Consider the following 288,358-nt stretch of genomic DNA (forward strand, 5'->3'; position numbering starts at 1 on the left):
TCTTTTGGGTCCTAAATTTGTTTTTCCTCACGTAATAGGCACACTGGTATTGTCAGTCTCTTCACTAGGTTGAGTGAAAAAGCACAGAATGAAGAGAGGCCCCAGTCCTCCTCCATCTGCAGGCATGAGGAGCAGGTGAGGACAAAGCGGAACAGGCACCACCCCACTGAAGGGGCTCAGCAGCTGCAAGGGGCTCATTGGAGAAAAGTCCTTCCAGACTAGATTTTACCTAAAAAATGTCCCTCTTCTGAACACGGCCTACCTCTGGAGTGGGCTGTCTTTCTGTGTCCTGTTATGTCTTCCTCTTCTGCCTCTAAGGAGGAGTTGGAAGAGGAGAAGGCTGATCAGAGAGGGGCTGGGGATTCTGGGCAGATGGTCAGGCTGACTTGGGAGGAAGAAGAAGAAGAGGGAAGCATGCTGGTTGTTCCTACTTTTCAAGAACGAGGAAGGGAGCAACAAGCAAGGTGTAGGTCAGCAAGGATGGCTGAAAAGACTTGTAGCAATCAAACCACTTCCAAGAGACACATGTGCTATGGGCTGAGGGCTATAAATCAGGAGCAGCCATCACTGGCAGCAACCAATCCATCTAGCCTTGATCCTGTATCAAGTCTTCATAAGTGTTTGTTGCCTGGAGAAGAAATTACCAAAGATTTTACTTTGCTCAGCCAAGAGACTCTTGCCTTGTTTTGTGAACATGCCTTTTGTGGAACTGCTTTTGTGAAAGTGATTTTGCTACTTTAAACTTTGCTGAAATAAAGCTTTATGAGTTCCTTTAAACTTGATTTTAAGACTATTCCTGGGGCAAAACTGGACATGTCCCCTGCAGAAATGTCATCTGGAGCAAGGGGTTGAGGATGTGCTGCAGAGACAGAAGAACCCCTGTGAGGTGCAGGTGACACAACACCTGGGCTGCCTGTTGGCACTTCCCCAACATGGCTTTGGGGCTTTGGGTGTGCAGCCAGGATGCAAAGATTATCTTGGCTACCATCATCCTGCAAAGTCTGCATGCCCCATTTATTTTCAAGCACTATCAATAACACTGGCCCTTTTTTATCATGTGAAAGTCGCACCCCTCCCTTTTCCAACAAAAAAGAGATAAAATCTGGCTATTACACAATGAAATACTGTAATACTTTACATGTACATCTGGAAAAAAAATTAACTGTGAAGTCAATAAAAACAACTTTTCAGCAATAAATAACTCTAGCAAAGTACTTTTAAACAGCAAATGTCAAATGAAACAAATTACCTGTATAGAATAACATTGGAAACTTTGTGCTAAAAGGCTTGGGGAAGATCAGTCTATCATCATTTTATTTGGCATTTGACCACACTGGATTTTAATGCTTGGCAAAAAAAACAAAAAAAAACCCAAACAACAAAATTGTTGTCCAGATTGGTAACCTTGGTGTTTGCATCCCCTAGGGAGGTATTAATCTTTCACAGTCACTTCTGAAGAAGTCTTCTTTACACATTGAGGATTGTTTCTAAGTATTGAGCTCTTGAGGTAGAGGGAGGAAAGTGCTTGTGTAGATTTCAGTGATGAATTTTTTTATAAATCTGAGAACCATATAAATATATATGGTTCTCATGTATAAATCTGAGAACTGTGATTTTTTAAAAACATCTCATATGTTCAGTTCATATGTCTCTTTTATACAAAATGTTATGTAATAAACACATGAGGCAAACATACAGAAATATTTTTTTCTTGAAGGACTAGTCGTATTCAGGAGTTAGTCGACTCATTTTATTACTATCTCTAATCATGCAGAAAACAAGTGACACTTTGCTCTGAGCTTCAAAGTCACATCCAACTTTCAAGAAATAGGTTTAATTGCAGCCATCTTCAAACAAATTGAAGAATAACCAGAAGCTAAGTGAAAGATTCATTTAATAATCTCAATGAGAACAATCTCAAAGCACTGAAGGGCTTTAAGAAGGGCTAATGAGGGCACCCGAGGAAAATGTCTGAATCTGCTTAGCAGCACCGTTATTAATTTTTGTGGGTGGTAAAAAGAAGTTGAAAGTCTATGCTTATTACGGCATTAAGGTAGAATTTAGTCAATATACTGTGGAAAATTAACTTCAGATGTAGACCTTGGGTTGGTTCCAACACTCATTTGCCTTTGTAGAGATTTCGCACAGATTTGAGTATGTGTTTCTTTACCAATCTCCTATATTTGCCATAGCCTTCCATGTTATGTCCCATTGTATTCTGCAAGTTTCGTAACCACAAAATGTTTATGGGAAAGGAAGCAGTAGTGGAAACTTAAGAGATTAAGGTCCCTTTTAGGGTGCTTCTAGACAGCATGAAAATCCAGGTTTTAAATGTTAGTCCCAGATTGGGTCTCTCACCATCCTCACAGGTTTCTTCTGTTTCGGAACAAGATAGACGTTGGACAGGGGACATTCAGCAGAAGGTGTTTTTAAAAAATCACTCCATTACGAGCTGGACTATATATGTATATATGTGAATATCTTAATATAAATATAAGCAGGTTCGCATGTGAGCATATGAGGTTCAGTGCATAATGAAGGGATTTTTTAAAAAAAAAAAAATCTTCCACTGGATTTCTCTCTTCCCCTAATTGTTTATCCAAGCTTTGTTTAATATTATAAAGGTTAAAGTAAAGAATTTCATAGAGTTATAATTACTCTACATTCGTGTTTCCTTTAAAGTAGCTGTGTGTCCGTTTCACAGTCCAATCAGCTGATCAGTTGTTTCAGGCTTTAAAAAGTGGACATGTGCTAGAGCAGTCTCCACAGGGGGGAAGGAAGGAAATCACATGTTTTCCTTGAGTGCAGGGATACAAAGTGATGCGAATATGCACATTTTCCAGCTGGAATCAGGAAAAAGGGGACTTTTTGACATGTTTTTTGTCTGTTGCAGCAAATCAGATTGGATTTACTGCCAATTTCATGTAGCCACTAGGCATGAGCGATCAATGAAAAAAATGGTTCTAAACTAGCTTCTAAATTAGGGGGCGTCGGTGCTTCATTTTTGAAAATATTTCTGATTTTTCGTAATGCTCGAAATTGGTTTGTTAATGGCGGACATGCATGCACAATCACAAAAGACAGCGCCGGGGGGACTTTTACAGGGCTCTCCCACCCTTATTTTTTGAGCTATCCTGATCAAATTTGGTAAACTGGGAGAACACATTCCACCCTGCCAGCTCACCAAATTGCAGAACGTTTCCTTTTCCCTCTCATTTTTGGTGAATTTTCATAGCTTATACAAGAAATAAACCCTTTTGTTCCTGCATTAAAAGACTTATTTCCTTTTCCATTGGGTTTACTTCAATGTGAAAGTCCTTCTTTTACTTAGGTAACTAACTTTGTATCTTGGAAATAATAAAAACCATTCAAAACATTCAGCTGAGCTTATGTCTTCTGAACTGGGGGAAACAAAAGTTGCCTAGGAACGGGGTTTTTAATCATAGAGATTTTGTAACCAGAGAGATGAGTGCAAAACAAGGGGTCCGCCAGAGCCAGAGACTGGCAAATAGATGGGATAATGGTTAGTGTTCCCTTGGGAAAGTTTTGGGAGTTTGTACTCCCTAAATTCTGAACAGTCCGGAATCTGTTAAAAGGGTTTTTCGCTCAGTAGATTTTCTTGCGGTGTCAACGTTGCTTTCTTGGAGAGAGGTTTTCTCTGTCTCCAGTTCCTGTTTGTTTCCAAGCCAAGTTTTCCAGTTCCAGTCACCTCGTGCCGTGCCGTGACTCTCGAGTAGACCTTGACTTTACTTCAGGTGTTATTCCTTGTTCCTGTTTCAAGTTTGCCTCAGCCTTGACAACCTTGCTGCCTTGATTGCTACAAAGTATTTCCAGTGGATTGAACTCTGTTTCTATCAGCCTTGTTTCTCTGTTACAACTCATGGACACTTTAATTTCTTTGGAGATCTATCAAGTTCTCATTGTGGATTATAATATCGGACCTTTCCTTTTACCCATTTGGAACCACCATTGACTTTCTAAAAAGAACTATTCCTTACTCAGACTCTATAACTAATTTCCTTTGGATTTATAATTGCTTTAATAAAGATATAGTGTGTTATATTAGCTCTTGTCTGGTTTTCGAGTGCTCGTGCTGCCTTGGGGTGCAACACCAATCACCATCATTATACCAAGCCAACGCGAGAGGGAGGGAGAGTGATCGAAAGCATCCCTTCTGAAACCTCCAAAACATGTTGGAGGAAAACTGGACCGCCACCATCATCCAAAAAGGCTCCTCCCCTGCCGGACACAGTGGCCCGGTCCCCAACCCCCACCCCTTTCTAAAAAGTAGCAGGGTGGGGACTCTCTTGCTGCAAGAGAAATGGGGGCTCGGGTCCCACTCCTCTGGGGAGCCGGCCACTGTTGGCCAGCACCCATCTCCTGCCCCTTCTTAAAAAGTAGCTGGGTTGGGACTCTCTTGCTGCAAGAGAAATGGGGGCTCGAGTCCCACTCTGGGGCACCAGCCACAGTTGGCTGGCACCCATCCCCCACCCCTTCCTAAAATGTAGCAGGGTGGAGATTATCTTGCTGCAAGAGAAATGGGAGCTCAGGTCCCACTCCTCTGGGGAGCCAGCCACCGTTGGCCGGCACCCATCCCCGCCCCTCCCTAAAAAGTAGCAGGGTGGGGACTTTCTTGCTGCAAGAGGAATGGGGGCTCGGGTCCCACTACTCTGGGGAGCCAGCCACCATTGGCCGGCACTCATCCCCCACCCCTTCCTAAAAAGTAGCAGGGCAGGGACTCTCTTGCTGCAAGAGAAATGGGGGATCGGGTCCCACTCCTCTGGAGAGCTGGCCACAATTGGCTGGCACCCATCCCCCACCCCTTCCTAAAAAGTAGCAGGGCAGGGACTGTTGCACTCCAAGGCAGCGTGAGCACTGGAAACCAAACAGAGACCAATAATCATATAATATCTTTATTAAAACAATTATAAATTCAGGAAATAATAAGTGGATAAAGTGAGTGAGCAATAGTCCTTTATGATATTGTATGAATTAATCCAAAGAGTTGAAGAGAAATTGATTAGTCCCCCACCCATCCCCCATCCATCCCCCACCCCGTCCTAAAAGGTAGCAGGGCAGGGACTCTCTTACTGCAAGAGAAATGGGGGCTCGGGTCCCACTCCTCTGGGGAGCCGGCCACCGTTGGCCGACACCCATTCCCCGCCCCTTCCTAAAAAGTAGCAGGGCGGGGACTCTCTTGCTGCAAGAGAAATGGGGGCTCGTTGCCACCGTTGGCTGGCACCCATCCCCCGCCCCTTTCTGCCAAAAAGCAGGAAATCGCATTCAAAGCACCCCTGACAGATGGCCATCCAACCTCTGCTTTAAAGCCTCCAAAGAAGGAGCCTCCGCACATCAGATGCTTAAAATTGGAGAAGATCCCCTGGGAGTGTTCCCATTCCACCATGATTCTTGCAGCCATGAAGGCCCACTCCCTGCCGGGCAACGATGGCCGGCCTCGACCACAGCCCCTGCAGCCAAGCAGAAGCAACCTGCCAGGCTGCAGTGTGGTTGGGCAGTACCCATATATCCGATGCTTAAAAATTGGAGAAGACCACCTGGGGTGTTCCCATTCCACCATGTTTCTTGCAGCCATGAAGGCCCACCCCCTTCCGGGCAATGATGGCCGGCCTCAGCCACAGCCCCTGCGACTGAGCAGAACCAATCTGCCAGCCCGCTGGGTGGTCGGGCGGCACCCATACATCTGATCCTTAAAAATTGGAAAAATCCCCTGACAGTGTTCCCATTCCACCGTGTCTCTTGCAGCCATAAAGGTCCACTCCCTGCTGGGCAACAATGGCCAGCCTTGGCCACAGCCCCTGCGGCCAAGCAGCTACAAAGGCCCCACCCCAGCCCCAACTTGTACTGGGCTAATAAGTTTTCCAGAGGTCGGACAAATTCTATCAACAGACCAGCAAGAAACACTTCCGCAACCAGATGATGAAAAACTGGAAAATAACTTGGAGGGTTCCCATTCCACCGTGTCTCTTGCAGCCATAAAGGCCCACTCCCTGCCGGGCAATGATGGCCGGCCTTGGCCACAGCCCCTGCGGCCAAGCAGCCACAAAGGCCCCATCCCCAGCTGCAACTTGTACCAGACAAGTTTTCCAGAGGTCGGACAAATTCTATCAACAGACCAACAAGAAGCACTTTCGGTTCTAGCCATAACCCGGGGTGGGTTGTCCGAATTCTGGCCAAACAATGGAATTGACCTTGACTATTTCTTTCTGTGATGTCAGGATGGTGTCTTACCCCAGACCACCTAGCAGGCAATACGTGAAAATAGCCTAAGTGTAACCCTTTTCCAAAGTAAAAACAAAATGCACTCTCTTGGTATGCCATTTCTGCTTGATGATAGGCGGGCAGAATGAAGGACTCAGATCTCTATATGAAGCATTGTTCTATACCAGGGACAACATGAACAGAAAAGGTTGGAGAAAACCAAGTAACTAGCTGAAGGAGAGCAATGCTCCGACAGTAACAGAACAAGTACTGGACTTGATAAAGTGCGTAATTTCCGTGCCCCAGTTGAGGGAAGAAGAGGTAGTTTTGTGTACTTTACAGGATGACAGCGGAGTTATAACGCAAGCACACTGGCACATTGGTTAGCTGTCCTTTGTGTGGAGATAAGCCCATTATCTGCCAATTACAGCTGTGGTTGAATCCAGTTAAATGAAGACCAATTGAGAAGCTTTGAAATAGAACCTCTCTGGTTCCTTTCCCTGCAACTCTTTGGACGCAACCCAATTCCTTTGAAATGTTATGATAAGCATCCTATCCCTTCATCGGTCGTTCTTAAAATTATACCTCAAATAATATTCTCTTTTTGGCCAATGTTACAAAGTATGGTATATTGTGTGTCTCTAGCACTTGTGTTGGGGTCTTTCAAACGGTTCCACAAAGTAATGCAAGTGTTCTTGATGATGAACTTAAAGGCATTCTCTCCCCCCCCCCCCCAATATCTAGTACCTTGACTGACAGAAGTCATTGAAGACCTGAAATCAGATGGAGCAACATTACTCCCAAAGTACTGTGCTTTCTTTGCCATGACAGAGGGCAATACCACCTGACATTTCTTTACTCTACATTGAAAAATGGATGTACAGTAGAGACTCATTTCTCCAACATGCGCTTATCCAACGTTCTGGATTTCCCAACGCTTTTTTTGTAGTAAATGTCTTCAATACATCATGATATTTGGGTGCCAAATTCGTAGTATTTCCTACATAGCATTACTGTGTAATAAACTACTTTTTCTGTCAAATTTGTAGTATAACATTATATTTTTGTGCTTAATTTGTAAAAGCATAACCTAATTTGATGTTTAATAGGCTTTTCCTTAATCCCTCCTTATTATCCAACATATTCACTTATCCAACGTTCTGTCGGCCCGTTTATTTTGGATAAGTGAGACTCTACTGTGTATAGTATTTCTCGTTGTCTTTTTGGTGTTTCGGGTAATCTTTGTAGCCCTTTCTTTCCATTGCTATTAGTATAAAGAAAAGCATTGTGCAACATATTTGGATGGGGATAGGGTGCCGTGGTATTACACTGTCTCTATTCGTGTGCTCAGAATGGCTTTTTTGTCCATTACCTCAAAAAGCTGAACGCCATCATATATCCCTGGGCATTTTAGAAATCTATAGCTTCTCTGCAGTACTCAGGATAGCTCTCATACCACTGTTGACACAGGAGCAAAAGATGTGACCTTCATACCCAGAGCCGGCCCTAGGTATTTTTCAAGTGTAGGCAAACAGAAATTTGGCACCGTCCCCCCCAAAAAACAATCACTGAAAAATAAAAGCGTTGGATAAGCAAAAATGTTGGATAATAAGGACGGATTAAGGAAAAGCCTATTAAACATCAAATTACATTAAGATTTTACAAATTAAATACCAAAAGCATCATGTTTTACAACAAATCAACAGAAAAATCAGTCTCGACTGAGCCCCCGTATGTTTGGCGCCCAAAGCGACCGCTTAATTCGCCTCATTGTTGGACCGGCTCTGCTCATACCGACATCCCAGACAAGGCATCAAGACCAGACTGACACAAGTAGTAGAATTATGAAGTTCAAACTTTTTTAAATAAGGAAAACATAGCATCTTGTGAAACTATTGAAAAAGCATAATTTGTTGTCTTTGTAAACATTTCTTTTCTAAATGTATTGTAACAGTTTTGTGCTCATATAATTCAGCATATCTTTTACAACAAGTAAAGTTTGTTTTTCACAAAAATGCTGTCATTGGAGAAACGGGATCCCCCTAGAAGGACACAAGGAGAGAGGAGATTATTGTGCCTGCCCATCAGTGATAAATTGAGAAAACAACGTCACAAAAAAAGGTCAACCAGAAACGCCGGAAAGGAAGACATGGTATTTGCAAGATAAACGCTATGGACTTAGGAGAGGGTGCCGCACTTCAAAGCAATTTCCGGAAATTTCAGAAAAGAGAGATTGGCCTTGAGGAAGACCAATTTTTTAACAGAAAGGGGATCCAGCAAGCTGTGGTGAGGGGTCACAACATCTTCGGCAATGCTGAAGACCCTCTCGTTCTGCTCGCTGGTGGGAGGGCAGCTAAGGAACTTACAAGCGACATTGGCAAGATCTGGCCACACGTGTTCCCGGGAAGACCAGTAGGCCAACGGATCGCAGGAAATATTCTCTGGTGGTTCCTCGAAGTAACTGTTGACCGAACACTCGGCAGAATCCAAGCTCCATACTTTTGCCGACTGAGACATCCCCGATTGTTCCAGTATGGCAACCATCTGCCAAATAAATCATCCCCTCATTGCTGCTGTTTCCCATACTGCTACTGAAGCAGCTGTCTTGACATCGGACACCTATCGCGCAGCACTTCTGGGATGTCGGACTCAGCACTGGTGCTACTGCTAGGGGTGGCGGGCATCTGTGGCTCGGGGGCAACATGCGCTGTCCACCCCCCCCGCAGCGACACTCTCCTCTTTGTGCACAAAATTAATGAGACGTGCCTTCCATTCCTGATAGTCTTTGGAGCAGACAGTGTCCTTTAACCTCGGATCACACATGGCTGTGAGCATGTGGACCTGGCTGCTTAGTAGTGGCTCTAGCCAGAAATAAGAGCAATAATAAAAATAGAGATAATGAATACACATAAATCAGTATTATGCATGATAATATCCTCTAACAAGAAAGAACTGGTTTCTAATTTGATAACTGCAGCAAAATTGCTAATAGCAAAAAACTGAAAAGAAAAAAAGGAAATCCAATTAGAAGAATGGTACAGGGAAATTTGGAACATAGCAATCAATGATAAGCTGACTTGCAATATTAAAATTAAAAAGGGAATATCGAAACAATCAGATTTTTGGAAAATATTGAGAAAATTTATTGAGTATATTTTAAATGAAATATGAAATTTTGGACTTGTGAAACAGTATGAGTTGGTTGGTGAAGATGGCACAAAATAAGGGGAAGGGAAGAGGGGAAAAAGGTATAACAATAATAACGATAATAATAACAATAAATAATACATGCATAAGGAGATAAAAGGGTATAGTAGAGAGATATGTAATAAAGTTGTAATGGAAAAGTCTAAAACTGATAAGAAATATGCATAAAGATATTTTGATTCTGATTTTTCTTTATTGTTGGATTGCATACAATGTGATATGTCTGGGATACTGTAAAATGAGGAAAGAATGTATACTTATACATTTTGAATTATAAATTAATAATAATAATAATAATAATAATAATAATAATAATAATAATAATAATATTGAAAATAAAACATGTATAGGTAGATGAAGGCTGTGTAGTGGAGAGATGTATAGTAAAGCTGCAATGGAAAAGTTAAAAGACTGATGGGAAATATGCTTGGGGATGTTCTTGATTTTTTTTTTTTTTTTGCTGTCGGATTGTATGCAACGTGATGTGTTTGAGATATTGTAGAATGAGGAAAATGTGAGCTTGTACATTTGGATTGATAAATTAATAAAAAAACAAATTTAAAAAAGTAGTGGCTCTAGCCATTTACGGACGGCTATGGTCAGCTTTCTCATGACCTCCTGGACCTGTGGTGTTAGAGTGCCGGCCAGGGAGTCAAGTGTTCAACCGCCTCCCAGCATATTGAGGTGCCTCTTAAGGTACAAGACCAGAGGCACTCCCTGGCTGAGAAGGGCCCCCTGTGCTGAAAGGGTCTCTGTTGCTTCTTTAAATGGTCTCAGAAGGTCAACCAGCTGGGAGATGGTGTCCCACTCTTGTTTGCTTCTTTGCTTGGCACCAGCTTGCTAATGGGCGCAACCAAGGTAAGGGAGATGCCGAGGACCGCCTTCTGCTGCTCCACCATTCGTGCAAGCATCTTGTAGGTGGAATTCCACCTGGTGGGTACGTCCTGTAGCAACTTGTGCTGCGGTAGCCCTTCCAAGTTTTGCCTGTCGCCCAGCTCTTTGCCCGCCTTCATGCTCCGATGGAAAAATCCGGCAATCTTCCAGCAGCATTCAATAAGCAGACCGATGTGTGCGCCTGTGTTGGAGGCATGCTGATCCTCAGTGCTCTTGAAAGCATCCTAGAGTGTGCCATACATGTTACGTTGGTGAATCCGGCACTTTCCACCCCTCTAATCATATTTTTGCCCGCATCAGTGATTATGAACCCCATCCTCATGGCCTCTGGATGCCGACGCGTCCACACCACCATCATGTTTTCAAGGTCCTGGCAAATCATTTCCGCCTTGTGGTCCTTATCTGCGGCCTCCATGGCGAGGAGGGCCCAGAGATGGCCTGTCTCCATGCTTTCGTCTTTTCCCCACTAATGCGCTGTCAGAGAGAGGTAGGAATGGCCTCCCCCAATGCTGGACCAAATTTCAGAAGTGTAATGGATGTGCCCTCCAAGGGTGCTCCGCAACATCTGTTCAACGCGTACCTTACAGGCTTCATACAGCCCGGGTATCACGCTTCTTGAAAAGGTGTGTCGTGAGGGGATTTTGTATTGTGGACACAGCAGTTTCATCAAGCGAACAAAGCCTTCTTGCTCCACAATTTTTTAAAAAAATTATTTTTATTAAAGAATTTTCAGTTACATGCATTAAAAACTGGGGTATAGGGTAACAAAGGGAGGGTTGGGAAGGATAGGGAAGGGAAGGAATTTCAGGGAGGGAAAAGGTGTGGGAAATTAGGGGAGAAATTGGTGGGGAAAAGGAAATAGGGAAGGGACACAAAGGGGGTGTAGGAAAGGGGGGAGTTGAGTTCTTCCATTCTCTTCCTTTACGGTTAGTTTGTCTGTTTAGAAATGTTAATGTTTTCAAGTTTATTTCTTCATTCATTTCTTTATAATATAATTTTCAAGTTTTTCCCAATTTTTCTCTCTGATATGTTGTCCTCTGGACTCTTTCAGTAGGAAAATTAATTTGTCCATATTTTGTATTTCTACTAATTTCTTTAACCAAAGTTCTTTCGTAGGTACTTCATTCGATTTCCATTGATTAGCAAAGATTATTCTCGCTGCTGTAGTACTATACGTAAATAAAATGTCATCATTTTTTTCAAAGTTCGTCTCTGTGTCCATTATTCCTAATAGGTAATATTCTGGCTTGATTGGAAATTTCTTATTTAATATGGTTTGAGTCTCTTGATGAATTGTTTTCCAATATTTCTTAGTTTTTTCACAGGTCCACCAAGTATGATAAAAAGAGCCTTCATGTGCATTGCATTTCCAACATTTATTGTCGTAATTTTTATACATCTGTCCTATAAAAAAAAATTTTTTTGGGGGGGGGGGTCATATACCAACGGTGAAATATCTTAAGCCAATTTTCTTTTAATTCTGAAGTATAGGTGTATTTTATTTTTTATTCCAAATTAGTTCCCAGTCCGCTAGGTTAATTGAGTGTCCAATGTTTCCTGCCCTTTTCACCATGCAATTCTTAATTACTTCCGTCTCTGTTGACCACTCTAATATATATTATAAATTATGGAAATTGTCTTTGTGTTGTCTGGTTCATTAAATCCAATTTGACTATCCTTAATGTATTGCTCCTTAATTTGTGCATACTGGAACCAGGAAATATTATTAAATTTCAACTATAAATCTTCCTGTGACTTTGACTCATATTTTCCATTTCTTTTTGTCAAAAGGTCTTTATATCTTGGCCAATTTGCCCAACCTAATATATTTCTCTGATTAGACTCTAAAGAGGAGATCCATAATGGGATTTTGTTATAAAAAAAATTCTTATATTTCTCCCACACTTTAATTAGTGCAGATCTGATAAAATGATTGCCGAAATTTTTTTCAATCTTTCTTTTATCATACCCCACGTACACGTGCCAACCTCGGTGTAGGTCGAAACCCTCTAAAGTCAGTATATTAATATTTTCCAGGGTGCCCAATCTTTTACCCATTGTAAAACACACGCTTCATAGTACAATTTTATGTTTGGGAGGCCAAAGCCCCCTCTTTTTGTTAAATCAGTCATAACGGTGTATTCAATTCTTGGTCTTTTGCCCCTCCACATGAATTTTGAAAGGTCCTTATTCCATTCCTCAAAAGCTTTTTGGTTTCTAATGATTGGTAAATTTTGAAATAAATATAGCAATTTTGGTAACACATTCATTTTATAATAGCCACACGTCCTAACAGGGAGATATTTAAATATTGCCATTTTGATAAGTCTTTTTTAATTTCTTTTCATTTTTCTTGGTAATTATTTTTTAATAGCTGTGCATTTTTTGCCGTAATCCAAATTCCAAGATATTTGATCTTCGAGACTACCTTTATCCCAGTAAGTTCTAGCTTTTTCTGATTTTTCCTCGTTATGTTTTTTGTTAGAAATTTTGTTTTTGTTTTTTTCCTTATTTATAAAAAAAGCCGGCTCATTTAGCAAAGTTCTCGATTTTCTTAATCCAATTAGTTATTCGAGTACATGGTTCTTCAATAATACAAATAATATAATCAGCAAAAGCACGTATTTTATATTCTTGATTTTTTATTTTAGTCCCTTTCAATTGATTGTCTTGCCGAATATTTCTAATGAGAGTTTCCAACGCAAAAATAAAAATTAAAGGGGAAAGAGGACAGCCTGTCTCGTTCCTTTTTCAATTTTAATTTGTTTTGTCTGTTGACCATTGATCAAAGGTATGGCCTCTTGTTTCTCATAAATAGCCTCTGTTGCATTTGTGAAATAATGTCCAATATCCAATTCCTTTAATAATGATTTTAAAAAATTCCAATTTAAGTTTTCAAATGCCTTTTCTGCGTCAATAGTAAGTAAGGCAATTCCTTTCTTGTGGAATATCTTGTAATATTCAATAATGTCCAATATACATTTCATGTTATCTTTCATATACCTATTTGCTAAAAATCCTCTTTGATCTATACCTATCAAACTATTTACGAATAATTTAAACCTATTTGCCAGAATCGTCATAAAAATTTTATAGTCCGTATTTAAAAGTGAGATCGCTCTGTAATTTCGTACATCAGAGGAGTCTGTTTTGTTCTTTGAGATCACTTTTATATCTACTTGTCTCCAAGATTCGGGGATGACCTTTTCTTTCAATACTGAATTCATTATTTTCCTTAGGAAGGGTGTAATCTCTTCTAGCATGGTCTTATAAAAACTTGTTGTAAAGTTGCCGTGTTAGATCTCATCATTTTTATCGCCTTTTTAATTTCATCCTCTGTTATGTCTTTATGCAAAAGCTCTCTCTGGTAGTCAGTTATTTTTTGCAACTTTTGTTCACTCAAAAATTGCGAAATTTTATTCAAATCTGTATTTTCCTCTTCATATAACGTGTTATAGAAATCTCCAAATTCTTGCAAAATTTCCTCATTTGATGTTAATGTCTTATCTCCTTTTTAAATTTTTATTATCTGCTGTTGTTGTACTTTCTTTCTAATTTTCCGAGCTAACCACGCACCTAGTTTATTGCTATTTTCAAAATGATATTGTTTAATAAATCTGAGTTGTTTTGCGGTTTGTTCTACTTCTAAATTATTTTCTTTATTTTTCAGCCCTGTCAATTGTTTTATCAATTCTCCTTCTTGTGGGGTCTCTTTTAGTTTTTCCCCCGTTATTATTATTTCTTTATTAATTTCCTTTATTTTTTGGTTTTTCATTTTGTTTCTTACTGCTTTTTGTTGGATAAAATGACCTCTTAAAACTGCCTTATATGCATCCCATACTATGTAGTCTCTGGTTTCTGAAATCCCTTGTGAATTTTTTACTTTTGTCTATGTCTTCCTCTCCTTTGATTAAATTATCATCCAATCTCCAATTATCATTATATTTTTTTGATTAATAACCATCTCTATAGGGCTGTGGTAAGATTTGTCTCTGGGTAAAATATTAATATTATCAATCTTAGTGCATAGGGAATTTGATAGCCAAATCATATTGATTCTAGACCATGTTTTATGTCTATGCGAATAAAACATGTAGTCTTTGATTTCCAGGTTACGCGTCCATCAAATGTCTTGCAAATCAAATTCATGGTTCAATTTTTTAAAATTTTGTGGAAGGAGTCTTGAATTCTCACTTTTCTTATTTTTTATGGTTTTACTCGTATCCAATTTTGTGTCCATTATACCATTAAAATCTCCCAATATAATCAGGTGATCAAAATCTGAATTGGTAATATGTTTTCTTAAATCTCTAATAAATTGTCTCTGAGCTCCATTAGGGGCATAAATATTACAGATGAGAATTTTCTGCATATCTAAATGGATTAATACTGCCACGTATCTTTCCTCATTGTCTTTGAATTGGAGAGTCGCCTGAATACTTCCTTTAACATAAAGTACTACTCCCCTTCTTTTTTTGGTGTCTGAAGAGCAAAATTATTTTCCAATTTTTCTATTAATTAAATCGGCCTCATGTTTTTGTGAAATGTGTGTCTCTTGGAGAGTGATAAAATCATACTTTCCTTTCTTTTATTGGGTCATAATCCCTTTTCTTTTATTTGGTATGTTAATTCCATTAATATTGTTAGTATAAAATTTCAGTTGTTGGTTCAAGTTACACACATTCATAGTTAAGTCCTTTGGCATCTTCTCTATTCCTGTTCTTTTCCATATCAGTTATTTCCTCTTCTTCTGTTACTAATTCTTCCTCTCTTTGTCCATTTCTTCCTCTTCCTCTTCATCTCCTACATCTGACAATTCCGCGATCATTGGGTTTATATCTGTAGTTGGATGTGATTTTTGTGGAGAATGTTGTCTCGCTCTCTTTTATTTATTTCTTTTAACTGAGGAGGGAGGAGTTGTTCCTGAGGGCTTATCTTCTTTTCCCTTTATAATTTTTTTTAAATAAAAGTCTTTTGCTTTCTCCTCGGTTGTGAGCCAGTATTTTTCTCCTTTTAGGGTAACCATTATCCCTTCATTTCTTTCCCACCTGAATCTAATTTTTTGTCTTTTTTCAATTCATTAGTTAAGAAGAAATATTTTTTCTTCTGTTTAAAGTTGATTGGGGGAATTCCTTCAAATCAATTATCTTTTTTCTTTATAGACTAGTGAATTGCGATTGTTCTTCATCAAGACTTCGTCCCAAAAACGTTTCTTCACGAAATGTATGATCACATCTCTTGCGGCCCTATTTCTTCTTGAAAAGTTGGTTTGTATCCTGTAGACTTTGTCTATTTCATTTTCAATGATCGTTTCTGGTTGGGTAAGCAGGTCAGTTTGATAATATGTCTAATATTCTCATTTGTTTCTTCTTGGATGTTGCAGAACCTTAATTGAAATTCTTTCTCATTTAGTTCTATTTTTTCCTGTTGTTTCTCCATTTTTTTCATTTTTAAGTTCTAGTCCTTCCAATTTTTTCTGTAATTTGGTTTGAGATTTAGCCAGTTTTACGTTTTCCAATTTCAAATCATTAATGTCTTTATGTGATTTAATCATTTCTCTTTTCAGCTGCCCAATATCTTCCTTAATTTCTTTTTTCATCTCCATCATTTCCTGGTACAAATCTCTTTGTTGTATGTTTTGTTGATCTAATTTCATTTGTGATTCTCTTTGATGTTCTTCCTGTTTTTCTGCCAATTTCTGGATCTTATGTAAAATATCTTTAAGATTTACCTCTTCAGCCTGTGAGGGTCTTCTGATAAGCCCTCTATTATCTCTTACATCCTTGTCAAATTTAGATTTTGGGCCGGCCATATTGTATATTAAGTTAGTTTTACTCTCTTAATTTACTCTAAAGTTTAAAATTGAAGATTGAAACTTAATTAATTGGTTTTGTTTTAAATTGGATTTTTAATTTGAAGGGGAAAATTTGTCCATAAAAGGATCTCTTATATAGGTTCATATGAGTTCAACAACTATTTCTTTGGGTAAATATTTTATTCCCACTGAGTCTTATTTTTCTTCTGAGGTCTTACCCTTTGTTCCTTTATTGGCTTCTGCTGCCCTAAATTCTGATCAATCCTTATCCTACCATTTCTTCTCTTCGTTGCTGTTACTCCTTCATCAATCCGTCATTGCGTTGGTCCGTCGTTTTCCACTTACTGTGCTTTGGTCCCTTGTTTCACTGCTTCACCAATCTGATTGTTATTTTGCTTCTACACATTGCTAGCCTCGTAGGTACAGATGCCAGATACTAGTTTTTTAAATCTTCTTTTTATCTTCTTTTAAACTTTCCAATAACTCAATAACTCATTTCCTGCCAGGGTGTTCTCTTAATTAGTGCTCTCTATCCCTTCTGTATCGTTCTTACTCTATGATTTCTAGTCCTGCAATGTACTCTGAGGATCCCCACCCTTCTTCCGCTGGAGACCTTAAGATCACAGATCTTCCAGCGACTTCCTGGTTGATTGAAGCTCTTCCCTTCTATGGGCAGGTCTCAACTTGTCCCTTTCCGTCTCAGCTGCAGCGAGTTACTTTCCCTTTTGGTCCAAGCTGAGCTCCGTAGTCTGCAAGCTGCCAGCTGATTACAGGAGGATGGGATAGACACAACAAATGCTTTCAAGGTCAGATGGCTAAACTTTTCTTTCTTGATAGCCACAGCGATAGTTTGAAAAAAAAAGAGAGAACAGTTTGAAGTTTCAAGTTTTAAAGTTTTAGTATTCAGGATATATTTTCCCGATAATAAATTTTGTTTCTTAAATCCATCTCAATCAATCAATCATCAAATCAGTTCATATCTTCAACCCTAGGTTTACACACAGGGGTTTTTCCTTTTTTGTGTGATGATTAAGTCCTCCAAGCCCAGCTAATTCTTCAGCTTTTTCATTTAGTTAATGCTTATCCAATCAAACTTTGTCCAATTCCTAATTAGTCCCATGCCGTTATGAAAGAGAAAGTTTTCTTTGGAAACTTGTAGTTCCCTTGCCCTTCCTCTTCTTTTATGAGTTAAAATGAGCCTGGCTGGCAGTTTATACAGGCTATGCCTGTTGCCGTTACCGTGGTTCGCGATCCCCGCAATCTTCCCGGACCCGTTCCCCTCAATTTGAGTCGAAGGTCGGATCAACAGGGTGCTAGGGGCCTTGAGTCCCTTCTTGCCTCGATCTGCAAGAAGAGGGGAGCTGAAAGCTCTACCCAACCGCTGGTAATGTTGATTTATTGAGAGCTCTCAATAAACCCATCCTGCTGTCATGAGAGCTCACCATTTTGAAGGGATGGTGGTCGAGAGCCACCATCTCTCCCACTCGTTGAGTGATCTGCTCAAAGTTGGGTGGCGTTTCCCCTGTTCTCTTCCTGCCAGCGGAATGGCCCCAATCATCTAAGGTTGCTTGAGTCTGTCTCCCACCCTGCCCAAACATAGATGTGGGAGTGCTGTGGCTACTGCTGGCAGGGCTAAGGGATTCTCCCCCAAGGGAATAGATCGATGATGTCTCTTCATGTGGACCCTTAAGCCAGTGGTGGACAAATGCCTCAAGTCTTTACCTCTGCTAATGTGTGTTCCGCAGTCCCTGCACACTGCCAAAGAAGCACGTTGGGGATGACAGTGAAATGGTCCCAGAGGAAAGACTTCAGCCTTCCCAATGGTTAAGGGGCCGGGGGAGGTAGGAGTTGTTAGCAATGGCACGGCCTCCTGGGGAAGAACTCGACCGGAATTATCTTCTCCCTCCCCATCATCTGACAATGAAAGAGTTAGGGGAAACCTATCAATTTCTTGCTTAACAATTACTTCTTGCACAAGGACAACAACACAACCAAGTTCTATTACATCTGTGGCATCCTCTTTTACGGTCGACTAGGATTGATTTTGGAGGGGCAAAAATTCTGCAGTCGAGTCACCCTGACCACGACCTTGCACAATTTCACTTTGCTGGGGGCTGCTTGCAAGCGCCCCCCTTAGTTTCCTGCCACACCTCATTGTTCGGCCACCCGCTGTGTCTCAGCCAGAACTCGTACGGGCCAAGCCGCATCCCCGGAACACTTCATTGCAACAGAGAATTGTTATCAGCAGATAGAGAGAGAGAAAGATATAGCAGCACCGTTAATTTTGGATGAGGTGCCAGCAGCAGAAAACAGTTAGGTGGAGATTTGATGTGGTGTTTGGAGTCAAAGGACGGGATGGCCCCACGAGTAGCTGAAACAGTGCCAAGGCATGACTGTTGGGACACGCCAAGAGGACCACCACTAACAGAGACCAAACAGAGACATTGGTTCACACCAACAACTGGCGATAGGAGGCAGAGCTCCGTCACGTGGTTCTAAAAGCAGGGAACGGTTAGGCTAGGAATGGACATGTAGGAGGCAGCTTACAGTAGCGATGGGCCACAAACAGTGGGAAAGCTATCACACTAGCTTCCAACTACAAACATTAAGGAGGAAGAGAGCTATAGGACCACAGTAATTGTTAACGTGGTGGCAGCCACAGGGAGCGGCCAGGTGGAGATTTGACGTGGTGGTGGGCTCAAACAGGAAAGATGGTCCACAAACGGTGTCAGAGCTATGATGTTAGCTCTCGCCAGCGAACACGGAGGAAGAAAGATATAGCAGCACTGTTAATTTTGGATGAGGTGTTTGGAGCCAAAGGACAGAATGGCCCCACAGGTAGCTGAAACAGTGCCAACGAGTGACTGTGGGGACGTGCTAAGAGGACCACCACTAACAGAGACCAAACAGAGACGTTGGTTCACACCAACAACTGGCGATAGGAGGCAGAGTTCCTTCACGTGGGTCTAAAAGCAGGGAACGGTCAGGCTAGGAATTGACGTGGAGGAGGCAGCCTACAGGAGCAATGGACCACAAACAGTGAGAAAACTACAATGTTAGCTCGCACCAGCAACCATTGAGGGAGGAGGCTATACCACCTCAGTGATTGTTTGTGTGGAGTTGTAGTGTGTAGCTTGTGCCCTCGTGCATTCTGCGAGCTAAACTCTTTTTCACTAGGAGAAATATATATTTCTTTTTAAATTTTGAAAGAATAGCAACAACCATAAATTTACACTTCTCGCAATGGGTGCTCAGGATTACTAGCCTACTGCCATGCCAAATGGAAGATCAGGAAAAAAGGCAAGGCATAAAGGGTGGCTGAGCACAAAGGGGAATGAAGATCAGAAAAATAAATTGATTTAAATTTAGAAAATTATTTTAAATAAAACAAAAACAGACGCTTCTTTCAATATGCACTTAAAAGTGGCCACTGGCCAGCCAGAAGCCAAGCGGAGAAGCACAAAAGGGAACCTCACACAGCTGCATGTAGTTCTGAGAAATATATATTTTTATTTCTTTTTTTAAGGAAGACCCCCCCCCCCCTCCAAGAATCCCTTTTCTCAATGTCCACAGACTCCACGCTGCAAAGCTAGCTGCCAGCAGCACAACAGCCAGCCAGCCACAGGTGCCCTTTCTGGCAAAAAAAAAAAAAATCACCTAACCCCCTGTCCTGCTTCTTCCTTCTCCCCGTTTCCTTTCAGCAGGGACAAAAAGCAAAAAACACACGGCCAGACAGACAGACAGCACAACACGGAGTCCTGGCTTCTTCTTAAGAAATACAACCCTCCCAAACCCCTAAAGCCATTCTCCCTTTTGCTTCTCAGTTCCTTCTTTCTGCTTCCCTTCCCACTGCCAGCCAGCCAGATAGAGCAAATAGTAGTCCACAGACAACAACCAGCACCGCTCTCCCACCAAACCGGGCTTTTTATAGAAGAATAATGTGTGGGCACGCAGAGGACGTTAGCCCCCACCCTTGCGTCTATCATAGAGTCCTGTGATTGGTCAGGGAGCTGAGACCATGTTTGGCTGTGCTGCACTCCCAAACAAGTTCGGTTGCATTAAAAAAAAGAAAAAAAGAAAAAAATATTTAAAAAAATTATTTTGGGGCAAAAAAATATGGAAAAAATTAAGAGCCATAACGAGAGTAGGGTTACAATGGTTCGACTTACCAAGCTTGATGGGCTGTGATAGCACGAGTCGGATAACGGATCAAAAAGCGGGATAAATCCGATTTTAATCCGATATAAGAATAATTTCGATATTTTGACCATGCCTAGTAGCCACCCCTCCCCATAACTCAATAACTTCCATGTTTTAGGTCCTGAGTAGATAGGCCCTTACATTACCCATACATCTCAGGATCTGATCCTACATTTTCTGCTTATCTCAGATTTTCTAGCAGTGGAGACTCATATAATCCAGTTTAAAACAGATAATCTGGGATCAGATCCTGGGATATATGGCAGTGTAGAGAGGCTTAGATGAGATGACAAAAACCCTGTGCTTCAGTTTGTGTGAATGGAATGGCTTCCGACTAAAGTGAAATTACTCAAGTATACAACTCTTGTATCTGATTGACTAATAAAAGTCCCTTCTACACAGGCTTTTAAGTATGGTTTGAAGCCAGATCAAGGTCAGGGTGTCTAAACAATGTACACCCATATGCAGGCATGTAGTCGGGGGGGGGGCTTGCGGGGCTTCAGCCCCCCCCCCTGAAATTCTCAGAGTGGTCAGCGAGAACACCTTACATTTATTATTTAAACTGTTATGTTTATTCATATCATGATTTGATTACCATGCTCAATATACCCCATATACATGGGGGTATTGGTATAAAGATACAAAAGGTTTGCTAGGGTAGATCATCTGCCCACCCAGACTTCCCCCCCCCCCAAGCAAAATCCCAGGTTCTCTTTAATCCATGTCCTGACCCAGATTAAATGGCTGTGTAGAAGCAGTCAAACACAGCATCACAATTATAAGGTCAACATCCTTTGTCCTTTTACTTCTCCTAAAATACATTTCCATTAGCTATAATTTTTACCAAATTCTTAAAGGTAATTCTCTTAAGATATACATTTGACAATCCTAGAAAAAATGGATATTCTATGTCTTATATTTTTTAAAATTTATTTGAAACTGGAAACAGTGCACAGAGAGTCTGATGTCCTAATTCTGACAGCATGCTTTAGAGTGAAAGTAGTTTGACACCACTTTAATTGCCAAGGCTGAATTCTATGGAATCATGGGAGATATCATTTAGCAAGGTCTTTAGAGTTCTCTGCCAAATAGCACTGGTGTCTTATTCAGCTACAATACCCATTATTCTGGTTAAAGTGGTGCTAAACTGCATGAATACTACAGTGTAGTCTTGGTTTATCTGTATTCTACCCTACTACTTTTGTGATGTGGGAACAGGGAGTTCAAAGGTAGGCACCTTGTTAGCAATGTGTATTATGTGTGTTATTATAAACAAATGGAAATCTGTATACTTCTACAAAGCATATTAGTTCCTATCAGAATTGTACCAAACATGAGTAATTCAGGAAGACAAGTAATGGTGCTGCTATGACAATCAATAGGCAGGACAGTGGTAGCATACTTCAAAATAAATATTTATAAGACTATTAACCAGAGAAATGTCATCATATAGAGACATTTAATCCACCCATGTGGTCTTGGTCAAATAAATTAAAATCAAATTCTATTTCAAAGTCCATTTTAATTCAGAGCAATCAGTGGCAACAAGGGATTTCTAATATTGTTTTCAGAAATACTCAGCCATAACATTCTCTTTGGAATCTTAGGGCCTGGCTTATACTGAACTCTGATCATTTGTCTTCTAAGATTTAAATGGATACAGAATATTCAGTGTAAAATACATTGTAGACATACCACTTATTATCACAATTATTTTTCCTCTCTATCTTTGATTTTATTGTATTATACCTTGGACTGACTGACTGACAGTTTTGGATAACTTTCATCATGCATACTTGTTTGCATTTCACCTAGATGAACCTCAATTTGATATATTCTGCATACTTTTCCTATTTTGCGGGGTCTCATTTATATAATTTCTGCACCCTATTCAGTGTTCCCTTTGCCTGTAAATTTCATTAACATGCTTTTCACTCCCACTTGCAGATTATTAATAAAGATGTTACATAAAATGAATCTCTTCAGGATTTTCCAAGACATTTCCCACCACTTCAGATCTCTCATTTATGGTACATTCATTTTAGACTTTCTCAGTGCAGATTTCCCAATGTGTGTTGAATCAAAAATTGTATATGGAAGAAATGAAACAAGATTGAGCACATTTAATTTATGGGCACAAATGTTTGGATAAGATTGCTAGATCATAATCTAGAATCCTGTTGGTTACTCTAAATTGGAGTAGATTAATCAAATCAACTGTTAAATGATGAGTCCAGTTGAATCACTGCCATTGCCCCTGGTGGCACAATGGGTTAAACCCTTGTGCTGGCAGGACTGCTGCCTTGAAGTTTGGGTTGCTGACCTGAAAGTTGTCTGATCGAATGCAGGGAGAATACAGATGACCTCCCTCTGTCAGCTCCAGTTCCCCATGAGGGGACATTAGAGAAGCCTTCCACAAGGATGGTAAAAACATCCTTGCAGATGGCCAATTCTCTCACACCAGAAGCCACTTGCAGTTTATCAAGTTGCTCCTGACACAAAAAAACAAAACAATGCCATCTATATTTGAGTTTAATAGAAAAGATTAGATAGATAATTTTATTTGCACCTCAATCAATCTGTAACGACAAATATTTTAACATATATACTCTTCTGTAGGCGTATATACTTTGAAAAATCCATCAGATCCATTCTGCATATAATATTTCATATTGCCTCTTGTTCTTTGTGGTGATACTTCAAATATTTTTCACAGAGTAGGATGACAGGAGAAAAGATGGTTCTAAAAAGTATTTACCCATTGAATTGCATCCAAATTCACAACAGATTTTTATTACAAACTGTATGCCAAGGTGTACTATACTGGCTTCCAATAGACAACAAGCTACTTTTTTCAGTTTTGAAAGCTTCCATGATATATTCATTTTGAAGGAGAGACCACATACACCCTCAAGAATTAGATATTGCAGAAGTCTGTCTCACATTGCAAGAGCAAATGGTGTAGGGTATTTTTCTTGTGCCACTGTGAAGTATATGCATATATATATTACAAGTCAGTATTGGCCACCCAATAGTTCTGGCTGATGACAGTTTTCCACTTCTCAATTTTGTCAACAATTGGAAAAACTGTAGTCTCTAGCTGTTAGCCTGTCCCTCAATGGAGATCGTCAATTCTGGGTTGAACTTTACACTTTTCTGCATTTGCTCAAATATCTTCAATAATATGACCATGTGTCTACCAGGGTTTATAGAAATTTAATGGCACAAGAATTGAGAAAGAAAAAGATCAGAGACACAGAACCAGAATGAACTGGATAAACTTATTTTACACAAATCTTACTAAGATGTCCCCATGACAGCTTATCCTTAGGATTACCATAGGTTAGAAATGACTTAAAGGCAAACAACAACAATAACAAAAATGTATTAATATAGAGAATGTCTCTGCCACAATTGTGGGAGTTGAAGTCCAAAACACCCGGAGGGTCGAAGTTTTCCCATGCCTGCTTTAGAGCCTTTTCACACCACACAGTTATATTACTATCATTCCACTTTAACAATTATGATTTCATTCCAAAATTCTGTGATTTATATTGTAAGAAAGCATATCTCAAATACTCAATCAGAAAATTCTTGTGCCTCACCAAACTATAAACCCATGGATTCCGTAGGTTGCAGCTATGCCAAAGTGGAATCATAGTGATATAATTATATGGTGTTAAAAGACACTAAATCCATTAAACCTAATGAGATCTAACCCCCCCCCCCCAATATGAATAAATATGAAGCGGATTATCTGTTCATAGACACATGCTGTTAATGGCCTCTTCATGAATATTTGTACCATTAAACCTTGAATTGAATTCTGCAGCATGAGTAATGTGCTATGAATTAGTAGTAGTATATATTTGAACTGGAAGCTAAGTTATTTGGGTACAGCTCTAATTATACCTTTCCCCTTTAAACCAAAGGGTCTTTTTCACTCTTTGAGATAATAATAATAATAATAATTATACCCTGCCTCCATCTCCCCCGAAGGGAACTCGGGGCAGCTTACAAGGGCCAAGCCCGGATAAAAACAATAACAATATAAAATACATCCATAGACAAAAACCTACACTGTGATGTCTCAGGCACCTTTGCCCCCTGACCCTGCAGTCATTGCTGATCAAACTGAAGAGGACTTGGGGTTTTTCCCAAGTGAGCAAGATTCAATTCCTTTCCAGATGCCTTCTGTTGACATTTCCGTGCCACAGCCAATTAAGGATGCCCTTGAGACGGTGACGGTGCTTCCCGGATCTCTGGAGGGTTTATGTTTTGATAGAAGGGCTTTCTTGAAAACAGAAAACAGCTCCCAAAGGCAAAGTTTAAGATGAAGTTTCAGATTAGCAGACCGAGGCGATTGTGGCTCAACCCAGTTCTCTTGGGAAGAATTAGGGAGGCAGGCACCTGGCATGAGAATTTGGTGGCTCAGTTTTCTTGGGAAGTTTTGGGGAGTCAAACACCTGCTTGGGGGAGCTATGAACTTCGTTAAAAGTCTTGCGCGGAGAATCTTCTGTGCGGTGTCAATTTAACTTCAGATTGAAGAGTTCATCGTCTCTCGTTCCTGAATTCCAAGCGGCCTGCCGGTGCGCTTACATTTGAGTAGACCGGGTGTCGAGTCTCATCGCTTGCCAAGTTTGGACTGCGTTTCAGATCCATCACGAACAGCCATAGCCTTGCCTTGAAACCTTCTTCTGGACTTTTACTTCAAGTACTTTCCTGAGGAACTTTGCTCCTTTCCCCACTCAAACTTCCATTAAGTTTGAGTGTGTTTCGGTTATTGTACTTTGGACTTTGGACTCTAATACTGGACATAAGACTTTCATTTATTGGCCTAATTTTGATCTTTCCTGAAAGGTCAACTGCTTGACTATCTATTCTGCTTATTTTTGTTTGAAACTTTAATTGCTTTAATAAAGATATTAGATTGTTTATTGGCCTCCGTGTTGGTTCCCAGCGTTCGCGCTGCTTAAGAGTGTTACATACACAATTATAAAATTTAAACATTAACCTACAAAGATAAAAACAAACCTAATAAAACATGAAATTAAAAACGATGAGTTGTAGTAATAGACTGGGTAAAGTGCACCTTGTAAAAGTTGTAAACACGAGGAACTGATAAAGTGCTGCAAATTTGTGGGAGAGCTATTTGGGATGGGAGAAATCCTGTGTAAATGTCAGATTGACCAGGAAAAAGTGCAACCAGTGCAGAAGTGGTCATGGAGCATGATTGTTAGGGGGATAGGTGAAATTATCCAAAGGCCTGTGTGAACAGCCAGGTTTTCAAACACTCCCTGAATGCCACCAGCGTGGGGGCTTGCCTAATTTCCCTGGGGAGCGAGTTCCAGAGCCAGGGGGCTGCCACGGAGAAGGCCCTCTCCCTCATCCCCACCAATCGCGCTTGTGACAGAGGCAGGAGAGAGAGGAGGGCCTCCCCCGATGAACGAAGAGATTGTGCAGGTTCATAGGAGGAAAGGCGATCACAAAGGTAGGAGGTTCCCAAACCATTTAGGGCTTTGTAGGTGATCACCTGCACCTTGAATTGGGTCCGGAAAGTGAACAGCAGCCAATGGAGCTCCTTAAACAGGAGAGTTGACCGCTCCCTATAATTAGCTCCAGTTAGAAGCAAGGCTGCCGAATGTTGGACTAGTTGAATTTTCTGGGCTGTCTTCAAGGGCAGCCCCACGTAGAGCACATTGCAATTATCCAGTTTAGAGGTAACTAGGACATGGACCACCATGGCCAGATCAGACTTCACAAGGTAAGGTCGCAGTTTATTGTTATGTCAGCAAAAGAGCTGAGAATGTAGAGCTTATGCACTTTGTGTTATAGAAACCTTTACAAAACATTTTATGCTTTTAGTGTAATAGAAACCATTACAAAAAACCTTTAAACAAGTAAGCTACATCGTCTTGACTGGCCCTCACCAAAAAAGATACCCCACAGAGTCCTAACCTTTCAAATGGTGCATTAATAAAATTATTAGATCTGGAATAGATGATATACATGCTTTGTTTTGTCTTTTTAATCAGCTAAGTATTACTCAGCTGCAAAGCTAGATAAATAGAGTTTAATTCTTAGCAGAGTTCCTATCAATAGTTGAATTATTAAAATTACAAATCATCTGCTTGACATGATTTGTGCTTTAATACCTGAAAAGGTTAACACCGATGGTTAGACTGTAGGGAAAACCTTTTGACCAAACCTACTGCATCAGCACAGAGACAAATGATCAAATAACTTGTAAAATCTGGTCACCAAATGCCTGAAATACTCTTACAAAGTCTCTACATCATCTCCCAAGTGATGAAAATTCCAGGGGTGCTAATGTTTTACTCAAGTTTAGTTACTTTAGAAGGTCATCACTGGAGACTCGTGGTGATTCTGTGATAAGGTTTAATTACTCATACCTATATACAGATTGCTTAGCAAAATGAAATAGAGTCTTACTGTATCAACACTCTCAACAGAGTTTTAGGTGAAAGCCAAAACAATATAAGAGTTCCTGAGCAATGCCAAATCAGCCCTCTTGTCTCCATTTTAGATCCAATCCCATCACTAATTGTTCAAAACAGCCATGATAGTTGTTACCATCTTCACCTGATTTATGTTCTATTTCAGTAGCTTGAATGGAGATCTGAAAACATAGTTTTTCTTATTGGGGCTGAGGAAGAAATATCTTATTATAGAACATATAATGGTTATTTCTGTACATAGGCACCATTCAGATTTTCATGTGATTAGAGACTTTGCCAAGTCAAACAAGCCAAACAAGTTTGATACATTTTAGCTATGTGTTTTCACAATGAACTGGTAATGTATATGAGGGAAACAATATTTGAATGGTAATGCTAATTCAAACATCCTAAGTTGTAGAATTATTTGAACGTTTTACGTCAGCATATTAAGTTGACCTCTCCTCTATTTAGCTGTTATTATCATGCTTCCTCTGGTGGTCTGAAAGGAAGTAGGTAATATATTAAATAAATACATTCTCCACACTATGGAAAAATACAACCTACAATAAAGAATATTTGTTTCAGGATTACAAAAGTAACAAAACCCAGTGCTAGAGATACAAAGGTACCTTGTGCTATCCTACATGGTGTAGGCAGCTGAATTGGCTGATCTTCAATGTCCTTCCAAATTCATCATTCTATATAGTTGTCAATTAAGTATCTTTAACATGGAATTGCATCATAATAATTGCAGTTGCACGATTGCAAAAATTCCTTGTTTCTACCTGACAGATTTTCCCCTGCATATAAGGCATATAATCCACTATATATTTGTTACCAAAATCAGTGGAGCTCCCGGTGGTGCAATGGGTTAATTCCTGCCCTTGTGCCAGTAGGACTGATGAATTGAAGGTTGGGTTGCTGACCTGAAGGTTGCCGGTTCAAATCCAACCTGGGGAGATCGCGGATGGGCTCCTTCTATCAGCTCCAGCTCCATGTGAGGACATGAGAGAAGCCTCCCATAAGGATGGTAAAAACATCAAAACATCCAGGTGTCTCCTGGGCAATATCCTTGCAGACAACCAATTCTCTCAAGTCACTCCTGACACACACAAAAACCCAAATTCAGCTATCTGCCATGCTACCTTGAAAGCCAGGAATAGGCAATGACAAGCAATAGGTAAAGGTAAAGGTTTCCCCCTGACATTAAGTCTATTCGTGTCCAACTCTGAAGGTTGGTGCTCATCTCCATTTCTAAGCTGAAGACCTGGACACCTCCAAGGTCATGTGGCCAGCATGACTGCATGGAGTGCTGTTACCATCCCACAGGAACTATACATATCGATCTACTCACATTTGCATGTTTTCAAATTGCTAGGTTGGCAGAAGCTGGAGTTAACAGCAGGAGCTCACCCTGCTCCCCAGATTTGAACCACTGACCTTTTGGTCAGCAAGTTCAGCAGCTCAGCAGTTTAACAGAGGTTTATTCAACTGGCCAGATGAATGACAGAACAGCGTAATCGCCATAAGAACTGGCCTAATCCATACAGAAAAGTGCAGCATATTTTATAAAGTTTGGCAGCTATTCAACCCTTCCGCTCCCTCTCTTGGTTAGTCAGGAGGCATGCTTCATTGGCTGAGGCTTCCTCTTGTTATCATAGACCGGAGCAGAAAGGAAGAGAATACAGCAGGGATTGGTGAGGCTCAGTGCCCACATCAGAGGGTGTGAACCCCATTGTTAAGACTGGAAATAAGGGGGTTTTTTTTTAGCACCAATGGGTTTTGAAAGCTTGGAATAATTTCTGGATGAAGAATGAGGCTTGGAAAACCTGAAAGTTCAATCAAATGGTTAAACAAAGTCTGTGATGAGTCCTGGGGGTTGCTGGCAATCAGTCTCTCAGCAGGCAGTCCACTGGAAGAATCTATGTTGTTTCTCAAGACAGCTAAAATCACATAAGAACTACGTAATATAAGTTATGATATTTGATAACCTTGGGTTGCTGGTCCACTGTACAGCAGGGGCTCAGTTGTAGAAACAGAATGGTAACATATTGGAGCTGGCAGCTTGATTATGCAATATTTTGCAACAGTGAAGAAGTTAGGAAAAAGGAAATAGACATCCAGTAGACAGAGAGAAAAGCCAGGTCTGTTTTGTTAACTATATGATTTTATACATATATCTTTATGTGTAGGTGTTTCTTGGGGCAACTGGGTTAAGGGAATTATATCTTTTTCTTTTTATTTATCTTGAGGCTGAGAGGGTGTGGCTCGGGAGATGAGAGAAAGGTCAATGTTGAGGTGTTGGAGTCGTAACAGGGAAGATAGGAAAAGAGAGTAAGGATACAGATAATAGGCTGGCCTGAGGAATTTCCTCAGGATCACAAAAGGAAAGTTAATCAGATCAAGGTGTTAGGGCTTCCTGGATGTTCGGTTTCTCAGCGGTTTCCAAGGCACATTATAAATCAAGTTTCTTTGGGAGCCCAGGAATATGTCTATGGTTGTAGACCAATTTTTGTGTATATATGTGAGTCTTCTCCTCTCTCTGTTTATTAATAAAACATAAACCTAATCAAGCCAGGGGAAGCTCTAAAAATGCTTTTCCAATGTAAACCTCTATAAGGGATGTGGGGCCATTGTCTATGGCCTGAGGGGGCATCCTGCCAAACCAGTTCTAATTGTGTTGTCGAAGGCTTTCATAGCCGGGATCAAAGGGTTGTTGTATGTTTGTATGTTGTATGTTGTATGTGAATGGCCACGTTCCAGAAATATTATCTCCTGACGTTTCACCCACATCTATGGCAGGCATCCTGTTGTAGATGTGGGTGAAATGTCAGAAGAGAATACTTCTGGAACATGGCCATACAGCCCGGAAAACATACAACAACCCAGTTCTAATTATTATATTAATCTTCCCAGGAATGTTTGGGGTTAAGCTGGGCTGAGTTTGGATGAGACTCAGCCAAGCTCTAAAATTTATTTTTGGTTACCTTGGTAGAATGCAATTCATCTGACTGAGGAACAACATTGTAACACAGCTGCTGTCATGCAACTAGACAAATTCATGAAGCATAAATTTGTCAGTGGCTGCTGGTGATAGCCAAATATTAGTTTGAAGAGCAAAGATCTGGATCTTAAACCCTGTGGAACAGCAGTAGGAAATCTTATGTGTTTCTGGCCTTTCAAAGAGTCATTGCTATCTATGCTAGTGGGAACATCCTCTTTTGCTACCTTCTCCATTTAGTTTTCATGGATTTGCAGTTAGCCAATTTGATGACAATGCCGATCGTGTCAGGAGCAACTTGAATCGCTTCTGGAGTGAGAGAATTGGCCGTCTGCAAGGACGTTGCCCAGGGGACACCCGGATGTTTTTGATGTTTTTACCATCCTCGTGGGAGGCTTCTCTCATGTCTCCGCATGGAGCTGGAGCTGATAGAGGGAGCTCATCCGCACTCTTCCTGGGTGGGATTCGAACCTGGCAGCTTTTAGGTCAGCAACCCAACCTTCAAGTCACTTAGTCCACTACGCCATCTGGGGGCTCCACTGATCTGATGACCTGATAGTGTTCCTCAGAAGCATTTATACAAAGACAAAGATCTTGTTAATATGTGCTCAAGATTACCCCAATTTTTCAATACAACATATTTCTTCTGATGAAGGCCTTCATTGGTTTATTCGTGACTTAAATAGTAATGCTTCTTTTGAAACCATGCTGCTATTGAGTTTTCTCACCAAACTGTTACATCTGCAGTAAGCATAGTTATTTTTATATATGTTTCTTTATATTGATCTTAAGTCAGTTCTCCTTCCAGGACTCAGAATAAGTACAGTATACATATTCTGGATGATTTCCTATGCTTCTCCTCATGCTCACCTGTTCTTTCTTAAGCATATTATTTTAACATTGCTGTACTCTTTTCCATCTGCAGTTTGTGCTCCTTACACTCATTCCCATTGTTTGTACAAAAGGGTACTAGACCTTGTACTTATACAAGATTTAAGATCCTGGCTAAAGATACTTCATTTAATTAATTGCAGCAATGATTATTTCATTTTATCTCTCCCAGTCTACAATTAGAGTTCCTATCTTATCAGACTACTTGAACAATCTTATATTAAAGTATGCTGGGTTAGTATTCTCATTTTCCTTGTGCTTGTTAAAAGTCGGGGGAAAGACCTAGCTTTCTAGAATAGAATAATAATAATAATAATAACTTTATTTTTATACCCCGCCCCATCTCCCCGAAGGGACTCGGGGCGGCTTACATGGGGCCAGGCCCGATAAAACAAACAAAACAGTAACAAAAGCAATAAAACAATTATCCCAGTAAAAAACATCAACATCAATAAAAACAATCATTAAAATCAACAAGCAGGATACAGTGTTAAAAACAGGAGACTAATTTGTAGATCCCAGGCGAAATGCAGAGTGATACGAAATGGGAAAAGGAAATTTCACAGTTGGACGATAAAGTGCGGTATAAAATGGCAAGACAACAACAATGGGACTATTATGGAATGGACAGATAGATCAATCCAGCAACAACTAAACATCGAAGGCCTTTTGAAACAGCCAGGTTTTTAAGCTCTTCCAGAAGGAGAGGAGGGTAGGGGCCTGCCTGATCTCTCTAGGTAGAGAGTTCCAAAGCCGGGGGGCCACGACGGAGAAGGCCCTCTCTCTTGTCCCCACCAACCGTGACTGTGAGGGTGGTGGGAGTGAGAGAAGGGCCTCCCCCGACGAGCGAAGAGAACGTCTGGGTTCATAGAGGGAGATGCGGTCTCTAAGGTAGGTGGGTCCCAAACCGTTTAGGGCTTTGTAGGTGATAACCTGCACCTTGAATTGGGCCCGGAAAGTAAATGGCAGCCAGTGAAGCTCCTTAAACAGAGGCGTTGAATGTGCCCTGTAATTCGCTCCGGTTAGAAGGAAAAATCTGCATTGTCTTCAGTGGCCTTTGGATAGATAGGCATTTTATTAGTTTGGCTGATTTTCTCTTGCCCCTGAAATCTTTATTTAATTTTCTTGTTCACAAAAAATCCCAAGAGGTAGATATCATTCTTATTTACAAAATGAAAAAATGTGTGTGCATTTTCTTCTCCTCCACCTTTTGTTTACTTAATGCCAAACTTCGTTACTCCAAAACTTTTTAATGATAGGGCAATTATTTTAGGTAGGGGAATTGGGTTTTCGGGCTATAACTCTAATCTGAAAGATTGTAAGAATGTTACATGAATAATGGTGCATAAGGGCAAAGCCAGAATTCTTTTTCCATAGTGGTGATTAATAGATCTAAGAGAAGCATGCAAGCAGAATATGAGTGTAATAGCACCTACCCCGAGGAAAGGAAAGGCACCAAAGCAGCTGCAAAATGCATTTTTTAACTGCTGTGGAATAATTACTAGCCAAAATCTCTGGGCTTCTGGTTTAAAGGCATTCACTAGGCTTGTGTCACAGAAATCCCTAAGAAATTCCTTCTCGTGGATACTATCTGTTGCTTCTAAGCTTACTTAACCACCAAATGCTGAATGCCAGTATTAAGATTATTTTATAAGGTTAAAATGTCATTCTTTGGAGAAAGGAACCAAATATATTTTATTTAGAGTTCAAAAATAAGAAATGCTGTATGACTACCAATACAATCAAAGCACATTGCAGTTGTCTGCCTGTGCCAAATGATGAAAATTGTACTACACATTGAACATTTTTGCATCCTTGAATAATAGGCTTTTCACACTGCCAGACACAAGCCTATAGGGAAATGACTGTCAGTGGTGATCCTTACTAATAACTTCATTTATCCATATGGATAATGACTTGTAGAAATGTCGCACAGGATTTGAATAGTGATGCTTTGAGTTAAGAGTTTAATTCATTCTGTGATCAAGCTCTTAACTCAAATCACTTTTATCTCAAAGCTAGTGATTTGAGATAAAAGGCTTTGTAATGGCTTCACAAGAGTTTTTTTCCCTATCTCAATTGAGAAAACCTATCTCCAGAGTAACATCAAAGCAGTCATTCCATCCTCTCCCACAAAACAGTATGGGTTTGGGATTTTTGTATTTGCCATTTAAAAAAAAAAATAGAATTGGTTCAATATTCTTGACTCAGAGCAACACATCTAAATTTGAGACATTATTAAACATTCTAGACAACTTATCTGATATCATGTGTCAATGATACATTATTTTATGAAAGTGCTCTTTGAAAGACATAATACAATGTGAATTACAACGTCTTTGACCACATCTTTTTCCATTGTTCCATCTGTAAGTTATATTCAATGTTCTTGCCATTTTATAATACAATCTTGATGTTGTTTTTCCTCCATCCCAAATTTTTAACAAAGCTTATATATTTTATTGATCACATGTTTATTTATTTATTTACATCACTTTTACCCCGCCTTTCCCTCCGAGGAGACTCAAAGCGGCTTACAGCAAATAGGCAAAAATTCAATGCCTAAAAACAATGTAAAAACAACAATTCATATAAAACAATCTACAAAACAAAAGTTCATATAAAACAGGTACCATTACAAAATAAAATCACATTATATAAAATTTTAAGAATGTCCAAGATTAAAATCCATTCATCCAGAATCCTCAAGTCTTCGTACAGGTCATGTAAAGTCCATGTTCTTATTCATTAAAAGTTTGTGTGCACAGCCATGTCTTTAAGGCTTTCCTGAAGCCTAGGAGAGTTGGTATCTGCCGTATGTTGCTGGGGAGGGTGTTCCACAGCCGAGGAGCCACCACCGAGAAGGCCCTGTCCCTCGTTCCCACCAGCCTTACCTGCGAGGCTGGTGGGACCGAGAGCAGGGCCTCCCTCGATGATCTAATAGTTCTAGAAGGCTCATAGGGGGAAATACGTTCGGACAGGTAAGATGGGCCAGAACCATTTAGGGCTTTGTAGGTCAAAACCAGCACTTTGAATTGAGCTCGGTAGCATATCGGCAGCCAGTGGAGCTGGTTCAGCATGGGAGTAGTACGCTCCCTGTAAGCCGCTCCTGTTATTAGTCTGGCTGCCGCCCGTTGTACTAGTTGGAGCTTCCGAGCCGTCTTCAAAGGCAGCCCCACGTAGAGCGCGTTGCAGTAGTCCAAACGAGCTGTAACCAGAGCGTGGACCATCGTGGCCAAGTCAGACCTCCCAAGGAACGGGCGCAGCAGGCGCACAAGGCGGAGTTGTGCAAAGGCTCCCCTGGCCACCGCCGAGACCTGAGGCTCCAGGCTCAGCGATGAGTCCAGGAGAACCCCCAGACTGCGAACCTGTGTCTTCAAGGGGAGTGCGACCCCATCCAACACAGGCTGTAACCCTATTCCCTGTTCAGCCCTGCAACTGACCAGGAGGACCTCTGTCTTGTCTGGATTAAGTTTCAATTTGTTCACCCTCATCCAGTCCGACACAGCGGCCAGACACCGGTTCAGGACCTGAACAGCCTCCTTAGTGACAGGTGGGAAGGAGTGACAGAGCTGGACATCATCTGCGTACAGATGACACCGGACCCCGAAACTCCGGATTATCTCTCCCAGTGGCTTCCCATCTGTACACAGCAACAATTCAAACTCTGATCTATTTTGTTCAAAGCCATAACTCTTTTGTCTATCTGAAATCTTTCAAATAACTGTAAACAGGAAAGCCATTGAAAACTGTGTCCCTCCCAATGGAGAAAATATTTTATATTCTTTCACAATAATGGAATAAGGGAAGATTTATTACCCTACACTATATGCACACACTCATGCACATACATATAATATAATGGACTTGGAATTGGCATATGTTATACAAAAGTACCATGTATTCTATTTTCTTACTTCCGCTTTTCACTTTATTTTCCAGATAAACTTTTCATTTGATGGTTTGAATTTTATATCAAGTAATAACTGTACTCAAGATGGAATTCTTATAATATACATAATATTCTCCTGTTGCAATGGCTTCACTGGCTACTGTTCCATTTCCAGACACAGTTCCAAGTGCTGGGTATGATCTATTAATACCTATATAACATCTCCCAACAAAGGATTCTCCCAGGAAGAAAGATGCCAGGTTTTAAAGCTGCAAGGCCATTCAATGCTAATCAAGGTCGCCAATTGCAACATTCACACTTGCCTCAAACAAACAAGAGTTCCTCCTCTCACCCTGGACATTCCATAGATATATGAACGCCACTTGCCTAGTTTCCAACAGATGTCACAACCTCTGAGGATGCCTACCATAGATGTGGGTGAAACGTCAGAGGAATGCTTTTGGAACATGACTATACAGCCCAGAAAACTTACAGCAACCCAATACCTATATAGCTTAGGTTCTGACTGCCTGAAATATAGTGTCTATAAGCTTGTATAAGTTTTGACAGAATTCAGGGAAGGCCATTTGAGGTTCTACATTGTGCCCATCTTTGCAGGCTCATCTGGTGCAGATGAACCTTCTTGGTGGTTGCTCTTAAATTATAGAATTGGTCAAGAGAAGCTTCACTCCCCCTCCTGCTCACTTCTCACCAACAGGTAAACTCTTAGCATTTTTAAGTCAGAAATATTGTTTAATGGTTTTGAATGTGGTTTTAAAGTATTTTAAATCAATGTTTTGATTATTTTGGTCCTTCGTTTTTAAAACATATGTATTACAGTAGAGTCTCACTTATCCAACACTCACTTATCCAATGTTCTGGATTATCCAATGCATTTTTGTAGTCAATGTTTTCAATACATTGTGATATTTTATTTATTTATTTATTTACAGTATTTATATTCCGCCCTTCTCACCCCGAAGGGGACTCAGGGTGGATTACAATGAACACATATATGGCAAACATTCAATGCCAACAGACAAACAACATATATAGACAGACACAGAGGCATTTAACTCTTTTTTTCCAGCTTCACGATTCCGGCCACAGGGGGATCTGTTGCTTCACTGTCCAGTAGTGGCTGTACTTCCTCATTCCATTCCTCGTATTTTGCTGGCAGTTTTATGAAGTTGTAAATTAGTTAAATTAGCCTCCCACATAAAGCGTACCTAAATTTCCCTAATTGACAGATGCAACTGTCTTTCAAGGCTGCATAGGTCAACAGCAAGCCGAGCTATTTAATGGTCGGGGGCTTAACCCGACCCGGGCTTCTAACTCATGACCTCTTGGTCAGTAGTGATTTATTGCAGCTGGTTACTAGCCAACTGCGCCACAAATACAGTAATTACTACATAGCATTACTGTGTATTGAACTACTTTTTCTGTCAAATTTGTTGTATAACTTGATGTTTTGGTGCTTAATTTGTAAAATCATAACCTAATTTGATGTTTAATAGGCTTTTCCTTAATCCCTCCTTATTATCCAACATATTTGCTTATCCAACGTTCTGTCGGCCCGTTTATGTTGGATAAGTGAGACTCTACTGTATATATTGTTTTAGCTATATTATGTTTTGGAACACATTTTAGGAAAAAAGGTGGAATTTTTCATGATCAGTAATGAAATAATGAGACAAGAGAGAGTGATTTGAGTTAACATGGACTGTTTTATTGATCTGTTACTATTTAACTTGGTTGTACCTGGAAATAAACACAAAAAGGGATAGCAAGTTGATGTGGGTCTTAGCTGAGGCCAGGTGCCAACATGTGACCACCTCTTTAGCCCAATTATTGGTTGAAACGCTTGATCCGCTTGTAGTGGTCTGACTGATCAGTATTAGGAATGCTACAGGAATTTTTTTTTTTCGTGTCAGGAGCAACCTGAGTTGCTACAGGAAATAAAATAAATATTTAAATATACAAACAAAACATATACAGCAACCTAATTTGAGATACAGCTTGGATAATGTGTTTTGCCATGACCACTAGCAGCGGCATCGCTTCTGCAGAGACAAAGGGCTTGACTAAACGAGTTTTCATGGATTGCCCTCAGGAAATAATTAAAAGGTTTGCAGGTCTGTGATAGACATTGAAGTGTTATCATTATTAATATCAACTTAAACATTCCTCAAGGAAAAGAGCAATGTTACCATGGGCCAAACTGTTGGCATTGTTTTTGCATGTTCTGTCTCCTGCAAAAACACCTTTCAGATCTAACTTAATGATTTGGTCTGGCATTTTCAGCTGCCAAACAAGGTAAACATTGCTTGGCTACTCAGAACTAATCATCTTCAGTTTCATCTCAGACCAGACCTTTGCCAATAGAATTCTCAAATTGTGGTGTGTTCCCTTGGCTATTAAGATAATTCACTCCCTTATTTGAATTAATAACTGGTAGCATAAATGTGGTTGCACTTGCTACTAAATAGTTTCCTAATGTTTCAGTCAGACACACTTTGAGGAAAGACTACAACATTCTTATTTTATCCAGTTTTGAATAAGCTAATTATGACAAATTGTTCACAGAGCAACATGAAAAATTCCTCCACACACAAGGATTGTGTTTGCTTCACCCTTTACAGCTTATTTTATTCCTTTTATTTTTTCAACTAAAATAAATTATGTAAGCCCATTTGATGAAAATCATGTAGGTAAAAGGTAAAGGTTTTCCCCTGACGTTAAGTCCAGTCGTAACCGACTCTGGGGGTTGGTGCTCATCTCCATTTCTAAGCCGAAGAGCCGGCGTTGTCCGAAGACACCTCCAAGGTCATGTGGCTGGCATGACTGCATGGAGCGCTGTTACCTTCCCGCCAGAGTGGTACCTATTTATCTACTCACATTTGCATGTTTTCGAACTGCTAGGTTGGCATTTAATGATTTAATCCATCATGTAGATGGATTAAATACTGTAAATCCTTGAACAGAAAATTTCTATATATTAGAATTATTTCCATGACATTACAGTGACAGTCTAATCATTTTTGAAGTAAGTTTTTGATCCTCTATCTCTTATATATCATGCCCCGCACCCTCAACCAAGGGTCTTTGACACCAAATTCGAAGATCAGAAGTTATTTATTTACAGGTATAATGTAGAATGAGAAACCTCCTTCTGTACTTTGGATGTTTTGCCTTTTCAATTACACAAGCAGTAGATTTACTCCTTAGTATTGCTCCCTAAACTAAACAGAATATCAATGCAGATATATAGATGTATATTGCAATCTCTGTACTGAATCATTGCTTGCTGGCAAAAAATTTCAACTTGATCCAGGACAAATTGAGAGGCTGGTGGTCAGCTGAATGATGAATCAAAGAATAGAGATTCAGCCTCTGTCAAATTGTGACACTCCCCTTGATATATCAGGTTCACAGCTGGGCTCAGATTTGAGTTTGGAATACGAGATTATGACGGTAGTGTGGAGTGTGTATTTTCAGGCACACCAGTCTTCTTGGGACATTAGATCTGGCTACAGTGACACATGCATTGATTACACTACTTTAGAATTTTTGCTATGTGTTCAACAAGGGGTTGCCTTTGGAAACTTTTGACTGATAGAATGATTTTTATTTAATTAATTTATGTCCTACCTTTCTCTCAATATGGGATTAAATTAAAACATAAATTAAAAACACAAGTTAAAAAAGTTTTAAAAACACATATAAACATAATAAAAATGTTCAGTGTGTCACATCAGATCAAAAATCAAAATATCCTTAAATAAAATAGTATTTCTCTGCTGTCAGAAATACATCAAGGCGGGGTCTAATCTGGCTTCCCCTGGAAGGGAGTTTCACAGCCTGGTGCAGTCACAGAAAAGTTTCTCTCCTATGTTCCTATGCTCCTATGTTCCAATCATTACGACTGTGAGATTGAGAAAAAGCCTTTCCCTACAGACCACAGTGCTCAGGTAGTCTTATTTGGGGATACAGTTTCTCAAAATCTCTGAAGGTTTTCAAGCAGAGGCTGGATGGTAACTTACTTGTGGTGCTTTGATTGTGTGTTCCTGCATGGAACTGGGTGACTCTAGTGGTATTTTCCAACTATATGTTTCTATGACTCTATTGTGAAACTATTTGGAAACTTTAGATAATGTAAAATGTGGCAGTCAAGTTGCTGATAGTGACAGAGTATAGAAAGCATATAATTCCCTTATTGAAACAGCTCCACCAGCTGCTAATCTGCTTCCAGGCAGTTTTTAAAGTGGAGGTTAAGGCATTTAAAGCCCTACATTGCTTGGTCCAGATTACCTGAGAAAACATATCTTCCTATGAATTTACCTTAGCTATGTGATGGAGAGATTCCTTTTATTCTTTTTATCAAACAGAAATGTAAAATCACAGCACTATCAGGTCCCACCACCACCGAAGACAAGGGGGACCAAGAAGGTGGCTGTTCCCAGGTTGTGGAACTCCCTTTCATGCTCAGCCCCTTTCTTCCTGGGTGGTATATACATTTTCTTTTTTATTCAAGGAGGCATTTGATTATTAATATATTGCAGCAGATTGAGTTTTAATCGTGGTGGGAGGTTGTTGTGTTTCTATTTTATTATATTTTGATGCTTTGAAAAAGTATTTTAACTTGAGTTTATGTCATCTAATATTTATTTATTTATTTATTTACAGTATTTATATTCCTCCCTTCTCACCCCGAAGGGGACTCATGGCGGATCACATTATGTACATATAGGACAAACATTCAATGCCCATAAACACATCGAACCGAGACAGAGACAACAGACAGACAGACGCAGAGGCAATTTAACCTTTTCCTGAGGGGATGTTCGATTCTGGCCACAGGGGGGAGCAGCTGCTTCATCATCCACTCTGATGACACTTCCTATAATATATCTCCTGATTCATAGAAATAAATAGCGAAGAGCCCAATTCAGATATTCCCCCTTGTGCTATCTTCCAATCAAGTTACTTGGTACTTCTTTCTGGACAAACTGCCTTAGGTTCTGAACATTTAATAAGGAAAGAGATGGTGATCTTTGCGGACAGAGTAGCTTGACATAGAATCTTTTGTCAAGTAGTTTGATCTATATCATCATGCTCAGCTAATTCTATGAGATAATTCTAACTTGAAGAGTGCACACATGACCTTTGATAATTGAAATGGGTTGACTATGGGATTCATGCTTTGGAGAAATGGAAAGGCTCATACCAAGAATTTTAGTTTTCAGTATTGCAGTCTACTTATTAGTTAGCCACAGTGCACTGTGGCAATATTTACAACTGCAATATCTTTTGGTTATCTATATATAGTCCATCAGCTCTGAAAATTGAAACTAATAAAACTGGTTTATAAATCTTTGCTGGGAAGCACTGTATTTGCACCTAATGAATTTAGAGATGTACACAAATGTTTCCAATTTCAGACTGGATTCGTATAACCTATAAGAGTTAAAGTGTAGTCTAATGCTTTTTATGAGGCCCCTCAAAATCCCTTTGGAGAGGTGTTTCCCTGCAAAACAACACTGATCTCCATATACCCTCAAATGCTTTAATTAAAGAAGGGAAACACCTGAACTGGAGGGCAGAAAGCCTGTAGCCTGGGTCAGAAGAGCTGCATTCTCAGTGAACTGTCTTCCATCAGGAACCCACTCCCTTAGAAATTTGCCTGAGGTTACGGTGGTCATCTGGGCCAGAGGAGCTGCATTACTTCTGTCCATCTGTCATCTGCCACTGCCCTGCTGGACCAGAGGGCAGCGAGCCTACAGCCTGGGCCAGAGGGGCTACAACTTGCGTTGCGCCCGTCCAGTGGCCTGTCTTCCATCGAACCCACTCGTCAACTAGTGGCTGAACCAGGAACTGTTCTACACTTGCTCCGATCCCCTTGGGAGACTGACGGATGAAGTTACAGCATAGGACTCTACCAGCAGTAGTCCTCTGGAGAAGGAAGCCAATAAACTCTCTGTAATTTACGCTGACCTTGGGACACTATCGTTCGGGCTCGCCATCTTGTCTGATTCTTCTGTATTTGTTTATCTATTGTTCATTTTATTTGTTTCCTTTAATTATTTTAATAGTGATGTGTACTACGACTGGGCTTTTGTTTTGTTTGTTTAGTGCAGTGAGGAAGGTTAGACTGTAGTGCTGAGGGCTTTGGGGTGGGTAAAGAGATAGTTCCTAAGATTTCCCATGAGTTATTGGGTTTGGGTTTTGGTTTTGTTGGGCTTTGGAAAGTGATTAAGGATCCGAGTAAGTATTGGTAAGTGTAATGAGGTATCTTAGGAGAGTAGGTTCGAGAACGTTTGAGAAAGATCAGTGAGAAAGGGTGGAATAGCTTTGAAGGTTTTTTGAGTGGTACTGTTGGAAGGTTTTTGGTGAAAGTTGTACAGGAAAATGAATCGGTTAGGAATCCATGGGAATAATGAACTTTCTCACCTGTGTGAACTCATGGGGAAGTCGTTTGACCTCGTCTTCTCACAACTTGCAACATTAAATGAGAAGATAGACCACCTCTTCAAAGGGATCTCTCTTTTGGTGAGCAATCCTGGTCAGTGTTACATCGGGAAGGAAGAGAACATAGCGACTGCCACTTTGACCGAGTATAAGTGGTCTTTGATTTTTGATGGGGAGGGTGGGGAATGGCAATCAGAACATAAGGAGGAATTTCTGAAGGAAGATGGGGACGTTGAGAATGAGAGAGAGCTTTCTCATGACTACAGGGGAGAAGGGAGGGCTGGGCATAGCATTATGGATCGGGGTTTACAAAGGAGAATTTCACATGGAATATCTGAGTCTGGCCTTTGTACACTTGACCCAATGCGCCACCAAAAATATTTACCACAATTAGAAAAATTGGCGTTTGAAATAACAGACTCATGGTTGAATGGGGCAGATGGACCTCAAGGAGAGCGGTACAGGAGTCCCTCGCTCAAATACTACTTGTGAGCCCAAGTGTAGTCAAAATTAAGTGCCCATGACTCTTTATCTAGGTCCCGTCCACTCCTAAAATCTTGTGTAGTGACCCCCATTTCAACCCCAGACCCTTCCCAATCCATTCTCGATTCCCGCCCAAAGACATTACTCTTGTTTAGTCAATCCAGTTCCCCTGACTGCTCCATCATCTCATCATTACAGGATTCATTCTCAGACTCTAAGCAAGATAGAATCCTGAGTAGCTCCCTGTTTATAGACAGCTGACTAGGGCATCCCAATGAGAGCTCTATCCTGCCTGTCGCCTGGGGGGGGGGTGGACCGGAGCCGGGGGGAGACCATTGAGTTCATGTGGGGGAGGAGGAGGAGTGGTCACCTTTATCCCAGGGATAAGCGCAACAGAGTTCTTGCGACCCTGGAGAAGGATAGGAGTGGTAGCTTCCATGACAGTCCCCTCGGTTTGAAGGTACTGCTATTTAATGCCAGATCCATCAATGGTAAATCAGTTATCATCCAGGATTTGATCTTGGATGAAGTGGCAGATCTGGCTTGCATCACCGAGACCTGGTTGGATGAGCCCGGTGGGGTAAATCTCACCCAGCTGTGTCCTCCAGGTTTCGGGGTGCAAGAGCAGGCCAGAGCCGGGGGGCAGGGAGGTGGGGTTGCGGTGTTCTTTCGGCAGTCCAGCTCCCTGGTCAGTTGCGCAATCTGCAGGTTTTGAATGTGTCCATCGTAAGGTCGGTACCCGGGACAGTTTGGGGATTCCGCTAGTGTACCTTCCACCCCGCGACACTGCAGTCTCCCTGCCTGTTCTGGCAGAGGTGATCTCTGGTGTGGCGTTGGTCTCTCAGTGACTGGTAGTGCTGGGGGACTTTAACATTCATGTCGAGGCCAACTTAACTGGTGCAGCTCAAGACTTTATGGCCACCATGACGACCGTGGGATTGTCCCAAGTGATATCTGGTCCCACTTATCAAGCTGGACACACACTTGACCTGGTTTTTGTTGTGGCAGATGGTGAGGTCGGAGTGGAAGAGCAAAATATTCTTCCATTGTCATGATCCGATCACCACCTGATCAGTTTAAGACTCACTGTGACCTCAAACCTCCGCAGGGGTGGTGGACCCATTAAGATGGTCTGCCCCAGGAGACTTATGGATCCAGATGGATTCCTGAGGTCTCCTGGGGATCTTCCTGTCATGGAGGCTGACGATCCTGTCGATGCCTTGGTAGATCTCTATAATAGCGAGATGTCCAGGGCAATTGACACGATCGCCCCTGAACGTCCCCTCTCATTGCAAAGAGTCACTTTGGCTCTCTGGTTCACAGAGGAGCTGGCAGTGATGAAGCACTCGAGGAGGGGACTAGAGTGCCTCTGGCGGATAACTCGTAGCATTGCTGACTGAGCACAGGCTAGAGCTGCTATTAAGGCCTACTCCGTGGCTTTGCAGGCAGCCAGGAAGACCTTCACGACTGCCCGCATAGTGTCTGCAACTAACAGACCATCAGAGTTGTTTCGGGTTGTCGGGGAGCTCCTTCACCCTCCTGAGGGGAGAGGGGCACCCGAAGACTCAGCAACTCGGTGCAGTGAGTTCGCGCACCACTTTGCAGACAAAGTCGCTCAGATTCGCTCAGACTTGGACACTAGTTTTGTTGCAATGCCAAAAGAGGTAATCGAGGCACCTGTCTGTTCGAACTTGTGGGATTTGTTTCAGCTTGTTCACCCAGATGACGTGGACAGGATCCTTGGGGCGGTGAGCGCTACCACTTGCTCCACGGATCATTGCCCCTCGTGGCTAATTAAATCGGCCAGAGGAGGGTTGGTAGAGTGGTTTGTGATGATAATTAATGCCTCTTTGGAACAAGGCAAATTTCCATCTGTCCTCAAACAGATATTGAAGAAGGCCTCCCTTGATTCGACCATTCTAAACAACTACAGACCAATCTCGAACCTCCCTTTCTTGGGCAAGGTCCTGGAGCGGGTGGTTGCCTCGCAGCTCTAGGGTTTCCTGGATGACACCAATTTTCTAGACCCATTGCAGCCTGTCTTTAGACCTGAGCAAAGTACTGAGATGGCTTTGGTCGCCTTGGTGGATGACCTCTGCAGGGAACTAGACAGCGGGAGTGTGACCCTGCTGGTTCTCTTGGACATCTCAGCGGCTTTCGATACCATCGACCATGGTATCCTTCTGGGTCGGCTCTCTGGGATGGGCCTTGGGGGTACTGCTCTGCAGTGGCTCCAGTCCTTCCTGGAGAACCGTTCCCAGTTGGTGAAGCTGGGGGACACCTGTTTGGACCCCTGGCCATTGACCTGTGGGGTCCCGCAAGGTTCCATTATGTCCCCCATGCTTTTTAACATCTACATGAAACCGCTGGGAGTGGTCATCCGGTGTTTTAGAGTTTGGTGCCATCTCTATGCAGATGACACCCAACTCTACTACTCCTTTCCACCGAACTCCAAGGAAGCCCCTTGGATACTGGACCAGTGCTTGGAGGCTGTGATGGGCTGGATGAGGGCGATTAAACTGAAGCTTAATCCCGACAAGACAGAGGTCCTCCAGGTCAGTCGTATGTCCGATAGGGGTATTGGGTGGCAACCTGTGCTTGATGGGGTCACACTCCCCCTGAAGGCGCAGGTCCACAGTTTGGGGGTCCTCCTGGACTCAGCGCTGACGCTTGATGCTCAGGTGTCGGTGGTGGCCGGGAGGGCCTTTGCAAAATTAAAACTTGTGTGCCAACGGTGACCTTACCTTGTGAAGTCTGATCTGACCATGATGGTCTATGCCTTCCAGACCCAATTCAAGGTGCAGGTGATCACCTACAAAGCCCTGAACGGTTTGGGACCCTCCTACCTTTGTGATCGCCTTTCCCCCTACAATCTCTTTCACAATCTCTTCATTCATCGGGGGAAGCCCTCCTCTCGCTCCCACATCCATCATAAGCACGGTTGGTGGGGATGAGAGAGAGGACCTTCTCCGTGGTGGCCCCCCAGCTCTGGAACTCGCTCCCCAGGGAAATCAGGCAAGCCCCCACCCTGGTAACATTCAGGGAGAGCTTGAAAACCTGGCTCTTCATCAGGCCTTTGGATAAAGATTGCACATCCCCATAACAATCCTGTATCTGTGACCATTCTTGTACCGGTTTTCACTTTTTACCTCTGTCAACTTGATATAGACACAGGGTCTACTCCCATCCCAATTTGCACTTCCAAGAATTTGCAGCACTTTATCAGTCATCTCGTATTTACAATATTTCTATGGTGCACCTTACCCAGTCTACTTTTACAACCTCTCAATTTTAATCCATGCTTTTATTAGTTCTTGTCATTTGTTTTTATTGGCTAATGTTTAAATTTTTATAATTGTGCATGTCTCTTGTCTATTTTTGTGTTTTATATTGCTATTGTTTTTATTTGGGCTTGGCCCCATGTAAACTGCCCTGAGTCCCCTTTGGGGAGATAGAGGTAGAGTATAAAAACAAAGTTGTTGTTGTTGTTGTTGTTGTCAATTATATGTTTTTAACTGGTTTTATTTTTACTGGACTTAAATAATATTTTAATGTTAATAATTTGTTATGTATTTTTTGTTTCATTTCATTTCAAAGGCATCTTCCATTCCATTTTTTTGTGTACAAAAAACAATGATAATGTAGAATCTCAAAATCTGTCTCATTTTGGCCCACAATTCAAAGAAGCACCACATTCCAGTAAAAGCCTGTTCTATAATAATGATGATGATGATGATGCATCGTCCTCTGTCAGTGAACAGCAATGAGAGAGGTGATTTTTATTACTTTCCTCAATAAAAATTAAGCATAATGTTTCTTGTTGATGCAGAATCGTCTCCCATTAGTATTGTGAAGCTAAAAGAAGCTTTGAATGCATACTGTATAGCAATGCATTTGTTTCATTTATGAGTCAAATGATTATGAATGCAAAAAAAGAAAGACCTATATTTTCTATTCACATAAATAATTAATCTTATCCTGAACACTGTAATTGCATTTAAGACGGAACGACCACACCTGAATTCACAAATCTTGGTTTCTGCATGTTGTATTAACACCTTATTTTGTTTGTTGATCTTATTTTCAGACATTTTAACATATATTTTCACAGGAGGCCAGTGGAGTAATGTATTTATATGTTTCCTGTTAAATTGTTAATTTTGTTACACTGTATAGTGACATTTTATTGAAAAAGACTTTTCATCCCTCTGGTAAGGATATATTGCTCCAAAAATCATATAAATGAATCCTTTTTGTTGTAGTAACACATGTTGCCTCCCTAAAGGCACAGTTTATATTTCTTAAATTTGTTTTCCCTGAACCATACATCACCTACATTACTTTCAATGCCATTAAGAAAAAGCTTTAAATGTTCATGTTCAATGCTATTTAATATGTCATTTTGGATTTGATTAGTTGTAGATTTCCAAACATTGTTCTATGACTGTCTGTTACATTGCCTATATGTTGTCGAAGGCTTTCATGGCCGGGATCACAGGGTTGTTGTATGTCTTTCGAGCTGTGTGGCCATGTTCGAGAAGTATTCTCTCCTGACGTTTCGCCCACATCTATGGCAGGCATCCTCGGAGGTTGTGAGGTATGTTGTGAGGTACCTCACAACCTCCGAGGATGCCTGCCATAGATGTGGGTGAAACGTCAGGAGAGAATACTTCTGGAACATGGCCACACAGCCCAAAAGACATACAACAACCCCACATTGCCTATAGTTTTCCTTTCTTTCAGCGCTGCATTAGCTTTTTTAGTTACTGTCAATCAATCAATCAATTGATTGATTGATAGTTACTGTAATTTAGGAGGACAGAACCTTTGGCTATTCAAAAGTTGTTGGGCTCTAATTCCCATCAACTTGAGTCCCCATCTACACTGACATTGTAATGCAGATTGAACTGCATTATATGGTCAGTGTAGATTCATATAATGAAGTTTAACTGCATTGAACTGGTCTATATGACCATATAATGCAGTTCAGTCTGCATTATAAAGGCAGATGGGGCCTGAGTCAGTATGGCCAAAGGACAGACAGATGACAGAAGATTTTGAATGAAAGGATGATGCTTCAGGAACATTTGGAGAGCCACAAGAGGTTCTAACATCTTAATAATGTGGATTTATACATGGGCACAGATACTGGAATATGTATTAGTTCTTATGAATAGTAATCTCTGGAGGATGCATGTATAAGAACACTCTCTGAAACCACATTCTTTATCCCAATGTATGTTTGTTTTTTACATCTAATCTTCATCTAATGGGAAAGAGAGCAACAATTAAGCAGAGTATGTAAGTATTTCATCCATCCATATGGTCACTTCCTTTACACATATGCTATAGCCACATTAGGATGAAAAGAAATCTAAATTAGTGGTTTCTTTAAAAAAGTATCCAGTAGTGTTCCAGACTGAAGATAATCAATAAAAGCATGAATTTTGGTTTCTCATCACTTGGAACTTAATGTCAATGGCCATTTCTTTTCTTTTCCTTATTGAATTATATATGTACATTTCCATTGAATGCATCTCTGAAAAATACTCAGAGACTTACTTGGGTCAATGAGGGAGGATATTTCAAAATGTATAGACAATGAAATGCATTAAAAGGTGTAAAAAGGTAAAGATAAAGGTTTCCCCTGATGTTAAGTCCAGTCATGTCTGACTCTGGGGGTTGGTGCTCATCTCCATTTCTAAGCTGAAGAGCCGGCATTGTCTGTAGACACCTCCAAGGTCATGTGGCCGGCATGACTGCATGGAGCGCCGTTACCTTCCTGCCGGAGCGGTACCTATTGATCTACTCACATTGGCATGTTTTCGAACTGCTAGGTTGGCAGAAGCTGGAGCAACAGCGGGTGCTCACTCCGCTCCTGGGATTTGATCCTGGGACCTTTTGGTCTGCAAGTTCAGCAGCTCAGTGCTTCAATACACTTTGCCACCGGGGTGTATATTAATAAAAATGCAGCCCAAGTACACAAAATGTCCTGTATGGCCATAAAAATGCAACAATGGATAGGAAGAAAATCTATGAAATATTCTGAGAAATCAGATGAAACTGAGATTAGGAGTGTCATATTCCCTAGTTCACATCACGTTATGCTGATGTCTCTCAGAGATTGGCAGTTGTTGGAGTCTGGGGCCACATTAGCCCCTTGGAACACATTGGAAGGCCACAAACTCCACCAACTCCTCTGGAAAAATTTAAACTGTTTCCAAATTGCTCTCAACATCTTCTAGGGTAGTGGTTCCCACCCTTTGGTCCTTCAGATGTTTTGGATTTGACCTCCCTGAAATCCCAGCCATTTTACCAGCTGTTAAGATTTGTGGGGACTGAAGTCCAAAACACATGAAGGACCAAAGGTTGGGAACCACTGATCTAGGAGAATTTTTTTTTCATTTTAGGCCCTCTAGTTTCTCAGGAAATGATCCATTATTAGTACTGGTTTACTTTCAGCTTTACTTTGGGGGGTGGGGGGGAATCTCCCCACCCCCTCAGAGGTTTTAAAAAAACCCTTGGCTTCCAAAGGAATCATTGCCGTACTTATTTTAATACAGAGAAGCACACCACAGGCAGCAAAAGCACTTGTTTTAGGTTAATGTTTTATTTCTATACTACAGCTGTTTCATTCCAATATGTATAAAACCCAGGCAAGCATTACTACTTATGGGTTACCATAGATCAGAGATAAGAAAGTGTGGCAGTTATAACTGTTTCTTTGGAAAGATATATACATAACTATAGAGTCTTCATCCCATAGGACCCAGTGGGCTATTGTTTTATTTGGCAATTCATTCTATGTAAAAATATTGAGCAGACATTCCATTTTCCATCCTTGAGCAGAGAATAAAGTTACTGCTTTTGGGGATGAAGATTGGGCATTTGAATGTGCCAGTCCAGCAAATTTGATAGAGGATCAACACTCCAATGTTGGTGGTCTTTGGACCTCATCATATTGGGCTTTGGATCCATCTTAGGAGTCAGGACAGAGCCTGCTGGAGCCAATCACATGATGCAGGGCTACTTCTGGTGGGGCTCCATTCTGGCTCCATCCTGGAGGCATCTTAGGATGGAGCCCTGAAAACACAGGAGGCTTCCTGTGTTCTCATTTATTAGAATTGGGTGAGTGTGGGGGTTGGAAGCCAGTTGGTGACACTTCAATGCTGATGGTCTTTGCTTCTTCCAGAATGCAGACATTTGTCCACTTGTCTTCCCAAGATCTTTGCAAGATTTTCAGAGGCAACAATGATGGAATCTTTCAAGTTGATAATGATATATTCAGATCATGTCCTAAAATACTCTGAAGAAAAAAAAACAATTCTTCTCCATTTTTGGTCATAAGTAGAGAGTAAAATGCAGTTGTACTTCCCAAGATAATTTTGCATGTCAGTATTACACCTGACTACAATATAAAAGTGTCTGAAATGGTCCCTGTTACACATTTTTAAATCCCAGTGATTTCATTAGGAAATTAACAAATATTTAAATTTGTCACATTGAAAATATTGGCAACTGGTCATCTGGAATAATTTATGCCCCAAAGTATACTAAACTGTGTTGATAACATAGTTAAGATAAAAAGATAAAATAATGATGGCTTCTGTGAAATGTTCTTGGTGCACACAATGGAATGGCATACTTTATCATCCTTAGATCATTTATCTTCACACCCAGACATGCCAACACAGTAGAAGGGTTTGCACATTGTAGCTTTGATCATAAAGCTGAATCTTTAAATCTGCCATCTGATCAGAGATTTTAGGCAGGTGTAGCAGGAGATTAACCCACCGTCCAATATTTTTCAGGAAACCTTAATGCCAGGCAATAAGCATGCTGGGAAGTGCATACAATTGTATTTTACTAGTAAGTGGTCAGTTTATTTATTTCCTAGAAAATGTTTTTTCCTTAGTTGTGGGATGTAATACGTGATTAAAAGGAATTTGAAAACATCACTAATACCCAGGAAAAAATTGTACACCCAGAGAAATATTACTGCATTGGCATTCTTTGGCTTTTTACAGATGCTGGTGTGAGAAAGACCAGATCTTTTGCATGATTACGAGAGGTCAAGCTGTTCATGTTCTAAATCCATATAAAGTGTATTGACATTAATAAGGCTTGAACTGATGAAGTACATTAGGAATTACAGTGCAGTCTTATGCATATCACCTCAGAATTAAATCCCACTGAATTCAATGAAGTGTGTTTTTAGATAAGGGATATGGGATTGAAGTCTTAGGCAATGGATCTGAGGTTTTCTATTTACTGATTATCAGCAAGCTATGAAATCTAAATATCTTTTATAGGCTGCATAAGATTTCACTATATAAACACTATACTTGTTCTATAGGAAATTAGCTTTCCTAACTCTTTTCCTTTTCTGGATTTATTTCATTTAAATCAAGTTAAATTTAGTTTTGAATCCAACGTTCCTCTCTTCTTTTATTCCCCAGTGGGATGGAGGGCAAATTATTTTACTAAAATATTAGTGTTTGGGTATGACAGAGAGTTCGGTAGACCTGTCTACAGAACAAAATATACATCATAATATTTTAAAGTGCTTTAAAGGTATTTTATATAAAAGTATCTAATTTTTCTATAACAATTTGACTGAAATCTGTTGTAATAGAATCATTCAAGCTTAATTATTTCTGACATTCATATCCACTATATATTGGCAAATGCTTTTCAAAAGCTGGATATTTTGGGTTCTATTGAAGAAGGGAATTTAAAGAGCTTGGATAATACAATCAAACTTTAAAGGAATATAATACATCATGTGTTGAGAAAGCAATCCAGGATTTGCTTATATTTGTATAAATGCCTTGGAACTAGGATAAGCAATAAGAAAATCAGAACAACTGACATTTCTCAGGCTCAGAGGTTGATTTTTATATCTGATTTAGATTTGATCTGTCATTGATAGCAGCATAAAATGTAATCTCATGCATGTAATAAATAAATAAATAAATATGAAAGAATAATATATGATGTTCAAAAGAGTCCCAAAGATTAGTCTAATATAAAAACAGTAGGGGCATAAGGGTGAGTATGCTTTAAAAAATATAATACACATCACTAAACCAAACAGTGCTAGGCCAAAACATGCTTATACAGAGTATTTGAAAAAGAACTCCCTAGTTTTGATGTAATTATACTTAAAACTAGGGAGTACTTTTTCAAACACCCTGTATATCTACCAAAATATAATCTACACTTTCATGTTGATTGGCTATTTCATACTTTATTACAAGATAACATATTGTTTCGCTCAATGACAGGAAAATTCATTTACATCATTATCAGTCTAATTAAGGAATGGAAATCTATGCCTGGAAATGACTTCTGCACAGATTTCCTAGCTGCATTGACAACATTGCCTTCATCACATGACCATTCATTCAATTTCAATGTGACACATGTACAGCTGGCTGGAATATGGATATAATACAAAGAAAGGATTCCCTGAAATGCACAGGCAAGAGACCACTATAGCTAGAAGTGTAATCCAATAATATGAACTATAAAACAGTAATTAAACCAAAATATAATCCATGTGTTACCAACACACATACATTCATAGAAAGTAAAACTCTCTATTCAGAGTTTGTGAGTCCAATGCCCACCAGAGTTCATGTTCCACATGGAGGACTGTATAAGTCACTAATTGTGAGTCCAAATTTAAACGTCCAAGTAAGTGAATCCTCTTATGAAATCCAATGTTTTAAACAAGTCCAAGGTTAGTCACAATCCACGACCGGGTTCGACTGTGTAGTCTTCCTCAGGTGGTGGTTATGGAGGTATGGAGAACCTAGAGTAGTCAATTTTGTTCTTCGAGTATATAATTTCAATGTGTCATTATCAATGACGGAGTGGACCTACAGGGAATACATACGAGTGGCTAGAAACACTTGTACAGGATAAAAATTACAAATTACAAAGTACAGTAAAAGCAGGAGCATGTATACTCACATAAACTCTCCTACATGAACTCTCCTACAGAGGTGCTCTGCTACTGGTTAGATTCCTTAGGCAAGCACAGGAGAAGCAGGTAGAACTCACTGTATATAGGGAGAATTTTAAAGGGGCCCAGTATGGATATAGGTGTGGCTATGTATCAGTCATTTGAAAGAAGTTTTACATAAAAAGAACCTATTTGAACTTCACTAAAGGTATACACCAAGCTCACAGAAAACATTGAAATGAAATAGAATCATTGAGACCCTTAGGGTGAACTGTTTTAAGAGTGAATATCCAGAAGGCTTCCCGTTGTTGTAGTTTGGTGCATAAATCTGTGTTTGAGGAAGAAGTAACTACCTCTAGGACCAGAACCCTGAATGATTCAGGACTATGGTTCATGTCATTGAAATGTTTATACAGGCTTGAGTCAATGGCCCAATTCCTAATCTTACTCTTGTGTTCTGTTACACTGAGTTTAATTTGTCTACTGATCTGGCCGACATACATCAAGGAACAGGGACAAGTAATAAGGTAAATGACTCCTCTGGTGGTGCATGTAGCAAAATGTTGCAGTTGATGAACTATCTTAGTATGAAGATTCTGAAACAACTTAGTATGAGTAAATTGGGGACATATGGCACAATGGTGGCAAGGAAAATTCCCTACCAAATTAGGTCTAATTTTCACACTATGAGTGTCATGGTCAATATTTGAGTGTACCAACATATCTTTCAAGTTCTGTGTTCTTTTATGTGCCACAATAGGGGGCGTTTCACATCCCGGTATATCACGAACAAGTAGCCAATATTTTTTCACTGTTTGAATAACCTGCCTGGAAAAATTGGTTAATGTCAAGGGTCAGACCAATCTATTGTCTGTGGACACAGATTTGTCTGCCAACAGGGTGGTGCGTGAGACTTTGGATGCCCTGATGATGGCAATATCAACAATATGTCCTGGATAACCCTTGATCCAAATAGTATTCCGTACTTAGATGTCTTGGTTACCAAACTGAATAACAGACTGGTGATCAATAATTATCGTAAACCCACAGATCGAAATTCAACTCTACATTATTCCAGTTTCCATTCACCATCCTTAAAAAATAATCTACCTTATTCTCAAATATTGAGAATTAGACGTAACTGCACATCACAACAAGATTTTGAACAACATTTAATATTGGTTAAAAAGCAATTTTTATAAAATCCACATTGAACTGGATTATATGGCAGTGTGGACTCAGATATTCTAGTTCAAAGCAGATATTGTGAGTTATCTGCCTTGATATTTTGGGTTATATGGCTGTGTTGAAGGGCCCTCAGTCTTCTCCCAAAAGGAAATTGGTGTTCAACCTGAGCAATACGGAGCGGATGAGGTAATAGGGGAAATGCAACCCAAAATAGGTAACGAATAGTCCAGGAATACCTGGCTACTAGGCATGTGCGATCCATAAAAAAATTGGTTCAATACTTGCTTTGAAAGTAGGGGGCACTGGTGCTTTGTTTCTAAAGTCATTTCCAAATTTCGAAGCAAAAAAATTCAAAGCTTTCAGAAACTTCTGAATCTTTGTGTGTACCTCGTTAATGGCGGATGCTTATGCACATGAAGGAAAACATTATCGTCAATGGGAAAAATTGAAGGGCTTCTCTCTCCCTCATTTTTTGAGCTATCCTAATGAATTTTTGTACAGTGGTAGAACAGATTTACCAGTGTTAGCTCGCCAAATCTAAGAATGTTTGACTTATCCTCAGACTTTTGGCGAATTTCCAAAGTTATTATAAAAAACATTTTTTAATAATAACAAAAATCTGTTCCTGGTTTGAAAGTGTTATTTCCTGTTTCATTGGGTTGTCTTTACTTTGAAAGTCATTGTTCTACTTCAGAAACTTTGTTTTTGTGGCTGAAACTTTGTTAAATTGGTAGAGAGAGACTCAACAAACCATAATGTGCTACTTTTTATAGGACAATGTCCCTTGTGCAAATGATAGCGCGGACCCCCCCCCCCTTTTCTTGAAATTCATCTGACCTGCAGCGGAGGGTTCCACAAATCCGGATCGCCTGCAAAGTGGGAGAACGTTCTGACCGCAACAAATTATTATTATTAAATTCTTTTCATTGCTTTCCCCAGCCCTAACATTGTAACTAATCCTTAAATAAAAAGTATCCTTTCCTTTTAACTTGAAATCCTCTCCAGTGGTTTTTTTTGTATCCTTTTTGACTCCCTTGCATGAAATCCGCCCCCTCCTTCCTCCATTAACCTCTCCACGTTCTCCTTGCCATTGCAACGGAACAAGTTGGACCATAGCTTCATCGAAAACACTCCAAGCATGCCTATCTCTTATATTTAACACTCTTTGAGGCTCCTGGTTCTGGCACCACCAACAGCGCCCGAATGGGTCCAGTTTGAAGCTTCAAATCAGCTGACTGTAAAAAAAAAAAAGCCGGTTCTGTTTGCCTCTTTCTCCGCAACAGCCGCTTCTCGGCTCTCACGGCTGGCGGGCTGTTTTCTGGGAACCTGGGCTTCTCTCCAAGGCTGCTGCTGGTGGACTGCCACCCTCCCAGAGAGAGAGAGGAATATAGTTTCTTCAAGGACCAGCTGCGATCCTTGCAATGACAAGAACTCCCGGACGGACTTCTTTCATTCATTCCTTCATCTACATTATTATGAATGACCGGAGTTCTCATTCATATGTTTGCCTTCAGTTCTATGAATTGCCAGGCTGCCAAGAACTGAAATCAACATGAATCCCTTCGCATTATTATTGCCTGAACTGCTTATGAGCTTTCCATGAATTGCATGCTTATATGTTTATGAAATATTGGGATCAATTCTTTATTAGCTGATTAACCAAAGGTAACTTGGTCTATGGGTTCCCTGGAAAAACCCCAAACCCACATATTTCCCTTTTATATATAATATATTACAGAAAAAACCTGGGTTCCTTCCTTCGCTTTAAAACCGGAGGGAATCTGAATCTCCTCCCGGTTCTCAGGAAACCCGCGATATCCCACCCCCCCCCCAGCCTATACTTCCACTCAGAACTCACTCAATTTCGCACCAAGAATCACACTAATTCATATTTATGTCCAAAATCGCCTAACCTTTAAAAGACAACCAACAGAGATCATTTTTTTACCATTTCTTCTCCGATCATCAGCTGATTGTCAAACCTGCGTTCCTTGCCTAAATCGCCTCCTGCCGTGCGCTATTAGCTCAGGAAAGGAAAAATAAGCTATAAACGCTAATATTTAGTATATTTTTCGGCAATTTTGGGTGGAAATTGATAAGATATGATTTTCTATATTCCCTAGTATATTTCAATCAAGGAAGGCACAGTCTGAACTCTAGCTGACCCAGAAATCCCTGCCTTTCCTCACCCTAGATTCTGGGCTTCACACATATAAGAAGAAAAACTGTCACCAAAAAAAGATTTAATCTATTTTGCAACTGCATGGCCCATAGCCAGAGATTGACCCCTAAATCGGAGCAGCCCCACGGGTGATAAGATCTCATATGGTAATGTTGACCACAATCCCATCCTGGACTCCTGGGGAGCCAAAAGGAAGACTCCCCACTGGTCCTGTCTCCGTACTCCCATAGTGTCAATATAAACTGACATCTCCGCCATACCTCAAGGTATTCATGAACTGTACGTGCATAAAGGACCCCGGACATCCCAAATGACCCTATTCAAAAACAGCAATAATCTTAAGATTATCTTGGAAGGCGCTAGCCTCAGGTGGTCATTTTTGCATAAGATAACACCAATGATTCATTCACCAGAACCCATTGTCTAGTTGACTCCCGCCTTCCCCAACCTGATTGGCCCTGGCAGAGGCGAAGGTTGTCCCTCATTGGCCAAGACGCAGAGCGGGAAGCCTAGCTCCCGCCTAGTGTGACACCCTCGACCTATCAGCAGCCAGATGAGCAGAGGGACGGGGCGGGAAGTTCAAATAGACTTCAAACTTGTAAAATGTATAAAATGGCTTTATTTCCAATGTATCGTTACATCTTGCATGTCGATCTATTGCTGCTTGATGTCCGTTCAGCTGAATCGCTAAATAAACACTTTGGCAGTTTTTTTTCTTTCAACTTGGCAGAGTCTTTTCCTTTCGGTCTCAGGTAAATTTATATTCCGGGTTATTTTCTGCCTCCCTGATGGCTCGCCAAGGCTCGTTCCCTCACAGATCTCCCTCACAGGGCAGATCTGGGCTAATTGCGGTCTCGATAACACAAAGACAAAGTTTTGGGCAGTGTAATAAAGTTTTGCCATGTTTTTATGACAGAACCAATTAGGAAATGACATGTATCAATCAGGAACAGAAATCATTCTCCTCCTCCTCCTTTTCCCGAACAGCTCGATCTGAATCAAGCGCCACCTTTCCCTTCTTCTCCTTCCTTGGTGGTGGTGGTGGCTCCTCCACCGAAGAAAGCAAAGGAGAAGGAGGGAAAGGTGGCACTTGATTCAGATTGAGCTGTTTGGGAGGAGGAGGAGGAGAAGGAAGAAGAGGAAGAGGAGGAGGAAGAGGAGGAGGATCCAAATTGGGAGCTGCGGTTTTTTTTGTGTGTGTTTTTTTGTTTGTTTTTTGCAAAGCTTTGGAGAACTTTGTGAAAAAGAGGGAGAGAGAAAGGGAAGCCCAGGGAAATTTCTGTTGCTTCCTTCCTCTCCTTTTTCTCATTCTCCTTCCTTCCTTCCTTCCTTGCCTCCTCGATGGCGGTGGGGCTGAGATCCTTGGAGGCAGTGTGCTGCAAGATCCGGAGCCTTCAGGAGCAAGCCGACACAGAGAGGCTACAAAGGGAGCTCGACAAGGAGAGGGTCCTCTGAGAGCAGGTAGTCGGCCCTGGGTTGGTTGGAGCAGCAGCAGCAAACAGGGCACCATTTCATAGAATCATAGAATCATAGAATAGTAGAGTTGGAAGAGACCTCATGGGCCATCCAGTCCAACCCCCTGCCAAGAAGCAGGAAATCGCATTCAAAGCACCCCCGACAGATGGCCATCCAGCCTCTGTTTAAAGGCCTCCAAAGAAGGAGCCTCCACCACAGTCTGGGGGAGAGAGTTCCACTGCCGAACAGCCCCCACAGTCAGGAAGTTCTTCCTGATGTTCAGGTGGAATCTCCTTTCCTGTAGTTTGAAGCCATTGTTCCGCGTCCTAGTCTGCAGGGCAGCAGAAAACAAGCTTGCTCCCTCCTCCCTATGACTTCCCCTCACATATTTGTACATGGCTATAATGTCTCCTCTCAGCCTTCTCTTCTGCAGGCTAAACATGTCCAGTTCTTTAAGCCTCTCCTCATAGGGCTTGTTCTCCAGACCTTTGATCATTTTAGTTGCCCTCCTCTGGACACTTTCCAGCTTGTCAACATCTCCCTTCAACTGCGGTGCCCAGAATTGGACGCAGTATTCCAGGTGTGGTCTGACCAAGGTAGAATAGAGGGGTAGCATGACTTCCCTGGATCTAGATGCTATACCCCTATTGATGCAGGCCAGAATCCCATTGGCTTTCTTAGCAGCTACATCACATTGCTGGCTCATGTTTAACTTGTTGTCCACAAGGACTCCAAGATCTTTTTCACATGTACTGCTGTCTAGCCAGGCATCCCCCCATTCTGTATCTTTGCATTCCATTTTTTCTGCCGAAATGAAGTATCTTGCATTTGTCCCTGTTGAACTTCATTTTGTTAGTTTCGGCCCATCTTTCTAGTCTGTCAAGATCGTTTTGAATTCTGCTCCTGTCTTCTGGAGTGTTAGCTATCCCTCCCAGTTTGGTGTCATCTGCAAACTTGATGATCGTGCCTTCTAACCCTTCGTCTAAGTCATTAATAAAGATGTTAAAGAGAACCGGGCCCAGGATGGAACCCTGTGGCACTCCACTCGTGACTTCTTTCCAAGATGAAAACGATGCATTGGTGAGCACCCTTTGGGTTCATTTGCTTAGCCAATTACAGATCCGCCTAACCGTAGTTTTGTCTAGCTCACATTTTACTAGTTTCCTCCCTCTTTTCCTTCCACCCATTCCTCGCTCCACATTTTGGACACAGGGAGGCACGCTCTTGCAAAACACACCCCTTGACTTCCTCCTCCTTTGACACATGGCTTTCCCTGCTTCCCTTTGCCCCTTTTGCCTTCTTTCCTTCCTTCTCCTTCACCTTTGGAGGAGGAGGAAGAGGAGGAGGAGGAGGAGGAAAATAAGAATACGGTATGGTATGCCCCATGCTATATCAAGGAGTGAAAATGCTCCAGGCTTGCTTTCTATGGGGCTCTTAAGCCCAATGCAGGAGATTGGTTGAAAATGCTTTCTCATATATCTGAAGGTATTCCAAAAGGTATTCCGAGGATGGGCTCCAACGCTTTGAACTGGAAGGTTAATTCTGAAGGACCAAACCACCTCGGAACCCTGATTGATTGTATTACAATTAACAATTTTATTATGATTAATGACGATTCCAATAAATTCGCCCATGTCTACTGGCTACTCTAAATGAATTCAATTCCCCAGAGCCAGATGAACTACATCCAAGAGTATTGAAGGAACTAGCAGAAGTAATTTCAGAACCACTGGCAATAATCTTCGAGATTTTTTGGAGAACAGGAGAAGTCCCAGCAGACTGGAGGTGGGCAAATGTTGTTCCTATCTTCAAGAAGGGGAAAAAGAGAACCCCAAACAATTACAGTCCAATCAGTCTGACATCAATACCAGGAAAGAGTCCATAACAGATCATTAAGAAGGTAGTCTGCTATCAATTAGAAAGGAATGCTGTGATTACTAAAAGTCAACATGGATTTCTCAGAAAAACGTCATACCAGAATAAGCTTATATCTTTTTTCGATAGAGTTACAAGCTTGGTAGATGCAGAGAATGCTGTGGATGTAGATATCTTGATTTCATTAAGGCCTTCAACAAGGTCCCCCATAACCTTCTTGCAAATAAAAACTAGTCAAATGTGGACTAAGCACTACAATGCTTAGGTGGATCTGTAATAGTTAAGTGACTAAACCCAAAAGGTGCTCACCAACGGTTCTTCTTCATGCTGGAAAGAAGTGACTATTGGAGTGCCACAGGGTTTGATCCTGGGCACAGCATGGTTCAACGTCTTTATTAATGACTTAGATGAAGCTTTAGAGGGCATGCTTATCAAGTTTGCAGATGACACCAAATTAGGAGGTATAGCTAATATTCCGGGAGATCAAAATGACCTTAACAGGTTAGAGAGCTGGGCCAAAACTAAAAAAATGAATTTCAACAAGGGCAAATGTAAGATACTACATTTAGGCAGAAAAAAATGAAATGGAAAGATACAGAATGGGTGATGCCTGGCTCAACAACAGTCCCTATGAAAAAGATCTTGAAATCTTCATGGACAACAAGTTGAACATGAGTGAACAATGTGATGCATCTTCTTAAAAAGCCAATGGGATTTAGGGCTGAATCAAAAGGAGTATAGTGTCTAGATCAAGGGAAGTCAGGTGCTTCTCTATTCTGCTTTGGTTAGACCTCTCCTAGAATACTGTGTCCAATTCTAGACACCACAGTTCAAAGGAGATATTGACAAGTTGTAAGGTGTCCAGAGCAAGGTAACTAAAATGATCAAAGGTCTGGAGACCATACCCTATGAGGAGTGTTTTAAAGTGCTGGATACGTTTAGCTTACAGAAAAGAAGGTTGAGAGGAGATATGATAGCCATGTATAAATATTTGAAAGGATGTCATATGGAAGGGAGTGCAGGGTTGTTTTCTGCTTCCCTGGAAACTAGGACTTGGAGCAATGGTTTCAAATTACAGAAAAGAAGATTCCACCTGAACATTAGGAAAAACTTCCTGAATGTAAGAACTGTTTAGCAGTGGAATTCTCTGCCTCAGAGTGTGATGGAGGCTTTTAAATATAAGCTGGATGGCCATAGGTCAAGGGTGCTTTGAATATGCTTTTCCTGCATGGCAGGGTGTAGGAAGGACTAGATGACCCATGTAGTCTCTTCCAGCTCTGTGATTCTAACTTCTGATTTGGATTATTGATTTAACCTATCTATAGAAAAGAGAAATGAGTAATTATTTATTGGACATGAAGAAAATACCACAGTTATTTACTATACATTTTTGACTGGGTAACATGTGTGTGACCAAAATATGCATGTATGATATGTGGTATGAATGGAAGAGTGAAAGAGAGCTAGAAATTTGAAGACACCAGTCTGTAAAGCCTGCAAACCATTAACTACCTGCTCAGGAATTGTAATTAAAACCTGCTAATGGGACCTGAAACAGTTGACCTGCCTGGCAAACTGTGATAAGAACTGTGACTGATAAGAGAAATGTTTACATCTGTTAACATTTGTCAACATTTGCTGACTTGATGAACTTTTGGGGCAGAGCTGCTTGTGTCAAGAGGAATCAACATCTGGTCCAGGAAACTGAGGATATTCCAGGATGGAAGACGTCTATCACTCATTTTCAACTTTGGGACAACATCATCAGCAAAATATTGCTATATAAGTGACCTTATGACAGTCCAGAAGGTGTGACAGACAGCGACGCTGTTCACCCGCCATCCTCAGTGGAGATGGTGTCCTTGGGAGTGGCAGATCTGCTATGGGAAAGCAGGATTCTGTTCACTTTTTGGGGCCTCTTTTTCTCATGGGAAGAGAAAAGAGTGCGTTTTGAAGTCATGGTCTTTTTGAAGTTTTGGCGTTTTGGAACTATATCTTGGCAGGCAGCAGTGGAAGCTGGGTCTGGCCTAAGCAGGTGCTTCTCCAAGGAGGGAGAAAGAATATGGTAATATTTGTGTGCATGAAGATGGATGCATGTTGTGTGTGAATGATGAATGAAAATGTAACCCCCCCCCCTTGTTTGTTTCTTAGCCAATGTAACTGTTATTTGTCAATCCAATGTAGTTGCATAGAATCTGTATGTCTGTATGTCTAAATGTTGTTCTTTGTTGTTCTGTAAAAATTCTGCTATACCTCTCAGACTGAAATTGCAATAAAAAGAACCTATGCTTTAAAGTTATTGAAAAGCTATTCATAACATTTTTGGTGTCAGAAGTGGGATATTCTGTTCAGTCTGAGCAGGATGTTTTAACTTTTGTTTTAAAAGTCTTCATGACATGTGTAGTGTTGTTTCTTTTATGTTTGTTGCAAATGCTTGCAACTGATAAAATAAAAATGAATATTAATAAAAGATGAATGTTTAAAAATGGCAATACATTTCTACTCGTATTGCAACAAGAGTGTTAATGTGGAACTGCCTTACACCTTGCATATATTGTATACAGCTCAACCAAATACTCATATGGGCCTTTTGCTGTAAACATTGAAATGCTCTGCTGGTAGGAAAGGAAAAAGTATTCACAAATATTCCAAAATTGGTCAAAAACATAAAATAGAGTTCTGAGAGCTAACCAATATATGGGTTTTTAATGCCTAATTTAATTAGCCAAAGGCTTTTTTCAATATCAAAGGATGCTATTGAAAAAGACTTATTTTCACACTTGCATCTATAATAAATGGAATTCAAAATGTGTCTTAATTGATCATGAATGCAATGATCTTTTAGAGCTCCAAACTTATCTGGACCAATGTGATGGCTCATTTTTTATTTAGTTGTTTGGTTAATATTGCAGTGACTATTGTGTTACCTAGGTTTTACAGGAATTTGGACTGTAACAACTTCATCACATGGACGACCCTCCCCTGTGCCATTTTGCCAGCCTCTGAGGTGAAACGACAGGGACATGAGGTGACTCCATCACCTTGCGTGCCACTCCCAAGCAGCACTGATTTCCCCATATCATGAGGAAACTGAAGCAGCACTGAAGTGGGAGCCTTTATGTGATGAAAGGAAGCCTTCCTGTGTTGGGAGGGAAGCATCCTACAATGTTTCAACCCCGGTTGAGGTCAGGGCTTCCACAGGAAGTCCAGCAACATTGTACAGCATGCCCATCCATTGTTGGACTGTCCTTTAGCATCCAAGAAAAAAGGTAAGTGAGATGAGATCCTAAGACACAACCACCTCCAGGCTTTTGTCAGGTTTCAGAATCACTACAATTTTGGGCATCTCCCAATAATCTGGAAGAAAGAAAGAATAGAACTGAACAATTAACACTTACAGTCCATTATTTAATTTTCAAAAAGAGACTCCCCAGGCTATCTACTCCAGGAGCTTTCCTAGTTTTTGTTTTGGTTGTTGTTTTGTATGGATTACCTGTTCTATTTCTTCAGGGAGATAAAAATTCCTTATTTATTTATTTATTTATTTACAACATTTATACCCTGCCCTTCTCACCCGAGGGGACTCAGGGCGGCTTACAAAAATTGGCAAAATTTAATGCCCAAAATGCAATCATAAAAACAAAACAATATAAACAGATCTATTAATAACGTTGTTAAAGCACATTATAAAAACCTTAAAAACGTATATATAATTAATTCCATTCATCCGAGATCCTCATGCTTCATCCTTAAATCAGGCCATGTCAACTTTGTCATTTACTCATCAAAAGCTTGGGCACATAGCCATGTTTTCACAGCCTTTCTGAATCCCAGCAGGGTAGGAGCCTGTCGGATGTCTCCAGGGAGGGCGTTCCACAGCCGAGAAGGCCCTGTCCCTCATTCCCACCAGCTGAACCTGTGAGGTAGGTGGGACTGAGAGCAGGACCTCTCCAGATGATCTTAGTGATCTTACTGGTTCATAGGAGGAGATACGTTCGGACAAGTAGATTGGGCCAAAACCATTTAGGGCTTTATAGATCAAGACCAGCACTTTGACTTGGGCTCGGTAGCATATCGGCAGCCAGTGGAGTTGGCTTAGCAGGGGGGTTGTGCGCTCCCTGTAAGCTGCCACGGTTATTAATATGGCTGCCGCCCGTTGTACTAGTTGGAGCTTCTGGGCCGTCTTCAAAGGCAACCCCATGTAGCGCACGTTGCAGTAGTCCAAACGAGATGTAACCAGAGCGTGGACCACCATGGCCAAGTCAGACCTGCCAAGAAACGGGCGCAGCTGGCGCACAAGGCTGAGTTGTGCGAATGCTCCCCTGGCCACCGCCAAGACCTGGGGCTCCAGGCTCAGTGATGAGTCCAGAGGAACACCCAGACTGCGAATCTGTGTCTTCAGGGGGAGTGCGACCCCATCCAACACAGGCTGTAACCCTATTCCCTGTTCAGCCTTACGACTGACCAGGAGGACCTCTGTCTTATATGGATTCAATTTCACTTTGTTCGCCCTCATCCAGTCCGATACAGCAGCCAGACACCGGTTCAGGACCTGAAGAGCCTCTTTAGTGACAGGTGGGAAGGAGTGACAGAGCTGGACATCATCTGCGTACAGATGACACTGCACCCCAAAATTCCGGATGATCTCTCCCAACGGCTTCATGTAGATGTTAAACAACATGGGAGACAATACAGAGCCCTGCAGGACCCCACAAGACAACGGTTGTGGGCTCGAACAGGTGTCCCCCAATGACACCATCTGGGAACAACCCTCCAAAAAGGACCAGAGCCACTGCAGAGCAGTACCCCCGAGCCCCATCCCGGCAAGGCGCCCCAGAAGAATACTGTGATCAACGGTATCGAAGGCCGCTGAGAGGTCCAGAAGAACCAGCAGGGACACACTCCCCCTGTCCAGTTCCCGGCATAGATCATCGACTAAGGCGACCAAGGCTGTCTCGGTACCATGCCCAGGCCTGAAGCCAGACTGCGCCGGATCCAGAAAATCGGTATCTACCAAGAATGCCTGGAGTTGTGCGGCCACCACACGTTCCACGAAATTGCCCAAAAAGGGGGAGATTGGAAATAGGCTGATAGTTATCCAATTGAGTGATTCAGAATATGTTTGGATGCTAATATCCTTTATGAAATAGTTAATATTGAAAACATTAATGGGGGAAGTTCTATATAATATTTTATAATAACTGGCCAATAATTTATTAATAACCATGGAGCTATACGTTTTCTATCAAGAAGGAGTAGAAAGTGCTGAAATTATATATTTTCCTATTTTGTGAAATCTATTTACAAGTAATTAATTTTTTATTATTAAATTCATAGTTTTATGTCTGTGCTGCAGTGAAGTTGTTATATTCATTTCAAAAGTTCGCAACTCTTGTCTTTTTACCTTTAAATCTTTTGTAATTTTTGTAGAGCCAGAGCTTTGTGCTTTGTTTCTAAAATTTTCAAGTTTTTAATAAACTTACCTTTTTCTTTTTTTAAAAAAATGCTATAGTTTCATCCTGTACTTCAGCTTTCATAGCATCCCATTATATATTTATAGAGCTATGTAGAGATTAGTTTTGTTTATAATAATTAATCACATTCTTTTAAAATTCCTGTTTGACATATGTAGTTCAAAGATCAGGAGAAAGGCTATAGCTTCTAAAGTTTGGAAGCTATAGCCAGATGTTATCCAGAACATCATTTGACTGGAGCTCTCTTGAACTAAATTGATGCCTGTAATTTCTATTAATATATTATCCATCCTTAATATGATTTATATCTTGAAGGATAATAGGTTTTCTTTAGGGTAGATATATCATCAGCAATCAATTACATGGACAGATTGAAATATAAGTTGTGGGGTGCCCCTGATGGCGCAGTGTGTTAAAGCGCTAAGCTGCTGAACTTGTGGACTGAAAGGTCACAAGTTAGAATCCGGGAAGTGGAGTGAGCACCCGCTGTTAGCCCCAGCTTCTGCCAACCTAGCAGTTCGAAAACATGCAAATGTGAGTAGGTCAATAGGTACCACTTCGGCAGGAAGGTAATGGCACTCCATGAAGTCATGCCAGCCACATGACATTGGAGATGGGAGAAGTTGACAATACATTAGAGCTGTTGCTGAGAAAGCCTGGTGGATTTAAATCTCCAATTGTGTTTAGAAGTCACTCTTGACAAGATGCTAGCCTATGACATTTATTCGAAAAATAATTCTGAGTCAGCATCTAGACTACAAACTGAAACAATAATTACAGTACAATATCAAATTTTGCATTTGACATAAAGATATCTGTCTTTTGGGTGTGCCACAGAGATAAGCTTTTAAAAAACTAGCTGATATGTAAGTGCAATTAACATCCCTTTTGAGTTAATTCACAAAGTCACAAAGGCAGTAATGTAATAATTTAGCTATGCACAGGAATAAAGATCTAAGACAGCAGTCCTGAAACTTTTTAAGCAGAGAGTCAGTTCACAGTCCCTCAGACTATTAGGGGGGCAGACTATAGTTTGGAAAAAAGTGAATGAATTCCTATGCACACTGCACATGTCTTATTTGTAATGCAAAAAAAAAAAAACCCAATGAAAGAACAATACAATATTTAAAATGAAGAACAAAAAATTATAATAAGTATTTATTGCTCCAATTTTAATACCTTTATGACTGTTCACATTTAAGAAATGAAAGAGAAAATTGATTATGTTTCACTACAGTGAACCCATTGATCTACATAGCCTCTTTTTCCAATATAGCAGTTAGTTTGAGGCCTGAATACCATATTAGAGGAAGGACCTCAGGTTAAAAGGGCAAGTTGAATAACTCACACCAAGGGTTGGAACTGCAGTACTAACCCAGAGAAGGGATCTGTCAAAGACTGTGATCTCATTAGGTTCCACAGATGCTGTCATATCCTATGGGCAGAATTCGAATCAGCAATTTAAGTGCCAACTTTAAATGAAAAGATCAGTACCTGATTTCATAATTTTCTGAATATATCAGATCCTAAATTGCTCCAATTGCTTATGAGATACAGTGCTGGCAATACCATTTTTAGTGCTAGTTAAAAGGATGGACTAGAAGAGAATGTAGCAACCAAGCAATGAATGGTAAATACAGAAAAAAGAGTCACAAACCAAACTGATTTAGAAGAAAAGGAGTTAACTGCTTGAATGGTAGTCAGGTTGCCACATCAAAACGGAACTGAGGGAACACAAAGTCCTCAAACAAAAAAAAAATCACCAATCAAAAAAGCAAAGAAATCTAGAAATATTAAATGAGTTTTTATGACTACATTTGTCCATTCAATTGGCCATTTTGCTGTACACTATCAACATTTGAAAACACTGCAAATGTTTTTATGCTGTTTCCAAGCATACTGTTTCACCTAATATTAATCCCACCTTTTAAAAAGATATCCTATTATAGCCCTACGGGAAAAGCTGCCACATTTGTAAGTCATCACACATGACAACAATAAACTTCAGATGGTGACTAGAGCGATTAAGGTTTTCATGGCATTACAAAAGCACTGCATGAAGGCTCTAACAGGGAACAATATCTTACAGGTGATATTGAGGTGACCTGGTAGAAACTACTGCTTTAACTAACATGTCCAAATCCTGACACTTCTAAGTCTATTATGAGTGTACCACTGATAGCAAGAAAACTAACCACATCATAGGGTTCTGAGTGTTTTCTGCTACAGAGATGTCAAAGGAAGCTACTACCCTATTGAACTCTTGCATGAAATATCCACACTGCTTAGTCCCACTGGGATCTGCAAAAAGAAAATCATCCAAGCAATATTTGGAAAACATTAACCAAGATGATCTTTGCCCACTCTATGAATGTGATAAATCTTTCAAAGCTAGGCAGAGTTGAAGCCAAGTATTATTCCATAATAATTTTGCAATGCCCAGTTAATTAAATTCCTATGTGGAGAGAATTATTTTTGCTAGGACATATACACCCGTCAATTGAGGAATCTGGATACTTTTGTACCACTGAAACTTGGAAAAAGATATTATTGATTATAATGCACATGTAATTATATGATAATCATTTTCATGCTTTCATGTGATATTTAAATGTTATGCTGCATGTTTCTGAGATCCTTTTTGAGAGTGGTTTTTAAATCTCAGAAAGGTTTTTGAACGACCATATTGCCCAGTCAGCATGGCCAGGACTCTGGGAGTCATGATCCAAGAAGCAGCTTTTCCAAGCTCTAGTTGTTTGATGTGTCTGGGACTTTGTGAAATTGGACCCAAGGTGTGCCACACTCTGAAACCCAATTATAAGAACAGACTTCTATTCATTGACCAGTTTGTTCCTGCAGAAGATGAGGACATTATATCATTGTTCACTTGGGGCAATGTAACGTTAACATATCAGTTAAACTCTAGAAATGTATTATAATTTCATTATGGTGTATTTGATTTTGTTAAAAAGATACATGCATTGCCCGAAGAAATGAAAGAAAGTCTATTAAAAACTAATTATGAATATTTGTCATATGTGTCTATGAATTCCTTAGAACTACCTATAGGCTGAGCTAATCTCTACTTTTTGCATTGAGGATGGATTCTGCAACAACTCCCTCTTCTTTTCATAATCCAGAACATTTCAACAGGTATGATTATTGTGCATTTATTACACATTCCCTTTTTTATAAAATCAGGGATCTCTTTATAGATATGTCATATATCTTTTGTTTTATGACAGCACTTTTTAATATAAATTTGGTTTTGAAAAAGATCTATGTCATTTAAAATTACCCTGTCTCTTTCATATTGATAATAATTAGGAGCAGGTTTACGCTGTCTAGCATCAATTAGGGTTTAATCTTCATATAGTAATACAAAGCTTTATGTTATAGGAGCTGTCTGGTGCTTTCTTACCCCAAAGAAAATTTCAATGTACTGGAATATGTCATTTCTGGAATCGAATGTATTCTTCCCAGATACACAGAGGCTGTATTGGCACTTACCCAATTAATGTTAAAGCACTATCGAGTAGCTCCAATTCAGCATGGGAGTTTACCTGGAGACCTTTGGGCATTCACATGACATGGGGATGCATTGGAGCCACCATCACTGCCACTGAAGAGATTTATTGGTTATGTTCAATTTCTGGTTACATGGCTGGACCCTTTGGTATGACATTACCAGAAGCAACATTACAAGAAAGCCTCTGCCAGGGAGCTGCTTGTTGGCAGTAACACAGTGACGTGTCCGTTGGATGTGTGAATTCAGCTGTTTACACATATGAATATTTGGGATCAATTCAGATATTCCTAGTAAGATCTGAAGTAAATCCCATTTTCTCTTGATTTGCATTAATGGCTGAATGTAGCACTTCTGTGAATCTACCTGTGAATCATCTTGACTCCTACAGCAGCTGAGTGTTGTATCCACTTTATTTTAGCCATGTAGATATGACCTGAGTCAAAAACCATAAGATGGAATAAAATGAAATAACTTCAGGTAAACTAAAATAAAAACATAGCTGGCATCTTATTAGGCAATTATGTAATTTGCGAGGTTTATGACCTTGCAGCCATTTGATATTTACAATTGTGACACCATTGCTTCAACCACAATTTCCCCCAAACCCACCTTAAAATCCAGGCAATTGTTCTGAAGGACAGAGTTCTGAAGCCACTGATGAACAGAAAAATGAAGGATAGTGGATCCAGTTCCCTCCTGCCAATGAGTGGTTCCTATGGGTGACGGTTGCTAGTCGGGTTCTGGTTGGTTGGAGTAGCCGTCCCCAGAGGTCCCCAGTGTTCAAGACAGATTGTACGAAAGAAAGCGATCCTGTTGGTGACCTGGGATGAAACCATGTTGAGCTTTAAAGGTCAAAGATTTAAAGGTCAAAAACAGCATCTTGTACTTTGTCCAGAAACTAATTGGCAGCCATTGGAGTGAATGTAGGATAGATGCAATGTGTTTACTAGGTATGTGCGATCCAGAAAAAAATGGTTCTAAACTCTTGGCGCTTTGTTTCTAAAGTTATTTCTGAATTTTGAAAACAAAAAGTTTGAAACTTACTGAAACTTCCAAATCTTCATATGTAACTCATTAATGGAAGATGCGCATGCGCATGAAGGAAAACATTACTGTCAATGGGGAAAATTGAGTGGCTTCTCTCTCCCTCATTTTTGAGCTATCCTGATAAAACTTGCTACAGTGGTAGAACATATTTACCACTGTTAGCTCACCAAAGTTCAGAATGTTTGACTTATCTTCAGATTTTTGGCGAATTTCCAAAGGTTTTATAAAAATATTTTTTAATAATAACAAAAATCTGTTCCTGGTTTGAAAGTGCTTTTTCCTGTTTTATTGGGTTGTATTTACTTTGAAAGTTATTGTTCTACTTCAGAAACTTTGTTTTTGTGGCTGAAACTTTGTTAAATTTGTGGAGAGAGACTCAACTAACCATAATGTTCTATTTATAGAACGATGTCCCTTGTGCAAAGACAAAGTTTTGGCAGTGTAATAAAGTTTTGCCATGTTTTTATGACAGAACAAATTAGGAATTGACATTTATCACCCAGGAACAGAAATCATAGTACACCATCAAACCACTCCTAGAAGATGGCCATCAGCTTCTGAATAAGGCAATCTGTTCCTGGTTTGAAAGTGTTATTTCCTGTTTGATTGGGTTTTCTGGGGCTGAGAGTGTGGTTTATATATACTATTATTTTGTTAACTCCTCTTTGCAGATTCAATTATTGTATATATTATAATAATTAGACTGTCTTTTCTTTAAAAAAATCTTTATTAAGTTATTTAATACAGACTAAAAAATTCCAAAGAGACACACATACAGGGTAGGGGTAGGGTAGGATTGACAGGGGTAAGGTGTGATAGAAGAAGAAGAAAAAGAGAGAGAGAGAGAGAGAGAGAGAGAGAGAGAGAGAGAGAGAGAGAGGAAAGAGAAAAAAAGGGGGAAGGGGGACCATACACAAATGTGAGGGTTTTAAAATTGACTTCCGAGCCCCGTCTGAGGGGTTGTACTCCGGTTTCAGGATTCTTCCGTTTCGGTCTTCATTCGATTCTTCAGATACTTTTATCTTTTCTCCTATTTGGTGGGCATGGTCTTTTGACCTATTTATTACTATTCCTCATTCGTATTTTTTCCTAACCTTCTCTGTTTCTATTATATGTTTACATACCTATTCACCTGTTGCCAATTGGTTTCTTTTCTTTGTTTTCCCTGATATTTTGCTAATAAAAATGTTAATCTATCCATATTTTTAATTTCTAGTACTTTTGTTAGCCATTCCGTCTTTGAGGGTATTTCTTTTTGTCTCCAATATCTCGAATATACAATCCTAGCCACTGTCGTGAGGAATGTCAATATCTTCTCCTCATTTGATCCTGCCTGCACTTTAGAGATTCCTAATAGGTATGTTTCCGGTAGTCTAATGTATTTAATATCTAAAATTGCCTGAATACCTTCGTGGATCATAGACCAGTATTCATTCGCTTTTTTACATTTCCACCAAATATGGTGGTAAGTCCCTTCCTCCTCTCCACATTTCCAACATTTGATATTCGTGTTTTTGTTTATTAATCCTAACTTTTTCGGCGTTATATGCCACCTATAGAATATTTTCATCCAATTTTCTTTTAATTCAAAGGCATATGTCAATTTTAGTTTCCTGTTCCAACAAGCTTCCCACTCCTCTAATTGGATTGGCCTGCCAATATCTTTAGCCCATTTGACCATACAATTTTTAATATATTCCATTTCTGTATCCCATTCTAATAATATCTTATAAATTTTTGATATGAGTTTTCCTCCTGAGAATAAAATCCTGTCCCATAAATAATTTTTTTCCATAAAGCCCACTAATTTGTCTCTTTTAAAGTACTCCTTAAGTTGTCCATATTGTAACCATGAAATCTTCAGATTGTCCTCTATCATTTCTTTTTGTGTTTTTAATATCATCTCTGATCCTTGTTTTTTTTAATAATTCTTCATATTTTGGCCAACTGTTCCAGCCCATTAGTCTTCTTTGTGCTGCCTCCAAAGGAGAGATCCAAATTGGTGTCCTATTGTACAGTCTTGCCCTATATTTATCCCATGTTTTTATAAGTGCTGATCTGATGGGGTGATTATAGAAGTTTTTTTCTATTTTAATTCTGTCATACCATAGGTATGAATGCCAGCCAGCCCGTAGATCAGATCCTTCTAAATTTAAAATTTTCCTGTTTTCAAGTTGAATCCAATCTTTAATCCATATTAAGTTACAGGCTTCGTAATATATATTTAAATTTGGTGCCCCTCTTCTTTTATCATCTGTTAAGTTTTTCATTTTAATTCAGGGTTTCTTCCCTTGCCAAATAAAATTACTCAGATCTCTGTTCCAAATTATAAAGGTTTTTTTTTTGTTTCTTAGTATTGGTAAGCATTGGAAAAGATAAAGCATTCTTGGAAGGATATTCAGTTTGATGGTCGAAATTCTGCCCCATAGTGAAATTTTTAAGTTTTTCCATCTATCCATACCCCTTTTTATTTCTCTCCACTTTTTAATAATTATTTTGTGATAATTGGATGTTTTTTGGTGTTATCGTTATTCCTAAATATTTTAACTTTGGGGTTATCGAGATTCCCAATTGGTTAGAGATTAAGTCCTGATGTTTTTTAGATATGTTTTTTGTCAGAGCTTTGGTTTTGCTCATGTTTATTTTTAGACCAGCCAGTTCCCCATATCGCTTAATGACTTCTAGCCATTTCCCCCCTGTGTTAACCGGATTTTCTATAAAACATATTATGTCGTCTGCATAGGCTTATAATGTGTCCCTTGAATTTTTGCTCCTTGGAGTTCTTTGTTTTCCCTAATATTATTTAAAAGGATTTCTAACATCATTATAAAAATTAGTGGGGACAGGGGACATCCCTGCCTTGTTCCCTTTTCTATCCTTAACAACTCTGATTCCCGCCCATTTATTCTAATTTTTGCTGTTTGGTTTTGATAGATGGCCTCTAATGAATTTCGAAAGTAGTATCCCATGTCTAATTCTTGTGCTAATAATTTTTTAAAAAATCCCAATTTACCCTATCAAATGCCTTTTTGGCGTCTATCGCTAAAAATAGTGCCTCCTTTTGAATATTTTTTTTCATAATAGTCAATAAAATTAATTACTGTCCTAACATTGTCCTTGATCTGTCTATTGGGTAAAAAACCCACTTGGTCCTCCTTGATCCAAATTTTTAAGAAGCATTTAAGCCTTTCTGCTAATATGCTGGAGAAGATTTTTAATCAACATTAAGTAAGGAGATTGGTCTATAGTTTTTGATGTCATCTGGGTCGGTATTGTCTTTATGGATTACTGTAATTAGCGCTTCTTTCCATGAGTCTGGCATACTTTCCTTTTCTCTTATAAGGTTCATTACTTTTTGTAAATGTGGGACTAACTCTTTTTCAAATGTTTTGTAATAAGTTGCGGTTTGGTGCCGTCTAATTTTCTAATCGCCTGGATTATTTCTTTCTCTGAAATTTCCTTGTTAAGTGTTGCCCTCTCTTCTTCTTTTATCTTTTGTAAGTTTAATTTGCCTAAATAACCAGTAATTTTCTCTTTTTCTACCTTTTCTTTCTCATATAGTTTACCATAAAAATCAGTAAATTGATTAAGAATCTCCTTCTCCGTGATATACGTGTTTCCCCCTGCTTTAATTCTATTTATATAGGTAGCATCTTTCTTTTTCCTCAATCTTCTGGAGAGCCACCTCCCCGGCTTGTTAGCATTCCCAAAGTGCATTTGTTTGATTTTTTTTTAATTGATTAGCTCTTTGTTCTAATTCTAAATGTTCTCGCTCCTTTTATTTGAGTTTTAGTTCCTGTGGTAATTTTAAATCTTTAGGATTAGCTTTTAATTTTTTTTCTACTTGCATTATTTTTTCTGTCACTTGGTTTAATTGTTCTTGTTTTTCTCTTTTTTTCCAGGCACCTTGTTGCAAAACATACCCTCTCATTGTGGCCTTACTCGCATCACATACTATGTAGGGTGATGTCTCTTGGTTATCATTTATTCTAAAATATTCTTCCAGTATCTTTTTATTTTTCTCTATATCCTCTTTCTTTTTGAGCAAGTTCCCATCTAATCTACACCTCCAATTATTTTCATTTTGATTTAGCATTAATTCTAAGGGGCAGTGGTCTGAATGTAATCTTGGCAAGATGTTGACTTTTTAAACACATAACGATATTTGTTTTGAAACCCAGAACGGGACCAGCTTTTGTGTCTTTCTGAAAAGTATGTGTAATCCCTCTCTCTTTCATGATGTAGCCTCCAGATGTCCACAAAATGGTATTCTTCTTTGAAGTTTTGAAATTCTTTGGATAATACTCCTTTATATTTTGTGCTTCTGGTTCCTTTACCTGGGTTTTTGTCTATCTCACTATTTAGGACTCCATTAAAATCACCCATTATTATTAGGTTATCAAAGTCCTTATCCAAAATTAATTTTTTAGCCTTTTGATGAAAGATGACTTGTTTTCATTAGGGGCATATATATTACACAGTAATACTTTAGTTTTTTCTATGGTAATTTATTTATTTATTTACAGTATTTATATTCCGCCCTTCTCACCCCAAAGGGGACTCAGGGCGGATTACAATGAACACATATATGTCAAACATTCAATGCCAACAGACAAACAACATACATTAAACAGACTTAGAGGCATTTTTAACATTTTTCCAGCTTCACGATTCCGGCCACAGGGGGAGCTGTTGCTTCACCGTCCAGTAGTGGCTGTACTTCCTCATTCCTTTCCTCATGTTTTGCTGGCAGTTTTATGGTGTTGTAAATTAGCCTCCCGCATAAAGCGTCCCTAAATTTCCATAATTGACAGGTGCAACTGTCTTTCAGGGCTGCATAGGTCAACAGCAAGCTGGGGCTATTAATGGTCGGAGGCTTAACCCGACCCGGGCTTCGAACTCATGACCTCTCGGTCAGTAGTGATTTATAGCAGCTGGTTACTAGCCAGCTGCGCCACAGCCCGGCCCCTAGAATCCTGCCCTCATTATCTTTGAAAGACAGTTCAGCCGGAATATTGGAGTTGATATACGTTACCACTCCCCTTTTTTGGGGTATCTAGAGAGATGTCCTAGTCTTTGTTGAATTAGGTATTTGGCTTGTTCCTGTTTTATGTGTGTCTCCTGCAAAGAGATTATGTCATAATTCGATTTTTGAAGTGTGTTAAATATTTTATTCCGCTTCTGGGGAGCATTCAGCCCCTTTACATTATTACTATATATTTTTAATTTCCTTTTCATGTTGATTCTTCTTCATTTTTGCTTTCTTCTTTCCCTTCTTCATCTGAGGGGGGTATGGAATTCTCTTCAATCTCCACGTCTTCTATCCTTTCTTCGTCTGTAATTTTATTCTTTCTTTCAGCACCTTGTTTGTTTAAGTCTTTAAGGGCTATTGGGTCAGATGCCTCCTCTTCTGTAAATTCTTGTAATTTTTTGTTTGGTTTCTTCCATCTGAAGTCTCTTTCCTCTGATCGTTTCACTCTTTCTTGGTCTTTTTCCTCCTCCAGTTCTTTTTTTTAATAGAAATTTTCTGCTTTCCCTTCTGATGTTATCCAATACTTTTGTCCTTTGTAGATGGTCATGAGCCCTTCAGTCTTCTCCCATCAAAACTTCAGGTTATGTTTTTTTAATTCATCTACAAGAAATAGGTATTTTCTTCTCCTATTCAAAGTTCCTGTGGGGTATTCCTTCAAGATTGCCACCTTTTCCCCTTTATATGTTGTTGGGTGCTCGTTGTTTACTTTCAATATTTCGTTCCTAAATTTATTTTTTGTAAAGTTCACTATTACATCTCGTGGAGTCTTATTTCTTTTCGCGTAGTTAGTGTTTATTCTATATACTCTGTCCGTTCTATCTTCTGCTTCTTCTATTGGACATTGTAGCATATCAGAAATTATTTCTGTTATTATTCTCCTTATGTTTTCTTTTGAGTCCTCCCATACATTTCAGAACCTCAACTGGTACTCAAGTTCCTTTGACTCCATGCATTCTTGTTTCATTTCTATTTTAGTAGCCTTCAAGTCCATGATTCCAATTTCTCTCTGTAATCTTTCATGTGATTCTCTGGGTTCTTTTTTGTCACGTTTTAGTTCTTTAAGGTTTTGCTTAAGGCTTTCAATCTTTTGTTTCATTCCCTTCAATTCCGCTTTGATTTCCTTCTTAAAATCTAACATTTGTTCCTGTGCGATTTTTTGATATGCATCCTGCTTCTCTTGCATTCTTTGCAGTTCTCTTAGAATAGTTTCTGTCATTTCCTTTATTTGAAACTCTTCTGAGATGGAGGCTCTCTTTTGGGGTATTTTAGAGTCCTTTATCTCTTTCTCGCTTCTGAGTCTATATGCCATCTCTATTTTTCCTGAAAATCTTGCTTGTCACGATATGTTGTTGTTTGTTGTTGTTGTTATTATTATTATTATTATTATTATTATTATTATTATTATTATTATTATTATTTTTCTTATGTTTGTTATGTAGGTCTCCCTAGAGTCAAGTTAGGGTACAATAAATATTGATATTCCTTTATATTATTTTTGTTGATTCTTTTTTGCACCTTGTCCTTTCCCCTTATATCTCCCTTTATTATATTCTCTTCTATTGTAGTTCGAGACTTACCTCTTGTTGAGCCACCAATCTGTATCTGGGTAAATCTCTCTTTTTTTTTATTAAGCTCTGCAAATATGCTTCCAATGTTTCAATTTCAATTGCAGTGAGTTCTGTTATTTTCCTAGGTATCCATCCACCCTTAGCGTTAGTATTAAGTCAGCTTATTTCTGCTCTCAACGATCTCACGATGCTCCTTTGTCTTTCAGTGAGAGAGCGGGACTTTATTCTCTCGCGAGATTTCACTGCTGCTGCCTCGCGTCTTCTCACGTTTCCTTCCTCTCGCAATATTCTCCCAGCTGTGGGGAGCTCTCTGGTGGCTGTTGGGTTCTTCCTCTCGCCTACCCTCCTTCCAGGCTCCTCCCGCTGGGGATGCATGGCTAGAGCCTATCGCTGTTCTCCCCTCTCTTCAGTCGGCGTTTCCAAGGTCAGTCCCCCAGAGTAGCCATATTTTTTAAATTTTTATCTTCAATTTCTGTATTTTCCTTTAAATACTGTTTCACTTATTTCCTTAGTTCTCTCGCTCTCCCTCGCTCCCCTGTAATTATCTTAGTCTAATTAGTAATGGTCTCAGCGTTTGTTTTCCCATCCTTTATTTGGCGACTTCCCACCACCTTCTTACAAGAATCCCTCCATTGGGGATTTTATGAATATTAAAAACAATTGTTCGAATGAAGTCTCTTACCCTTCGGCGGTAAGGCTCTCTCTCTTTTCACCATCTTCCAATCGAATTCTTCAGTTGGAGTGTGCGTGGGGTCGGAGATTGTGTCGCGCAGCGACCGACTCACCTATTCTGCGGTTCGCCGTACCCTGTGGCTTCCTGGTTCCCGGGCCTTTCTAGGGGCTCCCCTTGATGGGGAAGTCCCCTTTTAGGCCATTGGTCAGGGGCCTTGGGTTTCGCAGTCTCCCCGCTCTAAATCACAGAGGAGAGGGAGCTAGCACTCTACTCAACCACGTTGGAATGGCTGGTCCACTAGCAGAGCTTCAGTGGATCTGTCTCTCCACCATATTCCATGCACCGGAAGTCAATAAATAGACTGTCTCTCCCTCATTTTTAAAGCTATTGAGGTGAAACTTGCTACAATGGTAGAACATATTATCACTCTTTGCCTATCAAGTTTCATAATGTTTCACCCATCCACTGATTTTTGGAAGTTTTCAAAGTTTTTTAAAACAACGTTTTTTTTTAAAAAAAAAAAACTACAAGAACGATGCCTCCGCCTCTCCCTCCCTCTTCCATCAGACCTGAGTGGCTGAGAGGCACAATCAGGCTTAGCTTCCCTTGTATTAACACACAACCATATAACTTTGCACAGGTTTATATACTATTATTTCTTTAACCCCTCTTTGCAGATTCCATGGTTGTATATATTATAATAATTAGACTATCCCTCAATGCCACAGATCGCTTCTCCAGCCCAATGCTTTCTGGGAAATGTAGTTCAGTGCAGGCATTGTGGTGTCTCCTCACTTCCCATTAAATTACTATAAGTGGAGAAAATTCAGAGGCTCATTTCTCCCTCATTTCCAAAGTTATTGGGGTGAAACTTGCTACAATGGTAGAAACTGTTTATCACTCTTTGCCTATTAATTTTCAGAATGTTTCACCCCTCCACTGATTTTTTGGGATTTTTCAAAGTATTTTCAAAACAACATAAAAGTCTACAAGAATGATGCTTCCACCTCTCTCTCTCTCTCCTCCATCAGCCCTGATTGGCTGAGGGGCATGCCAACATGTTTGGCTTCACCTCTCAGCAGGGCTTGGTCACAGCTACATCCGATTACATCCGAGACATAAGAAATGAAGGCTCCTTTTTATTCAAATTCTTAATATTGGGAAGGCAGTGAGCAGGTGGGTTGGAACTCTCTTCAAAAGTGCTTTAGATTCAAATTAGATCCAAATTTAATGAGCATATAAACAAATCGCACAAGCCTAGTGTTTACTCATGGATGTTCCTGTCACCAATCTGGCTGCCATATTTTGAATTAGCTGTAGTTTCCAAACTTGGTACAAAAGTAGACCAATATAAAGTGCATTGCAGAAGTCCAACCTTGAGGCTACCAGTGCTTTCACTACCATCTTTAGGTCCTCAAATCTAGGAAGTGGTTGTTGCACCCCTAGGCTGCAGAGACACCTCAAAACCATGGTGGAGCCCCAGACTATAAGCAAAGCAAGTTATTTATTGAAGAATATATGCAAGCAATAGCAAATCAAAGTTCAAGTTCAATGAAACAAGGTTGTAGTCCACCAGGTACAAGATACTTGAGAGTCTTGAAGCAACAGTCCAAGAGAATCAAACACAAGAATAAACTTTAACAAGGTATCAAAATGAGTCCAAGGAACAAAACTGGAACATATAACAGGATCTTTGACTGGAACAAGAAATCCAAACTGCAAAACTTGCAGGAACAATGACTGGATAATCCAAAATTCTCCAAGAGCAAGAAGAAAGACTGGAACAAAACTCAAGATATAAGGCTACATGAACTTGGCATGAAAGGTTCACAGGAACATGGAAACAGGATTCTTTGAATACATGAATAGGAACCACATTCAGTGAGCAAAGTTATTACCTCTGATAATCTCTCTCAGAGGTAGCTCTTCTTAAAGCTGAAATCAAGACCTCTTTCCGTGGGAAGTTTGTTTAAACCCTTTTCTCATTAATAGCCTTTTTCTGCACATCTGAAACTCCCTTTTGTGTCTCTGTTAATATATAGCAGTGGTTCCCAAACTTATTTGGCCTACCGCCCCCTTTCCAGAAAAAATATTACTCAGTGCCCCATGGAAATTATTTTTTTAAACTTTTAATAGCAATTAAACAGAAAAGATATATGTATTAATGTTTTTACTTTTTTCATAAAATATAGTAAAGAAAGGTGTAAATTAAAAACATTGAAGTTTGAAATTATGAAACTATTTTTTAACTCAGAATAGAAAGGTAATACAGTTATTCATCACCCACAACTGCACCTGTGGCCATCACCGCCCCCCTGGATCGCTGCAATTTGTTTTTCTTCATCCCGCCCATTACCTCCTCCAGGCATTCATTCAGAGGAGGCACATTATCCTTAGCTGAGGTTGTTTTTTAGGCATGGAGAAATATATTTGGGTGTTATCAGCATACTTAAAAAATCCCACCCATGCCAATGAATGATCTCTCTCAGTGGTTTCATGTAAATATTAAAAAGCATTGGGGATGGAATGGCACCTTGTGGGATTCCATATAGCAGTTCCTTTTTTGAGGGGCAGCTATCCTTAAGCACCACCACCTGGAACCTGCCTGAGAAGTACGACTGAAACCACTGCAACACAATGCCTCCAATTCTCAGGCCTTCCAGGCATTCCAGAAGGATACCATGATCAATTGTATCAAAAGCCTCTGAGAGGTCTAGTAGAAGTACTAATAAGAACATATTTTCCCTGTTGGTGATGAGATGAAGATGATCACTAAGGTGACCATAGCAGTCTAAATTCCATATCCTACTCTGAATCTGGTTTGAAATGTGTCAAGGAAGTGTGTCATTCAAGATTGCCTGGAGTTGGAGGGCAACTGCCTTTCTCAATCACCTTGCCCAAAAAATGAAGGTTATTAAGGTCCAGGGAGGGTTTTTTTTTTCAGCATCAGTCTAAACTACAGCGTTTTTGATGGAACAGGATGGAAAGTTCCACTCCATGTACTTTATTTCTGTACTTGTTTTGTTGTTTTGAAAGCCTCTAACTGCATCATTTGAAAATGGGATAGTGAACTATCTCATAGTGTTAGAAGTTAGTTTAAAGGTGGGAATTCCATCAAATACAGTCACATTTTAAAAATGTTATGAAAGGCTAATAGTGTGTATGTAGCATTGCAGGATCACTTCAAGCTTCTTTGTGTCCTAGGTTTAGAGGAAAAGTGAGATGGAACTAACAAAAAATTGCATCAATGAACACAAAATAATAATAATAATATTGCTGTGAAATTGAAGGTATGAAAAATTGTTCAGATATCAACTGCTCCACCTGCAACATCAACATTCTGAACGGATATTATCAATTTTATTTTAGTGTTTCAGAATCCTGTCATAGCAGGCAACCAAGGGTCAAGCTGTAACAGTCCCCTAAGTACTCTGAACAACTCTACTGGAGGACTACTTGAGGATGAAATACTAGCAGAAAAGTAATGTTTTTTTCACTGCTGTCACTGCCACAAGGAGAGTTGATAATGAGCTCTTTACTTGTGCCTGGTCCTATTCACTCTGAGACTTGTGCCACTTGCATTTGAGTCATTTTTCAGCCTGCTTCATCATCCTCAGTTTTCCAGTAAAGCAGGGAGCTAATTGGGCTCAACACTGTGGGAAATGACAGTTGAGAGCAATCATGTCAACAGTCTATTTCATATAACTATTTGAATGAGAAAAAAGAATGAAGGCTACTTCATTGCATCAATAAATACAATATTTTATTCTATAATAGATTTTGTTTAAATGTACCTTTCTCCTGTCTTTAGTGACATCTGGGAAAACATGGCACAAGGCAGCACCAAGGAAAATTCCAAGTAACCAACTTGGACTAAAGACATTAGTTTTTCTAGGATCAGGACTGATCTAAATATTACTCTTTTTCAAAGAAAGAAGGTATTAACTGAGCCAACCCCAACCTTGGAGCCTTAGTACACATTAGGGGTGTGCAAAACTATAGTTAGTCCTTATAAGTTGTTGGTAATTCATTAGATTCATGCAAACAAATTGCTATTAAGAAACATGCAGGAAAGGGGAGAAAAAATTAAGAATCACAACACTCACCAATAATTTTTGTTAAGATTCTGTAACATTTGGGAACCTCCCAAAGTCGGTTTAATTTTCAGTATAAGCAGTAAACAACTTAGGCAAAGTCAAAGGCCATTGCCAGTGTTTAAATTAAGACCAAGGCCGCTTGCCACTGGTCGCCAGAAGGAAGGGCAGCTGAGCTGGGTAGGAGATTGAGAACACAGCATTCTTGTCCAAAAATTCGTTATGATTCCTATTTTGGAATTGTTTCGGAATGTTCTCGCTTTTTGAACCGAGTATTGAAACGTTGTCCCTGGGCGCAACTGGCAATGTAATTCGAACCATCGTTGGCCCATTCTCTAATTGTGTCTTAATGTTTCGTTAAATTTTTTCCTCCAAATTTTTTTTTTATATTTTTTAAAAATATTTTTTTAAAATTTTTTTGTTTCTGCAACCTAACTTGAATGGGAGCCTAGCGCAGCCTAAAATGGCCGCCGCTCCCTGGACAATCAGAGACTTCCACGATGGCTGGAAAAGGTGGGGGCTAGCGTCCTCCGTGTCCACGTGTAAGATCTCTATAAAAAACCCTCCCCAGCCCAGGCAAGCCATTCGGGGCTGGGTTACCGAGCAGAGAGGGTGGTTCGCGCTGCGCTGGGAATCAAGCCGCCTGCATTGAGGGGAGAGAGGGCTAAGTGTTCTGGGGGTTGGGTCTGTTAAGGGCTGGCTGTTGTTGCTGACTGGATATTGTGTGTGTTTTTTTGGGGGGGGATTGGTTTGGGGCTTGTGGGATCTGGCAGAGTCCTTGCTGTGGCTTTAGGCAATTTTTATTTTTAGAAGGACGTGGGCACCAAGGCATTGCTTTCCTGACGCTCCATTTCTAAAGACCTCTGCCTTTTTTTTTTGAATTTAGCAATCACTAGATCAGCCCTTCTTAGCAATCCTAAAAGGGGGGGGGGGACATTGGAAGTTAGAGTTTCCAAAGGACGTGGCACTCCTGCAAAGGCATTGCTTCCCTCACGCTCAGTTTCTAATCCCAAGCCTTGGGATGAGTTTTATTTTTGCAATCACAAGGTCAGACATTGATTTGATTCAATAGAGGGTCCACAGCAATTTATGGTTTCCAAAGGACATTGCCAATCCTGTCAAGGCATTGCTTGGTGTGTGCTGCATTTCTAATCCAAAGTCCTCCACCAGAGTTTTATTTTTGCCATCACAAGGTCAGCCAGGGGCACCATCAATCAATAAGGTCCAAGGCAATTTATAGTTTCCAAAGGACATTGCCAATCCTGTCAAGGAATTGCTTGGCGTGTGCTGCGTTTCTAATCCAAAGTCCTCGGCCAGAGTTCCATTTTGGCAATCACAAGGTCAGCCAGTGGCACCATAGATCAAAAAGTTCAAAGGCAATTTATAGTTTTCAAAGGACAGTGGCACTCCTGTCAAGGCATTGCTTGGCATGTGCTGCGTTTCTAATCCAAAGTCTACACAAGTAGAAGAGGGACTTTCACAGTAATAAGAACCCAATTGAACAGGAAATAAGACTTTCAAACCAGGAACAGGTTTCTTCAAATATTGAAAAATAGTGTATTATAAAAAGTTATGAAAATTCACCAAAAATCATAGGAGACAGGAAACTTTCTGCAATTTGTTGAGCAAAGAGTGTTGAATGTGATCTCCCACTGTACCAAATTTGATGAGGATAGCACAAGAAATGAGGGCGGGAGAGCCCTGTAAAATCCCCCCCCTGGTTTCCTTTTTTTTTTTGGTGATTGCGCATGAGCGTCCGCCATTTTAGAAACATTAAGAATCATTACGAATTTTTGGGTGAAAAATTTGGAAATACTTTCTATATCGAAGCGCCGGCACCCCCTACTTTAGAAACGAGAACTGAAACATTTTTTCCATCGATTGGACAAGCCTAGTATGCAGCAGCCAGTCATTTAGAATCAGTCTAATAATAAATAAATCAAATTATTGAAAATGCAAACAGGACTAAAGTAAGCAAGTAATAGTATAAATCTGTGCTAAGCTGAAGTTCTATGGTTAATTGTGTGTCATATAGATATACTGTTAGATAGACATTCAAGGGGATTGCTGTTGTAGCTTTTTAGGAGGATAAATGTTTTTGTCTAATATTTTTTAAATCCCCCAAAATCTGTAGATGTGTGAGTCTGTAGATGTGTGAATCTTTCTGAAACTTCTGGGGATTGATGCCCTGATTATATTGTGCATTGTATATAAAATTCAAGTAAATAGCCCTTGTAGTTTTAAAAAATTGTAAAAAAATCTCAAATATTCTCCAAATATTAATGGATGAGTGTAACATTCTGAAACTTGGTGGGCTAACAGTGGAAAATGTGTGGCATAATTATAATAAGTTTCACCACAATCGCTCTAAAAATGAAAGAGAAATGAGCCCCTGAATTTTCCACACTTGCTCAATTAATGAAAAAAATAATGAAAAAGTAACGAAAATTACATTACTTCATTATAGTTACAAAAACATTAAGGTCCATAATTTCAAAAACAAAAATGATTTGCCCTTTCCCAATTTTGTAATGAGTATTAAACATTTTTTCATTGATCACACAGTCCTAGTACACAGTATCCCCTCTGGTAATGGGTCAATATGAAAATGTTAGTTTCCAGTATAAAGGAAATCAGTTCTTACAAAATAGCTATTCCAAGAGTATGTACTCTAAAGTTGTTGAATTGGGAGTCTATGTTTCAAGAACTCAATGGGCTCAGATTATGATCTAGGCTTGGTCTTGAAGCTGGAGCACTACTTTCAAGAAAATGTGCTGGTCCTGCCACTGGTCTGTGAAATCTAGCCATCCTCAGATTTATTGAGTCAAATCTAGGTTTTGAGTAGAAGTGTATGTGTGAGAGTTTGTATGTGAAAGCATGTTTTCTTTTCTTTTGTGTTATTGCAATGAAATGTGTATTGCATCATTTATCTGATGATCCCACCACAACCAGGGTAATGAGCTTGAGGAGGAGCTAAATCTACCAATAGCATGCAGTGTTAGTCTTTCATCATGATTATTCTTCTATTTTATCTTTCTGTCTGTTTACAATGTTACTGAGACATGAAAGCTATGGAAGTGCTTCTGCTTATGTAACAGTACCAGTCCAAGTCCTCACTCATAATGCCATATTAGAAATTATTTTGTATACAATTGCTACAGGTTGTTTCAAGTAAAACAACACAAAATGCATTTTAAGAATCCCACATGAATAATCACAAATACAAATTTAAAAAAGCTTATGATTCAATATGAAAAAGAAAATGTATTTATTCCAGTGTGTGAATGCATTTATTTCAATGTCTGCACCATTGCACTTTGAAATAAACTACATTCAATTTGTCTGGATGTAAGACTGGAGATGGAAATAAATGCTACATTGAATGTATTTAATGGAAATTCTTAGATTTCACGTACAATGTGCAGCATGCCAATTATGTCATTTACCATTCACAGTAGGCAATTGTGATGCATAAAATACAATATTACACTTCTAAAAAAATGAATTGATACCATTTGCAATAAATATTGTTGCCTAGTAAGAGCAGTAAGTAGGTTTACTTTGCTTTCATGTTGTGGTAGCATACATATGAGTTAATAAAATATAATTTCATTTTTTAAAAGCAAATTTCTAGTCCTCGTGATTCTAAGATTTGATTGTGAAAGGGTCAGTAAGTCTCAAATTCCAAAGGAGCTCCTGAACTGGATTTCAGTGGTTTGACATTTCGTTTCCAGTCTTGCTCCTTTAAAAAATGGACACTGCAGTTCCACTCCCTCTCAAGTACCCAAAGATGCTTCCCCATTATGCTGTTTTTCATCACACGGAAAAGGAACCCAAGGAAGGAGTGAAGGAAGAAGAGCTACCTTTCTTTCTCTGTTTTGGGCAAAGGAGGGATAATGGTACAAGAGCTTCTCACCTTTGCCTCTTCTCAATATCCAACTCTTGAGTCCCTGCTAGTCCAGCACTGTGCTGTGTAAAAGCCAACCCAAATTTTTGGGTGTGACATTTTTGTCAAATAACATTTTGTCTTATACACATTATATTTAGTAATTCCTATTTTCATTTGATGGAAAATAAAAAAATGCATGTACAGTATACACCCATTCTTTATGTTGTGATCTTCAAGAACATTTATTCAGTAAAATAAATAATAATAAATAAACTTTATTTTTATATCCCGCTCCATCTCCCTGAAGGGACTCGGGGTAGCTATCCAAGAATAAAACTATTTAAAAACTCCTTCTACATGTGCCCTTATTATTAACTTTTAGGAGATATATAGGACTGTTTTCTATTTTTTCTGAAGAAGGTGGTAGTCACAGAAAATTAAGATCACAAAGTATGTCATTCAGGGTTCCTGACTAATAACACATAACCCTTGATTCTTTTTAATATACATTTTAAGTGTCAATTTTCTTTCCTTTCTGATCCATCATTTTGATCACCCCTTGCTACCATAAGGTTGGTTGTGCACATATATACTAACAAAATTCCACATCTGCTATCAGGATACAGGAGCCTCCAGTTGCCTAGGGGATAAAAGCCTCGTGACTTGAAGGTTGGGTTGCTGACCTGAAAGCTGCCAGGTTCGAATCCCACCCGGGGAGAGCATGGATGAGCTCCCTCTTTCAGCTCCAGCTCCATGCGGGGACATGAGAGAAGCCTCCCACAAGGATGGTAAAACATCAAAACATCCGGGCATCCCCTGGGCAATGTCCTTGCAGATGGCCAATTATCTCACTCCAGAAGCAACTCCGGTTGCTCCTGACACGGAAAAAAAAAATCAGGATACACATTGTGGCAATACGTTTAGCAAGCCATCCAGAAGGTGCAAAAATCATTACTCTGAAGTTTCCACATGTACTGAGTCCTTCAACACAAAAGATGGCAAACAAACATGTGAGGAAAGAAGGTGATCTTGTTCAGGTTATTACCCTCTTTATTACGCCTTTGTTTTTTTCTATACATGCATCAGTGTGAGGATTCCCCACTTTGTCAGATGCATCTATATGGTGAATAAGAAATATAGCATTAGTGCAGTTCCATACATGAAAACCTATGCTTAGAAGAAATGTATATTATATTAATTAATTACTATTAATTAACACATATACACAGGTATAGGTCTAGAAATGTTAATCAAAAATTCAACCCAAAAAAGTGTGTCAAGTTATACTTGGGTTAATGTGACCAACGTGCCTTAGCTCTTATAAAAAGGAACCATCCCCTTCACTGAGTAGAGGGATGAAAGGCTAGAACTTAGAGCATCCTAGGAGACTCTAAAAGATCCCTTGTACTCTCAGTGCTATGGTGCCTTTTCCATTGCCGACTGACCCCTGGTACACTTCCTCTCCACAGAATGACCCCCAATTTATTCACAAGTCATCAAAATTCATAACTTTGGGCCCAAAACCTGTCCTCATACATGAGGTCAATATATACATTAGTATATATGGCAATGGCAATGAATTACACAACCCAACAAAAACAACAACATTTATTGGTGTCATGGTTTTTAAGCCTGTTCCTGAAGTTATCTGAGGAACTGATTCAGAAAATTGCATTAGACAGACCACATTAGCTGTAGTTTATTAGAGATTGTTATCATGATTTTTATGAGTGAGCAGATGAAGAATGATATGGCATATGTTATGTATCTCAAAAACTAGAGCTGATAGGGGAAAACAGGTACCATTTTTGGAATCAGCAAGTCAAATATATCTAGAAACAGGTATAATATTTTAGGTACCAAAGTATGTGTTGGTCAGTGTTATTGTTAGGAAATGTTTAGAAATATAAGAGGGTCTAAATGATAGCGCATTTGAACATTTGGGCCTGATGACATCTATGGTATCAGGAGAAGACATTTTGCTCATTGTGATGGTCAAGGAATATAGGTCAGCCAAGTTATTCTGACACCTCCAGAAAAAAAAATTTAAAAAAAATCCCACAAGCACCCATCTGCCTCCCTTAAAGTGAAAATAAGATAAAAATTATTTCACAATTTGGCTTACAGTTAGCTAATTTGGTCCATTTAATGACACACAGGGCTGGCCCTAGGTAATTTTCAAGTATAAGCGAACAGAATTTTGGTGCCCCCCCCCCCAAACCAATCACTGAAAAATAAAAGCATTGGAAAAGCAAAAATGTTGGATAATAAGGAGGGATTAAGGAAAAGCCTATTAATCAACAAAACATCATGTTTTACAATAAATCAACAGAAAAAGCAATTCAATACATGGTAATGTTATGTAGGAATTACTATATTTGCGAATTTAGCACCAAACACTGAACTGGGATATAGGGCAGTGTGAACTCAGATAACCCAGTTCAAAGCAGATATTGTGGGTTATTCTGCTTTGATATTCTGGGTTATATGTCTGTGTGGAAGAACAGTGAGGGTCCTTCCACACAGCCATATAACCCAGAATATCAAGGCAGATAATTAAAAGGCCACCAAAAGGGGATCTGGCCCCCGGTATTAAAAAAAAACTTTAAAATCAGTACAGTAAATAAAGAACAACACTCTGAAAACAGGGGAAATCCAGACAGGAAAAATCAGGCCCAGCTAACACCTCCCAACTAAGGATGCCCACAGGGAGGAAGCTGCCAGGCTTTGACCCTGCAAGGCCATTAAATGTCAATCAAGCTGGCCAATTGCAACATTCACACTAGCCTCAAACAGACAAGAGCTCTTTCTCCCACCCTGGACTTTCCACAGATATATAAACCCCTAGCTTCCAACAGACTTCACAACCTCTGAGGATGCCTGCCATAGGTATGGGTTAAGGCAGGCCTGACCCCAGAGGTGTCAGGCCCTGAAGGCAGCCAAAGGCCGAAGGTGGCCACAGGCCCCAAAGGCAGGCCCATGGCCGAAGGTAGGCCCACGGCTGAAGGCCCAAAGGCAGGTCCAGGCCAAAGGCCCAAAGGTAGGCCCAGGCTGAAGGCAAGTGGAGCAATCCTGGGAGGAGGAGGCAGGGGGTGTGTTTGCAGGCATGCACGCATATGCGCACACATGGGAGTGCCTCAACTGTGCCCCCTAGAGGATGGCGCCACAGGCAACTGCCTAATTTGCCTCGCAGTTGAACCGCCCCTGATGACACCCTAAACCGGGTGCTTTAGGAAGGCCTTGCTCTCTGCACAATTGTCACTTTTTTGTTTTTCCACTGGAAAAGGAGAAAATAGAATAAAATATCACCTAAGGTTGCTCTGATTACAATCATGTGGTGGTTTGTCAACAGATGTATGATTATTTTCCCTCATACTTAAAGGATATGCTCTTAGCAAACCTTGATTTTATTCCAAGAGTGACATGGGAACAGCAAAATGCAGCATTATAGAAAGAGATGATGTACAAGAGCTATAATTCAAAGAGCTGATGGGGATGCACCTGCCAGTGGAATTCAATGTTTCATTAAAGCATCAACTTATAATACACCTTTACCACTTAATTCCATTGATACCAAAATAAAATCATTTGTACCATTCAGAGACTTTAGTGAAGTTATTTTCCCTTGACAACACTATGATCGCTTCGTTTTGTTCCCCACATCTGTCAGAGAGTTTAGTTCTTGCATAAAATGTTATCCAGCATTTGACTGAATCAGACCTCACTTCTCTTGGTAGTTGGTAAGCTTTTTGACACGACAAAGCAGGCAGCAGGATATATATTATCTTTTCTTCTCTTATATTTCTCCTCATTTTTATTAGAGTCTGATATTTTTGCAATGTTTAGAGTGCCAATGATTGTCAGTGCATATAACTCATTCTTATGTAACATTAAGACATGTGACATATGATGGAAACCAATTAGGATCAATGTCAACAAAACGTTTCCCAACAACTGACATAGAAAATCCATGACAGAATAATAGCATGCATTAGACAACAATCTCTAAAAAGAAACACATCTGTTGGCAGCCATTTTTGTATGCTGAAGTGTATTAATGTGGTGGCTAGTTTTTCAGTTGAATATACATTAAAGTTTAGAGAAGATACTATCTGAAGCATATGTTGGTTGTTACATGTGATAACAGCAGCATAGTAAGTAATGTTTTGAATGTGGAAAAATGACTAGAAATCAAAGTAGAACAAAAATGGAGTTTACATAATAATCTTTTTTTCTACACTTCCTGAATATTTGTGAGCTTCTTGGTGTTTATAAGATTAAAATAATTTCATTCTGAGAGTTGTAGACCCAACATTGACAAACTGTAATGAATATTGTGTCTGTGTGTATATGCCTTCAAATCACCAGTAACTTATAGAAAATTGATTAATTTTATAGGTTTATAATTTTATAGGTTTTTATAAGCAAAGAGAACTCATAGTATTGCTAGTTTCTTCCTCTGAAATAAAGCTTAAAGCACCTAGCATTCATTGGCTGTCTCCTATCCAAGTACTAACAATGGCTGACTCTGTTTAGCTTTCAAGATCAGATGAAATCTAGTACCTTTAGGGCAGTGGTTCCCAACCTTTGGTCCTCCAAGTGTTTTGAACTTCATCTCCTAGTTATACCAGCCAGATGTTAGGAATTGTAAGAGCTGAGGTTCAATACACCTGGAGAACCAAATGTTGGGAAGCACTGATTTAGGGTAATAACAAAAAAGGATAGCAGTTATTGATCAAAGGAAAATGGTGTTCAGATTATGGAGACTATTGTATATTGATTTGTGAAAGGCATCTGTGAACTTTTGTCAAAATAGTATCTGGGAATACTCATTAATTGCATTTTTGTTAATAATAAAATATTATTATTTCTCTTTGTATGAATGTCTTGGACTAAAGTTCCTAGAAGTTCTTAGCCAGTAGGCTAATGACTAATCTGGCTAGAAGTCCGTGGGAGCTACTTTCCAGAGGTGATATGTTAAAGGCTTCTGGCTGGGTTAATCCATCAGGAATTTTCATTTCCATTCACAGAATGACTCCAGATTCATCTACCATATCACTAAGCTTCTCTCAGTTTCCAAAGCAAGTTGTCGGCAAGTATAAGAGATTATTGTTCAAGAATGTAAGATGAAACCTCTTTAGGCATTCAGAACTAGTTTGACGTTGTCTGAGTCTGAACCCATAAGCTTTTGCTCTTGAGTTCATTCAGAAGAGGCAAAATGCCTTACAATATCTGATTTGATATAGTTTTATTTGATCCTTTCTGAATAAATCAGCTCTGTCTAACTCACATTTTATAGCATTAATTTGTACCATCTCTTTCTCTCCCTTGTTCTCTGCACCTCCCTCTTTCTCTTTTACCCTTAATTTGTTCTCAGATCTATTCTCATCTATCTCTTTGATCCATGACCACAACTTCATTAATTTAATGCTCAACTGTTTAGGGTGGTTTGTGTTGACTACATTCTTTTTTTCCTAAATCCATCCTGTAATTTCTGTTTACTCTACATAAATCCTGTCTCTAAATCTGCCAACAGCCAAAGCAAAAAAATCATAGATGCTACACATAAAAACCACTGCTTAGATTTTCCAAAAGATAACTTCAACTGCCTGATTAAGCCAGTATAAATCACTTTGCCTACTGAGCATTGCCAGTTTAAGCTGTACTAGTGCCTACCTTTCCTCTGCTGCTTTGCCATTATTTTCAATTAACTTAGAATGGACTTTTATCTCTTGATGAATGCCTGCCTGTTTGCAGCATCACAACCCCAATTGGCTTCTCTGTGCCAATTATTCTTTCCCATTAGCTATTAGCATTATCATAATTACTGAAAAACCCACCTGTTCTGTGAAGGCGAGTCACTGAAGCTAGAAATACTTCATCTCACTCTTTCCTCTTATGGTGCTTTCTCAAAATTGCTCTTTTGTTTCCAGCCTTTGTACAGCAATTTCTTTATTCTAGTAAACAAACAAAACAAATTACTTAGCATCACATTACTCCTTGCAGTTTAGGTTGCATTTTAAAAATGCAGAAATCTACTTGTCATGATTGAAATGAGGAATGGGGGCAGTGGGAATGAGTTGATGTCTCCCTTTATACAGGCAATCCCCGAGTTACAGACATTTGATTTACAAATGACTCAGTTAAGCAATCTTCAAAATCCAGTTATCACAGGGACAAAAAGTGAGGTGACAGCAAAGCAAATATCACAGGGGTGGTAACTCTTGCTATTCAAAGCAAAATTCAACTTAAGAACAAGCCTACAGAACCTATCTTGTTCTTAACTTAGCGACTGCCTGCACTTGTATTTTTTTGTCTTTAAAAAGTAAAACCTAAAATTCCTTTCAACTGAAATGTGAGTTGTTTTGAAAAAGCTACAAAAAAATCAGATGTAATGTTTAGTATCCTTTATCACAGTCTGTGTTAGGGTACATTATCTACACTTAGGACTGTGTGATCAATATGCAACCTAAGCTGCAAGGTGTTTTGTTTCTAAAGTATCATTAGTAAACATTTTGTTACTATTTTGTTAAAGTTATAGCACCCATAGGGGTCTCCTGAGACTCTTTTCTCCCTCATTTTTAGAGCTATTGGGGTGAAACTTGCTATAATACTAGAACACATTTAACAATGTTATCCTCTCCTCAAGTTTCAGAATGTTTCACTCAACTACGTGTATTTTTTTTTTGTTTCCTTCGGTGTGTGTATGCATGTATCAAAGGTGGGAGTGAGAAAGTTTTAACGTTTTTTTTCGGGGAGACAGATTTGTCTGTGGTAGGAAGGGGTTTGTGAGTCTGGTATTAAGGTCATAGAAGTGATCACATAGGATTTGAGAGTACCTGGAGTTTAATTGATTGGTAAATTGATGGTTTTAGAATGTGAATGATGGTCTGTGAATGTTGGTTGATATATTGCTGAATGAAAGGTTGACGGAAAGAGACAGTAGGAACGGGGTGTGAATTTTTGAAAGACTAGAGTGGTTTACTATAGGAAGGCTCCGGAGAAGATAATAGGATATGTGTTCATAGGAAACTCCGAGGAAAAATGATCTCTCTCACTTATGTGACCTTTTGGGAAAATCGTTCAGTACAGTTTTGCAACAGTTGGAGATACTGAACAAGAAAATTGACCATCTTTTTAAAGGAATTTCCCTGATTGTGAAAAATCCTTCTCCTATAGACATTATAACAACTGTACCAGCCCGTTTTATTGACATTGATGAGGAATTAAGCGCTCTGAAAGGCCAGGGAAGGAAGAGGCTAGAGGAGCAGAAGGTAGTCAATAGGTCAGGTCCTGAAGTGGCTAGGGAGGGGGATGGGTTTGTATTGAGGGGAGAGGGACAGGGGAGGGAAGGTTGGAAAGAGAACAATAGAGTCTTGCAGAGGACAAACAATATGTCGTTTGCTGAATTGCTTGGACAATCTCTGGACACTTCCTGCAATTCCCAACATCTGTTACGAACTAATAGGGTGGCAGTAGAAGTTTCAGACTCATTATTGAACAGAGGCAGATGGACATCTAAGCGAGCAGTCCAGTTATCTCTATCGCAAATTCTATCTGTAAGCTGGTCGGAAGTGAAGATCAAGACTATTGACTGGCTTCGTAGAGATTACCAATCCTGGAACCGCTCCTTGTGTCTTCTTATTGGACTGGAAGACAGAATGTTAATAGAGGAATTGTTTTTGCGTGGGCCCAAATTACAACAGTGGGGCATCACTCTTAGAAGGGTATTAGTAGACCCATTGATTCACCCCTTGGACATCGGGCTGAATTTCGATATACAATACTCCTCAATGTCAAGTCATGCCGGTTCTACCCCTCAGTTCTGCCCTCAGTCCTCATTTTTATTTAGTCCCATTCCCACGTTAAAAGATGCCAGGTCAGATGACTCCCTTTCTCTCCCACCAGTGGAGATAGGCTCCTTCCGTAAACGAACAAGCTCATTGGGAGGCTTTCCTTCTCAGGACAGCTGACTATCCCCCTTACATGACAACTTCAATCAGCCAACCCACCAGGGGGAAGCGGGTTCTCACGGGTGGAGCTCTATAGAGGTGGTGTGAGGGAAGAGGAAGAATGGTCACTTGCATCCCAGGTAGAAGCGCAACAGAGTTCTTGAGACCCTGGAGAGGAATAGGTGTGGTAGTCTTCAGGACAGACCCCCCAGCCTTAAGGTCTTGCTGTTGAACGCCAGATCCGTAAACGGTAAAACAGCTGTCATCCAGGATTTGATCCTGGATGAGGGAGCGGATCTGGCATGCATCACTGAGACGTGGTTGGACGAGCTGGGTGGTGTGAATCTCACCCAGCTATGTCCACCAGGTTTCGGGGTGCATCAGCAGGCCAGGGTTGGAGGGCGGGGAGGAGGAGTCGTGGTGATCTTTCGGCAGTCCATCGCCCTGATCAGATGCGCCGTTCCACAGTCTTCGAGGTTTGAGTGTGTCTTCCTGAAGGTGGGAGCCCGAGACAGCTTGGGGATTCTGCTGGTGTACCGTCCACCCCACGACCCAGCAGTCTCTCTGTCCGAGCTAGCAGAAGTGGTCTCCAATTCGGCCCTGGTCTCCCAACAACTCATAGTTTTGGGGGACTTTAACATTCATGCCGAGACCACTTTGACAGGTGCAGCTCAGGATTTCATGGTTGCCATGATGACCATGGGGCTGACTCAAGTTATATCTGGGCCCACACATCAGGCGGGACACACGCTGGACCTTGTTTTTATTGTGGACGGTGGGACAGTCAGAGTGGAAGAGCAAAATATTCTTCCATTGTCATGGTCTGACCATCATCTGATCTGTTTAAGTTTTGCCGTGGCTTCTAACCTCCGCAGGGGTGGTGGACCCATTAAGATGGTCCGCCCCAGGAGGCTGATGGATCCGGATGGACTCCTAAGGTCTCTTGGGGATCTTCCTGTGCTGGAGACTGGCGATCCTGTCGATGTCCTTGCTGATCGCTATAATAGTGAGCTGGCTAGGGCACTTGACATGATTGCTCCCGAACGTCCCCTCTCGCTTCATAGAGTCACGTCAACTCCTTGGTTCACTGAGGAGCTGGCTGTGATGAAGCGTGCGAGGAGGGGACTAGAGTGCATCTGGAGGAAATCTCAGGATGTGTCTGACCAAGCACGGGCTAAAGCCGCTATTAAGGCTTACTCCATGGCTCTGCGAGCAGCCAGGAAAGCTTTCACAACTGCCCGCATAGCCTCTGCAGCCAACAGGCCATCGGAGTTGTTCCGAGTTGTTGGGGAGCTCCTGCGGCCTCCTGAGACCCAGGGGCTTCCTGATGACTTGGCAACTCGGTGCAGCGATTTCGCGCACCATTTTGCAGGCAAAGTTGCTCAGATACGCTGTGAGTTGGACTCCAGCTTAACTGTAGTTCCAGCGGAGGTAACCGAGGTACCTGTCTGTCCGATTTTATGGGATTCTTTCCGGCTTGTCCTTCCTGATGACGTGGAGGGGATTCTTGGGTCTGTGAGGGCGACCACTTGCGCTCTGGATCCTTGTCCTTCTTGGCTGGTGAAGCTGGCCAAAGATGGGTTGTTGGATTGGTTTGTGGCTATTATAAATGCCTCCTTGGGTCAGGGGTCAGTTCCATCCTGCTTTAAGCAGGCGGTAGTAAAACCGTTATTAAAAAAGACCTCGTTAGACCCATCTGTTGGTAACAACTACAGACCAATTTCCAACCTCCCATTTTTGGGCAAGGTTCTGGAGCGGGTGGTTGCCACGCAGCTCCAGGAGTTCCTCGATGACACTGATTTTCTGGACCGCTCGCAGTCTGGCTTCAGGCCTGGGCACAGCACTGAGACGGCTTTGGTCACCTTGGTGGATGACCTCCGCAGGGAGCTGGACAGGGGGAGTGTGACCCTGCTGGTTCTCTTGGACATCTCAGCGGCTTTCGATACCATCGACCATGGTATCCTTCTGGGGAGGCTCGCCGGGTTGGGACTCGGTGGCACGGTTTTGCTGTGGCTCCGGTCCTTCCTGGAGGGCCGTTCCCAGATGGTGAAGCTGGGGGATACTTGCTCGGACCCCTGCCCATTGATCCGTGGGGTCCCACAAGGGTCTATCCTATCCCCCATGCTATTCAATATCTACATGAAACCGCTGGGAGAGGTCATCCGGAGTTTTGGAGGGCGTTGCCATCTCTACGCAGATGACACGCAAATCCACTACTCGTTTCCATCTGAATCCAAGGAAGTCCCTCGGATGCTGAACCAGTGCCTGGCCGCTGTGGCGGACTGGATGAGGAGGAACAAGCTGAAGATCAATCCTGACAAGACAGAGGCCCTCCTGGTCAGTCGCTCGTCGGATCGGGGTATTGGGTGGCAACCTGTGCTGGACGGGGTTGCACTCCCCCTGAAATCACAGGTCCGCAGTTTGTGGGTCCTCCTGGATTCAGCGTTGACGCTTGAAGCTCAGGTGTCGGCGGTGGCTGGAAGGGCTTTCGCACAACTCAAACTTGTGCGCCAACTGCGACCATACCTCATGAAGTCTGACTTGACCACGGTGGTCCATGCCCTAGTTACCTCTAGACTGGACTACTGTAATGCGCTCTACATGGGGCTTCCCTTGAAGACGGCTCGGAAATTACAACTGGTCCAACGCTCGGCTGCCAGATTAATAACGGGGGCGAGTTACAGGGAGAGATCTACTCCCCTGTTTAAGGAGCTCCACTGGCTGCCGTTCATTTTCCGATCCCAACTCAAGGTGCAGACCATCATTTATAAAGCCCTAAACGGTTTGGGCCCCACCTACCTTCGTGACGGTATCTCCTATCATAAACCTGCCCGATCTCTTCGATCATCAGGGGAGGCCCTCCTGTCGCCACTGTCCATATCCCAGACCCGCCTTGTGGGAACAAGGGAGAGGGCCTTTTCTGCTGTGGCGTCCCGTTTGTGGAACTCACTGCCCATTGAAATCAGGCAAGCCCCCACTCTTTTAGCGTTTAGGAAAGATCTAAAAACATGGCTCTTCCGGTGTGCTTTCGGAGAGTAACTGTTACACACTTCTTTTGTTACTCCCCCCAATATCTATCCTCTAGACCGTTTTTCTATCTTATGTCCCTGTTCCCCGTGGTTTTATTCTTATCTTTTTCTCACCCCAAGTTTTAACTGAGTGTTCATGCGGCCCGCCCTGTTATATTGCTTTTTTATTTTGTGTTGTACTGTACATGATTATTTATTGTATTGTTTAATTGTATTATGATATGTTGTTTTTATATTTTGCTATATTGTATTGTCCTGGGCATGGCCCCATGTAAGCCGCCCCGAGTCCCCGTTGGGGAGATGGTGGCGGGGTATAAATAAAGTTTTTTTATTATTATTATTATTATTATTATTATTATTATTATTATTATTATTATTGATTTTGGGTGATTTGTTTTGGTTTTTACCAAAACACTTTTTTAAAAACTATGAAAGCTATGTCCTGAAATTCCTCTAAAAATTACACAACATAACCAAGACATCATTGCCCCCAAGTTTCAGAAAGATTAACAAATTTTTTGGGAATATTTAATTTTTTGTCAAAAAAAACCCTTTTTTTAGCTGATATGGGTGGCTAAAATGGGCTGGGGTGGGATTGTGAACACATTTGGAGGACAGGGCACATTTACCACTGCAAGCAAGCCCATGTTCTTTTTTGCTGTATTATGCACAATTCACATTTCAGTTGAAAAATAATGCACACAGAGATCACACTAGAACTGGAGAAAGCAGCTAAGGCAACTTGTGCCTAATTTAAACAATTTGTTGTGTTCTTTTTGCTGGATTATGCGGACAGAGATCACGTTACCTCTAGAAAAAGCAGCTAAGGCAACTTGTGTCAGAGTTAAACAAGTGTTTATGTGCTTTTGTGCTTTGTTATGCACACAGAGATCACACTAGCACTAGAAAATGCCGCCAAGGCAAGTTGTGGCTGGGTGAAAAAAAATGTTGTGTGCTTTTTGGCTGTATGCACACACAGCACATAGAAAGCATGTAGCATGGTCAGTAACCCTCAAAGATTCCCTAAAATGTAGCAAAATATAAGTTGTGAGGCAAAAGGTGCCCACCCACCCCAACAAAGAACAAGCAAATCCATGCCTGGCAGTGCCTGTTTCAGTGTCTCTACAGAGTGCAAAGCTTCTTTCTCTTTCCCCAGTGATAAGTGGTAGCTAATGGAGCCTCTTTCTCTCTCTTCTCTGGTGCAATCCTGTGCCCTATGCCTGCCTGCTTGACTGGAAAGCTAGCCCATTGCAGAGCTCCTCTCTCTGGTGCAAGTGGACGGTGCGGCAAGGCAGTGGGGGAAAAGAGCAATGGCCCCAGCTCCACCTCGTTTCCCTCCCCTCCCTCAGCCCTAATTGGCTGAGAGGTATGGCAGCATATTTGCTTCATTTCCCAGGAATGCTTGGTCACTCTGTGAATTAAAACTGTGTCACAGAGAATTTTGACCTTCACACAACTTATGAAAAAATACTAGGCTAAAGTTTTGATTTTTAATGTTTTGGAACGGATTACTTCTGCGCCTCAGATGCTGCATAGTAAGCACAAATCTAACAAATTTTATACGTCTTATGAAAATCTTGCACAGCCCTGTTAGCTTCATTGCAGAGACACTAAAAACCCTATAAGAGCTTGCCTGCATGGGCCAAAACACCCATAGTCACTGTGAATGGTCCACTGATAACCTTCACCATACTCTGGTGAACATCCTGTTTTGGGGTTTGGGGGGGTTGTGTGGGGAACCTGGCTTTAAACTTGTCTCTCTTTAGACAAATCCAGTGGAGACTCTTAAGTTTGCTTAAAACTCTAGAGTATTCAATGCTATGAAATTCTGGGATTTGTAGCATTATTTGGCAGCCCCCATGATCCCAAAATACAGCCCCATGACTTCATAGCATAGAACCATGGCAGTTAAAGTGGATTCATTCTACAGCATAGATGCACCCCAATGTTTTCATTTCCATTGCTGAAAGCTTTGGTGCTCTAAAAGAGGATTTATAAGCAGTCAGCCAATGAAATGCACACTTTTTTGGCCAAATTACAGAGTCCACTTCTTGCTGCTGCACATTCCATTCACCAACAAATTTTTTTTTTTTTTGGTTTCAGGGTTTTGAAAATTGAGGTATGCACTAGATTTGATGGTGCACTAGACTAGAGTAAACACAGGGTATAAATAATATTTGAAACCAGAAGTTTCAAAATAATGTTTGAAATGTCAAACCACTATTCTTATATCAAACATCTTCACTAACCCATTTTCTTCCATAGACCATATCAAAGTAATAGTGGAAGGATTTAGAAGTGGGAAGCTTTGAGACAGTGCACATACTGGCTTCTACTTAGCTGCTATTGTTCTCTCTGAAAAGGCTTCAGATCATTCTCTCTCTTTTAACCACATCATTTCATTTTGACAAGGTGACACACTGGCATTTTGCAGGTAGGAGCAACAGCAACTTTTCTTATCAGTTGCTTGTGAGTCAGAACATTGTTTCTGAAACATGGAGCTCTCTCAGCCTTTTGTCCACTGAAGGAGCTGTACCTGGGAAGTGTATCAAGGGTCACCTCCTTAGTCTTCAATGTATAACGTCTTCACCCACAGGCTTTGAGACCTTTCCCTAGAGTCTTCTCACCTTTAAGGAGAAAACACATCCATCCATTCATTCATACACTCATTCATACACTCATTCATACATCTCCAAAGAAAAAAATGTATTATACTTTCAGTATCAATGGAAATATAGTTGCTGTCCATGCTTCCAGCATTACTTCATCTTTAGAAGTAAAAAAGGAGATCACAAATATAAAATACAGTTACATGCACATAGAGCAGCTAAAAATATGTAATGCAATAAAACAAATCTATTGGTAATCCTGAATGTTAATAAACTTGAAATAAACTTGATATTAATGAACATTTATATGTATTTCCCAACATATCCATTCATCTCTATCATCTGGAGAAAGACCAAGAAATAAATCACCTGGAACTGAATAAAAATATTGCTAAAGTATAGCAGGCATATGCTAAGGTCAACCAACTGTATAATCAAGGGGCAAAGTTTACAAACCAGTTCTAGCTGAAAAAATTGCAGCACAAATTGTGATTTATAGTGCAAATAATTTTAGGAGAAATATAGCATGAAATATTGTTTTAGGCTTGATAACTGAGTGGGATGGAATAAGAAAACTTTGGTCAATCAAACACAGAAAATGCTTGTAAAGCTTTCAAAAATGTCTTTTTCTAAGACGGAAAATGACAATTATTTCCAGTGCACACAACATGTAAACAACTTCCAAGAAAGTGCATTTTGGCAATAAGATATTTTGTTGTTCTGAATCCCAATTCTACCAGGTAAGAGAATAAATTGTCCTATAAGATTACACGCCATGTAGACTAGCTTTAATATAATGTAACATTGGGTCCAGTGAAATAAATATCTTTGAGAATTGTGTATAGTTAAGTGGAGCAAACAATCAAAGAACAATTTTCTGAAACCCCAAGTCCTAAACAAAGTTACACGTAATGTTTTGAGAATTTGGGCAAGTAGCAATTTCACATAACCAGTAGAAGTCAAAAAAGTTGAATCCATAATGTGGACAGTTTTTTCACCAGGATGCCTGGAATCATATTTATCTTGATGTCTTTAAACATCAGAGCTTGATACTATCTAAACCTATGAGTGGAGACAGTGGAATTACTGTCTTGGTCAGTGGCTGGCTGAAACACCACATTTTCTTGCACTTCAGGAGGAGTTCACCTTGCTCTCAGCATCAATCAAGAATCCAAACATGATAGTAAAACAGTTTATTGATAAAAAAAACACATATAAAAAGAGAAAAACACTATAAGAAATTGGATGAAATCCAAGAGTTAATAAAGGAAACAAGTCACACAGGCAATAAGCCAGACCAAACTGGTAACAGGAAAACAATCCAAAGGCAGCAATCCAAACAGCTCAAAGCTGTTTCAGAGACAAAAAAAAGGAATCCCCAGAATTCAACATGAGAGTAAATCCAGGAAACATGAACATGATCCTAAAATAAATCCATAAAAGAAGGAGCAAAATATGAGCATGAATCCAAAGGTATATCCATAAAATCAGCATGACATGAATCTTGGGTCTTGAACTAAGGCCTGAGCTGGGAAGGAAGCAGGAGTTCTTCACTTGGATAGCGACGTTGCCTGATCTAAAATCCAATGGAACTCTCTCTGATTAAAGACTACAAAACATGAACACATTTCTTTGACCTAGAGGTGCCTGATTCTGCCTCTCTTTCTCACAGATTCTTTCTGATTTCCTGCACCTGTATCTCTCCCCCCTCAAAAGCAGCCTGGTATCTCTCTCTAAGCCAGCTGCTCTCTCAGATGAGATAATGTTATCATGGGTTGCTAAACTCCTTGTGGGTGAAAGGTCCTCTCCCTGCCTGTTGGATTCCAAAACAGTTCCACTTTCACACTCAGAGACAGCATCTTGCTCCAAAACCCCCTCCTTTTCCTCATCTACAGAACCATCAAGCACTCTCCCAGGCTCTGAAACCCCAATCCCCTCATCTTCATCTGGTTGAACCACAACACATTTCCTGACCTAATGTGCTTATCTGGGGAATCAGATATAGTGAAAAGACATGTAACCCTATCAGAAAGGCCAGGTGAAGTGTCCTGCTTAACCTGGCTTCTGGTGAGAAAAGTGGGAGCAGCAGGGCAAATCTGTAGCCCCACATGCAGCTCCATCTCACAATGCTTTCCCCATCACATGGGGAAAACATTGCCCTTGCAGGGAGGCCCCGTGCTGGCTTCATTGGAGCCAATACAACACAGAAATCCTTGCATGTTAGGGTGAAAGCGTTTGGTGATTCTTTCATCCCAGTTGGGGGCAGGGTCTATGCTGGAAGTCACACGACATTGTGTGATGTCTGGCATTAGCCTCCATTCCCCAGATGAGGTGAAAGTGTCCTAAGACGCTGATTCCACCTCATCAGATAAGGTCATAAGAGGAAAAAATGGGGAGAGTGAAAAAGGCCTGTTTAAACTACCAAGCCAAAACATGAAATGTGAACAGCACTCAAGCTGCAAATTTCCTGTGGAAATACATGGACACAAAGCCAAAGAAAAACCTCACAGTTCTCAGGATGTTAGGTAGACTCTTCCATAAATTGCAATTTTAAAATTATTTAATAGTCTTACAGGTATGGTATCAGTGATATACATTCCTCCCATCTCTCTCCTTAGTGGCTATTGAAGATTGTTCCTGGCAGTAGCAGAATGCAACCCTGGAAAGTTTGTTGAGAATGAAGAATATCAAATCTCTACCATTCGGTCAAATTTTAACTGCTGTTAGATCATTGTAATATCTGTAAATGTTGTGTCTACAAAGTCCTTAAAACAGACATTCCTTTATACTAGGGATGTAAAGAACATTAGCAAATTTGCATCTTCAGTAAGAAAGGATGTAAATCCTTGGCTGGAAAAAAAATCAATGATGCAAGGGTTTTTACTCATGTGAGGGTGAAAAGAGCAGTGCTTTTCAGTTTCAGTTTTCTTTTTCTTGGGTTTTTCTTTTTGCTCAAAATACACTTTTTACACACACACAAAAAAAAACCAAATCCCTAACTGTTCTAAATTCTTGAAATTGTGCAAAGTCTATTATAATCTTAGCAGCAAGGAGAAAACTTACAATTTTTTTAATTCTTGCATGTAGGAACAACACATGTGAAAAGTCTGTAGAAACTAAATTTTCCATAAAGGGCCCTTGCACTCTATAGTCATAAGGTTCTTTCTCAAAGATCTGGCAATGATAAAAAAATACTGGCCCTGTGGAAAAAAACCATTTAATAAATCTACACATGCGATTGCATCAGTGAAAAAGTAGCTGAGCTATGCAGGAACCAGGAGCATTTCCCACAAGAGAAGAATAACACTTAAAAGGAAATTAGGCAAGATCTTGAGGTCTGGAACTCAAAAATTCTATCCCCCCCCAAAAAAGCTGTCATGGACCACCAAAACACTAAAATCACTGGGAGAAAAATCTATTCAAAAGGGTATCTCAGTACCTTTGAGACTGACTGAGGGGAAGTAGTTTGTAACATAAGCATCTGTGTACAAAGCGCTTGTGTACACAGATAAAATATTCTGGATTCACCTTGTATCCAGCATGAGTAGTTTATATGATGCATTGTCACTTCTTGTAAGTATCCCAAGTCTTGTCCAAGTCACATCTTCTTAGCATTCTCCTCTTTAAGCAAAGTCAGTGGATACTCTGGAGTTTGCAGGATTGTCAGTAGACTTCACGGTCATCTAGACAGCTGTATTGGGTTCATTTCAGGCCAGTCTGTTGTCAGGACCAACATTGGTGACAGCACAGGAAAAGGGAATTCCTAGTCCCTGGTCACGAATGACACTCCTTGCAAGCGCCTGACCACCAGTCACATCTGCTGATGTCAGAATAGGTTGCCCACATCACCAAAAAAAAGAGGATGGGCTCCCTCTACCCTCTCCTTCAAATTGCATAGGTAGGCAACTTATTATGATCTCAGCTGATATGAGATTCCCCAGATATGCACAAGGGCACTACAATTTTTCTTTGCATACTTATACAGAGTTATTGAACTCTATCACCATAAAAAAAATCCTAATCAGTCATAATAAGACATCCAGTTCTGGCTTTGCTTTTTGAGTTTTTGTGGCTCTTTTGAAAATATCCAAAAGTGGATAAAATTAGCAAAAGAAATTTGGAGAGTCTTTGATGTATGTATATTCCAATTGACGCTGTTTCTCATTGGCATCATCTAATGCTGAGTCAATGTGACTGGGACACTACACATAAACAAAGGCTGAATTTTGTCATCTACAGCTTTAGATGTTTCTTGGTTATACACAAATTTTTTAGGAAACCTTTTAACCAAATCTTCTGGATCCAAGAGATGAAACCTCTTTAATAAATATGCAGTTCAGCTGCCACTAATCTACATTTGAAGTAGTGATGAAATCAGAATCTGATTTCTTTGCAACACATGGGCACAATGCGCAGCAGCACCAAAAGATTTCAACATTTTCGTTATTTCGAGCAAAATGGCTTAAAGTGACTTCAGTGCTTATAGAAATATCTCTTAACTGTCAGCTATAGGCAAACTATTGGCAGGCACTCTTCACCATTGAATGCTAAACTTAAAAAAACTCTGCATCTATTGATACTTGATACTTTGTGACACAAAGCTATTGACATCATCTCTGGTGCTTGACAACTGCAGAAAATATCTCTGTAAAAATAGGGAGAGTTCCATAGTCTTCATCAGTTTGAAAGACGCATTTACAATCATAAACATGAAGCTGTTCCTAATTCAAACTGCCCTGCATTGAGAAGGGTTTGTGTGTGTGTCTAAATTAGTGATGTGCCAAATTGACATACCTAGCTTTGAATTTATCTTCTTTAGTGCTCCCAAAACACCTTTATGTTATATGTTTTTCTCTTGACACTTTTCACAAACTTCTTCACATCATTTTAACACACACATTTTGGTGCTCTCTTTACCTTTTTCTAGTTATGGTTCCAAGTCACTTCTGAGCACTGTCAAAAGAAACCTTGTCAATGGGGGTGATCCAAGGTATTTTTCTGCCTGATGAACAAGCAATAAGAGGCTCCCCTCACTTATCCTGACCTAAGTCAAGTTGTGCAGTAACCAACATCAGTCAAATAGTGCAAAGCTGAAAATCACACAGAGATTTCTTCAAGCATTGTGAATAAAAATATGATCTGCATTTATATGCTTGCTTTCTGACTGCATTTTGAAAAACCCACTAGTTTTCTGGGAATTTGTTGAAAACAGAATGTACAGTAATAATATAATAAAATATTGAGTAAAGTAGAAGGATATAAAACAAGATAAATTGTCAGTAGAAAATAAACCATAAAGTGAATAACTTAAAATGTACTACCATTTCATTACAAAATCTGCATAATGGTGTGTATTGGCATAATGGTGTGTATTTTGAGCCATCCAACATTAGGACCCAGTAACTACTTATCCATGTATTTTAGGCTTGAGCGATCCATGAAAAAAATGTTTGTAAACTCGCTTCAAAAGTATGGGGTGCTGGCGCTTCGTTTCTGAAACTACTTCCGAAATTTGGCCCAAAAAAGTTTCAAAACTTAAGAATATTTGGAATATTCAAAATTAATTCGTTAATGGTGGACGTGCATGCGCAGTGGCCAAAAACAGCAGGGGGGACTTTACAGGACTCTCCTGCCCTCATTTTTTGAGCTATCCTCTTCAAACTTGGTACAGTGGTAGAACCCTTATGCTCTGATTTTTGGCAAATTTTCATATCTTTTATAATAAAACCATTTTTAATAATTGCAGAAATCTGTTCCTGGTTTGAAAGTCTTATTTCCAGTTTCATTGGGTTGTCTTTACTTTGAAAGTCATTGTTCTAATATAGAAACTTTGTTTTTGTGGCTGAAACTTTGTTAAATTGGTGGACAGTGTCCCAGGAAACCATGTGTGCTATAGCACCATGTCCCTTGTGCTAAGACAAAGTTCAGAATATATGCAGTGGGGATATATATTATCATCCTTCCCCTCCTCCTCATCTTCCTCCTCCTTCTTTCAGAGGAGGTTTGCAAAGCTTTGGAGAACTTTTGTGCAAAAGAGGGAGAGAGAAAGGGAAGCCAAGGGAAACTTCTTCTCCTTTCCCCCCTCCTCCTCCTTCCTTCCTCCTTTATCCCAAATTATATGCAGTGGGTGCTCATATAATCCAGTTTTAATCAGATAATCTGGAATCAGATCCTGGGATATAAGGCAGTGTAGATCTTCAACACTCTATACCAAGATCTGATCCCAGATTATCTGCTTTGAACTGGATTATATGTCCACACTGCCAGATAATTTGGGATAAAATAATCTAGGAGTGGATTTCTTCCGATGGGGCTTAGCCTGTTTCTAACCAGGAGGGGAAGGAACTTGCTCAGGACTGGGGCTTATGTCACATACACACAAATGTAGAGCAAATTTTAAAAGGAAAAAAAAACAGATTTGAAATGCAACCTTTTCTCTTCCCAGAATGAGACTATTAATATTATATATATATATATATATATACGAGGGTTATCCAGAAAGTTCATTATGTTTTGGAATTAAAAATAAACAAAGTGTAGAAGAAAACATTTACCATATTCAGTTGAAAGCCAGACCCAAATACCAGTTCTCACTATAGTCCCCATTGAAATCTAGGCAGTTATCATAGCGATAAAAGTGTTTGGAAAGCCCACCCACCCCACAAACATTCCCACCTGGCTTGCGTCCTGAACCCGGCTGGCTTCCCTTCCCTCAGCTGCGCATGTGCTGCACTCAGCTTTCCCCACAATCTTCTTGGATTGCTCTTCTGTTTTGCAAATGCTTGCAAGGAAGGTATTTTGGGACAGGTAAGGTGTGCTTCTTGCAAAACCTTAGAAGAGTGCCTTCCTTGCAAGCATTTGTAAAATGAAAGAGCGATCCAGGAAGATCGTGGGTAAAGCTGAGTGCAGCACATGTACAGCTGAGGGAAGGGAAGCCAGCTGGGTTCAGGACACAAGCCAGGTGGGAATGTTGGGGGGGGGGGAGGGCTTTCCAAACACTTTTATTGCTATGATAACTGCCTAGATTTCAATTGGGACTATGGTGAGAACTGGTATTTGGGTCTGGCTTTCAACTGAATATGGTAAATGTTTTCTCCTATACTTTGTTTATTTTTTATTCCAAAACGTAATGAACTTTCTGGATAGCCCGTGTGTGTGTGTGTGTGTGTGTGTGTGTGTGTGTGTGTATATATATATATTCGCTTTTCTTGCCCATTTCCAATTTTCTTCTTCCACTGAATTCACCAACCTGAGTGGAGAGTTCTAGTTTGGGGTTTTGCCAGCAAAAAACCGGAGTGATGTGATCTGGATCGTGGATTGGGATGGATCCCCCCTCCTTTTCCCCCTTTCCTCACTTAAAGCTTCTGGCAAAAGCAGGAGGGAAGGCTGGGAAGGGGAAGAGCAGAGATCCTGCAATGCGACTCCCTCCTCTGGCAACCCAGTTTAAGCAACCACTCCAGGACAGGGAAAGGGGAAAGGGATTTCTCTCTTGCAACCCAGTTTAAGAGGCCCATAGAAAGCAACCATGGGGAAAGACAAACAAGACTCCCTCCCTTCTGCGATTGGCCACAGGGAGGCAAGGCAAGCCCAGGCTAGTCTGCATCTCCCTCAAACCAAGTTTGGGTGATTTGAAAATGCACTTGCTTTGCTTCTGACAAACATCCGACTCCATTAGAAAAATAGGCTATCGCGGTTCGATATCGCAGGATACAAACGACTGGATAACCCGCTTCAAAAATCGCTTCAAAAGCTACAAAACAAACGAATTAGATCCGACATACACAGGAATCGATTTTTTTTGCCCAACCCTAATGTATTTATTGGATTTTCTGGTACTGATTCAAGAATGTGTTCAGTTTTTTTCTATTTGTAACTCTTTCTCATTTCTTTTGCTGCTCTCTCTCATGCCCACACATCTTTGGCTGCTTCGAGCTAAGTCTGAACATCACTTAATAACTTCTAACACAAACCCTTTCCCACACACATGCTGTAATCCCATTGCATACATATTGTCTCATGAGTCATAAGATAAAGGTTTCCATTTTAATTCCCAAACTGCATTTCTAAAATTCAACCGTACCCCACACTGGGACATTTCTTATTGTATTTTTAACATTGTGGCATTAAGACTAAAGAAAGCTCCTACAAACTTTGCTGATTAAATCTTTTATGTTTGTTTTTCTATAACTGTTCTTATTGTTTATGCTAAAGTATCAATGTTTTATTTAGGAACAAAAAAAACTCAAACTATTGGATCGCCCTGACTGAAACATTTTCATGAACTAATCACTTTCATGTCATTTGATTTCTTGAAATTTCATATCTGGTAGACAAAGGTACTGGCCAACTAACTTTTTCTTATTCACAGGAGAAAACTTGCAGACTTTGATGAGTATGAGATCTTAAACTCTACCACTGTCTTTGGGATGAATACTTTTGGTTATTGTGGTGTTTTAATAATAATAATAATAATAATAATAATAATAATAATAATAATAATAATAATAAAACTTTATTTATACCCCGCCACCATCTCCCCAACGGGGACTCGGGGCGGCTAACATGGGGCCACGCCCAGAGCAATACAATATAATAACATATAAAAACAACATATCATAACACAATTAAAAGCAATACAATAGATGATAGTAGACATTACATCAAGAAATCCAAAAAACAAACAAACAGTTAAACAAGGGCAGGCCACATGGACACAAGGATAAAACTCGGAGTGAGAGGGACAGAAGGGGTTTTCCTCTCTCATCATCTCTATCTCTCGCCTGTCTTATTATACACATGGAATGCTACGATGACTAGGTTTTGAGTGAGCATAGGATACAAGGAAGCACTGATATGAAACAAACGGTTCTAAATTGACTGGCCAGAACATAATTTGTCTAGATAAGAGAATGGCCTATTGAAAACATTGATTGCTATTTCCTAACACTGTCTTTGATAGGCTCCAGCAAATATTAAATATATAAGGTGATGAAAAAAATATTAGTCTACCAATACAGATGCAACTAAAAATCCTACTAAATGTACTAATAACTACATTCGCTTTCTTAGTGTTCAAATATCAAACTATTTCCAGTAATTCAAAAAGTGGTTTATCCTTCAAAACCCATTTTAAGTTGGCAATCTGGGCCAACTCAGAAACCTTCAGAAACTGGGTAATTTAGTCTGTTTACTAGTTTGAATTTGGCCAGTTAGGTAAATCAAGACACCATATATCTGTAGTCTTTAATTACTGATGACCATAGCCATAAAGCAAATCCAACTAGACATGGTTGGATACTATTTGTCACTGACAGCTGGAGATGAAAGATCAGCTACAGATTGCCCATTCAGTACTATTAGATGATAAACTTACTTTTACTTTATATATTCCGCATCTATAAGGACACATCACGTATCATTCAATTATAAGGAATTTCACCATATAATTAGATTATAAATACATGAAAGTGTTGTATCAATTTGTCTTACTTATCATTGAAATGTGAAATCAGAACAAATTGTTGTGATAGCTCATTTGCTATTTAGGTTATAATTATTAGTAATGAGTATTTGTTGACACTCCACTAACTATTCAGTGAAAAAATGCTAGATCAAATGCAGGAATTGGTTGTCTAACAAATCAATGAATTTTTGCAAGTCATGCCATATCAACTCATTTTTACTATTTTGCAATAAAGTTTACATAGTTGTTTCCAACCTTCCTCTAGTTTTACATCATCTGGAGGATTTAACTGGATGAGACTGAACTGCATTCTTTCAAATCAGCCTTTAGTTGTTCTTGTTATGGCAAGTGTGAAACTTGAGATGGATGGTATTATTCCTGAGTCTATGATGCCACACTCAAAAACAATGTGAATGCAAATGCATAGTGATATTGTGCTAATGTGGATCTCTTTAACCTTTTTGCCACCCATCAAATACAACACGTCAAGAACAAGATGGGTATCTGGCAATTCTAAATGCTTATATTCATATGGCAATTTCATCTGTGTCATGTGCTATGATGTAAAAGGGTTAATTGATCAATTTCTGTTATTCCACACCATCTGATATAAAATAATAAGGGTTTAGTGCAAACTAGGTCATAAGTAGCATGTTTCTGGCACTTTTGGTCTATTATCCACAGGACACAGAAATGAACATATCACAAAAGTACCATATAATTTAGAATAATCAGTAGTCTCTGCTCAATAGACGTTCTAGAATTTCTGCAATTTTCTCTCAGAGAAAAGCAAATATTATCTAAGGGGAGAGCAGTACAAGTTTTAAGAAAGCTGTTGATGGTGTCAGGATTATTTTACCAATAGCATACTGGGAAATTTTAGATTAGTCCTTTTATAAATGCACATAGCTTACCTACAGAAAGAAAACATTGACAGCTCAACATATTTTTCATCAATTTACAGCTCAGAGAAATTGAACTGAAATTAAGTGCAATAGTTAGTTACTATGCTGTTAGAGTCGTGGGGTTGGTGGATCCAAAGCAAATTATATAGAATTGGTACACCATTCACTTTTTCCTATATAGTGAATTGCTATGCTCTGAGTGCCTAAGAAGTGATTAGGTGATTTCTGACCAGGGTCTTGACATATTCAAAAATTACTAAAATGAATTGCTTCTTGAATGAGGAAATAATTATAGCACCAGTTTGCTTATCAGAACAATGTAACTCTCAAATAGGCACAATTGCAGTGGGATATTGCAATTTTGTATGTGCCCACATTTTAATTAGCACATTCTAATTTAGAGCTTAAAAGAAAGCCACATAAAACATGCAGTTGATAGCATTTCATATTTAAACTAAGGTCTCAAAGTGATATGGAAAGCCAAGCATTTTGTTTGTTGCCTCCTTTTTATTTCCATCAGATAATTTAATAATCCAAACAAGACGAAATGAGTCCGTGAATTTCTTTAAAAATCTGAGAAACTAATTTCCACAATATCTGGATATTTCTCTGTAATAGCTTAGATCAGCTGATTGGTTCTCTAATTTCTTGCATTTGCATTATTTATTTTCTAAATATAAGGAGTTTTTTTCTTTAAAAAACATACAACTAAATAAATCACTTTGTTTTTTCCAGGTAAGACAATACAGTTAGGTGTAATTCCTTCAAACTAGATCTCTTTCACAATGCATGCAGTCCAAGGAATGCTGTTGACATCATTTGTATGGCCAATGGCAAAAAACCCCCAATCTGATAAGTATTCTTGAACATGTACTACACAAGAACTAGACAACTGAGATTGGCAGAAAGTTTCCATCCTAAAAATCCTGTGGTGGTCTGTACTGTCATTTGATCATATAGAATCTGTGGATTTTTACAAATGATAATCCGACTCAGTATACTCATTGTCATTCCCTTAAATACATGCATTGAAGGAAGACAACTTAATAATGCTTACTGGTTGCATTAGGCTTTTAAAGGATTAGCAATTCATTGTGGCACTAAAATATCCATACATTTGGCTTTTGCACTGTAATTGTCTTCCCTTATACATTTGGATCATGTCTCCCATACCTTCTTATTTGAGTACACATATTGCCATTGCAGTTTTGAATTCAATGGTTAGTTTACATCTGTCTGAATATTTTGACCCACACTTCTGATCACCTGTCATGTTGGCTGGGATTATGGGAGTTGGCATCCAAAGCATCTGGAGGATAGAGAGTTCAAAAGTTCTATGGTATTCCCTAGATGAGTGATGTACAATCAAATATGTTTGATCTTTGGGGTCAAGTGCCACAATGAATTGCTAATCCTTTAAAAGCCTAATGCAACTTTTATTCCCACTGCCTTCTCTCTCATTTTATAACTTTTCTAGGTGAAAGAGTTAAAATCATAATTTTTCATGTTTCAATTAATTGCTGCTAGTAATTTGTTTTATTATGATTAGTTCAAATTTTTTTTACTGAAACTAACTTAGATTGAACCATAGTTCCTTGTTTGTTCCAGTTCAAACTCACCTACCTTCTTTTCTAGAATGGATCAAGAGTTTGACCCTGACAAAGTATCCTTTATAAAAAAAAAATAAGTACCCTACTCCAGAACTGTATTGGAGCATTTCAGTGAAAATCAAAAAGAGGTATACATACTTTCAAGTGACATATTTCATTGGGAAAGGACATGCTATAGTGCAAAACTATAAACCAGATAAATACTGCTTTGTTAAAGTATATGTGTGGAATGAGCACATTCATCCCATCCAAAGTCATGATAATAAAATTGTTTGTGGTGTTACTAATAGGTATAGCATAATTATTATACTATTGCATTCATAGCAATATATAGAATGCCCACAATTTGAAATTCAACAACTTAATGTACATTATCTGGTCACAACACTTGCAACATTCCTGCATTTTACTGCCTTGTGACAGAGGATCAGGGTGATGAAGGTTGTCTCTGCTTATGTAGTGAGTTTATAGCAGTGGTCAGATTTCAATTGGAAACTTCCTGATGCATCACTATTTCCCTAAGTCAACACTGGCAATTTCAGAGAATAGTGATTAGTAGGGAACATACATATGAAAAAATGCAAATGAATTTATATTTATTATAAGCAGTTGCAATGTACAGTCCAGATTTTTATTAATAATACATACATACAGTGATAATAGAAAAGATAATAAGGTGTGGAGTTGGGTGTAAAAAAAAACCCATTACCTTACTGCAATTTTGTCTTTCTTCTCTCCAGGAAAAGGCAAATTCTAGTGTTCATCAGAAGTAAATGTAGAAAGGGTGTTGCCCAATGACTCTTTGATGAGATGGGTCTAAAATCATCAAAGCCTACCCTCTTATTTCTATTAAAAAGTACAAGCTGGGCCTATGGAGACCACTGAGTAGGGTGGATGATGAGAGTAATTAGCCTCCGTGATAGATAAATCTTCCTCCTCTGATGATCAAAGACAGCTGAAATTGCTAAATCATAGGCAATGGTTCAGCAATATGAATAAAATAAAGAAGAGTTACAATCACCACAACTGTATTGCTTGGGATGTTAACTCTAATTTGAATATATTTGAATTTAATTCTAGTTTTTACTCCTTGGATGATACTGAGTTGCAAGTCGTATTGTTATTAATACAGCCTTATTTTTCAAATGTTAATGAATCAACTTGGATAACAGTTTTAAAAGGAACATGAGCATGTCATAAGAGGCTTTTACTTACTTGTCAACTCCCAGCCTCCAAGTCACTTTATTCTGACATCTGCTTGCCCAGGTGAGACCACAGTACTACCAAAATGTCATCTTATCATATATGTCTGGATTAATTTTGGCTAAGAAGAGAGGGGAACTGTCTCTGGGACCTTCTACACTGGTCCAAATGCAAGTGAAATCAGTGTTTTTTCTTGTGGTGGTGGGGGGCATGGGTGGCCCTCCACCCATGCCCCCAGGAGGAGATGGCCTCCTGTGCAAATTCACAATTGGCATGGGGGGGCATGGCCACTGTCCCCCATTTCAGCTTATAACTTACTGAAAATGTTTCAAGGCCAAGGTTCAAGGTTTCTCTGGACCCCAGAACTCTGGAGGGAGAATCCCCACTCCTCCATCTAAAGTTCCTGGCACATCATTTTAACACACCAGGCGCTCAGAAGAAGCCTCGTGCCTCAGTCCTGAAACATTTTCAGTAAGTTATGAGGTGAAATGGGGGACAGGAAGAAAAGGATTGAACTGCCATTACACATGGCAATCCTGAGAGGCATCATCACACGCTCTATACTTGCAAATATCTGGACCTTATTTAAAGGTCCAGATATTTGCAAATATTATTTTAACCCTAAATAAACTTGGAGTTCCAGGTTTATTCTTGGTTAAACCACATTAGTCTGAGCCATCATTTGGACTCTCCACATTAAAGGGCAGTATGGATGGGGCCTGACTCTCCAACATAGCTCCAAGAATCTGAAATGTATTATTTTATGCATGTTCAAAATTAACGACATGGGAGGTCTACAAGGAGAAAAGGTCAGAAGGAAAAAATGTCACAGAGATTAAATGTGAAGCTGGGTAGGTGTGGTCAGAGCCAACCAATCATAGCTCATGAAATGTGCAAGGAGGAACTTATGGGGGTAAAGGATGTGTGACTTTAAAGCTTGCCTATAGAACAGTCAGAAATAGAGATTGAGCACTTTTTGGGTGTGTCTGAAAATGTGGAAGACTTTGTGAGGCATTATTTCATCTGAAACATAGGTGTATAGTATGAGCTTAAGGCAAGATATTTATTTTATTATGTAAAAACATCATCACTTTTTTAATTTTCTACATCTCTGGCTAGAAAAACTGATCACACTTTAACTGATCAGACTTTAACATGGAACCCACTGAGAAATACAGCCACTTGAGATCCAAGTGACAGATTCAGGGAGGAATCCTGATGGCAAAAGGGCAAAATAGGTTATAGGAACTCAAGGCTTGGAAGTATGTGGCTGTGCTGGAGAGCAGTTCCAAAACAGTGGTGTTTCATAAAATGTCTTGGACTGTGTATTATATGATGAATGAGTAGCTAACAGTATGTATGTATGGGTATTGGCTAACCTTTTTGTACATCCCCTAACTATTAGCAATGAGTAACTTATTTACACAAAGACTACTACCAGAACATGGGTAAATATTATGGCTGTGCAAAATTCCAGAGGCTGATTTGTATTTTTGATAATTTTGGCAATTTGGCAGCCAAACCACCAAAATATGAACCGGGAAGGACCCCTCTGAATCCTTACCAGAACAAAACAGGAACCGCCAAATTTTTTGGCTAAATTCAAGAAAGATTTGTTGATTCTGACTCATTTTTCATGAGATCTTTCTCCACCATCCCAGGGGCAACGGCTGCTGGCGTGATTGAAAAAAGCAGCTGCATGCAGTTGTTTTCCTTGTTAGCCTAGTCAATGCCATAGCCAATCAAAAGAAGAAAGCTTTTGGCCCAGCAGTCTATATATAGCCTATGTGGAGTGCCTCCATTCTGTGGCATGGTAGTGTATTTAGGAGAAAATGTGTAGTTCCATTAAATTCTCTTCTCTTACTTCTGTTCCTGAGCAGTATTGCTACCTGTGATTCAGGACTTAGAGTATTAGCACTAGCTTTTTGAAAATTACATAAATTCTTTTTTTCTGAAAAATTCTTATCTTGTCTTCCTATTCCAACTTTTATTTTCCAAATTCTGCTAGGGAGGTGTGGGTGGTTGTACATTTGGCGAGGGGGGTGGGTGGGCTATGAGGTAAAAGGGCATTTTGAATGTTTTATTTTATTTTATTCTGATAACAGTGCTAGGATTTTATTTTTAAACTTTTTTGCTTTTGAAATGTGAAGTGCCAATCCTACCTACCTACCTACCTATGAATACATACCTATCTACCTTCCTTGCAGTTTGTGTGTGTGTACTTCAGCACCAGCAGCCTATCCCCATCCCCCAAAAATGGCAGAAAGACAAGCCTCACCACTTTCCCCATTGGCATGAATAGAAAGAATCTTCCTAAAACAAAAATGGAACTCTGGATCCAGAATTACAAATCTGAATGGATGGCAATTGTCCCCTCCTAATCTCCCAAAATTTTTTTCAAAAACAGAATGGGAACACCTGAAATTCAAAATGAAAATGAAACAGACTTCTGCCATTTCACACACCCCTAGTAGTTATGTCACAGCAATACTGAGAGAAAGAAGCTCCCCAGGATTTGGTGAGTTAGGCCATAGCAATACTGTGAGAAACAGCTTCTGGTACATGATAAAGGCAGAGTGGCATGTTATGAACTGAAACAAATAGAACAATACTAGCTTGGAAGGAAAGAGAAGCCAGGAAGAAGAGTGGTGTGAGAAAGAAAAGAAACATCAGTATGGTGTGAGAGACAGAAGATCTGTAACCCAGACAAAGCCATTACAAACGGCATGAATATAAAAATTGAACAAAAGCCAAAGCAGTTGGAGTGGAAGAGGAGAAAAGTGAGAGCAACAGACTAAAGGTGGAGCTAAAGGGCTTTTTTATCCTGGGCAAAGTGAGCTACAGTTATTCATTTGAATTGCCATGACATCAACCTGGTGTGCACACACAATACCATAATCTTCATACATGATTAAAAATGTGGTCACCTGAAACTGAAAGTGTGAAAAGCAGTAATGTGAGTTTCAAGTACCATCTTGTTGAAAGTTCATGGAGTGGATGACACTGACTAACATATGTTCATGTCATAGTTATGACATGATAGCATGATGAGAAGTACAGCTGGCCTTCAGTATCCATATGTTCTGTATTCACAGATGCCATATAAATGGCCATCCATGACATGTAATGATTGATTACGAAACAAGATTTTTAAAATATCTTGATTTGCCGTTTTATATGAGGGACATACTTTTAGTATTGCATTGATCATAATGGGACTTGAACATCCAAAGATTTTTGTATACATGGGGGATCCTGGAACCAAACCCCAATAAATACCAAGGGCCACTGTACATTCATTTCCAAAGAAAGCATGTTACCCCATGAGGTGTGGTTAATTTTTGAGTAGAATATAATTATGGCTTTGTGGTTACTGTTCTCAGGATCAGAATTTTTTTCATATTAATGTATCCATTGTTATTCTGCCAGAACATATTTCAAATTAATCAGTTGATCCTACAAGGCAGACATACTATACTGAAAGAATATGATGGCACATTAAAAATTTCTAAGTGAATATGGCTCAGTCATTAAAGTGATAACTGCCATTAGACTGGGTGAGTAATTGCTTAGAGGTTTTCTGTGACAGATTGAACTGATTAATTTTAAGCTTAGCTGATACCATAGAAAAATGAAATATATGAAATATGTGGTAAAATTGACCAAAGCCACATTTGGAAATAAGAATAATCTCTGGAGATGCAATGACTATATATGTCAATTGACAGATTGATTTATATTTACTGCAAGATGAAGATCTCCAATGTGATTGACAATTTAAATTCCCACCATGAAATTTTGGCCTCATCACAAAGGCCAGATGAAGTGTCCTGCTTTGTCTAACTTAGGTGAAAAAAGAGAGGGGAAGTGGAGCGAACCTGTCATCCAACGCACAGTTCCCTCTCGGTGACACTACCTACATCACATGTGGGAAGCGTTGTCCTTCTGTAGAGGATCCATGCTGGCTCCATTGGAACTAGCACAACATGGGAAGCCTCCAACAATGCTTCCACTCTGTGTGTGATGGCCGGCATGAGGCTCCATCAAGAAGACAAGTGGAAGCATCCTAAAACAATGATTTAGGTAAGTGTGATGAGATCAAAAGACACCAGATATAAGAAAATGGATCTAAAGGGCCATTTCCTGAACTATTTATTTATAAAAACTTCTGGAATAGCCCATGAAGGAAAAATCATGGTTTAGCGGATTTAATCTATAAGACTTAACTCATGGTGAATTAGCTACATAGTGAGAACTGTTCCTGGGTCACGTGTCACTCCCTCTGACCACTACAAAGGACATATGGACACCAAAGATCCCAAAGGCCATCCAAATTTTTTTTGGCTGCACCTCTCAGCCAATCAAAACTGGAAGGCCATTCTGAGGATGGTTCCTCCCAAACCTCTGAGTTTTTTTAAAAGAGTGATGACCCTCATTCCAGCTCCAAGGTTAGCCCCATTTTCAGGCCCCCGATCCCCAAAATATATAGGAACTGTTATGGAAGTCCACCCTTCACCTCCTGCCATGGTGCCTACCAGGACTATTTCACCTTTATCATGCTGCAAAAAGGGACAAGTATCTGCTGAAGCAAAGAGGACAGTGACAGGCCTGAGCAGCTTTAAACAGCCTGCAGCTCCATCCCTGTCTGATTGGGGTTGGTGTAGCCAACCAGCCCCATCATGTCTGGCCTCCTTAATGGGAGCCTTCAAACCCCCCTCTCCCAATTGTCCTAGGCTTTGCCTTCCAGCTATGGGTGGGCTGTGTGACACTGAAAAACAATAGTAAGAAAGTATTATACACATTTGTCCTTTTGGTTACCTCTTCACAATACACAGAAGGTTAGAAATGTTATCCATTTAAAGAAGTATTACTACCTGACAAGCCAATGTGCAGTGTAGCAGCAGCAAGGTCAAAATTTATGAGAAGTTAAAAGGAGAGGTTTTATTTCATTTTTTCACCTTCTTATCTAGGACTCAGCAATCCCAGTCTACCAGCTAAGGATTAAGGTAATAACCTGAAACATCTTGGGAAAATTTCTTTCGTGCATATTATAAGTATACGAAAAGGGCATGTATCTATTCATATACCTTTTGCATTTATAATTACCCTAAAGAAATCATTTTTAATTTTAATCTGATGATCCTGATTCTTTGCTGATATAATTTTAAAGATAAGTTGAGGGAAAATGCAGTCTTGTTGAAGTGAAATAGAAATGAGAATTGAAAGGTAAATGCAGCTGTCGAACAATTCACTCAATACTATATTTTTTAAGCATTACATGTCATTACTGGGGATGGGGGGAGTCATCTAGTTTCCTAAAGCACAGTGTAAATTTGTACTGTTTACTATATATTATTAACTATCTATAAAATTTGCAGGGACAATCCAAGCAATCCTACTAATTGAGGTGGAAAACATCTGCATCATAGCCCTCCATGCTTTTCCATTAGACGAGTAAAATGTAATTTTTGTCTCCCACCACTATCACAGCCATAGAAATGGAGAGTTTAGTAGCTTCAACTGTGCCCATTCATAGTCCAGAAAAAGCAGGAGAGAAGGAGGTAACTGTGGCACTTATGCTTCTTTTTTGTGAAAAAAGAAGACATCCCCTCAATCACAAGAAGAAAGAATACTTTCCTCCCAGAGTCAGAGATCAGTTCTATTAAACAGTTATATTTTTCAGAAAATAATTTGCTTCCTACCGCACAGGTCTTTGGCCCATAAGGATATGGAAGCATACTGCCATGACTTTCTTCTTCTTGCTTATTGCTGCTACCATCTTCCTCTCTGAGAAAAAGGGTGTGGGTGCTTATTGCTCCTCTTTTTGATAAATGTGGATGGGTGTCATTAGTCACCTGATAAGGATGAGTGATTTCAGTTAATTGCAAAAAGCAAGTTTGAGCTCAAAGCTCTTTGCTGCTGCCAATGAGCCAGATTCAAGATATGAACCAGATTTGAAGGCAACAAACAGAAGTTTATTCAATCTGGTAGATTGGATGTCGGCACAGAGTCTCTACTCTAAAAGAACCAACATAACATTTGCAGAGAAGTACAGTACATTTTATTTACTTTGACAGCCATTCAAAATACATGTATCCTCCCCTGATTGGCTGGAAAGCCACCTCAGATTCGACCCGGGTTCTTGTTGGTTGGGGAACCCTTCTGACAACACCAGCTGGAGGAGAAGCCCCTTGTGCTGGGAAAAAGGAAAAGGTGTGTTTGGTGGGTTTAAAGTCAGAGTCTATTCAGAGATTTGCCCCCATGAGCGATGTGAGTCCAGAAATTTGTCAATGAAATAGGTAAATTGATTGATGTGATGGACATAAATGTCCAGTCCAGGTAAATACAAAGAAGGGGCTGAAAGAACACTATGGTTTTTTTGGTGCAAATATAAGCAATTCAATTGAAGGCATACAAAGATAATCTGTGTGCACTTTATTTTTATATCTAACAACTTTTATCTCCGGACTTCATGGGAAAGCCAGGGAACTATCTTACATGATGTCATTATCTTTACATGCTGGTATTGTCTTCTCCAGATGGTCCTAGCCTTTGGTTTCTCAGGAGATATGCTCTGATCTGTGTAAGTGCAGATATTACTATCCACAATCATAGCATCCAATTTACCTTATATTAGTAAGCATATATGCTTAGATCAGACAGGGAGCTCTGGCGTGGGCTGGTTCCTGAGGTCACGAAGAGTCAGAAGTAACTGAATGAATAAACAACAACAACAACAAGATGTTTAGACCACACAAGGTGTATGGAAGAGACTGTATACATTGATGAGTGATTCTCCAGAAAATATGTCAGCAGCTATGAAAATGTAGGCAAGCCCCCCTTGTGTTAAAAAGGGCTTGTCATTAGAGAGATAGGAAAAATACAAGCCTGGGATTGGGGTGTGGGTGTGCATTTGCTGTCTAGCCCTCCTGAAGCAATCTGTTCATGAAAAGTGAGTTGCCGTTTACATGTACACAAAGGAAATCCCATCAACATAGCTTTTAGGCATGCATCTGGCTTAGCTATTTCCTGTCCCCAGGCAGGGTATTAAGTAAAACAGTTTATACATTTACAGTTTCAGTTACCCTTTTAAAGATTTGATTTCATTTAACTTTATCTTATACAATTTATATAATTTCACAAAAGTGGATTATATTTATAGGAGGTGATATCGCTGACCGGGCTTTTCCACAACTGAAGTGGAGCAAAACTTCAGAATTGTGAAACATGAGAAAAGATAAAATAAAATAAATTCATATTTAATATATTTCTATTTCTTTGTGTTTAGTCAGGGGGGTATCAATTTTGATAAAAAGGATAAGAAGAGAATGCTTGCAAGTGAAACAATATATTTTCCACTCCTGCCATTTTCTCCTGGAATTAGTTTCTCCATGGCTTTCTATGGGCAGTTATCACATCTCTGACCAGAAAGAAGATCATGAAAGAAACAACTGAATTCTATATCCAAATAGTTCTGTCAAGAGTCAGACGCCAATTAGCGAATAAAAATAGAGTTTATTCAGCAGATAAGCCAAAAAGTAATGTTAACACAGAAAAAACCTTGAAACACTTCACTATCAGTGCTTCAAGAGCAGTTCAAACAAAAATGTAATTCAGCAACACAAGCAGGTAAAAACAAAGCTAAACAAACTTAGTGCAAACTGCACTTTCTGAGTCCAAGCCCTGCCAGCCGGCTCTGTAGTTTTCAAAGGAACAGTTCCCAAAAGAAAACACCAAATTGGTCAGGAAACAAACAAACAAACTAAGAATGCAGTAGACTGCTTCCACAATGTGGATAAAGCCGAAGGCTCCAAAAGGATGGTGAAAAGACGTCGTCCGGGATTCCAAGGTCAGGTCAGGAGATAACAGCGGTGTCCAAAGAGCAAGCCAGGAGTCAAAAGCCGATAGTAGTCATCAATCACAGGGCGAAGGCAGTAGCAAGGTCAAATTCCGATCCAAGGTCTGAAGAGGGTGCAGTCATCCAAAACAGGTCCACGATAAGACACAGCGAGAGCCAAGCTAGGTGATAACAGCAGATTCAAATCATAGTCCAAGTCCAGTCTTCATGGAAACACAGAGATCCCAATGGCGCCTCAGCAACACCTTGCCACACGCAAAGTGCAGTGGCCAAACATTCCCATTTTATTCCCCTTCCTCCTGGGTGACCAAACACTCACACCCAAACACCAGGTGTCCCAAATCTACTCAGAGTCTGAGCTCCACACAGCTAGAGCTCGTGGATCTGGAGTACCTAGCAATTCGTCGGAGTCCCAATCATCCTGCCCACACTTAGCCCCATGAACACTTAAAGAACCATCCTCCCTTCTCCAAGCATCCCAATTGGGATCAGCTCCTGCAGAAACCCCAGGTTCAGAAGTATCCATAGACCCCAAATCCCCAGACATCTCCAGTGGCTGTGCCCATTCAGTGCCCGCTTCCCCAGCCACCACCTGTGCCTCAGCATCCATCTCCCCATCTGAATCTTCCTCAGAAGATCCCCCATATAGCTCTCTAAGTCGCTTCCTGCGCAACTCCTCCAGTGAACCCTCATCACGAGGGTTTTTTCTTCCTCTTCGAATTCCATCCCCATCAACCATAATCCCCAAAGGCGCAGTCACAACACGTTCAGATGTGGCTGTTTTGCTTAGGTTTTTTGGATAGCACTTTATTTATCAATAGAGAAATGAACAAATATCAGTTTTATTTGTGATGTTCAACATTATATATAGCAATAGATGGTAGGAACTCATTTTTCATTAAACAGTTGAAAAGAATACTGTTTGAATATTTTGTGTAGTTAAATTCATTTTGTAAGGGCTAAAGTAAGAGAAAGAGGAACTGCATGCTGGAAATCAGGCCAGCTAGAGGCAGAATGGATGCAAGATGAGCAATCTGGTATCTGGGGATAATAATAATAATAATCATCATCATCATCATCATCATCATCATCATCATCATCATCATCATCATCTTCACATGACGTGGATTGACTACAAAAAGGCCTTTGACTCACTCCCACACAGCTGGATCATCAAGTGCCTGGACACCATCAGGATTAGTAAAAACGTTGGCACCTTCATTGAAAACATGATGGAGCACTGGAAAACTGAATTGTTTGTTGGAAATGAAAGCTATGGACTTGTCAACATCAGGAGAGGAATTTTCCAGGGAGACTCATTGTCCCCTCTGCTTTTCATTATTGTCATGATCCCTCTGTCAACAATCTTACAAAAAACAAATCTCGGCTATCAAACATCTAAGAATTCTCACAAAATTTCGCATCTGATGTACATGGATGACCTGAAGCTGTATGGGAAAATGGAAACTGAAATCCAGTCTCTGACCAACACTGTCCGAATTTTTAGCACTGATATCAGTATGGAGTTTGGCTTGGACAAATGTTCGACAGTGGCATTGAAGAAGGGAAAAATCATTGAAAGTGAGGGCATAAATATGCCTAACGGCCAAACAATAAAGTGTCACCAGCCAGAGGCCTATAAATATCTGTGCATATTACAGCTGGACAACATCAAGCATGAACATGTGAAGACTGTGGTCAGTAAAGAATACACACAAAGGGTCAGAAAAAATCTCAAAAGCAAGCTCAATGGAGGCAACACCATCAAGGCCATAAACACCTGGGCCATACCTGTCATAAGATATACTGCTGGCATTATAAACTGGACACAGGCACAGGAACTGGACAATTTGGACAGAAAAACAAGAAAACTCATGACCATTCATCATTCACTGCACCCTCGCAGTGATGTTGACCGGCTATATCTGCCTAGAAGATCAGGGGGCAGAGGACTCTTACAAGTAAAACAAGAAGTCAAAGAAGAAGAAGAACATACCCTAGCAGAATATGTAAAGGAAAGTGAAGAACCTGCTTTGATTGAAGTCAAAAATCAGAAACTCCTCAAAGCACAGCAGACAAAAAACCAGTACAAGAAAGCCACACTACAAACTAGAGCTGACAGCTGGCACAACAAACCGTTGTATGGAAAGTTCCTTGACAAAATTGAAGGAAAAGCTGATAAGGAGAAGACCTGGCTATGGCTCACGAATGGGACCCTGAAGAAGGAGACAGAAGGCCTGATTCTTGTAGCCCAGGAGCAAGCCATCAGAACAAATGCAATTAAGGCCAAGACCGAAAAATCAGCTGATGACCCAAAATGCAGACTGTGCAAGGAAACTGACGAAACCATTGATCATATCCTCAGCTGCTGTAAGAAAATCACACAGGCTACTCATTGGAACTTATGCCTCAAGTACCACCTCCCAGCAGCAAAGAACTGGTGGGATCACAAACCTGCAAAAATATTGGAAAATGAGCACGCAAAGATACTGTGGGACTTCCGAATCCAGACTGACAAAGTTCTGGAATACAACACACCAGACATCACAGTTGTGGAAAAGAAAAAGGTTTGGATCATTGATGTTGCCATCCCAGGTGACAGTCGCATTGACAAAAAACAACAGGAAAAACTCAGCCGCTATCAGGACCTCAAGATTGAACTTCAAAGCCTCTGGCAGAAACCAGTGCAGGTGGTCCCAGTGGTGATGGGCACATTGGGTGCCGTGCCAAAAGATCTCAGCCGGTATTTGGAAACAATAGACATTGACAAAATCACAATCTGCCAACTGCAAAAGGCCACCCTACTGGGATCTGCACGCATCATCCGAAAATACATCACACAGTCCTAGACACTTGGGAAGTGTTCGACTTGTGATTTTGTGATATGAAATCCAGCATATCTATCTTGTTTGCTGTGTCATAATATAATAATAATAATAATAATAATAACAACAACAACAACAACAACAACAACAACAACAACAACAACTTAATTTTTGTATGCCACCACCATCTCCCCGAGGGGACTTGGAGTGGTTCACATGGGGACAAGACCAATCAAATCACATTTACATCATAAAATCAACAGTTAAAACAACAAGCATCACACTAAAAAAAAGTTAAACAAACCATAGTTTGAAGTAACATATAAAAGCATAAAATATTAACAATCACCCACAAGCCTTTCAAAGGTCAAATATAGGACATGAACTCACAACCTCTGAGGATGCCTGCCATAGATGTGGGCGAAACGTCAGGAGAGAATACTTCTGGAACATGGCCATACAGCCCGAAATACATACAACAGCCCTGTGATCCTGGCCATGAAAGCCTTCGACAACAAACTAATTTAAAGTTAGAACTAATAAAAATGATGTAAATATCAGAGTAGAAATATACATGAAGTAGGCAAACACAAGGTAGGAAAAATTATCCTGAGATGGAAATCAACTGTAAGGGCGGATTTCAATGTGATTAAGGGCCAGGTTATAAAGGACTTGTCTAATCGAATGCATGACAGAACATCCATGTTTTTAACTGCTTACGAAAGGCAGCGAGGGTCGGTGCTAATCTAGAACACAAGATAATACATAATCTGCTCTTATGAATGTATGTATGGCAGTTTCCTATTTGCCATGAGCTGGTGATACTTGTACAGCTCTTATGGAAAATAATCTTAATGAATTTTTTTCTCTGCGTGCATAGTAACATATACACAATTTTAAAAAAATAGTTTTGATTATTTTCTATAGCTGTACCTGTACTATGTGTAAACACACCAACATTCTCAAGAATTAACCACTAATCATTTTTTAATTCTTCTTCCCTATCTTACAGAAACTGAGGTTGTTTAACAAAATGCATTTGATCTTTACTTTGAACTATAGCTAAGCCTTTTTGTTATGCTTTCCTCTAACAACAAAACAAAACAAAGGCAATAGCCATTACTTAGTCTACTATAAACTATCATTTAATTACTTAGAAAGTAATGCTGAAAACAGGTAAAGCATATAAATTGCATAGAAACATGCAACTTTTAGTGAATTTATCAAAACAAACTAAAATAAACTTTTCTCTCATTTTTACTGACCACATCCAATGCACAGAGATATTTCTAGCATGGAGATCAGCATGTTGTGCTATTGATGACATAATCTTAACTCAATAGTAACATGAATGTATACTTAAAGTTTCACTATCCACGGCTTGGATCTCACTAGCCGTGGCCATTTTAAATTGCTCTATTTCATATGTATATACATATGAAATAGAGCAATTTAAAATGGCCACGGCTAGTGAGATCCAAGCCGTGGATAGTGAAACTTTAAGTACGGATATTGAGACCTGATACACGGTTACTGGTACCGGCGACAGGCTGCCCTGTAGGTCCATGCATTTGGCAAGACGGAGAAACCCAATATTTTAAAATAAATCTCATTAACTTGAAGAAGAAGCCACCAAGGTATTTATTCAATCAGCTGAAAGTGATACCAGCTCATGGTTCTCTGCCAAAGTAAGCTGAGATGCCATTACAGTGAAAAACAGACATTGTTATACAGTACAGTCTTTTGAAATTCCTCCTCCCAGCCCACCTGGGCTAGCTCTGCTGTGACTGGCTGAGCCCTGGCGACATCAGAGAGAATTCTCTGCAGGGGCTGGACTGTGGCACTTGCCAGCCAATAGAAGAACATTCCTTGCCTCCAATGCAGACGGAGCACTCTCCAATAGCTGACAAGGGGCAGGACAGAAACTTCAGACAAAGAAGACATAATTATATGATTGGATTACATTGTCTCAACTCCGGAATGAATAAGCAAGGCCCTTGAGTCCCATGAGTTCCATTTTGATGATGACTGCCTTTATGAGCCCGGACAGCACGGGTCTGACGACTCTGCATCAGTGTCCATTGTATTTCAAAACAGCATATTGTTCAAAGTGATGGGATTATTATGTTCCTGGGAAATGGGGAAATGGCAATGTGGAAAGTGGGGCAAGTCATCTCAACATCAGAGAAGAAAATGCCATGTGATAAGTGGCCATTGATATGTTCATGTGGCTGCACAAAGAACAAGTGGACCAACTCTGAAGCCTGTTGTGTCTGCACAGCCGGTGTTATGGGTCGCAGACAATGGGTGATTGAATCCTTTGTATATGGATGATGACTGGGGGAAATGCTGGATGGATTTCCCAGGTTAAGAGGTACTGACAAAAGGTCACCAAGGTCATTCTGAGTGGATTTAGTCTCCTAAATTTCATATTAAGATATAAAATATAAAGATATTAAACAAAACACATATGAGAGGCCAGTGGATACAGAGGGAACCTGACAACCACAGAGGTCTGGTATCCGTGGGGAGAGGGAGGCAGGTACAGAGGGGATCCTTTGGTGCCGAGGGGGACCCCATGACTGTGGAGACCCTGGGCACCCACTGGGGAGTTGGGGTACACACTGCGTCATTGGGGCAAAGGCGAAGTGACTGGAAAAGGAAAAAAATAAAGGTTTTGTGGATATCAGGGCTCCCATTGAGGGAACCGGGGCACCCACGATGGCGGGGGTGGCGAAGGGGTATGGGGAGGTTAGAAGGTGATTAATAGGAGGGTGTGATGTCTCATGGGCCTTGTAGTCCCGTTCCTAGTGCTATTGTGGCAGATGAGGAGGAAAATTTGGGATTTCCACCGGTTCAGCTTGAATCGGAGCCTCGCCACCTGGAGGATGTTTGTCCTCAGGAAGTTAACCAAACAAGCCTTGGGCAGAATTCTCCCCCGTTTTCCCGAAAGGACAATTATAATAGAGATAGATGGGCGAGGGAGGCTAATCGCCGGAGCCTCAGAATCGCTGCCAGACAATTAGCTGATTAGGTCTGCTTCCCTTGGGAAATTCTAAGGAGTCATGCATCTGGACACAGTTTGGGTTTCACTTCTTGTTCTCCAGGGAAAGTGTTCTATTGGTGGGAAAACAAGACTCTATATAGGGGTTTTGCCGCAAGGGGAACCTTGCGGAGTCAATTTGTTCAGCTTGAGGAGAGAGATCATGTGTAGACTTCGTACTCCAGTTCCCCGTTTCCCGGATCAAGTTTCCAGCCTTGCCTTGTTTCACGGACTTCTATGGACTCAGTTCTTGTTTCATGTTTGCCTTGTTTCAAGTTTGATCTTGCCACGTTTCAAGTCTTGCCTTGCCTTGCATTTTAACACGGACCTTGCTTCCTAGTTTCAAGCCTTGTTTTCCAGTTTCCTTCGGATTACCTTAAGCCTCGAAAGACTATGGACAGTTCCCCACACTATTGCTTGGCAAATAGTGTGTGTTTCGGTCAAGTGGATTATAACTTTGAACTCTAATATCTTATATTGGACAATATTTTCCTGGACTATATTTGGCCTTTCCTGAAAAGTCTGCTTCTGAACTATATTCTTCACTTGTTTTTATTGACTTTATATATTTCTTTAATAAAGATATTAGATAGATTCTGGTCTCTGCGCATGGTTATTGGTGCTCTGCAGCCTGGATCGTGACAGAGGGAAAAGGTGAGGATGGCCCTGATACAAGGGCCATGGGCCATGGATCATGTGGTCCAAGCAGCTGCTGGCCCAGCTGAGGAATGCAGAGTAGTAGAGGCGGAGAGGCAGAATCTAAGGATAACTACATTTATTTAAGGGTTAAAGACAATATAATTAATCAAAAGGGGGAAGATTGATTCAAAGTTGCTTGGCTTCTTCATGCATCCATATAGCCAATTAAATCATTTTTAGCACCTGTAACCTGCAGACTGCTCAGCCACGGTTCTAACTTTATTAATTTAATATTTTGACTGAGGGGGAGGGATGTGCTCAGCAATACATACATATTCAAAACAGACTTGGCTTTGGTATGATGAATCTGGTTTCTCTCACATTTCTAATATCAAGTTCTTTCCAAACCAAATATGAAGAAGTGGGTGAAATGTTGCATGCCATTGTACAAATGCATACATGGAATTTTCACTCATTCCTAAAGCAAACTTTCTCTGATAACAATGCTGTTTCTAAGTCAATTTCCCTCGATTATCTAATAGACATGGTGTCCTTACACCTATAGAACACCTAAGATGGTAGAAAAATAACTAGGTCACTTGGTTGATAAAGGAAAATCTCTGCATTTTCCTTAAAGGATGCCTGGGCTTGCCCAAACAATTCCTCCTTTTCCCATTCATTTTTTCTTTCTTTACATCAATGATCCTATTGTGTAAAATCTGTTTCAATAAGATTCATGACACAATGCTTCATTGAAGATTGCTGTGGTTATTAAGTATATGAGATGCGGCAAATAATGCATTGTGTATTAAAATGGTTATGAAAAATAGATAAGTTGAGGCTTTTTAGAATTTAATAACATGGCTATTTTATTGTGTCAGCAGATAACATTGTTTCGGTAAATATGCAGAAGTATTATGTAGCCTCTCTAAAGATCTTGTAAGATATTACTTCAACATCAATGGGGAATGAATACCAGCAGTCACAGATTCAAAACAGCTAACAAAGGATCGGATAAAAAGCAGACGCCTTTCCCTCACACAGCAGTGCTGTTATCTTCAGAGCCACAAGAAGCACATGACAGTTCCAGTTTGGGAAAGATGACAATCTACTGTAGGAATGACAGGAATCAGTCAGATGTGATGAAAAAGACATTTCTTGCTAAGGGTGCCTTCACTTCTAGGCTATGCTTGCCAGATTTCAAGAAGGATGTGGTAGTGGCAACAAATAATTCTGTGACATAGGGAGTTGCTTTATATATGAAGCCAGAGACCTTGTCCATTGGGCCCTGAATTGTGTAATGTCTATCTGCCTCCTTTGGTTCAGGAGGTCTTTATCATACACTCTTATTCTATGGTCCATATATAAAGTCCACAAAAAGGGTGTAGAGAAAAGAGGTAAAATGTTAAAGGAGAAATGTTATGTGCCCTTATTACATGGCCTATATGTTAAATTTAAGATATGAAAATGTGTTGCCAACCTGCCAATCAAAGGGGCTGACATGGCATGTGTCTCTTTTGTCTTAGCCTGAATAACTCTCTGAGCACTGGCAGTCTTTGGTTCTAGCATGAAGGAACCTTATCCTACACTGCTGATATGTGGTGCCTTGTTCTGCTTAGATCACAGACTAGTTGTGATTATGAGATATAGGGGGCACATATATACTGACCAACCTAGATTGGTTTGGCATCAGTTTGGGAGAAACTGGTTTTGCTGTGCAGATAATTAGACTGACATATCTGGAACAGACTTCAGGACAGAATGATGATTACATTAAAACACTAAGCTGGCCTTACACCAGATCCAGAATCATTATTATTATTGCTTTTCCAAGCAAAATGTGCACCAGTGCTCCAGAGTCATACGAAGCAGAGGAAAAAGGAAAGTGATAGTTAGCAATGGAGACAATCAATTACTTGTACCAAAGGGTCAATCAAACCCTGTTGCCCAGCCATTTCCTTGAAATAGTGTTTGGCAGCCATCTAGCTCTTCATTCCAAATTTTAAATAGTTTCAGCATGAGAAAGTGTCTAATACACTACACATCACTGTGCAATATTTGGGGCTTGATGAAGCCCCGTTAAAGGTTTTAACTCAGACTGCTCCCCACAACTTGGTTTAATGAGCTTTAAAACCATTAATTCAAATTGCATAATGTGGGGTGTGCATTTTCTAGCTGCCACAACTTGGATTCTGCTTGAAGCTATATTAATGATGGAGATGTACCCAGGAACACAGTTCAAGATTGTCCAAGGTTACCAACCTCTGATAATTTAATAGGTAACATATTACATGTTGCACCCCAAAGCAGCGTGAGCCCTCAAAAACCAGGCAGGAGCCAATATAACACACAAGCTGTTTATTGAAGCAGAGTAAATATATAGGTCTATGAGCATTTAAGGTGGAAAGTCAAAGTAAGAAATAGTCCATAATAGTCTATTGTAATTCAGAAAGAGTTCATCAATGTCCAATTTGTAATCCACAAGTGAAGCCCGATAGCTTCCCTTAGATATCAAAATTTGTCCATGAAACTATAGTGGAAAACAAACACTGCAAATCCACTTGGAAAGTCCCGTAGCAAAGTCAAAGGAGTGAAGCGAAGTCAAATCTCAATTCAGGAACAAGGAAGTCGCGGTAACAAGGCACGGTTTACTCGGGAGTCGTGGGTCGGCACGGCTCTCCTGGAACTGGAAACTTGGCACGGATTCAGAAGGAGCTGGAAACTGGAACCTCTTCCAAGGAAAAGCAATGTTGGCACCGCAATGAGAATACAGTGCAGAGTACTTTTAACAGAATCCCAAATCTGTAAGAATTAGGGAGTACAGGGCCCACGAAAAGTTCTCTTGGGAAAACTAATCATTATCTAGTTTGAGAATGAGTCTTTGACTTCTTCTCAGTCCCTGTTTTTTACTTCTATCTCTGGTAACAAAATCTCTCTGATTAAAACTTCCATTCTCCCTCAAGTCTGTACCATCTGGTGTGGTTAATGCTGGAGAGGATTGAGAATGTTTGCCAATTAGCAGATCCCTGATTGCACCTGCAAGACCATGGGGCCTGAATTCTGAGCAGGAATGTCTTCGAATTCCGCCTCCTCGTCCATTTCTGACTCCAACTCTAATTGAAAACTGGGCCATGATGGCTGAGCCACAACATTACAAAGGAAGTTAAATTTAGATATTTTCATTTTTAAAATGGCAATTCTGCCAAACCATGAAAGATTAATTTTTTTATATTCCAGTAGTTATTCTTGGATTTCCCTAAATACTCTATCAAATTAAAAAAATTAACTCTGAATAATTAACGGGTATTGTAACTCGTAAGTACTTAATTTTGCTTCTAATCTTAACCTTAAATTGATCCATTATTTTCTCTTTGTCCTTTCCCTCCAAGTTTGTTGTCATCACCTCAATTTTCTTCCAATTAATTATTAAACCCGTGATTTTTCCAAACTGTTTTGAATGTAGATATATCCGATCTAGTGCCCTATCTGGATTCCTGACTGTCAAAAGCGTATCATCTGTAAATAAGCTAATTTTGATTTTGTTGTCCACTCCCATTCCTTGTATTTCCTTATCTTTCTTGATAGCAGAGACTAGTAATTCCATAACTAAAATAAATAATACCAAGCAAAGAGGACAACTCTGCCTTACTCCTTGTTTAATACTAAAAGATTCAGTACCTGAATAATTAATTATGACTTTAGCCCTGTTGTTTGAATATATTTACTCTATTATATATTGAAAACCCTCTCCAAAGCTGTATTTTTTAATCAGAGATTTCAACACTGTCCAACCCACTGTATCAAAGGCTTTATATATATCCAATGCAATAATGCCTACCTGAGCTTTCTCGTTATTGGTTCTATAATATTTATCACTCTACAGACTGAGTCCCCTATGGGTGAGAAGGACGGGATATAAGTATTGTAATAAATAATAATAAATAAATAAATTTGTCTTCCCTTAACAAATCTATATGGTCCGGATTAATATAATCCTCAACAAAAAAAAAAATTAATCTTTTTGCCAAAATTGCCATGAAAATTTTTGCGTCTTGGTTAATTAGAGAAATAGGGTGATAAGAATCTAATATTAATTTATCCTTACCAGGTTTAGGTATCAATATTATCCTGGTATGTTTCCATGAATTTGGTATGGATTTTCCCCTCAATATTTCATTGAACAACCTTTGTAATTTGGGCACTAGCAATTCTATATAAATGTTATAAATTTCAGCTGGGATACCAGCTTCGCCTGGTGACTTACCCTTCCTTAATTTGTTTATCGTGTCTTTAATTTCGTCTTGTGATATAGATTTCTCCATTTCCTTACTGTGTGTCTTGCTTAATTTCTTGCCTAAATTTTGTTCCAGATATTTGTCAAGCTCAGCTATATCCACTTCTTTACTTCTATACATATTGGAACAGAAATTCTGTATCGCTTTGATTTTATCTACCATTCTGGTACATAAGATACCATTACAATCCTTGATACTTCCAATCTCCCTTTTTTCTCTTTTTGTCTGTGCTATTTTTGTCAGCAGTTTTGAGCTTTTATTATTATATTCGAAATAGTATCTGTTTGTATACATCATGTCTATTTAAACTTTTCTATATCTTTAGCCTCCAACTCTTTCTTTAATCTGGTAATATTATTTTAATCTTCAGATCCTTTGTTAACAAGTACATTCATTCAAGTTCTTTTATTTCACCTGGCAGTTGGTTCTCGTGTTCCCTTTCCTGTTTCTTCAGTATACCTGCATATTTACTAAACAATTCTCTTAAAACTGTTTTCACTGCACCCAAAGCATCTCATATGAAGGGGGTTCCCTTTCATTCAACTCTCAAATTTCTGCCCATTCTCTTAAAGTATTTTTCCTTATAATTTTTTTGCTAATAATCTTTATATCCATCCACATTCTTTTTAGGGGCTTGTAGTCAGTTTGATATTCTAATACCATATTCACATCTCAATGATCACTTATAGAATTAAAATTTACATTGACTTCTTTAAGATATTTTGCTAGGGGTGGTGTTATGAATATATAATCAATTCTAGTGAATACCTTGTGCACTGCTGAATAATATGTATATAGGTTTTCATTCCTTTTCATTATTCTCAGTACATCCTTTAAGTTGTAGTTATTAATCAACTGAATAAACCCACGTCTCGCTTGTAAATCCCCTCTCTTTTGTGATGATGAGTCCAGTTCCTGGTTAAATGTTGTGTTAAAATCCCCTGCCACGATCATATTGTCTGATTGTACTTTTCTAATCCTTTTGTCAACCCCTCTAAAAATCCCCTTGTCCAGAGTTTGGGGAATAGTTATTCACTAGTAGATAGTCCTCATTATTTACTGTACCCTTAATTATCAAAATTCGCCCTTCATCATCTTTATCAATTAAATCAATCTTAAACCCCACTCTTTGTGAACATCAGCACTGCAACCCCCCGGCTTTAGACCTTCCAAATCCCTTTATATAATGCTCTATCCAGTCTAGATGAATTTCATTATGATCCCCCCCCAGCGAAATTCTTACAGAAAAATAAAATCTGGTCTTGATCTTTTTAAATATGCTCTCAGTCTTTGACATTTAAGTTTAGATGACATATGTATTTAAATGTGTTCATTACCAAAAATAGTTAAAAAAAAGAAGTAATAAGTAGATTCCTCATTAGAGGCCTTACATACACCCCATTTGACACACAAGAAAAAAAACCATAACAACATTATTCCAGTGACCCACTTGCCTTACATCCCCTATATCCCCACAAACATTTGCATTCCCTGATTCTGCCAAAGCTCTAACAACAGCCAGCTTGAACACTAACATGTTCCTAACAACTGGGAGGAGAAATTACATTAGTTGTGTAACGATGATGGCAGGGAGGAATCCTTTAGAATCCCACCGCTGCCACCAAAAATGAACAGATGTGTGATTGATGGATGATGTGACAGGGATGGAATCCTTTTGAATCCCACCGCTGCCACCAAATTTGAGAGGATGGTGATTGTGTGAGGGTGTGAAAGCCAATTGTAACTGCTGAGGGGATTTTATAATCTTTTAATCCCTCTAGATTATATTTATCACCTTTATGTGAGGGGAAGGATTACAGGGGGTGATCTTTATTTCAAGATCCCAGCCTCTGTTTCTGTATTTAGGGATTTAGATGTTGTGGTTCCCTTTCCTGAGGTAAATGTGTCTATTATTCTTCCCCAATTAGGTGTTTTATTCAGGTAACTGCCACCAACGTGAGGTTTTTGAATTATTACCAATGAAACTTGGCTCCACAGACGTAGATGGAATGAAACGAGATCGTTGTTAACAAATGACAACACGTTTATTTTGTACAAAGCTTATGGTTGCAGGTTTGGTTAATTAATTATGTAACTTTAAATAAACAAGTGGTTTAATAACTCTATAACCACCCAACAGTAGTCTATGGTGTAAATCCTCTTTCACTCTCCTACTGATGTTACCAATTGTAGCGAACTCTAACCTCAGCTTGAGCTCTTTAATGGACAATGTCCCAACTACAATAAAGTATTAATTTGATCTAATACCGATCAAATCTTTGATCACTAGTCTTCTCTCAACTAGTGGTCTTACTAGATTCCCTTTAGTCTATCCTGACTAAAGATTTTGGTGCCAGGCCTCTTTTCAGCCTTTCTGACTGAAAATCCTCCAGCCATGCACACACACTCTCTCTCCTTCTCTCTCACACACACTCTGGCTTCTCCTTTTAAAACAGCTCTCCTTTCCCTCTCCTTGGCTCCGCCCACTTCTCCCTCTTCTTGAGCTAGCCAGCTTCGTCTCCTTGGTAACTGAACCACTGTGGAATTGAAACAAAATGGCTGCTGTTTCATTCATGTTACAAAATGGCTACTGTCAACTAAAACACAAATACATATTCCAACAGACATAATTTAAACACAATAGCTATGACTTCTCTACAGTTGGCCCACACTTAATTATTTCCTAGTCCTTCTAACCTTACGTATATCAGAGTAATATTTGATGCAAAATAAATTCCTTTGACTCCTAATACATTTATTATATTTACCAGCCTTCTCTTTATAACTTTTGTTTGTTTTTATTATTTTCTTTTCTTTTATTTAACCTGATATTTTCCTTAACCCCCATTCTTTCTGTGTTTATATAACCAGTGCTGCCAAATTTATCTCCAGTCTTCTGCACCTGGAACTATGTAAATAAACTAAAACAGCCTCCCCTTTTCACCCAAAAAAAGAGAAAAGTAGCATAACATATATTGCTCTAGGCTTTTAACTAAGAGTCCCTTTCTTTAAAGTCTCTTTGAGTCCCTTTATTTATCCTTGAAGCCTTCATTTTTTTCTTCATCATCTTCTTTATCCTCTTCAATTGTAATCCTAATTGTTTCAGCATTTTTTTCTTCTTATGGTGACTTAGCAGTTAGAAGCTTCTCGTTTCTGTAAATCCTTATAGCTTCAGGAAAGCCCCATGAGAATCTGATGTCTGCCACCATCAATCTGAGTAATAGAATGCAGATCTGTCCTTTGTTTTATTGTCTCTTTTGCCAAATCAGGAAATATCAGGACTTTTCTTCCTTCATATTGCAGATCTTTGATGTGTCTGAATTGTTTTAAGACCAAGTATCTCTGGGATTCCTTTGCAAAAGCAACCAGAACGTCCTGAAAGTTGTTCTTTTGTAAACTGTAAACTCTATGAGCTCTTTCAATTTGAGATGGTTGAAGTTTGATGCCATAAAACTTTCCCCAGGTGATCAGCTTGCTTAGTAAATCATTATTAGACAGTTTGTTAGGCAAACCCTGATATTTTTTTCTCCTCAACCTGTTTTGAAGATTTAATAACTCAGCTTTCATGTCTGCCATATCTTGGCAAACAGCTTGTAAGTCCTCATTTTTCTTGCTTCTGGTTTCTGTCGCTACCATACGGTTCTCAATTTCTGACATTTTGTTTGTATTTGAGCCATCTCCGCCACTAAAGTATTCACTGACATTTCGACATGAGTTTGCAATGCCTTCATGGACTCAAATGCCAACAACAGCTGGTCGATTTTTGTTTCTATTGATTTACTGGGTTTACTGGGCGATGTAGGTAAACTCTTATCTTTAGGCTTTGTTGCCATTGTGTATATTTCCAATAAATTAAATACCTATGTTACTGTTTTCAATTCTTCTAGACTGCAACTCCCTTAGAGCTATCAGTAGCTCACAAGCTCTCTGTTGCAGAAGCTAAATAGTAAGCTGGCTTACTGCAGCTGCTCTCCTTTAAAGCCAGTAAACTGTTTAATTATAAAGTTCCATCATCAAATATTGAAGGATAAAGAATTCTTATTAAGAAGCTGAATATAGTCCGTTATTATCTACGAGTCTTGGTAATTCTGATAGAAGATATCTATATTACTCACATTCTTTGTGTGGAGCTACTGCCAGACATGACTTATCTGACTGCCAGCATGCTGAAACTCCCCAGCAGCATTTTCTCTTGACGTCAGGCAAAAAATTCAGGAGTAAAAGCTTCCAGAACACACCCATACAGCCCAGAAATCACATAAGATTCCAGTGATTCTGGCAGTGAAAACCTTTGACAATACAAATCTAAAGCCCCTTCTACATTGCCATGTAAAAACCAGATTATCTACTTTGAACTGGATTATATGCCAGTGTAGAAGGTGCCTAAGATATTCTATTGGTTTAATCATCTTAGTTTTGTCTTTCCTGACTGGCAGTAGTTGATATGTATAGATTTTCAGCAGCACATTAGGATCCTTTAGAGATAAAAATGTCATTGATTTAATTTTGCACCTTCACAGGCAGAGAATGTATAAATGACTTTGACCTCTTCCTTAGAACAAAAAACCTCTAGGAACAAATCACTCAAAATATGTTCTGAATGTGTACTCATAGTATAGAATTAATACTATTTGACACTACATTAACTGCCATGGCTCAATGATATGCAATCATAAGAACTGTAGTTGGTGAGGCACCAGCACTTTATGGCATAGAAGGCTAAAGCCTTTGCAGAATTACACACCCCCCCCCCAGGATTCCATAGCATTGAGCCATGAAAGTTCAGCAGTGTCAAACTGCATAAGTGGAGTGAATTAATAAAAGAATTAAGTACTATACTTCTATTTTGGATACTATATGTTAATGAAAAAAGGAATTTTCATGAATAATTGGCTGTGAAACCTATAAGATGTGATGAAATTAGAGTCTGTAGAGTTAGTTGAATTACTAACCAAACAGACTAGAGATCAAGAGAGGGGATGGTAGCATCATTATCTACAACTTTGTGTAATGCAGTAAACAAAACTGCTATAAACAAACAAACAAAAGCCTAATTCCACAAAAGAACTAAAACAGTGATTTATAACACAATGCCACAGCCATGAGTAGCATTCCACAGGCATTGCCAACACAGATAAGAGTATAATTTGGATTAATTACATTGCTCAGTTAAGCTATATTGACTGGCTGGGCATACCTTTTGATATGAATGAGGATCTGATTTGGAACTACAAGTTTGCTTTATGTCACTCAGTTGTATTCAGTAGCTGAAACTCCAAGAATCACTACCAAATGTGGAAAATGCAATTTCTGTCTTTTCAAGATGGCTGTAAGCAACCAAAATGGTCTCAACCAGAATGACAAGTTTTGTTTTTTCAGTAGATCTCTCACACAAGTCACTTTGCATTTCCCTTAGTTTTTCACCAGAGCACGTTTGTGGGGACATATTGCACCACACAATTATGGCACTATGCTTCAATTTTACCTGTCATGGCTGCATCCTATGGATTCCTGAACTGGCCATATGTTGAGGCACTAGAGCTTTCTGACTAAGAATTCTACAACCATGGCAGATTTAAGTGTAATCATGGTGCCATAATTATGTAATGTGAACAGGCATATCATTTGTCATAATAAAACTAAAATGTAATTTCACCAGTTTCCTGTTGCCCTCTGCCACTGGGAAGGATAGTAATGAATCCTATATTGATAATAATAATAATAATAATAATAATAATAATAATAATAATAATAATAACTTTATTTTTATACCCCGCCTCTATCTCCCCGAAGGGGACTCAGGGCAGCTTACATGGGGCCAAGCCCGAATAAAAACAGTAGCAGTATAAAACAAAGCAATAGACAAAAACATGCATAATAAAAAAATAAAATAAACATTAGCCAATAAAAAACAAGAACTAATAAAAACATGGATTAAAACTGAGAGATTGTAAAAGTAGACTGGGTAAGGTGCACCATAAATATTGTAAACACGAGGTGACTGATAAAGTGCTGCAAATTCTTGGAAGTGCAAATTGGGATGGGAATAGACCCTGTGTCTATATCGAGTTGACAAAGGTAAAAAATGCAAACCGGTACAAGAATGGTCACAGATACAGATTGCTTCTGGATTAGCAATCTTTATCTAAAGGCTTGAGTAAAGAGCCAGGTTTTCAAGCTCTTTCTGAATGCTACCAGGGTGGGGGCTTGCCTGATTTCCCTGGGAAGCAAGTTCCAGAGCCGGGGGGCCACCACGGAGAAGGCCCTCTCTCTCGTCCCCACCAACCACGCTTGTGACGGAGGTGGGAGCGAGAGGAGGGCCTCCCCCGACGAACGAAGAGATCGTGCAGGTTCGTAGGGGGAGAGGCGATCACTAAGGTAGGAGGGTCCCAAACCGTTCAGGGCTTTGTAGGTTATCACTTGCACCTTGAATTGGGTCCGGAAGGTGAACGGCAGCCAGTGGAGCACCTTAAGCAGGAGGGTTGACCGCTCCCTACCCTGTTTTCCTGAAAATAAGACATCCCCAGAAAATAAGACCTAGTAGAGGTTTTGCTGAATTGCTAAATATAAGGCTTCCCCCAAAAGTAAGACCTAGTAAAGTTTTTGTTTGGAAGCATGCAGGATCGGTAAATGTACATACCATAGATTGTTGTACGCGGAAATAAAGGTAGTAACAATAATAATAATATAATAACAACTTTATTCTTGTATCCCCCCTCCATCTCCCAGAAGGGACTCAGGGCAGCTTACACAGGGACAAGCCCAACAACAACACAAATTTACATACGAACAGAAATTCAAAACAGTAATTTAAAAACAGTATAGCAATAAAATATAATATAGAAATTATTGAAAGGATTCAGTTTGGTTATGGTGGTTTGTGATGACAACTACTGTACAGTAGATAATAAATTTTCATTTTTTAAAAATTCAACCATAAATGTGAATTATAATACATCCCCTGGAAATAAGACCTAGTGCATCTTTGGGAGCAAAAATTAATATAAGACACTGTTTTATTTTCGGGGAAGCAGGGTATAATTAGCTCCAGTTAGAAGCAAGGCTGCCGAATGTTGAACTAGTTGGAGTTTCCAGGCCGTCTTCAAGGGCAGCCCCACGTAGAGTGCATTGCAATAGTCCAGTCTAGAGGTAACTAAGGCATGGACCACCGTGGCCAGATCAGACTTCACAAGGTAAGGTCGCAGTTGGCGCAAAAGTTTTAATTGTGCAAAGGCCCTCCCGGCCACCGCCGACACCTGAGCATCAAGCGTTAGCGCTGAGTCCAGGAGGACCCCCAAACTGCGGACCTGTGCCTTCAGGGGGAGTGCGACCCCGTCAAGCACAGGTAGCCACCCAATACCCCGATCGGACATACGACTGACCTGGAGGACCTCTGTCTTGTCGGGATTAAGCTTCAGCTTATTCGCCCTCATCCAGCCGATCACAGCTGCCAAGCACTGGTTCAGTATCTGGGGGGCTCGGTGTTCGGTGGAAAGGAGTAGTAGAGTTGAGTGTCATCTGCGTAGAGATGGCACCGAACTCCAAAACTCCGGATGACCTCTCCCAGCGGTTTCATGTAGATGTTAAAAAGCATGGGGGACAGAATGGAACCTTGTGGGACACCACAGGTCAATGGCCAGGGGTCCGAGCAGGTGTCCCCCAGCTTCACCAACTGGGAACGGCCCTCCAGGAAGGACTGAAGCCACAACAGAGCCGTGCCCCCAAGGCCCATCCCGGAGAGCCGTCCCAGAAGGATACCGTGGTCGATGGTATCGAAAGCCGCTGAGATGTCCAAGAGAACCAGCAGGGTCACACTCCCCCTGTCCAGCTCCCTGTGGAGGTCATCCACCAAGGCGGCCAAAGCCGTCTCAGTACTGTGCCCAGGTCTAAAGCCAGACTGCAATGGGTCCAGAAAATCGGTGTCATCCAGGAAACCCTGGAGCTGCGAGGCAACCACCCGCTCCAGGACCTTGCCCAAGAAAGGGAGGTTCGAGATTGGTCTGTAGTTGTTTAGAATGGTCGAATCAAGGGAGGCCTTCTTCAATATGGGCCTCACTATGGCCTGTTTGAGGACAGATGGAAATTTGCCTTGATCCAAAGAGGCATTAATTATCCTCACAAACCACTCTACCAACCCTCCTCTGGCCGATTTAATTAGCCACGAGGGGCAAGGGTCTGCAGAGCAAGTGGTCGCTCTCACCGCCCCAAGGATCCTGTCCACGTCATCCGGGCGAACAAGCTGAAACGAATCCCACAAGTTCGAACAGACAGGTGCCTCAGTTACCTCTTTTGGCATTGCAACAAAACTAGCATCCAAGTTGAAGCGAATCTGAGCGACTTTGTCTGCAAAGTGGTGCGCGAACTCGCTGCACCGAGTTGCCGAGTCTTCGGGTGTCCCTCCCCCCTCAGGAGGGTGAAGGAGCTCCCCGACGACACGAAACAACTCCGATGGTCTGTTAGTTGCAGACACTATGAGGGCAGTCGTGAAGGTCTTCCTGGCTGCCTGCAAAGCCACGGAGTAGGCCCTAATAGCGGCTCTAGCCCGTGCTCGGTCAGCAACGCTACGAGTTTTCCGCCAGCAGCACTCTAGTCCCCTCCTCGAGCGCTTCATCACTGCCAGCTCCTCCATGAACCAGGGAGCCGAAGTGACTCTTCGCAACGAGAGGGGACGTTTGGGGGCGATCATGTCAATTGATGAACATACAGAAGGCATTCCCTAGATATTATTTGAGTTCTCCTTTAATACATTGCCTGACAATGTTTGTTTGATTTTTATATATTCAAGAACATACAATATTTCAGTGTGGCATTGGCCCCAACCTTTTAGCCTGTATCTTGGGTAGACGCTTGTCATTTTGCATAAGTTAACATTGTTTTTGCAGGTAGACATTTATTATTTTTGATGCACATATGCCAGATTCATCTAGCATTATAACACTTTCTGTCATCTTCATCCAAACAACATCTGGCAGCTGTTGCCAGAATGACCTTTCAGAGACAGTAGAAGAATACATGAGAGGAAGAAAAAAAGTGGTGTCTATTATTATAGGAAAGGAACATTCAGGGCACTTTCACACAGTATGAAATGATCCCTGTGAATTGCTCTAATATTTTAATACAATCATCTTCTCAGAGGTAGTTGCATGCTGTGTTTTAGGTCAATTACAACAAGGATGGATAAGAATCAGGTGGCAAGAAGGCTACAATGGACAGGTCTCCAATGGAGGTTTATAACTTGGGGTCAATGTTGGTGAGGCCTCTTTCCTGAATATCTGATATATCTGTGACAAGGCATATCTTGGGGAAATGGCACACTTTAACATGATTGCAGAGAGTAGAAAAAAGGCCAAGTCTTCTTCTGGTCACCACATTTCAAATTAGTGGTATGTTGCATCCTTCAGCAATACTTTTGAACCATTATCATTCAATGGGAGGAAATGCCTTTGAATTTTTTCCCAAAGAGAATAGTTTAGAAGGAAGACTAAGCTAATTTCTTTCCTGTGTTAGGCTCTGTGTATCTGTAGGCATGCCTTGATCTGATTATTGTTCAGCTTCTGCTTTGCCAATTAGATTACTCTGTAGAAAGACTCATTACTGTCTGTCATACTTTCCAATACATTTCCTCTACACAGCTCACTTGTATAGCATGTTTTAGAGAGGAAACCACCATTTTCCCCCCCTATGGCTTTTATGACAGAGTCACATCTAGGTTGCACCCCCCAAACACATTTGAATGTCACTTGCCTTCAACTTCCAAAAGTCATAGTCTGTATTTCCATTATCCTCATATTTCAAAGCATTAGCCTCATTTTTCTATTTCCCTTGAGTATGCTGTACAGCTGAGAATAGGCAATATATGATAGATGTTGCCTTATTCACCTTATACTAGAAAATCTCAGACTTCTTAATCTTAAAACAATGTCACTTTATTCCCTTGAAATGGGTTGCTTTTAAGTACCTTCCTTAGATAGGCTTCACATATATGCTTTTAAGTCTTTTTTTTTTTTTGCATTGATGCACATATGTGAAAGAGAGTGAGACAATCTGAAATCCACTTCTGTTAGATTTTTCAAATGATGGATGTCCATACAAGAAGGTGAATTTGCAGTTACACTTCGAACTTCATGTATTCTTGTGCCGCCTGTGAATGGCCATATTCAAGTGATTTCACCCTTAGGCCAGCCAATCCCAAGTGAAAAGTGTTTTTATTTTGACTAGGAAGGTAATGACAAACCTCTTCTGAACAAATCTTACCAGGAAAAGCCTGTGAAAGGTTTGCCTTAGGGTCGCCACAGGTCAGAAACAATTTGAAGGTTCAAAACAATAACAAAGTTAACCATTAAAATAGAACATAGACATCTGTATTGAATTCGGTGTCAAAATACACATACTTTTGGGATGTTAGGACCTCATCACATGGATAATATCCAGCATTGCAATTTGCCAGCCTCTGTAGCGAATTGGGGTGGCAGCGGGACAATCCTGGCACCCTGGCCAGCAGCTGACACTTACCCACCACATGTGGGGAAGCGTAGCCATATGGATTAATCCCGTGGCAGCCCCATTGTTCCTAATGGAACATGGGGAGGCTACAATGTTGGAGACACAGTGTCCTACCATGCTGCCACCCCCCTCCCCCCGCTAGAATCAGCCTATGTTGTCTGATGAGTGATGTGGGGCTCCATAGTGAACTGGAGCAGAAGCATCCTAGGATGCTTATTTTTTTTTTACATGTAATGAGGTCATAAGTCATATGGAATTAATTGAATTAATTAATTACATAATGTGTATGAATGTAAGCATCCCAAAGGCACATGACATAAAGATCTTCATTCAACAAAATATATTGGTGCCATTACAATTGCTAGTTTGTTGGTAGTTGGATTACTCACAGGGAAGTTGTGGCCTGTAAGGAGCAGACATCTTTGGATTTCTTTTAAAAGGATAGCTGTTTTGCATTCAGGTATATGAACACTCATGCAAAACATTTGCATAGAGAATAATGGAGAACAGGAGTGTACATTACACATCCTTCCAAATGTTCCTTAGTTCTAGTCAGAATGGCCAATTGGCAGGAATGTCGGGAGTTGTAGTCTAGAAACATTTGGAGATGTGCAGGACTAATGAAGAACATAAATATGATGGGTAGTCAAGTAGGACCACTAAGAAACCATACAATTTTAGAGCTGGAAATAGCCATATGCACTTCAGCAATGTATTCAGATACACAATTAGTTTAGGCAATTAACTGGGTTATTATCAAGATAATGTACCACAAGCAGAAGGCAAGGGTATACAAGGAACAGGATGAGTTGAAATAGGGACATGTTAATGACATGCCTGAATGGCTTTGTTAAAGTAAGTCATACCCAACATGTCAGGATGGAAAACTTTTATCACAGTATGTGAGACAGTAATCTGGACAATGGGAAAATGTTAAAAGAAGCCATTTTCCCTAAAATAAGGAGACAAGTGACAGCTCTTTTTTATCAGCCATAAATCGAGTGATCACCTTTCGAAACATTATCTTCTTGGGTTCATTTTTCTCCTGGTATATCATAGTACTTTAGCAGACTGCTTTGTCAGCAGTAGTTGTTTCCTCATTTGCATCAATTTTGAAAGGACTGCATTATTTAATCAACGGAGCAATGTCACCTTCTCATTTTTTTGACAAGAATATTTCTCTAGTTTTTGAGATCAAGTAAACACAAATAAGGTTAATACAAGTGAATGAGCTAGGGCTAAGATTTCTGATTTTTTGAGGCCTGGCTACTGGTAAAATGACTTAGAATAGCCAGTCCACTGATTTCACAAGAATTTCTGGTATGACACCATCTCAACAAGCAAGTAAAATATCTTTCTCTTCTAGATTTATATTAACCAACCTCCTGAACTCTACTTACAATGTTCAGTTGCAGTTTAATCTATCCACCTCTTTGATGCCTATCTGAAAATAATGAGCTTGCAAATTAGATGTGCTTAACCTATAATGTTTGGAATGCCAGCCTAAGCAGAAGATTCCACCAAGTACTATGTCTTCACAGTTATCTCCCCATTAAAAAGATACTTAAAGTAAGACTGCACAGTTCTACTTTATTTTACAGACATTGATAACCTTTTACTGACCAGCCCAAGCAATAATGAGACCATAGACATAAATTAGCCTGCAATAAAGATGACTTTACTTAAACTATTACCTATTTCATTATTCCTTGAGATTAGCAAATAGAGGATTTAACCTAGTGCAGGATCAGCTGGGGCAGCAGGTCTTTACCAGACATCCTCCCCAGCTTCACCAGGGCAAAGTACCTGAATCCCAGGAAAAGAACGAATCTGGATTCTTCACTGGCTGGACAACTCCTGGAAAGCCAACCTTAGGGTCAGACCATCCCCAAGTCAGATAATTTATGCTGAGAGCAAAACCCTCAGGCCTGCCACAAGGGCACTCTTCTTCCCTAGTCCAATGCACATGTCAAGGCAGTTTCAGCAATCTTCCCTTCTCCAAATGCATGCTATACTCCTCTTTTCTTCCCCTTTACCTGTGAAGTGACTGCCTAATTAGGACACTACCTGCAGCCAATGAACATTTCCTTAAAGCACAGTGTAGAGTACGTCAAAGAAACTGTAAGAGAAAAAACTCTTATTCTGCCCTAAAGCAACCAAAATTCTTTCACTGTGTATGAGGTAGGAGGGTAGGTCAAAATTCCAAAGGCCAAGGTGGCCTAGTGAAGGGCACAGCAGCCCCATATGGCATCTGTTCCCCTCTTATTGTGATATCATGGTGTTATTATGTACTGTGATTAATCATGGAGGTCAGTAATAATGCTTGTCCCAGTTGCATAGACTTGTAATATTATATATTACAACTATATAGATTAATATTATCTACGTATTTAAGAATGGCCAAGTCAGTAGAACATCAAGCCAGGTTCATTAATTTATGCATATCTTGTATTTTTCTTCTATCTTTTTTGGACAGTTACTGTTTTTGAAATAAGCTTCCATTGATTTCTTGGTTTAAAAGTTGGGGAGGAATTCTACCTTTAGATTTTAAAATGAGCAAGATAAGATACTTGTCATGAAAAGGAATGATCTTTCTAACTATTCCTGTTCTATGACCTAAACATTGGTCAGAAGCAATCAATCTACCTTTGCCTCTCTGCAGAAAGCAAAAGATTAAGAACTTTCTCTAAGATCGCAAGGCATGTTAATTGAAGTGAAAGCAAGAGTAGCCACATCCTTTGATTTTCAATACGTCTAATAAAAGAAATCCCCCTTTGACTGTGTGAAGTAGTTGTTTTTTAAATGTCCACTGAAGGATATTTATCAGGAAACTGCCATTTTAAAATGTACCAAAAATGTACATATTTACAGAACTACGCACCTGAAAGTCTAGAGGCAAGAGATGCTAAACTTGTTTCCTTCATACAGTAGGTGTTAACAAACATTTTTATTAGCAGACAGGATTTCTAATATTGTGCTGTAATGTTTATAATGGATATGATTTTAAATTGCTTTTAATTCAGTTGAGAATTTAATTATATTTTAACATTGTAGTTGTTTTATGTGAGCTTTTCTCTATTGTCTATCAATGTTTATAAGTCCCTTGATTCCCAATGTTGGGGGGAAAGATGGAGCTGAGTAATTAAACAAATAAATACACAACATGTAATATATAAAACTTACATTCAGAAATACCAATTGGTTTCAATATGATTTGGTTTCAAACAGAAATGTGTAGAATGACACTATTTTCTGCTCTTAACCATTATCTTAAATTTTGTGGGGAAAAGGAGACAAATGTAATATCTGGTGAAAAAACTTGATCAATGCCGATACTCGTTTATACTGATTTGTACATGCATGCATCCATATCGGCAGCAGAATCTTCAGTACATTTACCTGAGAATCAGTAAGGTGCAATGATTTCAGCAGAACTTGCTTCCAAATAATTATGGTTAGGTTTAGAGCTTTCATATGAAACAAATTCCCTTCTGAGAGAAAAGTTTCCTAGCCAAGTTCATCCTCTGGCAAGGTACTTCAAGGAATGGTGGGAAACTCTACAGAGAAATGCCGTGTGTCAAAAAGCCCAGCCATCCATGTTTATGTCTGCTCTACATTGCATTACTGAAATCCAAAGGGAGTAGCTACAAGGAATTGAATGCTGAAGGCAAAATCCATTATAGTGAGAACTTTGGTTATTTTTCACATTCACAGCTGGAAATGAATCTTATTGATTTATTAAATGATATCTCATTATTTCTGTATTTTAAAATTCTTATTCTGGGTACTGCTTATATTTTCAGACTAAAATGTTGTTTTACACAAAATTCTTTTTATAATTCAGCTGCTGCCCCCACTTCCATTTTTTTCTTCTCAGTAGTGGGAGGTAATGCGGTATTTACAGATGCATGTTTGAGCACAGTGACTGTAGAGAGGGAAAGAGAGAAGGGGAGGGAAAAAAAGAGAGCAGAGAGGTTCAGCTAATGGAATTTAAATTTCTTCAAGCTTTTGGAAATGGAAAGAGTTGAAAGAATATGGGGAAATGTACATCAGCTCCTACTTACAACCACCCACATGAATGGGGAAAATCTGAACATCTCTCCCACATTCAGCTTGCATTGAGATGAGTTCTTGTTCCTGTGATAGTCTCCAAATCTGGTTATAGTCCCTCATCTCAGCTTTTTAATCAAAACAGATAGATCAGGGCTGGACAGTGGAGGTTCGAAACTTGGATTCATATCTCCCCACCACATACATTTTGATTTGTACAACCTGAGAATGTGGACAGAATTCCTGGAGGGGTAAGAGCCATCACATGCATACTAGACCCATTCCCTTCCTGGCTGAAGAAAGCAGACAGAAGGGGATTGGTGGATTGGATGACGGGAGTTGTGAATGACTTACTACAAGTTTCCATCCTGTCTTAAAGAGACTGGAGTAAGGTCATTATTGAGAAAAATATTTTTCCCAGGATCCCAGTTTTTATTATTCCCTTTTTGGGTAAGGTATTGGAATGTGTGGGAGCCTCCCATCCCTGTGCATTCCTGAATGAAACAGATTATCTAGATACATTTCAATCTGTCTTCAGGCCTGACTGTAGGGTAGAAGTAGTTTTGGTCACCCTGATAAATGACCACATAGGGAACTCTCAGGAAAGTTGGTTTTGCTGGCTCTCTCAGTGACTTTTGATACTGTTGACCATGGTATTTGTCTGAGTTGTCTATGGGGCTTGGAGATGGGGTTTGAGGATACTATTTTACAGTGATGCCATTCATTTCTAGAGAGTCAGACTCAGAAAGTAGTGTTGGGGATGCCTGTTTGACATCCTGGCCACTTACCAGTGATGTCCCTCAGGGCTCAGTTCTGTTTCTCATGTTGTTTTACATGAAATTTCTGGGAGACATCATCTAAAGTCTCAGTAATCAGTGGTATCAGCACACCAATGACACAGAACTCTCCTTTCCATCTAATTCCAAAGAAACTGTTTCTCTACTAAACCATTGTCTGCTGGACTACCTGAAAAACCATATCCCCTTAAACCAGTACAAGTATTAGGATCGGCAGTGAAAGGCTTTCTTTCAGTCTCATCACCTCCACAGCACTTAGTGAGGACTCAGGAAGAATACGTCTCCATGGTTGCTCCCGGACTGTTGAACTCCCTTCCACAATAACTCAAATTGGCCTCTTTCTTTCTTTCTTTCTTTCTTTCTTTCTTTCTTTCTTTCTTTCTTTTTCTTTCTTTCTGGCAGAAGTGAAGACTTTTTTTTTTTATTTAGGCAGCGATTCAAATCTTGAAGTTTTAATTCTAGGACTGTAGAATTTGTATATGTATATGTGTAAGCTGAGTTCTGTTTTATTTATTTACTTATTTTCGATATTTCTACCCCGTCCTTCTCCTCGAGGGGACTCAGAGCGGCTTACACAACTGGCAGGATCACTACCAGTACATCCTAATGCAATAAAATAAGAACAAAACAGTTAAAATAGTTAAATAACATAGTAAAATACAAGATATAAAAGATTTAACACAATGCAACACTGAATATATATGTCAATCAACCATCAGACCTTGTGCAAAAGCCTTAATCCAATCCATGTCAACGCTAACAGAGTTCATTCATTAAACGCTTGCGTGCATAGCCAGGTCTTCAACTTCTTTCTAAATCCCATAAGGGATGGAGCCTGCCGGATGTCACTGGGGAGGGAGTTCCATAGCCGAGGAGCCACCACCGAGAAGGCCCTGTCTCTCGTCCCCACCAGCCGCGCTTGTGAGGCAGGTGGGATCGAGAGCAGGGCCTCCCCGGATGATCTTAAGGTTCTCGTGGGCTCATAGGAGGAGATGCGTTCAGACAGGTAAGTTGGACCAGAACCGTTTAGGGCTTTGTAGGTTGAAACCAGCACTTTAAATTGGGCCCGGTAGCATATCGACAGCCAGTGGAGCTGGCTTAGCTGGGGGTTTGTATGCTCCCTGTAAGCCACCCCAGTTATTAATCTGGCTGCTGCCTGTTGTACTAATGGAAGCTTCCGGGCCATCTTCAAAAGCAGCCCCACGTAGAGAGCGTTGCAGTAATCCAAATGGGATATAACCAGAGCGTGGACCACCGTTGCCAACTCAGATCTCCCAAGGAACAGGCGCAGCTGGCACACAAGTCTGAGTTATGCGAAGGCTCCCCTGGCCACTGCCGAGACCTGGGGCTCCAGGCTCAGCGATGAGTCCAGGAGAATACCCAGACTGCGAACCTGTGTCCTCAGGGAGAGTACAACCCTGTCCAACACAGGCTGTAACCCTATTCCCTGTTCAGCCTTACAACTGACCAGGAGGACCTCTGTCTTGTCTGGATTCAGTTTCAATTTGTTTGCCCTCATCCAGTCCAACATAGTGGCCAGACACCGGTTCAGGACCAGGATAGCCTCCTTAGTGACAGGTGGGAAGGAGTGACAGAGTTGGACATCATCTGTGTACAGATGACACCGCACCCCAAAACTCCAAATGATCTCTCCTAGCAGCTTCATGTAGATGTTAAACTAAATACTGAACCTTGCGGGACTCCACAAGTCAAAGGTTGTGGGGCCGAGCAGGTGCCCCCCAATGACACCATCTGGGAACGACCCTCCAGGAAGGACCAGAGCCACTGCAAAACAGTACCTCCGAGACCCATCCCGGCAAGGCGTCCCAGAAGGATACCGTGATCAATGGTATCGAAGGCCACTGAGAGGTTCAGGAGAACCAGCAGGGACACACTCCCCCTGTCCAGTTCCCGGCGTAGATCATATACCAAGGCGACAAAGGCTGTCTCGGTACCATGCCCGGCCTGAAGCCAGACTGTGCCAGATCTAGAAAATCAGTGTCATCCAAGAATGCCTGGAGTTGAGCAGCCACCACATTTTCCAGGACCTTGCCCAAAAAGAGGAGATTGGAAATAGGCCGATAGCTGTCCAACTGAGTGGGATCTAGTGATGGCTTCTTCAACAGCGGTTTGATCACAGCCAATTTAAGGCTTGCTGGAACAATGCCTTCCCGAAGGGAGGCATTCACCACCACCTTCACCCACTCGGCCAATCACCCTCTGGCTTCTCTCACCAGTCAGAATGGGCAGGGGTCTAGGATGCATGTGGTATCCCTCACCTATCCAAGCACCTTGTCCACATCCTTGAGCTCAACCAATTGAAATGAATCCATCAAAATAGGACAAGCAGGTGCTCGTGTTAAATCCTCGGAAGCTGCCATTAATATGGTGTCAAAGCTAGAGTGGATCAGAGCGACTTTGTCCGTAAAGAACTGAGCAAATGCTTGACAGCGGGTTGCAGAGTTGTCAGGGATCCCATCTTGAGAGATGGGATTCAACAATCCTCTAACAACTCGGAACAGCTCTGCCAGACGGTTAGTTGTGGACACAATATTAGCTGCAAAGAAAACATTCTTAGCAGCATCTATCGCCGCGGCGTATGCCTTTAAATAAAGGCATAGCCGTGCTCAGTTTGATTTGTTCTGCTTCGAATGCCACACGCGTTCTAGACCCCTCTTCTTTCACTTCATCACTGCCAACTCCTCGGTGAACCAAGGAGATGGTTTAGCTCAGGTACTTGAGAGGAGACGTTCCGGAGCAATCGTGTCTATTGCCCTGGCCGCTTCCCCATTCCAAAGAGAGACCAGGGTATCGACAGAATCACCAACCGAGGTGGTGGGAAACTCCCCAAGAGCTGTCAGGAATCCCTCTGGATCCATAAGCCTCCTGGGGCGGACCATCTTAATAGGTCCCCGACCCCAGCGGAGGTTAGGAGGCGCAGCAAGTCTAAACCTGATCAGGTGGTGGTCGGTCCATGTCAACGGAGCGATGGCAAGCTCCTCCACACCACCACCTTCCTCCCATCCCTGGCAGAAAACCAGGGTGTGTGCCCTGCTCTGTGGGTGGGACCAGATACCAATTGGGACAGCCCCATGGTTGCCATGGTGGCCATGAAGTCCTGAGCTGCAGCAGTCAGGGTGGTCTCAGTATGGACATTGAAGTCCCCCAGCACAATAAGCCATTGGGACTCCAATGCCAGGCCTTAGACCACCCCCGCTAGCTCAGGCAGGAAGACTGTAGTGCAGCGGGGTGGTCGGTACACTAACAGAATCCCCAGTCTGTCCCGATCACCCACCCTCAGATGGACACATTCAAACAAGGTTGACTGCGGGATGGGGCACCTGGTCAGGGGGATTGAGTCCTTATAGAACATTGCGACTCTGCCTCCCCTTTCTCCGGATCTTGGTTGGTACTGCATGGAGTACCCGGGAGGACAGAGTTGGGTGAGATTGACCCCACCCGCCTCAACCAGCCAGGTCTCCGTTATGCATGCCAGGTCTGCCCATTCTTCCAGGATAAGATCCTGGATAATTGCAGTTTTTCCATTTGCAGACCTGGCGTTCAACAGCACCACCTTTAGTCCGAAGTGACCGCCAGCCCAGATATCCAAGTTTACCATATCAGGAGATCGTTTTAAATCTACAAGAAATCTCTCCCTAGGCTGAATTAATTTTGGTCTCCCTTTCCCGCATCTCCTCCTCCCCTGAATTACTTCAATGGGGGCTCCTCAACTAGCGGACACACACCCCTCCCTCTACATGGCCCCTTTCCCTATTCTCTAACATCTGGCTAACACTGGCTATAGATGTAGACAAGAACCCTGATTTAACTATATCCTGCTTCCACCTCCTTTAGAGGCCACTCCTTCCCCCCCCCCCCTTTTAGGAGTTACTAAAGTAAAGGGCACTAAAAAGCTTTGTAACTCCCACCCTCCTTAGCTTGTTACTAAAGTGTACAGTGCAAAGGCAGGTGGGATCTAGTTCATAGGTTCCCATAAAACTCACAGGGAGAGGGGCTCATGGAGAGCTAAAAACAGTAATGGATTCTCAATTAAGTGCCAGTAGCTATAGCAGCATTATACAGTTTTAAGAAATAAAGTGACTCAGTGCTATGATATAAAAATCAGGATGGCTTATGGCTATATACTGGGTCGGTAACAGGCTCCCTCTCCCCAAAACTCCATGGGCAACCCTCCCTAGCCCTCCACTAGCAGCACCATATTATAGGACTAAACACAAATCATAAAAGTCAGGTGGAATTTCATAGCAGATGTTAGCAGCAATAAACAATAGAGCAATAAATTATAGCAATTATAGCAGTAAGATAAAGTGCTAGTCCAGAAGTTGGTCTAATAGATGATATCAATATATCCTCAGGTAAACCCGGATACCAAAGCAGCCAGAAAAAGGTTAGATAAGGCCAGTAGGGCAGGCAGCACTCAGACCCAGTCAGTGTGGTTAATTGGCGGGCTAACACACCGCAGCGGTAGGGCCCTAAGGGGTGAAATCGAGCTTTTGGTCTTATGAATGATGGAGGATGGAGTTCCATAACTGGGGGCAGCAAACTGTCCATGCTGACACAGCAGTAGTTAGGTCTTTAGCCCAAATGAAACAAACAAACCGCAACCGGGTTACTGGTGGTTAGATTCCAAAAGCCCTCCTCCTCCACACAGCGCCCACGATGATTATCAGCGGCAGCAACAAAGATCATCGTGCCACCCGCCGTAATGAGGGACCTGCCGTTCTGAGCTGGGTCCAGCCAACAAGCCCATGATGGCAAAAACAAGGCGAAACGGCTGGTGGCAGGTAACGGCGGCGGCAGCAGGAAACAGCAGTTGGCGCAGCGGTGCAGTGGGAAATGGCGGCTATTGGCAGAAACTGACCAATAACAGTAGGCAGCGGCTAGCACTGCAGGAAACGGCTGCAGGAACTGGCCAGCAGTGTAAGACAGCAGCTGGCACAGCGACTCTATGCCCCACACTCCGGCCACGATGGAAATAAGCCGGCAACTGACGATGTTCTCTGGCCAGACTCAGGTGGAGGCCTCAGGTTTTACAGTATGCTGATCCCAGAAAAGTTCTTCCCACATGGTATGAGGAGAAAGGGACAATGGTGGGGCCCATGAAGGCCATTTGGCAGCTGGATGTTAGAGGCAACCACAGTAGGCACAGTAAGGCTTCGATTTTCTTTAAATGCCAGTCTCAGCGTTTAACAGCAAAGAGCAATGGTGGGCGGAGCCTTCCTTTCCCTCTCTATCACTTCAGGCTCCCATTTGCTCCTTTCACTTGTTTTGTTTGTTTGTTCCTCACTCTTATCCCTTTTGCAACACAAGAACTTCCCCCCAGGTGACCTGCGCCTCCCTGGGGTTTCAGTTCCAGTTTATTGGTCAGGGAAGAGCAGTAAAAGAACGGCAGTATTGGAGTTTTAAACTTTGCCTGCAACAAACTCACGGGGCCCGCAGAGGTTCTGCCTTACCAGTGTTGCCTTCTCTTCTGCAACTCTCCTGTCGCTCCCAGGCTCAACCCGGAAGGTTCAAAGCCTCACCGGGGGGCCGACACCCTAACCCTCAAGATGACACAGGGTTTGGTGGGGTTGAGGATGGAAAGGCAGGGTTCTGGCGGTGATTAAAGATCTTCTGGCTGCGGAGCTCAACAAAGCTCCTGCTGCCTCGCCGCCATCTTGTGGAAGTCTTTTTTTTTAAACATTTTATTATTTTCTTTTTTAAATTTAAATATGTTTTTAATGTTTAACTATTTTAATATGTTTTGCAAAATAATTGTTTTAATTGTGTTTTTTAAACTTGTTGTAAACTGACTTGAATACCATCCTGGGAAAAAGGTGGAGTATAAACCGAATACATTTCAGCCACTCATGTTCAGCCACAATAACACCCTTCTCACAAGTAGAACTCTGCTGTGTCAACCTGGTGTGTCAGGAAATGTAAGCTACAAATATGTCTCCTAAAGAAATAGAAAAATATCAATGACCTGTATCCAGTAGTCAGTGTTGAAAAAATGCTATTATCATAGCACTATCTCAAAAGGAACAGAAGATCATTTAAATGGATTTTGCATGAGATGCCTCTTTATGGGTCCAAAGTCTATGTGGATGCCATCTGGAGACAGATGTATAGCATTTATGTAGATGCATGGTAAACCATCTAATGAGTCTTTTCCAGTGAGTTGTGAAATAAATAATTTATGCATTAATTTTCCTCCCTATTTGACTATCTCTGTAGGTGGTCAAACATTAATCAGCAGATAAATTATTCAATATATTTTTCTGTCAGTTTTCTAATATATTATTCATGTATTTCTCCACGTATTATTCTACTAACTCTCACTCTTCTTCTGGTCCAGATATTCTGGAAAATAAAATGAAGACATATGAACAAATGTCTGAGGTCACTGTAACCATTCAGCTTCTAACCATCTTGCTACTCATCTGCTGTTAATCCTTCAGATTAAAAACAAGCTCTACTTCGGGTACCTTTCTAAACAGCAGATTCTGTATCATTATAAAGGTGTGAGTTGTTTTCAACCCAAATTGTTTGATTAGAAAATTGATCATAACTATAAAAAGCACTTTTACAATTAGAATATATAGGACATAATAGGGATGTGCAAAGCTTCGGACCTCTGTTTTGTAATTCAGAGATTTGATGATTCGTTAATATGAATCTCTGAATTACTAATTGGAAAGGGATGCTCCAAAGCATTTATGAATTGAAACAGCAGCCTCTGAAACTTTCAGAGAGACTTGTAAAGGTTTCTTGTTTCAGAGCTAGGCTGGCAGTGGCTCTTGTTTCCTAAGGTGAGCAGAGGGTCCTCCTCCATTGGTGGATTCTTCTGGAGCTGAGGCTCCTCTCTGAGATAAAAATGGGCACAACCAAAGCAACAAACACAAATGGATGGAGCTGTGAGGGGAAATAATGTTGGTGGGAGGAGGGAGGGAGGGAAGGGAGGCCTAGTGGCCCTTTTCTCCTCACTGTCACCCCCCTAAGTGTCTCTGTGTCTTACATTAAACTTATATTTTCCAAATTCCCACTCCCTTCCCAAACTTTACAGCTCTTACCTTCCCCTCAGTTCTCTTTAAACTGCAGTCCTGTTCTTCTGTCATGTGCAGAATTCTGGGAAATGTATTTTGGGGCCGGGCTGTGGCGCAGGCTGGTGAGCAGCTGCTGCAATAAATCACTCTGACCATGAGGTCATGAGTTCAAGGCCAGCCCGTGGCAGAGTGAGCACCCATCAATTAAAAATAAAATATAGCACCTGCTCGTTGCTGACCTAGCAACCCGAAAGATAGTTGCATCTATCAAGTAGGAAATAAGGTACCACTTATAAAAGTGGGGAGGCAAGTTTAACTAATTTACAACGTTGGAATAAGGAAGTGAGGAAGTGCCATCAGAGTGGATGATGAAGCAGCTGCTCCCCCCTGTGGCCAGAATCGAACATCCCCTCAGGAAAAGGTTAAATTGCCTCTGCGTCTGTCTGTCTGTCTGTCTCTGTCTCGGTTCGATGTGTTTATGGGCATTGAATGTTTGCCCTGTATGTGTATAATGTGATCCGCCCTGAGTCCCCTTCGGGGTGAGAAGGGCAGATTATAAATACTGTAAATAAATAAATAAATAAAAAGAGTATTCAAAAGGTCCCACCCTAAACTGGATTTCCCAGAATTCTGTTTGCACCAGAAGAACGAGGCTGCCCATGTTAAAGTCTCAGCATAGGTTAATAATGTGCTCAAATTGAAAAAAAATATTAAAAATCAGTAGATAAATTGATTGTTCTGAAACTTGACGAGCTTGCCACATTGGTCATGTTATCTGTGCCACAATTTGAGTGGATGCCTCTTGGAATTTTTTAAAAATATATATATTTATTTGAAAAAGCATTAAAAAAATTCTAGAAATTTTTAAATGAACTGATCTTCCTGAAACTTTACACAATTGATGCCTTTATTACATTCTCTCATTATGCAGAAATTCAATGGGAAACCTTCTGTAGCTTTAAAAATATTTTTTTTAAAACTTATTAAAATTCCTAAAAATTGGAGGACAACTGAAACATTCTGAAACTCGGAAGACTTAAAGTTGCATATATTGTCTACAAGTGTGCCATGTTTCAACCTGATAGTCATAAGAATGAAAGAGTAACAAGTCTCACAATTTTTCCCATTCCTAATGGAACAAATCTTTATGAAGCAATTACAAAGCTTCACAGATTGGGATTACAAATCGGAATGGGAGCCCTCCAAATCTTTACTAATCAAAGTGGGGGCTATCCAAATCTCCAAAATGAATTACTAGTTGGATTTCAGACATTTCAGCCATTCCACACACCTCTAGAACATAGTTCTGAAGTGGTAGTTCTAAGTTGATATATGCAGCCAAACAGAAACGATGGCCAACATCTATCTATCTCTATCTATCTATCTATCTATCTATCTATCTATCTATCTATCTATCTATCTATCTATCTATCATCTCTCTATGTTTATTTATACCCCACCTTTTTCCCCATGGGGATTCAGAAAGTGCCATGTAGAATTGGGAACCTAAGCACAATACCTCTTTGCTTTTGTTTGGGTTTTGTCTGAGAAGTTTACTATTTCCTGAACATGTCCATTTTTAAATGAGAATTCATGTGACTTCACAGAGAATACAGGATATATTTGAAACTGCTGTTTTTGACAGTTTGGTACTATCCAGAAGCAAAATCCAAATGTTTTTGTACCATCCAGTGCTAAACCCAACTGTTAGTTCCAAATAAAGTGGCCCCATTAAATCAGTAGTTCCCAACCTTTGGTCCTCCAGTTGTTTTGGACTTCAATTCCCATATATTCTAGCTATCTTGCCAGCTGTGGAACTGGCAAGCTGTGAGAACTGAAGTCCAAAACACCTGAAGGATCAAAAGTTGGGAACAACTGCATTAAATGGTGAGACTTCTTAAGCAACATGTGGAAGCATCCGATTGACTAGATGTATCCACTATAGCTTGGACTAACAATTGGATTTACCCTAAGAAATTTTAACTAAGATATCAATTAGCACTATCTGCCATGGGTGGTGATGAGATTTTTATTCCAAAATTAATGGAGTATATCAGGTTGGGGAAGACTGATTTATTGTATATTCTAGCTGTTTTTGTCTTATTGTAGAAATAAAAAAGCAGAAATAACCAAGAAGATTATAACAGTGATAAGTGAATTATTTCTAAAGCTGAAATGTGTGGGTGAATGTAAAACTGGCCTGTGTTACCTGCACTCTTGTGCTGGTCCACAGCATTTGGGATTTTATCAGTAGCATGGCATAACTATGTTGGTGTTGGATTGCTTAATGACACATAATTCTGCCAGGAACAGATAAATTCTTTCATAGAATTGTTCCTTTCACAATAACAGCAGAGTCATAGGCAGAGACACTAGATTTCAGATGTTTTCTTCATTAAAAAGAAATATGAATTTTGATCATGTACAATGTGAACAAAAGATGCCAAGTGATATATTCATAACAACTTCTTAAAAGGCTGCAGTGATATGTTAATAACATTTTTTTATTTTTTTTACGCTATTCTTGGTTACAAAAGCGACAAGTAGATGCTTGCCTCAACAATTCCTGTGATAACAATCACTTCCATAAAAGGTGTTTAGCATTCAGAATCAACAATAATTAAATTATTTACAATGAATTTTAATTATCTTAATTCCTTTGTTAGAAGGCATGATATTCAGTTTGTTCCTAACAATGATATATAATTATTTAGTTCTCCAGGTTTGGTTAAAAAACTATTAATAAGGAAAAGTGAGAAAAGAAAATCAATCTTTCATTTTCAGATTTATTCTAAATGTACTAAATGTTGTATTCAATAACATTTTGTTTGGCATTGAGTAATCCAATGTGTGTAAGCTAAGTGATGGGCAAAGGAGAAATATAAAATTTAAATTAATAACACTGCATTTTACCTTTAATTTCACATGGATTTTCCTGACCTTTTTTTAACATTATTTAGTGTAAAAGGTTTTTCAAATACCCTGTGTATTTAGGCAACTGGATTTACATTCTTGAGTCTGTAAATTATGTATTAAATGTTCAACAACTGCTGACTTAAATCACATGCTGTAAAGCTCATGTTATTGCATATTGCATACCCTTGTATATAAGTCTAGAAAATGTAGTCAAAAATGGACTACAAAAAACTAGGTTGACTTTTTCAAAGAAGGAACCATTGCTTTTTCTCAATTGAGCGGTGGAAGACAAGAGCTTAATCAATCCCAGGATAAACTAAAGGAAGCATCAATACATACATCCTCTCTCTCCCTCCCATCACATCACTTCTGGTCTTTTTAACTGTCTTGGCAGGAAAGCAGTGGCGGTGGTGGCAACAGTGCTTTGGCACTTCCCCACAAAGGAGCACCAAGGGAGTAGAGGGGGGCCAGTGTTCAGAGGCATCTACACTTGTTTCCAATGTGTGTTTGTTTGTTTTTTTGCTGCATAACTTTATAACACCTGTACCCCAATTTGGAATTTCTAATTGGAAGTCAGCACTGCAACTTGAACAGAATCCAAAAACACTCTGTCAAATGTTGAAATACAATGCAGTGTCCCAAAGAATTATGACATACGCAGAGAGGCAAACAGAAGCACATGCTTTCTTGTACTATTATAAATAAGTTATCCATCACACCAGTAAAAACAACTGTAGTGTAACCAGTCCTAAATGATCCCAATGTGAATGTTCTAAATTTTGTTTACAATGGGAAAGGCCATTTCTTTCTCATATAAAAATGGCCTCTGGAGTAAAACAATATATGTGTGGGAGCATCTGTTCTTTACGGTTTAACATCCAAAACTATTAGTGAGCTACTTCTCTAAAAAAAAAAACCCAGAAAAACATAGTGTTGGGAGGTTAAAAAAGGAAGGCACAGAGAACTAACTCTCTTAGTTTAAATCTTTTATATAACACTTGACAATCATCTAGGATTGCATAACAAATTGTAGTTGCTATTAAAGTTCAGATCATTTTTTTAAAAATAATCCCAGAATTATTGTGTGCCATATCTTTTTATGGAAACTTAGCCATTTAAAAATAAAGCCATCTAAAATATTCATCTTATAGCTCAAACTGCCGAATGCTGTGGTACTGGAGATGCCTTTGCTGGCCTCCATGAAAAGAGACCAGGTTAAAAGAATTTAGAGCACCCAGCATTATGATGATGTGGAGTTTCAAAGGTTTCTAAAGCAGCATTCACATACACACACCCTTTCCTTCTTTGGATCTTTGGCATTGATTCATGCACCTGCTTCTGAGACAGTGTAAGCTTTGCTGGTTGATTCAGGACAGACAAGGTCAAAAAATTTTTTGCCTAGCCTACGATTGACTGGATATACTTTAACAATTGATCTGTGGTGGTATTCTAATAGGTGGTCACTGAACAGGTAAGTGCAGGGAGGGCGGTTAAGACGGAATCGGATGAATCCCTATGGCACCTTTCTGGTGAAGGAGAGAGCTATCTCTTTAGGTCATGTGACCTGGTAGTAAGGAAGGGGACTCCACCTGGGAATGGCCTAGGGTAGTGACCCTACTAGAGAGCTTCAGGCTAGTCTTCCAGTTGCAGAACAGCAATTGAGAAACCCAACATTTGAGTTCTTTTCAGGTGGGAAGCTGGATATGGTATGGGTGAGAGTACTACCTTAGCTGCTGCCATGTTAAGTTGCTTCCCTTTCTTTAAATTTCTCAGAAGTTAAAAATTAAATAGTTAAAAATAAAGTGTCTTTTCAAATCAGTTTCTGTGTATGACCTTGTTATTTCCATGGTTGCTCAGCAATTCTGTACAATGAAAAAACTTAGGAACGATCTAGTTGTTTATAGATTATAGATAATAGTTTCTGTTGCCATTTTGAATATGATATTTGGTCATTTCTCAATATCCCATTTTGTTTAGTTAGTGCATCACCACTATAAATTATGCTTTATTGGAAATAATTCTATGGAACTACAAGTATTATTCTGTCAAATACTTAGGTTTATGTGGAACTGCCATAAGTGCCAAACTATGTCTGATGCTGCAGGCAGCTGCTGTAACCATGGTGACAAAGAGACACCTTCTTTCATGGGGAAAGATAATTAGAGATGGATGACACACACATGTACATGCACACCTGGTATGCACTCGGCTTTGAAAAAGGCTGAGCTAGAAAATGAGAAATAGCTTTGCTTCTTCCTAGGCCAGCATGAAGTCAGTAATGCCAATACTCCCCATGAGCCTTATCAGTGGTCCTTGGGGAAAAACTGACCTTGATAAAACTGGAGTTATTTCATACTATTGTAATGCAGCAACCCTTGGTGCTAGGAAGGTAAAGCTAATTGGGAGAGTTAATTGGGATGCTGTCTGTGCTATTGCCACTGACTTAGATGTATAGGCATTTGGGAAATAAATTATCTAAATCACTGAGAATGAAAAGAATGTGGACAGCTGGCAGAAGATCTGAATGCTGAGTTATTATAGTTGACATGGTGAAACTTAATCTTGTGCACTATGGAAGAATTCCCAATGCCTGATTCTTTCTTGAAACAAAGACCTGTGAAACTTGCATCTAAGTAGATATGTTTATGTCTGTGTGCCATCAAGTTATCTGTTGACTTCTGGCAAGTCCATGAATTCCTTAGGGTTTTCTTATGCAAGGAATACTTTAAAGTGGATATGTTAGTCTCTTCCACTTAAATATAGCTTACACCACCTGGTAATTATTGGTCGACTCTCATCCAAGTAGCTACAACAAACTATAAAGGTAATAAAAATGATAAAGTAACCAACAATACTCTTTTATGTCTGATACCATCAGATATTCATGGCATGAGATTTACAATAGAATAACAAATATACATGACTCCTTACGAATGACCTAATCACACAGATGATCCAACCTCTGTGGTAAAATGTCAGGGATACAGGGTGATTCCGTTGCCCTTTGCACCACTCCCAAGCACCACCACTTCCCTGTCACACAGGGGAAGCAGCACCAAAGTGGCACTGAAGTGTGATGGCTCCAATGGAGCCATCACAACACATGAGCCTTCTCCCATGTTAGGAGGGCAGCATCCTATGATGCTTTCACTCCAGTTGGGGGTGCGGCTTTTACAGGAAGTCCAGCAATGTCATGTGATGAGCAGTGTGCCCATCCATCACTGTACTGACAGAGCATTCTAAATACTTCTCACTGAACTACAAATTCCAGGTTTCCATAGGATTGAGCTCCAGAAGTTAAAGTGGAGTGGTAATGCTATATGCAATGTGAAAAGGTCCTATATTTCCCATACTTGTGAACCACCTTCTTGAACCTAGTGAAGTAAGTAACTAGACCTAACTAGGGATACATTTTATTAGTTAAATTTAACTAAATTCTATAGTGGGGGGAGGACCTATAGTGGGGGGGAGCTATGCAGGAATTCCATTCTTACAGACAACTCTAAATAACTAACCGTGTATGTCTACCAAAATCAAGAGGAATAAAATGCCTGCCTGATGGATTTGCACTCCCCGGGTTTCCATCTTTAGAGATGCAGGAGAAAATTGCATTGCCCCAGACTGGATACCTCCAAATTTCAAGTGAATGAAGTCACATTGTCGCAAGGTTGATTCCCTATCCCACCTGTAGGCTATGAATCCTTGAGTTCAAAGACCTGGGTAACAACAATCACCTTCAGAGTTCCAGTGGATGCCTCTTCCTAGATATCTCTGCCTAAACTGAATCAACAAGTTTTAACATTTGACCACTATAGGGATCAGATATGAAATTAATGTAACTAACATTACTATTTTACTGTGACAATTTAAGACCAGATCAATCTAATAAAGAAAATCTACCCATGGCCAGCAAACTAGTTTGCAGAAATTAGGCAAAAAAAAGTCATCAAGTCATGCCATTCTTTTCCCTGTTCATAACTTTAACCCAACTGGTGAAAGTACCTGGCAGGCAGGTGTTCTAATTTTAGCTTATGATTAGCATCATTTTGCAAAAAGCACATTTGTTTTTTGACATGGCTAAGCTAGATGACAGTAGCAGATAAATAGTGAGGCCTCCAGATTTTGTTGAACTGCAATGGCATAGTACAATAGTGTCTTTTATATAAAATAGCAAAATCAGGTTTGCCTTTTTGGATTTTTTAAAATATTTGCACCCCCTGGATCGTTGAATCTATGCACACAGAACCCATACACTGTAAGTATAATAATAGAATTCCATTATACACATTCCATGTAACAGTCTGCATTTTTGGCAGGGTAAGGGGTTTTAGAAGATGCCTCCGTCATGTGAATTTTTTTAAAAAAATTAACTAATGCTATTATGACATGGAGTTTTTTTTAAAAAAAGAAAACTGCTTCCACTAAACATACAAAGCAAAAATATTTTTCCCCAAGCAACAGCTCAGCAACTACGCTGCCATTTCTTTTCATAGGTATACTGTCTTGTGAGAATTATATAACATTAAGTTGCAGGATAGTCCCCATGAGATATTCCAGCACCTATTTATGTGGGAAGAATACAGTTGTTTTTCACCAGGTCATTCCTTACAACTTTAGTTTGGTTTTGTACTTTAAAGGAAGAAGCAGGGCAGGCCAACCTTCAATTTAGGGAAAAGATGGGCAAAAAAAAAAAAAAAATCCTATCCCTACATCTTAAAGATCAGGGTGTTCATGAAATCATGGAAGTTAAAGCAGAGTCATAAAGCTCATCTGGAAGTCACCAAGTTGGATAATGACCCAGTCCCTAATGTTATATCTCAGAATCCATGACTATTTTCAATTCTCTGAGCCTTGGGAAGAAAATTCCTTTACTAAGCTATCCTTTCTGCATTCTCTCATTAAGGAAAAACATCCAATTACATAGGTGTATTATTAATGTTCGTCTGTAGTTTGGTAAAATTAAAATTGCAATGCCTTCTAATCACTCTTTAAGCAGTGCCATAATCAACATTAATTTAGCAAGTTCATTTTTCCATTATACTGTTTTCATCACAAAGTTACTACATTAATACTAGTGTTTGGATTTAGGAGATTTGATGCAAAAGGCAAATCCTACTGAGTACAAAGAGAGGTCATATCTAAGATTCCTTCATGTGTACTTGGGAATGCACTTTTTAATCACTTTTAAGTATAAGATAAAGGATTGGATTGCAAAATCCCCAAACATTAACATTTATTGAAAAGTAGAGTAGAAACAGCATATTTAAAAGAGTTCTGGATAACTTAAAACTTTTAATATTTCATATTCTTTACCCCCTGTTGACATTTTCCCATTAGTATAGAAATTCTGCTGCTAGATTATAGCATTTGAAAGCAGGATGAAAGTGTTCAGCACCCTGAATCAAATCCATCTTTTAAGTATGAGTATATAAAGCAAGCAACTGTAAGAGAAAGCAAAACTGAAAGTTAAAAACACAAACCCAATTTCTTTGCCCCAACAAATACTAGCATGTTAACATTGATAAACATCTAATTGTACTTTTGAGAGAGGAAAACTATTCTGAAACATTAGATGTAGAAATCCTGGAAATTACATTTTAATAATAATTACTATTGCTAAACACAGTTCCTTCTTTATCTTTATAATTAGATCATCTACACATGCATGCTTATCCAGAAGTAGAGTCCACTGTATTAAATGAAGATGTCATGTGTACAGTATTTCAACCTAAATCGTTTTATTGCCATTGTGTTTCTTATACATATTATATCTTAAAATTCTATTTGTATGATTATATAAGTTCTTGTCCCTGATGACAGGAGGAAATATGGCAATGATAAAGCAATGAAATAACTCACCTTCCTCATACACTACAATCTTACACATTATTGGATTTGGGGATGTATAGCTTTGCAAGGTCTTTAGCCTTCTCTGCCAAAGTGTGCCAGTGCCTCATCAAATTATAAATCCAAGAATTTTGTAGGGTGGAGCTCTGACAGTTAAAGTGGTGTCAAACTGAAATAATTTTACCATGTGGATAATACTGCAGGGTTACACGGTTGCTATACTCATATTTTTAGTTCTGTAAACATTAGGCATGAGCGATCAATGTCTAAACTCGCTTCTAAAGTAGGGGGTGCCGGCGCTTCGTTTTTGAAACTATTTCCAATTTTTCCCCTCAAAATTTTTGGATATTTCCGAAAATTCGTAATGCTCTAAATTGGTTCGTTAATGGCAGACGTGCATGCGCAATTGTGAAAAAAAAGCGCTGGGGGGGACATTTACAGGGCTCTCCCGCCCTCATTCTTTGAGCTATCCTGATCAAATTTTGTACAGTGGGAGAACACATTCAACACTGCTAGCTCACCAAATTGCAGAATGTTTTCTTTATCCTCTCATTTTTGGTGAATTTTCAAAGAAACCCTTTTGTTCCTGCATTGAAAGACTTATTTCCTTTTCCATTGGGTTTTCTTCTATGTGAAAGTCCTTCTTCTACTTAGGTAACTAACTTTGCATTTTGGAAATAATAAAATAATAAAAACCATTCAAAACATTCAACTGAGTTTATGTCTTCTGAACTGGGGGAAACAAAAGAAAAGGCCAATCTGTTACAGACAGAAACCAAGCCAGCAGCAACCCAACCACCAATGCTTAAAAACTGGAAAAAATCCCCTGTGGTTCCCATTCCACCGTGTCTCTTGCAGCCATAAAGGTCCATTCCCTGCCAGGCAATGATGGCCAGCCTCAGCCACAGCCCCTGCGGCCAAGCAGAAGCCACCTTCTGCACAATGCTCCGTCAGTAACAGGATGAGTATTGGACTTTATAAAGTGAGTAGTTTCAGCCCCCAGGTTAAGGAAAGAAGAGGTAGTTTTGTGTACTTTACAGGATGACAGCGGAGTTATAACGCATGCACTCCAATGCACTGGTAGCTATCCTTTGTGCAGAGATAAGCCTGTTATCTGCCAATAACAGCTGAATCCAGTTAAATGAAGACCAATTGAGAAGCTTCGAAGTACAACCACTCTGGTTCCTTTCCTTGCAACTCTCTGGATGCAACCCAGGTGATGATAAACCTCCTATCCCCTCAGTAGTCTAAAGAAGATCTTTGTGCAACATATTTGGATGGGGATAGGGTGCTGTGGTATTACGCTGTCTGTATTCATGTGCTCAGAATGGCTTTTTGTCTATTACCTTGAAAAGCAGAATGCCATCATATATCCCTTGGCATTTTAGAAATCTAGTGCTTCTCTACAGTACTCAGGAGAGCTCTCATCCAACTGTTAACACAGGAGCAAAAGATGTGACCCTCATACCGACATCCCAGACAAGGCATCAACACCAGACTGACACAAGTGGTGGACTTATGAAGTTCAAACTTTTTTAATTAGGAAAACATAGCATCTTGTAAAAGTATTGTAAAAGCATTAATTGTTGTCTTTCCAAACATTTCTTTTCTAAAAGTATTGAAACAGTATTATGCTCATATAATTAAGCATACATTTTACAACAAGTTATGTTTGTTTTTTTCACAAAAAATGCTGTCATTGGAGAAAGGGGATCCCCCTAGAAGGACACAAGGAGAGAGGAGATTATTGTGCCTGCCCATTAGTGATAAATTGAGAGAACAACATCCAAAAATAGGTCAACCAGAAACGCTGTAAGGAAGATGTGGTGTTAGCAAGATAAACCTTATGGACTTCGGAGAGGGTGCCGCACTTTTAAAGGAATTTCCAGAAATATCAGAACAGAGAGGGTGGCCTTGAGGAAGACCAATTTTTCAACAACAAAAAGGGGATCCAGCAAGCTGCGGTGAGGGGTCACAACATCTCCGGCAATGCTGAAGACCCTCTCGCTTTGAACGCTGGTGGGAGGGCAGCTGAGGAACTTACAAGCGACGTTGGCAAGATCCGGCCACACGTGTTCCCGGGAAGACCAGTAAGCCAACTAATCGCAGGAAATATTTTCCGGCGGTTCCTCGAAGTAACGGTTGACTGAACACTCGGCAGAATGCAGCTTCCGTATAATGACATTTATGTGGATATGTTATATGTTTATATGTTTTTGGTTAATTCATTATAATTTTCCCAGATTAATTCACTTGAAGAAGACCTAGTCGAAACCGGTCGTGATCTACTGTGACCTACTTGCTCTTCAGCACAATGAACTGATTGAATAAGTGAACTATTATATATAGAACATATATTGTTGAGGGATCTACTGTGACCTACTTGCTCTTCAGCACAATGAACTGATTGAATAAGTGAACTATTATATACAGAACATATATTGTTGAGCTACAGTCATTTTTGATGTATGGATTATGTTTATTACAATTGTGAATTCTGAACATATTGTATTTTATTCTATATGAGTTCTTACGTTATACTTGTTGACTGAACATTGCTAAAGCAATCACTACATTTGTGGGTATCTATTACTTTTGTGCATAACCAGGAACCCATTTACTTAATGTTAGAGTGCTGGCCAGGGAGTTGAGTGTTTGACTGCCTCCCAGCATATTGAGGTGCCTCTTAAGGGCCAAGTCCAGAGGCACTCCCTGGCTGAGAAGGGCCCCCTGTGCAGAAAGGGTCTCTGTTGCTTCTTTAAACGGTCTCAGAACATCAACCAGCTGGAAGATGGTGTCCCACTCTTGTTTACTCGGCACCAGCTTGCTAATGGGCGCAACCAAGGTAAGGGAGATGCCATGGACCGCCTTCTGCTGCTCCACCATTTGTGCAAGCATCTTGTAGATGGAGTTCCATCTGGTGGGTACGTCTTGTAGCAGCTTGTGCTTCCAAGTTCTGCCTGTCCCGCAGCTCTTGGCCCTCCTTCATGCTCCGATGGAAAAATCCGGCAATCTTCCGGCAGCATTCAATAAGCAGACTGATGTGTGCGCCTGTGTTGGAGGCGTGCTGATCCTCTGTGATCTTGAAAGCATCCTTGACGGTGTTGTGGAGCAAGTTTGCCATACATGTTACGTTGGTGAATCCGGCGCTTTCCACTGCTCTGATCATATTTTTGCCCGCATCAGTGATTATGAACCCCATCCTCATGGTCTCTGGACACCGATACGTCCATGCCGCCATCATGTTTTCAAGGTTCTGGCAAATCTTTTCCGCCTTGTGGTCCTTATCTATGGCCTCCATGGCGAGGAGGGCCCAGTGATGGCCTGTCTCCATGCTTTCGTCTTTCTCCCAGCAATGCGCCATCAGGGAGAGGTAGGAATGGCCTCCCCCAATGCTAGACCAAATGTCAGAAGTGTAATGGATGTGCCCTCCAAGGGCGCTCCGCAACATCTGTTCAACGTGTACCTTGCAGGCTTCATACAGCCCGGGTATCATTCTTCTAGAAAAGGTGTGTCGCAAGGGAATTTTGTTTTGTGGACACAGCAGTTTCATCAAGCGAACAAAGCCTTCTTGCTTTTTGTAGGGATGGTGGTCGAGAGCCAGCATCTCACCCACTCGCTGAGTGATCTGCTCAAAGGTGGTTGGTGTTTCCCCCATTCTCTTCCTGCCAGCAGAATGGCCCCAATCATCTAACGTTGCTTGAGTCTGTCTCCCACCCTGCCCAAACGGAGATGTGGGAGTGCTGAGGCTATTGCTGGCAGGGTTAAAGGGTTCTCCCCCCAACGGAAAAGATGAATGATGCCTCTTCATGTGGACCCTTAAGCCAGTGGTGGACAAATGCCTCAAGTCTTTACCTCTGCTAATGTGTGTTCCGCAGGGCCGGCACACTGTCAAAGAAGCATGTTGGGGGTGACAGTGAAATGGTCCCAGAGGAAAGACTTCGGCCTTCCCAATGGTGGCGCACCCGGTGACCTTTGTGGGGTGGTTACGGGGCCAGGGGAGGTAGGAGTTGTTAGCAATGGCACAGCCTCCTGGGGAAGAACTTGACTGGAATTGTCTCCTTCCTCCCCATCATCTGATGATTAAAGAGTTAGGGGGAGACTATCAATTTCTTGCTTAACCATTACTTCTTGTGCAAGGGCAACAACACGACCAAGTTCTGTTACATCTGTGGCGTCCTATGTTACGGTTGACTAGGTTCGATTTTGGAGGGGCAAAAATTCTGTAGTCGAGTCACCCTGACCACAATCTTGCACAATTTCACCTTGCTGTGGACTGCCTGCAAGCACCCCCCTTAGTTTCCTGCCACCCCTCATTGTTCGGCCACCGGCTGTAGGTCGCTCAGAACTCGTACAGGCCAAGCCGCATCCCCCGGAACGCAACAGAGAAATTGTTATCAGTAGATAGAGAGAAAGATATAGCAGCACCGTTAATTTTGGACGAGGTGCCAGTAGCAGAGAACAGTCAGGTGGAGATTTGACATGGTGTTTGGAGCCAAAGGACAGGATAGCCCCACGGGTAGCTGAAACAGTGCCTACGCGCGACTGTGTGGACGCGCAAAGAGGACCACTACTAACAGAGACCAAACAGAGTCGTTGGTTCACTCCAACAACTGGCGATAGGAGGTAGAGCTTTGTCACGTGGTTCTATAAGCAGGGAATGGTCAGGTTAGGAGGTAGCCTACAGGAGCAATGGGCCACAAACAGTGGGAAAGCTACTATGCTAGCTTCCAGCTGCAACCATTGAGAAGGAAGAGAGCTATGGGACCACACTAATAGTTGACGTAGTGGCAGCCACAGGGAGCGGCCAGGTGGAGATTTGATGTGGTGGTGGGCTCAAACAGGAAAGATGATCCACAAACAGTGTCAGAGCTATGATGTTATCTCTTGCCAGCAAACACAAAGGAAGAAAGATATAACAGCACCGTTGATTGCACCAGCAACCATTGAGGGAGGAGGCTATTCTAGTTCAGTGTTTTTGTGTGTGGAGTTGTAGTGTGTAGCTTGTGCCCTCGTGCATTGTGCAAGCTAAACTCTGTTTAACAAGGAGAAATATATATTTCTTTTTAAATTTTGAAAGAATAACATCAATTATAAATTAACACTTCTCGCAATGGGCGCTAAGGATTGCTAGCTTACTGCCTTGCCAAGTGAAAATCAGGGGGAAAAAGCAAGGCATCAATGGTGGCTGAGCACAAAGGGGAATGGAGATCAGAAAAATAAATTAACTTAAATTTAGAAAATTATTGTAAATAAAACAAAAACAGAAGCTTCTTTCAATAGGCACTTAAAAGTGGCCAGTTCCACTGGCCACCAGCCAGAAGCCAAGCAGAGAGGAACAAAAGGGAACCTTCAAAAAGCGGGAACAATCTGATTTTAATCCGATATAAGAATCATTTCGATATTTTGCCCATGCCTAGTAAACATATTTTGCCCTGACAATGTGTGTAAGAGTTAATATTAGGAAAACTCCCTTTCCTCTCCAAGGCAAAGTCAAGAAGGGGAGCTCCTTTGCAAATGCATTCACCCTACAATGTGCTATGTCCACTGATTTTCTTATCTTCTGAAGCCCACATTATCCATGCAGTCAGGACTAAGGACTATATGCCAACTCCTTTAAAAAAATCTACATCAGAAGGTTCTTTTTACACCTGTGGAAAACACTTAATTATATCTAAGCACAATTGCTGCACACAAGCCCAGCAAGTAAAGCATTTACCATCCAGTTTTGCTGATCTGTGCTTACCTGGAAAAGCACTTAACATCCAGCTTTTCTGCTCTTTGCTTACCTGAGCTTTTACCATTGGGGTGAGACTCAACAACCTCTGTTTGGATAGCCCAGTCACCAGCTGAGAAGGAAGCCAGAAGATAAAAAGACAAGCCCATAGGGGTCTGAGTTTGCACACAAGCCCAGTAGGTTTGGCCCTCCAGCTTCACGGCTCTTTGCTTACCTTAGGACTACACCTTATGACCCTGAATGGCATAAGCTATACTATATGTTGTGTATTGTCAGTACTAAAAAAGTTACAAGTTCATTGTGTGAATACTGGTCTCTTTGGGAGTGATATACCAGCTGGCAGTGATAGAGCCAGCTGAAAGACTGAGTAGTAGTGAGAGGGCTGCCCAGAATTAGTTGTCCCATATCTTCCTCCATTGGAGTCAGGGGAAAGGCAGGATGAGCGCAGGTTATGAATGAGCCCCTAGAATATTATCTCTATAATGTAAATATACTGGGAAAATAATAGTTTAGAATGTATCCTAGGTTTGTAAGCTTTTTGTATATTTTGTTCTAAGGAAAAAGCAAATAATGATTTTCTCCTTGTTAAATTTGTTGATTTGCTGAAAACTGTACAGTTATTAAAGACTATTCACAGGTTTGGCACATTTTTTCTTTGCACTAAAGGCTTGCTATTTTTCTTCTAGAAATTCTGTTTTCTAAGCAAAAATATGCATTCATTTTCCCAAATGGGAAAGATTTTTGCCCACCTAGGATTTTCTTCATGATATTTACTTTATACTTGAAAAAATGTGTTTTGGCTATTCTAAACTTTTTAAAAGATCTTCATTTGATAGGGAGCTGAGAAAGACCCATACTTTAGATTTACTTCAGTCTGATAACAACTCATTAAGCACTCTGGAAGGATGCAGTCTGGAAACATCAATATTTCTAGATCAACACCAAAAGAGTAGGTTCTCACTGAACCTGAAAAAGGACTTCAGCAAGAGACTGCATAGCCTTGGAGTGCTTTTCCAAATATGTAAACCAAATATGGAAGTGTAAAAATTGCCATTGTTTTGAGTTTGACTGAGATGAAGAAGGTAGAAAAAGTTATATGAGCTTATATATATGACAGGTATAGATATATATCAAGGATTTTTCAACAGCTGTGAGACATCTCTGGCTTAAGTCTGAAACATAGGTGTTTTGTTGTTGTTTTGTCAACTAATATATTATGTTTCTTGTATGAAGTTAAATATATACACATCCTCTCCTCCCACCCACCCCTACCCCCCCCCCCCACACACACAAAGCAAACACAAAAAGTCAGGATGACTGATCAGAAAGGCATGAAAATCCCACCGATTTCTACTTCTTTACAAATCTATCAAATACAGCAAGGGTATCACATTTTTATATAATGCTATGTACAGACATGCACAAAAGCTAGCTTTGAAATGTACACAATCTCTCAGACAGAGAAGAACTGCCTCCTTTTGCAACAAGGATATTTTTTATTATCTCATTTAGAAGGTGAGGACAACTCAAGTTAAAATTTTCCTCCCTTTTAACAAATGATCATAACAGGACTTCAATTGTAGCTTCTTCCTCCACAGCCTGTTTGTTTGTTTGTTTGTTTAATATATCAGCTTAAGCCCCCAAAATGTACCCAGTTGTCAGAGAAATCAAGTTCAGTAGAGGCTTATTTTCAAGATATGTTAGGGAATATTGTGTTAAAAGGAGATTGACTATAGCATTCACACATCTTCTTCCTCAATGTATTTATGTGTGGTTGAGATCCGGAGTTATTCTTATTTGTGTCTAGTTAATTAAGCAATTGTTCGTCTGTTGTCTAAGTGGCTACTGGTGTTCATAATCAAAGGGAAGATCTGCAAATAGAAGTAGGCAGAAAAAGGGTGTGTATACAATAGTATTTTATTCCACAACTTCTTGAGAGGTTTCTAGACAGTGCATCTTGCTGCAAGGGGGAGAACGTATGAAGCACTCTTTTTCTTATCTAGTGTTGGACGTTAATTTTATAAAGTAATTAATTTGATCCTCCATGACTTTTAGGCAAAACAGCATAAAACTCAGTCTAATTGATCTTGTGGTTGGATTTTGAGTGGAAAATGCAAACTGTATCCCTGCTTTATAAGTTAGTAAATATCAGCCTAGTAAAACCCACACAAACTGATCAGAAGAAAAATATGCCAAATACTGAATTGATAATTAATCATTCCTTTAAAAAAAGATTATTACAATACAATATTCTGGTAGCCATACTGAAAGGTGAATCGTTGGAAGATGTCTTTTTCAACTTCTGCTACAACATTGTGGCTTTAGCATACTTATTTTTCTGACATTTATTAATGCTGTTCTTTTAAAAAAAACAGCCTGTAAGCAGGTGCTAAATCTGCAGAAATAATAAGTGGAGATATGCCAAATTTCATAACTAATGATACTGTAGACTGCAAATAATGAGTAGGAAAATTTAAAGTCATGTTATTGGCCTTCACAAAAGTATACTTCCTTATCTATTAGGATCTAATGATTCTCAATGCATTCTTATTACTTTATTCAAAAAAATGCCTCTGAAAAACCAAAATCAGTTTTTCAGACTGCTTCTGGTCTTTATAGGTCAATGTGACATATAAAGAATTGCACAAATAGTAGTCTTTTTTTTTTTTTTTGCATCACTTCAACTAATGTCCCATCTCAAACATTTGCAGGACCATCTGCCTTCTCTCATTTATCTTCCATAAAGGCTGGTGATTTGCAAGGAAATCATTCATCTGACACAGCTAGAGGAGGTCAAGCTAAATGTATGAATGCAATGTGCATATATCTCCCCAAACAAGTAATTGGTTTCAATATTACTCAAAAATGGCAATTGGTTTGTTATGGTGTGTCCATGACTAACTAAAATGCAAAACATAAGAAAAAGGTGATACTGTATATTCCAATTTCAGGGACATAACAGAACTGCTTTGTTGGACATATTGTGGGCTCCACTGAATATACTTCGCATATCATACAAGGAACTGCCAGCATTTCTTCTTTCCACTGATCAGGTATTATATTGGCCAGTTATTGTTATTATGCTCCTCAGACTTAGGGAAGAGGCACAAGAATAAGTTTTTTTTTAGTTTTAACATAAGCATTAATTGAATTACCCAGAAAATTTGGGCAGAGATGGAAATGAAACTATTCGGCTTCACCAAAATTTTATTGTGATGTCTGCCTTGGACTTTAACGTAGGTACTAGCATTCACAGAGGGATCTGGCAATCTCAGGCCTTAATGTGCTTTTTCTGAGCTCTCTGGCACAATAAGGGGCCAGTAATATTTTCACCAGTTTATGCCAAAGATTTTGGGTGAGAAACAAAAGCATCCATAACCACCTGGATAGAACCCACATATTATTTTAAGCTTGTTTTTTTTTTACTGTCTTATCCACTATTTCATGGGCATCTCAGCAAAAGATGGCCTGCCTGAGGCTGTCCACTACGTGGACTAATTCCTTTTAGTGGGCAGGCCTGGCATGAGGTGGCTTGCTGCTTTGCTCAATGCTTGCCAGGCATTAACAGGACATCCTGGGCTGTGCAACGCCACTTGTGGAGCCTCTTTGTCTCAGCACCACACAAGGATCACACGGGACATTAGGTCAGATCTGTCAGTTTGGCTCAGGTTTTTGTTGGGCTTCAATGGGATTCCAATTCTAGAGACAGGAGATCCTGGTAAAGGATGCATTGCAAGTTGCATGCGATGTGCTTGGTGCTTTGGGGTTTGATGTATACATTAATGGTCATTGGTGTTCAGAAAAGTGGTCCGAGCTTTGGCACACAGCAGGTATCATCTCTGATCTTACTTTCTTAGAGTTTTCCCCCATATCAGTTGCAGTTACAATTTGGGCAGCACAGTTCGCTAACTCTGCTGACCATTTTTGGTGTGACAATATGGCCATGGGACAAGTTATTAATTCCCTAATGTCTAAGTCCAAATGTGTCATGAAACCAATCTTCTATTTTATATTACAATGCCTCTGGCATAACATTTGGTTCAAAGTTTTTCATGTGGCAGGGAATGACAATGGATTAGCTGATGCTCTGTCCCACATGTAGGTGCAGCACTTCAGGCAGCTGGTGCCCAACACCACCATTCAGCCTGAGTGGATGCTGACTGATCTATGGGTAATTGGAGCAAGGAGGTAGTCAGGGGAACCAGGCTGCCTTTGGCTCCAAGCTCCAAGAAGTCTTACATAAGAGCTATACAGGAGTTCACAGACTTCAGGAAGAAATACAGACTAAGGGATTTTTTGCCAGACCTGATTGAACATGTATTATAGTTCTACATATTTCTTAGAAGGAAAGGGTTGGGGCCACAATTCATTTCGATCAAAGTGTCTCTGAGCATTCAAATATCATCAGCTGTGTACTAGGGTTGTGTTTCCAGGGTAAACATTGACCCGTTTCTGTCCTGGCTTTTGGTGGGGTCCTCGAGCCTTTTTTGGGGGGGGGGGCAGGGAGCCTCCCAAAATTGAGAGGGCAAATATCTGTTTTTGCTCTGGGGTGCTGAACGATCCATTTTCTATAGGCCCATTATGAGTTGGGGACTTCCCAGGCTCCCTTCCCATCATTTTAGGCATTGAAGCTGTTTTACTCCAGATGAGAGGCACTCAGCTGCAGGCAGGTGCATGCTTTAAGGAGGCTTCTTACCTGTTTCTATTCTAGAGAGAAATGCTTCACTGCAGACATGCACGTGTGCTTTCTGGGCCTGCATGCCACACACGTACTCTCTTTCCAAGGCAAGGAGGAAACAGGCAAGTCTCTAGAGGAGGTGCCCGGCTGCAAGAAGGTGCACATGCTTCCTAGGACTGCACACCACACACACACACTCTTTCCATGGCAAGGAAGTAACAGGCAAGTTCTTATTCTTACTCTAGAGAAGGTGCTCGGCTACAGACAAGCGTGCACAATCTCTGGGCCTTCACGCCACGCATGCACTCTTTTTCCAAGGCAGGGTGGCAACAAGTAAGTTCTCATTACTCCTCTAGAAAAGACGCTTGGCTCTCTGGGCCTGCACACCACACACACACACACACACACACACACACACACACACACACACAGAGTCTCTTTCCAAGGCAAGGAGGCAAGTTCTCATTCTTACTCTAGGGGAAGCACTCGACTGCAGACAGGTCCATGCTCTTTCTGGGCCTGCATGCCAAACACACACACACCCTCTTTCCAAGGCAAAGAGGCAAGGAACACCATGGGCTCACGAAAAGCAGGCGAGGACATGGTATCGGTTCCTACTTGCTTTCGTGTAGAGCTGATTTTTGTACAGGAAGGGGCCTTTCTATTACATGCTCCCAAAGGTAACAAAAGTAATGAAAAAACTGATGAAATGAAAGAACACAACTCTGCACACAACTCTACTATGTACTAAAACAGCAATACTGAATGCAAACAATTTTAAGGGTTTCAAGGACAGGTCAATTTGTGTTCAAAAAGAAACAGAGCAAGTAAAATTCAGCTAGAAATAGAAATATGCAGTACAATGGCAATTTCAAAACAAAGTTCTGCCATATTTTTTTAATCTTTATTGTTTTTCATCTTTATCTCATTTTGGAGTTGTATTATCTGATCATTAATCATGTGTTTTTAATTCACAGTTCAGTCTTTCCCTCTTCGAACAGCAAAACAAAGAACAGACTCGGTTCCAAAATCCAGAAAAAAGGAGGAGTTGTTGTTAGCTAAAAAGTCTTCCCATATATCTTCTAGTCAGATTTAGACAGAGTTAATTTCAGAAGTAAAAAGACTTGCCATTTACATTGAGGAGGTTCCCAGTCTTCAAACTTCTTTGAAGCTGATTTATTCTTCCAGTGGAAGTACACTTTTCTTGGAGTTTGTCCAGCTTGAATGCTGGGGCAAATTCTGCAGAAAGGCTATGATAGCTGATCTCAAGTCATTGTCTTTCCTGTAACAGTTACTTTCATATGCATTCATGGATAACTAAGATGAATATTGGTTCATTTGGATAATCCTTGACTCCACTATAATTAAAGGGTGTTTTGTTGCAAGTTATGGAGCCCCACAACCAACTTTTCCTTGCTAATTGTATCTCCCTCATATCCAGTTAATTTGAGGAATAACTTCACTCCTAAAACTCTGCCCCTAAATCCTCCACTAACTCAATTTATTTGCTTTCTTCATGGAAGAATGATTGTTTAAGGTTGAAAATTCTGCTAGTTAGAATCATTGTATCAAAGAGTTGGAAGAGACCACAAGGCCCACACAATCCAAGTCCCTGCCATACAGGAACACAGAATCAAAGCACCAACAATAGATGGACATTCAGCCTCTGCTTAAAAACTCCACTGCTCTGAGGCAGTGTATTTCATTGTTAAACAACTGTTACCAGTAGGATGTAGTTCCTAGTAGTTGATTATATACGAAAATATATAGTACTATGTTTGCAAAGAATTATGTTATGGGTTGTTTAAAACCATAATATAGCTGTAGCTGGAGGGAAGTGATGCAAATAGTTTCTGCCATTAGGTACCTTTTGGAAGTTCCTCTGCAGCAGCATCTAATCCCTCTACATATAACTATTATACTAAATCATTACTTCGTACATGAAATAAAGTGGCTATAGGAACACAATAGCTTTATGGTTGCACAATATTTTCTCTTGCTTTGACTGTTGTGACTGCGCCTTCGGGGAGTGTGAATGATAGTGGTGGGATCAGGAGAGGAAGGAAAAACCCTCGCGAGGAGGGCTCGTTGGAGGATTTGCACAGAAAGAAAATTAGGGACGAGGTCTTCTGAGGAAGATTCAGATGGGGAGTCTATGGATGAAATGGATGCTGGGGAACAGGTGGTGGCTGAAGAAGTGGGCACTGACTGGGCACGGGCACCAGAGATGCTTGAGGAGGAATCGGGGCCCATGGATACTGCTGACACTGGGGAAGCTTGGGTGTCTTCAGAAGCAGACCCCACTTGGTCTGCTTGGAGGAATGAGGATGGATCCTCAGGTGTGCATGGAGCTGGGCATGGGCAGGTTGATTGGGATTCTGATGAAGAATTTGGGACACCCGACCCACGGACGTTAGCTGTGTGGAGTTCTGATTCGGATTAAGGAATGGGGACACCTGCTCTTTGGGCGTTGGTGTTTGAACGCCCAGGGGGATTGAGATAAATTGGGAATGTTTAGCCACTTCACTTTGCGTGTGGCAAGGTGTTGCTGGGCGCCACTGGGACTCCTGTATGTGTTGCTGATGACTGGGACTTTGCTTCAGATGTAAGTTAATCTGGGTTGTTCTGCAACAGAGGGCTGGAACTGTGTGGGTTTTCCTGGACTGCACTGTTATTACTATTTTGCATTAGCTGCTGTTGCCTCCGTTGCCTTGGCTCTTTGTGCCATTCTGTTTCATGGACCTTGAATTGATGACTACAACCTCTGGACCTTGGACTGGAACTCGACTCTGCTTCTGCCGTCACTCCTAAAAGCCTCTCGGCGTTGCTCTCTGATTTGTGTCTACCTACGGCTCTTGACTCCTGGCTTGCCTCTCGACCCTGTAGCTGCCTCCTTTCCTGACCCTGGACCGACCTGATGATGTCTCTTCGCTTTGTTCCTTGAGTTCCTGGCATTGCCTGCATTCTTGAAGCAGATTATTGCTGCTCCTCCTGTTTTGACTCCGGACCGGTTTGACGACGTTTCTTTGTTCTGTCCCTTTAAATCCCATAGCCTGGTGTTTGCCTCCGCAGCAGCTTGGAGCCACTCTCCTCTTTCGCACCAGCTTCCAAGTTTGTTTACAAGCTGATCTCAGTGGGAAGCACCTTTGCCCAGTTTGGGTTCCTGTTTGAGACTTTAAGTTTACATTGCTAGTTTGGGACTTTGAGGAGTTTTTTGGGAGTTTCCAAGTCTTTGCTTTGTTTTGGCTGCTTATTCAAAGCCAACTCAGAACGTTTTGAGTTGAATTGAAGAACCTTTAGTTTAATCTGGATTATTTGCTTGAATAATCCGGTTTATTTGTTAAAGCGTGTTTTTTGACATATTTTTGTTTGGACTGCTTAATAACACTTAAAGTTAAGTGTTTTAAGCCATCTTTTATGTTTGTGACTAGTTTTTGGGCTATTTCTTGAATAAACTCTGTTTTGCTCTCCAATTGGCGTCTGACTTTTGACATTGACTCTTATCTGAGCCTCCTCACAAAACATGAACTGTCTGGGAAAAGTATGAATTAGCAAGTTTTCTTTTCAATAAAACTCCTGTTTAAGGAACTCAATTGGCTGCCCTTCATCTTCCGAGCCCAATTCAAGGTTCAGGTGATCACTTACAAAGCTCTGAATGGTTTGGAACCTGCCTACCTTCGGGACTGTATCTCCTCCTATGAACCTGCACGATTTGTCGGGGGAGGCTCTCCTCTCGCTTCCGCCTCTGTCACAAGCATGGTTGGTGGGGACGAGGAAGAGGGCCTTCTCCATGGTGGCCCCCCAGCTCTGGAACTTGCTCCCCAGGGAGATTAGGCAAGCTCCCACCCTGGCAGTATTTATGAAGAGCCTAAATACTTGGCTCTTCCAACGGGCTCGTGAATAAACCTTGTATTGATGACTATTTCCTCATCTGTTGCACTTTATCATGCCCTATTTATTAATGATAGTCACATGGTCCTCCCCATCCTATGGTTGCTCTCCTATTGACAGTAGCACTTAATCAACTACCTCGTTTACAACATTCACTCATTGCACTTTACCCAGTTTGTTTTATTCTCTCTACTTGGGTGCCAAATCCATGTTTTACTATGTTTATCATTTTATATTTTATCATTTTTAGAGTGTTAACTTAATTTTGTATCTGTATTTTCTGATGTCATTTTATTATGCTTTGTTGTTTTATCCGGGCTTGGCTCCATGTAAGCTGCCCTGAGTCCCTCCGGGGAGGTGGAGGCGGGATATAAAAAAGTATAATATCCTATGTTAGACTTAAAAAATATAACACAGATGTGAGAAGGGCGTTCTAAGGATCAAGCTTTAAAACCTAGTAGTAGTAATTGTTGTTTCTGACTGATAACATCTGGAATTTGGAGATGTATATAAATGTCCATGCATTTAGGGGAAGAGGAGACTCATGGGATCCAGACCAATCCAGCATAACTAGGATTTCTCCATTGCTCTGTTATTTTCTTGAGGTTTATTCATTTGTTAGTGCTCTGAACATTCAGTGTAGGGCTGAAGAGAAAATCAGCTATGGCTATGTAAACCTTTATGCTTGATTGAGTCCTATGTTGCATTTACATTGTAAAAGTAATCCAACTGATGCCACTTGAAGCAATGCTTTGGAATCTTAAATTGATGAGACACTTGCATTCTTTTGCAAAGAAGGGTCAAGACCATGTAAAACTAAACACTTCCACAGGCAGCGAACCATGGCAGTGAAAGTGTTGTTAAACTGCATTAATTCAACAGTGTAGATGCAACTCTAATAATATAGGTCTCTTGATTCTGTGGCACAGCCTAGTTCAGTGGAATGAACTTGTCCTCTTCTAGATTTCACTGAAAGGAAGTTAATAATGGACTGAAATCAAAGTCACTCCACCTTGAGAGGATAGCCAGGATTTGTGCCCATCTACCTACCCTATCTGTTGCCCTTGCAACAATTTGAATAATTGAAAGTGTATAGAGGCATGTGTTTTTTATAGTTGGGACATCTCTTTGTTGCAGAAACCTACTGAATTATTTGAGATATTTAAAATGGAAAAGGAATAGAATTGTGCTGTATGGTTACAGCTCGTTTGGACTACTGCAACGCGCTCTACGTGGGGCTGCCTTTGAAGACGGCCCGGAAGCTTCAGTTAGTACAACGAGCGGCAGCCAGACTTATAACTGGAGCGGCGTACAGGGAGCACACCACTCCTCTGTTGCGTCAGCTCCACTGGCTGCCAATATGCTACCGAGCCCAATTCAAAGTGCTGGTTTTGGCCTACAAAGCCCTAAACGGTTCCGGTCCAACTTACCTATCCGAACGTATCTCCTCCTATGAGCCCATGAGAACTTTAAGATCATCTGGGGAGGCCCTGCTCTCGGTCCCACCTGCCTCACAAGTGCGGCTGGTGGGAACGAGGGACAGGGCCTTCTCGGTGGTGGCTCCTCGGCTGTGGAACTCCCTCCCCAGTGACATCCGGCAGGCTCCATCCCTTCTGAGTTTCAGAAAAAAGATAAAGACCTGGCTTTGCAAACAAGCGTTTAATGAATGAATTATGATGGCTTTAACTCGGTCCGGACTAAGGTTTACGTGCAAGGTTTATGTGGACGAATGGATTAAGTATTTTATTATACTGTTTTAAATGTATTTATGGGATTGTTTTAAATTGATTGTTTTATTTTGCTATGTTTTATTTTTCTACTGTATTGTGAGCTGCCCTGAGTCCCTTCGGGTGAGAAGGGCGGCATATAAATGATGGAAATAATAATAATAATAAATAATAATACTGATTTCTCAGCTGAACAATCACTGTCAAGAAGACTATTTGTCCAAACCTTATGCTAATTAGCATTGTTATTTCATGTTCAACAATTCATTTTTGCTTCATTTACTCATTTTTATGCTTTTACCATATATCGTAATACATCTGATAGATAGTACGTGTGTGTGTGTGCACATGTAGGGTGGAGTTTTTATTCCATCTGTATTCCTATGCTCTTATTAAAGCTTCTATAGAAAACAGTGCCCTCAGCCTATTTATATCTGTTGAGGTAAACCTCTGTGTATATTGAGAAAAATGGTCATTTGGATTCCTACCAGGCATGACAGTTTTGGAATAATCTGTCAAAAACACACTTAACAGTTACAATTCACTTTTGAAAGCAAGGGAATAGAGGGGGAAAACTCTGACTGTAACAAACAACAGTGGCTTTCTTTTCTTTCCCTTCTGATCTGTGAGTAGAATACAAGTGCAGGCAGCAGTATATTGCATGGAGCAGTGCATTTAAAATGGAGTTTTGAACTTACCCTTTGAAACACTGGGGATCAACTCTCCTGTTCTTTCCTTAAGCTTTGCTGACAGGACTATCTCAATTTCTATTTCTTGACTTTTTTCAGAAATGTGTGTTCTATTAGGTCTACTTATTACAGATTAAAATAGCATTTTTAAATTAATTGTAAAAATGCAATTACAAAATCATTTGCTTTCTAAAGTATCAATCTCATTATCCCATTGAAACATCCACATATATCCCTAAATTGGAATTCACTAGACTTCACATTAAAGTGATAATTGAACCATTCAATTTGTCATGTATCATATATTTCCTGATACAAGTGACCAAAAATGTTGTTCGGTTTCTTTCAGTTAATAGAAACATTGCAATTTCACCAAGGTTTTTTTTCTTAGATATCACGGGTTATTTTTCCAGTGTATACTGTCTACATTTACATTTATTGAAATACTTTATACAATGCCTTCGACGTATTTCACCTGCAGACCAATCCAAAGAATGCAATGGCTTTGTTTTTTAAATGGTTTCATTTCTCAGCAATATGTCTTTGTTATTTTGGGAAAGGCAAGAGGCCACTATAACCAGAAATCTAATCTAATAATATAAACGATAAAACAGTATTTCCTATATATGCTATACTCATAGAAAATTCAATGTCCATACAAGGATTATAGAAATTCAAAATATACTAAATGCTTCAAAATACATGTCTCTAAACCAAAATCTTCCTTACATAGGAAAGATAAGAAATTCCTAAAGTAGAGTCCAGAAAAATATAATCAATGTGTTACAAACATTCATAGAAAGCACAACTCTTATACTCAAAGTTTGTGAGTCCAATGACAACCCGAGTTCATGTTCCACATGGAGGACTGTGTAAATCACAAATTGTAAATCCCAACCTATATGTCCAACTTAGTAAATACTTTTGAATCCAAAGTTTTAAACAAATCCAAAGTTGTAACCATTCACAACCGGTTTCTACTGTGTCGAATCTTCCTCAGGTGGTAGTTTGTGAAAGTGGCCCTACAGGGAATACATATAAGTGGCTAGAAACATTTGTATAGGATAAAAATTACCAAGTATAGTAAAAGCATTAAAGACAGGAGCATGTATACTCACATCATCTCTCCGACAAGGGTGCTCTGCTACTAATTTGATTCCTTAGGCAAGCCCAGGAGAAGCAGGTAGAAGCTACTGTATATAGAGAGAAATTTAAAAGGGGCCTGGTATAGATATAGGTGTGGCTCTGTCCCAGCCAACTGTAACCAGTTTCTCATAAAAAGAACCTATTTGAACTTCATCAAAGGCATACACAGGCTCATAGAAAACATTGTTGTAGTTTAGAGCATAAATCTGTGTTTGAAGAGGAAGTAACTACATCTAAGACTAGAACCCTGAATGATTCAGAACTATGGTTTATGTCATTGGAATGTTTATACAGGCTTGAGTCAGTGGTCTGATTCCTGATTTTACTCTTGTGTTCTATTACACAGAGTTTAATTTGCCTACCGGTCTGGCCAACATACATCACGGAAAAGGGACAGGTAATAATGTAAATTATGCCTTTGTTATTTTGGCATCATCTCTCAGCAATATGGCTTTCACTCAAAGAAACACAAATGTACGCTTTAAACAAAAGTTGAGCCTATTTTTAAAAATATATAGTGTAAGTTTTTCCAATAACAATTTGATAATAGAAGTAGGTTTCCTACTATGGGTAAAATAAAAGCAAGCACCCTCCTTCTATTTGCATTTTTGCAATAAAATCTTTTGAGTAATTGAAAGATATCAGATCTAGCTGCTCAACTGGAAGAACTTACATTAGGGTAGATGGCAGATATGGCATGTCATCTTAAGTGAGAATTTATTTTTGAGAGTTTTCCCTATAATTAAAGTAAACATCCTATTGACATACTTTCTCATGGGTTCTGACAGCTTTTTGGGGCTGTATGGTCATGTTCCAGTAGTACTATCTTCTAACATTTCACCTGAATCTGTGGCTGGCATCTTCAGAAGTTCTGTTGGCAGTGAGGCAAGTAGAGTGTTCAGAAAACTGACACACACTGAGAGATACCTACATAAAAACCCTGACCATCATCCAGGTCCAAAAAAAAGTACAAGTAAAGCCTTGGTAGACCATTCAAACAGGATCTGCGAACACCTCCTCCTCCAAAATGAACTGAACCACTTAAACTGGGCTCTACAAGCTAATGGGTATTTTACAACAGATATCAGGAACAAACTGCAGGAGTAAAGACAAAGATCCACCTAGAGGAAAAGTGTTTTTACCATACACCAAGGGAACCATTGATCACATAGGGAAGCTGATGACGAAACATAACCTGCAAACCATCTACAGACCCACTAAGAAAATTCAACAAATGCTACATTCAGCAAAGGATAAGAAGGCTCCTCTAGTCACCAGGAGTCTACCATATACTGTGAAGCTGTGGACAAGTCTACATAGGGACCAGCAAGTGCAGTGCCCAGCCACAAATAAAAGAACATGAAAGGCCCTGCAGACTGATTCAACCAGAGAAGTCAGCTATAACAGAGCACATGATAAACCAATAGAAGATGCCTCCAGGCAACAAAGGCCAGGCTACCTATATGAATATACCCTCACTGATTGACTTTGTAAACTTCATAGCTACTCAAATGTTAATTTAAGCTTGCTAATTGCAACATTCACACTTGCTTTAAGCAGACAAGAGTTCTTTCTCCCACCCTTGGACATTCCACAGGTCTATATACACTCCACTTGCCTCACTGCCAACAGAACCTCTGAAGATGCCGGTGAAACATTAGGAGATAATACAGCTGGAACATGGTCATACAGCCTGAAAAACTCACAGTAACCCAGCGATTCCAGCCATGAAAGCTTTCAACAACACTTTTCTCACATTCATTCCTATTCTGCATGGCTATCAAATTGTAGATACTGCAGGTCCTCTGTAAGTGTAGCATCTTTTTGAATGATGCTAAGAGTGTTAAGGATTGGGGCATTTGTAGGGAAACCAACATACTTGTTTATAAAGCTAATGTTCTTCCAACTCTATTGTACACCTGAGAAACATAGACCATCTACAAACGTCATTCTCTACTTCTGGAAAGATTCCATCTGTGTTTTTTTTTCCAAAAAAATCCTGCAACTCTCTTGGCGAGACTGGTGGACAAACATCAGCATTCTGAAAAAAGCAAAGACCACCAGCACTGAAATGATTATTCTCCACCATCAACTTTGCTAGATATCATGTATCATGTTCTGCAGTTGATGGTGGTTGGTGGTATCAGGCCAAGCAGTTGGTGATGGAATGGGTTAATGTAAGTCTTAGTTCTAAAGGGCTGAGTAATCTGTAAGTAGGAATTTACAGGTAAAATCAATTAAGGGTAGAGGCATGCAAGAGATAGCTTGCTGCTGGGTTTTACTGGATATAAGGAGCTAACCCGGAGAAAATCTTCAGGAAAGAAGTATTTGCCCTCCAACCCCCCGAAATAACGAGACAAGACAAGTAAACTTGGGTTTAAAACTGGGCAACTTTATTGACAGTTACCTATTTAACTTTTAATTTGGAACTAGGGCCAAAAATTCCTTAGCCATCTAAGAATTTGGTAAGGCATAAGCCAATATCAGTGGTCATACCCGACCATCCATTAAGACTGAATTTAGGGTGAAACACCAGGTCCCCAGCATATCTAAACCTGGATGACCTGAAGGGGAATGTGGTGGAGAGTTTTGCCTCCGAAACAAATGAGGTCAAAGTCTCCCATTCCAAGGCCATAATCATTCAACCTCGCCAGGGCTGTACAAACCCTAAGCGAGGATTCAAGCCTCTGGCCAACACCAAAACAGAGGTGCCTTGTGGTGCACACCAAAATAAGAGATTCCCCTAAGCATTCTGCTGACCACCTAATTAAGTGACCACACCTCCCAATTTACCACTCCACACAGTATAGAGTAGGCGAAAAACCCTCCCAGAACATAGGAGGGAAAAAATTCCTACCCGGCCCATCTAAGCAACCACACTTCTGCTATACTGTTAGCGGCGGGCGGGTGGGTTGTAGCTCAGAAAGTGACTGAACCAAGAGGTGGGCAGCTTCCTAGAAGCCCCGCCCCCTTTTAGAACTCTCTCCTTCAGTGGGAGGGGGCAAAGCCACTTCCCTCCCCCCCCCAGGTTTATGGGGTTTTGGTATCTTGACCTGTCTCCTGAACTCTTGGAACCTTGACTGGCTATTGACTACAGTATAGATTCTTGATCCTTGGATCATTGAATTCTCATCATTTAAGTACTGGACTGGACCTTTTTGACTATGGTGTTTTCTCGAACCTGCTTTGGTGTTTGCTATCAATTTTGTTTTATATTCTGTGGCTGAGTGCTATCTTTATGTTTTACATTGGGACTATAAAAACAGCCAGAAAGTAAGTGCTGCTTTAATTAAACAGTTTGACACAACCTGGGTTTTGGTTCACTTTTTCCTGTGTACTGGTATTCCAGTGTTCTAACTGGAGGTCAGCTGTTACCAATGGTACTATGATTTTTTTAAATAAATTTTTATTAATGCTTTACAACATAAAATTAATAACATAACAACAACAACATACAATTAAAATAGGAGGAGATATAAAAGCGAAAGAAGAAAAAGAAGAAGAAAAGAAAAAAAGGAAAAAGTCTTGTCCCCAAAATTTTGCTTCTCCTCAAATCCTAATTTCTTTATTATAATAATCTTTTAACTGCAAATATTGGAACCATCCTATATTTTTAAATTGTTTACTTAACACTTCCTGATTTTTAAGGATATAAGAATTGTTTACCCTAGTCAGTATATCTTGATATCTTGGCCAGTTTTCTCCTCCTATTACCCTTCTTTGACAAGCTTCTAGTGGAGAGATCCATAACGGCGTTTTTGAATAAAATCTCCCCTTATATTTGTCCCAAATTTTTATTAGTGCTGATCGAATAAAATGGTTTCCAAATTTTTTTCCACTGAGCTTTTTCCATACCATAAGTACGCATGCCAGCCTGCTCTGAGGTCTGCCCCTTCTAGCGTTATAATTTTCGTTTTCTGAAGAGTAGACCAATCTTTTATCCAAGCTAGGCCGCATGCATCATGATACAATTGGAGATTCGGGAGACCTAATCCTCCTCTTTTTTATCATCCATCAAATAAATTCTTTTAATTCTAGGTTTTTCCCCCATCCAAATAAATTTGCTCAAATCCTTATTCCAATTTTTACATTTTTGTGTATTCCTCATAATTGGGATATTTTGAAAGAGAAATGTCATTTTTGGTAGTACAGACATTTTTATTGCAGATATTCTCCCTAGGAGTGATAATTTTAAGTATTTCCATCTCTCTAAGTCTTTCTTTATTTCTTTCCATTTGGAATCGTAATTATTTTCTAGAAGCTGAGAATTTTTAGCCGTTAGTATTATTCCTAAGTATTTCATTTTTTTTTAATCTGGATACCTGCTAATTTTGACAATTCCGTTTGTCTGATATTTGTCATATTTTTTGTTAGTATCATAGTTTTATCCATGTTTATTTTTAGACCAGATATTTCCTCGAATTCTCTAAATTTAGTTAACCAGTGCTTTATTGTTTTTATTGGATCCTCTATTATACAAATTAGGTCATCGGCGAACGCCCTAAATTTATAATTGTATTTCCTGATATTTGCCCCTTTTAATTGAGAATCTTTTCTAATGTTGTTTAATAGTAATTCCAATGAAAAAACAAATAGGAGAGGGGATAATGGGTAGCCCTGTCTAGTTCCTTTCAGAATTTTGAAATTTTTAGATTCTAATGTGTTTATTTTGATTTTAGCTTCTTGTTTATCGTAAATTTGGTAAATTGCATTACAAAATTTGTATCCAATTCACTCATTAATAATTTGAAAAGATCCCAATTTAAATTATCAAACGCCTTTTCCATATCTATTGTTAATAATGCCAATTCTTCTTTTTTGTGGATTCATAATGCTCAATTATGTTTATGATTTCCCTTACAATGTCTTTCATCTGTCTTCCTGGCAAGAAGCCCGTTTGTTCCTCTCCTATCCAGTCACTTAAAAACTCTTTCATTCTCTCCACTAAGATGCTTGTAAATATTTTATAATCAGAATTTAATAAAGATATAGGTATATAATTTTTGACATTTTTTGGATCTTGTCCTTCTTTTAGGATTACTGTTATCGTCAGGTCAGCGGTTACCAATGGTACTATGGATTCTGAAAGTGCAGTAATATAGGGCAATAGGAAGAAGGGTGCCAAGAGGAAGGCACATCAAAGAAACTCTTGTTGTGGCTGCCTTCCATCTGGAAATCTGTCCTCAATGTGAAAGACCATGTGGATCCAGAACAAGTCTTCAGACTTTGTCCATGGAAGGCAATCATATTTGGCCATGAGTGAACACCCTTCACTGCAGGTCCTGGAACTAGTTTAAGGCCATTCTCTGTGGTTGTATATTCACCATCATAACCTCAAGCCAATTCCATAGAGGTCAAGCCAATCATCCACATAGTAAAACTGGTTTCTGTTATTACTGTTTAGAACGAACCTAAGTGAGTCAGTGTAGATGTGCCCATGGATTTTTTCAAAGAGAAGCAAAGTCTAGGCAGAGTACTCATCCTCTGAATAAATAGATAAGTAGGTCAGGCTTAAAATATGCATTTTACCTCAAAGTTCTGAAGTAATGGCTATGCATTTTCATCACAGTAGTTGAGATTTGTAAGTATTCCTTGAGCCTAGTAAATTTCAAGTAGACCAATAATGTCTGTTATTTTTTATAAGTCATGTCTGTTTGCCTTCATGTTGAGATTCCTAATGGGGAAAAGTCAACTTTTTTCTGTGAGACATTACTGAATATTTTTATTGGTTTATCACTTGTCAATGTCTGCAAATGTGGGTTGATTATTAGCTTTGCAAATATCATCATAGAGGATTGTGCCATCATTTTGAATTTGTTTGAAGAATATCCTGCAGTTTTCATTGATGCATTCTTAGAATACAATCATATTACCATCCATTTTTCACCTGCTCTCTCATGTGTAAATAGAAACACATGTTGACTATAATGTGCTATTATGTTTACTCAGTTTCACACAACCTGACAAGGTCACATTTAAAATTATTTAGTATTTCCATTAGTGACCTCAAAATCATATTGCATGTAGCTTTCCTATTTTCTGTATCATTCCTTGTATTCAAAATGTTGTTTTCTGCAATGTCTGCATTAATCTTTGTAATAATTTTCCCATGCATGCATTTAGATTGTTGTGTGTTACTCTGGCAGCTGTTTCTTCTATTCATTTTATGAATGTAAACTATCATCATTAGATGATTTATCATATATTTACAGGGTGAATGCTATTTGATATATTTATCTTACTTCATCTTCCAAAATTTCTTCTTGTGATGCCATGAATTGTCTTGATTCATGCTGAATTTTTGCATTAAAGTTTTGTTTCATTCTACTTTTATTTTTCCCACACCCTCATTTAATAGCATCTCCATGTTTGCTGATAGTGTACATGTTCAAAATGAAAAGTAAAATGTTTTCAGTCTCAAGCACAGTGTATAGCTTACTTGATGGATGACCTGCCACTTAGAATTAAAGTCAAAATGTCATTAAACCAAAATGACTGTCTTTCCTCTTCATATATCTTGTCTTTCTGTCTTCTTTTAGGGATCATCCTCTTATCTACCAGTTCTTTTATATTTCCCAGTGCTCTGTTTTGATCTGTTCAACCAGTCCATGCTATTTTATCAGATTGAAATCTGGTATAATGGAACAACATTTCCTTAATTAATGAATCATTAAAATAGAATTTCATTTAACAAGTATCCAGATAATCTTTTTCCCTTAGAAGACTCACAAAAGCAATCTGGTGGAACAGCTGTATAAATAGTAAAAAGCATCTTGTATTTAGAAATTTAACTGTTTTAAAATACAATGGAAGCTACTTGTTATCACTGATAGTCATTTCATTTTTTACCCTATTGGTTTTTAAATCTCTTTCAGAAAATTAAGAAATTTCATCCTGTTTTTCATAATGTTGTTTACAGATGGGATTCCAAACCCAACAAAATTAAGAAAACTTTAATTATTAGAGATGGCACTGAAGAAATGATTTGATATAGATGTGTTGCAACTGCCATATTTTATCGATTCTAAGATGTCATTGATTTTCAGATGCACACTAATTTCAGTACCGCCAATAGGAAATTTTAAAATGCACATTGTTTTTTAGATGTTTATGTGGGGATGAATGTGTGTTTTAGAGTCAATGAAATACAGTATTTTGAAATGTTTCTTCTTTTAACTTAAGGTATACACCAAATTCTTTTAATTTAAGGTATATACTAAACCAATACTAAGATCTTCAGGTGATTAATCGAAGCACCTGATGCTAACTATCTAAAGTAAGCTTCCTCTGTATGGAGTCATGCATAATTATTTGCTCAGACATCTCTTGTACTAAATCAACATTTAATAGGCTGGCCAAATCAAAGCATATGTTATCTGATCTTTGACGTTTTCAATAAAGAAATTCAATTTCCTGGTAAAAAAGTAAAGGCAGAAAGACAGAGGTGCCTTGTAGATATTTTCTTGCATGGCCATGTACACACACATAGATAGATACATAGATAGACAGAACAAATAGTGACACAGATTTACTGAAAATTTTGCATTGTGTGAACAGGGGAAAATAGAATATGTCATTACGTTATAAGGGAGATTTTGAACAGATGATTTGCTTGTCATCTCAGGGAAAGTCTATATGAGTTTTTAAAAAATACTCACTTTGAATCTGGCATTAGCAGTCTTCACAGTGTACAACAACTTCTGGTATGAATATGGAATTTTTATCCCTTAACCAAACTTCATTACATATTAAGCAAAGCTGGGAGGTACTCAGGACATTGCAGGAAGCCCCGCAAATATTGACACCAACTGTGTAGACAGCTAGAGTGGATTTATTTAAGTCTAATTCATTATTCACATATATCACTGCCATCATGCTTACCCTGTGCTGACCAGTGTAGCGAAGCAGATGGGATGTCCCCATGTCACTGATGATGCCCTTCCCCAGTCAGCAGATTTGTGTAGAGTGATCCACCTTCTTGCTGATCACATGACTGGGCACCAGAGTTACAAGCTCAGCAGATGTGACAAGTGATGGCCAAGCTGTCCCAGGGTTGCTGGCTCACAAGGAGCAGTAGCAGTGACACGAGGACAAAGAGACATTCTATATACACTGAAAACATGCAGGAATCATGATGACAATCTCCTTTTGAGTTCACTTTTGCTCACTCCAACAAGCAGAATGAAATTTATTCATGTTTAGTGTCCATATTTAATTTATTTATTTATTTATTTATTTATTACAATATTTATATCCCACCCTTCTCACCCAACAGGGGACTCAGGGCGGCTTACAATAAAACGCATATATAAAATTATACAGTGCAATATAACTCAGTTAAAAAATTATTAACTTACATCAGTATTCATAAAATACATTATGAAATACAGGTAGGCATGTTCAGTTCAAAAAACTGGGTCTGTCGATTGAGTTCCAGTGTACATAATAATAATTAACGCTGCCAATTACTATTCAAAAGCCTGACCCCATAACCAAGTTTTAACATACCTATGGAAGGATAGGAAGGAGGGAACCTGCCTGACTTCAATGGGGAGGGTGTTCCATAGGCGGGGAGCCACTACTGAAAAAGCCCTGTCTCTTGTCCCCGCCAGCCACACCTGTGAGGCTGACAGGACCGTGAGCAGGGCCTCATCTGATGATCATAAGCTTCGAGGTGGGTCGTAGCAGGAGACACGTTCGGACAGATAAGCTGGGCCGGAACCGTTTAGAGCTTTATAGGCTAAAGCCAGCACCTTGAATTGTGCTCGGTAGCTAATCAGCAGCCAGTGGAGCTGGCGTAACAGAGGAGTAGTACGCTCCCTGAACGCCGCTCCAGTTATTAACCTGGCAGCCTCCCGTTGGACTAATTGAAGCTTCCAAACAGTCTTCAAAGGCAGCCCCATGTAAAGTGTGTTGCAGTAGTCTAAATGGGATGTAACGAGAGCGTGGACCACGATGGCCAAGTCCGGCTTCCCAAGATACGGTCGCAGCTGGCACACAAGTTTTAACTGTGTGAAGGCTCCCCTATCCACCGCTGAGACCTGGGGCTCCAGGCTCAACGATGAGTCTATGATAATCCCCAGACTGCGCACCTGCGCCTTCAGGGGGAGTGTGACCCCATCCAGCACAGGCTGTAACCCTATACCCTGTTCAGCCTTCCAACTGACCAGGAGGACCTCTGTCTTGTCTGGATTCAATTTCAATTTTTTGGCCCTCATCCAGTCTGACACAGCGGCCAAGCACCGGTTCAGGACCTGAACAGCCTCCTTAGTGACAGGTGGGAAGGAGTGACAGAGCTGGACATCATCTGCGTACAAATGACACTGGACCTCGAAACTCCTGATGATCTCTCCCAGCGGCTTCATGTAGATGTTAAACAACATGGGAGACAATACAGAGCCCTGTGGGACCCCACAAGTCAATGGTTGTGGGGCCGAGCAGGCATCCCCCAATGACACCATCTGGGATCGACCCTCCAGGAATGAGTGGAGCCAATGCAGAACAGTACCTCCAAGTCCCATACCCGCGAGGCGTACCAGAAGGATACCGTTATCGACGGTATCGAAGGCCGCTGAGAGGTCCAGCAGAACCAGCAGGGACACACTCCCCCTGTCCAGTTCCCGGTGAAGATCATTGACTAAGGCGACTAAGGCTGTCTCTGTTCATTTAAGAACAATAAAGAGTTTTCATTTGTGGGGGAAAGACCAAAGATCTTCTCATTAGATTTCCCTAAATAGTGGAATCTGTTGCATCAAACAGGTTATATAACAGCCTTCTAAGGCAAAGAATTATACCCTTTTGGAATTGCAATACATATGAAAGTGCATCTTCGGTTAAGGCCATAGGTGCCTGGACATGTGCTTGTGTTTTTTTTACACATACCCTCCATGTTATGTCTGTCTACTTTTATTACAGTCTTATTTCCTTAGGATTTTATTTTTATTATTGGTTTAATAAGCTGTTAGAACCTCTGTTGTGTGCACCCCAATCACTAGAAAAATGATTTGTAATTTATTACAAGGAAGAAAACTAGAAACAAAGCAAGAAAGCATTGTGGAAGGCTTAAACTACTTGATATAAAAACAATGACATCATAATATTTGTGACTGCTTTCTGTTCTTGTAATTTATTTTATTTACTTATATTTTCTTGTTTTCCAAATAGGTCAAAGACAGTCAATAATTTAATTTCTTCAGTTCTGAATATCTCCAAAAACATGCTATACTGTAGAGGTCAAGCAAAAGAAAATTATTTTTAGTATAAACATGAAATCTTTGACAAATATTCAGAACACTATTATAAACAATCTATGTAAAATCCTGAGAAAATTGACCAGGAAATACATCCTTTTCAAAGATTCTTTTTAGCAAGTAAAGGTGCTCAGCATCACGGGTTCAGAAAATTTGTCACATTTAAAAGCAAAATGTAAATTTTTGGGGTTTTTTAATGAAAAAGATCAAATTTCAATGACAAAAACTCTGACAAGATACTGTAAGTAACACTGGGGACTGCCATGAAATCAGTTAGTGAACAGGTGTGTTATTCACAGTGGCTGATAAGAGAAATGGAAATTGACAGCATCCCAGAAACAGTGGAATATCTGCTTATGGTTGTAGACTGATTTGCCCAAAATTGATGTTTACATGTTCTTATATATAGTTTCCTGTTTAGATAAGAATTAACATGAAATAAAAGCTTTTCAAAAATATCCAGTTAGCTTGGTCATGAAGAAAATGTGAGGGATTAGGCAAATTGCTCTATTTCAAGGTTTCCCTTCCCCACAGGTACAAAATTTATATCAAAGCTAAAGTGGAATTTTCCTAGAGTTTTATAGAGGAATTGTCATTCCGTGCCTCTGTGCCTTGTGCTCTTGTCCACTTTGGGAGATTTCTGTCTGCTTTACTCTTGTCTGCTTTGAGGAACTTTGGGTTAGTTCATTTTGTGTGGTTGGGAAAGAGGCTGGAATGACTACAGTATGAATGTCAAGGACAGAACGCCACAAGATTCAAAGTAACAGAGTTTATTAGATTACAGAACTCAAAAATGCCCGTAAAACACAAGGGCCAGGCAGTTTTTGCCTTTAGGAGCAAAAAGGGGCAAAAGTAAATGTTCAAAAGATAAACCGGATTAAACCGGAGTTTAATCCGGGTAAAAACAAACTGCTTGCTTCAGCCTGGGTATAAACGAAACGAAAGCCAAGGAACAAAAGATACAAAGAATGCAACTAATTGGCAGCAGATTCCTCTCTGCTGCCAACACTGTGCTTAGAGTAACTTGCGTCGCTCCCCCACACACACAGCAGACAGGATCTCCAACACGAGTAAATCAGCCAAGGATTGTAGCAGTTGAGTAGACCAGTTCCGTTCCGTAGATCAAAGCCAGAAGCAGACGTTTGTAGTTTTTCCAAGTCCAAGAAGGGGGGAAGACAAGCCGTGGTCAGTTCAGTCCGAGTTCTCAAAGCAGGAGATGGCGTCCGTCAAGAAGACGACGGAAGGTCAAGCTAATAAGAGTAAGCACAGGTTTGCACAAACAAATGCCCACACAATCCCTCCCGCCGTCTGACCCTGGATTCCAATCAACTTACGTCACAGCACAGGAAAGCACACAAGTCTTCAGGGAAGCGTCCCACACACACACGGATCCCAAGCGTTTGCCCAGATTACCTTGCCCAACGCAATTTGCAATTGCTCTCAAGCCCCATTTTATGCCAGTTACAAATCTTCATCACTGTCAGCTGTCCTCCTTAACCCGGGCGTTTCCTCATCACTTTCCTCGTCAGAGCTGGAACACCTCTGACTACGCCCAACAGCATCTCCAGCTGTGGATCCCGTCCCATCCCTCCAGCTAAACCATGGGTCTAATCCTGAAGGTCCCCATTCATCTTCTGTCCCATCATGGCCAGTGGCACCCACTTCCTCCCTTACCCGAGTCCAATCCATCTCATCCTCCTCTGAGCTAACCAGCCCCTCCTCCATTCTCTCCGTAAACCCTTCGAAAGACTCCTCGTCAGATGGTGCTGCAAATATGTCTCGCAGTCTTTTTCTCTCTCGCTCCTCGAGAGTATCTGACTCTCGAGGAGTCTTACGCCCACGTCTGTCAGTAACAGAGCCATGAGGCTCAATCATAACACTATCCCCTCTCACAAAGGCCTCCTCCCCCGATGGCGGAGAAGTGGCAGTGATACCCTCCGCTATAGCACCACGACGACTAGAGGTATCAAGTTTCAACAGCGAACGATGAAAGACTGGATGGACCTTTAAACTAGACGGTAAACGCAAACGAAACGCAACAGAAGAAATCTTTTTAACGATAGGAAAGGGACCCAAATACCGAGGCGCAAACTTTCCCCCAGCCTGTTTAATATGTTTGGAAGATAACCACACCAAATCCCCTTCTTCCAACTCCTCCCCTGCCTGCCTGTGGCGGTCAGCCTGAGTCTTCTGCGTTGCCTTAGCTTCCAACAGTAAGCGACGGGCAACATCATGCAATGCAGCCATTTCCGAAGAGCGGTACACAGGGTCCGAAGAGACCACATTGGTCGACGGCGCCACACCTCCCCGTGGGTGAAAACCATAAGTTAGCTCAAATGGCGTATGCTGACTAGACGTGTGCACCGCATTGTTGTAAGCAAATTCCGCCACCGGTAACCACTTTACCCAAGCCGTGGGTTGATCTAAACAAAAACAACGCAGATACTGCTCTAAGAGCCCATTAACCCGTTCCGACTGTCCATCCGTTTGCGGATGGAAAGCTGAAGACACGTTTAACTTAGTCCCCAAACACTCATGGAAGTGTTTCCAAAAGCGTGACACAAATTGCGGAGCCCTATCTGAAATAATCACCTCGGGTGCTCCGTGCAAACGATAGATGTGCTTTGTAAATAGTAAGGCCAACGTAGGGGCCGCCGGAATGGTTGAACAAGGAATAAAATGAGCCAGTTTACTAAATAAATCCACCACCACCCAAATACAAGTATAACCCCCAGACTTAGGCAAATCTGAAATAAAATCCATGGAAATGATTTGCCATGGCCTCTCCGGAACAGGTAAAGACGATAACAACCCTCTAGGGCGCCCAACAGGCGTCTTACTCTGCTGACAAACGGCGCAGCTGTCACAAAAGCGCAGAATGTCTTGCCGCATCTTTGGCCACCAGTAGCTCCTGGTGATAAGCTGTACGGTCTTGAACCTGCCAAAGTGCCCAGCCATGGGTTCGTCATGGTGGGCTCTAATCACCTCCAACCTGAGGGTCCCTACTGGTACGTAAACCTGCCCCCTACGCACCAATACCCCGTCTTGATCCTGGAGATGCGGCAGTATGGTACGGTTACCTGCAGAGAGCAGCATCAGTTGCTCCTGAGTCCACACATCGTCCTTCTGAGCCTCAAGGATCTGGTCATGTAACCCAAGCTCATTATCTACAACACACAGAGAGGCAGTAGGCAAGATGGTCTGACATACTACCTGCTCATTGGTCTTAAATTCCGGCTTGCGGGATAAAGCATCGGCCCGCAAGTTTGCCTTCCCCTCCACGAACTGCACCTTGAAGTTAAACCTGGAGAAAAATAAAGCCCAGCGGATTTGACGCTGGTTTAACTTCTTTGCTGTTTGCAAGTGCTCTAAGTTCTTGTGATCAGATCTGACCACGATCTGGTGCCGTGCCCCTTCAAGCCAGTGCCGCCACACCTCAAACGCCACCTTAATCGCCAACAACTCCTTCTCCCATATGGTATAGTTCTGCTCGAAGGGTGTTAGTTGCCGCGAGTAAAATCCACAGGGACGCAAGGTCCCTGAGGAATCCTTCTGAGACAATACAGCCCCCAACGCGTAGCTAGAAGCGTCCGCTTCTACCACGAACGGTCTGTCAACATCAGGATGGGTTAGTATGTTGTCCGATTGAAAACTAGACTTTAGTTGTAGAAACGCCTCGTGAGCTTCCCGCCCCCACACAAATGGCTGTTTCTTGCGCAGAAGCTGCGTCAAAGGTACCGTGAGCTTTGCAAAATTCGGAATAAACTCCCGGTAGTAATTAGCGAAACCCAAGAACCTTTGTACATCCTTCTTAGTCTTCAGCTCCTGCCATGAGTTGACGGCGTCAACCTTATGTGGGTCCATTTTAAGTTCCCTACCTGACACTACATGACCTAGGAACTCCACTTCAGGCACATGAAAGACGCACTTGGAAGCCTTGGCGAAAAGCCCATTAGCCCGCAGTCGGTGCAGAACCTGCTTGACATGTTGACGATGTTCTTTCTCGTCCTTAGAAAAAATCAAGATATCATCCAAATAAATCACTAAAAATTGATCAATTAGGTCCCTGAACACATCGTTCATGAACCTCTGGAATACCGCAGGAGCATTACAAAGCCCAAAAGGCATGACTCGGAACTCGTGGCATCCGAAACACGTGTTAAATGCCGTCTTCCATTCATCCCCTTCCCGTATACGGATTAAGTTATAGGCCCCCCGCAGGTCAAGCTTGGTAAAGACCTTAGCCCCTTGCACCCTTGATAACAGTTCCGAGATTAAAGGGAGCGGGTACCTATCCCGAATGGTGTATTTGTTTAGGATCCGATAGTCACAGACCAGCCTAAGTTCCCCAGTCTTTTTGGCTACAAAGAATACTGGTGCCGCAGTTGGAGAACTAGATGGGCGAATAAACCCCTTGGCTAAATTTTCATCTAGAAACTCCCGCAAAGCTTGCCTTTCCGGTACAGTCAAGGCATACAGCCTCCCTGCTGGCAGTTTCGCACCTTCTGCCAACTTGATGGCGCAATCATATGGCCTGTGCGGTGGTAATTTGTCCGCTTCTCTTTTACAAAATACATCAGAGAACTCCCCATACTCAGCAGGCACTCCCTCCATATCAGAATGAGTAACATTTAGAGTGCAACAATCCTGCCTCTTTAAGATCACTTTACGTGTTGCCCAATCTACTTGTGGGTTTACTACAGCTAGCCAATCCATCCCCAGGATCACATCATATCTAGGCAAGCTCGTAATATCCCACACAAACGTTCCCGTTACTCCCTGCACCTCCCACGTTACTGCTGAGGTTTCATGGTTAACCACCCCAGTCTCCAGCAGTCTCCCATCTGCTCCTTCCACCCACACGTCGCATGCCTTGCGCACTCTAGGAATGCCATGCTTCTTAGCAAACTCAATATCTACATAGGAGACCGTAGCCCCTGAGTCCAGCAGTGCCAAAGTAGAAACAAGTTCCCTTCCCCCAACAGATAATGTAATGGGTACGAAAACATGCTTCCTCCCCTCAGTTGACTGCTTGAGGAGCCCTAGTGCGTTGGACTCACGTCGCACTAGGGCTGGCCTTTTCCCGAAAGCTGGGAAGGTTTCACATTACAATTTTTGGCAAAATGCCCAGCATTCCCACAGTACAAACACAAGCCCAGCTGCCTCCTACGGCTCTTTTCCTCTGTAGACAGCTTTTTAAAGACCCCAAGCTCCATGGGCTCTTCCCCCATCACCACAGGTGCCCTGGTTACATGCATGGGTGGCGCACACATTGCTTTTGAGTGTTTACGAGCCTCGAACCTTGCGTCTAAACGCAGCACCTTAGCTACTAAGGCGTCCCAGCTTTCAGCCGGCTCCAAGCGTGCTAATTCATCCTGGAGCATATCACTTAACCCGGCAGTAAATAAAAGCATGAATGCATTTTCCCCCCAATCCAGCTGGTGGCGATACAGGTTAAACTTATTTAAGTAATCCAAAACAGTCCCCTTTCCCTGTTTCAACCGATACAGAGCCCACCCAGCGTTCTCCGTGCGGAGAGGATCCCCAAAAGTATCAGTTAACAACTTTTTGAAATTATTCAAATTGTCCTTGACTGGGTCATTTCCCAAAATTAAATTAGTGGCCCATTGTCCTGCGGGACCGGTCAACAAACTCAAAATAAAGGCCACCTTGCTAGTGTCTGTAGGAAAAGCATGAGCACTGAGCTGAGAAAAATAAAGCTCCACTTGTGCCAAAAAGGTTGGCAACTTGCACCTGGTTCCGTCAAAGCGTTCAGGAGTCAAAACATGTCCTTTCACAGCCTGAGCTGTTTGACTAACGGTAAAAGCCGTTTGCAATTGGTCTACTTTGGCCCTTAACTCATCCATCGTCTTCCTGACGGGTTTATTGCTGCAATAAACTTTTTAAGGGCGTTGGGCAATCTGTCAAGGACAGAACGCCACAAGATTCAAAGTAACAGAGTTTATTAGATTACAGAACTCAAAAATGCCCGTAAAACACAAGGGCCAGGCAGTTTTTGCCTTTAGGAGCAAAAAGGGGCAAAAGTAAATGTTCAAAAGATAAACCGGATTAAACCGGAGTTTAATCCGGGTAAAAACAAACTGCTTGCTTCAGCCTGGGTATAAACGAAACGAAAGCCAAGGAACAAAAGATACAAAGAATGCAACTAATTGGCAGCAGATTCCTCTCTGCTGCCAACACTGTGCTTAGAGTAACTTGCGTCGCTCCCCCACACACACAGCAGACAGGATCTCCAACACGAGTAAATCAGCCAAGGATTGTAGCAGTTGAGTAGACCAGTTCCGTTCCGTAGATCAAAGCCAGAAGCAGACGTTTGTAGTTTTTCCAAGTCCAAGAAGGGGGGAAGACAAGCCGTGGTCAGTTCAGTCCGAGTTCTCAAAGCAGGAGATGGCGTCCGTCAAGAAGACGACGGAAGGTCAAGCTAATAAGAGTAAGCACAGGTTTGCACAAACAAATGCCCACACAATCCCTCCCGCCGTCTGACCCTGGATTCCAATCAACTTACGTCACAGCACAGGAAAGCACACAAGTCTTCAGGGAAGCGTCCCACACACACACGGATCCCAAGCGTTTGCCCAGATTACCTTGCCCAACGCAATTTGCAATTGCTCTCAAGCCCCATTTTATGCCAGTTACAAATCTTCATCACTGTCAGCTGTCCTCCTTAACCCGGGCGTTTCCTCATCACTTTCCTCGTCAGAGCTGGAACACCTCTGACTACGCCCAACAGCATCTCCAGCTGTGGATCCCGTCCCATCCCTCCAGCTAAACCATGGGTCTAATCCTGAAGGTCCCCATTCATCTTCTGTCCCATCATGGCCAGTGGCACCCACTTCCTCCCTTACCCGAGTCCAATCCATCTCATCCTCCTCTGAGCTAACCAGCCCCTCCTCCATTCTCTCCGTAAACCCTTCGAAAGACTCCTCGTCAGATGGTGCTGCAAATATGTCTCGCAGTCTTTTTCTCTCTCGCTCCTCGAGAGTATCTGACTCTCGAGGAGTCTTACGCCCACGTCTGTCAGTAACAGAGCCATGAGGCTCAATCATAACAATGAAAAAAATGACGCTTCAGCCTCTTCAATTTGTGCTTTGTGCTTCCTTACCACTTTGTGCTTTTACTATTTTAAAGTTGATCTTTCTTTTTTATTGTTCAATGTGAATGTACATTTATATGCTAATTGTTATTTATAAAGTACTTTTTCTTTGTTGAAAAAACATAACAAAAATTGGGGGTTTGAGGGGTTGGGATGGATTAATAGCATTTCAATGGGAAAATTTGCTTTGAGATAAGAGCAATTTGAGTCAAGAGCTCACTCATGGATCAAATTAAGTCTTAACACAAGGTATCACTGTACATTGATATAGAGATATTAATCCTGATAGTTTAGCTTTCAATTGCTTGTTGCCACTCCAATGAAATTGCAACTATGGGGAATCGAGGAGGTCAGAACTGTATTCTAGTGTTGGATGATGCAAAATGGGCTTTGTATTCCATGTGGAGCATATATTCCAGATTACAGCAATGGAACTTTGAAAGGACAATTAAAAATGTGCCTCTAGTGTCACATCTTTGACAACCTCCATACCTTTCTGTAAAAATTTCATAGTATGTTGCAGAACTAACTTGTTGTTAAAGGGGTGCCAAATTCTAGACATTGTTTTTGATTTTGGCAAAATTACAGCAATTCAGAGATACAAACCATTGAAATAAAATGCAGGAAAGATCTCTCCGAAGCATTAACAAATCAAAACATAAAGCTCCTAACTTTCAAAGAAACTTGGAAAAGATTTGTTGATTTGACTTTTTTCCCCAATGTAACATATTCTGTTACCATGTGGGGGTGGGGGTGGGGGTGAGGGGGAAGGCTAATGTGATTGACAAGGGCAGCTGCATGCTGTTTTATTTCTTGCCAACCAATCTGAAGAAGAAAGGTATTAATAATAATGTCACTTTTTAAAAACCTCTCACTTTAATGATGAATAAAGGCATGAGGACCTGGATGTTGCCTTACCTTACCATAGTCTTCCTCTCAGCTTGCCTGTCTGTATAGTTCATCATCCTTCCTTCAAACAGTGTGTCAATTCCACACAATTGTAAAAAGTGTCCCCACTTACTCGAAGAATCCTGAGAAGTGTAGTTTTATTATGGACAAGTGTAGTTTTACTATGGACAAAATAGATCATGATAAAGGGTGTATCTACACTGTAAAATGAATGCAGTTTGACCTCACTTTAATTGTCATGTCTCAATGCTATGGAATCATGAGAGTTCTATTCTGTTGATGCACCAGCCCTCTTTCCTGGGGAACACTAAGGTTCAAGGCCTTGTAAAACTACAACTCCTATGTTTCCATATCACTGAGCAATGGCAGTTAAGGTGGTGTCAAAAGTAATAATAGCTAGTAGCTAGCTACTCGTAGCTTCTCTCTCTCTCTCTCTCTCTCTCTCTCTCTCTCTCTCTCTCTTTTATATATATATATATATATATATATATATATATATATATATATTTGTAAAAACTTTTTAAAATTCTGAAACCTGCCAAGCTTATAGTCATAAATGTGGCCTACAAGTATGGAAAGTTTCATCGTGAAATCCACAGACTTTATTTTTTCTTGCCTCTGTGGTCAAGAGACTGTGACTTGCCGAAGACGCTTAAATTGGAAAGAAATTCCTAAAAATCAGTGGATGACCAGATATTTCTGAAACTTTGCAGGAATTATGCTGTGCTTGTGTTGTCCTATCATGCAGAAATTCAGTGGGATTTTGCGTGTGTGTCAGGAGCAACTTGAGAAACTGCAAGTTGCTTCTGGTGTGAGAGAATTGGCCATCTGCAAGGAGACACCCAGGAGACGCCCGGATGTGTGGTGTTTTACCATCCTGTGGGAGGCTTCTCTCATGTCCCCGCAGGGGGAGCTAGAGCTGACAGATGGGAACTCACCCCCGATCCCTGGATTCAAACAACCAGCCTTTCAGTCAGCAGTCCTGCCGGCACAAGGGTTTAACCCATTGCACCACTGGGGGCTCCTATTCAATTAGATAACTCTTTTGGGGTTTTTAAAATATTATTTGTAAAAACTTTTTTAAATTCTTAAAAATCAGTTGCTGACTGAAATCCTCTGAGGCTGGGTGTGACTCACTTAAGGTGCTTAAAAATCAGTAGATACCCAGAGATCCATTGCAAGACTAGGTATGTTAATTCAGATGTAAAGGACAAAGTAGACATCATTGTAAAATAGGGTACATAGCTACATTTTCTGTTTTGTAATATGGGGAATATGAGCAAAATTCAGCCATGGGTCTGCATATTTTCCTCAGCAGATCTTATACTTTTTGATCCCTCCAAACTATAAGGATTATCTCTTTTTTCTGCAGATGAAAAGTCTGAACTGCTTTCATAGCAAACCTCCACACATGGCCTCCCTCCACTGTTTTTTTCAAAATCAAGCAATGAACATCTGGTTGCTTATGTTTATTTGATCTTTAAGGAATAACATTGGTCTAGGATCTGTAGTAGTTGTCAATCCATACTCTGAAGTAAGCACACTTTCCAATACAAAACAGGAATGTAAACAAAATGTAGAGGGGCTTTAACCATCCCACATACCCCATACCTTGAAATCTCTTTCTAGATACCTCCTCACACATCTACAGTCTACACTGTAGAATACTGATGAGTTAAAACAAATGGGCAAATTGGTTTCCAGTAGACATAGAGGGTGCACTGACCCTGGACTGTATCAGAACTGGACCTTGATAAGACTTGTCTTGGAACAGGTATAGATTACAACAGACATAAGAAGTCTAGCTTTCCAGATGTTGTTGGACTAAACCTCTCATCAGCCCTTGACAACAAAGCCATTGGTATAGAATCCCATAAGAATTATAGTTTAATAACACATTGCCCATCTCTGCTTTAAAGTTCTGTGCTTTTGGTACATTGGATTTAGTCAGGCATAGGACTACAAAGCCTGAAAGTGTAACAGAAATGGAAGCAACTACCACTCTGATTAAAAAGCAAAATTAGAATCAAAGCAAGATTTGCATGAAGGAAATGGAATTATGGAAATGATTACTCGCCCTTGCTACCTGTATTTCACAAACATCAGTAAATTATGTTACAGATCCTATTTAATACTTTGCTTGACACCTCAAAATGTATTTCATTATATATTAAAGAATACCTAGCCAGTATTAATTCAGAACCATATGCCTTCTTGCAGATAAGAAGAAAAGAAGTATCTTACAAATGTTTCAAACAGAAAAAAAGGAAAATCTATCTAAACAATAAACATCCATATGTGTGTGTGTGTGTGTGTGTGTGTGTGTGTGTGTGTGTGTGTGGATATGTGGAGGGATTCCAATCCCTATTGTCTAACCCAAGCCCCTAAAGAAGAAATACTTTCAAGTATTTGATCTTTCAAACGGTTTATATTCTGCTTGGAAGAATTACTTAAAATTAGTCTGTGTTTTTTAAACTGCTCTCAGGTTTAGTACACTGCGACTCCAAACTCTCACCATTTCTCTCAAGGTTAATTTCCCTGCCTGGTGTTTTTCTTCACTCCAGCAAAAGAAACAGATTTAACAAAACAATTTAAATGTAACATAAAATAATGAAATATAAGTTATAAACCAGGAAAAGAGAAGGAACTATATTTCCTCTAATCCCAGAAAATGATGCTGTAATTCAAGTTTATGGAGGAAAATTAGTTGTTTAGCACATCACTTTATTATAGAGCTGCTAAAATGAATAAATTGTAATCTAACAGAAGAAAAGAGGAGGGGTGGTAGTTTGTGTGGCTTATTTTCTGAAACCTAGGAGCAAACAATAAGTGAAGTTGAAGTTGGTCTGTACTGGGGATATATTTCTTCATGGAGTTTCTTCTTGAAGGAATCAAATTTTTAAACAATGTTCTACCCCCTGCAAGAACAAAAACAAAAGAAAAGAAAACTCCACAATCCACAGTTTTCAAAGCGTGTTTGCAATTCAAGAGTTATTTTGTGCATAATTTTGTCATGGTTGTTTTACATAGAAAACAGCATTTTCTGCACAGGAAGCAGTTTTTTATGCACATAAAATAATATTACTGCATGGAAAGATGATCCATAGTACAGAGTATGTTGTTTCCTGTGCAATGAAACCACTTCTGAATTTTGCTAAAATGTTCTGAACTGCAATTTTTTTTATCAGTTTAAAGATTCTTCTTATCAAGAGTTTTCAATGCTGAAAAACATTATTTCATTTTCAATATTTTTAAAATATTATTTTCATCCCTAGTCTGTACTTAGCTTCAAATTTAATATTTATAAATATTTATTGTCTGCGAATGATTTCCAGAGGGTTGTTATACAATGATTATTTTTAATTTTCCATAGGCTTTACTATTTATTGTTTTAACTGTACTTTAAAAAAGTTTTAAAAGTTACATTAAAAGTCAAAAAAGTGAATCAGGAAAACATTTATAGAGTAGAAATACACAAAAATGCCAAAAAAGAGAAATAAAACCAAAAGAAAGAAGCAAAAAAAAAACCCCAAAAAGTAGATGGCTTTTGATCTAGCCTCACCTAACCAAAAGAAAAAAAATTAAGCTTCACCCTCTAAGCTTCCCAGTGTTGACCCTCACCCTCAAATTATTTTTTAAAATGCAAAATTGTCTAGTGCTCTTCCTTGTGTAAAAAACGGACAAAAGGTTTTCAGCCTTTCAAGAATATTTCCAATGTTCCTTCTTTTAGTAAACAGGTTAATTTTATCCATCTCAACCAAGTCCATCATTTTTATCTTTCAATCATTTGTTTTTGGTGCTGCTGAATTCTTCCATTTTGGGCATAGAGCAATCTCACTGCTGTGATCATGTATTGGAACAGTCTATCATAGTCATTTATATCAGTCAGCAGAAGTCTCAGGTTTTAACTGGATATTTTCCCCCAAAACTTTCTGGATCACTTTATGTATTTGAATTTAATATTCACAGACTTTCTAATTCCTTACTTGTCTTGCTGACAATTTCATCTTCAGAAAGTTGAATAAAAAACTATCAGCTATCTTGGAGCTAATGCTCACCAACAGGTAAGAAATGGCATACAAGCTGAAAATAATGGGAACATAGGATAGAAGTGACTCCCTTGGGATTTGACATAGAAAGGAAAAAAGAAAAATTAGCATATTTGGAAACCAATTTTGGACTTTTTAAAAACTAATATCAGTAAGCTTTGGATGCACTTCAATGGCAAAAAATACTCAGAGAAAAGAATTAATAATGGATGGGAGTGTCTTGAATGTAAGATATTGAAAGCACAATTGCTAAAAATTCCATTGAGAAAGAAAAGTAGAAGACACATGAAAGAACCAAATGGACTGGTTTTGGAACTTTCAAATAAGCTGAAATTTCAAAGAGATATATGTAAGAAAGGGATGAAGGAGAAAATCAGCAAAAAAGAGTACAAATCAGCAGCCACTATTTGTAGGATGAAGGTCAGAAGGACTAAAGCTAAGATTAATGAGTTCAGGCTTCTAAGAGTAGTTAAAAATAAGAAGGCATTTTTCAGCTATATTTGGAACAAGAAAGAAAGGTAGTGGGAGGTCCATTTTGCAGAAAAGATGGAAAAATATTAATGGATAACAGAGAGAAGGCACACCTGCTCAATATCGCCCTGTCTTTTTATTATTCCAAATGAAACACAGTGCGCAGTCTTGTGAAAATGCAATACCTGTAATTAATGTGGTGAAAGAGTCTGCAAAGAGAACTTCTGAGTATTTTGAATTAATTGATAACCAATCAAGGAATAATGAGACCAGATAGAAAGAATAAATACCACTTCATTTAGCCTATGCCTTATCAAATTTATGTTAGAGGAAGAGATGTAGAAGTAACCTGATGTGAATCCAGCTGAAGCCAGCTATCTACCTCAAGAGAATTTCTACAACTTTCCTTCCCTCAAGTATGATCCAAGGGCTGTCCAAGTGCAGACAGTCCCCAAGTTATAAATATCTGACTTACATCTGACTCCTAGTTACAAATGGGAATGAGACATCAGGAAGTGAGAGAAATCTACCCCTTCGAAGGGAAATTCATCTCTGTAAGAGTTATCATGGTAAAAAGGTGTCTCCACTGAAACTTTATCACCAACCTTTGTTTCCATGACAAACCAACATTTTCAAAAATCTAGTTTTCACAGGGACAGAAAATGAGGCGAAAATTTCTGAACAGGAGTACAGACAGCAAAACAAACATAGCAGGGGTGTTAACCCTTTCCTGTGCTATTCAAAACGTTTTTTGTTTGTTTGTTTGTTTTCTTTTGCTGGAGTTACATTTAAATAATGTACTTGTTCCAACTTACATACACATTCAACTTGAGAAAAAACCTTGTTCATAACCCAGGGACTGCCTGTATTTGAGCTGTTCCCTAGCAGTCCACTTACTGGAAAGTAAACCTCAAGCATGCCCACTCAAGTCATATGACTTTCAAGTACAAGTGAAATCCTCCCAGGTTTTCTTAAGTTATATAACATAGAGAGGCTGTTCCAGAACCAATTCATACACCAAAATGGGTGCCACCATCATTTGCCAGATGACAACCTGTACATAGACATCACGCCAGCCAATTATCAAAATCCCCAGGATACAGCATAGGGTAGGCAGAAGTCCACTGGTAAAAGGGAGAAAATACCTACTCATCTCTGAGGTGACCAGATAAATTCATTCTACACTGGGATTGGGAGGGTGGATCATGTTTTGAAGTTGAAGATGTGTGTGAGGGGATATTCAGGCCTTTAAGAGACTCAGCCCTTCTCGTGTATAGCATTTTAGAACTTGAAGCTTATTGCAAAGCCTCCTAGTTTCTTAACATGGAGGCCATCAGAAGCTACCCTCTCCACAGCATTTTTGCTATGCTGTCTGGGTATGCAATATGATTTCTAAGAGTTATACTGAAGAATGCAAAAACTTGGAGCTGTAATTTCAGAGCCTCTCTAAAATCTTTGTGAATGTTCAGAGAACAAGTGAGGTCACTTTGGGCTAGAGATAAGCAAATGTCCACATTCCACCACCACCCCCCCCCTGAGAGAGGGGGGGGGAGAGGGAGAGAGAATGAGCGAGAGACAGGCAGACAAACTAGAGGAGCTGGGCAACTACTGACAGGTCCTACCACACTATTCCCTCCCTCTCTCTTTTTTGCTCTCTACTTTTTATAGTGTTACTATTTGGTATATCAAGGGAGGGCTGGGGATATATAGTATTTCTTTACTTCAGCAAGGCTTTTAACAATACCCCAATGATATTTTTGTACGCAGTAGGTTGAACCATGCTTTTGTCAAGTGGATATGTAGCTGCTGATGGACATGATCAAAAAAGTGTTCATCAATGACTCCTTGTCATTCTGGAGAAATGTGAACACTAAGATATTGAGGGGGTTTTTTGTCTCAGTGTTATTCAACACCTTCATAGTTGATAGAGATAAAGGAATACAGGAAGTATACACCATGCTACACTGGAAAGAGTGTTTAACACCTCAGAAGTATCAGGATTCAAGACAACTTCAAGAGATTGGAGAAGTGGGCCATTACTATCAATGTGGATAATTGAAAAGTTCCACATTGGCCTGAGGAAATCACATGAAGAAAAAAGAGATGTGTTTGAAAGCAGTATCTGTGGAAAGGATCTGGGTTTAATAAGTCACAAACTAAACATGAGCCAACAGTGTGATGTGGTGAAACTGTGTGAGGTAGTGAAAAGCTAGTGCAATGATATACTTCACCAAGAGAAGTATAGTCTCTACATCAAGGGCAGTATTAGTAATGCCCTACTGAAATTTAGTCACAGAAAACATTGTATGCATACAAGAGGGATCATAACCAACTGAAACATTTGGCAAGCAGTGTGGTTAAGAAGATAAAGGCTCTTTTAGCCCAAGGAAGACTAGATTGAGATGTGATAGGATACATGTCTTCAAATGTATGAAGTTCCTTTTTTAAAGGAGTCATTCTGATTACTACCTGCTTAAAGAACAAGTCCTGCAGCAATGGATTCAAATTACAAAAAGGAAGATTCCAACTAAATGTTATCAAGAATCTTCTGATGGCAACAGTTCTTGATCAATATAGCAGACCACTGCAGGTGTTAGACCCTTCAGAATGATCTTTATATTAATTTCAGTGTAATTTCAGTAATTGCAAAGGATGGAAAGGAAATGCCACCTGGATCATGAGAAGCTCAATTTTATAAAAGACATTAAAACTCAAAAGGAAAGAGAAGAAAAGTCAAACATTATATAATGATGAAAAACCATCAACAGAGAGGGAAAAAATAATATGTTAGTCAGTGTGTTCCACATTCTCATAATTTGTACAAAGAGAGATTTTTACATTCCCACTTTCAGTGAGAATAAATTCCCCTCCCCCCAGCTGGGGGAGGGAAGTAGCTTTGCCCCCTTCCCAATGAAATAGTTTTTAGGGGCGGAGCTTCTAGGAAGCTACCCGCCCCCCTTTTCATCATTCACCTTTTGATCATCGATGAGGAGGGTGAAAAGGAGGTGGTCTCCTGGTATACCTGAAGAATTTCGAAGAAAAGGTTGCGGGACAAGGAGTTCAGTCTTTGCTATAAAATCGGAGGTCTGTAGCTGGGCTGTAGTGTGGGGGAAAGGCGGCATTTTTGCTCTGTTGCTCCCTCCCACTCGCCCTTTCACTTTTGAGCTCAAGCCTTCCTCCTCAATGTGCCGCGGCCTGGGTCTTGCTGTTAGGGGGTTTGCCCATTTTTCTTTCCCGCTCTGTTGCCTCTCTCCCCCTCCCTTGCTGTTTGATGTGCCCTGGCTTGGATAGGCACAGCGGGGTGTGTGCCAGGTTGGTATGCCTCCCCTCCATTCTGCCCAGGCTCCCTGCTTTTGGTGCTTGCCTTTGGCTTTTGTGTTGCCTCCTTTTTTTTGGCTCGTTGTGTTGTTGGTAGTGCTAGAGGGAGACATAATAGATGCACGCTTGTTTTGACATTTGCCCCCTTCATCTATACTTTTGCTATGCCCGCCGCATCAGCCAGCAGGTCTTTATGGCAGCTGGCGGGCGTGCGCGTTGCCATTTTTGAGGTGTAACAAGGTGGGCTGTTGTCCTTGGAACCCTTGGACCTTCTTAGCCCGGGGATGGCAAACACCATGCAGGCACACTTTTCCTGCATCCTGGGCGCTTGTCGTGATTACTTTAAGCCAACCCTTTGGTACACAGCTGAGAGCGGCAATTTTCTCAGCATTTTTTCCTTTGTGTCCTTGCCGCTTAGTTTCAAAGATGCCATTTGGCTGGGGGTGAGTCAGGGGGTGAGACAGCCGTTGTTGGCGCCCTCCTTCACCTCTCCATCACACAAAGGGTATGCTTGAAATTTTATGAGGGCCATTGAGACAAGCCTAAGACCAGGATTTCATGCTGCTTGGCAGCTATATTTGTGGCTTTTGTGCCATTCTGAGTACAGGAATTCATTGGTAGCCGTTATGTGGACATGGCAGCCATTTTTAATCGTGAATCGGCACCATGTGGCGTTTTCTAGTACTTTTGGCCATCAACCTAATAGCCATTTTTTTTCTGACTGCTGGCAGCCATTTTGTTTTGAGCTGGGTGACCATATTTTGTATTGGCCCAGTGGTCATTTTGTTTTTGGACATGGCTTCATTTTCTTTTAGTGTGCAGCGGCCATTTTATGTGGGTTCTCGGTCCACATGGCTTTGCAGTCATTTGTTACTTGGTTGGCCTAGCAGCAATGTTTTGGCATGATGTTTTTATTTGCTCATCCACCTGCCTGGCATTGGTAGCTGGTTGGGCATAAGGTGTTAGAAACGCTGGGCACGGTTTGTGCCATTATTTATAATAATGGCTATATTAAATATGGGATCACGATGATGATGATGATGATGATGATGATGATGATAACAACCATTGAAGGCTAAGGCAACTGTGGAGTACTTGTTACTACTGTTGTAAGGTGCTTTATCGGGGTATTTGCCTGGGTTATGTGTCCCAGTAGTCTTTGGCCACAGGGGGTGGTGGCGTATGTGTTAATGGTATAATTTAGCTGTTTACACTTTGCTGCCATTATTACCCTTGGCCTCCTTACCTTGTCTGCACAATTTTGGATGAGGAAGTGGGGCTTGGTGGCCATTCTGCTTGAAGGCTCAGCAGCAGGCCTCTCAACTTCTGCATTGGTATGGGAGCCATGTTGTTTTGCATCCCAGCCATTGGTTTGGCACAGTTGTCATTTTGTTTTCAAGGCGATGGTTATTTTGTTCAAGGATCGCCACCCTGTTTGTTTAGGCCCATTGGTCAATTTTGTTTTTGTGTGCCCAGAAGCTGTTTTGTTCGGCCTGTCAGCCGGTTCTGTAGGCCTGATGGGCATTTTGGTGTGGCTCATGGGCTAATGTGGCTCACAGCTGATGGACATTGGTCTATATATTTAAGTTCTTTTTGGCCCACCTGCTGCAGACAGATAAGGCCACAGGGGTCAATACAGTGGCCATATAGTTTTAGGTTTGGGTGCCATATTGTGGCATGCCCAGATTGACCAGTGGCATATGCAAAGGGATACTGTTTTTTCTGTTAGGTTGGCCCTAGTTTAAGGGTAGAATATAGTGGCGTAAGCAAATTCGTATAAGATGACAACACCAATGATAATAATAATTTAGCCATTTCATAGGATTATATCAATGATAATGTTATTAAGAATAATAGCTAGGCTCCTATCTTAGGGCATATGCCACAGCAATCAAAGCCACAAGGAGAGTCCACCTTGCGGCCAACATTGCGTGTGCACAGAACCGTCCGGCGGTGCTGTTCCATGTCATCAGAGGGTTGTTAACTCCCACCAATCAAGGTGGGAGCCCTGATAACTTGGCAGCCTGCTGTGAAGCATTTGCTCGGTTCTTTGCGTACAAAGTCGCTCTGATCCGTTCCGACTTTGACACCATATTAACGGCAGTCCCTGAGGATGTATCGAGTGCACCTGCTTGTCCAGTTTTGTTGGATTCATTTCAATTGGTTGAGCTCAAGGATGTGGACAAGATCCTTGGAGAGGCGAGACCGACCACATGCATCCTAGACCCCTGCCCATCCTGGCTGGTAAGAGAAGCCAGAGGGGATTTGGCCGAGTGGGTGAAGGTGGTGGTGAATGCCTCCCTTGGGGAGGGTAAGTTTCCAGCGAGCCTAAAAATGGCTGTGATCAAGCCGCTGTTGAAAAAGCCATCATTGGATCCCACTCAATTTGGAAACTTTCGGCCTATCTCCAATCTCCCCTATTTGGGCAAGGTCTTGGAACATGTGGTTGCCTCGCACTCCAGGGATTCTTGGTTGACACTGATTTTCTAGATCTGGCACAGCCTGGCTTCAGGCCGGGGCATGGTACCGAGACAGCCTTGGTCGCCTTAGTCGATGATCTGCACTGGGAACTGGACAGGGGGAGTGTATCCCTGCTGGTTCTCCTGGACCTCTCAGAGGCCTTCGATGAGGGCCAACAAATTGAAATTGAATCCAGACAAGACTGAGGTTGTCAGGACCCTGGCTGCAGAGCACCAATAACCTTACACAGAGGCCAGTCTCTATCTAATATCTTTATTAAAGAAATATATAAAATCAATAAAAACAAGTGAAGAATATAGTTCAGAAGCAGACCTTTCAGATAAGGTCAAATATAGTCCAGAAATGTATTGTCCAATATAAGATATTAGAGTTCAAAGTTTTAATCCACTTGACCGAAACACACACTTTGCCAAGCAATAGTGTGGGGAAATAACAGAGTCTTTAAAGTCCAATGAAGCTTGACAACAAGGCTGGAAATAAACTTGATTCTCGACTAGATCCGTAACTGGAGGCAAGACGAACATGAAGCATGAAACAGAGTCCGTGGTAAAACCGTGAGACAAGGCAAGGCTTGAAGCTTGATCCGGGAAGCAAGGAACTGGGATTACGAAGTCCACACACGATCTCTCTCCTCAAGCTGATCAATTGACTCCGCAAAGTATCCCTCGCGCCAAACACCTATATTGGGTCTCGTTTTCCCGCCAACAGAACTCTTTCCCTAGAGAACGAGAAGCGAAACCCAACTCTGTCCAGATGCATGACTCCTTAGAATTTCCCAAGGGAAGCAGACCTAATCAGCCATTTGTTTGGCAGCGATTCTCAGGCTTCTGCGATTAGCCTCCCTGACTCCCCAATCTTTAGAATAATTTTCCCTCCTGGAAAACGGGGGGGAGTTCTGCCCAAGGCCTGTTTGGCTGAATTCTTGTGGGCAAACATCAACATCCTGCAGGTGAAGAGGCTCCGGCTCTTGCTGAACCGGTGAAAATCCCATGTTTTCCTCTTCATCTGCCACAATAGTACTAGGAACAGGACTACAAGGCCCATGAGTCATCACAGAGGTCCTCCTGGTCAGTCGGAAGGCCGAACAGGGTATAGGGTTACAGCCTGTGCTGGATGGGGTCACACTCCCCCTGAAGGCGCAGGTGCACAGTCTGGGGGTGATCCTAGACTCATCGTTGAGCCTAGAGCCCCAGGTCTCAGCGGTGGCTAGGGGAACCTTCGCACAGATAAAACTTATGCACCAGCTGCGACCGTACCTTGGGAAGCCGGACTTGGCCACGGTGGTCCACGCTCTCGTTACATCCCGTTTAGACTACTGCAACGCACTCTACGTGGGGCTGCCTTTGAAGACTGTTTGGAAGCTTCAATTAGTCCAACGGGAGGCTGCCAGGTTAATAACTAGGGTGGCGTACAGGGAGCGTACCACTTCTCTGTTACGCCAGCTCCACTGGCTGCCGATTAGCTACCGAGCACAATTCAAGGTGCTGGCTTTAGCCTATAAAGCTCTAAACGGTTCCTGCCCAGCTTATATGTCCGAACGTGTCTCCCACTACGACCCACCTTGAAGCTTAAGATAATCAGATGAGGCCCTGCTCGCAGTCCCGTCAGCCTCACAGGTGTGGCTGGCGGGGATGAGAGACAGGGCCTTTTCAGTAGTGGCTCCCCGCCTATGGAATGCCCTCCCCATTGAAGTCAGGCAGGCTCCCTCCCTTCTATCCTTCCGTAGTAAGGTTAAAACTTGGTTGTGGGGCCAGGCCTTCGAATAAGAATCAGCAGCATTAATTACTATTATGTACGCTGGAACTCAATTGACAGACCCAGTCTTTTAAACTTGAACACGCCTATCTGTATTTTATAATGTGTTTCATGAATGTTTTATCTAAGTTAATTTTTAACTGATTTATAATGTATTGTACAGGTTTTATATGTGTGTTTTATTGTAAACTGCCGTGAGTCCCCTGTTGGGTGAGAAGGGCAGGATATAAATGTTGTAATAAATAAATAAATAAATAATAACAAGAGTAACTATATGATGAAAAGTCGGGGCGGGGCAGTGCTCATGTCCTTTTCAATTACATGGCCATTTGGTCTGATTTTAGTTCCTTGGTCCTTATTCACTGACCACCTTGACCAATATGGAAGTGGTTTATGTTGTAATGATATATTTTCCACTTATTTTGCAATATGTCACCCAGGAAGAACATTGGGGGGGCGTAAGGGCAATGCTAAGAAAACACCTGCAAAGCACCCACCCCTGCCAAGCATTTCTTCATCAGATGAAGATGATGAATCCACTCAGCTCTTCAAGGTGGTTATAGATCGTATTGAGGTGCTTAAAAGAGTCAAGGGGGTATCTAGTGCCAGTGAGGCATGGTGGCCTCCTCGGGCTGTTAGTAAGGCTTCATTGCTGAACTCTTTATGTTCCCGTATTTCTGCTCTAGAGGTGGATTTACTTCCGTGTGGGACAGCTGCAGATGCCTTGATGGCCACATCAACATCGGCTGAATCTGAGCTGATTTCACTTAGCTTTAAGGCGTCAGAGGTGCAATCTACCAGTTGTTCAGGTAATAAAGACACCCACATTTTCCCGAGGGGACAGGATACCTCATAGAAGATAAGTTCAACTCAAACAGCTACTACACCTCCTCCCTTTAGCAGTAGCACTCAGGTACCTTTTCTGTCCATACAGGTACATTGGAGGTGGCAAACACATCAGTAGAAGCATCGTATCAGTTTTGGGGTACGGCAGATTGTCCATTGCTGGTGTCCGATAGACCTAGTCCCTCATCATTGGGTTTGCACCTGGTGTTGAGAGCCTTTGATGTGATTCTCAAAATGAGTATGTAGATAATTTTACTCTATATTTTAGGGAATTGGAGTAGAAGGAGAAGAATGAACTAGTTGAAAAGGAGGAAGAAAATTGTTAGAAGGGCAATGGGACCAGATTTGGTGTAATTGGTTCACTGGTTTTTGACTTATGGTGGGGTATTAGTGAAGGTTTCCCCTTCTTGAGCCCACTCACTTTTCAGTACCAATTTTGTCCAGGCAATGTCAGCTGTTGCAGGCAGCATGGAGTTAAAATCCGTAATTGAATGAAGCCCAATACAAGGGGCGACAGATATAATGCCCAGTGTGTTTTTTCCAATGGGCCTTGGCCCATTTAACTTAGCTTAGTTATAATTGTGATTGTCTTGTTAACCAAATTTGGCTGAAGCCAGTGGCCTAAATCTTGATGTCAGGACTCCTGCTGTTAGGAAGGTTAGAACACAGGGCCCAGCAGCCAAGTTGGTGAATTATGGTGTCAAGCTGTTTTTTCACCTTCTTCCTAATTAGGGAAAGGCATGGGTCATTTGAGTGGGATTTTGCTCCCCCATTTTAAGATTTGACCGAGCAACTAGGTGTCCTTCTAGCCCCAAAAACATAAAGGGGGGCTTTGTCACTATAGTAATATTCTCAGGGATTAGATTGGATACAGTTCTGCAATGCTCCAAGTTACCCCCTGAGACAGTTCTAATAGATGGTTTCACTGCTTTTTACCTAACAGAGCCCCCCTTTTTCATGAATTTCCAGAATTTATTGGCTAGTTAAATTGTACATGTGGGGTTGTGGTACCTGAGCGTGCCATTTTGCGCAGGCTCTACAATGCTATAGCAAGGTTTTGGGATACCGCATCATCATTGGCAGATCTCCAGTGAGATTAAGGGTGATTTGGCATTCTGTCTACAATTTAATGCAGTTTAATTGGGTCTCTTTTTGGAGGTATGAACTTTGATTGAAGGATACCCTTCAAAATAGCGTCAGAGGCCTCTGGAGCATTTGGGTTTTTGGGGGGACTTGCTTAATAGGCACTTGTGCGCAGAGCTATGGCTCAAATTGTGGCACATTAGAGGGATTACCTTCGATTTAGGACTAATGGAATATTTCCTTTGTTAAGGGGGATGTTTGGGTTAGATTAATTTCAATCCCACTGTTCACTGAGTATGATAACCAGGCCACTGTGTGGGTTATCAATTTATTAACATCCAAGTTAACCAGTCGGGGGCATGTTGGTAACCCTGGCTGTAAGTGCTGGAAACTTTTACATCAGAAATGTTCAGTTTTTTTCTCTGCATTCAAGAATTGTATTCAATAAGTTCCGTTACACTAGTGCCATACAAGCATGTGCACAGTTTAGGTTTTTCTTAAAAGGAAGGGGACAGCCCTTCAAACTCTGTATCTGCCCTTACATATTGGCTGAAAGCACAAAGTTTTTGTCCTGATTTCACTGCAGATTTCTGCTCCGTATTGATTAGATGGCTTGTCAGGCGAGCAAGCCATACCCTGGGCAGTCACTGGGATCCTTAAAGGCTTAAGACGGAGTTGGCCCCAAATTTGTTAGTCCCAAGGCGAATTAATTTTAGAAGCCTTCAGTGCAGTGTATTAATCGCATCCTTGATCAGATCAATTCCAAAAGTCTCTCCACTTCTCAGACCTGCGGCTCTGGCTGGATGAGGTGCAATTGGTTATTTGATCTGCCAAAACCAGAGTAAATGCAGGAGACCCACCCTTAATGCTAGGATGGGATATTCAGTAGATAAAATTACATCACTTGGGAGATGTAATCTGGAGACTATTGTGCATGTGTGTGTCACATGCTGTGTTAGTTACAGTGTCTGTTTTTCAGAAATGATCCTGTTGGTGAGTAGTTGTCATGTGCTGATCTGTGGGCACCACTGTGGGCAATGGGCCGACCAACAGCTGCGTGGAGGTCCCTACAGCCAACATCTCGGCCTGGCCTCCAGGGCTTTGGCGATCGGAGGAGCCTCGTGCAGATGGCTTGCTCCCATTACTTTTTGATCAAGGACTGTTTTCATCCTTATGTTCTGGTTGTACATTTTTGATGGCATTGTTTTTAAGACTGCTGATAAGCAGGGCCCTGTTTTTTACATTTCCTGAATGGCATGCACAAGGTGAAGGAGGCGTGTCTCGAACACGCTTGTCATGGTCTGCAATTATCCCTAGGTCACATTTGGTCATATGAGATGCTTTGGTGTACATTATGCTACCAGGGACCTGGGTTTGCTGATGGGCAGCACCCCCCTTTTTTTTTACAAGTTCCGAATGGCATGCACAAGGTGAAGGGGTCACGCTTCGAACACACTTGTCATGGCCTGTGAATATCCCTGGGCCACGCTTGTCCATCTGAGATGTGTTGGTATACACCGTGGCGACAGCAATTTGGGTCTTCCGATGGGCAGGGTCCCTGTTTTTTCAAGTTCTGAATGGCATGGACAGGGGAAGGAGGCGCAGCCTTAAACCTACTTGTCATGGTCTGCGGCTATCCCTAGGCCACGTTTGGCCATATGAGTTGCTCTGGTGTAAATCATGCTGTCAATGATTAGGGTCTGCCGATGGGCAAGTCCATGTTTTTAACAAGTTCTGAATGGCATGTACAAGGTGAGAGAGGCATGGCTTCAACCCACTTGTCATGGTCTGTGAATGTTCCTAGGCCACGTTGGCCGCACGGTAATGGAAAGTAATTGGATGTGGCTCGAAAAAGAGTCAATTTGGCCATATGATATGTTTCTGTCAAATCACATGGTTTTACTTTTTGTATGGTGCAAATACAATATTTCAGAATTTGTATGATCATTGGTGTTCATTTGGAAATGGGCAACTATGATTTGGCTGGTCTCCCAAATGGATTAGTGTAATTTTAGTGGATTTGGTGGTGGTCAGAAGCTAAATAGACATTTGCTCCTGATCTGTGGCGGAATTCATAGGGGAATCACTTATTTTGGTGTGCACCACAAGGCATCTCAGTTTTGGTGTAGGCCAGAAGCATAAACCCTCACCTAGGGTTCATACAGCCCCAGTGAGGGTGAATGATTATAGCCTAGGAATGGGAGACTATGACCTCATTCATTCCTGAGGCAGAACTCTCCACCACATTCCCCTTTAGGTCATCTTGGTGTTTCTCCCTAAATTCAATTGAAGGAATGGTCGGGAAGGACCACCAATATGGGCTTTATGCCTCACCAAATTCATAGATGACCCTAGAGAGTGAGATTCAAATTACAAGTTAAAGAGTTCATTAGGTAACATTTAATAAAGTTGCCCAGTTTTAAATCCAAGTTTATTGTGTCAGCTTGTTATTTCGGGGGGTTGGAGGGCCAACACATTTTATGGTGGTTCACTAATATATGCTCATCAATGGTTGAATAAAAATTAATTTACAGATGTTATTTCGGGGGGTTGGAGGGCCAACACATTTTATGGTGGTTCACTAATATATGCTCATCAATGGTTGAATAAAAATTAATTTACAGATGAGCTGATACAAAACTCAGGTAGGGCTTTCATGTAGCTTCATATCAATCTTGGTTCCCATGGATTTACTTTACCCATTCATTTGCCAATCTTTATTAAGTGATGGGAAAAAATTAAATCATTTTTAAAGAGAGAGAGTGAGAGAAAAGGTAATATTAAAGTTCTTTTTAAAGCATCATTTATTTTATCCTTTCAGAGCAGAATTAGTTTAATCAGAATTGAAGAGGTAACCATGTGGGAGAAATGTAAATGATAAGTCTACAAACATTTCAGATTTTTAAGGAAATGATTGTCCTTTTTAATAGCTGGGTGGGATGGTGACTACGGCAGCATTTTCAGTTAGACTCCAGGTCATTAATGTTGATTACATTCGTCTTCTTACCATAAGTCTTTATTTAATGAAAATGTATGCCTCCCACTAAACAGCCATGTAGTTAAAGAAGAATACAGCAGGATTTGATTGCCCTATTAACCATAATCATCATGAGACTGGAAATAATAATTTAATGACTTGCATTCTTGTACTATTTTTGATGGTATTCATTTAGCTACATACAATGGTATCTGTAATATTTTTTTTACTTGCCAGCAATAATTCATAGGTAAATGCAAGCATTCCTTTAAAAAAAAATCTGATTTTTTGAAAATTAACTCCTGATGAAATATGCACAATGAAATGGGTGGAGTTCTCAGTCATAAGCTACTATGTATTCATAAGAGAAAGTTATTCACCACACTTTCACGACAGCATGTAGAATTTTGAAAAGTTATTTAGAGACCGCAACTCTCTTAATTACCCAACAAGTATCTGGTGCTCTGGGATATCACTGGATGCAAATCTCATAGCATTTTCAGGATGAAATAGAAGGACTTTTCAGAGAGAGGTAAATAGTATGGGGAATAACTTTCGCTCTCTTTGTATCCTGGAGTACCAACATTTCTTTAAATGTGATCTACTTACTCGATGTGTACCCAAACAGGATGAGTGTATGCTATGGAGATTCTGCCACAGAGAATTGTCCGACAGTGGTCAGCAAATCAAGCAAAAATGTGGTCAAAGGTTTTTGTATGCAGTTTTGTATGCAGTATGGAACAAGCTATTGAAAGAGCACAACTGTATAGTTTAAGCATTTTGCTTATTTTTTTTTTAAATAGAAAAATCCTATTTTTGGATTTTTCTAACAGTGAGAGATAGTGAAGGTTTAACCCCTCCCCCCCAACACACACATATCTTTGTTTTGACATGGTTTTAAATGTATTTATTGTATTTTGTTAAATTATTCAATTGTTTTAATTGCTTATGTTTTATCTTCTTGTATTGTATATTGGCATTGAATTTTTGCCAGATTGTGAGCCGCCCTGAGTCCCTTCGGGTGAGAAGGGCGGGATAGAAATGAGGGAAATAAATAAGTATAAATAAAAATAAAAATCATCCACCTCCAAGTCCTGCTGTTTGCAAAGGAAGAAGCTTCCATACATACCAAAAGACGGTTTTCTTTCCATGAAATAGTAGATGTTAGATTTCACTAATTCAGTTAGCAAAAGGAACTTAACATAGCTGCAAGTAGGAGTGCAACACAATATTACGGTGTGAATTGTCCTCTTCAGATATTACAGTAAATTTTCCTCAGGTACAGTTTTCCCTTTGTATCAACAAGAAAATACAACTTTTCCTAACTTTTTAAAATAGGAGACAATGTACCACTACAGGTTTTAGAGCAGCTGGTAAACTGGCTGGGATTTCTGGAAGTTGTAGGCCAAAACATCTGTGGACCCACAGGTTGAGAACCACTGTTTTAGAGCATCTCATATTATCTTCCTCACGAGTTTGTTCAGCCATTTGGACTATGTAATTATCAGGATAGGAGTACCAATTTGTTATTTTATAAATATTCATGGTAATATCTTGTTAAAATGTATTAACTTACTTGTTTTCTTTCCCTTTTATTTTTTCTTTCTTGGTGTAGGTAGCCATTTAAGGATAAATACTTTGATGTTATGACATTTATTTCATGCATATGTTTGCTGTACACTCACAACAGGCACAGATGTCCATTTTATGCTACAACTGGTTCAGATTCTAGTGCAGCAAGTATGGCTATTGTTATGTTTCCCCAGTTCCTTTTATACTGTCAGTTGCTATCAAATCATCTGTTTTCTGAATTTTGTCAGATTGGAATTCTGGCTTGTAGAAAGGCAACATTATTTCAGGAAAAGAGCAAAGTCATATTTTTATTCGCGATGTTCCTTTCATAAGCAGACTGCTCAAAATTATTTTTAAAAATCATGGTTTCTGCTCCCCATAAATTCCTATTCTGAGAAAGGACATAATTATAATATTTGACTGACAAACAACAATAAAATGGTTTTGGGCAGCTTGAAATGATACCAAAAGAATTAAAATAACAGAAGTATTATTGACATTTTATCCAGTAAAAGACATGAAATCCCAAACAGGGAACCTGAGTAAAGACACTATCACAAGTTTCCAAGTGATACAATGTGTCACAGTCTGTTATAGATAGTAGCTGCCACTGGAACTAGTTTCCTTCAGGTGAAATCCAGAGTTTCCCATTAATGTAATGATGATGTTATTATTTAACTTCTTAAATTTTGTGACAGATAAGCATTTAGTAGTTAGAAGTGAGAAGGAAGATTTCATTAAGACTTGGGTGAGTAAAATGGGGTTTGTGATAAAGTTACACTTCTCTACTTTTCTCTCATAATTTTACTATAATTTAGAATAAAATACCCCTCTTCTACACAAGCTGCATTTTCCTATTCTTCTCATAGTTCTTTTGGATTCATGTCAATGAAGAAAATGGTGCCGAGGACTTCGTGTAAAAACAGTTGTTACAGATGACCACTAAATGGTGAGTTGTTCTGAACGTAGAAAAAGGAATAACAGGGAGGGAAAACTTTCAGTTATGCTTTCTTTGATCAGAGATCTTCTTTCCACAGATGGCAGATTCAGAGTCATAATGAAACCCATATTATGGTCATGGATTGGAGAAAATATGACCTACCCAAAGCTATTTTGTTGTCTCCATGCACCTTCAAAGGTCAATTTGATTTTGGAAAAAGGTGTCCCCCTCAAAAGCTTCCTAATGCACCCTTGGTAGTGTGCAGAGAAAGGACATTTTAGATCAAGGACAAGCCTTTTTTAACTTGCATTTATTTATTTCATGTCAAAAGCATTGCATAATAAATAAGTTTAAAAGTTTAAATAAAGGAATCACAAACAGCTAAATAGTTTTGGACTAAAAGCAGGCAACAGCAATTACGTTGTCCGTAGCTTTAAATAACTCCTCCTCTGTGCATGAGGCAGGGCATTGTGGGCAAGCATACATATGAGGAGTTGTTTGTTCAGCTCCACAGTCACACAAGGTGGAAGATTCCTGCCATCTTACCAGGTTGTTTTTTGATCTGCCCACTCCGCTTCTCAGACTGTTTAGGGACTTCCAAATTGCCCTCATGGGGGGGGGCATCCAGTTGGGATTGCCTGGTTTAGCTGCCCAGAGGGACACCCTTGCTGTTGCTGGGGGAACATCAAGAGGAGTGGTGGTTCTCATGAAGCTTTTCCTTGATTTGATGCAGAATTTGAATTCTGTGTCTCTTTATGATAGAAAATGGGTCTTTTTGTGCCCTAAAATATATCAGGTGTGAAAAAGATTTGGTTCTCCAAGAAGGGTGGATAACATGAAAACTGGAAAGCTTCCTGCACTTTTCAGCATGTGTAGAAGACAAAATCTTAATACTTGTTGCTTGTTAGGTAAAGATAAAGGTTTCCCCTGACATTAAGTCTAATCGTGTTTGACTCTGGGGATTGGTACTCATCTCCATTTCTAAGCCAAAGAGCCGGTGTTATTTGTAGACACCTCCAAGGTTATGTAGCCAGCATGACTGCATTACTTTCCCACAGAAGCGGTACCTATTGATCTACTCACATTTGCATGTTTTTGAACTGCTAGGTTGGCAGAAGCAGGGGCTAATAACAGAAGCTCATTCTGCTCCTTGGATTCAAACTGTAAACCTTTTGGTCAGCAAGTTCAGCAGCCAGCGGTTTAACCCACTGCACCAACATATTTTTTTTTTCATTTCCATATAACATTTCTTGCTCATGGTTCCTATGTTTAAATTTTGCAGAAATATTGCTCTGTTTTCAGCTTACTGTAATCAAAGGGAAAGTCCTCCTTTGGGATGGGATGATGCAAATAAACTATAAACCTAGAAGGTTTTCATGATTGAGCAGAAATCCTAACCACCATCCCCCTGGGTTCCAGTACAGCTCTCAATTCACTAGTTCTCCCTGTGCATCCCTTTCAATTCATGCTCTATGCACAAGGAGAGATAGGCACTAGAGGGATGCCCAGAAATTTGAACTGACTGCAAGCTGACCTGGCAAGTGGTAACAGACAACAAAAAACTACCAAGTTATAAATATAGTGTGCCTCAGTTAAAAACAGTGTGTCTTTAACTGCTCGTTTATCCAGCATTTCAGCTTAGGAAAAACACTCATGTCAATAGATCTTCCTGTGTCCTTGCATTCACATGATGAAACAAAGTCAGGTGCTTAGATATGTTTTTCCCACCCTTCTCTTCTGACATGTATGTTTGGCAGTACTTTTGTTATGAAGATTCCTGTTCTCTTGGCATTTTTTTTTTACTTTTGTGACTTGGTCCTAACATTTTAAGATTTTAAGAATCACATCTTCTGTATCCAAGATATATATTCACGCTAGTATGTATATTTATTCAGTATGACATATCTATGTGAGTGTGTTTTAATCAATCATCTCCAGATGTCTCCACATCAGTACAGTTGAACACTCATAATCTACTTTGCAACAAGACAAATCCTGATTTTTGACAGTCTTTCTATTTGTGGTGTTTCAGCTGTGCCACTGTTGTTTTTTATTGGCACTTTGGTGGCAGATGGTATAAATGGGCATGCATTTCATTTACAGGCTTATCCTTGCTTGACTGCAGTCTTTGGCACCACATGCATCGTTTTAACTTCAGGCTAGTTAGAGCCATTCTTGTCAATGACAAGCAAAATTCTTCTGGGGTCACTTTAGACTATAGCTTATCTGCTTGCGTCCTTTCTGCTTGTTGTGCACATAAATGGGTTTATCCCAAGCAAAGGGCTTTCAGTACCAGTAAATGCATCCTTCTTTGTTCCGTTTTGTCTATCATGTGGGTTTTTAGCCCTGGCTCTCCAGTTCCTCACCAGCCTTGAAGCAACTCAGCATTCAAGCCATATTTCTCGGGTTGGCAGCCAGCACAGATATTATGTAATCCTTGACACACTGTCACAGTAGAAGAAAACACTAGAGGGAAAACTAATGCTGTGGTGGTCACCTACGTTGGGTCAATGAGCCAAAGAATCAAAGCAGTGTGCAGAACTCATATGAATGAGAGCATAATATCCCCCTTCTCTTCTCCCCCCCTCCCTCATACTTGCCTCTATTTCCATTAGATTTCACATTAGGGGAACTGAGCTCTTTTTTTGCAGCTATTTGGCTTTTATCAGTGGGTTGGAAAGATTAAGAAAATATATCTTTTACTTATATGGATCATAAGCATAAAAGGTATCTATAGCAATTATGAATGTGCTGCTCTTGGTGGTGGTGGTGGTGGTGGTGGTGACGATAACGGCAACAACGATGACACATTATTTTCTTAGAAGATGACTACATTTATGTCCCCTCCGATGCCTGGATTTCTTATAATTTTAATACAAACAGTCATACAATACACTGCTACTTTTTTTGTGAGTGAAGGCATTCGAGCAACTGCGGCAAAACTGAATGCAGTAAACATTATTAATTGAATCACTGGAGCTCAAAAACTGCTTGCGACAGTACATGCACATTGACGACATTATATATTATCTTGTAATATATGTCTTGTACACAGAGTATAGGGGGTAGTGGATGCTTCTCTGCTCTGTTGCATATGTAAGATTCGTGTCTAGCAGTTAAATAAACTGGACCTTTGGGGCATGATAAGCAAGCTTCCAGGAAGTATTTTGCACTCTAATTTTATATTAAAGTGGGGGGGGAGCAATGATAATAGAACTTGATCCCCCCATACAAGATATAAAGAGCAACCTGATTATTAATATTTCCTTCAATTTCCATTATAGTGTTATAAGGACAACAAAGAACAATGCTTGCAATGCCTGTGATCAGGATCAATCCAAGAGATTTTAATAAATGAAGCAAACAAATGATACTTTCCCCACTTACCTAAATCAAGGTGCATAGTATTCAAACCTGGCAGGTTATTATGATGCCTGTGGCAGAAAGTATTTCTCCTTATCCATGTCTCTCTCTCACACACACATCTTCCTTTTTATTTCATGATGTCCCAAATCTGTAGTCAGAGGTGTCCATTTTACTCTGTATGATTATAGGGCTAGCCCCCTGGCTGTCAACTGGATAAACCAAGGTGTGATGACTCATGGGCCTTGTAGTCCCGCTCCTAGTGTCCCTGTGGCAGATGAGGATGAAAACATGGGGTTTTCTCCGGATCAACAACAGCCGGAATCCTTTCAGATGCCTGATGCTGATGTTTTTGCCCAAGAAGCAATTAAAAAAGACCTTGAGCAATCCTCGCCTCCTTTTGCCAGGAGACAGTCCTAGACTGCGGAAAGGAGGGAAAGGGAGCAGATTCGCAGGAGTCTGAGAATCGCAGCTAAACAAGACACTGATTAGCCATGCTTCCCTTGGGAAAATCTAGGGAGTCTCACATCTGGAGAAAACTGGGTTTCGTTTTCCGTTCTCTAGGGAAAGAGAATGCTGGACACCTGTTTGGCGGGAAAACGAGACCCAGATATAGGTGCCTGGCACGGTTGGATCCGTGCGGAGTCAACAGAGCTGCTTCAGGAGTGAAATCGCGTTCCAGCCTTGTGTGGACTTCGCAAAGTCCGCAATTCCAGTTTCCTTGCCTTGCTTTTCATGTATTCAAGAATTGCCTCGCTTTGCTCCTAGCCACGGACCTTGCTTCAAGAATCAAGTCTTGCCTTCGTACCCTGTTGTGGATTTTTTATCTTGGACCCTGAAAGACCCTGGACGTTTCCCCACACTAGTGTGTGTTTCGGTTTGGATTTAACTTTGAACTCTAATATCATTTATTGGACAAACTATTTCTGGACTATATTTGACTTCATTTGAAAGGTCTGCCTCTGGACTATATTGTCTACTTGCTTTTATTATTCTTATATATTTCTTTAATAAAGATATTAGATAGTTTATTGGCCTCCGTGTATGGTTCTTGGTGCTCCGCTGCCTTGAGTGTGACACAAGGCTCCCAGAAGATTATGCAGAGTTTCCCTTAACATGAGTATATATCAGGTGTAAAAGTGATCCACAAGCAAATGTCTTTTTGCCATGATAAACCAGACATCAGACAAATCCACCTCATCTGGCAATTATTTTTTAAAAATTCCAGGAATTCAGTCTAACCCAAAGATTTCTTAAAATATTCAAGCTGGACATACAGAGGCTTATACGTGCCCACGTTGACCAGAAATATCAACAAATAAACTGACATATGTACCTTTTCTTGTTTTCTTTTATTTATTTATTTATTTATTTATTTATTTATTTATTTATTTATCACAAATATCTGGGGTGATTTAAAGCATTGCTGCTTTAAACCAACCCAGATTCTGCCAAGATATTTTGACCATTCTGGTCCCAGACTGCATCATCAGTGGTGTAGAGTCCTGAGGATGACATCCGCAAAGGACCTAAATGATGGCCAGGAGCTCTCTAGAACTCCATGGCCACTGTTACGACAATCAACAAAAACACAGGAAAATGCCATTATTTTCCCTCTAAGCTGTGGAATACAGGAAAGCAGGATGGTACTGGCCCATGTGAGCAGCAGGGCCAGTTCCAAATGACCACACCTGGAATATTGTGTCCAATTTTGGGCACCACAGTTGAAGGGAGATGTTGACAAGCTGGAAAGCGTCCAGAGGAGGGCAACTAAAATGATCAAAGGTCTGGAGAACAAGCCCTATGAGGAGAGGCTTAAAGAACTCGGCATGCAGAAGAGAAGGCTAAGAGGAGACATGATAGCCATGTACAAATATGTGAAGGGAAGTCATAGGGAGGAGGGAGCAAGCTTGTTTTCTGCTGCCCTGCAGACTAGGACATGGAACAATGACTTCAAACTACAGGAAAGGAGATTCCACCTGAACATCAGGAAGAACTTCCTCACTCTGAGAGCTTTTCGGCAGTGGAACTCTCTCCCCCGGACTGTGGTGGAGGCTTCTTCTTTGGAGGCTTTTAAGCAGAGGCTGGATGGCCATCTGTCGGGGATGCTTTGAATGCGATTTCCTGCTTCTTGGCAGGGGGTTGGACTGGATGACCCATGAGGTCTCTTCCAACTCTACTATTCTATGATTCTATGATTCTATGAAATCAGAATTGGCCTAAGTGTTCACATATATACCAAAGTGAAGCTCTAGAGCATTCCCTGATATTTCCTAACACATTTATTTATTATTTATTTATTACATGCATTTATACCCCACCCTTCTCCCCGAGGGGACTCAGAGCGGCTTACATTCTGCCACGAGGGTCAGCAAGAAATATACTATAAAACAAAACAATTAAAACATGATAAAAAGTATACAAAAATTAAAATGCTGCAAGGCAGCGATATTGCACCATCCTCAGTCATTCAATACTGCTACAATTACAGATTTGCGACCCGACTACATCAGCCAATGAGCTTATTCGCTGAATGCCTGGGTGCAGAGCCAAGTTTTTAGTTTACTTCTAAATCCCAGGAGGGATGGGGTTTGCCGGATAATGCTGGGGAGGGAGTTCCACAGCCAAGGAGCCACCACCGAGAAGGCCCTGTCCCTCGTCCCCACCAGCCGCGCCTGCGAGGCAGGTGGGATCGAGAGCAGGGCCTCCCCGGAAGATCTTAAGGTTCTAACGGGCTCATAGGAGGAGATACGTTCGGATAGATAGGCAGGACCAGAACCGTTTAGGGCTTTGTAGGTCAAAACCAGCACTTTGAATTGGGCTCGGTAGCATATCGGCAGCCAGTGGAGCTGGCTTAGCAGGGGGTTGTACGCTCCCTGTAAGCCGCTCCTGTTATTAACCTGGCTGCCGCCCGCTGCACCAGCTGGAGCTTCCAGGCCGTCTTCAAAGGCAGCCCACGTAGAGTGCGTTGCAGTAATCCAGCCGTGATATGACCAGAGCGTGGACCACCGTGGCCAAGTCAGACCTCCCAAGGAACGGGCGCAGCTGGCGCACAAAGCGGAGTTGTGCGAAGGCTCTCCCGGCCACCGCTGAAACCTGAGGCTCCAGGCTCAGCGATGAGTCCAGGATCACCCCCAGACTGTGAACCTGCATCTTTAGGGGGAATGCGACCCCGTCCAACACAGGCTGTAACCCTATTCCCTGTTCAGCCTTGCGACTAACCAGGAGGACCTCCGTCTTGTCTGGATTCAATTGGCTGAGTGGCTGTGAATATTTAACCATGTTACAGTAGCATTCTCTCCTGACATTTCAATTAGCTTTCAGTAATAGCTAGGTCACTAGTTCATAACCCAATGACTCATAATGTTATTGTTTGTTTTTAATGTAGGCCTAGAGAAATCAGAAAAGAAACATATAGAAGCTAGAAAATGCTGTTTTGATACTGTAGGTAAAGGCTTGTTGGGATTTCTCAGTTTATCCAAATCATTATTACAGAAAATACAGGAGCATAACAGTGAGTGCACAGAAGTGATGATAGTTGCTGTGAGCCTCTTTTTTTTTAAAGAATCATATATAATTTAAAGCTTGCTGAATTCACAGAGTTAATGCAAAAGAATTTCAATTTAAAAGTAAGCTCTTTTCCCTTAAGTAGCAGAAAGCCTTGTTAGAATTTGGATGGGCATTGCTTTTAAAGAAACTGCCTATTGTTATCTACTGTTATCTACTATCTTTTGAGTGCAGGGAAGACATAAGAACATTTGAATGCCACTTTATTCATAAATGTTTTTTAAAAAATTAAAAGGATACATTTTCACATATTCACAGCCTCTAGTGAGATAAATTAAGATTATAGATTGGGAGCTTCTTGAGAATACCATCATGTACGTATTTTTAATCACAGGAAGCTTCTCATCACTGTAAGTTGTCATTAGAAAGGAAATGTTCGTGTATACCCTTTGAGACCTGTTGCAGAAATATTGCCTGTTACATCCACACTGTATTTAAGTGTTTTATTCTAAAAGATAACCCTGGCATGGCACTCTCTATCCTGTGAGGCAAGAGGCACAGTGCTGCCCATAGGTTCTCCCATGTCAGGCAGGCTTTTGCTGAAGGTCTAGAATAAATATGCCAGACAACTGCTAGGCAGCATGAGTAGAGATGTGTTTGTACTATAGTAGAGTCTCACTTATCCAACATAAAGGGGCCGGCAGAACGTTGGATAAGTGAAAATGTTGGAAAATAAGGAGGGATTAAAGAAAAGCCTATTAAACATCAAATTACATTATGATTTTACAAATTTAGCACCAAATCATGTTTTAGAACAAAATTACAGAAAGAGCAGTTCAATACACAGTAAAGTTATGTAGTAATTACTGTATCTATGAATTTAACACCAAAACATTGCAATGTATTGAAAACATTGACTACTAAAAAACTGACTACAAATAAAGATAGAATTGCATAAAATGAACTTATAGTAACAACATTGTCGGAAGTTATATCTGTAAAATCTTGCTGCCTAGAGAAATAGCTGTGGATCCGAGCAGGAGACAAACTACATTGGATAATTGCATGTTGGATAAGTGAGACTCTACTGTACTTTTTACTCTGAGAAAACAGCAATGGCACCATAGCGAATGCTTGCCTGCACTGTGCAGAAGAGGCACAGTAAACTCTTGTGATGACACAAACTAAAATTAAACAAGAGGTGGTGCCAGAAGATGAGACAGGTTGAAAAGGACTCAACAAGCAACTGGGGTAGAGCAGAGGACAACTACAATTAGTACTGTGGCTAATGATTCAACTTCACTCAAGCTGAAAGAACATCAATTGCTTACATGTGAGGGCAGTTGGAAAAATATAATATTAATTTTCTAATTAAGATGAAAATTAAAGATTCTAATTTACCTTGGTTCAGAAGATGCTGAAGAGCTGTGTTCTGTATATTTCCACAAGAAACATATCTATTGATTTCTCCCCTTGGCATAGTGGAATGTTTACTCTGTTTGTTTATTCTGCCTCTGTTTACAGAAGTACATAGGTCGAACTGGTAGGGCATGATGAACTCGATGAGTCAATATATCGATTGGGATGTGTAAATACATCTCAGGACATTTAATTGATGCAGTATTAGAGCGCCATCTTACGGAAACTACGTGTAAATAGCTGGCATTTTAGAAGAACTTATTTTGAATTATATTTTTTAGTTTTACTTAGAAAAATACATTACATTTAACATTAGGAAAACAATCAAGAACAGACACTAAGGAAGATCAGCTTAGTATTCATTGATTGATTATAGCTTTAGTAAGAATACATATATATATTCAAAGAATATATAAAAGATAGGAAAAAGAAAACAATAAATAAATGAGATTAATAGTTCTTATAAGATGAAACCTATATTTTAAAAGAGTTTGCTTTAAGATCTGCTTTTAAAATTCAGTAATATAATAATCATTTAAAAGAGTTTAAAAATCAAATGGTAAGAAATAGAACATTTGATCTTTGGAATCACCTGATGTCTGAATTACATAAAAGTATAATCAGGAGATGTAGATACGTCAGCAAATGTTGCATCCCCCTGACCTGGAACATGACCTAAAATTAGAAGGTCAAGGGCAACTGTACACGTGAACACCTGTTTTTCACCTGTTTAATAATTATATCAGGGAAATTTCCAAATGTTGTATCTTCTGCGCATGTGTAGAAAACTGATTTTGTCAGCACAAATTGTACTATATATACTGGTGTAATTGAACATAGCTTTTGTGACAGTCCTTTGATCACTGATCACCCTCTTTTGCAAAAAAGTAAAGACCTGGAAATCGATCTGCTGCCTCCGCCTCTTCCTTTCCCTACTGCACTCGAATGGACGGGTAACGTATGCTGCAGCATACATACTCAGAGGTGAAAGGAAAGCCTGAAAATGCACAACACATGTTATAGGAACCTAAAGTGTGAAAAGCATAATTGAGGGGAAACTATATATATTGAAACAAGAAATTGAACATATACACATTGAAATCCTTGGGGTGAACTAAAGCAAAAAGGAATGAGCCATTTTGAATCTGATAATTACTAAAGAAAATAAATGAAAATCTATGAAGAAATGTGGTGGCATAAACAGTGTAGAGATATTTAACAAAAGTAATTAAATGATATAATGCAGTCTGACTAAATCATATCCATGAGATCCATCAATATAACAATAATTCAAGTTTATGCTCCAAGTACAGAAAAAAAAGCATTAGAAATTTTTAAAAAAATACTGTGCTAAAGTCCAGGAGAGATTGATCACCTGCCATAATGAGTTGCTGGTAACCAAAGACTAATGAATGTAAAACTATGAAACATCATATCAGAATTTGGCCTAGAATCAATAAATGAAGCAGAAGGATGACTGGATTTTGTGAAGCCACTGGGTGTTAATCAGGCAATACAGAAATCAGCTTGGAAATAGAAGATGGAGAAACTCTATTCTCCCTGTAAAAACAAGGCTAGTAGCAGAATGTGGCACAGACCATGAACTTCTCACAACAAAAATGAAAATAATAATAAGAAAGAATTCTAAACCAGTGCTAAAAGACAACCTGAAGAACATATTTGCAAAATTTAAAAACAATGTAAAATAGATTTGCACTATCAAGGAGTTGCAGTTTTGTAAGATCTTCAGCCTTCTCTGCCAGAGTGCTGGTGCCTCACTTAACTACAACTCCCATGATTCCATATTATTGAGCTCTGGCAGTGGTGACAAATTGCATTAATTCTACAATGTAGATGCAACCAAAGTCAACTGAAAGGCAGTTAACAATACAGTCTATATAAACTGGGTCTTATCCCTAGTTCTTCGCCTTAAGAGCAAGTGAAAACTAGAATACAGAGAAATAAATGGGGAAATCCCAGTTTTCTTTCTCATATTGGTTTGGATGTAAGTTTAGTTATGCTTATGGTAATCTATGCAATGATGTTTCAGTGCTATTGATTTCACAGTCTTTCTGTTTGCTGAAAAGTAGATAATTTGTTGTGCAATACAGGGGGTTTGATTCTTAGCTCAAAGTCCTTTACAGCAGAATGAGGACTTTTATTTTACAAAAGGGCAAAGGATTGTAATGCTGAGGGTTTGGGAAGGAGCAGATGACTTAAAGGAAACTGTAGTTGAAAAGGCTTCAGGGTATCTGTTGAGCCTAAAGCACAACAACTTAGTAAGAAGACTTGGGATTTCCCATTTAGGCCTCTTGTGGCAAATTTTCTGCTTTTGAAAGAATGAGGTTTGATTTGCAGCATTTGTCTAAAATTGCTAACCTCAATCACAATAGTAACAAAATACTAATTCTAAATATCTAAGAGAAATGGGGGATTGGGGGGGGGGTCAGTTCTTTGAGTGTTTTCTTCTTCTACCAAAAGGTAGGGAAGTGAGAGAGTGACTTTTAGAGAAAAAACCATAGCAAAATATCCAAAGCTGTCTACCACATTGAAATGCAGTGCACACTTCTAAATCTGCAATGACTAAAATCTTTTATGTGGAAGCTGCTTGCTACTTGCTGCTACAAGTTATTCTTGTGGATGGGTGTGGGTATTTATTTGTTTCACCAGGAAAAGCTTCAATGTCTTAAAAGTGGTGAGTACTAAAATAGCTGCTCAGGTGTTGAGGGTAACCAAGGAAGTGAGATGATCAATAAAGTGCCATAGTAACTGGACAGAGAGGACACATCGATTAAAGCAATAAATAACATCACTAATTACATAACCTGTTCTATAGATGATCTTATTCTGAGAGATTTATGTCAATAATTTCTGGAGATATATAGCTGCAGGAAGAAAGGTGCTTTATTTCTTCAGACAATTGCTCAGTCTCTTGCCAGTAAAGTATTGAGTTCTGTAAGTACCCAAGGTGAGAAATTTGTTTTCTGCATGTAAAAATGTCTCTGCATTTCACTGAACTATTTCTCATAGATTCACCTATGAGCATAAAAACATCTAACCACATAATGGGAAAATGCTTTTTTAAATCTTAGGTTATGATTCTCCCTTTGAAACCTCACTATTGTAAAGATGACTAGAATTTTATGTGTAGAGCTGAGGCTAAAAAGCACTCCTATCTTCATCCTGTAGCAGACTAAGGGAGAGTGGCTTTGCATCCAGCTCCCTGATTAATTATGCTGGAGAAAGGTCCAGCTAAAGGCCATTTGATTCTTCAAACCAGGGTTAAGAGTAGAACAGCTCAAAAGCTTCACTTTTTCTTTGTCCTTCTTCTTTTGTATGGACTCTGCATCTACGTTTTCCCACCAGCATGATAGAATGGAGGCTAACATCTGCCAATCGTCGAATTCTGCAGAATTCTGGGAAATGTAGATGAGAATTCCAAAGTCTATGCCCTGAACTACATTCTGCAGGACCAACTTGAACAATAGCCTCTGTTCTATAACGCTGGTAGAAAAATGTCTACCAGTCTGAAGTATCGAATACTTGATGTTGAGGAACAGGCATAGCCCAATAAAAAAAATTATTGGTGTCTTGGTTTGTTGGCTTGTTCCTGGGATTATTTGGGGTGCTGATTCAGAAAATTTCATTGGCTAGACCACATCACCTCTCGTTTCTTAGATATGGTTATCAGGATTTCTTCTGGGCAAGCATATAAAGAATGGTATATGGTATATGTTATGTATCTCAAAAACTAGAACTAATAGGAGAAAACTGGTGCCATCTTTGAAATCAGCAGATCTAATATACATAGAAACAGGGCAAACATTTGAGGCAACAAAATGTGTGTTAGCCAGTGTTGTTATTTTTAATTCAACTGGATTCAATTGGAAGTGTAATGGGAGGTTTTTTAGACTAGTTTTAAAGGCAGTTGGATATGGGATAGGATATGCAGGCAGGTTCAAAGTGAAGAGCAATAGCATCTTGTAGCATATGGAAACTTGGGAGTGCATCTATAACAGAATTAATGCAGTTTGACATCAATTTAATTGTCATGTTTTAATGCTATGGATTCATATGACTTGAACATGTTTTTGGCCTTCTCTTCTAAAGAGAGTCTACATCCCAAATTTCAACTTTTGTGATTCCATGGCATTGAATCATGACAGTCAAAGTGCTGTAAACTGCATTGATTCTATAATATAAATACACCCTTTTCCATTTCTGTGAAGACTGAAAAATAGAAAAAGATAGTGCCCAGAGCTTTGGCCAAATCCTTGAGATTGGTGAGAGAATCTGATGTTCTGTGCAGCAATTAATAGTTCTGTGATGAAATATTGTTTTTCCATACAGAATGTGATCTATTTGCAACAGAAAATGTTGAGAAAATCTCCATGCAAATCACAGTGGGAAGTCCATTACAAAAATTACATGTTCCTACGTTTGAGAAGAACCTTAATAAATAGTGAGTCATGTTTTCTCATGATATATCTTAATTATGATATTTTCAGACCCCATCTCCATTGCCATATAATCCAGTTTCTGAATTCAGATTATCTGCTTTGAATTGAATTATATGACAGTGTAGATCCAGCCTCAGTTTAATCAACTTAGCTTCCGGAAACGCTTTAGTCCTGATTTGACTTAAGACCTATTGATTTTTCTTTTTTGGCAGTCCAGATTTCATAAGCATAACCATGGCACAGAAAATCACTTTAGTATTCCATTATATAACTTTGAACTTGTCTAGTTCCTTCATAGATTTTGCTGATCTTAGTCTTCTTCTGATTTTGACTGCAGTCTCCATGTTGATGAATGACTGAGGCAAGTTATAGGAAATATTTTACTATCTCAATATTTTCATTGTCTACTGTAAAGTTATGTTAGTGATCTGTGGTTGTTGTTTTTGTTTGTTTGTTTCAGAATGTTAAATGTAAACCTGACTTTATACTTAATTCCTTGACTTTGTCCGGCAATTGTTCCAAGTCTTTGCTATTTTTGCTATCAGTGTAATACTTACATGCATTTAAATTATGGAACTGACTTCACTATAGCTAAATGTGGCTTCACCCCTCTGCTCATCCTGAATCAATTATTATATCACAGGTCTTACACATGGTTCTTACAAATTTTGTCTGACATAGTTCTTGTTAACGCTTTTGTTCTACTCAGTGCAACAACAACACTAGTAGTCTTTTTGTACTTGATGATATTAGATATGTTACATTCCCTAATGGACTATAAGTCGTACTCATGTTGTGCAGTCATGTGCACTCTTCAGAAACAAGCTCAACTGTGTTCACTGGGACCTACTCTCAAGAATGTGTGTTCAGGATTATAGCTTTGATTTTATTTACGAATTGAAAGTTTCAATATTCTTGCAATTTGGGGAAGGAAAAGAAGTCAACAACTTTTGACTTGAATCAGTAGCTAATATAACTGACTGCTGAAACAGAAGAAAAAGCAAGTTCTAAGGACATTGAGTGACACATAGGAAGCCTAACCATATTATAACAAATGAGTATCTATGTCACAGGGACTTTGGGGCGGTGGGAAGAATATACACCGAGTGAAAATCATTCAGAATCAGAGCATTACGTCTCCTAGATCAAGAAAAGATTGTGCTACATTTTCTGGAGAAATTTGTGGATTGTCACATTTTTCTAGGCAAATAAATTGAGCCATGAGGAGAGGTGGGTAAGAAATACAATTCTTTTTCTTCTACTACTACTTCTATCTCTACTACTACTACTACTACTACTACTACTACTTATTATTATTATTATTATTATTATTATTAAACAAAAATGGGAAAATAATAGAAACACAAGCAGAAAGGGATAAGAAAAAATAAATCATTAGGAAGGCCACACATCTGTTTGGCTCTTGAAGGTGTACGTGTGCTACACTTCAGGTTAAACAGAGAGACAGAGAGATAGGTGGATAAATATTTGTCTAAGATTAAAAATAGGTACTGTTATAGCAGGTTCATGAATAGATATAATTAAGAAATGGTTTGCCCATAATCAATATATCATGTGCTACAGGGCCAAATGAATTTTACTTGGACCATGGATATTGGATAACAGATGACATTATAAAATTGATGCATCATGCAGCTGGCAGAGTGGTTATTCCAATATGTTTCTAGACTCTTTGTATTTCTGCCACAATTAGAAACATGATCTGCTTAGAATCATAATTCTTAAGATTTATTTAATTCTCCCAATTCCCAAAATACTAAAAGGTTTTACTACATTCATTAGCATTTAATCCTAGGTAAAGGGATATAGAATGCAAACTTAGTTATCTTGTTATATTTACTATAATTGTGGCCAACTAAACTTTTAACTGGGTTTCAAAATAAATTATACAGTAGAGTCTCACTTATCCAACACTCGCTCATCCAACATTCTGGATTATCCACTGCATTTTTGTAATCAATGTTTTCAATATATCATGATATTTTGGTGCTAAATTCATAAATACAGTAATTACTACATAGCATTACTGTGTATTGAACTACTTTTTCTGTCAAATTTGTTGTATAACATGATGTTTTGGTTCTTAATTTGTAAAATCATAACCTAATTTGATGTTTAATACGCTTTTCCTTAATCCCTCCTTATTATTCAACATATTCACTTATCCAACGTTCTGCTGGCCCGTTTATGTTGGATAAGTGAGACTCTACTGTAATTCCAAAAACATGCTACATGGGAAATTTATATGAAACCCAACTTTTTCATTTATTGTTAGTGAATAAACTGGGGGAGGTTGCATACTCAACTAAGATTTCCTTCATTGTCACTAAAAAAATCTTTTGGGAGCTCCATGAATAATGATGCAAGCAATCTGTGTTCTAGTTGCTATCTGTGCATATGATGAACTGTGTTTAGATAACATGGTGGAACGCTGCTCATAGTAAAGCTACATCTCCCAATGATTCTGACAAACAAAGCGATTTATTTTCTTCACAGTGCTTAGTCATGTTTTATTGTGCCTCTCTGCTGGCAGGAGGAATAGGTTTGAGGGCATGACACCTCAATGAGATCCTGCAGTGCGTGTGACATTCTGACAAATGGCTACATTGCGGCACGCAGTATGACAAAAGATTGTAGCACTTTTCCATAGTAACCACAACATATGAAAAAGAATCTTTCCATGAACAAAAAACACAGATAAGAACTTTGTGGTGATGTTCTTGAAATCATCAGGGGAGCTCTCGGTTGTCAATGTACAGGATTGCCCCCAAGCACCTTTTTTGTTGCTAAGCCCAAAGTCTGTAGAAGCTGTGATTGTGGGCACATCACAAGCACCTGTAGAAATCCTTAGGGTTTATATTTTCAGTTCCTTTCATTCTTTTTCTTTTATTTTCATTTCCTTCATTTTCCTCTGGGACAAAGAAGGGATCTCCCATTTCCTTCTTTATCTCCATGGAAATGGATTTATTATATGATCATTGTGCTGAAAATCATACCAAATTCATGAGAAAATTCGCCTGCATTTGGTGCTCTAGAAAACGAACCATGCTGTTCTGTCAAACAAAGCATAAATGCTGCCATCTCTCACTGATATTGTGAAGCAAAGTAATTGAGCCACGTAATTAATCTGACTGATGCCAATTAAAGATTTTTAATAATAATAATATAATAATAATAATAATAACAAAGTGTATTTGTACTACATTTGGCAACTAAAATTGCATTGAGATTTTGATAGAAAAATATCTCTCATGCAAAACTCTATGAGTAAAATGAAACTTCTTCACCTAAAGGAAGATGGCCCACATAAAGAAGGGGCCATTATATTATCTTTTTAACAGGAGTGGTTCATGACTGAAGCAGCAATAGATGTACAAACAAAGTCTATATGGTGATTTTGAAAGTGGTCATATATAAATGCTTAGTGTGATTCTAATATAGAATATATAGGTAGATCCAATATTCTGCCCATATATCCACCAACCACTGAGACCACACAAACTATGAATAATCACAAAAACTAAACAAGGAAAGCAGAAAAAACTACTTTTGACTATGGGAAATCATTGATAATAAATGTACAAGGGGTCTTGAAACCTGCTGTAAAAGCAAATTGTCATTCCTTAAAGATTCCAGAAAAGACACTTCACCTTATTTTTTGTCAGAAAAGATCTAAAGGAGGCTAAGGAGATTACAGCTACAGAAAACTGTGAGTTGAGAGCTTCATGTGGCTGTATAGCTCCACTTTGACCTCCCCCCCCCTTCTCTGATGCATGGTCTGTATTTGCTTTAACTTATACCTGTGTAAATGAACATAAAGTATTATTACAAGAATGATAGAAACTTTAATGTTCTCTCTTCCATTGTAAGCCAATCCTGGGGTTTGTTTTGATTTTTTATTAGTTGTTCTAACATTCAACCTATCATATCTCAGTATAATGTCTTGTCCCACCTGCCATTTATTTACTCTGGACACAGCGTGGGATACTATTGTCACCAAATCAAGTTAGAGTGATATGGGGTTTCCCCCTTCCCCTGAGGTCCATTTTTTCATCTATAACAATGGTTCTTAACCTGTGGGCCCCTAGATGTTTTGGCCTCCGACTCCCAGAAACCCCAACAGCTGGTAAACTGGCTGGGAGTTTTGGGAGTTGAAGGCCAAAACATCTGGGAACCCACAGGTTGAGAACCACTGATCTATGACACAAAGCTGCCTTTAAAAAATGAAGCTCCATTGCATACCACTATACAATACAATTTCTGTTCCTGGGTTATAAATATCATTTCCTAATTGATTATATTATAAAACATGCAAAACGTTTATTAAAATGCAAAAAGTTTGTTTTTGCGGGATATTCTGCAGCACAGTTTTTCAATGAATATCTTATCAAGTTTCAAACAATTTAACATAGTTTGTGGCAGTCACAAAAACAAAGTTTCTGGCATATAACAACTTCTTTCAAAGTATGTACCACACAATTAAATGGAAATAACACATTCAAACCAGGAACAGATTTTTTTCTGTTACTGTTAGATAATATGTCACATCCCCCCTCCATTTTTGGAGTGTGTGACTATTATGCGGTGGTGACTATAATGAGGTGAAAATGCCTCTGTTGAGGAGGCCTTCTTTGGCTACATAACAGATAGGTAGCAAGATTATTACAATACAAACAACATGGGTTTAGTAAGACCACATGTCTACATAATAGATCCTTTGAGGGTGTAGCTGACCAGGTGGGCATCTGCGCATATGGCTGAACCCTCAAAGCATAGCTTGGAGTCTCCTTGTGGAGAGAAAAAGTGGGGTATAAATAAACATAAACATAATAATAATAATAATAATAATAATAATAATAATAATAATGATAGCATATTCTCCCAGCATTTGCCTTCCAAGCTAACAGCTGAAGCAAGGTAAGTCTATGTAGCTGCAGAGGGGATAGGCTGGCAGGCGGGCTGATGAACTCACTACCCTGTTCACCTGGTCCATTTCCTTGATGCTGAAGGGCATGACTTGGCTCACGGTCAAGTCAAGCCTTGTAACACCAAGGGCAGTTTCACCCTTAATTCACTCCCTTGGGCAAGGGTGTGACTATTACATGGGGCAAAGAAAAATACCAATTTTGCCTTCCCGAAAATGGAAGTATGACTATTATGCGATGGCAGCTATTATGTCATTAAATGCAGTAGTTCTAGTCTGAGTTACTAAAAGGACCTTGTAGAATTGCCTTCAGCCTTAGTGTCGGGGGCTAAAAATAGAACCAGTGTCATTGAATAACATTTTGCTACCTGAGGCAGAATGTCTGAAGGTCTGTCTTTCTAAGGACCACTTAATAAAGAAGTCAACTTCTGGTTCACTTCCCACTGCAAAAGGCTTCTTCTGATGCAAAACAGCTAAAGGGAAATCTGTGGCAGAATTGTATGATGTTTAGGACCCTCAGGACTTAAAAAAGCAATATGTAGGGCTGCATTTAGAACAACACTTTCCTTATTCCCAGCTTACAAATTTTGGGAGACGCAGATTCAAATCTGCACTCAGCAATAAAGTATCACCAGTCATACTTTCATAACCTGATCTTATTTATTTATTTCTTTGTTTGCTACATTTCTATGCCACTTTTCTCCCATAATGGGTCTCAGGGCAGCTGATCTATGCTGCAAGGTTGTTATTACTCAGCAGTGGAGAAGAGGAAAGCAATGTGTGCTATCTTGTGCTCATTGCAAGAAAGTCAAGGTATAAAATTAAATTAAAAATAAACACATGAATAATAATCAACTTGCCTTCTTCCCTTATTTTTTTAATTGAACAATCTAAATGCACAGGAGGTGCTTATGTACTATTATTACTATCTTTACCTTATAGTGATTCTCATTGGCTCTCCCTCTGTGCACATTTATTCTCATGCTGTAATAGGCCATCAGCACAAATGTAACGGATCATATAATTGAAGAAATCTAGCTTTGATTTTTTTCTTATTTGTTCCTGTCCATAGCTAAATGTTCATCATTGAATCCCCCCCCCCCCTTATTCCTTGGATTGCATAATCTGTCCTGCTGAAAGCTTCTTTCAGATCTTTGGGAGGGAAGAAAATGCAGTTGGCTTTTACAAACATTTTATTTGATGGCTCTCATGGGTGTCAAGAGCTCAGAAGGAAATCTCTCCCCTTATTTCTCCTCAGGTAATTGCAAACCTGGGTATACTTCAGGGGTTTCAGTAGCTGGTTTCTGAGTCCAAGCTGCTATCTACCAGTAAGAGATTGAGAAAGGTAAAGCAGAGAGTATACAGGCAGTGGATGGGAGAAAAAAACAGAGACCATCACTCTCATAGTCCTATGCCATTGTCTATTTTATTACCTTGAATTGCTGGATGTTTTATATGTCAATGACTTATAATATCTCACATAGAAGTATAATTTACTGGAACCCTGAATAGCAGCACTTTTGGAACATTGGTTGAAGATCACACTTTAATAAGACAATGCATGATATAAATAATAAACAATATGTTATGATTCTGTATTGTAAACTTGGGCAACTTTATGGTACAAACACACATTGTTTTCTCAGCCATTTAATTAAATGAAAATGAAGTAGGCTGATACAATTATGCTAAAATTCAAAATACTTCAACTTCATGAAATAATTCTGGACATATTTCAGTTTTTAAAAACCTAAACTGGAGATGTGACAATGGCTACTTTTCATCTCCTAATCTGATCCCCAAAAACAACCAGCTGTACCACAGGATGGAATTCTTTAATGTTCTTTAATGTTGGTGAGTAGAGTGCTAAAGGATATGTCCACTCCCCATTAGGATAGCATGCTTTGACCAGGAGTTGTGATAGGACCCTGAAGGAACCCCTGCTTCTACTTGTCACAATGCTGCTTGGACTAGGCATGTCATCTCTCTACTCTCCACTCATCAGTGCTATCATTATAGATACCTGGATTTTAAGGTGGAATTCGGAGACATTTTAAAGGGATGGTGAAGGTGAGGGTGGGAGGTATTTGCAATCATGGCAATTTACTGTTGTAAATGTAAACACTAAACAGTTACAATGTCACAAGCTTAGCTTACAACACTGTAACTGAAAACAGATGCCAGCCCATATTTTATCTCCAATGTAAACTTTCATCCAAGTTCAGGCAGTTTAAAAGTAGAATTTTACAATGATTAGAAATACATTATAAGAGTATAAGTATGAGCAATACACAATACTCAAGGATATGGAGAATAGTTAGAAAAGGCAGAGTAGGCACAGAGCACTGATAGCATGGATACATTTAATGTGAATCTCATTTTTGAAGTTAAATGCCCTCTTAATAAATTACTGTTATTACAAAATGTACACTAAACTATGAGTTAGCTTGGCAAGTGGAAATTCAGCTTGCTCATTTCCTGATGTGTAGTGACTTTTAACTGCTGCTTTAATACTATTCTAATCCGATTTCCTTCCTTGCATTTAATACAGTTGAGATGAAGCTTTATTAGTTTGAATTCATCTTTGGAATGTTCTTTGCTATTATGGCTAAGTAATTTTTCCTTCTGATAGATGGATGTACTACAATTTTTCTTGCTCCATTTTCATTATTGTGAATGAGAAGTCATTCAACTGAAGATGACAGCAGCATATGAGATCCAGAGTACCTGCCATAACATTGGTTTTCTTGACAGAGATTTGCCAAAATACTTTTACAAACAATATGGGGTCTAACAAACATCCAAAGAATCTTGTATTATTACAAGAACGCTAAATACATTTTTGTAGAAGTATCAGCATTATATGCTAGAATGCTTACATTAGTTATTAAGGATGGAATAAAATACATTCTAAAAACATAACTAAGCTGATTATGCTTCCACAACTGGAGATGTGCATAAGAGTCTCTCCTTGAGCATATTGAGAGGCTTGGAATGAGCCACAACAGACTACTGAAAGCTGGTGCTATTCAAGTTTCATTTCATGCATATTTCATTTAGTCCTCATGAGTGAAAGTAAAATTTTGAAAATGGGCCAGTGGCAGTGAAAGGCCATGGCTGCAATTTATCAGAGAGAAAAACACACCTGTAGCTTTTCCTATTATTTGAAACAAAAAGTGAACATTTCCCCCATGCACTATTGTGGCATTTTCCAAGATCCAGCACAAGAAATGTTTTTTTCACCTAGAAAGCAACTCCATGTATTTACTTATTGGTTTGGAGATCCTTGTTGTGCATCCAGTAATCTCAAATATTCATCTAATCTGCCTAGTGCCATGTCACCATCCTATGTTTCCATTGCAAGCAAAGCTAAGCATGGTTTTAGTGCAGGTGGGAGCAATAAGAAGTACAATGAGCATGAGATTGAAACAATCAGCACTGTCAAAATGGGATACAGTTGCCACACACACCTGCTGCAGTTATGTTATCAGCATAAGAGGTTGGCTGCCTCTACATAAATGTTACCCAAAGGTTCAAACTATCAGAGACACATCCTGAGATTTATGTACATCCTCATGAATGTGACATAGGTATCTACTTTCTTCAGTGCTTTTTGACTCTGTTTCTCCCTGATTTATATTCCCACTAATAATCCTAATCTTATATTCCAATCTTTTTCAATGTGTTCTATACATAGGAAGATTCTGCATCTATATACAGCAATTCTGACCAAAAGTACAAATCCATTACATTCATTTTTTGAAGGAAAACTGGGTTGGTTCTGTTGATTGCAGTCAAATCATACTGGTTTCTACATATTCTACACATTTCTTTCAGGTTGGCACTCAGCATATGTAACCCAATACAAGTGGTAAATGTGGGCTGTGAAAGGTTGTATGATGGTAAAATGGTGTGTCCATTGATTTGAAATAATTAATCTTGCTCAAATAAGCAAGGATAAGTCAATGCAAATCCAGACCATTGCCTATATAAATATGCATAAACTGTATAAACTATTTACAGTCCTGCCTAGGTAGCACAGAGATACATAGACCTCATCAGTAGTCTGCCCTGCCTCCTGTAGCATGTGTGACAGGGAAAATACATCTAGCATTTTCCCCCTTTTCAGCCTTCTGTTTCTCCTTCTGCCAACCTAGTTAAAAGGCATCATACTTCTGCATGTCAAATTAATTTAAAAGGTTGATGTGCTTAAAGAGAGCATCACCACTGGAACAGCCAGAGTCATATTCCTGACCACTTTTAGACTGGAGGAATATATAGGTCAATTTTAAAAGGTACTGATAGTTGGGAAACTATTTTATTATGCAACACTTGCCACTGTTCCCCACATGGCCCTTCATCAGTGGTAGTGATAGAATATGAAAACACTTCACCTTAAGTAGGGAGGAAGCAATAATCCCTGGTCAATTGGTCCACAATCGTTGCTGCTCTGTGAACAGCTGGTGTTGAATAACTATCATCTCATTGAGAACTGCAGCACACAAGATATGTGCTATTTGCCAGCTGCCCTATTTGCTCCTTCCTTTAAACTATAATATAATTCTTTGGAAACTTTTGTCATGTATACTGCATGCTACCCTGACAATAAACTTGTTTTTATGTCTTTGTGTAAAACGGACACTGGAAAAATAATGGCATATGCACTGAATTGTAATGCCAGGAATGATACCATGGTGGAATGCCTTTCTTAAATATGAGTCAGTGAGTGCCTGAAACAGTAGGTGATTAGTGTGTGGTAGGGATAAAATATTCAGTCCAGTCCAGGTTAATCATGGGTAATCTGAGAAAGATGCAAGGGGAAGCATGAGGATGATTGAGAGCAAGACCAGAAGTCCAGTTACATCAACCAGTAGGGAGTAAGAGTAGACCAAAATGTAATCAGTCCAAGGTCAAGACAGGAACATGAGAGCTACAAGGAAATCAGCTAAGACAGTTTTCAGAACTAAGGCTATAAAAAGCTATGAGCAGCTCCTTCAAGGCCACAGGTCCTAATCATTAGGCTGGGGACATGTCTTCAGTGTCTGCAGTCTTTGCCAGCTCCTGCTGGGAAGCAAGGTTTCTCACTATCTCTATATCCTTGAATTCAGAGAAAGTTTTACTATCATGTAAAGAAGTCCCGGGAGTCAGTCCACACAGCCCCAGCACGTCAACAAACCCGGGCCTTCCAGTAAAGCCAGGATTTGTTAAGGTGTTTGATTAATATGGAGTAAACTGGTAAAACCTGGTTTACTCCAAATCAATTTATTTTTTACCAGAGGCATCTTTTGGACACCTCTGGTAAAAGCGGGACAGGTCTTGCATTGTAGGCCTGTCTGAGTCGTGATAGCTTAGTTTCCGTCAAAATGCTAGCATAGCTATCAACATTGAGATGCTAACATAAACAATGTCCTGACTGATAAAGTCAAAACAGATGCCATAGCAGAAAGCAACATTAGTTAACAAATGATAAAGGATCCTCAATATCAGAGTCTAAAAAGATGCATAGGTGGGGTGGTACATCACACCTGTTTCAGCTCATTTGCTGAAACAGCTTCACTGGTCTGTTCCACATGCAATTCAAACTGCTAGTCATGATCTACAGCTTGGTTCCAGACTATTTGAAAGACCATATCTCTCTATATGAACCTGCCTCGATTTCAACAACTTTGAGAGGCTTTCTCTGTCCCACCACAATCACATGGTCAGTTGATGATGGCATAGCAGATAGCCATCTTGGTTGCTGCACTCACAATGTGGAGTTCCCTTCTATGAGAGGCTAGATTGACCACTCTGTGATCTTATTATTTTAATTGTACTTTGCATTAATCTTTTATTAAATGCTGGTTAGGATCCCATTTTTTTGAAAAAGGTAGGATTAAAATAAAACACATAGTAAACTTATTCAGAGCAGCAAACTAGAGTTTAGAACAGAATAATGCATAGAATAAGATGGAGCAATTTATTATGTGACTTCTATTTCTCTGGTAGTTACTAGACTATTCTACTGTGATGATGACACTGAAGGATAGCATATCATTGGAATCCAGAGTTTAAGGTTGAAGTGGGGACATGTGGGTATCCAATTTTTTAAATATTTGGATAATCATTCAATATTGGCTGTGTTTTTGTTTTGTTTTGTTTTTTTAAAAAATAAATATACATACAACAAATGATGCCACCTTATATTACTTCAGTGTTAGAGGTGCCTGTGAGAATTAAAGTTGAGTCTAGTGTGGGAATAATCTGATTGAGATATAAAGTCTTGTGCCATTATTTCTGTACTGACTGCTTGTCCTGAACTTGATTGATCATATGTCTCTGTGGTCTATCGCCATCTCAGAGAACTGACTCAAAAGTATATATTCTTGTCAGTGTTTGCCCATATATTTGCAGATTTGTTTATGTTCATATTTATGTGTGATGACAGATTCCTGTTATGAAATGTTTCTTCATACTATCAAAATACCTTGTTATATTCCTGAGAAGGAATATAACTTGAACATAAAAATATTTTCAAAATAAAACTTGTGAAGCAAAATTGGGACAACTAGCTAATTTTAAGGCATTATCTTCTAAATTGTTTACAAAATGAACAAGGAGTATTGTGGCCTCAGGCACCCCACTGGATACTGGCTTCTGTTTACTCCAGCTGTGCCAAAGCCCTAAAGTGAGATGCAAAACAAATGCACCAGCTTACAACAATAATCAAAAGAAGATATTTTTTGAATGACTAATGTATAGATCCTCCACTTCTCACCATGTTACAAGATAGTATTTCAACTCCTGTGAGTTATATATACTGTTCATGAAGCTTATGAAGTTTGAAAAACTAGTTCTTTTTGTTGCTGATATAAATATTTTAGCCTTTTTACTATAGCAACAAATTTAAAGATATTGAATCCCCCACATCTTAAGAACAGACTGTCTGAAATACTTCCATATCCTCCTGCTGGTGTATCTCCACAGAGAGTACTTTTTTCAGTTCCCTAAGAAGAGGGGGCAGGTAGAAAGGACTGGATAGATGAGATAGAAACACTTTTTTGGAGGCCACTCCCAGGGCCTTGAACTTTCTGCCCAAGGAACCAAAGTCATTTGCCTGTCTTACTTTAACAGGCAAACCTTTTTTTCCTGAAGAGTTCTTTGATGTTTAGTCTCAATTTCTGTTGAAGTCATTTCAGCTGGTTGGAACTGATAATACTGGGCAGCAGATCAAATTGATCTTTATCCAAATCACTGGATTTATATCTGAATTGTGTATAGTCTACAAAAGACAACTTTTGAAGGAACCAATAACAAAATATGCCCTTGGAGGATAATAGTGACACCTCCTTACCACTTTTTTTGTCAATTCCACTGTATGTTTCAAAAATGAACATTTAAAGTTACAGACAAATTTCTGTTAGTTTGATGCATTAAGCAATATCATTCATTAAGATTCATGGCAATGAATTATTCTCCCACTTTTAAATGCTTGACACCAACAAATTAATTTTCAAACCTACAATTCCAAGCTCTATTCCAGATCATCCCAAACATACTGTGATATGATCTTCTAATGAAAATATGAAGAGAATTTTTTTAAAAATCCATTAAGTCCCAAGGCTTTCTAATTATCTGACTCTTCTTCACGGACAAGTGAGCTAGCTTTCTCAAGACAACTAAAGCAATTCTGTATGCTATCTATCTTGTTTTATTTGTTTTTATCATGATGCTTTCCCTCCTTTTTCCCTTTAGAGAGACCTAACATATCTATGAAACATATTCTAGAATCTAGTTGGGGCCTTGTGTTTCCGCACATAAATCTACCTCAGGGGAAATTAGAATTGCACAATTGCATAATATCCATATTTACTAGAGAGATGCTATTTATTTTTATGAAATAGAACTGGCAAAGTGCCCAATATGCATTGGAGTGTGATGTATGTTGGTGCAAAATTCACATCAAGTGAACAATGTGCACCAATGCATATCATGCAGTGATATGCATTGTGTAATAATGTAATTTGAATAACAATGCAAAATGCACATCAAATACTCATATGTACTATTACACATCTTTTCCAATCCATAAATAAGTGGGCGATCATGGAGAAGACCCCCCCCTCATTCCCACCAGCCGTGCTTGAGACAGGGTGGGACTGAGAGCAGAGCCTCCTCTGTAGACCGCAGTGCCCAAGCCAGTTTGTATATGGGGATGTGGTTTGTCAAATAGTCTGGGCCCAAACTGTTTAGATCTTTATAGATAATAACCAGCACTTTGTATTGAGCCTGGTTGCAGCCAACGGAGTTGCCGCAACCGGGGAGTGGTTCTCACTATGAGATGTGATTAAGGCGTGGACTACCATGGCCAAGTCTGGCAACTCAAGGTATGGGCGCAGCTGGTGCACATGTTTTAATTGTTTATAGGTGTTCATGGTCACTGCCGACACCTGGGGTTCCACGGTCAGTGATGAATTCAGTATCATCCCCAAGCTGCAAATCTTCAGGGGGAGTGTAACCTCATCCAGCACAGGCTGTAACCCTATACCCTGATCTTCTTTTTGACTGACCAGGAGTACCTTTGCCTTGTTTGGATTTAATTTCAACTTTTTAGTCCTCATCAGTCTATTACTGATGTCAGGCACTGTTTTAGGGTCAGGATGGCATCCTTAGTTTTGGGTAGAAAGGAGTAATAGAGTTGGTGTCATCAGCATAAATTTGACACAGAACTCCAAAACTCTGGATGATCTCTCCCAGCAGTTTTGTGTAAATGTTTCATGTAACAGCATGGGGGAGAGAACTGTACCCTGAGGAGCCTTACAGGCCACCAGCCAGGGAGTCAAACAGGTATCCCCCAGCACCACCATCTGGGACCAATCCTCCAGGAAGCACTGGAGCCACTGCAGTACAGTGCCACCTAATCTCATCCTGGAGAGGTGGCCCAGAAGGATACCATGGTTGATGACATTGAAAGCTGTTGAGAGATCCAGGAGAACCAACAGGGTCACACCTCCCCTGTCTAGCTCTCTTTGTAGATCATCCATCAAGGCAACCAATGCCGTCTCTGTTCTGTAGCCAGACCTGAAATCAGATTGAAATTGATCCAGATAATCAGTTTCATCCAAGAAATGTTGGTTTTGAGAGGCCACCACCTTCTCTAGAACCTTGCCCAGAAAGGGGAGATTTGATACTGGTTGGTAGTTGTTCAGTTGAGTGAGATCCAGTGCCAGTTTCTTTAAAAGAGGTCTTACAACTGCCTCCTTGAAACTAATTGGCATTATGCCTTGGGTCAAGGAGCGACTTTATCTGCAAAGAACCTAGGAAACTTCTCACAATAAGCTGCCAATTGGTCAGGGATCCCTGGCTGAGGAGGGTTTAAAAGTCCTCTGACCACTCGAAACAGCTCTCTAGGGTGGTTCTTTGCAGATGAAATGTTGGTGGCAATAAACTATTTTTCAGCCTCCTTCATTGCCACAGAATAGGCTTTTAAATAAGCTCTAGATCTTGCTCAGTTAGATTTGCTGCAAATTTTATGCCAACGCTGCTCTAGTCTCTGTTTCACTTTCTTCATTGCCATGAACTCCCTGGAGTACCAGGCAGCTGATTTGGCTTTGCTTTGTGAAAGGAGATGTTCAGAAGTGAATGTGTCAACTGCCCTGGCCACCTCCATGTTCCAGAGGTCTGCCAGAGCTGCAACAGGTTCACCTACTGAAGAGGTAGGAAAATCCTCAAGAGCCATCAGGAATCCAGATCCATAAGCCTTCTGGGATGGACCTACCTAATTGGTCCTCCACCCCAGTAATTCTAAACCTGACCAGGTAGTGATCATGACAAAGGAGCTGAGGACAGTTCCTTCACAATACCACCACCATCATCTAGTCCCAAACAGAAAACCAGGGAAGCCAGTAGTCATTTAGTAAAAAAAAATTAACTACAAGAGCTAATTCTTTGAATCTTCCATACAATGACACAAGATCACAGGAGATCATTCCCCTCAACTCATATATCTACTGGCTTTAGGGATTTTTTTTTGACAAAAATGTTTTTTAAGCCACAACAGATATCTTGTTGAATGTCTCTCATATTAACTAATAGAATTTCCATTTAGAAATTTCTTCTTAGCACAGTATAGAGATTTATTTACTAAAAGTATCAGTCAGTCTTCCTCTTTGCAGATTCAACAATTAATTGGAACTCTGTCTGGCTGCTCTCCCCTATCCTTATAGGGGCTTTCTGATGTTGAGTAGAATTTTGGGAAATGCAGTATAGGGCAGGGCCATTTGAATTACCTGACATAGGGCTCCTCGCCTTCCCAAACTACATTCCCCAGAATTCTGTGCTTTCTTTCCCAGCAAACTCTGTGTTCTCCTGCTGCAAGAGGCCATTAATTTAAAGAGGAAAGGCTGTGCTTTGCTTCCTCGCACTGAAAATGAAACTGACTTTGGGAGGCTTCCGAAATTTACCAAATTTAGATGAAAAAGTATGGAGTCTGTTGTGATGGAGTCTATGAGTAATGATACTACTAGGTGCACTAGAAGAGGAAGAAAGACTACTCGTAAGCAAGACTCCAATGAGGAGCAACAAAGGAAGCGGATCTGGGAAATACTTATGGAGCCTACTGATGATGACTCATTTAAGGGCTTTGAGGGGGATGATGGGGTTGAGAATCAGGAGGATGGGATGACAAGTTCAGAGGATGAGGTAATGGACTGGACTAAGGTGCGAGAGATCCAGGGCATCTTTAGAGAACCCACAAGTAGTGACACGTTTGAGGGTTGGCACAGTGGGGATCCAGCTGGGTCTTGAGGAATGATAGATTTGGATAAAAGATGGACTGGGTGGAAGGATCGGCAAGGGGCTTCAGCTGAAAGGAGGTCTGGTGGGGCGTTGACTGATTCTAACTCTGAGGAGGAATTGAGGCAACAGGCTGCAGCTGCTAGCAGGGTGTTGGCTGATTCCCTAGAAATGACTGACATTTATGGAAACCATGAAATGTCTGAATTGTGCCAGCTGATGGGAAGGTCTTTTAGCCTAGTCCTCTCTCAGCTAGTAACCTTGAACGAGAAAGTAGATCTTCTTCTTAAAGGATTCTCGTTGATGGCAAATAACTTTCCTCAGCATGATACCCCTGGGGAGGGAATTAATATCATTGGACATAACTCAACGGAGACCAGTTGGCCCTCAGATATGATCGGAGAGATTGGACAACATAAGGGTAGCAAGGATGAAATACTAGACAATGGGGAAGCTGAGGGACGAGGAGATCTGTCTGGTGAACAACATGGACAGGGAAAAGATAAGAGTATGGATTTTGAAACGGGAGCACCAAAGCAGATAATGAACACTTCGTTGGGGATGGACTTTCCCCTCTGGTCTGCAGGATGCCATTATGACCATCCGTTTCAAGTGGAACAACTGGCATTTGATATCAAAGACTTTCAACTGAATAGAGGCAGATGGACCTCAAAAAGAGGGATTCGGAGGTCCTTGGCCCAAATTCTTTCTAGGAGCCTGAAAGAAATTAAGATTAAGACCATCTCTTGGCTTTACAAGGACTTCCAATCCTATGATCACTCGAGTCGCCTCATTACCACCTTTGAGGACAAGCGGTTAATAGAAGAACTATGGGCTCTCAGATCCCGGCTGAACTCTTGGGGTATCACCATCAGAAGGGTAATTGTAGACCCCTCGACTCTTATGTAGACCCCTCTTATGCCCAACCTGCCCTCACATACCCGAGCCCCGGCTAAGTCAAACAGGATGTTTAACCCTTTGTGCAGGTCCTCTTCCCCTGTAAATTCACTTTCAGTTAAATCTGCTCAACCCCTCTCCATACCCTGCCCACAAGCCCTGCTTTTTAACACCTTGTCAAGCTGCTTCGAGAGATCTCCCTCCTTTGATAGGCTCTATCTGTCCCCTTCTCTAGACACTACACAAGATGGAGATCCTTGCAGCCCTTTGAATTCAGGGAGCTGACTAGGCCCTCTTAATAACCTTTCAGTAGAGCCAGGATCTCTGGGGGGTGGGGTCCAGGGGGGGGAGGGTTCCATCGAGGGTTCCATCGAGGTCGTGTGGGGGAGGAGGGGGTGCGGCCAACAGTTTCCCAGGGAGAAGCGCAACAGGTGTCTTGCGACCCTGGAGAAGGTTAGGTGTGGTAGCCTCCATGGCAGCCCCTCCGGGTTGAAGGTACTGCTGCTTAATGCCAGATCCATCAGTGGGAAATCTGCAATTATCCAGGACTTAATCCTGGATGAGCAGGCGGATCTGGCTTGCATCACCGAGACCTGGTTGGATGAACTGGGTGGGGTAAACCTTACCCAGCTTTGTCCTCCGGGTTTCAGGGTGCATCAGCAGGCCAGGCCTGGAGGGCGGGGAGGTGGGGTTGCGGTGGTCTTTCGGCCATCCATCGCCCTGGTCAGATGCGCCGTTCCACAATCTGCTGGGTTTGAGTGTCTCCACTTGAAGGTGGGTACCCGGGACAGTTTGGGGATTCTGCTGGTGTACCGTCCACCCCGTGACACAGCAGTCTCCCTACCTGAGCTATCTGAGGTGGTCTCTAGCGTGGTGTTGGGCTCCCAGCGCCTTTTGGTATTGGGTGACTTCAATATCCACGCTGAGGCCACCTTGACAGGTGCGGCTCAGGAATTCATGGCCGCCATGACGACCATGGGGCTGTCCCAAGTAATATCGGGTCCCACCCATCAAGCTGGTCATACACTCGACCTGGTATTTGTTGTGGGTGACGGTTTGGTCAGAGTGGAATAGCAAACTATTCTTCCATTGTCATGGTCTGACCATTATCTGATCAGTTTAAGACTCACTGTGTCCTCAAACCTCCGCAGGGGTGGTGGACCCATTAAGATGGTCCGCCCCAGGAGACTTATGGATCCTGAGGGACTCCTGACGTCTCTTGGGGTTCTGTCTGCTATGGAGGCTGACGATCCTGTCGATGCCTTGGTCGCTCGTTATAATACCGAGTTGTCCAGGGCTATTGACATGATCGTTCCCGAACGTCCCCTCTCGCTGCGTGGAGTTGCCCCAGCTCCCTGGTTCACCAGGGAGCTGGCGGAGATGAAACGTGGTAGAAGGAGACTAGAGTGGCGCTGGCGGAGAACTCGCGACGTTTCTGACCGAGCACGGTCTAAAGCCGCTATTAGGGCTTATTCCGCGGCGTTGCGGGCAGCCAGGAAGGTTTTCATGACTGCCCGCATCGCGTCTGCAACAAATAGATCTTCTGAGTTGTTCCAAGTTGTTGGGGAGCTCCTCCACCCTTCTCAGGGTGGGGGGGGCACCTGACTCCTCGGCAACTCGGTGTAGCGAGTTCGCTCACCATTTTGCAGACAAAGTCACTCAGATTCGTTCCGACTTGGACGCCAGTCTTGATGCATTGCCAGGTGAGGTAACCGAGGCATCTGTCTGTTCGATCTTGTGGGATTCGTTTCAGTTTGTGCAACCTGATGATGTGGACAAGATTCTTGGAGCGGTGAGGGCGACTGACTACCTGTGCCCTAGATCCCTGCCCATCTTGGCTTTTAAAACAGGCCAGTGGTGGGTTAGTTGATTGGTTTGTGGCAATAATTAATGCCTCTTTGGGGCAGGGCAAATTTCCATCTAGCCTAAAACAAGCAGTGGTAAGGCCTATTCTGAAGAAGGCCTAATTGGATCCGACCAATCCGTGTAACTACAGGCCAATCTCTAACCTACAATTCTTGGGCAAGGTCTTGGAGCGGGTGGTTGCCTCTCAGCTCCAGGGATTCTTGGAAGATACAGATTTTCTGGAACAATCACAGTCTGGCTTCAGACCTGGGTTCAGTACCGAGACGGCTTTGGTCGCCTTGGTGGATGACCTCCGCAGGGAGCTGGACAGGGGGAGTGTGACCCTGCTGGTTCTCTTGGACATCTCAGCGGCTTTCGATACCATCGACCATGGTATCCTTCTGGGGCGGCTCTCTGGGATGGGCCTTGGGGGTACTGCACTCCAGTGGCTCCAGTCCTTTCTGGAGGGTCGTTCCCAGTTGGTGAAGCTGGGGGACACCTGCTCGGACCCCTGGCCATTGACCTGCAAGGTTCTATTTTGTCCCCCATGCTTTTTAACATCTACATGAAACCGCTGGGAGAGGTCATCCAGAGTTTTGGAGTACGGTGCCATCTCTACACGGATGACACCCAACTCTACTACTCTTTTCCACCTAAATCCAAGGAAGCCCCTCGGATTCTGGACCAGTGTCTGGCCACTGTGTTGGCCTGGATGAGGGTGAACAAACTGAGACTTAATCCTGACAAGACAGAGGTCCTCCAGGTCAGTCGTGCGGCCGATCGGGGTATTGGGTGGCAACCTGTGCTTGACGGGGTCGCACTCCCCCTGAAGGCGCAGGTCCGCAGCTTGGGGGTCCTCCTGGATTCGGGGCTGGCGCTTGAGGCTCAGGTGTCGGCCGTGGCCGGGAGGGCCTTTGCACAACTAAAACTTGTGCGCCAGCTGCGACCATACCTTGAGAAGTCTGATCTGACCATGGTGGTCCATGCCTTAGTTACCTCTAGACTGGACTATTGCAATGCGCTCTACGTGGGGCTGCCTTTGAAGACGGCCCGGAAATTACAACTAGTACAGCGATCGGCAGCCAGGCTTCTAACTGGAGCGAATTACAGGGCACGTTCAACGCCTCTGTTTAAGGAGCTCCACTGGCTGCCATTTACTTTCCGGGCCCAATTCAAGGTGCAGGTTATCACCTACAAAGCCCTAAATGGTTTGGGACCAACCTACCTTAGAGACCGCATCTCCCCCTACGAACCCGCACGTTCTCTTCGCTCATCGGGGGAGGCCCTCCTCTCGCTCCCACCACCCTCGCAGTCGCGGTTGGTGGGGACGAGAGAGAGGGCCTTCTCCGTCGTGGCCCCCCGGCTTTGGAACTCGCTTCCTAGAGAGATCAGGCAGGCCCCCACCCTCCTCTCCTTCCGTAGGAGCTTAAAAACCTGGCTCTTTCAAAAGGCCTTTGATACTTAATCTGGTGTTGGACTGATCGATCTGCCCATTTTATAATAGCCCCATTCTTGAGGTGTTGCCAATGCTATATTGCACTTTGTCCATTTTAACTGTGAAATTACCTTCCCCATTTCGGCCCATTTCGGCACATGTTGCACGTTGCCTGGGTTCTATGAATTAGTCTCCAGTGTTAATATTGTATGTTTTATGTTGATTTTAACGATTGTTTTTACTGTAATTGATGTTTTTATTGGATAACTGTTTTATTGCTGTGTTTTGATATTTGATTGTTTTATCGGGCAAGGCCCCATGTAAGCCGCCCGAGTCCCTTCGGGGAGATGGGGCGGGGTATAAAAATAAAATTATTATTATTATTATTATTATTATTATTATTATTATTATTATTATTATTCTAGTTCTGAGGATGATTTGTGAATAAAAGTGGGTTTGGGAAATGGATCACCTTTGCAGTCGGCAAAGTGTTGTTGGGTGTTCGTGTGTTCATTTGAGCTGTTTGGGAAGACGTACTTTGGGAAGACTTCTGTGAATGTAGGTTTAATCTGGATTATCCATGGCTGTGGTGGTTGGAACTGTGAGGGTTTTCTCTGGACTTATGCATTAGTTGCCGTGCTGCATTCTACGCTTTGGCTCTGTGTATGACCTGGACTGGATTTTGTATTGCTGACTTCTCCTTCTATGACCTTGACTGGATTTCGTATTGTTGACTTCTCCTTCTCTGACCTGGACTGAACTCAATGTCACATTGGGTGACTTCGACAGACGTCTTCGGGCCCCTGCTGGTCGTCAATTCCTGCCTGCTGATGTCCTGCTGGGAATTGGAATGCCTTCTTTGTTGTTTTACAAAGTTTGTTTTTAAACCGGATTATACTCCGGTTTAATCCGGGTTATTTTCCAGGGTCTGGGGTTTTGTGTTGTTTGCTGGGAATTCTGTGTTTCACACTGAAGATTAAGTGTTCTGAGCCTTTTGAGTTTGTTTTTGGGCTCCCCTTGGTTGTGAACTAATAAACTGTATTTTTACTAACGTCTGGTCTGGCGCTTTAAGGAGTCTGTGTTGCAACAGTTTTGATGTGTTGGATACATTTAACAAATTTGATCTGACTTACGAGGACTAACAAAAAATTGCACACCGTATATCTATTAGAGGGAATTGCAAATACAGGATACGTTAGTTTAAGGGGCTGGAGTTTGAAATGTAGGTTAGATGCTGAAATGAAAGTGAATATATTCTGAGTAAAATTTAGTTTCTGGCTACTTTTAAAATTTGGAAAATGATTAGTAAACAATCCATGCTTATTTAGTTATTTCTGGGGCATCCATGAAATAATTCCCCTGCCTCAATCAGTATTCAGTTTGTCCTACTTCTATATTTTAAGTTGGAGAACCAGGTATGTGATTCAAATAATCATCATTCAGATCACTGAAAAGAACCTACCTGCCTCATTTTATCCAATTAAAGAGAGAGATTTATGCATTAACAACGCAGCAATGATTTCATATTCAAGTACTGCTACATTCTTTAGTTTAAATGCATTACAACAGCAATATTAGTGTCTTCAGAGGAAACTCAGGCCTCAAAGATTCTCAAACTCAGGGAAATGTTTCTCATGGAAGCTGACCATGGCAGAGTGCTTTGATGAAAATTCTCTTTTCTCGGAAAAAAAAAATTACTGTTGCCAAGAGTACATTAATTAATAGGGTTTTATTTTTACATAAAAAAGATATTGTGATCTACATATTGCCTTTTCTGTTAAGTTTATTTCTCTAGGCTTTTTCCCACCTTTTGAATGATTTGAAATTTGGAAAGAAAAGGAACTTAATCTGAATTTACAGTTAATTAGAGAATTTTGTATTTTATTGTTTTTTTGCCAAAGGGGAACAAGTTACAAAAACCCTATACTAAGGGCAATTGTGGCTTACTTAAGCTTCTGATTTTAAGAATTTTATGAACTTTTAATGTTTTATTTATTAACCTTTCATCCAAACACTTATTCTACTTCAGCTTTAGATTCTAAAAAAAGAACAGCATGCCTAATTAATCATTATCTCCCCTATTAATTTAAGGACCTTAAGGACCTTCTTGGAAAGAATGCCTAAAACACTAAGTCTGAGATGTAATTATTAAATTAATAGAAAAGTAATTTCTATTGCTAACCGCATGTATAGATTGAGATATTGACCTTTGTTGGAGATAATTATAAACATTTTATTCAAATAGAACTTTTAGACTGGCCTTCTGCAATAATGACAGCAACATAATATATATTTTATTAGATTAAACTGTTCTCAAGAAGAGCTACACCTGCTGTGTTGTTATATTTTGGATCAATTCCACACCACAATCTGGGTATGATTTTTTTTTTCATTTTAAAAGGTGGATGCAATTCATACATATTACAAATATTCATATTTGTTTTTTAATCTGAAGTGAATGTTTAGCCAGAGGACCATAAGAAGTGAAGTCCATTCCCATGACTTTCTAGTGAATGAATACACTGGACTGCAATTCCATTGATATGTTTATGGCCCCATCCTGGTAAACAATTTTTTCAACTTCACCTTGGAAACAGTTGGAATGGGGTTCTAATCAGGTTATCTAGCCTCAGTTTGGTATGTACATCTTATTAACTCAGAAGGCGAAGAAGGAAAAAATATAATAGCCCTCAGACTTTTGATGATAACCGTAGAATAAAGAGACCAGACACAGTAAGTTGGGTTTTAAAAAGGCCACTTGGCTTGAACCATAATCTGTTTCATCTGAGTTGAACCTGGAAAAGGACAAGAGGAGGATACAACCTGATGTGGATCCAGCTAAGGTCAAGTGTCAACATTTGACAAACACTTCAGCTGTTTCTTGGATCATCATCATCATCATTTAATTACTTATTAATCGACCTCCATCCACGATGCTCTAGGTGATTTACAAGATAAAATTGTAAAGGATAAAAATGCATACATACAAATATTGATAAAATTAACATAGATTAAAAGCTCTAGTAAAGAGCCAGGTCTTGAGCGCTAGGGTAAAAGGCCCTAACTCACGCATGGCTCTCATATAGGGCAGCAAGGCATTCCATAAGGCAGGGGCAGAAATAGAAAAAGCTCTGCATCTGGTCCTTTCCAAGTGCACTTCTCTAGGACCCGGTACATAAAGTAAGTCTCGTTGGGATGGTCGTTGCGACCTCCGATGATGGGAGAAGGAGAGATGGTCCCTAAGGTACGATGGGCCCTGGCCGTAAGAGTTTTAAAGGTCAGCATCTTATATAGACCATGGTAATCAGTTGGAAGCCAATGCAGATGCTGCAGCACTGGTGTTATATGGCATTTCATGGGTATTCTTGTGAGTAGCCTGGCTGCCGCATTCTGAACAATACGGAGCTTTCGGGTCGTGGACATCGGAAGGCCAACATACAGGGCGTTGCAATAGTCCAGCCTAGACGTGACCGTGGCATGGATGACTGTTGCCAGAGCCTCATCAGATAGATAGGGTGCCAGTTGCCTCGCTTGTCATAGGTGGAAAAAGGCTTGTTTGCTGGCAGCAGCGACTTGAGCTTCCATTGTCAGCTGCGAATCTAAAACGACACCCAAGCTCTTAACAGTAGGCGAAGGAGATAGGGCAGCACCATCGAAGGTGGGTAGCAAGTGGGTCAGACCAGTCGAGCGGCCGTGCCAGAGAATCTCAGTCTTCGCCGGGTTCACCTTCAGACTACTAGCACGTAGCCAGTTCGACAGAGCCTCCAGACATAAGGTGAAATTGTCTAGTATTGACGTTGCTCCAGGCTCCAAGCGCAGAAGGAGTTGGGTGTCATCCGCATATTGATAGCAGTCTAGGCCGAAACTCTGAGCCAAACTAGCAAGGGGTCTAATGTAGATGTTGAAGAGAAGAGGGGAGAGAATTGCACCTTGGGGTACCCCACATAGGAGGGGAGATCTGTCAGAGACTTGATCCATATACTCCACGCATTGGCTCCGGTTTCACAGAAATGAGTTGAACCAATTGAGGGCCTGACCGCGAACTCCGGACATGGCAAGATGGTGAATCATTAGATCATAGTCAACGGTGTCAAACGCTGTGGTAAGGTCGAGAAGTACCAGTAGCGCTGATCCGCCGCTATCATCTAAAATCCAAGGATGATCCAACAATTGAGTTGCTTCCCCAAAAGCCATTTACTTAAAGGCAAACTCAGGCACTCCCACCCAAGTCTCAGGAACTCATAAGAGAGAATAAAGTCATCCTTAAGAGTAGACTCCTATCCCACTGCCCAAAATCCTAAAGAAGCCATTCCAGAGCACTACCCATCACCAATGTGGGCATGAAAGGGCCACTAGGCCTCAAATAGCCACTGCCTCAATCCCTATCACATACAGCATCTCTGCTGTCTATCCCTGAAGGGTAAAAAACATGCATCTTCTCCCACAGAGCTATTTGTTGCACAGATACAGGTACATATTCACTGAAAATAATGAATTGGTTATTTATACATTAAGTTTCATTTGGAAAATACAGAAACATTTCTTACAGAAAATTGTATATACAGTAGAGTCTCACTTATCCAACACTCGCTTATCCAACATTCTGGATTATCCAACACATTTTTGTAGTCAATGTTTTCAATACATCGTGATATTTTGGTGCTAAATTCATAAATACAGTAATTACTACATAGCATTACTGTGTATTGAACTACTTTTTCTATCAAATTTGTTGTATAACATGATGTTTTGGTGCTTAATTTGTAAAATCATAACCTAATTTGATGTTTAATAGGCCTTTCCTTAATCTCTCCTTATTATCCAACATATTCGCTTATCCAACGTTCTGCCAGGCTGTTTACGTTGGATAAGTGAGACTCTACTGTACTTAAAAAACACAAAAACTGCATCAACAAAGCAGTCAAGGCAGCCTGAATAAGTAACCTAGTCTCTTTCCCCCCCTTTTGGAAATCTCTCCCCAAATCAGTGCCATAAATTGCCTGTCTTTTTTGGACTACAGTATTCAGAATGATACATAACATTCATATCAACCACTTTAAAGTAGTGAGTTCAGGATCCTTTCATCTCCATCAGAGACTGAATGTCACAAAGAAAGTCAAGGAGGGAAAAGAGTAAATAAAATGACACAGACAGAAAATAGAGGTAAGTGAAATAGACAAAAATGTCTGTGAAGTATGAAACCTCTTCCCAGAAATTGTCCAGTTTAAGTTGATCAGAGGTGTTACCATAGCTTTTCATTATTTTCACCATATTTTATCATTTATGTCAATCTGAAAATAGTATACTAAAAAGGCACATAGATTTCCCCCCTTTTATATTGACCATAATCTTTCTTGAAGAAAGGGTAAGAAGGATTGCAGATTTTTAGCAATTTTTTTCCAGAAGGATTTTTTGTGTTTCATTTCACATTTTAATGTTTAGTATGAATCAACATAGTTTGCATTTTCTCAAATAAAACACAAATAATACATAGCATTCATGGCAAGTTCCAACATCATCATATATCTGACTTATCTAACTAAAACATGTTAGTATTAGAGTTGTCAAATATTTCTTTTTTTCTTACAAGAGACTAACATGGATATCTCTGTTCCATAAAACAGAACTGTCCTTTTGTTTTATCACTGTTTCAGATATTACAATGCAGTATTCTGATTTTTTAAAAATGCATATATTAATTAAAATGATAAACAAAATGAGATCTAGCATGGTGCAATAGTTTGAATGTTGAGCTATGACTCTAGAGATCAGGGTTTAAATCCCTGTCCAAATATGGAAAGGTGACCTTGAGCATATCACACACTCTTGACCTCAGAGGACGGCAAAGAAAACCCCCTTCTGAACAATACTTGCCAAGAAAACCTTGTGATAGGTTGGTCTTAGGATCTCTACAAATTAGAAATGACTTGAAGGGACACAACAAAAAGCATACCAAAAAAGTCCATGTTATAGAAAAGTGCAAACAAAAATGTATATTAGGGAAACTGTGGGGGAAATGTCCCTATATTTAAAATGGAAAGTTAAAAAGCCTTTTCAGATAAAATCATAACTAACAAATACATAAATAAAAACATAGAGATGTACACTGTCCCTTCTCTAAACTGGTAAAAACAGAATAAGCTGAGCCATCCTCTGTCTATCAGTTAAAACCTTGGAGCTATGATCTCTAGAGGGCATCCTGAGGATTAAGGGGGAATGTTTCCATATAAAATCCAGATCACATGTGTTCTGGTCACACCATTTTCCAAGTTGTTGAGCAAGATCTATACAGTTTCCATATTTTGAAAGGGGGCCTAAAAGATCTGTCTTCTGCATCAAATATATCCACCTTCTTTGATAAGTGGAATATGGTGACAGAATTCAACAATGAATTGGATTATATTAAGGACAACCTACATTAAAATGGCAATTCCTCAGGGTGGCCTGGACAAACATTATTTAGAGCTTGAGAAGTCAGTGTCATATTTACAACAAAATGGCTTTCAGCTGTATGAGAGAGAAGTTAGGTTATCCATTTTAGAAAGTATAGTCAAGGAAAGGCAATTCATATCTACCCTGTTTCCCCTAAAATAAGACATCACCAGAAAATAAGACCTAGTAGAGGTTTTGCTGAATTGCTAAATATAAGACCTCCCCTGAAAATAAGACCTAGAAAAGTTTTTGTTTGGAAGCATGCCAGCTGAACAGAACACCAGAGCATGCAGGATCAGTAAAGTGTTGTACATGTAAAGTGTTGTACATGGAAATATTGGTAGTAACAAGAAATTCTTGATAGGATTCACACTTTGTCTGGTTATGCTGGTTTATGATGACAACTACTGTACAGTGTATAATAAATGTTCTTTTTTTGTTCAACAATAAATGTGGATTCTTCTTCATGGAAAAATAAGACATCCCCTGAAAATAAGACCTAGAGCATCTTTGGGAGCAAAAATTAATATAAGACACTGTCTTATTTTCAGGGAAACATGGTAAGTAGTAAGGCAGTCTTTACTTTTACTGGAATAGTGAACAAGCTATACACTAGGGATGAAATTTTCACAAAGTGTCTTCTCATAGGAACAAATGCATAATTTTAATCGTTTTGTTCCCACTGAGAGAAAGTATTTCAAAACCAGACAGCTTTCAAAGCTTTTCACAATTCAGAACTTATTTCGTGCACATTTTGCATGTGATTCTTTTGCTCAGCATTTTCTCCATAGGAGACAGAATTTCCTGTGCATAAATAATACTGCCATGGAAAAAGTTTGTTTAGTTTACTTAAAATGCTGTTCACTGAGCAAATAAATGTTGCAAATCAGCAATGTACACAATTTGTGCGTAAAATATCCCAATTACAGGCATATTTTTGTTCAGAAAATTAAATTTATGGGTATAAATATAATTTTCTGCACAGAATAAACTTCCCCCCACTGCACAGCTGGGGGAGGGAAGTGGCTTTGCCCCCTCCCAACGAAAGAGAGAGCTGAGTGGGCAGGGCTTCTAGGAAGCAGCCCACCCACTTGATCACTCACTTTCTGGACGTCAACCCACCTTCCCACCGCTAACAGTATAGCAGAATTGTGGTCACTTAGATGGGCCAGGTAGGAACTTTTCCCCTCCTATGTTCTAGAAGGGGTTTTCTCCTATCCTATACAGTGATGAGTGGTAAATTGGGAGGTGTGGTCATTTAAATAGGTTGTCAGCATAATGCTTAGGGGAATTGCATATTTTGGTGTGCACCACAAGGCACCTCAGTTTTGGTGTAGGCCAGAGGCGTGAATCCTCGCCTAGGGTTTATACAGCCCCGGCGAGGGTGAACAATTATGGCCTAGGAATGGGAGGTTTTGACCTCAAGCATTTCGGAAGCAGAACTCTCCACCACATTCCCCTTCAGGTCATCCAGGTTTAGTTATGATGGGGACCTGGTGTTTTGCCCTAAATTCAGTTAAAAGGATGGTTGGGCAGGACCACCTATATTGGTTTTATGCCTCACCAAATTTATAGATGGCTATTGAGATTTTGGCCCTAGTTCCAAATTAAAGTTAAATAGGTAACATTCAATAAAGTTGCCCAGTTTTAAACCCAAGTTTACTTGTCTTGACTCGTTATTGCAGGGTGTTGGAGGGCAAAATATTGTTTCGTTAGCAAAACAACTACTGTATTTCCCCGAAAATAAGACAGTGTCTTATATTAATTTTTGCTCCCAAAGATGCTCTAGGTCTTATTTTAAGGGGATGTCTTATTTTTCCATGAAGAAGAATTCACATTCATTGTTGAACAAAAAAAATGAACATTTATTATATACTGTACAGTAGTTGTCATCACAAACCAGCATAACCAGACAAAGTGTGAATCCTATCAAGAATTTCTTGTTACTACCATTATTTCCATGTACAACACTCTATGGTATGTACATTTACCAATACCGCATGCTCTGGTGTTCTGTTCAGCAGACATGCTTCCAAACAAAACCTTTGCTAAGTCTTACTTTCAGGGGAGGCCTTATATTTAGCAATTCAGCAAAACTTCTACTAGGTCTCATTTCCCGATGATGTCTTATTTTAGGGGAAACAGGGTATATAACAAGTGCAAAAAAATGTGACTCCAGCATTATTCCTGTCAAAATTTCTCAACACTTGGAGAACGTGGATTTTTTTTTTTTTACCATTGTGGGAAATATATTTCTGACTGTTCTTTTTATCCCTACCATCTACTGCTTAAAGGCCCTAACTAAAACACATTTTATGATCCAGGTCCTTCCTGACCTAAAAATAAAATTGTTATAAGTATACGTAGGATAACAGAATCAGTTTTTATTGTATATGAGAGAGGATTACAAGTCTCACAATCCCTTGCAATTCATCATACTGGCTTTGAATCAAATCCAAAGTATCTGAAAACTTACGTTTTCACAAATGTGAAACAAAACATTATAGAAATAAGTGCATTTATACATCATTTTATACTTTTCCCATGCAAAGGCACAATGTATTTTATTGCATTAATATACGAGGGCTATCCACAAAGGATTTTAAAAAGGACAAAGTATATGAGAAATCATTTACCATATGCAGCAGAAAGCCACATCCCAATACTACATCTCACGTAATCCCCATTGAAATCTAGGTACGTCTCAGATAGATAAATGAGGTTGGAAAGTTCTGCCCCAGTAAATTCGCCTCCTTGTGTCCTCAGCCCTTTCCCCTTCTCCCTTCCTGCAGCAATGCCAAAACGCTGTGTTGCCAGCCACGCCCAGATTGTTGAAAATGGAGGAGAGAGGCGACTGAATTTACTGGGGCAGAACTTTCCAACCTCATTTATCTATCTGAGACGTGCCTAGATTTCAATGGGGATTATGTGAGATGTAGTATTGGGATGTGGCTTTCAGCTGCATATGGTAAATGATTTCTCCTATACTTTATCCTTTTTAAAATCCAAAATGTAATCAACTTTGTGGATAGCCCTCGTAATATATCCTTGTTATTGCTAATTGTGGAAGAACTCCACAATCTAGAACAGTGATTCCCAAAATTCAGTCCTCAAGGTGTTTTGGAGTTCAGCTCCTAGAGTTCCTGACATTGCTAAGGCTTCTGGAAGTTGTCGTCCAAAACACTTGGAGAACTGAACTTTGGGAACCATGCTCTAGAGTGTGAAGGAAACTAATGTTTGATCGACTATAAATATGGCAGGCAATAAACAATATGTACTGAAAACTCCTCTAGATGATTTCTTTGCAGCTTTTGTTTTGATACTGTAGTACTTGGATCAAAAGTCTTTGGAAAAGGTGCCAAAAATAGCAACTAAAATAATTAAATATGCCAAGTTTCAGTTTCTATTGTACACCATTTGCATTGTATTTTCCCAAATTAAGTAATCAGTGAAGAATACAGCCAATATGGTGTTTCTGTAGAAACAAAAATCTCATCTGTACCATAATTAGAATATAGATGGATGGTGCTCCAGATGGTGTACATGCAACGAGAAGGCTAGCTTTGTACCAGATGGCATTATGGACCATGAATAAAGCAACAGGATAATCATTATAATATTGTGACATGTCATGTTATATGAATAAATACAACACTGACGTTTCAGAAAAAGAAACAAAAATACTACAAAAATGAAATAGTTAAAAGCTGATGTAGCATTTATCCAAGGAAAGTCTTAGAGAAAAAGTAAAAACTAAAATATGAAATAAATAAGAAAACCTAATGTATTCATTTGCATTCTGCTTGTAACAGGCATAGTCATTCTAGTTCATAGCAATAATTCTGGAGTACATATTTAGAAACACTGTTTAATGCAGCTTCTTAATCTCTCTGATTTGAGAGTCTACATACTGAGTCCCTTTCCAGACAACAACAGATTTATAGACAAATAATTTATATATACTGAAAGTAATAGTGATGACAATCTCTCTCTCTAGCTATCACACAAGCACATACAATGAAAGGTCATGTGATGTCAATATCAGTCTGCTAAATCCAGTTCCATTTACATTGGCAAACCAATAATCAAACGAAATTATTGTCAGGAAAAATGACTTGAATTTAAGTCATACAACTAGAATATGCTGACAGGAAATCCTAAAGAGTGAAAAATAGTCATATGGTGAAGCATTTTCCCTAGAAACTTTGGGGACCATTTGTCATTTCAGACACACTCCAATGCATAACAATGACTCTATATACATTTTTTATCCAATCTGGCCACAGATCTTTTATTTATTTATTTATTTATTTATTTATTTACAGTATTTATATTCCGCCCTTCTCACCCCGAAGGGGACTCAGGGCGGATCACATTATAACACACATAGGGAAAACATTCAATGCCCATGAACACATCAAACAGAGACTGAGAGACACACACGCAGAGGCAAGTTAACCTTCTTCTGAGGGGATGTTCGATTCTGGCCACAGGGGGGAGCAGCTGCTTCATCATCCACACTGACGGCACTTCCTCATTCCAGGTCGTAAATTAGTTAATCTTGCCTCCCCACTTTATAAGTGGTACCTTATCTCCTACTTGATAGATGCAACTATCTTTCGGGTTGCTAGGTCAGCAACGAGCAGGGGCTATTTTTTATTTTTTATTGACGGGTGCTCACCCCGCCACGGGCTGGCCTCGAACTCATGACCTCATGGTCAGAGTGATTTAAGGCAGCTGCTCAACAGCTGTGCCACAGCCCGGCCCCAGCTGCAGATAGTATTAGTGAGCCCCTCAACTATGCACCTGTATGAAAGAACATTTAGCAAATTTTATTAACTTTTGTATACTTTTAAAAATTCCCTTATTCCAGAGAAGCATGCATGGAGCAGTCAGTACTATACATAAAAACATTTTCCCACATACACATAGAGGTTAAAATTCCACTGGTCATCTATTTTATAGGAAAGAGAGAGTGAAGGGCATACTCCAACAATATTGTTTCATTGATGGAACTGTTTGCATCCATTGTAAAGCATTAGTCTCAAAAAACACACACACACACAAAAGACCTCAGAGCAAATTTTTGGGTAGCCTGAATGGTTGCCAGGAGTAATTAAGTTTTTTTAGCTAGTTACCTCCAAACCTCTGTAGCTCAACATTATGACAATATTTCAAGTTGTATGGCACCAAACAATTCTATATATAATTTGAGCAGTACTCAGAGTCATAATCTTGCACTTATCATTCACTGAAAATTTATTATGGGTACCTGTAGAGACTGATCACATAAATAAGATTCCTTTCCAAAAACTGCCTACATTATTAGTACAATGTAAAAATAATAGCACCATCTGCTATATCCACTAACCCCATCTTCTATAAATGATTTGCTCACTTTTGTCAGAGCCCAATTAATACTTGCCATTAAATGCTAGCTATTAATAGTGACATATGTGCATTAAAACATCAATAATAAAATGTATTCCTCCATTATCTCTTTGGTCCATTCCCTAATCATCTTTCAAAATGGTTCATTATTTATTCCTGGCTTTCTTTCCAGAAACTAAACCCCCACTTCAGCTTGATCTGTATCCCACAACTAGGATGGACTAAAATACATGCCTTGAGATACATGCATACATTATGCTGGAAGACTATTCTCATTTTAATAACTTATCCTGACTATTTTCCTCCTTTTGTGGACATCCCAGCAGTATTCAGTAGTCAATAATATTGTTGTAGGCATTCAAATTAGCATTCAAAGCATTCTCTCAAATTTATGTATTAGCTTTAAGTAGCATATTGAACTTCACAGTGGCTGTTGATTGTTTCTCAATCAGTTTTGAAGGTATATCCACTGTAGGTTCTAGTTTGAATATTCAAGGTGTTAAACCCTAGCCCCAAAGTAAATTCAGTAACTTGGACAGCTCCTTTGAAGTTCAGACTAAAACCCAAAGATAATTCAGCATCTCTCTGTCTTGGGAATCTGACATGAGACCCATGAGATGTCACATTTTCCTTCTTCTTCTTTTTTTTTTTAAAAAAAGCTGTTATTTTGTTGAAACTGTATGCCAGCAATATAATTCACTTCCCACAAAGAAGAAAAAAGAAAGAGGTACTATGAAGTAGCAAACTAACATAAAGTATGAATTATAAAATTTGTCTAATTAATCTGGCCAATCTACTAGTTCTATTCAATATTACATCTTTTTTGTATTGTTTAAGCAATTGTTCTAGATGAGAAACATGTAGATGAAATATATGTGCACAGATACTGTCATAAATGGGAATAAAGAGGCACCAATGCTTACATAAAGTTATCAGTGCTGAAGGGAACAATGGAGAGCTAGATAATCCCAGCACTTTTTGTCTTCTATTTTTGTTCGATCTGTGTACTTAGGTCTTTAATTTTCTTCTTAAATGTTTAGAACACTTCTCCATTCAAGACATTAGTTATTCACTTTATCCCCTTTATCTGAGATTCAAGTTGATATCTTACCACATACCCGGCAGCCACCCTTTAACTGTAATGAAGAATAGATCAGTTTTTGAGAATCTATCTCCCCTATCCTAAAATGTATTTCCTGAAACAATTAGTTTTCCAATTTACCTTACAGGAGCCTTATTGTTTCTATGATAGGCTCGTGTTCCATTAGTGCTGCAGCACTATGCATAATATAAGTACCAAATATTCTTACAATGGTCTTCTCCTCGATCTAAAGAAAGAAAAAACTTGATGACTAGGAATAAGATTAGGAATGACTAAATCTAGTTGTTGCTGACTTTTTTTCTTGCAGACAGATGGGTGCTAAGCTTGATAGTGAGTTATTGTTGTGGTTGCATTGCCATTGCCTTTATTCTTGTTACTTGAAAGATTACCCTATGCAATGCTGTTACAAGATGACTATTTGGCACTTCCTTTGCATAATGTCAGCTCCCATCAGGAATTGAGTTATGCTGGTAGCAGCATTGCTATTGATAGTGTTATGGTTGAGCCTTCGGGCTCCGGTAATGAAAGAAGGGGTCGTAAGACTCCTCGAGAGTCAGACACTCTCGAGGAGCGTGAAAGGAAACGGCTCCGGGATTTGTTTGCAGAGCCGACAGATGAGGACTCATTTGAGGGTTTTTCTCAGGGTTTGGAGGAAGAGGTGGCCAGCTCGGAGGAGGATGATATGGAGTGGACTCGTGTGAGGGAGGATTTGGGTGTTGGGGAGGCAGGCAGTGAAAGCATGGGAGGTGATTGGCGGGTTGCAGGATCAGACCCATGGACTGGTTGGAGGGATGGAGCGGGATCCACAGCTGGGGATGCTGTGGGGCGTAGTCGAAGGTGCTTAAGCTCTGATGAGGATGATGATGTTGGGGCGTCTGGAATTGGGATGGCAGCTGACAGCGATGATGAGCTTGAACTGTGATAAAATGGGGTTTGGGACCAATGTCTAATTGCGTTGGGCAAGGTAATCTGGACGGACGCTTGGGCTCTTGCTGGGGAATTTCCTGAAGACGGGTGTGTTTCATTACTGGATACGTAAGTTTACCAAGGACGGGGCATTGATGGTGGGAGGAACTGTGTGGGGTTTTTCTCTGTGCAACTTGTGTTTAATCTTGATAGCTTGGACCTCCGTCGTCTTTTTGACGGGCAATATCTACTTTCACTGGATTGACGCTGGACTGACTGACTACGATTCCGGATTAACCCTTCTGCTGACTATCGGTGTGACCTTTGGATTCCTTGACGACTACGCTTGGCTTTTGATCTTCTGGACCGGATTGGGACCCTGCTGACTGCCGTTACCCTAAACCTGAATCTTGACTACAACCACGCTCTCGTTCGCTGCAGGAAGGAGTAAACAAGCCTGGTTTACTCCCCTGCTGTTCCTGAGTAGCAGAGAGGAATCTGCCGCCAGTCTTCTGTTTACATTCCAACTCCTGTTGATTCTCTTTTGTTTGCATTGTTTGCCAAGCTGAAGTAAGCTCTTTGATTTAATCCGGATTATACTCCTGTTTAACCCGGTTTTTCCCTTTGAACTGTTTAAGCTCAAACTGAGCTGCTTTTTGGTTATTTAGCACACTGAAGTCAAGTGTTTGCCCTGTTCTTTGTTCCTTACGGGCGTTTTTAGTTCTGTAACCTCAATAAACTGAGTTTTGTTTTACTTGCTGGCGTTCTGTCTATGACAGATAGTTTCTCCCAAGTGACACAGGCTTTTGCAGAGGTGTCAGGCTAGCTATGCCAAGCAGCTACTTGGCAGACATCTGCAGCAAGAGGTGGTACTGATGGACCATTTCTCAGAGTCAGTGACAGTTCCACTTTAGCTAACCCTTGTTAGTTCCATGCAGAAGAAAGTAATGATAACTCATTACTGAATGCATTTTACCTCAAAAACATTATTCAGAAGGAAACATTAAAAAATGAAAAAATGATATATTGTTAGAAGTTCAGATTTCCATCTGAGAATACACTCAACTGGCTACTGGACCAGAGCAGACGGCAAATTACCAGTAGTGCTGTGTCACAACTGGATTAAAATGAATAGATGCTCAGTAAGTCATATGCTCAGAAATGAAAAGAAAATGTAAAGTCACATAAACATACAATAATTGCACTGTGAAGAATGGTTAAGGGTAAGTTAGAAATTGCAAAACAAAAATTTGCCTCATAAACATGGATCTACTTTCTATAAGTGACCTAAAGTAAACAGGAAAAGACATTTCCAATCAAATAATTATACTGTGATTTACTCAAGAAACAGAAACTTGAATCAATCTGAGGTGACATTATTAGAGAAGTGAAATGGAGCAAGTGAATTCAGGGAGGTTCAGTGCAAATGTAACCAAACAATAGGAGTAAGATTTTGGGGGGAAATTATCAATATAACCACAATCCATGATTATGCTTCCACTACAGGGACAGCAGAAGAAGGAAAAATGGAAAGACTGTTACCATCAGCACAGAAGTCCAGGGGGAAATCTAATGCATACCAAAACAGGTCATGTTGATAATCATTGGTAATTGGAATGCAAAAGAAGGAAACAAAGCAGAATCAAGCATAGTATGAATTTTGTCCTCCTTAGGTATCTCCAATAGGATGGTGTCCAGCTGACAGTAAAAATTTTCCTTGATGTCTTCGTCAGCATCTAGAGTTGGTACATAGGTGCATATGATGGTTGCCTGTTGGTTTTTGGCAAGGTTAATTCGGAGGTTTGAAAGTCGTTCATTGATGCCAGTGGGTGCTTCAGTCAGGTGCTTCACCAGGTCGTTTCTGATAGCAAAGCCAACTCCGTGTATTCTTCGCTCTTCTTCAGGCAGTCCCTTCCAGAAGAAGGTGTAGCCTCCCTTTTCTTCCTTCAGCTGTCCCTCTCCTGCTCTCTGGGTCTCCTGAAGGGCTGCTATGTCGATCTTAAAGCGTCCCAGGGCGTTCGCTGTCAGTGTTATCCAACAGTGTCCGTACGTTCCATGTTCCAAAGTTCATTTCTCTTTTTTGGCCGCAGAGTGGTGACCCCTCTGGATGCGGCAGTCCAGTCAGGGTAGGAGAGGCAGACTATGTTTAGGGCACCTTTTCTAGCCCCTTCCCCATGTGGGTTGAGCAGAGCGGATCCTAAAAAGGGCTGCTCATTCATGGATACAGCTGCCGGACTACTCAACTGCCTCGGTCCTTGAGGTAGAACGACTGAGTCCATATCCACCGCCCATGTGCCAGTCTGTGACTAGGGGCTTCCAGATTTCACAGTCCTGCCCCCGTCGCCACTCGCTGATCGTCATGGGACTTTTGTAGGTTTGTTTTTATTTTTGTTGGAAGAGACTTTGGTCTGGGTTCTTTGACCTATCTCTAAGAGGTTTTTCCCAAATCCCAAATGGAGGGAAAAAGCCTCTAGAGCCTAGCTCACAGGCTGAACCAACTCATACAAACCTAAAGGGGAGTCCCAAGCTCCACCCCCAAAACAGGAGCCAATGGAACATTCCACCCAGGAACAGCAAAGCAGAAAATAAGCAGGGGATAGGAACCCAGTAAGACAGCACAACACCTGTGCATGATTTTTTTAAATGTGTGGAGATCAGTGCACGGCCGGTCAACACACAGTCTTCACAGAGTGAGGTTCCAGCAGTGGTGTGGTTAACACAACAAGAGTGGCTTCTCAGTCTATTGCAGCCTTCTTCTGCCTTCACAGCTGTTGTAACATGTACCATGTTATCCTCCGCCTGCTCTGCCGTTGAGGTCTTTGGGTCTTCGGATTGTGCTTGGTCTGGAACCTCCCCTGAGGCCACTCCTGGGAGTGCATCACTCCAGTGGTTGTGCCCACAGGTTCATCAGAACACGCAAGCCCCCTCACCACAGCAAGGTGACAATCCATCCACTCACCCACTAATAATAAACACCTACACCGGCAAGAATCAGCCATGCACTGAGTCTACAAGGCCATTCAGTGCTCATCCACCTGCCCAATCCCTACATTCACACTTGGCCTCCAAAAAAACAATTACAATAATAACAATGACAACAACAACAATAAGAATCAACACCATCACAGGCAGGAAGCAGCCAGGCACTGAGGCTGAGAGGCCAGTCAGTGCTACACTGGTCCTCCAAAAAACAATACAGTAGCATCTAACTTATCCAACCTTCATGACCACTACAACACCAATAATAATAAACACCTACACAGGCAAAAAAAAAAGACGATTCTACCACAATAAAAATATAAACCGCACTCAGCAGAATCAGACATTACGATTAACAATAAACCAAAGACAACAGGGATCTCAACCAATTATCAAACAACACAAACATTGAAGAAGGTAACAGACTTCAAATACTACTACCAGGGCCGGCCCAAGGAAATTTTCAAGTGTAAGCGAAACAGGATTTTGGTGCCCCCCCCTCCTAAAAAAACCCAATCACCGAGAAATAAAAGGTAGAAGGTAGAGGTGAATAGAATGGATAAAAGAGTTTACCTTACAACCAGAAGTTTATTAACAACATTATATTCATATAGTAACATTACATAGAATTAACGCCAATCTTGCATTTTAATAAATAAATATTTTAATAAACTTTGCAACAATTTTAATTTTTTTGTTATTTCTAGTCTACAAGTACTACACAAAGGTTTCCTGGTCATGATATCTCTTCAGAAGATTTTTCAGACTTCGGACTAGCTTCAGATCAGTTTTGTTTGGGAGAACGCAGCCCCAGGAGAATAGACACTTCCTTTCTCAGGAAGTGAACTCTTGTCCTTCAGATGTGCCACACCAGTGTGGACTATTGTAATGGGAGTGGCAACATAGCCAGCCTATGGCCCCTTCACTTGAGTGGATATTTTAACATCCAGTTTTCCTTAACACAAATTAACTTGAACACTTTTAAAAATTAAAACCTGATTTTTCTGACTTTCAATTTGGAAAACTCATGTACTAGGGAATCTGTGTCCATGTCATCCAACAAGCTATTTTCAGTGGCCAAGGTTGATAGTCCACTCAAGCGCTCTTGACTCACAGTAGATCTTAAGTAATTTTTTATAAGTTTCAATTTTGAAAAACTCCTTTCACTGCTGGCCACGGATATTGGAAGTGTTAACAGAATTCCAGACAGGAAACAATCAGGGCCAGCTAACACCTCCCAACAAAGTATTCCCATCATCAAAGTCTGGTAAATCCTCTGTTTTCTCACGGCCACAGACAGTAGAAGCACATAAAATATCGCAAAGAACACCACTCTGAAAACAGGGGAATTCCAGACAGGAAACAATCAGGGCCAGCTGACACCTCCCAACAAAAAACTCACTCAGAGAGGAAACAGCCAGGCTGTAAAGCTGCAAGGCCATTACATCCTTATCATTTTTCCTAATTGCAGCATTCATACTTGCCTCTAACAGACAAAAAAAAAACAATCAGAAATATTGTATATTCACAACCTTTAAGAAATAATATCCCCTGATGGCACAGCGTGTGAAAGCGCTGAGCTGCTGAAATTCTGGACTGAAAGGCCGCAGCAGGTTTGAATTGGGGGACCAGAGTGAGCCCTCACTGTTAGCCCCAGCTTCTGCCAACCCAGAAGTTCAAAAACATGCAAATTTGCGTGCATCAATAGGTACTGCTCCAGCGGGAAGGTAACACCGCTCCATGCAGTCATCCCACATGACCTTGGAGGAGTCTACGGACAACGCTGGCTCTTTGGCTTAGAAATGGAGATGAGCACCAAAACCCCGAAATAAGACATGACTGGACTTAATGTCAGGGGAAAACGTTTACCCTTTAGGGTTGTTGTATGTCTTTCGGGCTGTGTGGCCATGTTCCAGAAGTATTATCTCCTGACATTTCACCTACATCTATGGCAAACATCCTCAGAGGTTGTGTGGTATATTGGAAACTAAGTCAGTGAGGTTTATATATCTGTGGAAGATCCAGGGTGGGAGAAAGAACCTTTGTCTGTTGGAGGCAGGTGTTGTTGTAATTAATCACCTTGATTAGCATTTGATGGCCCTGTGGCCTCAAGGCTGGCTTCTTCTTGTCTGGGAGAATCCTTTGTTGGGAGGTGTTAGCTGTCCCTGATTGTTTCATGTCTGGAATTCCCCTGTTTTCTGAGTGTTGTTCTTTATTTACTGTTCTAATTTTAGAGTTTTTTTAAATACTGGTAGCCAGATTTTGTTCATTTTCATGGTTTCCTTCTTTCTGTTGAAATTGTCCACATTGCAGACATGAATCAATCAGGGCCAGCTAACAACTCCCAACAAAGGATTCCTCCAGGGAGGAATCAGCCAGGCCTTGAAGCGCAAGGCTTTTCAATGCTAATCAAAGTGATTAGTTGCAACATTCGCACTTGCCTCCAACAGACAAGAGTTCCTTCTCCCACCCTGGAACTTCCACAGATATATAAATCCCACTTGCCTAGTTTCCAACAGACCTCACACTTCTGAGGATGCCTGCCATAGATGTGGGTGTTTCATATATTGCATTGCTTTAGTTTTGAATAGACCTCACAACAGTTGAGGATTTTTTGTGTGTCAGGAGTGACTTGAGAAACTGCAAATCCTTTCTGGTATGAGGGAATTAGTAGTCTGCAAGGATGTGGCACAGGGGACGTCCAGATGTTTTGATGTTTTTACCATCCGTGTGGGAGGCTTCTCTCATGTCCCCGTTTGGAGCTGGAGCTGATAAAGGGAGCTCATCCATGCTCTCCTCGGGTTGGATTCAAACAGGCAACCTTCAAGTCAGAAACCGAACCATTAGCAACCCATCAGTCCTGCCGGCACAAGGGTTTAACCCACTGCGCCAACAGGGGTCTCCCTGCCGTAGATGTGGGCGAAACGTCAGGAGAGAATGCTTCTGGAGCATGGCCATACAGCCCAGAAGACTCAGTGCAACCCAGATCCTGGGAGAAGTTTGCCGTCCTCTGAAAGGCAGCACTGTCTAAAGCTATGTCTCTTTAATGAGGGGGGTCCAAAGCCGCCTCAGGTTCTAGGTGGAGAAAGGGTCCAAACGAGCTCCTCTTCCTCCTCCCTCCCTCCCCGTACCTGTTGAAAGAGGCACCCCAAAACCCAGGGAGGGCCCCGCCCCCCTCAAAACCCCCAAAGCATCCCAGCTGAACAGTGGCGAGAAGGGGCAGCAGCATTCAAGGAAGCTCTGAGCTGAGAGAAAAGCTTGACAGAGAGCCTCCCTTCTTCCTCAGATTCACCTTTGCCGGCGGAGGAACTTTGCCCCTTGAACGGCTTCATGGTCCCCTCAGAGGGGCTGAGAGAGGCGGCCCCTTCTTCCTCAGCCTCAGCGCGGGAGCCTTTCTCCCTCCATTGGGCACTGCCGCTCGGACATTGAGGAGAAGCGAGTGAGGGAGGGAGAAGCGGAGCGCATGCGGGGGTAGGTGGGCGTGGCTTCGCTCCCACAAGCCCCTTTCTGGAGGGCGGGGCAGGGCAGGTGCTTCCTCCTGGCGAAGACTGCTGAGGGCGCCAGGTGCGCGCACAGGCTCTTCTCCCCGTAACGGTCGCCAGGTCGCTCTCGATTTTTGGGCCTCCAAGTTGGAGCCCTCGCCCCTCAAGAGCCATGTCGCCCTAAATGGCTGGGCGCATGCCTGCGTCCAGCAACTTCAGCGCTTTGGCGCGGAGTAGCGGCGCGGTGGCAGCGGCGGCGCTACGGGGCGCTGTCGAGGCGTCGACAGCGCCCCCTAGCGCGTGTGCCCGAGGCCGCAGCTTAACCAGCCTCATACATTAAACCGGCCGTGACTACTACTAATGTGAGTATAAAGAAGGGTGGAGTCACAGCATCAATACAACCTAATGTAGACTGACCAACACCACCAGACGAGTTGTGACAGAAAGAGGGTCAAAATCATGAAGGCAACTGTGCAAAGACCTGTACTTTGATACAAAAAGATCTGTTATAATAACCAATGAAAAAAGTGTTACCAAAGCATGGAAACAAAAGGAATAAAGCAAGCCAAGGTTTTGAAATCCAATGCCTGGGCGTTGCTTGCAGGAGGAGAGGAATTTGTTTATTTTCATGCCATGTTCTTAATTTGGCTTTCATTTATGACTCCTGGAGTTTAACATTGTCCTGAAAAGCACTCTGAATGCTTCTATTGCTTTGCAGCACTGCACTATTTATAGTAAAAGACCTTAGTATGTTTTATGGTATGATATGGAATTTACAGTACATTATTTACATGCGGTTTACAACTGGATGTGAGTTGGGGGTCACATTGGAGGCATATGACACCTCAATCTCAAGAAAGCTTTCAGATGGATTACAGTGCCTGTATGAATGAGGCCTCAGTCCCACCATCATCACAATCAGCAGCCACCAAGAAGTCCAACTTCTGTATTCTCACCAGATGTACCTGTAAGAAAGGAGGATTTCTCCAGATCTCAAGACAAGGTAGGGATATATGGTCCTTCAATTAACTTTCAAAAAGTGTTTGATGTTACGTGTTAACTCTGAAAGATATTTTTCACTAAACATTTCCCAGGTCCAACTCTCATAAGATAATTTTTGTTTTTACTGAGTCAGGGTTTAGTTCAGTAACCTTTTTGAAAATTAAACATTGGAATTTTATTTAATTTATACATTCATGTCAATTAACTTAATTATCCTGTGTGACAAAAAGTAGCTGGTAGCTCTTTATTTAGTCCTCTGGGGAAAAAAGTAGCCATCTCATGTTCTGGTTGCCTTTGTGTAATTAATTTTTGTAACAATGTCAAATACTGTTTGATCCCACTTTAAAAAAAAAGAAACAAGTGGGCCTCAGATATAATAGAACAAGACATCTCTTCATTCTATATGCACAGTATTACTCGTAAATAATCATTGTTGTCAATGCTTTTGATTATAGACGTATAAAAACTAACTAGGAAGCTGAATACGATGAAATAGTCAAAGTGCTACCAAAGAAAATGTTAAAGGTTGGGTTTCTTTTTCATGTGTTCTCCCCGCTCCCAACTTCTCTGTAACACTGGTACCAAATCCTGAGGGAAAAGAAAGATGCAAGCCTGGAACTCAAGCAAACTCTTTTCATTTAAACCAGTGTTTCTCAACCTAGGGTCCCCAGATGTTTATGGCCTTCAATTCCCAGAAATCCTAACAGCTGGTAATCTGGCTGGGATTTCTGGGAGTTGTAGGCCAAAATACCTGGGGACCCCAAGTTGAGAACCACTGATTTAAACCATTCTTTGTTGGTGTGGACTACACTACAGAGTGTGTTGTGCTTTATATTGATCTTTCTCTGCATTTTCAGTCATGTTCCTTTTATCCCATTACACTCAGGTTACAGAATTAATGTATCTTAGCACCACTTTAATTGCCATGGCTCTATGTTATTGAATCCTGGTAGTTGTAGTTGGATCTAGCACCAGCATTCTTTGACAGATAAGGTTAAAAATCTTGCAAAACTACACCTCCATAGCATTGAGCCATGCCAATTAAAGTGGTGTCAAATTGTATTCATCCTACAATGTAGATGCAACCTCAGAAAAGACAACAGGTCCAATGGCGAAGGCAAGGTCATGGCAGGGAGAGAGGCAGTCTGTGGAATAGCCAACACACAAGGCCCCACAAGAGGCTTGAGAACTCATCAGCCTCTTGTGGGTCCAAACTGGCCCCTCAAGTGGTTTAGATGTGCAATTAAATGTTCCATCCAATCTGATGCATTACATTCACCAACAAATATGTTTTTTGTTTCAGTGTTTTCAGAACGGAGGTGCTCATTACTTTTATTGTTGCACTTGACTTGAGTATATATAGTACTATAATATGCAATACTGAAGAAGAATTTAACCTTCCCACCACCACCTTCCACCACTATATTCTTAATCTAACACACATATGTCCCTTCCAGTTTAAATTGTCACCTGTCCTAATCTCATTTTATGACAGCTTGGGTCTTAATTAAGAAACCACAGAATTGGTTACTCTTAGGTAAGGATAAAACATACATGTGAAGTTCACCAAGTTGTCTTCTCATACAAGTCTGTGAATATAGGAAGCGTTTGCACTGTCTCCTTCCTCTGAAGACCTGTGAAGTTGTTCCTTGTAGATGAGAGGAAGCGCCACATAAATTAGAAGATACCAATGTTATTTTGGAGCATAAGTAACAATGAAATGTTGTCATCCAAATTAGCTAGATGATCATTTTGAAGTATTTATGCAACAAGAAGTGTGTTCTTACTCAGAAGGATGAGGGGGAAAAGGCAATTACCAGTTTTTAAAAAGCAAGGTAATTATTGTCAAAAGATTTCAATGGTGATGCTCTCATCACAGTTACAGATACTTGAGTGTTGCCATGTAATGGTTTTCCTTACATTTTTGCTACTTGTCATAAGTAAAAAATCTCTGTGTGAAAGAGTGATAGGGTTGTCAAAATCATTTGTGATATAATTGTGCATCTATGCATACAATAAAACAACAGCAGCAACAACACATTTTATTTATTTCCTGCATCTCCTAATACAATAAATTCAAAAACAAATGAATAAAAATACAAGAAATTATTAAATTTCATAGATAAACACACACACACACACCAATCTCCCCTTTTTGGGCAAGATCCTGGAACGTGTGGTGGCTGCGCAACTCCAGGCATTCTTGGTTGACATTGATTTTCTGGATCTGGCACAGTCTGGCTTCAGGCCGGGGCATGGTACCGAGACAGCCTTGGTCACCTTAGTCGATGATCTGCGCTGGGAACTGGACAGGGGGAGTGTGTCCCTGCTGGTTCTCCTGAACCTCTCAGCGGCCTTCAATACCGTCAATCACAGTATCCTTCTGGGGCGCCTTGCCGGGATGGGTCTCAGAGGAACTGTTTTGCAGTGGCTCCGGTCCTTCCTGGAGGGTCGTTCCCAGATGGTGTCATTGGGGGACGCCTGCTTGGCCCCACAACCATTGACTTGTGGGGTCCCGCAGGGTTCAGTACTGTCCCCCATGTTGTTTAACATCTACATGAAGCCACTGGGAGAGATCATCCAGAGTTTCAGGGTGACGTGTCATCTGTATGCAGATGATGTCCAACTCTGTCACTCCTTCCCACCTGTCACTAAGGAGGCTGTTCAGGTCCTGAACCGGTGTCTGGCTGCTGTGTCGGACTGGATGAGGGCCAACAAATTGAAATTGAATCCAGACAAGACAGAGGTCCTCCTGGTCAGTCGTAAGGCTGAACAGGAAATAGGGTTACAGCCTGTGGTGGATGGGGTCACACTCCCCCTGAAGACACAGGTTCACAGTCTGGGGGTTCTTCTGGACTCATCGCTGAGCCTGGAGCCCCAGGTCTCGGCAGTGGCCAGGGGAGCCTTTGCACAACTCAGACTTGTGCGCCAGCTGCGCCCATTCCTTGGGAGGTCTGACTTGGCCACGGTGGTCCATGCTCTGGTTACATCCCGTTTGGATTACTGCAATGTGCTCTACGTGGGGCTGCCTATGAAGACAGCCCGGAAGCTCCAATTAGTACAACAGGCGGCAGCCAGACTTATAACTGGGGCAGCTTACAGGGAGCGTACCACCCCCCTTGTTAAGCCAGCTCCACTGGCTGCCAATATGCTACCGAGCCCAATTTAAAGTTCTGGATTTGACCTACAAAGCCCTAAACAGTTCCGGTCCAACTTACCTGTCCGAACACATCTCCTCCTATCAGCCCACGAGAACCTTAAGATCATCCAGGGAGGCCCTGCTCTCGATCCCACCTGCCTCACAAGCGCGGCTGGTGGGGACGAGAGACAGGGCCTTCTCGGTGGTGGCTCCTCGGCTGTGGAACTCCCTCCCTAGTGACATCCGGCAGGCTCCATCCCTTCTGGGGTATGGAAAGAAGCTGAAGACCTGGCTATGTGCACAAGCGTTTAATGAATGAACTCAGTTAGCATTGATATGGATTGGATTAAGGCTTTTGCACAAGGTCTGATGGATGACTGGCATATATATTCAGCGTTGCACTGTGTTAAATCTTCTATATATTGTATTTTAATATGTTATTTAACTATTTTAACTGTTTTATGATTTTATTGTATTATGATATACTGGTAGTGATCCTGCCAGTTGTGTAAGCCGCCCTGAGTCCCCTCGGGGAGAAGGGCGGGGTAGAAATATCGGAAATAAATGAATAAATAAATAAATATATGAAAATGTATATTATATATATGTGTGTGTGTGCGTGTATCTTATAGGTAGATATAAATATAGATGATATAAATAAGTAATCTATGTCATTTTATTTACCACAACAAACAAAGCATAGACCTGGCTGAGAAAAGATGCTTTGTTTTGTATATTGAATATTAGTCAGGAATACATAAACTGCAGCCCATAGACTTCATATAGCTTCCAGCTTGTTTTATTAGGATCTGTATGCAATATATTTCTGTTGAAAACTTAGCAAAATTTCAGGAAATTACACCACATGTGATGTTAACCTTTATTATGCATACAACACATTTAAATGTTAGCTACTTGTCTGCATGTTACTATTCAAATTCCTGTTCATGGGAACCCAATGGATGACTTTGGACAAGTTACACTCTTTCATTCTCAGAGGAAGGCAAAAGCAAACTCCCTCTGAAGCAATCTTGTCAAAAAAAAAAAAAACCAAAACATGATAGGTTCATCTAAGGGTTGCCATAAATTGAAAATTACTTGAAAACACACAGAAATAGATATTGGAATACAGTAGTAAAGATAAAGATGGTCTAACTTTGCATGCCAAATATTTCAAATATGTGGTAGGTGGAGAGTTAGATGGTGATGTTGTCCATGGCTGTTTCATTTCAGCTGTTCCATACTTCTGTGGGTACGTTCAGAATGACCACTTAAATCAGTTTCAATCCGGTATTGAAGAAAGTGCAGACAATTACATAAGGAAATCCTGGAATTAGTTTGAGCCCCAAATGGTAATTACACAGACCATAGAGCACTGATGGACCTTAAGGGCTATCTTTTGCACACTTTTGTGGTAGTTTGTTGTCTAGCTGCTGCAGCCTGAAGCTGGGTTCGAATTGAATTAAATACTCAGTCGTTGCTAGAGGAATTATTCTGGAGTATTTACTTAAGTGAAAAGTTTAAGTTTAAGAAGACGTAAAATATGGTCAATGAGCCCATATTTTGATTTAACATGAGGGCAGGGATGATTGGTGATGTTCTTGCTTTTGGAATTATACCTATAACAGTATTTTTTGTACTTTAATAAAATTGGTTTATTTCTAAGTTGATAATAGGTTTCCAGCTCATTATTATGTTTATCATTTTCAAAAACATGAAGCAAATGTACTAGGAAAAAAGTAGTTTAATCTCTGTTGGATCAAATGGGGAAATTCTTGGGGTTAAATGGGGTTAAACATTTCTCTTATATGGCTATTATCTTGATTCTCTGTGCTTTCTGTAAAGATTATAAGCACTAACAGCTCAAGATTATTTATAGAGATATTTTTATCACCAAGTTTACTTGTTTTATTAGTTTTGCTACCTACTATCTATCTCTATCCATCTATAGATCCTTTATCTGCCTGTCTATACACTATGTGTGTCTGAGGGGTGAATTTTTTCTAATTCTTCTAACCTCTGTATCTGAGATGGATCAATCAATCAATCAATTAACATATAACAATTAAAACATCTATGATTGGTGCTAAGAAAATGAGAGGCTCCTATTATAGACAATAAGGCTGAACCTGCAGTAGTGCTAGATGACTATATTTAGGCACCGTAACATGAATACATAAATATCTATCTTTACACTTGTGGAATTGATCTAATTTATTCATACCTTTTCTTCCAAATTTTAGTCTCCTTTGACCTCTTGCATATACACTCAATTTTGATGTATGACTCAGCCAAGGTATAGGCAATATATTTTAATTAACCAGTACAATTATATTCTTCATTCAAGAGATAACCAGATTCAGACTTATTCTGTAAAAGCTGACAGAATTGATTATGACTGTATACAGGATGTGACTTCTGATTGTCAATTTGTATCTACATTACTATAACATCTGGGTATTCACCTTAGGTCTTGTCATTCCAAAGCAATAGTTGCATTTTGGAGAAACCCGTGTAACATATCTTCTATCAAAGATGGGATTTCACCATTATGAATATTGGGTAGAAGAGCACTTTACCTTTGTCTTGTTAAACAGTATCTCAAAATTAGTCAATTACTTCCATTACTGTGGCAGTTTGTCCACAAATAATGTAATTCATGACCTTGGAAAGGATCATCATTGTCTTTTTTCCCTTTTATTTTTAGGGTAGAAAGCAACCACTCCTGTCTTTATTGTACAGTGGAGGAGGTATGCATACTTTCAATATGATCTGATAGCCATGTTTTAAAATGTGAAAGGATGTCATATTGAAGATGGAGCTTGTTTTCTGCTGATCCAGGGACTAGGACATGGAGCAATGGATCGAAATTACAGGAAAACAGATTCCATCTAAACAGTAGGATGAATGTCCCAATGGTAAAAGATATTTAACAGTGAAATATGCTGTCCTGCCCTTCCTTGTAAGCTTTTAAACAGAGACTAAATGATCATCTTTCAGAAGTACTGAGATTGTATAATTCTGCATGACGAGGGATTGGACTGGATGTTTTTTGTGGGTTCCTCCTACTCAGTAATTCTATTATTCTACTCCACTCTGTAAAGTGCATATGAACAGTTTTACAACTGCAAAACATGTCCTGGTTTTTGTCGCTGAAAAAAAGGCTACAAATAGAATGCTTATCAATTCAGAGCGAGAGCAGGATATATAACTTCATTCTGAATTGGTTCCAAACTCTTGCTCTGTGTCCAAATCTGACTGACTCAATGGCTTTCTCATAGTATTCTAACATGCATGTAACCCTGCATGTTATCCTCTGTTGGCTAAGATCCTGAAATTACTGTGAAGAAGTTTCAATTTCAAAATTATTGTGACAAAGCAGCAACTGGATGGGGAATGTATAGCACACTGACAGAATAAGGATGTAAGCTATGGATAATCATAACTTTTCATGCAAACGATTCCCTATCAATCTATAATAATATCCTAGTACCAAGGCTGAAAAAGAGCTAAGCCATGGATATTAATTTCTAAGCAGAATGATCTAGACCAGAATCAGTAATTTGTGCCCCTTGAAATGAAATGTGTCTTCTTGGAATGAAATTCTCATATTCCCTTACCTCCCGGAAATTATTTATTTACTTAATTTTACCCCATCTTTTTCCTGATATAGGGACTCAACGCAGCTTCCAGAAAACATAACACAATACAATCAAAACAGAGCAAATGTCTATATTTTTTCAATTATATTTGTGCCATGGAACAAAAAACAAACTTTGAAACTTCATGCTACCCCCCCCCCCCCTTCAAAATCCCATTCACACCATCCCCAGCAGCCTGCCAATAATCATTTCATAAATGCATGAAGCAGAAATACATTTTATCCCTGTGAAAGACACATTCTAGCTTTTCAATATTATTATTTTATTATTATTTACAACATTTCTACCCCGCCCTTCTCACCCTAGGGGACTCAGGGCGGCTTACAACAACTGGCAAAATTACCTTCTTAAATTCTGGTGCACAGAATTAGAAACAGTATTGCAGATCAGGTCTGACCAAAGCAGAATGAAATGGGACTACGTTGTTTTTCTATCTAAACATTATACTTCTATTGATGCAACCTAGAATGACATTGGGTCTTTTCAATGGCATATCACACTGATGACTCATGTTCAACTTGTGATCTACTAAGACTCCTAGATCCCTTTCACATATATTAATTTCAAGCCAGATGTCACTCATCTTATATCTGTGAATCTCATTTTTATTGCCAAAGTGTAGTGCCATACATTTCTCCCTGTTGAAATTGATTTGTTAGTTTTGATCCAGCTCTGTTATCTGTTAACATCATTTTGGATTCTGACCCTGTCCTCTGGGATATTAGCTATCCCCCCCAAATTGGTATCATCTGCAAATTTGATAAATATGTTGTCATCTGCAAATTCTATTCCATTATCCAAGTCATTCATAAAGATGTTGAAGAGCAAGGGTGCAGGACAAAATCTTCTGGCACTTCAATGGTCACTTTTCTCCAGGATGAGAAGGAGTGATCGGTAAGCACTAGGCATGGTCAAAAAATCATAAAAAATCTTAAATCGGATTAAAATCAGATATATCCTGCTTTTTGATCCAGTATCCGACGCGGGCTATCACGGCCCATCAAGCTTGGTAATTCAAAGCATTGTAGCCCTACTCTCGTTATGTCTCTTAAATTTGATTGTAATTTTTCCCCAAAATATTTTTTAAAACATTTTTTTTTAAATTAATGCAACCAAACTTGTTTGGGAGCACAGCACAGCCAAACATGGCCTCAGCTCCCCAACCAATCACAGGAGTGCACGATGGACACAAGGGTGGGGGCTAATGTCCTCTGCATGCCCACGCATTAGTCTTCTATAAAAAGCCCGGTTTGGTCCGTCTCATGGCATTTGCGGTTTGGTGGGAGCGCGAGAGAGTGGGTTGTGCTGGTTGTTGTCTGTGGGCTGTTGTATTTGCTATATCTGGCTAGCAGTGGGAAGCTGAAAAAAGGGAAATTGAGAAGCAAGGCTTTTAGGTGTCTGGGTTGTATTTCTTAAGAAGAAGCAAGGACTCCATGTTGGGCTGGCTGGCTGGCTGGCTGGCCATGGGTTTTTGCATTTTGGCCCTGCTGAAAGGCAATGAAGAGAAGGAAGAAGCAGGACTGGGGTGGGTTAGGTGATTTTTTTGCAAGAAAGGACACCTGTGGCTGGCTGCCGTGCTGCTGGCAGCTGGCTATGCAGAGTGGACGTTGAGAAAAGGGATTCTTGGAGGGGGTCTTCCTTAATAAAAACATATAAAAATATATATTTCTCAGAACTACATCCAGCTGTGAGGTTCTCTTTTGTGCCTCTCCACTTGGCTTCTGGCTGGCCATATTGAGAGAAGCGTCTGTTCCAAGGTTTTTCTTTTATTTAAAATAATTTTCTAAATTTAATTTGATTTATATTTATTTTTCTGATCTCCATTCCCCTTTGTGCTCAGCCACCATTTATAGCTTTCTTCCTGATTTTCCATTTGGCAAGGCAGTAGGCTAGGCAATCCTGAGCGCCCATTGAGAGAAGTGTACATTTCTAGTTGTTATTCTTTCAAAATTCTAAAAGAAATATATATATTTCTCCTAGTTAAAAAGACTTTAGCTCGCACAATGCATGAGGGCACAAGCAACACAGTACTACTCCACACACACAATCACTGAGGTGGTATAGCCCCCTTCCTTAATGGTTGCTGGTGCAAGCTAACGTGGTAGTTTTCTCACTGTGGTTCGCTCCTGTAGGCTCCCACCTCCACGTCAATTCCTAGCCTGCCCGTTCCCTGCTTTTAGAACCAATTCACGGAGCTCTGCCTCCTATCATAGAATCATAGAATCATAGAATAGTAGAGTTGGAAGAGACCACATGGGCCATCTAGTCCAACCCCCTGCTAAGAAGCAGGAAATCGCATTCAAAGCACCCCCGACAGATGGCCATCCAGCCTCTGCTTAAAAGCCTCCAAGGAAGGAGCCTCCACCACGGCCCCGGGGAGAGAGTTCCACTGTCGAACAGCTCTCACAGTGAGGAAGTTCTTCCTGATGTTCAAGTGGAATCTCCTTTCCTGTAGTTTGAAGCCATTGTTCCGTGTCCTAGTCTGCAGGGCAGTAGAAAACAAGCTTGCTCCCTCCTCCCTATGACTTCCCTTCACGTATTTGTACATGGCTATCATGTCTCCTCTCAGCCTTCTCTTCTGCAGGCTAAACATGCCCAGCTCTTTAAGCCGCTCCTCATAGGGCTTGTTCTCCAGACCCTTAATCATTTTAGTCGCCCTCCTCTGGACGCTTTCCAGTTTGTCAACATCTCCCTTCAACTGTGGTGCCCAAAATTGGACACAGTATTCCAGGTGTGGTCTGACCAAGGCAGAATAGAGGGGGAGCATAACTTCCCTGGATCTAGACGCTATTCCCCTATTGATGCAGGCCAGAATCCCATTGGCTTTTTTAGCAGCCGCATCACATTGTTGGCTCATGTTTAACTTGTTGTCCACGAGGACTCCAAGGTCTTTTTCGCACACACTGCTGTCAAGCCAGGCGTCCCCCATTCTGTATCTTTGATTTCCATTTTTTCTGCCGAAGTGAAGTATCTTGCATTTGTCCCTGTTGAACTTCATTTTGTTAGTTTTGGCCCATCTCTCTAGTCTGTCAAGATCGTTTTGAATTCTGCTCCTGTCTTCTGGAGTGTTAGCTATCCCTCCCAGTTTTGTGTCGTCTGCAAACTTGATGATCGTGCCTTCTAACCCTTCGTCTAAGTCGTTAATAAAGATGTTGAACAGAACCGGGCCCAGGACGGAGCCCTGCGGCACTCCACTTGTCACTTCTTTCCATGATGAAGACGACGCATTGGTGAGCACCCTTTGGGTTCGTTCACTTAGCCAATTACAGATCCACCTAACCGTAGTTTTGTCTAGCCCACATTTTACTAGTTTGTTTGCCAGAAGGTCGTGGGGGACTTTGTCGAAGGCCTTACTGAAATCCAGGTACGCTACATCCACAGCATTCCCTGTATCGACCCAACTCGTAACTCTATCGAAAAAAGAGATCAGATTAGTCTGGCATGGCTTGTTTTTGGTAAATCCGTGTTGACTATTAGCAATGACCGCATTTGTTTCTAAGTGTTCGCAGACCACTTCCTTAATGATCTTTTCCAGAATTTTGCCTGGTATTGATGTGAGGCTGACCGGACGGTAATTGTTTGGGTCGTTCTTTTTTCCCTTCTTGAAGATAGGGACCACATTCGCCCTCCTCCAATCTGCTGGGACTTCTCCCGTTCTCCAAGAACTCTCGAAGATAATTGCCAGTGGTTCTGAAATAACTTCCGCTAGTTCCTTCAGTACTCTTGGGTGTAGCTGATCTGGCCCTGGGGACTTGAATTCGTTTAGAGAGGCCAGGTGTTCCTGGACAACGTGTCTCCCTATTTGGGGTTGGATTTCCCCCAATCCTTCGTCCATTCCGTGTTGCTGAGGTTGAAGATGGCTTTCTTTTTCTGAGAAGACCGAGGCAAAGAAGGTATTGAGCAGTTCTGCCTTTTCCCTGTCCCCTGTCGCCATCACCCCATCTTCTCCTTGCAATGGCCCTATCGCCTCCTTTTTCTTCCTTTTTCTACCAACGTAAGCAAAAAAGCCTTTTTGTTGTTTTTTATGTCCCTGGCAAGCCTGAGCTCATTTTGCGCTTTAGCCTTGCGAACCTTTTCCCTACAGGTGTTGGCTATACGTGTGAATTCTTCTTTGGTGATTTCTCCCCTTTTCCACTTCTTGTGCATGTCACTTTTGAGCTTTAGCTCAGTTAGAAGTTCTTTGGACATCCATTCTGGCTTCTTTGCACTTGTCTTATTTTTCTTCTTTGTTGGCACTGTTTGCATTTGCGCCGTGAGTATTTCACTTTTGAAAAACTCCCATCCATCCTTAACTCCCTTGTTTTTTAATATCGGCGTCCATGGAATGCCGCTCAGTAATTCCTTCATTTTTTGGAAGTCAGCTCTCTTAAAGTCCAGAAAGCGTGTTTGACTTGTCTTAGTTTCAGCATTCCTTTGTATTGCAAACTGCAGGAGCACATGGTCACTTGCCCCTAAGGATCCAACCACTTCAACTGTATTGATCAGGTCTTCCACATTTGTTAAGATTAGATCAAGAGTTGCTGATCCCCTTGTTGCCTCTTCTACCTTCTGGACCATAAAATTATCTGCAAGGCAAGTGAGGAATTTGTTGGACTTTGTACTCTTGGCTGAGTTTGTTTTCCAGCAGATATCGGGATAATTGAAATCGCCCATGACTACTATATCTCTTCTTTGTGCCTGTTTGGTCAGCTGTTGACAGAAGGCTTCATCAAGTCCTTCATCCTGACTCGGAGGTCTGTAGTAGACACCCACGACAAGATCTTTTTGAGTCCCGGTTCCCTTGATTCTTATCCAGATGCTTTCAAGCTGGTTTCCCGGATTACAGTCTTGCATTTCTTCTGCAACATAACTGTTTTTGACATATAAAGCTACTCCCCCTCCTCTCCCCTTTGTTCTATTTCTGTGAAAGAGGTTATAGCCCTCAATGGTTAAATTCCAGTGATGGGAGTCATCCCACCAGGTTTCAGTGATGCCTATGACATCGTATGTGTGGTGCTGTGCTAGGAGTTGGAGTTCGTCTTGCTTATTTCCCATGCTCTGAGCATTAGTGTAAAGACATGTAAGCCCCTGTGACCTCCTCTCGAACTGTTTATTTGGGATTATTGTGCTCTCTGTACTTGGTCCTTGCTGTGCAGCCCTCCGTTTAGCCTTTCGGCGGTTCCCTGTGGTCGTGGGTAATATATTGTTCGCCAGGCTGTTGTTCCCCTCCCCCAGTGGATCTAGTTTAAAGTGCGCCTGATGAGGTTTGTGAGTCTGTGTGCAAAAAGATGTTTTCCTACTTGTGTGAGATGCACCCCATCGCTTGCCAGTAGTCCATCCTCTTGGAAGAGTAGACCATGGTCAAGGAAGCCAAAATGCTCCTCTTGACACCATTTTCTGAGCCAGTTATTGACCTGTACTATTTTTCCGGCCCTTGTAGAGCCGTGTCCTACAACAGGGAGGAGGGATGAAAAGATCACATGTACATTATACAGTTTTAGCTTTGTTCCCAGAGCTCAAAAATCATTTGTGATCTTTTGAAAAGTATGCCTAGCGGTGTCATTGGTACCTACATGTATCAACATAAGGTGGGGAGGGTGATGGGGCTTTAGGAGCCTGCTGAGCCTCTGAGTGATATGGTGTATTTTTGCCCCCGGGAGGCAGCATGTTTCTCGAGCCATCCCATCCGGTCTGGAAATGATGGCTTCCGTTCCTCTAAGGAGGGAGTCACCTACTACCAAGACCTGTTTCCTTTGAGGATTGACAGAGTCCCTTTTGTGCAAGACAGTGTGTATGTCCCCTGAAGAGTGTTCCTGTTGAAGTGAATCATGTAGGTGTAAAGTGTTGTCCTCCTCCTCAACATCCCCAGTGCATTCATCAATGACAATCCATTGAGATACATCCGAGAGCCCATTACTCTCCCAAGGATGTTCCTGTTGCTCCTGGTCTATGATTGGGGATGGAGCATTTGCATGATTACATAAGTGTGACTGTGGTGATGCACTGTCCCCGTCAGGGCTATCCCCTGCGCATTGATCCAGGGTGGTCCACTGAGTGGTATCTAAGAAACTGTGGTCCTCCACAAGATGTGTTTCCTGATTGTATGTTAATGATGTAAGAATTTCAAATCTGTTGTGTAAATGCAGCTGAGCAGAGGAGTTCTGCGGAGGCTGCCTGGTCCTGCGTCTCCTATGGGTGACCTCCTTCCAAGTCTGAGGGTTGTCTACCTTTGAGTTGATCTCCCCATAAGGTTCCTGATCATGGTCTTGGTAGTGTTGGTGTGATGCAGGCTGCTGATCTACAGCAGCGTGTTGTGCAGTGTCCAAGAAGAGCTCGAGTGCCTGATTGTCCTTAAGGGTCTTAATACGGTGCTCGAGCTGTTGGATCCTCTGCTCCATCAGAGTCATCTGTTTGCATTTGGAGCAGATGTAGTTGTCTAGTTTTTGTGTGAAAAAGCGGAACATGCCACAGCTGGTGCATGTGATGGGAATGTTTTGCTTTTGTTGCATCTCTTGGTGAGCGTGGTGGCCGGTTGTTGGTGTGAACCAACGTCGTGGTTTGGTCTCTGTTAGTTGTTGTCCTCTTAGCGCATCCCTACAGTCACGCATTAGCACTGTTTCAGCTACCCGTGGGGCCATGCCATCCTTTGGCTCCAACCACCACATCAGATCTCCACCTGGCCACTCCCTGTGGCTGCCACCACATCAGAAATTACTGTGGTCCTATAGCTATCTTCCTTAATGGTTGCAGTTGTTAGCTAGCGTGATAACTTTCTCACTGTTTGTGGCCCATCGCTCCTGTAGGCTCTCACCTCCATGGTTTGGTCTCTGTTTTGGGGTGGTCCTCTTTGCGCGTCCCTACAGTCTCGCATTGGCACTCTAGCACCTAGCCCTGGGGCCATCCCATCCTTTGGCTCCAACCACCAAGTTAAATCTTCACTGCCTGTTATCTGCTGCTGGCACCACTTCTAAAACTTGGTCCTGTTGTTGTCCTTGCACAAGAAGTAATGGTTAAGCAAGAAATTGATACGCTCCCCCTAACTCTTTCATCGTCAGATGATGCGGAGGAAGAAGACCATTCCAGTCAAGTTCTTCCCTAGGAGGCCGTGCCGTTGCTAACAACTCCTACCTCCCACGGCCCCGTAACCACTCCACAAAGGTTACTGGGTGCGCCACCATTGGGAAGGCCAAAGTCTTTCCTCTGGGACCATTTCACTGTCCATCCCCAACGTGCTTTCTTGGTAGTGTGCAGGCACTGCGGAACACATATTAGCAGAGGTAAAGACTTGAGGCCTTTGTCCACCACTGGCTTAAGGGTCCACATGAAGAGGCATCATCCATCTATTCCGTTGGGGGGAGAACCCTTTAGCCCCGCCAGCAGTAGCCTCAGCACTCCCACATATCCGTTAGGGCAGGGTGGGAGACAGACTCAAGCAACTTTAGATGATTGGGGCCATTCCGCTGGCAGGAACAGATGGGGGAAACACCACCCACCTTTGAGCAGATCACTCAGCGAGTGGGAGAGATGCTGGCTCTCGACCACAATCCCTTCAAAATGGTGGAGCAAGAAGGCTTCATTCGCTTGATGAAACTGCTGTGTCCATAATACAAAATCCCCTCGCGACACACCTTTTCTAGAAGCGTGATACCTGAGCTGTATGAAGCCTCAAGATATGCGTTGAACAGATGTTATGGAGTGTGCTTGGAGGGCACATCCATTACACTTTTGACACTTGGACCAGCATTGGAGGAGGCCATTCCTACCTCTCTCTGATGGCGCATTGGTGGGAGAAAGACAAAAGCATGGAGACAGGCCATTGCTGGGCTATCCTTGCCATGGAGGCCGTAGATAAGGACCACAAGGCGGAAACGATTTGCCGGAACCTTGAAAACGTGGACGTGTCAGTGTCCAGAGGCCATGAGGACAGGGTTCATGGTCACAGATGTGGGCAAAAATATGATTAGAGTGGTGGAAAGCACCGGATTCACCAACGTTATATGTATGGCACTCTTGCTCCACAACACCGTCAAGGATGCTTTCAAGAGCACAGAGGATCAGCACGCCTCCAACACAGGTGCACACATCGGTCTGCTTATTGAACACTGCCGGAAGATCGCTGGATTTTTCCATCAGAGCGTGAAGGCGGGCCAAGAGCTGCGGGACAGGCAGAACTTGGAAGGGCTACTGCAGCACAAGCTGCTACAGGACGTACCCACCAGGTGGAACTCCACCTACAAGATGCTTGCATGAATGGTGGAGCAGCAGAAGGCGGTCCACGGCATCTCCCTTACCTTGGTTGCCAGGCCAGGCGGTGGCGCAGGCTGGTTAGCAGCCAGCTGCAACAAATCACTCTGACCAAGAGGTCATGAGTTTGAGGCCAGCCCATGCCTGCGTCTGTCTCTGTCTCTGTTCTATGTTATGGCATTGAATGTTTGCCTCATATGTGTGCAATGTGATCCGCCCTGAGTCCCCTTCGGGGTGAGAAGGGCAGAATATAAATACTGTAAATAAACAAACAAATAAATAAATAAATAGGTTGCGCCCATTAGCAAGCTGGTGCTGAGCAAACAAGAGTGGGACACCACCTTCCAGCTGGTTAACGTTCTTTTTTTTCTTTTTAAAAAAATGTTTTTATTGTAAATACTTGCGGAACAACAACAAAATCCTTAACCTTACACGTCCAATCACATATTCTCGGTAACATTACACTTGCTAATTCCACTTTTATCTCCCATTTATGTCAATTAGTTTTTCACCCCTCACCTCTCCCGCCACCCTCTGGGAACAGTACTTTCTTTCATTCAGATATTATTTTAATTGATCGATCGTAAATAGAGAATGATTCAATTCTTTATATTTTCTTTGTCCTTTGAATTTATCTATCAATCTTCCCCATTTCAGATCCCAATTCTTTTTTATTCGACCTGATATATATTTAGTTCTCCTTTCAAGGATATAATCCTGAAGCATAAAATCAGCTAGGTATTCATACCATTTTTTAACTTCCCACTTTGTTTGCTCTTTCCAACCCAAGGCAACTGTTGCTTGAGCGGCAACTATCATGTATTTTATAATTTCCCCCCAGTCCTTAGTAATTTTGTACTTATCTAATTTCTGGATGAAGCATTCTTTATTTTTCAAAATCAGTTTATGTCCTGTTAAATCTTCAATTTCCTTCTTTACCTTGTTATAAATTTTTTGTACTTTATCACATTCCCACCACATATGAATATATGAGCCAATTTTCCCACATCCATGCCAACACAATTTTGTGGTTATTTTAGTTATATAAGCTAATTGGATTGGAGTTCTATACCATTTAGTCAGTATTTTCCTTTGGGTTTCTCTTATCCTTATCTGCTTGGGTTTTTTTATTGAATTGATCCAGTATTTGATGTCAGAGTCGTTAATGTTCATGTCCTCTTTCCATATCTCGGCCAATGTTTGTTTCAATTTATATTGTTTTTCAATTAATTTCTTATAAATAAAACCCATCAGGCCTTTTTCCTTTTCTAATTTCCATTTTAAAATTTGGTCAAAATCTGTTTCTGGACCTTCCTTTTTCTTCCAATTCATATAATCCTTTGTTTCAGTCCACTTCAAAGAAGCCAGTTACTTTTCCCACAAATGTCTTTTATCATTTCCCAATCCTTAATTGTCCCGTCTGGGTTTAAGAGGTCTCTTATCAATTTCATTCCATTTTGTTTAAAATTTGTTATCGCTTTACCAAATATCTGTTCCTTTTTATTATTTAAAAACTCTGTTGGGAGTATATCTACTTTATTTATTGGTAATTTACCTTGCCATTTTTTCCAGCACTGCATGGATGAGATCATTGGTCTCCTTTAATCTACCCATCCTTTTAAACATAGGCAATTGTGCCATCCATTTATTGTTTTTTCGATTCTGGCCCATCTTCTTGAGTCATCAAAATCTAATTCTAACAATCTTGTTAATTGGCAGGCTTCATAATAGTCTTGTAGATTGGGTGCCCCCCCCCCCCCCATCCTCCATTCTGATCTGAGGAATAGAATACTAAATTGGGAATTCTATTTTTATTTCTACTGGTTATCCAAGTTTTTATTGAATTGTCCCATTTCTTAATTATTTTACTGGGGATACTATATGGAAGGGCTTGAAATAGGAATAGAAATTTGGGGAGAACCATCATTTTGACTATCTTGATTTTGTTCGACATATCCCAGTTCCGAATATTCCAATTACGAATATGATTGTTTACTTTTTTCCATAAATGGTTATAATTTAATTTAATTATATTGTTTAAATTTTTGGGAATATAAACACCTAAATATTTTAACTTCTCCTAATTTAACTTTCTCCTAATTTTATCCCAGATATGGTCTGTATTTCTTTTAACTCTTTCCAAGACAGATTTTTATGTAAAATTTCTGATTTTTGAATATTAATGGTCAACCCTGACAGATCCTCAAATTTTTTTACGGTATGAATAATTTATTTTATAGATTCCACTGGTGATCCCATTAAAACCATGTCATCATCCACAAATAAATTAATTTTGATTAATACCCTTGCAATTTTGAAACCTTTAATTTTGTCATACTCTCTAATAAAATTTGCTAAAGATTCTATTATCAAAGCAAATAGAATAGGGGAGAGTGGACAGCCTTGTTTAGTTCCACTATTAATCTTGATTGTTCTTGTCCCGGTTCCATTGATAAGTAATTGTGCTTGGTTATCTTTGTAAAGTTCCTTAATTACTTCACGGAACTCTCTCCCCAAATTATATTCTTCACAGACTTGCTGAAGATATTGATGGTTGACCATGTTGAATGCTTTGTAGACATCCAATTTTAATAACAAAAGTTTTTCTTTTTCTCTAGTAACTTGATAGATTGCACTGAGTATATTTCTAATTGGGTCTGCAAATCTTCTATTTATAATAAAACTACATTGGTTTTCCCCTATTAGTTTTGGGATTATGTCTGTTAATCTATTAGCAAGGAGTTTTGTAAAAATGTTATAATCAACGTTGCATAGGGTGATTGGCCTGTAAGAGTTGGGGTTGGACTCGTCTTTATTGGGTTTTAAGATTGTGATTATTTCAGATCTTTTTCCATGTTTCAGGGATTGTTCTGTTCTTTAGTATCTCATTAAATAAGATTTCTAAATTTGGAATAATTTCTGATTGGAATATTTTATAAAAGTTAGAGGTAAAACTGTCAGGTCCGGGGGAAGAGTTTGGTTTAAGATTATTAATAACTTCTTCAATTTCCTTACTAGTAATAGTTTTGTTTAGTCCTATTTGGTCCTGTGGGTCTTACAATTCCCTCTGACCTTTCTGTTTCTTTGTTTGCATACAACTTTTCATAATAACTTGCCATTATTTCCCTCAAGTCATCTTCCTTGGTTTTAATTTGTCCATTCTCATCCTTTAATTTTGTTACCATGTTTCTCCCTTTCTTTTTTAAAAAAAATAGCTTGCTAATCTCTTTGTGTTATTTATAGAGTTGACCTGAAAGTCATTTTTTACAAATAAGTATTTTTTTTGTTACTTCAGTTTTTTTCCCCAAATCTTCTAATACCTTCTTATTCTCTTTCCACCTTTCTTTATTTTGAACTGATGGTTTGTTTGTTTTTTGAAATTCTGAAATAATTTGTCTCCTTCCTGTTTTAGTTCCTCTCTTCTCTCTTTTAATCTTTTTTTAATAGCCCATTCCATTGTGATACATTTTCCTCTAATCACTGCTTTAAAGGCATCCCAAATTGTGTTTTCCTTTAAGTCAGGTGATCTATTTATTCTGAAACAATGTTTTATTTCTTCTTTTAGCTCCTGTTTATCTTGTTCCTTGAATGTAACCAGTGGGTTAAATCTCCATTTATATTCTATCTTCCTACTGCTAATTCCTAATTTAAGAAATAGTGGAGCAT

Source organism: Anolis carolinensis, chromosome 3 (assembly GCF_035594765.1).
Source record: "Anolis carolinensis isolate JA03-04 chromosome 3, rAnoCar3.1.pri, whole genome shotgun sequence".
Taxonomy (NCBI): domain Eukaryota; kingdom Metazoa; phylum Chordata; class Lepidosauria; order Squamata; family Dactyloidae; genus Anolis; species Anolis carolinensis.